We start from the raw sequence: 288,358 nt of genomic DNA on the forward strand, positions 1-288,358 counted from the left end.
ATGTCAAACCACAGAATCTCTCAGAACCAACTGAAGGGGGGACATTTTCAAGCCCAGCACAACCAGTTCAGTGTACAGAATGCCTAGCAGATCCCACTGTCACTGTGGCAATGCAAGCAAAAGACAACTAATGTCAAATCAGAGAATCCCTGTAGTACGGGGGGGGGGGGGCATTTTTTAAGCCCAGAACAACTAGTTCATTGCACAGAATGTCCAGCAGAACCCAGTGCCACTGTGGCACTGCAAGCTTAGAGGTACTGATTTCAAAGCAGAGTCATAAGAAATCCAAGCAAGGGGGAGCGGGATTTTGCAAGCCCAGTACAACCAGCTACAATGTGTAACATGCCCAGCAGAATTCAGAGCCACTGGCATTGCAAGCTTAAAAGGACTGTTTTTAAAGCAGAGTCACAACAAATCCAAGCAAAGATTTTCTGTACAAGAAAATGAGAAGGGAACAGAAAGGAAAGCTGGTAAAGGGAGAAAATCTTCTTTAAATTGTCAATACTATTTGAACCTGTACCCCATTGCTTTGAAGTCTGAAGACTGTCTGTCTGGAAATGTATGTGTTCAAGAACCTCCAGGAACAATTTGAAAATTTGTGGAAAGTTTGTGCTGGATGACCTGCCATGAATTTTACTTTTTGAACCATGAACAGCCAAAAATTCATCATGAATTTTTGTGAGCTGGTTCATGCCCATCCCTACTAAAGAGGGCTGAGAAAGCTCTCACATTTCATAGAATCATAGAGTTGGAAGGGGACCTCCAGGGTCATCTAGTCCAACCCCCTGCACAATGCAGGAAACTCACAAACACCTCCCCCTAAATTCACAGGATCTTAATTGCTGTCAGATGGCCATCTAGCCTCTGTTTAAAAACCTCCAAGGAAGGAGAGCCCACCACCTCCCGAGAAAGCCTGTTCCACTGAGGAATCGCTCTAACTGTCAGGAAGTTCTTCCTAATGTTGAGCCAGAAACTCTTTTGATTTAATTTCAACCCATTAATTCTGGTCCTACCTTCCAGGGCCACAGAAAACAATCCCACACCATCCTCCAGATGACAGCCCTTTAAGTATTTGAAGATGGTGATCATATCACCTCTCAGCTGCCTCCTCATAGGACTTGGTCTCCAGACTCCTCACCATCTTCGTCGCCCTCCTCTGGACCCATTCCATCTTGTCTATATCCTTCTTAAATGTGGTGCCCAAAACTGAACGCAATACTCCAGATGAGGTCTTACCAGAGCAGAGTAAAGTTATACCATCACATCATGTGATCTGGACACTATATTTCTGTTGATACAGCCCAAAATTGCATTTGCCTTTTTAGTCACCACATCACACTGTTGACTCATGTTCAGCATATGAGTCACTAAGACCCCTAGATCCTTTTCGCACATACTACTGCTAAGACAAGTCTCCCCCATTCTATAACCATGCATTGGATTTTTCCTACCTAAATGCAGAACTTTACATTTATCCTTGCTAATTTTTAAAATAATTTTATTGTTATATATTCCAATACCACTCCACCTCTGTGAGAGTCCCAGGCCATAGATACATTATAATATTCCATATATTACATTACAGGAAGTGGCTGGGTGGCTCAGACTGAGCGGGCTGAGGCTAAATCCAGCGAAGACAGAGGTCCTTTGCTTGGGTCGTCAGGGCCCGGGGAGAGAAATCCCCCTACCAGCCTTTGAGGGTGTGCCGCTGATAGCGGCGGACAAGGTCAAAAGCCTGGGGGTACTATTGGAGCCCTCCTTAACGATGGAGGCTCAGATAGCAGCCACTGCCAAGTCCGCATTTTTTCACCTTAGGCGGGCAAGGCAGCTGGCCCCCTTCCTGGAACGTGACGATCTAGCAACAGTGATCCATGCCACGGTCACCTCGAGGTTGGACTACTGCAATGCTCTCTACATGGGACTGCCCTTGTGCCGAACCTGAAAGCTGCAGCTAGTGCAGAATGCCGCGGCCCGGCTGCTGTTAGGGCTCCCAAGAAGGGAGCACATCCGGCCGGGGCTCCAGGACCTGCACTGGCTGCCGATAGTTTACCGAGTCCGGTACAAGGTGCTGGTTATTACCTTTAAAGCCCTATATGGTCTAGGATCTGCCTACCTGAAGGACCGTCTCTCCCCGCATGTTCCCCAGAGAGTACTGAGATCGGGAACACAAAATCTCCTAGTCATCCCCGGGCCAAAGGAAGTCCGCTTAAAATCGACAAGGGACCGGGCCTTTTCTATTATGGCCCCCTCCTGGTGGAACCAGCTGCCGGAAGAGGTGAGGGCCCTGCGGGACTTTGCCCAGTTCCGCAGGGCCTGTAAAACAACCCTCTTCCGGCTGGCCTATGACTAGCTGGTACAAGAAACTGCGCGCAGTTATACTGGATGTTCGCTGCCTCTAAATGTTTTAAATGTTTTAATGTCTTAAATGGTTTAATGTTTGAATTTAAAAGTTTTATACTTAATTCCTATTTATGTTAGATTCCTATGTTGTAACCCGCCCTGAGCCACTTGTTGGGAAGGGCGGGATAGAAGTCACAAAATAAATAAAATAAATAAAAATATTTATAATTATTAACATTTCATCCAAATACAACTCGATCCCTCTATTTAAACTTCTTATCCATTCATTTCCTTATTAACCAACCAATCGTGTTAAATTGTTTAAACTTTTCCAAATACTTCACCATCTTTCTAAACCTGCCCTCCTCTTGCTCCCTAACCTTTAATCCGTTCATTCTTCGTATCTTCATCGTTAAATACGCCAATATTTTTATATTATTCATTTTATCCCTCCAGTGATTGTCAGTTCCTCAGCTTCTTTCCAATTCCTTGCTATCACTTGTCTTGCTGCAACTAACATCAAATTAATCCATTTACTATCCTCTTTTGATCTTAATCCCACACCATCCAAATTAATAATTGCCATTGCTTTAGATATACTTATTTTTCTTCCCATAATCTTTGTCATCTCTATGCCAACCTGAACCCAGAATTTTTTCACTAAGGGACAATCCCACCACATGTGACTGAAAGTTCCAATTTCTCCACATTTCCTCCAACAAATTTTACTCCCTGATTTAGAAATATAATACATCTTAATGGGTGTATAATACCATTTCTGTATCATCTTCAATCCCTGCTCCTGCATTAACCTAGATGTTGTAACAAAGGGAGGTAATCTAAAAATCCTCTCCCAATCTTCATCTAAAATTTTATCTTCAATATCTGTTTCCCAATATTCCTTCAAATATTCTCTCGGGGATTTCCCTGTACCTAATAAAATCTTACACAATTTTGAAACTATTTTTGACTTATCTTCTCCATACTCTTTCACCAATTTTTCAAAGGGATTATTAATTCTTTTACCAAAGGGAGTATTAATTCTTTCTGAAGTTCAACCTATAAGTCTGACTACGTATAGCTTTTCCCTTCCCTAAGACTGTAAATTCCAAAATCACATGGTCACTACTGCCCAGGGTGCCCACTATTTCCACTTCTTCAATCAATTCTTCCTTGTTGGTGAGAATCAAATCCAAGATAGCAGATCCCTTTGTTTCCTTCTTCGCTTTTTGGGAAAGGAAGTTTTCAGCAAGACAAGTCAGGAATCTATTTGACTTTTCATTTTTAGCAGAGCTGGACTTCCAACGGATGTCCGGGTCATTGAAATCTCCCATGATCACTGTATCCCTTCTCTTGGAGAACTTTGCAATCTGCTATAGAAGTATCTCATCTAAGTCATCTGCCTGACATGGTGGTCTATAGCAGACCCCTACAATAATATCACTGTTGTTTCTTACTCCTTTTATTTTTACCCAGACTCTCAACTGAGCTGCCATGCTCCAATTCACATATTTCCTCACAAGTATTTACCTCCTTCACATATACTGCTACGCCTCTGCCCTTTCTCATTTGCCTGTCTCTTTTAAATAAGTTGTATCCCTGAATCCTAATATTCCCGTTGTGTCATCCCACCACTTTTCAGTAAGGCCTATCATGTCATAATCTCCTTCCTTTATTAGGACTTTCAGTTCCTCCTGTTTGTTTCCCATATTCTGTGCATTAGTGTAGAGACATCGGAATCCATATTTTATGCATCCTGAGTGTTTGGTTTCCATACAAGCCTGTAAGTTAACATTATCTAGCGTATGTGCCATTCTCTGCAAATCTTTTAACGTTCTTATCCCCAGTTTCTTGCATCATACGAGGCTTTGAATTATTGTTTCACTCCCCCATACAATTTAGTTTAAAGCCCTCCTTTAGGTTAGCAAGGCTGTTACCAAACACCCTTTTCCCTACCGCCGTAAGGTGCAAACCATCTCCCAATAGAAGACCACCATCTCGAAAGCGTAAGCCATGGTCCAGAAATTCGAATCCTTCCTGAAGACACCATCGACGTAGCCAGCCATTTATTTGAAGTATTCTTCTTTTTCGTCCTAAGCCATGGCCTTCAACAGGAAGCACTGACGAGAACACATCCTGCATGCCCAGCTCCTTCACCTTCTGACCCAGAGCCACATAGTCTTTTCTAATACATTCAGGGCTATGATGGGCAGTATCATTCATTCCCACGTGGATCAGCAAGAAAGGATAGTAATCTGTGGGCTTGATAAGTCTTCCAATCCTTTCTGTCACATGCTGGATGCGTGCTCCCGGCAGATAGCAGACCTCTTGGGATGACAAGTCCGGTCAGCACACTTTGGGCTCCACTCCTCTGAGCAAGGAGTCTCCAATCACCACCATTTCTTTCATTCCATAAAATGCTGTTTTGTAAAGGAAAGTAAAATGTAGTAAAACACAGCTCTTCAGGAGGATGCTTTTGCAAAGGGGTGAGGGCTGCATTTATGGTATCATTTATTGCATACATTATGTTATTTCTGTATTGTTTTCAAAATTTAACTCCAATTTTAGTATGTGTCGTATGCTTTCCTAGAGTAGCCATATTGGAGACTAACAAGATTTTGGGGATGTAAGCTTTTGAGAGTCAAAGCTCTGACATATCTCTGACAAATTAAAATTGTTTGTTGTGGTTTTTACACTGTGAGCTGCCCTGAGCTTGCTTCGGTGGGGAGGGCAGGATATAAATCAAATAAATAAATATCTGAGAAAGGGAGCTTTGACCTTCAAAAGCTTATGCCTACCCCAAATAGAATCAAAAACACTTTTCCTATGAAGAAAGGTTAAAATGTTCGGAGCTCTTTAGCTTGGAGAAACATCTACTGAGGGGTGACATGATAGAGGTTTACAAGATTATGCATGGGACAGAGAAGGTAGAGAAAGAAGTACTTTTCTCCATTTCTCACAATACAAGAACTCGTGGACATTCAATGAAATTGCTGAGCAGTTGGATTAGAACTGATAAAAGTACTTCTTCACCCAAAGGGTGATGAACATATGAAATTCACTGCCACAGGAAGTGGTGGCGACTGCAAGCATAGACAGCTTCAAGAGGGGATTGGATAAACATATGGAACAGAGGTCCATCAGTGGCTATTAGGCACAACGTATTATTGGAACTCTCTGTCTGGGGCAGTGATGCTCTGTATTCTTGGTGCTTGGCCCCACTGATGGACCTCCTGATGGCACCTGGTTCTTTTGGCCACTGTGTGACACAGAGTGTTGGACTGGATGGGCCACTGGCTTGATCCAACATGGGTTGTCTTATGTTCTTAAATGTTTTATCACATTGTTTTCTAATTTTGCAGTCCAGTCTTATTATACTGTTTATTGTACATCTTACAATGGTCCTATTGTATTATTTTGCAATATGCTTTGAGTGAAGGAGGTAAACTATAAATAAATATTAAGTCCTTTAATGTTAGATACATGTGATCTATTTTTTATAATTATGTATACTGTCCTTTTGTTTTAATTGTGTAAGTCAACTAAATATCTTTTTTTCAATTGCTGTTTCTGGTGTTTCTTAATTTGGTGATTTCACAGAATGTTCATGGACATTCCAACTGTTCAACAAAGCTGTCAATATGTACCTTCTGTGTATGAAGAAAAAGTTGTCAAATTTGGCTAGGATTAAAACTTTATACAGGCCTTAGGGACAATAGCTTCCTTTGCTGCTCCAAAAAAGCTACCAAATAAAAAACCCCTAAGCAATAAAAAATGGTAAAAAGTAATCAAAAGTCTGCAAAATCAGAATATAATTTTTCATACAGGAGGTCCTCAGTGACTGCAACATCACTAATACAGCCAGTGCAAGAGGAAGTATTTCAAAGATTCATGGGATAGGCAATGCATGGGATATGACAAAGATCTGGGCTACAGTCATTGTGCTCTCTATACTGATCCTGCTTAATCCTAACAGTAATATAAATAGCAATCAACACTAATGCCATCTAATTTTTGTGTGTAAGGTACACTGACTGAAGCTCTATGGAGGCTGGGGTAAAAGACTCAAACGTGAGTTGGAAATCAAATCATTAGTTGTACATAAGTCTTCCAGATGTAGCCACACCCACTTTAAGACAGAGACTGATGTTTCATCTGTCCTTATCCCAGCAGGCCAACGGTGCAAAAGGTTCCAGCTCACCAGGTAACCTGCAGATCTTCATTGTGCATGGAAAGTGGTATAAGTATTTCATTCAAATAAACACAGCTGCATTGTTGTAAATTGTGAAGACTGAACTGTAACATTAGCAATAGAGCTTAATACAAACCAGGGCACACCACAGATCATTTTAGAACCCATTTTAGTGCCAGACTTCAGTCCTTGGACATGTGAAATAAAGAGCAAGTGCAAAGAGTGTTTCCCTCTCTAGAAAATACCCACAGTCTAATATTTCTGTGATTCTGCCATACGGTGTTTGGATCATCAAAATGTGGGTATAGTGGACTTGGGAGAGGTAGAGACCAGAGTTAAACACATGCTCAATTACTTTTTCACAGATGGCTGTGCTAAAGCAAGGTATGACTAGTAATAAAGAACAGAGCAGAAGTGTGATAAATATACTTGAAAGTGCTCCTTCTCAGGCTTGAGCTTCTGGCATCTCTAATTTGAGAAACTAGTCAGTGGATGTCAATATCAAAGGTAAAAGGACTGAGGTATCATGTTGAGCACTCCCACTGCCATCTTTCCTTCGATCCTTATTCCTTGAAGACTGGAGCACAGATGTGGTTTGTGTTTGCTACAAAGATGGTAAGACAAACTCATCCATCTCCAGGAGGTAAGAGTTTCTACTGAGTAAATGACATTCTCTAGATAGGATGTTTTTTCATGTTTACTAAATAGAAAAATGACAGGTGGTGGGTGGGATTCTTCTGATCATTCCGCAGTCACAAATAAAGCACTGAGGAGGAGCGGCAACTGAAATGAGGGACACAGCAGTCAGTGGTGGCATCTGCCTGAATAGAGTCCCAGCTCTGTGGTGACAGCTCCCTCCCTCTCCTATCAGCATGTGACTGGCTCTTGGTAGGGGGAATGGCACCACTCACTGCTGCTCTGCTGGAAGGGAGACAGCTAGAAAGGGCTGGCTGACAGGTTTAAGCTCCTACTTACATGCAAATCATACACTCAGCCCAGAAGCAGCCACAAAGCAGGAGCGATTCATAGAGTTTCTTCAGACTCTGCCAACCAGTCTTGTTGCTTATCTGTAATCATTAACAGGAACAGCAGCAGTGGAAGGACCAGTAGCGGCTGGGATGAAGGCAGCTTTGAAGGTACTGAACGAAATGGGACATGGGGAGCCTGATCCTGTCTCTCCCTTTCGGGAAATACTAGAAGAGCTAAAGTTGAGGAGAAAACAAGGACTGTATGGCAAGGGGAAGGAAAAGTATTGGGGACACGGAGGAAGATAAATAAGAAATTTTGAATGCCTGGGACTGGGTAAGAACTCGATATGGGTTTAGTTCTTTGGAGCCAAAAGCAAACTTTGGGTGTTATCAGGGGGTCAGGGAAAAAGCTACCAACGAGCCCCATGTGTAGAGGAGCTAGTCAAATGTTTCTGTGCTATACCCATGTGGGGTATAGAAAAATAAAGTCTGTGGAGGCAAGTTTTCTTCAATGTCTGTATGACCAGACTGTGAGGCTGTAACCATGTAAGTCCATTTAACGTGGTGAGACTGACTCCTGAAGGAAAACACCCAGAACTGGTTGCAGATCTTGGTACATTTTGAGCCAGGGAAAGGAGTTTTGGTCAGGAAAAAATGCTACAAGAGTTTGCATGCCAGGGCATCAGAGGGTAACCAAAGAGTCAAGAAAGGCCAGGGTACCAAATCAAAAACATAGCAAGATAGAAGGGGAAAGTTAGTTCAGGGCCATGTGGCAACTGGAAGACTCCGTGGTGGCATGTGCAGTAAGGTTCCTCCTGACCTAGTAAAGCTGCCTGACCACCCTAAGTAGGTGAAGCCGCCAGGATGGTTTCCCGGCGGCAATGAAAAGCATCCACACCAACTTCACCCGCTGCGTTTGCCCCTCGCGCAGCTGCTTAAGGCCGGGGGTGGCAACCGAACATGAGCTAGGGATGCGTGCTCCGGGCCGCGGAAACTCTTGGCTCGAGGCGCCAGCCAGAGAGATGACTCGCTACGCCTGAAGCCCAATCCACGGCGTGTTTACTTAGAAGGCAAGCAGGGCTGCCTGCTCCCAAGTCAGCACGCTGCGGGCTGCAGCCTGCAAGGGAGCGCAGCTAAAGGCAAGCAAGCCTCGAGCTACCTGACTGAGGGAACGCCCGCCTGCCCCGCCACTTGGGCGCCGCCGGCTGAGCTGCTGCTCTCGAGGCGGCCGGGTGGCGGCTCTGGCGGCCGCGGCTTCTTTCCCGCCCTTCCTCTCCCTGCCCCCCTCCGAGCGCGCTTGACCGCCCAGGGGCCGCCGCCACTTGCAGTCGCCCCGCCAACAGCCGAGGCGGCAACACCGCAAGTACCGCCGCCACCCGCCGCTCGCCCGGCCTCTCTCTGAGGCGTCCTCCCTGCCCCGTTTTCAGCCGAGGGGAAGGGGGGACTGGGGACGGGGCAGCGACCAACTCGGCGGGCTGGTCCCGCCGCCGCCGTGGCAAAATCCTGATTCTGCCTGCTTCTCTCTCTCTCTCTCTCTCTCCCTGCCCCTTGTCCTGTGGGAAGTTGTCGATGAGCGCCCCGCCGATCATCCGGCCGCCCAGCCCCTCTCAGCCGGGCAGCGGCGGCGGCATCTCCTTCCACCTCCAGATCGGGCTCAGCCGCGAGCCGGTGCTCTTGCTGCCCGACCCCTTAGGAGAGTTCAGCCTGGCCCATGTCCGGGAAATGGCTTGCTCCATCGTCGACCAAAAGGTAAGCGGGAAGGGGGGAGCCGGCGTCTTTTTCCAGGCCTGCGTCGAGGCGACAGGCCCTCTGAGCATGTGCAGAAGTTTTGACCCGCGCTGAGGAGTCGTTGTAGCTGCCAGGGTAGGAGGAGCTGGGTTCCAAGCTAGAAGCGCGGCAGGTCTCCATTTCCGAAATGAACCCTTCTGGGCTTTCCCCAATTTCCTGGGGGGGGGGGGGGAATCTAAGAATGTGCACTTTTTCCGATCGCCACCCATCGACATGGATCAGCCTCTTTGTCTTTCCCTTTCAACTTGTTCTTTCTCGCTCGTTCCTTCTCTGCCTTCTATCTATTCCTCTGGCTATACTTTCCATCGCTGCCTGGACTGGTTTACTGTGTTTTGCCACGCGCGGAAAAAGTTCTCCCAGCCGAGTAGGCACCCCTCCCCCCCTCGTTTTTGAGAGAGCGAGAGAGAGACTTTGGGAGGCTGGAAGGCATCCTGGTGCTGGGGGTTAACCAGCAGCTGTCAAAATAATAACTCGGCCCCGCAGAACCCGCTGGGAAAGAAAAGTTTCCACTTTGCAAGCCAGAAAGCAAAACAAGTCGGCATGCTTTGTCGACTGAGCTCTGGCCAGGCAATCCAAAGCAGTCGACGCTGGGCCTGCCTGGGAGACATTGGATGCTCGCTCTGTCCTTGCAAACTGAAGCCTCTCACTGGCTTGTAATGGGAGAAAAGCATGCTGGAAGGAAGAAGAGGCTGAAATGGCCACCAGGAACAAACGGTTTAAGCAAAAGGCTAGGCAGTGCTGTGCACTTTTAAAAGGAACTGTGGAGGGAGGAACGGTGGCTCAGTGGTAGAGCATCTGCTTGGGAAGCAGAAGGCCCTAGGTTCAATCCCTGGCATTTCCAAAAAAGGGTCCAGGCAAATAGGTGTGAAAATCCTCAGCTTGAGACCCTGGAGAGCCGCTGCCAGTCTGAGAAGACAATACTGACTTTGATGGACCAGGGGTCTGATTCAGTATAAGGCAGCTTCATATGTTCATAAAAGCTTATTCACACTTCCTGCTGTAGATTCTCTAGGTCCTCAAACCATAAAGTTATGTCTTCTGTGAGTGTGTGATGGGAAAGTGGTATATGAATATTTCTCATCATTTTAAATGCTTTTAAAACTCTTGTGCCCCATTTTACAGCAGTCTCCCCCACTTTCCTATTAATTCATTCCTATCTCCTTGATGCATGATGAATTATTGATAGTCTAATAGTGAATACTGTGTTGTTTGTATGTTGGATACAGATCTGTTAGTGTACAGTGAATGCATACTGGAGAATGGAGGCTAATATGACATTTATGCAGCAGCTTTTGTAATTATTTACACACATCTAACTACCTTATTCATCCTGGGGTGAGACCCTGTTACCCTTTTGAAAGTTACAGTGCTTATTTCACAACTTGGAAGGTCATGCAGGAAGCGCATCTCCCTTCTAAAGTGTGGAGATTAACTGGCTTGCTAATAGCATCAACTTTCAGTTTTTTGTTGAGGTCTCAAACAGTTTGAGGAGTAACTAATAAAGTAGGCTTTTGACTAAGAAAGTTCAAGTCACAACCAGTTTTTGGAAAGCATCCAGGCCAGCAATCCCACACTCACTCAATCCCTGAAAAGGTTGAATTATACAGATGGAAAGACCAATTTCCAAATTTATATAGGAGTGTTATTTTACACTGTTACAATGAAAACCTGTGCAGAGTAATCAGTGAATTTAGACTGAAGTAACTCAGCATAGAATTGCACTGTTAAAGTTATAGAAACACTGTATGAAAAACACAAACATATGCAGAATATGGCCACTTTGAATTCAATTTCTGGGAAGAGTGGGGGGTATAATAGAAGAGTAATAGATACACTTTATTTTTTGCTGCATTGCTTGGCCTAGTGATTCCAGGTGACTTGAACATACTGACACTGTAAAATTAGCTTGCTTGAAATGCATAAGCATTATACTTTTGCCTGCATTTTGATGCATGTGGTATGTAGTTTTGTGGTGGAGACCCGTGATACTTTAAGCAGTAAAAATTAGTTGGTGACAGTTCTTAAAGCCTTTCTTAGACTCTTTCTCCCATTAAAAATGTGGACATTCTAATGAAGGATAGTATAACATGTGCCCCACAGCTGCAATATGGTAATGTTGACAGTGGATTACTTCATACTACAGGGTAGTCCTAAATCAATCCTCCTGCTAAATAGAGATTCCATTAGACTGCCACATGGGTATTTTTTTGCCAGTTCTGGCCCCATACTGCTTCAGTTTATCCACTGATTTCTGCATGTATTTTTCTGACTTTAGTTTTCTTTCCCCCAACCTCTCAATCTTTTGAAGCCACTTTATTCCATTTTTTCCCCCCTGGAAGCTGATTTTGAGTCAGCTTTTTCCTAGTGTGTAACATTTCCATAAGTTTTCCTTGTCCTACCCACCTCCAGCCCACTTTTCAATGACTGGACTGTCACCATAGTTACTCCCTCCCTGAAGATGAGTGATTTCAGTTTTTTTTAAGCCCTAAAATATTGGTATATTATTGTAGTGGTATAGTGGTAGTTTAAGCAGGTTCTCTGAATTTGCAGCTTTCATTAAAAAAATAAATAGTACCTATCTTTGTGGAGGTATAAGGGAAAAGGCATATCTCCACAAGGTAAGAGGCTAGAGACTTTTTGTTTTTAACAAAAACTGGGAGTTCAGAGAACCTGCTTAAACCATCTATAATACTACAGTGATATATTGATATTTTGGGGCCTTTAAAAAAATAAGGGGAGTGCTCTAATGCCATCAATGACATCCTCATTGAAAATCCCTTTGAAAATCCTCATTATTTAAACCATGTGTGAAAGAAAATAAATGAAATATGCAACTATAAAAATGCACAGGGAAGACAGATGTGAAGAACCCTGCCCAAACTGTTTCCAATGCTAGTAGATTGATCCTAAGAAAATCAGGAGTATCTTGAGTGTGTGGAAAAAGTCTTAATTACAGGGTGGTTGTAAACCATTCTTTTTCGTACATAATTTCCTCTCTCTCAATATGGACATTTCTTAGTCTCATCCCCATCTTTAATAAAGGGATAATTATGTTGTTAATTTACTTTCATAATTTAGTCTGCTTTTCTCACAGAGACTCAAGGCAGACTATAAATGAATTACTAAAATTTTACTTATCTTCTTCCAAAACAAAGTTTGAGTCCAATGACATCTTTAAGATCAACAAAGTTTTATTCAAAGTGTAAGCTTTCATGCACATCACACTTTATCAGACACAGAGTTAATGGACACAATGTTAACTCAAATTTTGTTCTGCTTCAGTCCAGCATGGCTACCCACCTGATTTTATCTTCTTCCAGTTTAGAAATCATTTTCAGGTCACTTATTTAATTTTCCATACTGCATCCTTTCCCCTCACATGAGGAAACATGAAAGAGTATGAACTTCTAACTTTGCTTCTACTGATGCTATCAGATCACTGTAACAAGTTCTTGGATTTCTGCAGTGTTTTCTATAAGCAGCCATAACTTTTACCACTCTAACAAGAGATAGTCACAGTGTTGGAAGTAAGTCTGGTCTGCAGACAAAGGAAATGTCAACATTGTATTTTCTCATTTCTGTGGGTTGTACCTCTTGAATGAGGTACACTTTTTGCCTGATAAAACCAGGAAGTTTGACACAACTACTGACAGATGCTTGAATATTCAATAGACTGCTTGTTCATTGTGCCATTTTTTGTAGTGAATCATGTGAAAATTTTTAACCTGAATGCACTTTCAAACAACTAATTCAACTTTGAAAATATAGTACAGAGAACCCCTGACCTAAGGTAGAATGTTTCATTTCTGTTATTTATGTCACAATGGGTGCCACCAACAATTTCAGAGTGGTATTTTAGCTTTTCAGTATCCTATCAGGTAAGTGCTCAGAATGAATTATTTATACTATATTTTAAGCATAATCTAAACATTGCAAAAGAAACAGAATGAAGTCAAATTTCATGACAGAACACATTGTTCTCTATGGAGGTAGACCAGGACTCTGGAAAACAGGTCTACCCACCCCTTTCTACTATATTGATGGACCCGGACTCGGACTGTCATCCTCTGCCGAACCTTAGGAAATGACTGGTGGCTGAGAATTGGAATGTCAAAGCCCAGCTGTATACTATGCCATGTTAGCTTGACATGGAGGTGGGCAGTGTATGTGCATGTGTATGTGTAGTCTGGCTGTGTGATGATTCTATTGCCATTTTGTGGTAAAGCAGTCCAGTTTGCTTGAGTATAACTGAGTTGTTTTTGTATTTTAATTGAATTATTTTATAATATTAAATGTTTGTGATTGCTCAAAAGTTTCAATGTTTTTAAGTTTGTCATCTTGTAGACCCTGTTTGAATAGAAAGGTGGCATGAAAACATTTTAAATAGAAATAATAACATATTGAAAAGTAATTAAACTCCATGTGAAATTGCAGGGTTGTGCATGAGGGTTAGGAGTCTTGCACTGCTGGGTTTTTTTTTTTAAATCACACTTTCTCAGTAATAAAGTAAGTGACACAAGTGCTACTTTAAGGACATTTGTTTTGATTCTTTGTAATTAATGGGAATACATATCTGTTGTGTGTCAAAGATGGTAAGATACAGACACAATAGTTCTGGAATTTTGGTCTAAAAGTAGATGGTGGGTGAAAGAACTACTTTAGGCAAATGTTCTGTCCCCCTTGAAATTGGGTAGGCAATGGAGAACACATGGCAGGAACCACAAGTATTTGATTTGCATGTATTCATTCCTCTTTTTCTTTCCAGTTGCAAAGATTTGTCTTGACAGGATAAGAAGGAGAGGGAAATGTGTAGGCATTTTGTCATTAGGTCATTCCTTGGCATGGTGATGTCAGCTCAGGTAGTCAAAGGCACAGTGTGTGGAGGTAGTCAGACCTACTTCCCTTTTCCCAGGCATACACTTTGGAATGGGGTAATTTTGAGAGAGTCAGGAAACTTTATGTGGCTCCATATAGATCAGTAAAGAATTTGTACTGAGAAAGCTATGTCTAGTACTTTTGCCAGTATGTAGAGGACTTTGTTTTGTTACTATGTCACTAACTGATAAGAAACTAAGAGCAGCCAGGCTGGTTAAGCCCAATGAACTGTCTAGTCCAGCATCCAGTTTCACATAGTGGTCCACTAAATGTCCCCAAAAGCTTACAAACAGAGCATGGGCAAAGCCTTCCCTTGAAGTTTGTCCACCAGTACTGGTAGATGGTTAGTGTCTATGAACATTGACGTTTCATTTAATCAGCACAGTTGGACCTATCCTCCATGAATTTGTCTGCTCTTTAAAACAAAATATTGTCCATCATTGCATCCTCTTTGCAGTATGATGCCTTCTTACCTGAATCCCTTATTCTCTGTGAATGTGGATGAGCATTCATTATGGAATTGGGGTACCTTAACAGGTCCCTGAAAATCTTGTCTATATACATTTCTGTCTGTCTCAGTTTTTCCAGGTAAGCAGCCTTACAGCTAGGACTTTATTTCATGGGGTGCACACACACAGTTTCTGACTGGAAGCAATGCAATCTGTAATGTACATCCACTTTGCTGGCTTTCAAATTCCATGACTGTTTTTGTCTTTTAATAGTTTTCGGGATAAAGCTAAATCATCTGGCATTGTGCAGTTAGTGTTAAGAGAAAAAGAATTTCCTGCCTTGTCTTTCTTGCCCTGTTGTTGAACTCACACAGGCTGCCAGCCCTAAGGACACTTTCTGGAAGTAAGCCCCACTGTTTAACATGAGACTTACCTGTGAGTAAGAGCCCCGTGACATAGAGTGTTAAAGCTGCAGTACTGCAGTCCTAAGCTCTGCTCACGACCTGAGCTTGATCCCCGGTGGAAGCTGGGTTTTCAGGTAGCTGGCTCGAGGTTTACTCAGCCTTCCATCCTTCTGAGGTTGGTAAAATGAGTACCCAGCTTGCTGGGGGGAAAGCATAGCTAACTGGGGAAGGCAATGACAAACCACCCCGTAAAAAGTCTGCCGTGAAAATGTTGTGAAAGCAACGTCACCGCCAGAGTCGGAAATGACTGGTGCTTGCACAGGGGACCTTTCCTTTCCCTACCTGTGAGTAGACTTTAGGATTGCTCCCACAGTCGTTTCACTATTGTCTTATTCAGATATTTTATTACTGTGGCTTTGAACGTGCTCATGCTTGTAGATATATAACCTGAGTTTATCATCTGTAGAAAGTTTCCTAGCAAAGTCCCAAAGTCATAGTCAGAGATGCTGTATTAGTAGCTGAAAACTTTCTCTCTTTTGCTATTGTCATATAACTTACAGCACAAAAGTGAACCCTGAGATCAATTCTCAATCTTCCATTTGCAACTTTGTGTATGGTTCATACTATTGCATTCTTCCAAGGGAAAAATGAATCAAATTATGGCTACAGCAGTAACACTTATATGTCTATCTATGTAATAAAATACATCAAAGGGTTGATAGTTTTTTGAAGGAAATTGTGAGTTCTATCACTAATATCACTATCACTGAATGGGAAGAATGGTATGGCATGTTTTTGCTACATAATTTTTCAGAACCAATGGACATCCCTCCCCCCCAGAACAGGGTTTTTGTAGGTCTGGCAGACTAGCAACTTTAAGAATGCTGCATATCATCCAGGGATGATGCTATACTTTTAAATTCTGGGCTTGGACCTGCTGTCCAGTGAACAGTTTGCTGTACTCCTCGGATTCTTTGCTGTTCATCAGTTTCCTTTCCTTTTTTTTTTTTTTTGGTCAGTGCTTTTAGATCATCTCTTTGGCATGCAGAGCTACTAGTGTCATGGAAAGGAAGAAAGGGCTACAGTTTTCTGCTTCTGTGAGGTAAAATGATATGAGTAGGGAGAAGGCAAGGTAAACAGCACATTCTCTTGTTCTGACACCTGCAACGTGCTCAGCAAGCTTTTTGCTGCTTATGAAGCACTTTGTCTTGGGGGACAAAATGAGCTTGGCGCAAATGGCTGCGATGATAAGTGTGTCAGGTCCCAGGCTGCAGAGGACAAAAAAGATGTGAGGGTAGGCAGGAGTCTTTCCAAAGGGCTGGTGCTGAATTTCAGCCTGGGGAATTGGCAGCTGACCTCTCTGCATAATGAGGGTAATTGAAACCGCTCCATCAACAGCCTGAACTATCTCGTTATAAGGCTACTGAATTCAAATATGCTGTAAACAGTGAGTTGTTAACTTCTACAAATCATTTTTGCAATAATGTAGATGCTATCTTAATATCTTCAGATTATGAAAAAGGCCTATGGTGACTGACTGTATGAGGATAATTTTTTTGAAACCTATTAGATGAAAAAAAAATTGCTGAATATGTTTACAAAGTCTTTATTGTGAAATTCAGGTTGGCACCTATAAAATCAGTACAATAAATTTATGCCTTTGATAACTAATAACAATGTATTCAGAGAACTTCAAAATGCATTCATATCCCTACATAAGAATCATCCTGCATTATCAGACCAGTGGTCTATCAGCATACTGTTTCACACAGTGGTCAGTCAGCCAGTTACTCTGCAAGAGCAACAGTAGAGGTGAGGTCTTCCCTTGATGTTGCCTCCTGGCACTGGGATCCAGAGGTTAACTGTCTCTGATCATGGAGGGGATCTCTTTAGTTACTAAGGCTAGCAGTTGCTGATAAACATATCCCCAGGAATTTATCTAATCGCCTTTTAAAGCTGTATGTCTGTGGCTATCACTAAATCACTAAAAACTCCATGTTTGTAAAAGTAAAGGTAGTCCCCTGTGCAACCACCATGTCATTATTGACCCATAGGGTGATATCACATTATGATGTTTTCATGGCAGACTTTTTACAGGGTGGTTTGCCATTGCCTTCCTCAATCAGCCACACTCAGGGTAGAATTCTAGCAGGAGTTCCTTCGCATATTAGGCTACACATCCCTGATGTATCCAATCCTCCAAGAGCTTACAAAAAAGAGCCTTGTAAGCTCTTAGAGGATTGGCTACATCAGGGGTGTGTGGCCTAATATGCAAAGGAGCTCCTGCTAGAATTCCACCCCTGCTGCTTGAAGGGCACTTGGTGTAATTAGTAGACTGATCAAAACCACCAAGTAATACAGTTTTCAAAAATATATTGCGAGGATTGTGTGCAACACATAATAAACAATATAATATTGATAGAGGTCAGCGGTGCTAAGGCCTTTTTAAGTAACAGAAACCTCAAGGAGGCCAAAAAACCCCGTTCTCAAATGAATAGATATAAGTCTAAACTTGGAAATAGTCCAACTGAAATTCACACGGTGGGTGCTCCCAAGGAACGTAGCTTCAACTCAATTGCTTTCTTAAAAAGACGTCTCTCTAGATTTTGATGACGTTTCAATTCCTTCTTCAGTTTTAATGGCTCAGCTGTTTAGGGACCTTGTTCTACATTCTCTAATCACAGCATTTAGCTTCTCATTTTCAGTGTGAAATTGGGCTCTTTGGGCTACGTTCCTTAGGAGCACCCACCTTGTGAATTTCAGTTGGACTATTTCCAAGTTTGGACTTATATCTATTCATTTGGGGACGGGGTTTTTTGATCCCCGTGGGATTTCTGTTACTTTAAAAGGCCTTAGCACTGCTGGCCTCTATCAATATTGTATTATTATGTGTTGCACACAATCCTTGTAATATATTTTTGCAAACTGTAAGATGGTGTATTACTTGGTGGCTTTGATCAGAATTCTACCCCTGGCTACACTTTACCCCCAGCAAACTGGGTACTCATTTTACTGACCTTGGAAGGCTGAGTCAACCTTGAGCCGGCTACCTGAACCCAGCTTCTGCCAGGATTGAACTGAGGTCATGAGCAGAGCTTGGAGTGTAGTACTGCAGCTTATCACTCTGTGCCATGTTTGTACAAAGACATATTTTCCTCTGTTCATCCTGATCTGCTACCTATCAAACTTTATTGGGTGGCTTTGGGTTCTAGTATTTTGGGAGATGGAGAAAATGTTCTCTCTGTGTACTCTCTTTATTTACAGTTATTTGAATGCAGTAGCATATCTTTTGCAAAACTAATACTGTCCCAGAATTTTACTAATGTTTTAGATGTGTGTTCATATGCTTAATAACTAATAAGCATAGTTACAACTTTATACAAACAAAAAAAGTCTAAAGTTTACCAGTAAGCAGTTCTGTCAGATAGAGGCTTTATGGCGAGGAATGACTGTTTTATATAGGAGACCTCTCTGCAGTTACAGAATACTAAAAGTAAACAAATGTCTGTAAAATACAGTTCCCTGCCATTTAATTCTGCATGTATTATAAGTGGGTCTTTCTGGTGAATCTTGTTTTCTCCCAAAGCCCAACTGCCTTTCCTTGGAAAAATGATACTGACCTATTCATAAAATTGATTTATTGTATATTGAGGCACTTAAATGTGCCACTTTCATGGAGAAAGTAGTACACAACCAACATCTCCCCCTTTCAATGTTTTTAAGAGGCTATTGATGCTGCGGAATTAATCTTTCCCCATGGATTTGCATGAAGAAATATGGGAATTAGCTAGGCAATGCTCATATTTTATAGTAGTGGTTTTTATCTTTTAATAAAGTTGGATTGTGTTTTGTTCTGGTAACTTGGGGAATTACCAGACATCATCCCTTCCTTTTTCCATTTAACCATGGCCACTATCTGAAAAGTTTTTCTGGAAAATGTTTAGATATCTGTCATAGAAAAAGAAGCGTTCATCAAACAGATCTAGAAACAGATGGGTAGCTGTGTTTGTCTGAAGCAGCAGAACAAAATTTGAGTCCAGTGGCAGCTTTAAGACTAACAAAGCTTCATTCAGTCTGTATAGACATTAGACATGATGCAGTTTAAACTGCCTGTTTCTTCAAAAAAACATTTTTGTGTTGTTGACACAGGGAAGTGGTAAGCTTGCTCATATTTACATTTCATACCACATTACAAGCAGTTATTACAGGGTTAACGTGATTAGGAATTGCAAGCATCTTCTGAAAATAATTAAAACTGAAACAGAAGATCATCAAAAGCATCTAGGAAGGAACAGTAACCTTAATTAGCAGACCTGAATTACTTACATTCTCCTATACTGAAATCACATTTTAGGGCCAGATGTAATCTTATAATTTCATCTTAAGTATGTTTATTCTGAGCAAGCCCACCAATTTGAATGACTTACTTTCTCACAAACATACAAGAAATGGTTTGCTTAAATTGGAGTTCTGTAGCTTGGTGCAAAAAACTGAGTTTCAGGTCCCTAATTGTTTCTGAAGCTTACTGAATAGTTCTGGTGGGTAGCCGTGTTGGTCTGAAGCAGCAGAACAAAGTTTGAGTCCAGTGGTGCCTTCAAGACCAACAAAATTTTATTCAAGGTGTGAAGAAATGCATTTCTCCCCCCCCCCCCCTTCCCCTGAAGGTTTGACATATTTAATCACTCTGAATTTTTAAAGTTTTCCCCTCCTCTGGGCAGAGAACAGGCAGGAAGGGGGGGGGGAGTCAGTTCAATTGCTTTCCACAAGTACTTCAGCTTACCTTCATACAAATATTAATAGGTTTAGACAATAGAATTGGAATGGTCAGGCTTCCCACCCCCATCTAAGCAGGAAACAGGGAGGAATTGAGGCTAGAAAATCTTTAGGAAGAAATTTCTGGAGACATCAGGAAAAACTTCCTTGACCTGGCCTGATGGGGTCAGTGGGAGGGGGAAAGAGAGTTGATAAAACTCAGGGGAGCAAGGAGGAAGCTTGAGTGCTGAGTCCATACAGCAGACAAACAGCTCTGAAGCAACCACTGACCATGTGCTGGTCTGGAAGATCTAGAGAAAACTTCAAGGTGATTGGTACTCTGTAGAGATCTGTAACTTCCTAAGCTAAGGCACCTGTCCTATTTTTACATCTGATAGGGCATGTCTTGAGAGAAGGACAGAGGCATTGTGTTTACCCATTTCATTTGTATCCCTTGCTCAGTCTGGTGCTAAAAAGTATGCATGTGAACATTTGCTTTTAAATAAATACTTCAAAACTTTTGATGCTGGTAGTGGTTCTCTGTACCAGATAGACCACCACCATCTTGGACATGCTATTTCAAAAGCGACACCAGCAGGCAGGCAGTTGACACATGGGTATTCTTCCAAGAGTGCACAAGGCAGTAAACTGTCTCCATGGTGACCAGATGTTGGGCAGCCAAAGACACAGAGGTGAAGCTTCAGAATGTGGAAGGGAAATTGGGATTCCTACAAAGCAATTCCTACACAGGTCAGATGGTGGTGGTGGGTTACCAGAGAGAGAGAAAAGCCTCTGCATGTGTTGCAAATACCTTGGAGGGCAGAGTAGAACAGGGCCTGTGGGCCAGAGCAGGCCTGTTCTACCACACAATGTATAATTTTTGTGTGCATGCACACTTATTTGGATACATTGGAATGGACTGGTAACTTTCATTTTAATGTATCTGAAGAAATGTGCATGCACGCAAAAGCTTGAAATTTTGTTGGTCTTAAAGGTGCCCCTGGACTTGAACTTTGTTCTGGGTAATTCTGGGTAAGGCAGTATGATTCAGATCAGTGTATCTCTGAGAATTTTTGTGAAGACAAAATGGACGCTGTATGCTGCTTTGAACTATTTGGAGGAAGAGCAGCAATGTCTGTTTGTGACTAATGGAACAGATGGAGCTGCTATTTTTAATCTCCACCCATTCCTTACAATTGGACTTTTGTAGTATTAAGAATATAAAAAGTATACTTAGTCTTTCTTTCCACCAACAAACATGAACATCAAAACATGCATGACTAGAAGTGTAGCTTTCATGTGTCAGATAAATATATGACTTCCAGACAAAGCTGAGTTTCAGCTCTCACTTAGAAATTAAGATGTGTTGCATGGCATAAATTCTCAAATCTATCAGTTATTTTTTAAAAAGAAGGAACAGCCCTCTGTAGCCAAAAAATAAAATCATGTACTAAGAACCAGGCTATATGCTGTCAATTTGCTATAGGATCCACTTATAGGGGTGTCGAACTCATTTCTTATGAGGGCCAGATCTGACATAAATGAAACCTTGTTGGGCTGGGCCATGTGTGTCATAAAATATAATGCCAGGTAGCAGAGATATAAACTTTATAAAGGGCACAGACAAACATAATTAAAGATTTTTTTTAAAAAAAACCCTTAAAACATGCTTAAAACATTGGCACTTGTTGGTCTTAATGTTACTTTCTTTGTATCTCTTCTGTGTGATCCAGGGAACTGGGCAAAGGAGGCTCTGGCTCTTTCCTTCCTTCCCCAGGGGAAAAGGAGGGGGGAGGAACTTCAGCCAATATTGTGCAATTGAGAGTGCCTGGCAAAGCAAGCTATCTCTCCCCACCTCCTCCCCAAGGGAGGAGCCTCAGCCAACGGAGAAAATAGAGGCTTTGCTCTATAGCTCCTGTGCAATTGGGAAAGCCTGGCAAAGCAAGCTGTGATTAGAAAGAAGCAAGAGAGAGGGAGAAGGAAGCCAGTTGCTCGGGGGCCTGATAGGAGCCCTCCATGGGCCTGATTCGGCCTCTGGGCCGCATGTTTGACATCCCTGACTTACAGCATCAACACTTATTTCTATTGTCATGGCTGAATCATGGAGCTTTTCTGCATGGTTTCCCTCCCATTGGTTTTGGTTTCCATACTGCTTCAGTTCATTCCCTAATTTCTGCATGTATTTTTGTGCATTGTTTTTTGCTTGTTGTTGCTCCCCTTGCGTTTGTTGTTGTTCTTTTGACATCACCTTTATCGCAGTTCTTTTTCTGGAAGCCCATTTTGAGTCGCCTTTTTCCTTGTATATATTGTTTGCACATACATACTATTTCAGTCCATTTTCTTTTTTCTACCCAGTCCCACCCAGCTGCATCCCACTTTTTGGTAATGGGACTATTGTCATTGTCAAACCACTCCCTTTCCCACTCTGGTTGGATGGCACATGTTATTTTTTAAATACTGCACTAAAATATTGTTATACTGTGGTAATGATAGGCTTAGCAATTTCTGTGAATTCCCAGCTCTAGTTATTTTTTAGAAGTAAGTATCTAGCTTTTCCCCTCATTGAGATATAAGAAAAATCTCTGCGGAAAGGATGATAAAGGCTTGCTTTAAAAACACACACACACACAAATCTGGGCATTCAAAGAACCTGCTGACCTATCATTACAATAATATATCAATATTTTAGTGTCTTCTAAAAAAACCAAAAATACAGCCATGACATTGATATAAGCATGCACAAACAATTAAAGGGGGTGGGTGGGTGCTGTTATGCCACTGATAATGACAGCACCCTCTCCTGCAAAAAAACTAATTGTTTAAGACAGGTGTAGAAGAAAATATACTTACACCACAACTGTGGAAATGCAGAAGGGGGGCAGACATGTTGAAGAACTGTGCCCAAACTGATTACAGTGCTTGTGGATCAATTGCCAGGAAAATCAGAAGTAAGTTGAGTGTGCGGAAAATGGTTTCTTCCTGCCACTGTTGCCTTTACTACCTGAATTAACAGCCAAAGTCTAGCAAATCATAGAAAAATATTAGCAAGTTCACCCATATTTGTACAGGCCCAACCCCATCCTTTGGCCCCCCACAGATATTTTAAAAAGCCATTCAGTGCAATACTGAGTTCATGCCAGGGAAAGGTGGTGGATCATTCTGATGGAATAACTGGTGAGGAGAGCAGTAACATTACTGGTGCCAATAAATAGGAATAATGCCATGGAGTAATTAGGGCAGTTGAGGCAATTGAGGCAGCAGAGGCTGATGTTCTTTGACTCTCATCACTTCAACTAAAGGCCTGGTGGGACTTCTCTCAGGGTCCTGATCTCATTTGGGAGCATGTGCCACCAGGCCTGAAAAGGCCCTGGCTCTGGTCAAGGTGAGATGAATGTCTTTTCAGGCCAAGGACTACTAAGCAGTGCTGGTCAGAAAAGCATAAAACTCTTTGGGGCACATACAGGGAGAGACTGCCCTGCAGGGGTATGCTGTTCCCTGACCATAAAAGATCTTAACTATTAATACCATTTACCTTAAATTGGACTCTGTGATCAATTGGCAACCAGTGCAGTTGGCACAACACCAACTGAATGTGCTCCTGCACAGATGTTCCAGTCAGCAAGCATACTGCTGCATTTTGTACCCACTAAAGCTTCTGAAATCAGGTTCAGGGGGTAGGCCTGCATTAGAACAAATTGCAGTAATCAAGCCTGGAAGTGACCATTGCATAGATCTAGGGAGAGCTTCCTCAGTGGCGGCTCTCCCTGCGCCGCCCTCCACTCCCTGTTCAAATCCTTGGGGCGGCGCCAGCAGCATCATCACCATCAACGGCGCTTCACCTTAACGTCCAAGCTTACCCTCCTCGCCTCCACCGGGCGGTGAAGCGCAGTTGATGCTGATGATGCTGCTGGCGCCGCCCCGAGGATTTGAACAGGGAGCGGAGGGCGGCGCAGGGAGAGCCGCCGCTGAGGAAGCCAGGGAGGCAGGTCATAGCCTTGGGGGCTTCGGAACGTCCTGCGGGTGCCGCCGCCGCCACAGACCGAGGCCAGACAGCTGCGAGCCGGCCAGCCCGCCTTCCCTCAGCCTGCTCCTCAACTGCACGGCACATGCTCTCGAACGGAGCCACTGCGCAGGCGGCCCACCCCCCCGCGCCCCCCATTCCACTTCAGAGGCGGAGCGGGCGATGCCGCTGCACCGCCGCCGCCCCCTCCCCGCCCCATCCCAGCTGCTCCTCCGAGATGGGCCCAGCCTGAGCCCATCTTGGAGGAGCAGCCATGGTGAAGCGGAGAAGGGGCGGCTCGCCACACTCCTTCACGCCGTTTCTTCCCCCGCTTCCGTTTCTTTGGGGAGCGGGGGAAGAGGCTCGAAAACCTGGGGTCCCCCGCTAGGGCGGGAGGATTGGGACCCCTACATAGATCACAATCACCAAGTCATGGGTGGAAAGGTAGGGAACCAGTTGCCTGATCTGTCAAAGATGGGAGAAGGATGATCCGGCAACGTTAGTGACCTGGGCCTCCATAGAAAGGGAGGCACTGAGGATCACTCCCAGGCTTCTCACCACTGGTGCTGTCAGATGCCCAAACCTTTTCCCCTGCAGTTTAGGAACAGGACCTCTGTTTTCACTGGATTAAGTTTCAGCCAACTCTGTTGTAACCATTCAGCCACAGCCTCTAAAGCCCTAGCCAAAATATCGAGGGCGGAGTCTGTCTATTAACAGATACATTTGGGTGTCATCAGTGTACTGGTGACAATGCAGCCCAACTCTCCAGATTACCTGGGTGAGGGGGCACGTGTAGATGTTGAATAACATTGGGGAGAGAATTGCTCTGTACAACATGGTATGTACGGAGTAATTCCAATCATCCAGGAGAGTTGCTCTGTACAAAATGGTTTTACAAACTTGCTTGGATGATGATGATGATAATAATAATAATAATAATAATTCAATTTATATCTTGTTCTCCTCACTGAAGTGAGCTCAGAGCAGTTTACAGATAATCTAAAATAATAAGAATAATAAGACCAGTAAAATAATTACTACATTAACATTAAAAGTGCTAAGTCCAAGATGGCAAAGTGCAGCCAGCTTCTTCATAACAATAAACAGTCCTCCAGATAAAATAGAAGGTCTGAACTCCATGGTGACTCCATTCAGAACACTCAGAATGACAGTTGAAGGCTTGGTGGAAGAGCTCCTTCTTAAAATCCCTGTGGAATTGTAAAAAGTCCCACAGGGCTCTCACATCCACAGGGAGCTTGTTCCACCAGCACGGGGCTGTGACCAAAAAGGTCCTTGTACTTGTTGTAACCAGCCTAGCTTCTCTAGGGCTGGGAATTGAGAGGTGTTGAGACCCTGAGAGGATGTGTTGATTAGGGACTGTGGTATAGGTCATTGTAAGTAGGATCCAATTTATGTAATTTCTGAACTGCTTAATGTGTCAAATGAATATTTATGCTATATGGGACTTCTGGTTTTGGCGACCCGACCTAAGGAGCGACTTGGACCGGCTCGTCCAGAGCCGCTCCTTAATTGTGCAGTCGAGAAGTCTCTCACCTTGGGTGACTCAACTCTGGGATCCAGGAAGGGTCCTGGAAGGCAGGCAGCTTGAGCTGTGGATCGGGGCTGATAGCGGCAGCTGTCTCCCGAGCCCGGCTCACTGCGAGCCTCGCTGCTCTGATCGCCATTTTTAAATGGCATCAGGGTTGACTGCCGGACTTCTTTCTTTTCTATCAAGAGTTTCTGCATGAGCTGAACAAACTGCATTACCATTATGAAGACTGTAAGTCTCCCTTCTTTTAATATCAAGTTTTGAAGTACTATTTCTTTAACCAGGGGAATTGGAGAGCTGGAAGTGAAGCGGAACACGGACTGAGGCAAAGGCGGTGAGAAAGGGGGTGGGGAAAACTCTCTCCCTTTCTCCTCTGAGGCTTCCAAAAGTTCCAGCCTAACCTGGTGTCTTTTATAACCTTATCATGGGAAATATGAATCACACCAGTTTCTAAAGACAGAAAAGACTTGATGGCTGAACTCAGTTGACCCACTTTAAACTTTTTTCTGGGAGAAAGACTTGGCTTTCGGAAAGTTGTCTGCAAGCATATATGGATGATAAGCACAGCTGGTATAAGAAGGAGTTTGAAGTTCATCCTGAAGTACTCTGAATGTTTATGTGGGTTTTAAATAGTCATTTAATCTCTGGTGGGATCTGTACAGTGGATTATAAAATACAGCTATATTTTTGATAGATGGAAGAATAGCTGTGAAAGCTTTTAAGTGGATTACAAATTCCTGATGATGGATACTATGGATATGACCCTTTAATTTTGGTCCTATTTTTATATGTTTTGAATATTCTGCCTTTTTATAAACTTTTTATCCATTTTTTTTCTTCACCCTCTGTGGAGTTTTTATTTTTTCACTTTTATATTGGAAATATTTGGATGGCTTTATTTTTGTTTATCCTATTTTTTCTCTGGGCTACTTTTTAATTTCTGATTTTACCTGTGGATTATACAAATGGGGCATCCAGCCCTGGATTACAATTTATAACCTGCAGCAGCTGGATGAGTTTGTTAGGATTTGGACTCCATTGAACCATTTCCTTTAGAAAAGATGTCACAGCGAATTTTTTCTGTTTCAGTGAGTTCAACTGTTTTGACTAGGTAATACTAAAGATTGTTGTGCTAAAAAGTTTTTGTTGAATATAAGTCTTATCACTGTTTTGGGTTTGGTAAATTGTTGATAGAAGCAAGAAGGCTGTTTTTCTTTTTAACAAACTATGATTTCTGTATAGTATTGGTACTGTCTGATAGATACTAGCTTATCTAATATAAACAGGAACGTTGAGTTCCAAAACAGATTACTGAAGAGGTAGCACGCAAAATTTGTGGCTGTGAGTGCAAATATACTAATAAGGATGGCTTTAAAGAGATATCTTTTTTTAAAAAAAAGATAATCGAGAAGATAAACCACCAATCCTTTCACCTAGCTCTTTGTCGGGCCCAGGGAAGTTTACGATCATGTAGGGAGATATGAAAGAGATGCAAAATACTCTACTAACTGCCATAGCACAGTTGACTGGTAAAGTAGATAACATAGGAGAGCAGATGGCAGAGATCAAACAAGAGCTTCAAGAGAACAGAAAACAGACAGCAGAGATCAATAAAGCCTTAAAGGTACTAGATACACAGGTGACAACACACAAAAGGTGGAACAGCTGGGAAAAGAACAGAATGTACATGACAGCAGACTTCTACAGCTGGAAATAGATAGAGCAACTTATCTGTTGAGATTTCAAAATGTACCAGAAGAAAAAACTGAAGATTTACAGAAAATATTAAGTGAGGCCTTGGCAGAAATTTTACAGGTGACACCTGAAAGGATGGAAGAAGAATTTGATCAAGTTAAGCGAGTACCATCAAGTTTTACGAGACGGAATAAATTGCCTAGTGAAATTTATTTGAAGCTTACAAGAAAGAGGACTAGAGACAATATTTTGAAGCAAGGAAGAGACAAACCAGTGACGATAGCAGGAAATATGGTGAAAATTCTGAGAGAGGTGCCATGGCCAGTCAGACAAAAGAGAAGAGAATATCAAACCCTGAGAAACTTCTTGAGAGAAAGAGAAATTCCCTATACACGGCTAATGCCGGAAGGCTTACTTTTTACTTAGGAAGAGAACAGATATAGGATAAACTCTATAGCTCAGAATTTTTTGGAGAGAGCGGAGAAAAAAGAGGGGAAGAAAAAGAAGGAAGAGGAAGAAGAAGGATCTGATGAAGAGGATCCAAACGAACCATGGAAATATCCGACAAGGTTCCAGACCAAAAAAGATAAAAAAGATAGTGATAAAAAAAATCCATAAATCTCTATTAATGTGAATGGACTCAGTTCTTCTATAAAAAGGAGGTAAATATCTGACAAAATTGGAAATAATTTGTTTACAAGAAACTCATTTTTTGGCTAAAGAGCAACACTTTTTGAAAAATAAGAAACTTGGCAATTTGTTTACACAACAGATATGAATAAAAAGAAAAGGGGATTGGCAACTTATGTTAAGGACAAATTTACCCACAATTACAGTATGCTTCTGAAGATGGAAGAATTCTATTAGTGGAAGTCATGGTGGACAATAAAAAAATCTTATTGGCAAATATTTATGCCCCGAATGATCACCAAGAGAAATTTTTCCAAGACTTACATCTCAGGTTGTCAAATTTGGATTATGCAGAATACTGCATAGTAGGAGATTTTAACGCAGTTTCTGACAGACAATTGGACAAAAAACCACACATAAATATACTAAAATTAAAAGTCCCCAACTACCAACAAATTTTTGGAAGCTAGTAGAAGAACTGGACCTGATTGATGGAGAACAAAATACCCAAATTCGAAAGACTTTACATATTACTCTGCCAGCCACCAAATGTGGTCAAGAATTGATATGTGATGGCTTTCTACAAATTTGGTTAAAGACTTAGTTGAGACAGAAATCCAAACAAGAGCCATATCAGATCATAGTCCTGTAATGGTAAATCTCAAAGGCACACGAATGAGAAGAACGTGGAGGTTAAATACTTCTATTTTAAAAGATAAAGACTGAAAGAATCCAAGGCTGAAATGGAATCCTTCTTTAAACAGAACATAACTCAAGATGTAAAGATGCAAGTAGTTTGGGACACTGCTAAAGCATATTTTAGGGGTCTTGCAATGAGACATACTGCAAAGAAAAAAAAAGAATTGAAAATTTTCAAAAATTGATGTTGCAAGCAGGAGAAGCTGAAAAGAATTTAAAAGCACAACCAACAAGACAGGAGTTCCAAAATAAGGTTAAAGAAACACAGCACCAACTTACCGTATTTTTCGGTCCATAAGACGCTCTGGACCATAGGATGCACGTTCCTCCTGGGGGGCAATCCGCTGCCTCCGCCTCCGATCCCGGCGTTTCCCCCGCACCTGCCTGCCTGGCTCCAGCTCTGCTTCCAGCAAGCGCTGGGATCGCTCCACGCTGCCCCACCGCAAACCCAGCGCTTCGCGAGCGCCGGCTGCGGAGGGGGCAGCTTGCTTCCTCCATGCCTGTCTGCCTGGCTCCAGCTGTGACGTTTACAGCAAGCACCAGGATTGCTCCCTCCGCCCTCCGATCCCGGTGCTTGCTTTAAGCATCAGAGCTGGAGCCTGGCAGACAGGCACAGAGGAAGCATGCCTCCCCCTTCGCAGCCGGCGCTCGCGAAGCGCTGGGTTTGCGGTGGGGGCAGCATGGAGTGATCCCAGCGCTTGCTGGAAGCAGAGCTGGAGCTAGGCAGGCAGGCGCGGGGGAAGCGCCGGGATCGGAGGCGGAGGCAGCAGATCGCCCCCCCCCCCCCGGAGAAAGGTACGTCCTATCGTCCCTTCACTCCATAAGACGCACACACTTTCCCCCCACTTTTTTTGGGGGGGGGGAAGTGTGTCTTATGGTCCGAAAAATACGGTAATTTATTACTTATAGAGGAAATGGAGAAACAAATTGAGATTTGCCAGACAAAATTTCTTTGAACATGCTAATAAGCCTGGAAGGTGGTTGGCTTACAGAATGAGAAAAGAGAACGGCAAAAGAATAATACCGGTTTTGAAAGACGAGAATAACAAAGAGAAAGTTCAAAGATAGGCGATACGCCAAATTGTGGAACAATTTTACAAAAAACTATATGAAGACAAACAAGTTCAAAAGGTAGACTTAGAAGAATACATTAGCCAAAATAACCTTAACAAATTTACAGAAGGACAACAAAAAATTCTAAATGAACCAATAACAATAAGGGAAGTGGGAGATGCAATGGCATCTCAAAAGAATGGCAAAGCTCTGGGCCCGGATGGCCTACCTGCTGAGTTCTACAAAGCCTTTGAGGAGCCTTTACTGTTGCCATTTAAACGGCTTCTTGAAAGGATTCAAGAGGAAGCGCAAATACCAGTTTCATGGCAAGACGCTACAATATCCTTAATTCCAAAAGAGGGTGCAGACTTGCAAGATATAAAAAACTATCGCCAATTTGTCTTTTAAATGTGGATGACAAAATTTTTGCAGTAATATTGGCACAATGTCTGAAGCAGGTCCTACAGTCCACAATACACCAAGACTAGGCAGGATTTCTCCCTAGAAGATACTTGAAAGATAATGTTAGAACAGTATGTAATATAATGGCATACTATGGCCGTTTTCCCACTTACCTTACCCCGGAGCGACGTCCCTCCTCACCGCGCTGCGTCTGTGTGGATTTCGCACAAACTGCTGCGCAGCACCAGGAAGAGCCGCGTGGTCCCGGGGCTTTTGCGTTGCAAATGTAAACTGCTTTTTGGCGGTTTACATTTGCGACGCAAAAGCCCCGGGAGTACGCGGCTCTTCCTGGTGCTGTGCAGCAGTTTGTGCGAAATCCGCGCAGACGCACCGCGGTGAAGAGGGACGTCGCTCCGGGGTAAGGTAAGTGTGAAAACGGCCTATGAGTCACCTAGAGAAACAAATAATCTGTCTGGATGCAGAGAAGGCCTTTGATAATGTTCGTTGGCAATTTTGTTGGAGAGCCAGTTTGGTGTAGTGGTTAAGTGTGCGGACTCTTATCTGGGAGAACCAGGTTTGATTCTCCACTCCACTTGCACCTGCTAGCTTGGCCTTGGGTCAGCCATAGCTCTGGCAGAGGTTGTCCTTGAAAGGGCAGCTGCTGTGAGAGTCCTCTCCAGCCCCACCCACCTCACAGGGTGTCTGTTGTGGGGGAGGAAGGTAAAGGAGATTGTGAGCCGCTCTGAGACTCTTAGGAGTGAAGGGCAGAATATAAATCCAATATCTTCTTCTTCAATTTACGTTGCAACAATTGAAGGGAATGGAATGTGGTGAGAATTTCTTGAGAACGATAGAATCAATATATTCTTTGCAAAGGGCAAGGGTGATGGTGAATGGTGAACTAACAGAAGCAATTGATATTCAAAAGGGTACAAGACAAGGCTGTCCACTGTCACCACTCCTTTTTATTTTTTGCTTAGAGATACTAAATAACCAAATAAGAGAAGATACAAGCCTTAAGGGAGCAGTGATTAAAGGTGAACAATACAAATTGAGAGCTTTTGCGGATGATCTGGTTTTTATATTAGAGCAGCCAGCAGACTCAATTAATTGTTTGATAAATAATATTAACTAATTTGGCCACTGGGCAGGACTGAAGATTAACTATCATAAAACAAAATTCCTGATGAAGAATATGATGATAGAACAAATTCAACTTCTCCAACAAAAATCAGGGTTTTTGTATGAGAAAAGAATTCAATACTTAGGTGTGTACATTTCAAATAAATGTAGCAGTTTAAAGATGGACAACTATGACAAATTACTCAAAGAAATTAAAAAAGATCTGGAAAAATTGCATGATTTGAACTTATCCTTAATGGGAAGAATAGCCTCAATAAAGATGAACATTTTACCAAGACTGTTATTTTTATTCCAAACTATTCCAGTACTCTTAAATAGTGGGTTCTTTCAAGAATTGAATAAGATGGTTTCTAAATATATTTGGCAAGGCAAAAAAACAAGAATTAAACTAAAGATACTGCAAGACTCCAAATTGAGAGCAGGCATGGGCCACCCAGAATGGCAACTGTACTATAAAGCTTCTGTGCTCTTGTGGGTAAGAGACTGGGTACTATTGAATGATAAGAGACAGTTGTTGCTAGAGGGACACACTCTTATTTGGGCTGGCATGTGTATTTATGGTATCAAAGATTAGAAGGACATTGTTACTTTAAGAATCACTAGTTCCTGAAATCTCTGTATCATACATGGCCATGACTAAAACCGAGAAAAATTACCAGAAAATTCCAAGATGGGTATCTCCAGTGGAAGCATTCACTCCTCCGAATCTTTTGAAACCTTATCAGAGTTATAGATAGGAAGTTGGTGGTTGAGAACACACATTGAATCTAGGTATGCCAAAGATAAGGCAACAGACTTTAACACAGAGCAATATCCATTTGATAAAATCTTTTTAGGTCCTCAAGAAAAGCTAATCTCTAAACTATATGCATACCTAGTACAGATGAAGATGCAAGATGAGATAGTAAAAGATTGTATGGTCCAATGGGCGAAAAACTTGGGGCATAACATCATGTTAGAAGAATGGGAAAGGCTGTGGAAATTCAATATTAAACTAAGTCAGTAGCCTTTAAAGAAAATTTGTATAAGATGTTTTATAGATGGTACATAACTCCACAGAAATTGTGTAAGATGTATTCTAACATGTCTAATAAATGTTGGAAATGTACTAAACAATCTTTTTACCATATGTGGTGGACTTGTGGGGTGGTGAAAGACTATTGGAAAATGGTTCATGAACTATTACAGAAAATTCTGAAGACACAGTTTAAACCAGAATTATTTTTTATTGAATATATACCCTGATGAGTATTCCAAAGAGACGAGACATTTGTTGGCGCATATTAACACAGCTGCCAGGATTCTTTTGGCACAGAGATGGAAACTTCAGAAGATCCCCACGAGAATGGACTTGGTGGAGAAAATTCTGGAAACGGATGAGCTGGACTACTTATCTCAGTTGTTGGCTGGGAAGTCTAAGGAAGAAGCAAGAAAATATTGGGTAAAACTACATATTTGGCTAGATAAGACTCTTAAGTTTCTTTGGTGTGAACTTATATCTCCTTTCTCCTGTAACTTTTACTATAAGACTGCATTTGTTGGAAATGTCAACTTGAATAGGCACTTCAGCAAGAAGACTTACAACATAAATGTATCAAAATGTCGATGATTTAAAGTTAAGAGATAATATGTGACAATATTTGTATTCTAAGAAAGTATACTACATGCAGACTAAGATATATTTGTAACTATCATTTTCTATTCCCTCTTACCCTTTACCTTCAACTTTTTAGAAAACCAATAAAACTTTCAAAAATCCAGAATATTTATGCTATACTTCAATTCTTTCTCGTGGTCCCTGACTTCTAAAATCCTAATGCATTAGATACTGAATGTCCCAATTTGTTGATTGTTCAGACTCAGTATGCGCAGGGCCAGCCCTAGGGCACGTGGCGCCCCAGGCAGACTCACGGTCTTCCACCCTGTGCCTCTGAGGGCCCTAGACATGCGTGTGCACATGCACACCCCAGGCGAGGTTGCTACTGCTGCTGCCACCTCTGTCCTTCCCTTCTGTGGTACCATGCTCTGCCACTCACCCCGCCCCCTGGCCACTTCTATGCAGCTTCCATGCAGCTCAGCCATCTCAGCATTCTCTCAATAGAGTGCTGCGGGAGGCTTTGCTTCCCCTCCTTTCTGGAACCGGAATTGATGGGGGAGTGAAGCCTTGTTGAGTGCTGTCTTAAGAGAGAATGCTGAGATGCCTGGGCCACGTGGAAGTGGGTAGGACCGATTCTAGTGGCACTCCTCTGAGCGCACTGAGGGAGGGGTGGTGGTGGAGCACGGTGCTGCAGAAGGAAAGGAGGGGAGGTGGTGGGGTGGTGCAGTGATGGCAGCATGGGTGGGAGGGAAATTAGGCATTTGTCTTGGGTACGGAGGGGGAGGGAGAGCCCAATTCAGTGAGCCGGCCCTGAGTATGTGTTATCTGTGTTAAGTCCCTATGAGAAAGGCGGACTATAAATAACGTGATTAAATTATGTGTAGATAGGCTCAGACAAGTCCAAATAGATAAATCAAACTCAGGCAAGAGGGGAGTACATCTAAGTAAGCCTTCTCTCTTTCTGGAATTCAGCCAGACAAATCGATTCCTACACAGGCTTTTTCTGTACTGGGTCCCCCTCCCAACACTCACAGCTGTTCTGCCTTGTGGTATATTTTTCATTCTGCATTGCCTCCTGCTTTCAGCTTGCTGTATATTTTAAATTCTGAATCGCCTCCAAAGTTTGATCTGCATTTTCACCAGGTTATTTTAAAATTCTGCATTGCTCAGTTCTCAGTTCAGTTTCCCTCTGCTGTTTCTCTGAGTTTTCTGATGCTGTTTTGCCACAAACTTTATCCTCCCTCTCACTACTACACTAGAGTAATTCAAATGCAGAAACATTTTCTTGGATATTCTCCCCTCACCCCCTTTCTGCCCCCCTTGGAGGCCATTCCTCTGCGCACCCCCTTCTGTATCACAGGAAGTACTTTGTTGTGCTTGCAACTAAAGGGAAAGTATTGCATGGGTATGGCACATGCTTTGAATGGGGCTTTTTCTCAAGAGCTTTCCCAAAGACTTTCATGTTTGAAAGCACTGGGCACCACCAGATGGGGTTGCAGGAGTAAAGGTGGTCATGGGGTCAAAAGTCAAAAGGCTCTCTCTGCATTCTGTAAAGTGACCAAGGCTCTGAGCTCACCTCTGCTGGTTGCACTTTGTGCAGGGAGGTAATCAGCAGTGTGGTTGAGCTTAAATCTCCCCTCCCCCCAATATTTTTGATTCACTTTTTTTGAGGAAAGCAGGGATGGATTCTGGGGGGGGGGGGGAGGTGCTTTGCAAAGATGGGTTCTCCTTCTAGCGATATTGCCTATGCCTGGAGTAGACCAGCAACAGTGAACTGAGTGGAGTGAGGGAATGAGGAGAGAAAGGGGAGGCTGCATTGTACCTCATTGCTTGCTTGCAGACTTGGCCAGGTCAGTGGCCATTTACCTGTGTTAGTTTCATTCACAAAGAAGATTTAAATGGAAGGCACAAGGAGCCAGGGGTAGAATGGGGTTGGACAAACAAACAAAACAAAGGGAAGTGATCATCAGCATGGAATGAAATTGGTACTGGGATGGGAAAGGTTTGAAAGTGTTTTTCCATGTTATTCTTCAGTGGACAGTTCTTTTTTTGGGGGGGGGGGTGCATTTTGGCAGTCTCTGGAAGCTTAGTGTTAAAATGGTGTCTTCTTGTTTTAAACTTTTAAAAAACCCTTGGGATGCCTCCTCTCCTGACAGACCAGCCATCCAGTCCCTGAGCTTGCATCCCTGTATGGGTTGCCCATGCATGAAGGAGCCCAGTGGTGACCTAAAGAGGGTAGAAGAATGGGAGGAGAGAAAGGGGAGGGTGCAGTCTGCCTCATCTCTTGAGCATGCACCCAGCCAAGTCATTGGCAATTGAACACCCATCTCACAGGTCACAAGTAATATTAAAAGGTAAAGGTAGTCCCCTGCGCAAGCACCGAGTCGTTACTGACCCATGGGGTGATGTCACATCACGACATTTTCTTGGCAGACTTTTTGTTATGGGGTGGTTTGCCATTGCCTTCACCAGTCATCTACACTTTACCTCCAGCAAGCTGGGTATTTATTTTACTGACCTTAGAAGGATGGAAGGCTGAGTCAACCTTGAGCCAGCTACCTGAACCCAGCTTCTTCCAGGATCGAACTCAGGTCATGAGCACAGCTTGGACTGCAGCTTACCACTCTGTGCCATGGGGCTCTTCCACAAGTGACATTAACCACAAGCAAAAACTGCAGGTTTTGGTTGTAGATAAAGAATGCATAATCCAGATATTTTGTGATTCCTGGGGGGAAATGTGGAGGTGCAGAATTGTAAGCGTTGCATCCAAAGTAAAAGGCAAACCAAATCGAGTATGCAAAAACTGTGGGGTAAATTTGCGTGCAGAAAGGGCCATAGTTAGCTCCAATGTGGTGGTGATGGGCTGTTGTCTCTTAGTCCAAGAGGCAGCAACTTTGTTTGTCTTTGCAAGAGGAAGAGGAGGACCTAGCAGTAGCCAAGCATAGCTTCAAAGCTTGGGTTGAGAGACAGCTATCCCATCATCTGTGCATGGATTTGTTCAACTGCATTCTAAAGAGAGATGAGGTAGCCTGACTTACCACGTGTCTTATTCTGAAAGATCCCATCCCCCTTCCTGACTTTGATCTGCAGTGCTGTTAATTTGAGAAACCAGAACAAGGTACACAGGGTGATATAATTTCATAATTGTATTTTTTCTTTCTCTCTCCTGACTTTGATCAGCTTGTAACCCTTAAGAGCAAGACATGTATGTGACAAAATAGCCTGGAAGGGTTTTTTTTAATGTTCTCTATTACAGTCCTACTTAATTCAGACTATGATTTCTGCAAGCCACAGAGAGTCTACATATCCCTGATTGGAGGCCCACCTTTTGGCTGGTTACGTGGACAAAGCAGTGCAAGTAGTGGAATGTAAGGATGTTTCTGGCTTGTCTATGTTCACCACTGTGTCAAATGTTCACATGTTTGGGGACAGGCTGCTGCTGCTTCTATTTTGGTCCCTCAGCACTTGGGAATTTGAATCCTGACAGCAGGGAGCATTTGGCACACATGCTCGAGCCATATGGAACAATTTGCTCTGTGTACCCTGATTTCGATGTCCATGCTTTTTGCTTTTGGCACATAATTAATTTGATTGTCTGGGTGGTGTGTACATGTGTGTGTGGGAGAAATGTGTATATAGTCCTGGGTTGAAGTGAAGAGCTAGAGTCTATGGCTTTAGATCCAGTTTTGTGATTCTGAAATTACTTTTGTGGCTGGATAGTGGATAGCAGCTTCAAAACTTGGCAGTAATTTGAATTGTTCATGGTTGAGATCTATTTGATTTTTACAGCGTGTTGATGTATGTTATACAGGTGAGAAATGACATCAAATGAAATGCAACTTGGTAAAAGGTTTTTACTGTGTGTGAATGTTTGGTTTAATGTTTACAGTTAAGGAAATGTGCAATATATTTACATGTGTCAAAATGAATTGCAGAACTGGACTGAAGTCAAATAGTAGAAAAAATGTCCTTAAATTAGACCCACGGTACAACATACTGGCATACGTAACTGAATGGAACTTCTGTTTGATCTTTTAATGCCTTCTTTCCCAATGGAAAAGAGTAACATAGTATCAGTTGTGCTTTCAAGGGCTAATCCACCTGTGTGTCCTCACTTGCCATAAATAGTATCACCTACTCTGAAGTGACATCACCCCATGGGTCGGTAACGACTCGGTGCTTGCGCAGGGGACTACCTTTACCTTGACAAATTCTTTTTGAGAATGTGTGGAGACAAGTTGGTTATTAAAGTGGAAGTATTTCATGCTTCCTGGAAAGTTGCTCATCTTTAAAAAGTGTTAGACACAAAAAAGCTTTTTAAAAAGTTAGTATAGCACAAAGGGTTGCTTGTTGCCTACAGTAAAAGTGTCCTGTCCCTTTAATAGTGGCTGGTGATGTGACTTACCTCTGTGCCATGAAAAGCTTCAGGTATCCATTTCCACACATGAAGCCTATGTTAAAGGGAGAAGAGATGGTCCTCCAGGTGTGTGGGCAACAGTGGCATAATCAGGTAGTCCTCCTTTCCTGTTCCCATATGAAAGCTGCAGTTTGGGAGACAACATCTTGTCCCCCTACATCTCCAAAGGGGATTTATTGCCTAGCATAGGTCACCACCCAAATGGTTGTATTTAATTAGAAACACTATTCCAAAGCAGTACATATATCTCAAACCTCTTATGAACTGAAAAAAAGAAACTAGATTTTTTTTAGTAACAACATATGTGGTTCAAGTACTGGGAAATGTTACTTCTCTGGAGCCTGAGTTTTTCCTTTACAGTGCCATTTGGATTATATGCAGCCAAAGCATGTTGTGTTGTAAAACTGATAAGACCATAGGTGGTCTCAGGAAATTCACTCTGTCTCAAGCAAACTTCCTGTGCTGAACTGTGAGGATGAATAAGAACTAGTAAGTTCTTTGTGTGCTTTTAAAAGTGCTATGGGAGTTATTAAGAATAATTCTTCCTACAAATTATTCTTAGAAGTTCTAAAACTCTTCAAGTATCTTCATATGGGGCTATTCATTCATCATTTCAAGTGCAGCAAATCATCCAAGTGGCCTTGCAGTTGAAAAGGATTTAAAAAGGCAACCAGTGACTTTATCAGCATTTGGAAAAATATCTCTTCTAGAAGGAGAGTGATTATGTGGCAGAATACAAATGTTATACTTAGCAGACAATTAGTTTCAAATGTTGCTTTTTAGTGTTTAATTGTAAATGACTGAACTACTTCTTCAAGTTTAATGAAAAACACTCCATGAAGCAAGACTCTACTTGTTTGCCAAATTAGAAACAAAAAATGGATTTTCACATTTTTAATCAGAGACTGAGAGTTCCAGCATCATTGTTTTCAGAAAACTGTTAAAGAGGCAGAAAAGTCACATTGTTAAAATGCAATATAAAACACATTTATTTTAGGCGTACTTATTTGTTATCTCCATATGGAATCCTCAGAGTTGGCAATTTACTTGAAAAAAAATGGAGGGGGGGCTATATTGGTAATTACTGGTCTTGATTAGGTTTTTTCTAATATTTACTGGATGCAGAGCAACAAAAATTTTAACAGGCTAACAAAAATTATAGAAACAATACTTCTACTAGGAAATAAGGTCCTTTTAGATTATGGTGCTTCCAGAACTGGCTACATATCCCTTCTGGGAATCTATGAAAATGTTCCTACCATCCATGGTTGTTAATTGAGACCCCCATGTTTAGAGGAAATGTGCTGGGGACAAACAGTAGAAAAATGCCTGGTGCTCAGGTCTTAACATCTACATCTAAGTTTGTCCCAGTCATGTGGTTCACAACAGTTTTTGCTTGCTCAAAGAAGCCCTCAACATTGAAGTCAGCATGCTGAACTAAGTAGAATCAGAGTATAAGGCGGAGATAGGTTCTGAAGCCCAAAGCACTAAACCAATTCTTCAGTCTGACATTTGTAGTTGTGCAAACACTCCCAGTTTACAGAAGGCAAATGAGAATGAGAAGCGAGTATCTTGCCAAGGTTGCAAATGATATACAACAAAGCATTGAAGTGTAAGCCCTCAAAAATAACCTTTCCCCAATTTATTCAGTTTCAGTTTCTGCCATCCATTAAAAACTGGGAGGGGAAAAAGTGGAGGAATACCTTTACAAGCTGCACCAACTTTCTGAGGATTTGTTTGTTCCCTTTTTGTTCCAGGTACTTATAAAGTTTCAGCATCACCAGAAGAATGAGCTGTAGGGGTCCTGGTTGGTACCCTTGGATGAGTCAACCAGTGAGTCTAGGGCTCTAGAACATTCCAGATGGTTTCATTTATTGCTTGTTAATTTCTTTATAAAGTAGGGTTCCTGTTACCCCACTTCTGGGGACTACAACCCGCTGGCATGCAAATGGCTGGTGGGGGAGTCCCGCCCTGAAGAGCTCCATCATTGCCCAATGTGCCCAGTGTGGTGACATCACCAGGAAGTGACATCATTGTGCTGGGCACATTGCATGGGGGACACTTTAGCAGTTGTGTAAAAAATCTATGGTGCCCCACCAGCAGCCAGGTAAGTCTTGGCAAGCCTATTATAAAGGGTCTTTGGGGAAAAAAAATCAGGGTACTAATATGAAATAAAGGCAAACTTAGATTTCCTCCCAAAGCAATTCCTTAGTTTATTCCTTCTTTGCCCCCCAAAGGAAAAACTACTTTTTTGTTTTCTTGTATCTTGTCTCAAACCACCTGATGCCATTACCTTATTGCTGTCTGCAGCTTAAAGAAGTGAGCCTTCAGTAAAGAAGACACAAAGGCAGTGGCAAGCCAGTCATCAGTTCCTGGTGCCACGATACTCATCTCTTCTCTAGCACAATATGTCATCCTTGTTTCTCCAGTGCTTCTATTCTCCATTTGATTTTTTTCTTTAGAGGCAGGTGGGGTTAACATTCCATTCTGCAATAGATCCAGAGTTTTGAAATCTTAGTGACTACCATCTTGAGAGGAAAAACAGTAAAAACATATACTGAAGTTTTCTGTAAATTGCCTTTTAACAGTCAGGTGCACTGGGCATGACACTTCCAATTAAACATATTCAATGTTTGTGCTGCTATTTTTCAAGTTAATAATTGTTATATAGTTTGCTTACTTTTAAATAAAAACAAAGCAAAATAAGATTTCTCCACTCTGCATTCTGTTTCTTTGGCTAACTCAGGGTGGTCTACAAATTATGTATAGTTCTTAATTCTTTTTGTTGTAATTTTTTTGACATTGAATGCACTGCAGCCACTTGGGCTGTGATTCAAGGGAAACACTGTGATTTCTTCCCATCAAGTATAAAAACAGTTTTTGGAGAGTAATTGTTAAGAAAATACCATGATGATTGCAAACTCTAATTTGGGAAATTCTCGGAGATTTAGGGTACGGAACTTGAAGGCAGTTTGGGGAGGGGAGGGTCTTCAGCAGGGTGTAATGCCATAGAGTCACCTATGTAATGAGAAAACATTTAACTATCATCCCTTAAAGTTATCTACCTCTTTAAACTGCCACTAAAACAGCTGTGTTCTGGGGGGGGGGGGGTTTATACCATGGGGGAAAAATTCTGGAACTCCATAGCTGTGTGTAACTCTGCATTCAAACTCTGCAAGTTAACTTCTGAGTTAGCTGATTATTTGTTCAGCAGTGCAAGTTTTATTTTCTTCAAAATGGCGATCACAATTTCTCTATAGTAGAAAATTCCTAGAGTAGACCTTCTTGTTCGTCTCTCTTATCTTATTACTTCCTGCTTTGCTAGGCAGCAAATCCCGTTCTCAGTGGTATCCAAATCTCACAGTCTTTATTAGTCTCATTTCTCTTCTTACTTCCTGCTTTGCTAGGCACCAAGTCTCATCCTCAATGTTATCCAAGTCTCACGATCTTTGACGTATTTCCTGTGTTGATTGTAGAGAATGCAGAGCCGTGACGTTAATGCTTTCATCGATGACCACAGGTATTTCAAACAAAAACTTCTTTCCCAATTTTTAGCATTGTCCTTATTTTAACAAAGCCCAAAATTCAATTTTTCTTTTCTTTGTCTTCCCCTCTTTCTAGATCACTCCTTCCCACCTTCCAAAATTATTTAGTTTGCCTTAAAAAAGTCCAAGAGCAAAAGATTATAATCAGTACCTCTCCACTGATATCCAGCTTAGCTTCAGTCTCTTCAAATATCAAATGTTTATCAGTCCCAAAAGAGCTTAGGATCTTGTCAAGTTTATGCCAATCGAATGGCTCTATAAGCCTCTGTAGATGATGAAAAACGCCACTCTTCTCCGGCGGTCCCTCAAAGCTTCTAAAGAGCCCTCAACGGAGTTCCCTATCAGCCAAGGTTAACCTCCTCTGAGTTTCTGTGCGTATCTTGGACAAATCTCTAACTGAGAAATGTAGGCAGAAGGCCAAAAAAAGCCTTTTCCTACCCTGAACCAGAGGCTTAAGTCTGTCCCCGTTCAGAGGACAGGTCAGCTCAGCACGATTCCCAAACTGGAAGCCCCGTCAAAGTAAATCTCCTCCAAGTTTCCCAAGCGTGTCTTGGACTATTCTCTAGATGAGAAAAGTAGGTAGTAGGTGTTGAAATGCCTTCTCTACCCCCACACAGAGGTTCCAGCTGCCTCCCTTGTGAGAAGCAGTTCAGGTCTCCATTTTCCAGCCCCCGGAAGTCCAATTCCCCATTATTCTCTATGGGAATCATTCTCCATAAGGAATAATAGAGTGCCCAGTAGACATTTCCCTCCCCCCCACGCTTTCTAAAGTGGGGGGAGGTCCTCCAAACCAGGGAATCCCCTGCCCCCTCCCTCTCTCTCATACACAAATACTTACTGGGTCTTGTTCCTGCAGATCTGAAAACAAAAGCAAAACAAAGGGAGGGGCCATTCTCCGAAGCCCTTCCTATTTCCTGCTTCCTGCTCAGCCTTAAAGGCACATATTTTAAAAGCGGACCTTCAGGAGCTCTAAAACTACATGGTGATTGTGGGGGGTGGGGCTTCCTCCACCGGCCAGCTGGCTGGGGGCAGGGAGAAGCCTGTAAAATCTTATGCTTGCAGACTGCAGTGTAGCTGTTAGGCTGCATGAGCAGAGTTTGCTTCCCTGGATGGGAAGAGTCAGGGGGCGCCCGTTTCGGCGCGCAGAGAAAAAGGCGGGATCTGACAGTCTTAACTGTCAGATCTGTGCTCCTCATCAGCTCCTTCGTCTTGGAAGACGATCGGCTGAGGCTGAGGCTTTTCTTTCGTTTTTGGTTGGACGTCGGGCTTTGTTGGGGCAGTCGACTGGGCAGCGGCGGGTGAAGCGCTGGCTGGAGTGTCGCCGTTGGCTGGAGCATCGGCTTCAGTGCTGCGGGCTGGCAGCAGCATCGGAGGCAGTGGAGGATGTGGCATTGTCCTTCTTGTTGGCTGAGTCTGCCTAGGGTTTGGGGTCTGCTGGGGCAGGGGTTGTGGAGCCCAGGGGTTGGTCTTTCCCCTTTTAATTTTTGAGGGTGTGGGCCTGTGGGGCAACCTGGGTTTTTTATTATTGCCCTTGAGGTTGGCAGGTGACCATTTTGGAGAGCCTCCCTCTCTCCCCCATTTTTCTCCTACTGGAGACATTGGTGTGTAGCAGAGGCTTTTGTGGCCATTTTGAGTTCCCTTTCTTCTTCCAGGAGGAAGCCATTTTAGAGTGGAGCTGCAGGAGGCCATTTTGTGGTCTTGTGCTTGCTATTTAGATGGCTGGTGGAAAAGGGTCAGGCAAGCCCAAAGGAAAAAAGCCGGCGCCCAAGGCTCCTGCAGTTATTTGCGGGTAAGACAGTCATCACTGTCCGTCACTCTAAGACGGATCAATTGCAGAAGGGTATGGTGCTCGAGTTGGGTAGTTGTTCAGAGCTTGAGCTGTGTCCAGTTACTGCGTTGGCTGCTTATTTGGCAGTTAGGGGGCCCATGGAGGGGGTTTTGTTTATACATTTGAATGGTAGCCGTTGACGAAGCATCAGTTTTGGGCAGTAACGGCACGGGCTTTGGGTGAGTTGGGGTTGTCTGGGGTGCGGTTTGGGACCCACTCCTTTAGAATTGGGGCAGCCTCAACAGCGGCTGTCATGGGGTATCCTTCCACTTCCATTCAGAGATTGGGCAGGTGGCGTTCCTCGGCCTATAAGGCTTACGTGCAACCTTTTATTAGGCCATGAGTGACTTGGTGTCTGTTGTTGGTTTTGTTCTTGTTGAACTGTTTTTTCTCTTTAGATGCTGTTGTTCCTGGCCAGAGGAGCCGAGTTCTTGTATGCGGCCATAGCCACGCGTTTTGGGCCGCTCATCAGGCTCGGAGAACTGCGGTTGGCTCTCAGCTGGGACTCAGCCAGCATGTGTGTATCGAATGCTGGGGGTGCTGGGGCCTTCAGTGGCCGGGCCTGCTGCCTTTGTTGTTTAAAGATTGTGGGTCCTCCTCCTCAGGTTTTAATTGTTCACCTGGGAGGTAACAATCTGGGACTCTTAAAGGGCAAGGCCTTAGTTTGGCAGGCCCGGAATGATTTCCAGCACATTTGGGAGCGATGGCCTGGGACCACCATAATTTGGTCAGCCATGCTGCCCCCCCTGGTGTGGCGTTCTGCTTGGGACCCTGCAGCTATAGAAAGGGCCTGGTATGAGGCTAATAAGGAGATCAGGAAGGTGCTGGAAAAGGGGTTGGGCCACTATTTGCCCCATCCGGACATTTTGTTGAAATTTCCTGACCTCTACAGAGGGGATGGGGTCGATCTCTCGGAAAAGGGTAATATGCTTTTCCTGAGAGATTTGCAGCAAGGGTTGCGGGTGGCTCTGGGCCTCCCGGTGGGCGCTAAGCCCTAAGTAGAGACTTGGCCTTAGTAGTGGCAGGTTTTTGGGGCTTAGGGCACTATGCGGCTAGGGGAGGACTGTGAAGCATCCCCCTTTTGGGGAATTTGGGGTCTGGCATGATCAGCCTTCGGGTTTGAAGACCCAGGTTTGGAGAATGCAGACTGTCCGGGGGGCTCGGCTAGAGGTTGCCTTTCTGGCGAGACGTACATCTGGGTTTGGGGCACCTGCTGGGCCTGCCTGGAGGGAACTGAGTAACACTGAGCTCCGGCTGGGGAGCTGGGTATCTTGCCCGTTAATGGCAGGGGAGTGGTCACGGTGACCCCTAGCCCTGGCCAGGCCGCTGGTGGCGTACCCTTGCTGTTTATTAGAATATTGAATAAAGTGGCCCAATTTTATACCAATACTCTGTGTCTGACTCTTTATTCCGTCCTTGGGGAGCCATCTGTGCTTCCTATTAAAATTTCTGTTTCCTTGAGCTGGATATATTGGAAAGCAACACTGGTAGTTTTTAAATCTAAGAGATGGGGAATCCTATTGTGCTCTGCAGTAACTTTAATGAAATGCAACAAAAACGACCCCATATCTTATTGCCTACACCAGTCATTTTCCATCTGTCACTCATCCTCTTGCTGGTAGGTCACAAAGCTCAAGCTCTTGAACTAGGAAAGGAGACTATTGGACAAAAAAAGGAGGAGTGTGGAGCTCTTTTCCTTTTCCTTGCAATCCCACAAATTCTCAGACCTCTGCTTGCCCCCCAGCCACTGTTGGCATGGGAAAGAACAGGCATAGGTTATGTTGTTTGTGGGACCACTGTTGATACATCATGGATCCAAGCTGAGCCCCTGCCTTCATCTCAAAGGCACTTCCTAGTGTCTCATGCAGGGCTGTGCCGTAAGCATCTGCTTGAACATTTGGAAAAGGAAAGGATATATTGTTTCTGTATTCAATTTATTGTGTTTCATAGAGAGGCTTGGGTTCCTGTAGTGTTCAGTTGAGCAGAATTGCCTCCCTTGTCCAAGTTAGTAAATTGTTGGAGGGAATAAAAGTTATCAGAACTGCAGCTAACAGATTCTTGGATGAGTTGTTATGAAAGAATCACCAGGAATCTCTAATTTTAACAGCATTTCATCTGTCAAACTTTACCAAATGTAACAGCAGCAGTCAAAAGCATAGTTGTTCCAGTAATAAATAGGTAGACACAAAGCATGTAATGGTTGTAGGGAAAATTACAAAAAAAGTCTGTAAAAACCCAGGATTTCTACAGAAAGGATTTGCATCACAATTGATCCTTTTAATTGTACTTCTTTAAATTTTCTATCCAACTTTTGGGTCATTGTTTATTGGTTGAGAGTTTGATCTAGAAACAGCTTGTGCAATAAGAGAATGAGCATGATCCAGTGGGAAGAATTTTGGATATAGCTATGAGATGGCTGGATGTAAATCTCCTCTCTATATCTGAAGAGATGGAAAAAATATATTCATTGGTTCCTAAGGAAGGACTTTCCTATAATTTTTGGAACAAAATTCTGTTGAATATAATTACTGTAAGTTGTGAAGAAATGTCCTCTACCCAAGAATTCATCCTTACATTTCAACTATTGTTACTGTTCTCTGTTACATTAATGAATCTGGATGAAGGAGGACCGTGGCTTACTGACACCCTGCTGCCACATCTCACCCCAAACAGACCAATACTACAAAGAACTGAAAGGCTAAAAGGTGAACTCTTCTTTTAGGCAGGAAGATCCAAATGACCCCCAGGTGAAACAGACTCCCCAAGTAGATTATAAATTCTTAGGATGCAAATAAATGCTTTTATACTCTTGTTCTTAACCTTTCTCTGACAAGTTGCTGTTGACTTGGGAGCAGAAACCATGTTAATTAAAGCTTTTACTGAGGATTCCATTGTGTCCATGTGGCAGGGACACTGGGAGAGATGATCCATCTATGAGAATTAGGGTAGTGATGAACTTTAGACTACTGCAACGTCCAGTGCAGCTAGCCATTATCATCGTTTTTGTCTTAGCTCAGGGAAAATGCCCCCTGAGCAAACTAATTTATGCAGTAGCTCACAACTTTAATAACAGTAGCTCAGAAAGTAGAATTTTTGCTCAAAATGCTCCACAGCTTAGAGGGAGTATTGTGTAAAAACAATTTTTATTATTCTACAACATATTATATCACTATTTCTCTCAAATAAAAGTCAATATGTTGCTTCACGTTTCCACCACCCCTCCTCCCTTTCAAGACTTCCTCAGTGTTACTTACAATATAAAAGCAATAAAGGTAATTTAACATTTAAAAAAAAACTGTTTAAAAAGAAAAAAGGAACTTTTACTTCTTTATGGTTATTACCTCATTTGATTAATGATCCAATATATTACTAAATTAAGTCATATTATCTTATTATAATCTTTTAAGAAAGAACAACATATTTTCTCATACTCTTATTTTAACTTTCATTCTTGTCTCAGTAAATTAAAAATAGCTGATAAACAAGTTACCCATTATCAAATATCACCAAGTGTCCTTTCACTCTCCAATGTTCTTCCACATAGTTCTGAAACTTTCGCTATTCATTATTAAATTTTTCCATATCAAGTTCCTTCAGTGTTCTTGTTAATTTGTCCATTTCACTCCAGTGCATAGTTTTCATAACCCAGTCCCATTTTTCTGGAATTTTATTTTGCTTCCACAATTGCGCATACAATGTCCGTGCAGCTGAAAGCATGTACCAAAGTAATCTTCTGTCTTGCTTCGGAAAATTTTCTATTTGTAATCCCAACAAAAAGATTTCTGGTGCCTTTTTCACTTTGTATTCCAAAATCTTTGACATTTCTTGCTGGATCATTTGCCAATATTGTACAGCCCTTTCACAAGTCCACCACATATGGTAGAAGGACCTTTCATGTTTTTTACATTTCCAGCATCGATCAGACATCTGATTATTTGTTTTCGACAGTTTTTTTGGTGTCACATACCATCTATACAACATTTTGTAACGATTTTCTTTTATGTTATTACATGTCAATATTTTCATACAGTTCTTCCACAAATATTCCCATTGTTCCATCTGAATTTCCTTGTTTATATTAATTGCCCACTTTATCATTTGAGATTTTACCACTTCTTCCTCTGTAGACCATTTCAGTAACAGTTTATATACTCTTGAGATCAATTTTATGTCCTCACCAAACAGTATTTTCTCCATTTCTGTTTGTTCTTGCCTTTTTCCTTCATTGCTAATATCCTGCTTCAGCAGACTTTTAATTTGTAACCATTGAAACCAATTAAATTTATAATCCAATTCTTCCACTGATTTTAATTCCGCTTTGCCTCCTTGTATTTTTAACAACTGTTTATATGGTAACCATTTCTCTTCCTCAATATCCGAATATAACTTCATTACTTCCGTTGGCACAATCCACAACGGTTTTCTCTCATCTCCATATTTTTGGTATTTCAACCAAGTTTTAAGCAAACTACTTCTTACATAATGATGTGAGAAAAAAACATCCATTTTACTTTTCCCATAGCACAAATATACATGCCAACCAAAAACCTTTCCATGGCCTTCTAATGTTAATAATTTTCTGATTAATAACACTATCCAATCCTTAATCCATACCAAACAAACTGCATCATGATATTGTCTTAAATTCGGTACTTGGAAGCCTCCCCTTTCTTTAGCATCTGTCAGGATCTTCATCTTAATTCTTGGTTTCTTGCCAGCCCATATAAATTCCGAAAGTTTCCTCTGCCATTTATGAAATTGTTTATCTTCTTTCACTATTGTTATAGCTTGAAACAAGTACATTATTCTTGGTAATACATTCATTTTTATTGCCGATATTCTACCCAGGATAGACAAATTCAACTTATTCAATTTTTGTAAGTCCACCTCAATTTTCCGCCAAAGCTTTTCATAGTTGTTTTTAAATAAGTCAATATTCTTTGTTGTAATTTCTGCTGCTAAATACTTTACTTTAGAGGCCACTTCACAGTTTGTTAAATTTTGTAATTCCATTTGCTTAGATTTTGACATATTTTTACACAATTTTTTTGTTTTCTCTTTATTTACATAAAAGCCTGCCAGATCACCATATTCTTTTATTTTTTGGAGCAGCAACGGTGTAACTTGAGTTGGGTTTTCATTTATAAACATTACATCATCGGCAAACGCTCTGTATTTGTAAGAAAAGCCTTTTAATTTCAAACCCTCTATCTCCTTATCTTCTTGAACTTGCATAAGCAGTATTTCCAGCGTCATTATAAATATCAAAGGGGATAGAGGGCACCCTTGTCTTGTTCCTTTACAAATTGCTATTTTCTCTGTCAAATCTGCATTTATACAAAGTCTTGCTTGTTGGACAGTATATATTGCCTTTAGTATTCTAACAAAGTCTTCACCCAATCCCAATTTCTCCATTACTGCAAACATAAAGTCCCAATGAACATTGTCAAAAGCTTTCTCTGCATCAGCGAAAAGCAAAGCTACTTCTTTTTCAGGATGTTTTTCATAATATTCTATTGTATCTATTATAGTTCTGATATTTTCTCTTAATTGCCTTCTGGGGAGAAACCCTGCTTGTTCCTCTTTAACAAAACTATTCAAATGCTGCTTCAGGCATTCCGCTAAAATTCTAGCATATATTTTGTAGTCATTATTTAGCAATGAAATTGGTCTATAGTTTTTTACATTAGTCACATCTCTGTCTTCTTTTGGTATCAACGAGATTACTGCTTCCTTCCAAATATTAGGTATCTTCCCATCTATTCATAATGTTCATCAATTTCTGAAGTTTTGGAAGTAGAGTTTCTTTAAGAACTTTATAATATCTTACTGTAAAACCGTCAGGACCCAGAGCCTTCCCTGGCTTCATTGAGTTAATTGTCATTTCAATTTCTTCCTTACCAATTGGGTCGTTTAAGATCTTTTTCATATTGTCTGTTTTTTCCTCTGTTCTGTGAAGCAGTGGCTCAGTCCTTGTCTGTCCTGGGGCTGGAGAGTCGAGGTTGCTCTGCACTGCGTTTCGGTGTCAGGCAGCTCAACCAATGGGAGATCATGTGAACTTGTGACCAGTCTGTCTGGATAATTATATTATATGATAGATAATTGTGGAGGTTATCCTACTCTGTGGAGGTATTACTTTACTTATTCTGAACTCAAATTCAGTTGATTATGAATTTTGTGTAACAGATAGTGGTTGTATCTTATGGTTAAAAGCAGTTGTTTTTAAGATATATAACTCTTAAACTATCAATAATTGCAGAATCTATTTACTGAAACTTTGGATCCTCTTGAATCAGGTTTTGGAAGAAAAAAGTTTATCATATTAAGAATAAATGGGTCTTGGCACCATATAAGAGTTTCCAGCACCGCTTTGCGATAATTTGGGGGTGGTGGCTGGGGAGGAAGAGTTTAAGGGAGGATCTGACATTATCTAAGTGAGACACTGTGCTTCTTCCCCAGGTCTCAATCATCATCGGACTAGACCCTGGAGGTCCCTTCCAACTCTATGATTCTATCTTTACCATAGATGCTAGGGGAAATTCCTGAAGTGTGGGGGCTATTTTTTTCTTCTCCTCCATTTCATTGGGGTGAGACATTGGGGCTTGGATGGTAGACCTATACCTTACCATTTTTAATTTTTAATTTAATTATTTGTATCCAATTTTTCTCCCTAATGGGTAAATAAAGTAGTTTATAATACAATACAAATACAAGTAAGAAGACACAAGAAATAAAAGGGAGTGGGGCTTCTGAGTACAGAGCAGGTCTTTATCTTCTGACTAGGATTCTGATGTGTCCACCAGCACTTCAGTAGCCAGAGGGGGAATCATTTAGATCATGAAAGGTTGTCTCTGGGTGAGTTGGATCCTAAGCAATATTTTGGTCCTTCAAATGTATTTGCTTCTGTGGGCTTCAGCTAGAGTTTCTCGTTCAGTAGTGTTAATTTTCTGAACATGACAGAACCAGTGTGGACTTAATAGCTGCAAAACAAAAACAAAAAAAGCCCCAAAGGAGTTCTTAAGGGATAGAATCATGCTCACATTGCTCCCAGTGGCAATTGGCCAGTAAAACTGTAGGACGGTGGTTGGAAAAGTGGCTCTTGAGTGCGTATTGTACAGTGCTGCAGTAGGTATTTCGGAAATGAGATTACCTTTACAAACTTCTGTGTTGTCTTTCATCTGAATATTAACTTATAATGATTAACAATTGCAATTAGCTTTGTAGTGCAAAAGCCCTTCTGTTGCATGCTGTGGCCTATGAATAGGATTCATTACATTAGATAATAATTACAGCCGTGTCTGAAAAGATTAAGGACTGCTCTACTTCTAATCTAGCGTAAAGCCTTTTACTGCTTTCCAAGCTTGTGGCCTGATCCCACACAGTTCTCCTTGAAAATCAGTTTAGCTTTTGAAGTGATGCTGGAACAGTCTGCGAGTCTGTAAAAGTTTTTAATTTACTTCAAATAATACCTTTGCATTCCTTTCCTGCAATCATTCAAACTTTCCTTGTTTGTTTTTGTAAACTGATTGTTCTGAGAAAACGGTGTAACTTCAGCATGCTATTTTCTCGCTAGAGTTGAGCAAAATGTCCTTTATATTAGCAAATAATCAAGTGTTATTGATCTGTTTCTATCAGTGGGCTCCAGAACTACTCACCCATAGGTCACAGCTATTATACTATTTTGATATCTACCGTAGGTTGGACAGTGTGCAGCACTATTGCTACATGAGTTTTGTAAATTAATTTTAAAAGATTTGATTCTGTAATATAATATCTTCCAGATATATTTTAAAATATAAATTTAGGAATATACTATAATTAATTATGATGCTTAAATTATAAAGCTTTTAAATGAACTATGCTTCTTTCCAAAGTCACTTACTGAAAGTAAGCATGCAAACATGAGAAACATTTTGTATTCCTAGGATAATTAAAATTGTGAGAACTTTGTTGAGCCCCAGTTTGAAAATATACTTCAAACTATTGTAACTTCTTTAATATGATCTCATGCTGCAAGGCTATTCATGTGTACACAGCAACCATATTTGCAGAATCAGTTAACTGAGTCCTTACCATGCTCTCCAAGGTGGGAGGATATTGATTAGGGGAAACATATGTTATCAGACCCTTATTGTGTGCTTGAATGAGTTACAAGAACACCTAAACAGCACAGGATCACCCTATAAGATCATTACATATACTGCTAGGTGTATGTGGTCATGCTGGTCACATGTGGGAACTCCACATGTTGAAAATTAGAAACCTTAGTGAATCCATGTCAGTAACTGCATTTAGGAGATAATAGAATGATTCAGTTGATTATGAATTTTGTGTAACAAAAAGTGGTTGCATCTTATGGTTAAAATCAGTTGTTTTTAAGATATATAACGTATACTATCAATAATTATATAGATAATTATATATAAAAATATATATAGAGTAACATGGGAGTATCAGAAAAACATCTATTTCTGCTTCATTGATTTTGCTAAAACCTTTGATTGTGTGGATCACAACAAACTGTGGCAAGTCCTTAAAGAGATGGGAATCTATATAAATATAAAGAGATGAGAATCTATATAATCATTGACAGTATACTATCAATAATTATATAGATAATTATATATTAAAAATATACAGAGTAGCACGGGAGTATCAGAAAAACATCTATTTCTGCTTCGTTGACTATGCTAAAGCCTTTGATTGTGTGGATCACAACAAACTGTGGCAAGTCCTTAAAGAGATGGGAGTACCAGACCACCTCACATGTCTCCTGAGAAACCTGTATAAGGGTCAAGAAGCAACTGTCAGAACGGGATATGGAACAACTGATTGGTTTAGAATAGGAAAAGGAGTTCAACAAGGATATATATTGTCACCTTGCTTATTTAATTTATATGCAGAATACATCATGCGGAATGCTGGCCTGGATGAAGCACAAGCCGGAATTAAGATTGCCGGGAAAAACATCAACAACCTCAGATATGCAGATAACACTACTATAATGGCAGAAAGTGAGGAGGACCTAAAGAACTTCTTGTTGAGGGTGAAAGAAGAGAGCACAAAAGTAGGCTTGAAACTCAACATCAAAAAAACTAAGATCATGGCATCCGGCCCCATCACACCATGGCAAATAGAAGGGGAAGACATGGAAGTAGTGACAGACTTCACATTTCTGGGATCCAAGATCACTGCAGATGGTGACTGTAGCCATGAAATTAAAAGACGTTTGCTCCTTGGGAAGACAGCTATGACCAACCTGGGCAGTATAATAAAAAGTAGAGACATTACCCTGCCAGCAAAAGTCCATATAGTAAAAGCGATGGTATTCCCAGTAGTAATATATGGCTGTGAGAGCTGGACCATAAGGAAGGCTGAGCACAGAAGAATAGATGCTTTTGAGATGTGGTGGTGGAGAAGACTCTTGAGAGTCCCTTGGACTGCAAGAAGATCAAATCAGTCAGTCCTAAGGGAAATCAACCCAGACTGTTCACTGGAGGGTCAGATGATGAAGCTGAAGCTCAAATACTTTGGCCACCAAATGAGAAGGGAGCACTCCCTGGAGAAGATCCTGATGTTGGGAAAGACAGAAGGCAAAAGAAGAAGGAGATGGCAAAAGATGAGATGGCTGAACAGTGTTACTGATGTAACAAACACGAATTTGAGCAGACTTTGGAGGATGGTGGAAGACAGGAGGGCCTGGCGTGACTTTGTCCATGGGGTTGCAAAGAGTCGGACTCAACTGTGCAACTGAACAACAACAACAAAGAATACTTAAAAGCTTACTGTGAATGATCTTGTTTTTTGTTTTAATTATTCTGACATCTTTGAAAAGAAGTCTCTGTAATTAATGTACTTGTGTCAAACTTTTCTACATTAGCATAAAACCACTGAAAAATCTTATCTGGAGATTTGTGGCTGAGTTGCCACAAATATACAGATAAAGCTCAACTGTGTCTTATGCTTCCAACAGATCTCAGGGAAACTTTGGAAACTGAACAGGTGGCAGTTTGGGAATGGACGAGGACCAGCAAACTGAAACTTACTCCTGACAAAAGAGAGGGTGTGGGTGTGGTTTGACCCAGGAAATGGAATGTCTCCTGTTCTGGATAAGGTTGCACTCCCCGTAAAGGAGTATGTTTGTAGTTTGTGGGTGCTGATGGACACACATCTCTTGTTCTGTAAATAGGTGACCATGGTGACTAGGGGAGCCTTTTGTCAGTTGAAGCCGTTCCTGAGCAACAAAGATCTAGTCACTGCAGACTTTAAAAATCACTAGATTTCTCCCAGTTTTCCTGCCTTATTTAAATGGATATAAACTTTCTATTGAAAGTACATTATGTTTTGTTTTTAGGAAGCAAACTTGATTTTTTTTATTCCTGTTTCCTTTTTCAGTAGAAAATTCTCTTGACTAGGACTTTGAACCGAAACTCACAACATTGATTTTGGAACTCTAGAAAATCAGTTAACAGGCAAGTCATTAGAACTGGAATCCACTGATCTTGCTGTTTCTTTGGAAAAGTTTTGCAGTACAGTACAAAGCAGAATGTAATGTAGCTCTGCCTCCTGTAAATGACCCCACAAAGACTATTTTGTTCAATAGTACATTTTTATAGGCTCTGTGTCTCAGAACTCTTTATTAACCAGAGAACAAGAGGGGAAAAAATCAAAAGCGGCTTGGTCTGGGTCAGATTCAGTCTGATAATATAGCTGCAAAGAGCCAAAAGACACCCAGTGAAACTTGTTGTGAGGCAGAACCATCTATCTACTACCCCCTTTACAGTGTAGATCACAATGTGTCACATACAGAGAAATGAGGTGCACAGCAGGAAAGGGCTTGCAGAACAAATAATTCCAGAAGAGTCAGGGGAAATTTCTTTTGTACCATGGGATTAACAAAGCCCCAAAGTCATTAGTCTTCCTCATGCAAAATTAGCCACATTTCCACAGGTAAATGTATTTACCCCTTAGTTGATAGTACACTGAATTTTTAGTAGATTTGAATGAATGTTGCTGGATATTTGTGCTACATTAAGTGCTATATGGAATAGCAGTTGCAATTCTGCTTGTAGCTGATCTCAGAAAAAGAATCAGTATAAAGCGATAATTTTTAGTAATTAATGAATCCAAAATAATCTCATAACTGTAAAAGTGCTACGGGAAGAAGCTTGTTTTCTCACGGCTCATAAGGCAGGTGGCCAAGTAGTATAACATTAATTATACAGAGCCCTGATAAATAGCTTACGCTGTTTCTTTTTTTATGTCTTCCAAGTATACTTTTAGATTAATTTTTAAAGATTGCTTTGTGTTAGATGTCATGTCATGTTACCAAAGGGATGTAAGGAAGCTGGCAGAAAGAAGGTATCACTGACATAACAAATAAATACTAGTGTCCTTTAAATACCAGTACTCTCCCTGAGATACCATGAATATTCCTTAAGCCCTGATTTGGGGTGGCAGGACTCTTACTCATCTATTTTATGAGGGAGTCTATGCAGGACAGGACTCTGGGAGGGAGCTTGTGAACAGCATACCTCTTGGTGGCTAGTGAAAGGGACTTCACTCTTACTGCTTGCATGCATGCTGCTCTGTTGTATCACACTTTCTTGTTGAGTACTGTGTATGTTGGCATCTTATCTAAAACATTCACAGCATTTGTACTGCCTCCCTGGTCATTTTAGCCATGCTATATAATCATAGCTTGAATTGATAGAATCAGGCTGTAGTAGTTGATGGTCGAATTATTTTGTTTAGTATAGTAAATCCTGTTTTATTGGGGAAGTTGTGAGCTGTGATGACAGTTTCAGAAATGCCTTGTTTGAGATGGTGGTTTTATAACCAAAATAAACAACTGTTAGTTTGGCATGATTTGAATGTAAATTTGTTTAAGCAGTTATCTCCTTTTTATGAGCTTGGTTGAAGAGATTATCAAATACAGGGGAAAAAAGCAAAGTAAAACAGTATCAGTCCAGATCTAATGTGAAATTGTTGGTGGCAAAGGTGTAGCAGGGTATGCATGTGTGTGCATGTGTTTGTTTCTGTGGAAGGGGAAGGACTACTATATATGTAATAAGTCCTTAAGAAAACAAAGGTGCCAATGACACATTAATCATTAATTACAACAGGTGATAAAGAGAGGGCAGAACTGCTAAATTCCTACTTCCCTCAGTCTTCTCTTATGAGGGAAATGATGTTTGCTCAATAAAAACAGATCACATGATGAGGGAAGGGAGTTGCAGCCTAGGATCAGCATTGGTGTAGTACATAAACACCTGGTTTCTTTAAATGAGATTCCTGTAACTCACTCTATGCAGGCTTGCCTTTGGGGCTGATCTGGCACTCTAGCTTTGTGCAAATTGCAGCAGCGCACTTGCTGGCAGCATCGCCTGTGTGGGCTTGCAATTGGCCAGTGCTATGCCAGTTGCATTGGCTACCAGTTGGGTACCAGATCCATTTCAGGGTGTTGGTACTGACCTTCAAAGCCCTGGGCAGAATGGGGCCAACATATCCAAGGGATCGCCTCTTCACATATGTGTTCCAAAGAGCCTTACCCTTTTTAAAGATGGGGGTGACATTTGCTATCTTCTAGTCTGCAGGAACGGAGGCAGATTTCAATGAAAGATTACATATTTTTGTCAGGAGATCCACAAGTTCATCTTTGAGTTCTTTCAGAACTCTTGGATGTATGCCATCCGGGCCTGGTGACTTATCAGTTTTTAATTTGTCTACCAGTCATAGGACTTCCTCTCTCATCACCTCAATCTGACTCAAGGTCTTTCAACATTCCTCCCAAAATTAGCAGTTCTGGAGTGGGCAAACACTTCTCATCTTCCACAGTGAAGATGGAGGCAAAACATTCATTCAGCTTCTCAGCCAATTCCCTATCCTCCTTCAGTAATCCTTTTACCCCTTAATCATCCAAGGGCCCCACTGCCTCCCTGGCTGGTTTCCTGCTTCTAATGTATTTTTTTATTGTTGGTCTTTATGTTTCTTGCGGTATGCTCCTCATAGTCCCTTTTTGGCTTCCTGATCACAGCCTGTGTTCCCTTTTATTAACCTCACTTGGACTAGCTTTCCACCGCTTAAAGGAATCCTTCTTACCTTTTACAACTTCCATTACTGTGTTTGTTAACCATGTAGGCTTTTTAAAATACCTATTTGTGCCTTTCTTGACTTATGGTATATATTTTATCTGAGCACCTAGGATCGTAGTTTTAAACAGCCTCCAAGCTTCCCCAAGGGGTTTGACCCTATTTACCTTTCCTTTCATTTTCCTCTTCGCATGCCTCCTCATTTCAGAGAATTTACCTCTTTTAAAGCTAACAGTGGTTAAAAAGGTAGAGGTAGTCCCCTGTTCAAGCACCAGTCATTTCCGACTCTGTGGTAATGTTGCATCATGATGTTTTCATGGCAGACTTTTTACGGGTTGGTTATGTTGGTCTTTTTAGGCAACTCCGTATTTATACAAATGGTGGAATCAACAGCATTATGGTCACTGCTCCCAAACAGTGCAATCACTTTTACATCTCTCACTAAGTCTTGGACATTACTTAGAACCAAGTCCAGGATTGCCCCATCCCTGGTTAGTTTTGTGACCATCTGCTCCATAGTACAGTCATTGAGAGTGTCTAGAAACTCAATCTCTTTCTCCTGACTGGAATACATATTGACGCAATCAATCTGCAGGTAGTTAAAATCACCTATTATGACAGTTTTTACATTTAGCCACTATCTTTAATTCTTTCATTATTTTATAATCAAAAAATTATAAAATGTAAACCTCTATCATGTCTTGTAAACATCTATCATGTCACCCCTCAGTCGACGTTTCTCCAAGCTAAAGAGCCCCAAGAGTAAATAATAAAAGTTGTTTTGTGTTACCACAGGTCAGACCAGAACCAGTGGGTTGAAATTACATCAAAAGTGTTTTCAGCTAGACATTAGGAAGAACTTCCTGACGGAGCAGTACCTCAGTGAAACAGGCTTCCTCAGAAGGTGGTGGGCTCTCCTTCTTTGGAGGTTTTCAAACAGAGGCTAGATGGCCATCTAACAGCAATGCCAATTCTGTGAACTTTGGCAGATCATGAGAGGGAGAGCAGGAAGGTACTTAGTTCTTTTGACCTTTTCTTATACACTCATGGAAACGCTGATCACCACTTTGGAGTCAGGAAGCAGTTTTCTCCAGAGCAGTTTGGCCAGGGATCCTGGAGGTTTTTTGCCTTGTTATGTGCATGGAAAAGGGGGTCACTGGAGATTTATGGGGGAGGTATTTGAATTTCCTGTTTAGATGGCCCTGGAGGTCCATTTCAACTCTATGATTCTGTGCTCCTTATAATGTACTCTCTTAAGTATGCAGGGTGCTGTCTTTGGAATAACAACTGGACAATTGGACATTAACGCTGCCAGGATAAGTTCTGGTGGGCTGATGGTCTAGGAGAGGTTACTCCCCATTGCAGCTACTCTAGGCTGAGAGCTATCTTGCCCACTGAGGCCACCTCAGCTCAAAGAGAGGGATGGGCATGAGTACCTATCTCTGAGCTGAAGGTGGTTGGCCCAGAGACAGATACATGTTTAATGCTTCTCTGTGTCCTCTTTGTTAACCGGCCTCAGAAAGGGCTGCCACTCTATGATGGCCTCCTGAAAGGTGCCGCAGTTTCCAGTGGCAACGGATCTCTGCCACCCCATCAATGGCCCCACCCGGACAGTCTCCCAGTACACACAGCCTCCAAAGGCCACTGAAATAGCCAGGAAACCATCATTATCATAATGCAACTAGTAGCAAGGTCTAATCATGTTGGGAGCATTTCCTCAGAGGCCATAGCTACCACCACTTTCCTGCCACTCCTTCCCTCCATCCTTCCCTCTGCCTCACCCCAGGACGGACAAGGATTGGGTTACTGGGGAAGCTGCTAGCCAAAGGCTGTTGCTAGGCAAACGTGGTGGCAGAAATCAGTTTCCCTGGAGAAAACGGCTGCTTTGCAGGATGGATTCTGTCATTATAAGTTTCTGAGGTCCTTTGCCTCCTGCTTTGGTCCCCACTGTGGATAAAAACTCTACTTTTCCTAGGTAGAGGCTGGGGGTGGGGAGGGAATGGAAAGCTGAAGTCAGATCAATTCCCCTACAAAAAATGACCACCTTGAGGTGCATACTAGGGATGTGCATTCGGTTCAGCCGAACCGTATTTACAGCCGAATCAGCACTGATTCGGCTGTATTCGGAATAGGCTGAAGCCGATCCCCATAGGCGCCCATTATACGGCAGCCGAATACGGCTCGCCGCATACTTACGAATAGCTATTCGTAAGTATGCGGCTGTCAATTCAAAAGGCGGCAAAGTAGCTTCTGCAGCTTCAAAGGAGCTGCTTGCCTACTCTGGCGCCTTTAGTGGCCTCTTCCCGCCTCTCCCTGGGATCAGGGAGGGGGGAGAGGGGGAAGAGGAGCCCCAGCAGCCAATCCAAAGCATGCATTTGCAAAATGCATTGCAAATGCATGCTTTGAAGGGCTTTTTAAGGAGTCTTTCTTCCTGGCTGGATTAACTCCTCCATTGCTGCTGTATGTGAGAGATTGTGCAAAGGGCTGGCTGCCCCTTGTCTTAAGCTGCTGCCTGCAGCTCTCTCACTCAGCCTTACCAAGTTACCAGACTTCCCTGGACTAGAGAAGACAAGGTAAGACACTCTTGGGGTTCTTGTTTTTATTTATTGTTGGTAAAAGGACTTTTTTTAAGACTTAGAGTCCCTTTACTTAACCAGATTTGGGTGGTGGTGGTGTAGCTTATTTGGTGATTTCTGCTTGGGGAGGGGGGCTGGGGTGGGGGGGGGTTGCCAATTTGCCCATATCTTAATTTAGTGAGAGGACTTTTAAAAGTGCAGTGTCCTTTTACTTCTCCTGATTTGGGTGGCTTGGATTTCTTGGGGTTAAGGTGAAGTGTTTTTTTTGGGGGGAGGGGGTGGCAAAGTTCCTGTATTGTTAAAAGTTAATTTTTTACTGTTTTAAAAGTATTCAGTGTTTGATTTGTTGCTGCTGTGTTGTGCTGCTGCTGTTACTCTTTTCTTTGGGTTCTTGGGGGGGTGCTGTTTGGCCTAATTTCCATCGTTTAAAAGGCCACTTTTGTCCCCTTTTTCCTGGTTCTGGTTTTAGGGGGGGGGGGTGTTGTTGACTTATTTGGCCTGAGCTTTCTTGTTGGTGAAAAGGCCACTTTTTAAACACTTGGCCTTTTGTGATTCTGCTGGTTTTGTTTTGGTTTTTTTAAATTGCCTCTGGTTGGTGTGGGGGTTGGTGAGGGTGTGTGTGGGCTGGGTCACTTTCTTGTTTTTATAGAGTAGATTGTGTGTTCTGTGGCAGGGAAGCTGGCACCTGGGTGAGAGACCCAGAACCAGCAGGTTTTTTGTGGTTGGCCAGCTCTCCCCATGTTGTTTGGGGCAGGGCTGGAGAGCTGGCATCTGTAGATTGTGTGTTCTGTGGCAGGAAAGCTGGCACCTGGGTGAGAGACCCAGAACCAGCAGGTTTTTTGTGGTTGGCCAGCTCTCCCCATGTTGTTTGGGGCAGGGCTGGAGAGCTGGCATCTGTAGATTGTGTGTTCTGTGGCAGGGAAGCTGGCACCTGGGTGAGAGACCCAGAACCAGCAGGTTTGTTGTGGCTGGCCAGCTCTCCCCGTGTTGTTTGGGGCAGGGCTGGAGAGCTGGCATCTGGGTTTGCTGCAGCCAGGTCTGCAGAGCAGACCTTGAGCAGATTGTGTTTTGTGTGGCAGTGACATTGGCAACTGGGTTTTATATTGCTTCCAGGCCTGCCCTGCAGGGTTAGAGTAGATAGAGGGATGTAGTGCATTTGGGTCCTATAGAGATTCTCTGATGTGGTTAGGTTTGGCTTTGGGTGCCCCAGGAATTGGACCCCCCTGGTCCAATTTTTTTTGGCCTTGTGGGTTTTGAGTGGGACAGTGCCCTGAAGCTGCACAGCAGTTTGGGGGGCTCTCCTCAAAACCCCCTGCTCCCCAGAGCCACTTTTCCCACGACAATTACAGTGAGGAAGTGGCTAATTGGGCTTTCCCCATCATTGTTAGCAATGGGCCTTTTGGGGAGCCCAAAGACAGGGACCCCCTGGCCCAATCTTTTTGGGACTTGGGGGTTTGGAGGGGAGAGTCCCCTGCAAATTTGGGGGCTCTCCCTCAAACCCCCTGCCCCCCAGTAGCCTCTAATTATGCCCTATGTTGCCATTGATTTCAATGGCCCATAGGGTATAATGATGGAATAGGGGCACCCTCTTTGGGTGCCCCTGGAATGGGATCCCCTGGCCCAATTTTTTTGGGACTTGGGGGGGTTGGAGGGGAGAGTCCCCTGCAGGTCCCCTGCAAATTTGGGGGCTCTATCTCAAACCCCCTCCCCTCCATGCGACTTCAAATATACCCTATTTGCCATTGATTTCAATGGCCCATAGGGTATAATAGGGCCGTATATTCGGTAATAGCCGTGCATCTACCGTATATGCGGCTATTCCGAATGCGGTATTCAGGAGTATACGGGGATTCCGAATCCCCCCCCCCGTATACTTCCGAATCTGTGTCAATCCGAATTTTTTTTTTTTGCACATCTCTAGTGCATACTCTATGATATACCATAATACAGCTAAGAGATAACCCGCCCACCCCCAAACACCGATCATGCCACAAGTTCATGCTGATGCTAAATGCTGCAAGGCTGAATATGACAGGAAAAGGTGGCAAAAATGCACTGCTAACAAAAGGAATGCTGAGGTTCAGTGTCTGTATGACTGTTGTCGTGCCTCCGTGCACCCCCTCTGTATGATTTTTCTTCGTTATCTCCATTCTGGGCCTCTTTCGAGCCATCACAGAAATGGGGACACACACACGTGGAGAGGGAGGCCAGCATCTTTTTCAGCTGGGGGGGGGGGGTCAGTGGGAAGAAAGCAAGGGGAGTGAGTGAATGCCAAGGGTGGGAGGAGTTGTGGTGTGCCAAGGGTGCAGGGGTAGTTGAGAGGAAGAAGTGGTTGGAGGGGGAGCACCCCAAGGGTGGGGGGAGAGAATGTCTTGAGTGGGTGGGTGGGAAGATAGCAAGGGTGGGGGGCACTCACCTCGAGCCTCTTTCTAGAGCCCATTGTATTTTTCTTCACAACAGGCCTTATTCCTTGTTATATGTAATTATGTATTTCCATAGTCTTATGAAAAGGAAAACTTTCATTGTGATGATCTTAGGAATGTATTACTGCTTTAGTCTATCATGAGTTGAACTGATTAACTTGTCTATAAAAAGTGTTCAGGAAATGGCCTTGTTTGAGGTTTGTGATACATCCCCCCCCCCCCCCGAGACATCTGCAGTTCATGTGACTAAATATTTGATGTGCTGAAATATACATTTTGGATTTGAGTGTCATGGTGTTTGCTCTGGTATTACTGACATCTTACAAATGCCTCGCAGTCTACCAGTAATTGTCTCCAGCTCCCAGCAGCACATTTTAAGATATTAGTATGCATGGATGCATGTGAAAAAAGAACTGCAGCTGAAGGGGTGTGCTGCTGCTCATCATTCTCTGCAACTGAATCTTGGGGGTTTTTTTATTTGTTTCATGGATTGAATGAAATGTGGAAGGAATTTGAACTAGGGTTATTATCAGTTTTGATTGCACTCATTTTCTCCTCGACTCAGTTTTTTAGAAAAAGGAATTACCATGCAGTTTTGGAGTAATAGTAAGGTGGGATAGGGAAGGAGGAGGATAAGGTAGGTCAGTAGAGTAAATAATAGTGGATGCTGCAAGAATAAGTAACATTATAAAGAAAGGTGCCAATGATTAAAGAAATGCATTTGATCTACCGGCATATATTACAATTGTTTAGCTCATTTCAGCTTAGAAATCGGTTAGAATTTTAAAGAAATGAGGATGAAAGTCATAAAATTCTTGTGGTTACAATGGCCACAATAAGTCCATAGGCCTGTATAACTATATTGAATTGTAAAGCTATCGATTATTTGCAAGGGTATCGAACTCATTTGTTATGAGAGCCAGATCTGACAAATGAGACCTTGTTGGGCTGGGGCATGTCAGGCCAGGCCATGTTGGGCTGGGCCTTATGTGTACCTATCTAAGATTAGGTAGCACAGATAGAAACTTTATAAAGGACACAGACAAACACAACTGAAGATTTTTTAAGAAAAAAACTTAAAATAAAACATGTTTAAAACATCAGCACTTGTTAGTCTTAAAGGTGCTTTCTTTGTATTTCTCCCATGGGATTTAGGGAACTGTGCAAAGGAAGTTCTGGCACTTTCCTTCCTTCCCCAGGGGACCAGGAGGGAGGGAGCCTCAGCCAATAGAAGAAGAGAGTCATGGCTCAGTAGCTGTACTGTGCAAGTGAGAGGCCTGGCAAAGCAAGCTCTGCCTCTCCCCTTCCTCCCCAAGAGAGAAGCCTCAACCAGTGGAGTAAATAGAGGTTTTGCTCTGTAGCTCCTGTGTGATTGAGCAAGCCTTGTAAAGCAAGCTGTTATGCAGAAGGAAGCAAGAGAGAGGGAGAAGGAAGCAGACTACAGCCAGTTGTTTGGGGGCCTGATAGGAGCTCTCTGGGGGACCGCATCTTTGACTCCCCTGGATTATTGCATTTCCAAGCTTTGTAACTGCAGATGGTTGGAATAAGAGTTGGGGTGTTCTGCCCAGACATGAAAACGTCTTTATTGAAGGCAGAGTTCATTGCTCTTGTGCAAAAATTGTGCAGGGGATCATACAGGGCTCCCCGTGTAGCAAACCATAGTTTCCTAAGGTAAGTGCAAATGTGAATCCCTCTAACTGCTGGGTGAATGACCTTGGAAAGAGATGTGAGAATACAGGTGATGCTGTCAGGGCTGGAGATCAGCAGAGTAGCTTCAACCATTTTTCATCCTCAAAACCTCTGTGAGTGCTCTACTTGACAATTCTTAATCCTTGACCTTCCCTTCTGGGGTTATAAGTGTTTTCTGCTGATATGACCTGAATAGTTATCATTTGGGGAGAATGACAGAGGGAAGCTTATATGGACTCATTGTAAATCATGTAGAAAATATGTGAATTAATTTGTTGTGATTTGGCCATTTAATGGTAAATCATTCTGTTTTTTAAAATTATGTCTGTAACATACTGTCTTTTTCCAGATATCTGATTCCATCTTTGTCTACATAGCTTATAAAAGCAATTCCTTGGTTTATTGTGTGTATAAAGAAATATGAACATCTGGCACAAAGCAGTAGCTATATCACATTACTTCTTAAGCATTCCAGCGACATTATTTGAGTTTAATCAAGTCTTCTGATTTACTTTTTTGATCTTTCATTTTTCATCTATTTTTCCTCTTCCCTGTATCAAATCGGATTGATGTAGATGATATGATGTTAGTATTTTTATACAGTTCCTCAACGTTCCAATTTTCAGTTTTGGGGCTTATTGATATGATTGCATTACTAGGAATATTGTTGCCATATCTTATGTTTTTACAATCAGAATGTGGTTTTTATTACAATGTTTTTGTCATGCCTTTACAGAAACTTAATCTGTATGCTTATAAATAAGCTACCTTGCTTGTATTTCCACTGGAATTTTCAGAGTAAAATTGACTAGATACCACATATTGGATGGAATCACCCCTCAGCATAATATTTACATATCACGAGAACAAAGGTATTCTAACATTGCCTCGAAAGCATAAAACCATTGAAACACACTTTTAATTTGCTGCCAGTTTTTTAGAAGCACATCTGGTTTCAGTAAGTGCTAGTATTTTTTAAGCAATATTCTGCATTGATGGAACCCACATATTCAATTCTGGTTCCACTTCTGATGAAATCTGACAGTGCATGTATATACCCATGTGATGTTTGTGCATGTCTTGTGTTTTGTGTGCCACAATAAATAAATATTAAGTGCTGTCAAATCACTTCCAACATGGCAACCCTATGAATTAATATTTTCCAAAATGTCTTATTGTTAGCAGCCATTCTCAGGGCTTGCAAACTGAGACCTGGGGTTTCTTTTATTGAGTTAATCCATCTCATGTTGAGTCTTCCTCTTTTCCTGCTGTTGTCAACTTTTCATAGCATTGTTGTCTTTTCCAGTGACTTTAGGCTTGCTAGTCCCCAGGTCTGGGAGGGAGATCCCCCAGTTTTTCAGGCTCCTCCCTGCCACCAGCCAGCTGGCTAATAGTGGGAAAGTCCTGCCCTGACAGCCACCAGGTGCCTTCAAGCCTTTGCAGGTTTAGAAGAAGCTTGCAACTGTTTGTGTTTCTCCATGTGTGTATGCCTTTAAATCTTGTCAAGAGGAAAGCTGCAGGGAGGTGGGACGAGCTGACAGAATCATGTTGCTCTCGGTCCCTGTGTTTATTTGGAGGAAAACTCCACCCACTAGGCAGTTCTTTCATCTTCCTATTAGTCTGAAGAAGTTGGTTGAAATATAGCAGGTGTTTATATTCAGCAACATGAGTAAATTGCCCCAGTGAGATCACAAAAGTGTGTGCTTGCTGTGATTATTTTGACTGCTTTGTGAGAGTGTGTGTTAACTTTTATTTATTGGAAGTTTAACTGCTGGGGGACGTGAAAATGAAGACTATATTCAGGGAAACTGCACTGTTGTATTTTTATTTATTTATTTATTTTAGGAAATGGGAAAGTCCACTTCCAAAGTCCCTAGATATTTCTGAGTTGGGGCTGGCAACCCTAAGTGACTTTTGACTTCTCATAATATGACCAAAATATGATAGCCTCAGTTTATCCATTTTAGCTTCCAGGGAGAGTTCATACTTTATTTGGCCTAGAACCCACTTCCACGTACACCACAGGATTAGAGAGAGTTCTGTAGTATGTTATACAGTGGTAAAGAAATTAGTGATGTTGAATTTCTTCAGACATATAGCTGTGTTGTGTCACAGTAAAATCTTTTATACTTGAGTAGGCTCTTGATACATTAACCTGGCAATCTTAAACAGAGTTATAACTGTCTAATCCTATGGACATCAGAGGATTTAAAAGGATGTATCTTTGCTCAGGCTTGCACTGGAACTTCTTAATCACCTCTTGTGGTCAGAAGAATAGTAAAATATTCAAATCACGATGTCACCTCTTGATTCCAAATATGTCCTGTGTCTTTTCCAGAACATCAGCATGGATGGAGTTATAACAAAATTAAATGCTAAGATTTGGCAGTGCTTAGTCTAATTTTGAACCAAGTAACAGAATTATTATAGTGTTGATTAACAACAGAGGACGATATCTTCCTATACAACATTAACATTAAAACAGCCTGTTGACTTTAAGGAATCGCTCAACTATATCACGTTGATGTTTTTAAGCCTTTGGGTTCATAACATCAGCTGCAACATTGTTTGTTGTATTTGTAAACACTTCAGTGTTCAGAAGAAGATACTGGATTTATATCCTGCCCTCCACTCTGAAGAGTTTCAGAGCGACTCACAATCTCCTTTACCTTCCTCCCCCACAACAGACACCCTGTGAGGTGGGGAGGGAGCTGAGAGGGCTCTCACAGCAACTGCCCTTTCAAGGACAACCTCTGCCAGAGCTATGGCTGACCCAAGGCCATTCTAGCAGGTGCAAGTGAAGGAGTGGGGAATCAAACCCGTTTCTCCCAGATAAGAGTCCACGCACTTAACCACTACACCAAACTGGTTCAGGGGTGTCAAACTCATTTGTTATGAGGGCCAGATCTGACATAAATGAGACCTTGTCAGGCTGGGCCATGTGTTTCATAAAATGTAATGCCAGGTAGCACAGTTTTTGTCTGTGCCATTTATAAAGATTTTTTTTTTAAAAAAAACTTAACTCACTTAAAACATTAGCACATTTGCAATATTTTAACAGTCACTGATAACTGACACCACTTGCATCAAAATCTGGAGACAATGCCTGCACTATAGCAATTTGGAATATGCTTTTCAGGTGTTGTTTAGTTGTGCATCTGTAAGTTGCAAACCAACTTTTGATTTATTAACATTCATTAATTATTTATGATAATTAGTTAACTAGCAGCAAGTACTAGAAGAACAGATAGGGGAGGATAGAGTGAAAGCCAGGTGAAGATAATTGGGAACAACTGCGAGGAGTATACTGTGAGCTCATTTCAAGTTAACGTAGATGTTGGCCCAGGGGATTCCAGTGCTCCTGGGGAGGGGAAGATATGGCGGTGGGAATAGACAATTATATAAGGGAAGGAGACAGAGACAAATCAGTGCTCGGCCACCTTCCAGTCTATTGCCCATCCCAACGGTGACAGGTAGTGGGCCTAAGAGGAAATGCTCGTCTCCGTCACTGGTGTTATGCAACGCCAGGTTCATCAATAATAAGACCTCGACCCTTAAGGAGTTCTTGCTCCGGCAGGACGTGGACCTGGCTTGCGTGACCGAGACCTGGGTGCGGGACGGAGAGACAGTAGCGCTCTCCCAGATGACCCCCCCCAGCTACTCGGTCTTTCACCAGTCACGGAGTAACGGGCAGGGGGGAGGAGTGGCATTATTCATACGGGAGGCTTACTCCTTTCGGGCTCTCCCGGCCCCAAAGATCGATGGCATCGAATGTGTCGGTCTGTGGTGGGATGCTGGAGAGGGGTTGGCGATCTGGCTGGTGTACCGTCCGCCTAACGCACCAGCCAGCGCCTTACCATCACTATTGGAGGCAGTGGCGGGCTGGGCATTGGAGTACCCAGGGCTTATGGTCCTGGGTGACTTCAATGTCCATACCGATGACACGGCCTCCACTCAGGCGATGGACCTAGTGTCTTCCATGGCGACACTAGGACTCTCTCAACTTGTCACAACACCCACGCATCAGGCCGGACACACACTAGACCTGATCTTTGAGTCTGGGATTTTGGTGAACGATATCGCAGATGAAGCGGTTCCATGGTCGGATCACCTAGCCCTTAAGGCCCGTATGGAGATGTCACCCCAACCCTGTATGGGCGGAGAGCCTATTTTGGCTCGCCCTCGGGGCCTGATGGACCCGGAACGGTTCCAAACAGCCCTGAGGGATCCCTGGCCCACTGGCGATTCCCTCGATGACCTGGTGGAAGTCTGGCAAGACCAACTATCCAGGGCCATTGACGAAATTGCACCCCGGCGCCCTCTGCGCCCTCGCATGAGGCTGGCTCCATGGTACACCTTGGAGTTACGCCAGCTGAAGCAAGGGCTCAGACGACTAGAGAGGCGGAGGCATACTCAGGACGAAGTGACGAGAACATCCTATAGAACGTTTATGAAGTCATATGAGATGGCAGTCAAGGCTGCAAAGAAACAATACTTTGCAGCCAAGATTGCATCTGCAAATTCGCGCCCAGCACAATTGTTTAGGGTAATTGGAGATCTTGTAACACTGCCACAAGGCAAACCAAATGTTAGAGGATTGGAGATAGGCTGTGAGGCATTTGCGAAATATTTTGCAGATAAAATCTCGTCACTCCGCCAAGACCTGCCTATCACATTAGATACAGTGAGTGAAACTGAGGCTCCGCGCCTGTCTTCAGATTTACTGCTGGACCACTTCGACCCACTCAGCCTGGAAGAAGTTGATGGAATTCTTTCTGCTGCTCGCTCAACAACATGTGATCTGGACCCTTGCCCCTCTTGGCTGATTAAATCTTGCCAGAGGGAGCTTAGATGTCCTCTACGGGACATCATAAATAGATCCCTCTTAGAGGGGCGTTTTCCAACGCCTCTGAAAGAGGCCTTGGTCCGTCCCCTCCTGAAAAAATCTACAGCAGACCCGGCCGAATTGGCGAATTACCAACCGGTGTCTAATTTACCATTTTTAGGTAAAATTATCGAGAGGGCAGTGGCGTTGCAGCTACAGAGATTTCTAGATGACGCTTCTGTCCTGGACCCGTGCCAGTCTGGCTTCCGACCGGGTCACGGGACGGAGACGGTCTTGGTCGCCTTGGCAGATGACCTCCAACGGCAACTGGATCGAGGCGGTGTAGCGGTGCTGATGTTATTAGATCTGTCGGCTGCATTTGATACGGTCGACCATCAGCTACTAATCCACCGCCTCGCCGACATTGGGGTTAAGGGGTCTGCTTTACAATGGCTCTCCTCCTTCCTCATGGGTCGGGGACAAAGGGTGGCGATTGGGGGAGAACGATCCCAGAGGCACACACTAGATTGTGGGGTGCCTCAGGGAGCAGTCCTCTCCTCGATGTTATTTAACATCTATATGCGCCCCCTTGCCCAGATTGCCAGGAGGTTTGGGCTGGGCTGCCATCAATATGCTGATGACACCCAGCTCTATCTGCTAATGGACGGCCGGCCCGCCTCCGCCCCGGGAGGCTTGGATCGGGCGTTACGGGCTATCGCAACGTGGCTTAGACTGAGTGGGCTGAAGTTAAATCTGGCAAAGACAGAGGTTCTCTGTGTGGGTTGCGGCGCTCCAGGAAGGGAAATATCCCTCCCGACCTTCGACGGTGTGCAGCTAAAGGCGGCACAGCGGTGAAGAGTCTGGGTGTCCTGCTGGAGCCTTCATTATCAATGGAGGCCCAGATAACAGCCACTGCCAAGTCAGCATTCTTCCATCTGAGGCGGGCGAAGCAGTTGGCCCCTTTCCTGGAGCGTCGGGACCTAGCGACGGTGATCCATGCGACGGTCACCTCACGACTGGACTACTGTAACGCCCTCTACATGGGGCTGCCTCTGTGCCGGACCCGGAAATTGCAACTAGTGCAGAACGCGGCGGCCAGGCTGCTGCTTGGTCTCCCAAGATGGGAACATGTACGGCCGGGGCTACGCGAACTGTACTGGTTGCCGATTGTATACCGGGTCCAGTACAAAGTGCTGGTTATTACCTTTAAAGCCCTATATGGCCGAGGACCGGCCTACCTGAAGGACCGCCTCTCCCCGTACGAGCCCCAGAGAGCACTGAGGTCAGTAGGAAAAAACAGACTGACTACCCCTGGGCCAAGAGAAGTTAAACTACAGAACACCCGCTCACGGGCCTTCTCGGCTGCGGCCCCATATCTCTGGAACCAACTTCCAGAGGAGGTGCGGGCCCTGCGGAACCTTGATCAGTTCTGCAGGGCCTGCAAGACCACTCTTTTTAAATTAGCTTTTATGAACAGCTGAAGTACAATTTTACAACGAAGAAAATCCGCCATTAGCACTAACTAGAATAGCGTCAATGATAATGTTATAGTTTGTTTTAATTAATGTTCTACTGGTTTTTAAGGTTAAGGTAATGCTTAATTTAATGTTCTTAATGTAATGGTTTTAATTAATGCACCATTGGTTACTATGTTGTTTATTAATGTTTTATTTATTAATGTACCATTGGTCACTGTGTTGTTAGCCGCCCTGAGCCTGCTTCGGCGGGGGAGGGCGGGGTACAAATAAAATTTATTATTATTATTATTATTACATAAATCGTATGGTCAATGCTTTGATTCTAAGACACAGAGGAAAACATGAACTGGCTGGGCATTGTGAACTTTTGTACATAAATTGCTTCATATGCTGATCAAGAACATGTGATGGCACCATGACACTCAAGGCTATGTGTTTGTCTACAAAACTGTAGTCTTCCCCAGAAAAAATAACTGCAATTCCTATGTGTCAGTGCAAGAATAGAGAGACAGCCATGTATAGCGGTCAGTATCAGCCTACTATCTGGAAAGTCTAGGTTCAAAATTCCCAATCAAAGGAAATGTGCTGGGTGAACTTGCTCTGGGCACACTCTTAGCCTAATCCTGGTTGATGTTATTCTTTTTCTGGATCATGAAGATGTGGAAAGGGGGAGGCAGATCCAGTTGCACCAGGAGAGCACTGGCATAACTGTCAGACTCTGGAAAATTACTGTTTTAAAATGCTTAGCTGAACTTGTTGGAAATCAGTCCTAAAATGGCTGACTGACTCCATCTTAGTAATAGTAATGTTGTTTCTGCAATGTCATGCTGAGTCATGCTGCATCATGGCCCAGCTGTTACCTGTTACTGAGGTAAGGTGGAATGACCTCACCAGTAATTAGGCTTTGTGCTGACTCACAGAGCTGATGCAACCTCTGGTGAGCTTGCATGATTGATGTGTGTATTTAGGGAAGCTCAGTGAGCTTGTCTGCCTGCCTGTAAGGATTGTGGGTACTGTGAGACTCACCGTCTGGGTGGCAGCGAACACTGCTTGTGTTGATCCTGTGCTACTGTGCTTGGATCATGCTGTGTATACTTACTGGTGTATACTGTTATCTACTGGAGTGTGTACTGATTACTGTGTATGACCTTGGCCTGGCAACGACTCTGAATATTGGATACTGCCCTGGTAAATATATTCCGCTGTTGAATACAGTTATCTCTCTTGTCTATTAATTCCTGTGTTTGCCTGTCCCTCTTCTTCAGTGTTTTTCTGCTGCATGCAAATTCTCTAACAGAACTGACTGTAATGAAATGCTTAACCTAACTGACTCCATCTTTCTAGCCTGTATTACTAACCATGAGAAGCAACCTTGCATATCAAAGTAGAAACATAGTATTTACTAACACTAGTGTGAATTCCTGTCCCAGGAACTAACAAAGGCAATTCTCCTTTGAAGATAAAATGCCTCGGGGGGGATGGCAGCCTAGCCATGCCTGTGGGATCAAGAACCACAAAGAGATAAGCAGGAGGAGCTGTGTGAAAAGTAACACTTCATACTGTAGATGCTTGGGAACATAGTTTTGTTTAGAATACCTTTGATGTACAATCGGTTAAAATGACTCCTCGCCAGGGAAAATGTATCAGTTCCAATATCGCGATGCTCAGGAACTATGAACTATCAAATAAAGCCTTAAACTTTGTATCAAAAGAAGTCTGGTTAATTTGAGGTTCCATCGTCTGACAATAACAAGCCAAAAACACACACATACCCCCCCCCCCCCAAAGTTATACCTTGAATAAAAGTGCTTTCTTTGGATCTCTCCCATGTGATTGATGGAGGGAACTGGGCAAAGGATTTTCTGGCTCTTTCCCTCCCTCCCCAGGGTATGAGGAGGAGCCTTAGCCAACATAAGGAAGAGAGGCTTGGCTTAGTAGCTCTGCTGGGTGATTGATTTGAGCCTGGCAACCCAGGTGCTCTCAGTCACACAGCACAGCTGCAGAGCCAAGCACTTCCATTGGCTGAGGTTCATCCTCCCTTTAATAAGAGGGAGGGGGAAGAGAGAAAGAATGAGAGGCTGCTTCACTCTGCTGCCTCAATAGCAGGGGGCAAATAAAAAATGGTGACCGAAGAAAGCAAGTGGTGGCTTGTTGCTGGCGGGCTTGATTGGAGCCCTGTGGGGGAGGGATTAGGCCCGCAGGATGGACGTTTGACATCCCTGATTTAGCAGATCCATAAAGCTTATTTCAACCAGTAAATGAAGAGGAAAATAAAAATAAAGGCTTTTAATAAGTGGTACAGTGTGGCAATTTAAACTAGTGCTGGAATCCCAAGCTGAATGAATTTAGAAGGGTGTAGCATGATGAATACTTCATGTAGTATGACTTAGTTTTAATACTTCATGTAGTATGATTTAGTTTTAACATAATGCATGTTTGATTCATACTTTTTTAAAATAAAACCACTTGTGATTTTGAATACCTCTGTTAGCACCTTTTCACATGGCTGGAAACCACTGGGACTTAATATGTGGAGGGAGAGCTCACACTCCATTGCCTTCACTTCTACTGCCAGTCATTCCCTGGCTGAAGGAAGAAACAGTGGCTGAAGGAAGAATCAGCAAACCCAGTCCTGCTTTCTACTGTTTCCTTGAGTCAAAATGTGTTCTGGTTATCTGTAAAGGGAATACAACAGGGCTTTTTAAATTTTGGCATAACAAGTTTCTTGACTCTAGAGCAGAGGTGGCCAACGGTAGCACTCCAGATGTTTTTTGCCCACAACTCCCATCAGGCCCAGCCAGCATGGCTGATGGGAGTTGTAGGTAAAAAACATCTGGAGCACTACTGTTGGCCACCCCTGACTCTTTCTCTTTTCTGATCTTAACCATTTCCTTTTGAATCTGAACCCTGTTAACCATTAGTCTCTTCTTATGTTGAAAGTAGTTGTCAGTTGGTGTAGAGTGCTTAAATGTGTGGACTCTTATCTGGGAGAACCAGGTTTGATTCCCCACTCCTTCACATGCACCTGCTCATGTGACCTTGAGTCAGTCACAAGTTCTCACAGAGCTATTCTACTGAAGTGCAGTTCTAGCTCTCTCAGCTCCACCTATCTCACAGGGTGTCTGTTGTGGGGAGGGGAAGGGAAAGGAGATTGTAAGCCATTATGAGACTGCTCTGGGTAGTAAAAGGCAGGGTATAAATCCAATCTCTTGTTCTTCTATCATATAGCTCTAAGAGCCTTACAGTGCAATTCTAAGCAAGTTCCACCTTTCTGACTCCACTGAAGTTAATGGATGTAGATTGTACTGATAGTAGCCTTAGTAGCTAGGTATGTTGTACAAGACATTTAAGCATCCTTTTACACCTCTTTTAAAGTGTTGGGATTGAGCATTTGCCCTTAAAAAGGAATTTGCCCTTCTAACATATTAACCAATGAAAAAAGGATATTTTTGAAAGCAACTAAAACCAACCAAACACAGAGGTATAAGCAGGCTATTGTAGCAGTATAGTTCACAAAAGATGCATGTTTGGAAACCTGGCCAGGGAGACAGGTATACCCCTAGACATGTACCAGTGTGAATGTGGCCAAAATCCATACCAAACTACAATGGCCTAAAGGAAGAAAGCCCTCTTTTTGTGTTTCTCAGTCCTGTAGTGAAGGAGCAACTGTCTTAATTTCTACACCCAATGTGTCTGATATGAGCAGTGACTCACACAAACAGCTGTTTGGGTTCTCTTGAAGAAGTGGCATAAGTGTAGGAAAAATCCAAAGAAACTGGATCAAATGAAATCAAAATTATGCTAACAGTGGTTTGGAGAACTAGAAACTTAATTAATTTATTAATGATTTGGAGTTGGGACTAGGGTTGCCAATCCCCAGGTGGGGGCAGAGGATCCCTCAGTTTGGAGGCCCTCCCCCTGCTTCAGAGTCATCAGAAAGCAGGGGGAGGGGAGGGAAATGCCTGCTGGGAGCTCTATTATTCCCTGTGGAGATTTATTCCCATAGAAAATCATGGAGAATTGATCTGCGGGTATCTGGGGCTCGGGGGGGGGGGCTCTTTTGGGGGTAGATGCACCAAATTTTCAGTATAGCATCTAGTGCCTCTCTCCAAAATACCCCCCAAGTTTCAAAAAAGATTGGATCAGGGGGCCCAATTCTATGAGCCCCAAAAGAAGGTGTCCCTATCCTTCATTATTTCCTATGGAAGGAAGGAATTGAAAAGGTGTGCTGTCCCTTTAAATGTGATGGCCAGAACTCCCTTTGGAGTTCAATTATGCTTGTCCCAGCCTTGATCTTGGCTCCACCCCCAATGTCTCCTGCCTCCACCCCCAATGTCTCCTGGCTCCACCCCCAAAGTCCCCAGATATTTCTTGAACTGGACTTGGCAACCCTAGTTGGGACTGAGCAGTGAAGTGGCTAAGTTTGCAGATGACACTAAATTGTTCAGGGTGGTGAGAACCAGAGAGGATTGTGAGGCACTCCAAAGGGATCTGTTGAGGCTGGGTGAGTGAACATCAACATGGCATATGAGGTTCAGCGTGACCAAGTGCAAAATAATGCACATTGGGGCCAAAAATCCTAACTGTAAATACAAGTTGATGGGGTGTGAACTGGCAGAGACTGACCAAGGGTGAGATCTTGGGGTTGTGGTAGATAACTCATTGAAAATGTCAAGACAGTATGTGACTGCAATAAAAAAAAGACCAACACCATGCTGGGAATTATTTAGGAAGGGAATTGAAAACAAATCGGCCAGTATCATAATGCCCCTGTATAAATTGATGGTGTGGCCTCATTTGGAATACTGTGTACAATTCTGGTCACCGCACCTCAAAAAAGATATTATAGCACTGGAAAATGTGCAGAAAAGGGCAACTAGAATTATTAAAGGGTGGGAACACTTTCCCTATGAGGAAAGGTTAAAATGCTTGAGGCTCTTTAGCATGGAGAAATGTCGACTGCATGGTAACATGATAGAGGCTTACAAGATTATGCATGGGATAGAGAAGGCAGAGAAAGAAGTACTTTTCTCTCAATATGAGAACTCATGGACATTCAATGAAATTGCTAAGCAGGCATGTTAGAATGGATAAAAGGAAGTACACCCAAAGGGTGATTAACACATGGAATTCACTGCGACAGGAGGTGGCTGCTGCTGCAAGCATAAACAACTTCAAGAGGGGATTGGATAAACATATGGAGTAGAGGTCCACCAGTGGTTATTAGCCACAGTGTATTGTTGGAACTCTGTATTCTTGGTGCCTGGGGGGGGGCACAGTGGGAGGGCTTTTAATGTCCTGGCCACACTGGTGGACCTCCTGATGGCACCTGGTTTTTTTGGCCACTGTGACACACAGTGTTGGACTGGATGGACCATTGGTCTGATTCAACATGGCATCTCTTATGTTCTTAAAATCAAGCAGCTAAATTACATATTTAGTGCAGTAGCCAGCACCAGAATTATACCAAAAGGCACTGAATATTCCAAGCACCTACTCTGCAACATAACTCCATTCAGGAGCAAGAGTCAAGGGGTCAAAGGTAGAGTTAATGGATAAAAGAGAAGCTATAGACATCTGTGTATGCAGGACCACACATGAGACAAGAGTTCAAGCATGTAGGCATGTTAAAATCCAAAAGTCGTGAAGAAGAAGAATTGCAGATTTATATCCTGCCCATCTCCCTGAATCAGAGACTCGGAGCAGCTTACAATCTCCTGTATCTTCTCCCCCCACAACAAACACCCTGTGAGGTGGGTGGGGCTGAGAGGTCTCTCACATCAGCTGCCCTTTCAAGGACAACCTCTGCCAAAGCTGTGGCAAATCCAAAGCCATTCCAGCAGATGCAAGTGGAAGAGTGGGAAATCAAACCCGGTTCTCCCAGATAAGAGTCCATGCACTTAACCACTACCAAACTGGCTCTCAGAGGGGAAGCAGCAAAACACATAACGTTGATCCAGAAGATGTGATCAACAAACACAGATGGTTTGCAACTAGTCCACTTTCTTCAGACTTGGAAAAGGGTATGAGGTAAAGAGATCTAGTCACCTGAGTGAAAAATAAAGCAAAGGGGTGATGAAGATTCCTGAGGATATCTATTTAAGGTTCTGCCAGTTATTTGCTCCACAAATCCATGCTCATGTGAAAATGGTTAGGATTTATTAAAGTCCAATACAAGCGTTAACCTTCTCCTAGAAAGCCCTTGCCAGGAATGCCCTGATAGGCAAAGGGGTTACAAATATACATGGCAAAAAGGGTGGGTTAACATTATCCCCACCCCCTGGGTGCATTGGTTCCCAATTGGCAGGGCCTTTTTTTGTAGAAAAAGCCCAGCAGGAACTCACTTGAAAATTAGGCCACACCTCCTGATGCCAAGCCAGCTGGAACAGTGTTCCTTTGTGTTCCTGCTCAAAAAAAGCCCTGGAGGTTGGTAATTCAAGGTACAGGCTTACCACCTCCAAGATCATAGTTGCATAAGCAGGCCATTACTATAGCAACTAGATAAGCAAGCTTATTGCAACAATGATATGTACAACAAGATCTCTGTCCTCCGTCCCCCTCCTGCATCCACTTATCAAGGTATAGTTACATGCAAATACTAGAGAAATGAAACATAGTTCAGAAGAAGAAAGAAAACATGGCAGGCTCGACCTCATAATCTCCATTGAGAGGGCTGGTCTCCACCAGAAAAATTCCAGGTGAGGCTTTACTGAACAATGCAAAAAAAAAAATAAATCTGTTGGGTTAGTCAGACCAATTTTTTAAAAAATATAAGTATTGGCATACTGTTTGCTTCATCAGAATGCTCATGTGGCAGGATTCTTTTGTGGCTAAGTAACATTGATTGATAACTGAGAAACGTTGGATTAATGGTACAAGGCATGATGAGACTTCTCTTCAGTTTGTGTCATGACATAAGTGATCTTTCTCTTTCTGATCTTTTTTGATGGGAGAATGGCCAGACACATTTACTTGGCTTGTTTGTATTATCAAAGAAGAAGCTGATCCCGCATCAAAATGGAGCAAGAGGACAGAGAAAGACAAACCACAATGGAGACTTGACAGCTGTCTTGGGGTCATTCACAAAATACTGTATCGATTTGTGGAATCACACACGGAAGATATAACCCTGCTGTTTTTCCCATATAAATCAAAAGCTTTGATTATAGTAAGGGTTGCTGACTTTCAGAACATTCCATATACTGATCTCTTCAATGTGTAAATAAACCAGAGGTTGCATAACACAATTCTTAAATGAAAGAAAAATGAAGTTATTTCCATTTGATTAAATTGAAAATTCATATACTTTGCAGATAAGAGGGTTGCTTGAAATTAGCCATTTTGTTCACTTTGACAGTGTAGATTTTCTGTTGCTACTTGTGACAACCACTTATATTTGCATCATAGTACAAGTCAAGAGAGACAATGAAACAACTGATCTTAGACCTTTTTTGTTGGAGGAACTATTAATGAAATAACAATGTTTCAAGCAGACAGTTGTTACTCCAGTTCATTTCAAAGTACATTTTATAGCCTCAATCCTGTGCATGTATAAAAGCTCCAGTAATTTCAATATAATTTATATGCATCTAATGGAGGACAGGATTATAGCTTTAATTAGCTAATTCAGGCTATCCAGATTTGCAAGTGTTAGTGGTTTTTTTATCCCATGCCCGTCATTCACTATACAAATCTTAAAATAGCAATTCTTCTGCGTTATGGGGCTAGTTTATGAATGCAGTAGTTAAAGCACATTGTCTGAGCATCTGGAAAACTAAAAATCTCAAAGACCTCATCCTTCCAAACATATCATTAGACAATAAGTATAATCTTAAATGTGTTTAAAGTCATAGTGGTGAGCTGCATACAATCAGTTTAGGATACTTTCATATTCAAAGTAGCAACCTTTTCCTAGCTGTAAATGCCATTATTCTCACTTTGTTGTAGTTTTTTTAAAAGAGGAAATTAAAACAGTAATATGTTGCGCATATTAACAAATGACTGTTTCACAGTTCAAAAAGTCCATGATCAGTTCTTATTCTAGTTTCTGGGCAATAGTAGGTTGAAAGGAAAACACTAGCAGTGCAATTCTAGAAACATTTTTCCTGGGAGTAAGCCCCACTGAATAAACCTGAGTAAATCTGTTTAGGATTGCTCTCTATGAGGTGCTACAATACTTCAATAACATGCACATATACATTTATACAAAGGTCACTGGAAGAGTTTAAGACCGAAAAAGATCTTCCATACTCATTAAGATCTCTAGACAAGACACTGGCTGTTAGCCTAGATCAGGGGAATCAAACATGTGGCCTGGGGGCCAAATCAGGCCCTTGGAGTACTCCTATTAGGCCCCTGAGCAACTGGCTGTCATCTGCTTCTTTCTCCCTCTCTCTTGCTTCCTTCTGCATAACAGCTTGCTTTATTGCACAGGAACTGTAGTGCAAAGTATCTGTTTTGTCCATTGGCTGAGGCTCCTCTCTTGGGGAGGAAGGGGGGGGGAGAGCTTGCTTTGCCAGGCTCTCTCAATTGTACAGCAGAGCTACTGAACCACACGTCTCTTCCTTCTATTGGCTGAGGCTCCTCCCCCTCCTGGCCCCCTGGGAAAGGAAGGAAAGAGCCAGAGCCTTTTTTGCCCAGTTCCCTGGATCCCATGGGAGAGATACAAAAAAATCACCTTTAAGACCAACAAGTGCTAATGTTTTAAGCATGTTTTATCTTAAGGTATTTAAAAAAAAAATCTTTGTATTTGTCTCTGTCCTTTATAAAGTTTATATCTGCGCTACCTAATCTTAAATAGGTACACACAGAGTTTGGCCCGACATGGCTGGCCCAACAAGGTCTCATTTATGTCAGATCCAGCCCTCATAACAAATGAGTTTGACACCCCTGGCCTAGATTGCCTCATAATATTTTTGTGTGGATCAACAAGATTATAAAAGCACATATATTTAAGCAAAATATACAGTAATGAAGTAGTGCTAGACCTAGCTAATTGGATGTGAAGTCTACAAACTATACATAGCTCATTGAGGTAAACTGCTTGAGGCATATGCCACTGTGAAAAATGTTTACCTGTTTTATCCAAAGCAAAAGACAAATGAACAAATCACTGTCCTTGATTCTATAGTGTGCTTCATTAGAGCATTAATCTACTATGAACTGATCATCCAAGCTACATGACTGCTGTGCTTTTGGATTCACATGTAAGCAATAGTCAGTGTTAATCAACAGAAATGTTTTAAATCTAAATTGGCATCCCCCCTGACTTTCTCCTGATGCTGGAAAGGGAGCAAACTTTTAGACACATGGAAAGGCAAATTTTGTGTTCTCTAGCATATAGATTTTGCTTTCCTGTGTCCCATGGTGTTGCACAAGACTATGGTACTGCAGCTGCCTATTTATCAAATCTAGAATCACCTCATGATTGCATGATCCAATCTAGAATAGCCTTTGTGCTTGTTCAATTTAATATCCTTCCCTCAGCTATTCTATTTGGTAGATAGTCAGGAACACCTTCTAGTGAAAGGCTAACAGGATATAAGTAGATCTATACAACAAAATCTAGTCCACATAATCACAAGCTAGAGATTCATTACCAGAGGGGTTGTGAAATAGTATAGCTGGGAGATCCAAGGATCTTTCACAGTCCAGAGGTTCACAAAGTCACAGTCCACAATACACAAGGTAGGTTCAGGAGTTGTGGTCATTGAATCTAGCAAAATGACTTGTAACTCCCCTGCCCCCACTCCCAGAGCTGGTTTTTGTAACCCTGCAGCTACTCCCGAGTTGTCATCAGCCAGCAGCTGGTAACAAGCCATAAGAGTTGCACTATCTCTTTGCTTGTAGTTTCCTTCTGAGCCTTCTGGCACTTGAAGGGTGAAGTGAGCTTGGTAGGCTGGTCTCAGACTGAGGATCATTTGCTGCATCAGGGATAGGTGCTTTTGGCTCTGAGTCAGCTGCTGATTGTGAGCCTTGATGAGCCTGCAACTCCTCTTCTGCCACTCAGGGCGAGTGTAAACACACCTTTTTAATCTGGTGTGTATGTGTGACTGTGTTGAGCCAAATTGCCTGTTTGAATGCAACCTCTCTCTTTGGGACTCAGCCAATCTGGCCATGCTGATCCATGCTTTTATAACCTCATGATTGGATTACTATAACAAATTCACATTTGTAAACTGCCTTAAACAAACAGGAAAGGTGGGACATAACTATTTAAATAAAATGAGAATACTTGAAAGAGTGTTCTAATCCTGAGGAGACTAATACCGGCAGTCTGCCTCTGCCTGCTTATTAACTGCCCTCAGGACCCAGTACTGCCCTTTCCTCATCTTGTTAGCTAAAGTACAGCTTCTCTTGAGGTTGTTCCCAGGTTCCTCAGCTTCACATCCCAACCTTGAGTGCCATAAGATGGAATAAGGGGAGGGAGCTAAAATTGGACTAGAAAAACTCATAGACCCATTTGGGACAAAAGGCCAATGGATATAAAAACCCATATTCCTCTTATCTTCCAAAGACTCAGGTTAAAAGGATGGATTGTACTTAATGCCTAAAAGAGAAGAAGATATTGGATTTATACCCCACCTTTCACTACCCAAAGGAGTCTCAGAGCAGTTTACAATTTCATTTCCCTTTCCCTCCCACCACCAGGCACCCTGTGAGGTAGGTGGAGCTGAGAGAGCTCTGAGAGAAACTGCTCTTGAGAGGAACAACTCTGTGAGGACTTGTGACTAACTCAAGATCACATCAGCAGGTACATGTGGAGGGGTGGGGAATCAAACCCAGTTCTTTCAGATAAGAGTCTGTGCACTTAACCACTACACCAAACTGGCAAGGATGGTGCTAAAGTGAACATCTCTAAGCAAGGTACAACCATGGAAATAACCCTGTCTGTAATAGCTAACTGCTTCACTTCTGACAACAGGATCATGTCAGACAGGGAACAAGTGAATTTAAAGAAATAGCAGCTACCCAGTTATGAGCTCTTAATCACATTGTACCACAAAAAGGTTAATTTCATATTAAAACATGTTTTCTATTCCTTAAATGCATAGCCACTTAAAAAAACAACTTGCCAGGAGCCAGAACACGTCGCTACACAGATTCTTTAATATGAAAACAAGAAATGGGGTTGACAGATACAGTAAACAGTTTAAACTTGACTTAAGGCATTTTTGATGGCTGATGTGGTTGAAATTAAGGGTGACACAGGCCTTGCTTCATAAGGATGACATTTACTCCAAAGAATTATGTTGTAAAATATGTTATTGAGAAGGAAGCAAGAGGAGCCTTGAAACTAATACATTTGATTTCCTATTGAGAAAAGCAATGGAAAACTGCCAGAAACGCAAAGTGCAAAACCAAAACAAAACAAACTATATCAATGAGTTCACTCATATGCATGTTAATGGAAGTGAAGCATTTCTTGTGCAAAATGAAAATTTGTAAAAAAATATATATATATACACACACAGAGTAAAGGGAGGAGTAGGGAAAGGGGCAGACAGATAAGAATGCAGAGCAGCAGGGAGAGGGATGGGCTGGTGGACAGTGACTGGAAAGGATGAGGAAGAGGAGCTGCCACATAGGCAAGGAGAGGAACCATCACACACACTGCTTGAGGCAGGACTGGAGGGAGAATAGTTGTGGCAGGTGGCAGCAGCGGTGCTTCTGCTTGCCAGACTAGATTGATTTCCTCATCCAGGCATTCTTTACTCAGGAAAACTATGGCCTAGTAATGTGGTGCTGGATTCTAGGCCAGGCCCAGTTGCTTGGTGGGGAATCCACAAGTACATGAGGACATTTCATTTTTCTGTATAACTCCTTCCCTATACTGTTTCCACTTTCCCTCCTCCTGGCAACCTGCCATATACTCACCTTTTTTATTTTCTCTTCAGCAATATTTATTTACCTCATTTATACCCTGCCTTTCTTCATAAAAGGAAGCCTAAGCAGCTTACATCATCCCACTATCCTCCATTTTATCCTTACACTATCTTGTCAGTTAAGTTAGGTTGAGACATGTGTAACTGGCCTGAGGTCACCCAATGAGGTTCTGCAGCAGACTGGTGATTCAGTCTGCCCAGATCCTGTTCTGAAATGAACTATTATGCTACACTGGCATTGGTGTGGTGGCTGCTGTGCCAGGGTGAGTCATGCAAGTCATATGGTAGCAAGTCATGCAATGGTTGCTGGCAAGCCTGGTGAGCCCTCCCTTAATGCCAGAACAACTCTGGAAAGGGTCCTGCTCCTTCACTTGCCTTTTACTGACAGAAGCCAAGAAGTCTGGCAAAACTGTTGTGGCTACCCAGCAGTGGCCACTCATGGCATTCATTTCTTAAAGTTGCTGTTTCTATTATTTTTGGGAGTTTGATCCTCCATCATATTTTTTTTTAAATCATATTTTTCTGAAAATCTGTGGTTTTCTTCAGGTGTGTATAAAAGTCTGTCATGCCTGTTCCTGGCTCCAGTTTCCAGGTTTTAAAGTATCCACAGATTTGGTTATGTTGAGACTTAGATCTATTGATATGTCCACAGTATAGATTAATATTGTCCTTATCTAATGCTGTAGATCAGAGGTGTCTAACTGATTTGTTACAAGGGCTAGATCTGGCATAAGTGTCACTTTGCTGCGCTGAGCCATGCGTGCCACAAAATGTAACATGAGGTACCAGAGACATAAACTTTATAAAGGTGATTTCAGATGTCAAATGGCAATAGCAAGTGAATGACAATAGCAGGCTTGATTGGATTAGGTGTGATATGCACAGGGGTAGTATGCATGGAGATACCAGAGCTGATAATAAGACAGGAAACCTAGGTTTCAGTTTCATTTAGGAGAATGAAAAGAATAAATGGATATAAGCCTGACATTAGAAATCTCAACATTCAGTTGCTGACCTAAGAGTAGCAGTGCTCTTACAAAGAGATTTCAAAGGGAGGTTAGAAGGAGAGACTGCTGAATTGCAATTGATAATGAAGCTCAAGACAATGCATCCTCTTGGACTGAATTGAGAGCTAGTTTTCCTGTCTTCTTACTAATGTGTGCTATTATCAATTGACATCTGAAATCACTCTACTCTCCAAGATAAAAAGTGCTCTAATTCCTAATCAGGGTCTTTTTGAAAGAAAATAAATCCAGATAGGAACAGAGAAATCCAATCAATTTTTTTTAAGCCACAACTTTTCAGAATAAGCCAAAATAATCTCATCAGTGTACACTGTACTTGTCAGAAGAATCCACCCTCCCTCTGAAGAAGTGTATGTGCACACAAAAGCTTATACCTTGAATAAAACATTGTTGATCTTGAAGCTGCCATGGGACTCTCTTTCCTCCTCCTTTCTCCCCATAAGAGGAGCAGCAGCCCCTCTGTGTGTGTGTGTGCATGTGTGTGTGTGTGAGAGAGGCTTTATCTCTCCCACATGAAGCAGGAAGCAACCACAGAGCTCTCTGTGCTTGGGGGGAAGGGGGGAAGCAGGAAGCAAAGAGCCACTGAAGGAGCTGGAAAAAAAGCAACCTATGATGTAGCCACAGGAGCAGACTTGGAAAAGGAAGACGCAGGAGAAGGAAGATGCTTGGGGGATGGATTTGAGCCCTGCACAGGCTCAACAGTCAACAGTTTGACACCCTTGCTCTAGTCTAGATTGTGTTACATAACATTTTTCATGCTATGTATTTTGAGTAAGTCAAACTCAGCCTGAGCCGCCCTGAGCCTGCCTTGGCAGGGAGGGCGGGGTATAAATAAAAACTTATTATTATTATTATTATTAAACTATCTTTAAAAGCATGTCATTAATTGCAAAGTAAAATGTTCACAAAATTTTGCAGATAGAAAAAAGGTCCTCCCTCTTAGTTCCCCCCCTGAAATTTCCATGTGTTTTTCCTCCAGACTCTCAAATCTCTGTATAACACTTTTTAAAAAAAATATTGTTCATGCGTAGGCATACACACACACTGAATAAGAGCCAATTTGGCATAGTGGTTAAGAGCACTGACTCTAATCTGGGAGAAGTGGGTTTGACTCTCCATTCCTCATGCAGCTGCAGGCGTGACCTTGGGTCTGTCACAAGTTCTCTCAGAGCTGTTCTCTCGAGCAGTTCTGGGAAAGCTCTCTCAGCCCCACCTACCTCACGGTAAAGGGTGGGATACAAATTCAGTCTCCTCCTCAATGATGAGCATTTTTTTTTAAAAAAAGACAATGAAAGGAACGTTGCATGGGAGAGAATTGTTTAAAGAAAAAAATATTTTAAAAATCTACTGAGATGTCCCTTGCATGAGCCAAAGCAACTCTTTGAATTTCAGCCTGTGTATTTCCAAAGGATATGTGACAAACAGAAACTATTTTTGTTGTTGTTGCAATTGCAGTGTATCTGTACAGTGTATTTGCGTATTGTGTATCCATTGCAGCAAGATAAGAGTAACCACTCATTCACTTTTCTCTCAGTTGTCAATGGGAATGCCAAACAAGAGATTTTTTTTTGCTGTCAAGTCACATTTGATGACTTTATTGGCTTTTCAAGTTTCCTGCCTCCACAAGACACCTGCCTTTACTTCACAACCCTGGTTTTCTTTGATCGTCTTCCATCCAAATACTGGATAGCCAGGGCTATCCATATCAACTGCACATATAAGCCCAATATTTTACTCAGCTGTTTACTTTCCCTAGCAAACCCAAAACATGTAAATGGCACATGTGCATCCTTCCTATGTAAATACACATGAGCCCTAATGAGTCCATGGTATCATGAGTCCATTGTACATGTTCCATGTACAAGTATGCACTATAGATGCTTGTTTGTTGTCCACACTTTACGTGTTTGCTGTTGGATATGTGAGTATAATAGCAGATTCTTAGAGACTGTTCATGACTGTTCTCACACTACCTCCTCCTTTGCTGTATGTGTGAACTAAAACTTGAAGGTCTTAACTTTGAACAAGGTTCTTGAATGAGCCCCAGAGATCACAACAGGATATATGTTTATATTTGAGTAGTCACTTATTTGCTCTGACGTGGATAGCCCAGGCTAGCCCGATTTCATAAAATCTCAGAAGCCAAACAGGGTTACTCCTGGTTTTTAAATGGATGGGGGACCACTAAAGAAGTACAGGGTTGCTATGATGTATCAGTCAATAGGAAACTACCTTAGTCTCTTGCCTTGAAAATTTTGTGGGTTTGCCATAAGTCTGCTGCAACTTGACAAAAAAAAAAAAGTTGGAGCACAAAAACCTCAGAAACACTCTCCAATGTAGTCTGCCGTGCACTTTGCTCTGTCAGAAAACACAATTCATATATTAAAAAGCATGTATTTTATACTGTTAATAGTAGCATATCTTGTTCTCTGTGTGGATGGAGCAACTTTCCAATCCATGAACATCAATCAAAATATGAACTTCCCATACAAACATAAAGTTATGTGCTCCAAGATTTAACGCGTGAAGAGACACTTGACTTAAATCAGACAGAAAAGAGATGCGTGGGATGGAAATTCTAAGCCAATATAGTACTTCTATAACATTTCTAATAAATTTAAAGCACATTTATTATACCCACGTGGAAATATTTGTACAATCTTTACACTCCTGCTTTGAAATCTCAGAACAGTCTGCACTAATTTGCACTTATTTGTAACTAGGGAAGAGTTTCCTCCTGGAATCCATACCTTTGTATCAGAATTTGAGGAACAATCAATTTAGTTGCATGTGCCATGTTGCATGTGCTATGTAAATATACACAGCATGAGCATGTAGATTGGCATCATTTACTGGCAGTAACTTGCGTGAGTTGGGTCAGCCACCCAGTTTGTGTGCATTGCCACAACAAATGGCACCTATCAATATGGTTAAGTCAGCTAATATTCTTACAGCTGTATCTGCTAGAATGCCTTTTATGGAAGGATTTTGAGCATGTGAATTGGTCCTGTTTTAAAGAAAGGACGTAATTAGACGAGAGTTCTTCAGCAAGGGGCTTTTACCTATGTAATTAATTTTTCCTGATGCTTCACTAATTTTCAAGCATGCTCCAATAAACTACAGGAAGGAAAAGAAGGCAAAACAAAATAAGAATTTAAAATACATAATTGTGAAATGTCTGAGCATTGATCAAAAATGCCATTTTACAGATTCTATTCAGAGCTCCCCGTATATAAGCCTGCTGGAAGATTGTAATTAATATTCAGGCAAAGAATAATCGATTATACTTCTACTGAGATATCAAAAATTCCCACCATCAGGGAATTTTGCAAACCTAATATAATTTTAATTAGTACCTTTAATACCCAGATGCAGACTCAAAACATTTAAAAAGTTTTATAAGTAGTTGAACTGTTAAACCAGTTCAGCTATATCAAACACAAAGTCCAAGAGATTCTTCCACTGGCACATGGCTCTTTGCACCAAAGGAACACACTGTGACCGATTTCGCACTCACCTTATGCTGCTCTCATGTTTGTCTTCTCAGCACAGCTTTCTTCTGATTTCCCACTGTCTGTCCTTGGACTGAAGAAGGATTGGTGTTTTTGTGCAGCAAACAGAAACTGCTAAAACCAGTTTCTTTTTGCTATGCAAAAATGCCAATCCTTGCTGCAACCCCAGGGCAGATAGTGGGAAATCGGAAGGAAGCCATGCTGAGAAGACGAACGTGAGAGCAGTGTAAGGTGAGTGTGAAATCGGTCTGCCTGTAGCATAAAAGTCCTGTAGTGCAGTAATGTGAAACCGTCAGGTAACAAACCATTATCTGTTACTTGTTGGCATGCCATTTAAATTCCCCTTAACTTCATATGAAAAAAATATTTTTACATCTCATTATCTCATATGCAAAGCATGTGTTACTTGAGAACTAGGGTCGTTTTAAGAACATAAGAGAAGCCATGTTGGATCAGTCCAATGGCCCATCCAGTCCAACACTCTGTGTCACACAGTGGCCAAAAATTTTATATATATATATATATATATATATATATAAATAAATTTTTTGGCCACTGTGTGAGATAGATATATATATATATATATATATATATATATATATATATATATACACACACACACACACACTGTGGCTAATAGCCACTGATGGACCTCTGCTCCATATTTTTATTTAACCCCCTCTTGAAGCTGGCTATGCTTGTAGCCACCACCACCTCCTGTGGCAGTGAATTCCACATGTTAATCACCCTTTGGGTGAAGAAGTACTTCCTTTTATCCATTTTAACCCGACTGCTCAGCAATTTCATCGAATGCCCACGAGTTCTTGTATTGTGAGAAAGGGAGAAAAGTACTTCTTTCTCTACTTTCTCCATCCCACGCATAATCTTGTAAACCACTATCATGTCACCCCGCAGTCAACGTTTCCCCAAGCTAAAGAGCCCCAAGCGTTTTAACCTTTCTTCATAGGGAAAGTGTTCCAACCCTTTAATCATTCTAGTTGCCCTTTTCTGGACTTTTTCCAATGCTATTTTTTGAGGTGTGGTGACCAGAATTGTACACAGTATTCCAAATGAGACTGTTTTGTAGAAAAATAGGTGGTGGAGCTCATCCGGGGATTATTATGCAGATGCAATACTATTCAATGGACAAGGAGGTGGAACTCTCAGGAAGAAGAGGTGGAACTCTGAGAAAGGTTCAGAAGCTGTGCTCCTGTGAGCTCCCACTGAATCTGAGGCCTGCTTGAGAATGTAGTTTGTTCTGTTGTACTTATGTAAATCAAAGGTCACCTGTATAGCGCTCAAATTTTCTGAAGTCTCACTACTGAGTTCTATAAAATCAAAATATATAATTCTCTCCACCCTGTGTTTATACTCCCTCTCTCTGGACTCCTAGCTTTAAAATTTAATAAATTACACTGCTCAATTCTATATACAAACTTTAAGGTCAGCTTACCATTTAGTAAATCTCTTTGACAGTTTTAGAATGGTAGATTGCAAATGGAGTCATTTGGGAGACAGTGTGTTTATGAAAGTAAATAATGATGCTGAGTTAACAAAGAAAATTGAATGCTGACACTATCTTTTAGCTTCTTGACCACTCACAGGCTTCATATTTTTTAAAAGGCTGTTCCAGCTAATATTAAATCTCCAAAATATTGAGTGATTGGAAGCTCCTTGGAACTACATGGCCTCCAAAACAACTTTTCATACATATGTAGTCACTGAGACTACATAAAAATGAATGTGAGGATAAGAAAACATATAAGAACATAAGAGAAGCCACCATCTCCTGTGGCAGTGAATTCCACATGTTAATCACCCTTTGGGTGAAGAAGTATCTCCTTTTATCCGTTCTAACCCAACTGCTCAGCAATTTCATCGAATGCCCACGAGTTTTTGTATTGTGATAAAGGGAGAAAAGTACTTCTTTCTCTACCTTCTCCATCCCATGCATAATCTTGTAAACTTCTATCATGTCACCCCGCAGTCGATGTTTCTCCAAGCTAAAGAGCCCCAAGCGTTTTAACCTTTCTTCATAGGGAAAGTGTTCTAAACCTTTAATCATTCTAGCTGCCCTTTTCTGTACTTTTTCCAATGCTATAATATAATATAATTTCAAGACAGTGTGCAATTGCAATAAAAAAGGCCAATGCCATGCTGGAAATTATTTAGGAAGGGAATTGAAAACAAATCAGCCAGTATCATAATGCCCCTGTATAAATCGATGGTGCGGTCTCATTTGGAATACTGTGTGCAATTCTGGTCACCGCACCTCAAAAAGGATATTATAGCATTGGAAAAAGTCCAGAAAAGGGCAACTAGAATGATTAAAGGGTTGGAACACTTTCCCTATGAAGAAAGGTTAAAACGCTTGGGGCTCTTTAGCTTGGAGAAACGTCGACTGTGGGGTGACATGATAGAGGTTTACAAGATTATGCATGGGATGGAGAAGGTAGAGAAAGAAGTACTTTTCTCCCTTTCTCACAATACAAGAACTCGTGGGCATTCGATGAAATTGCTGAGCAGTTGGGTTAGAACGGATAAAAGGAGATACTTCTTCACCCAAAGGGTGATTAACATGTGGAATTCACTGCCACAGGAGGTGGTAGCAGCTACAAGCATAGCCAGTTTCAAGAGGGGATTAGATAAAAATATGGAGCAGAGGTCCATCAGTGGCTATTAGCCACAGTGCGTGCGTGCGTGCATGTGTGTGTGTATGTATATATATATATATATATACACACACACACACAATTTTTTTGGTGGCCATTGGCCTGATCCAACATGGCTTCTTTTATGTTCTTATGTTATCCTTTTTGAAGTCCGGTGACCAGAATTGCACACAGTACTCCAAATGAGCCCACACCATCGATTTATACTGGGGCATTATGATACTGGCTGATTTGTTTTCATTTCCCTTCCTAATAATTCCCAGCATGGCGTTTTGCTTTTTTATTGCAATTACACACTGTCTTGACATTTTCAGTAAGTTATCTACCATGACCCCAAGATCTCCTTGTTCTGCTGTACTTCTGTAAATCAAAGTATCTTTTGCATTTGTATTGCAAAAAAGATCATCTGTATATGTTCCTTTTAAACCATTTAAAATAGTAACGGAGGAAGTTGGGGAAAAGGGCACACATTTGTCAATAAAGCAGCAAGTTTCAGAGAAATAGTGAATGGACAGATTTACAGTGCAACTTTACAGTGAAATAGGGTTACATTCTTTTAATTCCACCAAATAGAATGAGTTTGGAAGGCTGAATTCTGCTTAGAAAGAAGTGATATTATCTGGGGGGGGAAATCTTTAAGGTTGCCATGTCTTGCCTGGCTCCCAGTGAGGGATCTTATTTGCTCATGCTTTGTGCACTTGGTGCAATGACATCACCTGGACATGACATTACCATGCCAGGCATGTCATGGGGAGGACAGTCTAGCACTTAAAACCCCCCCTCTGTGATTATAATATTTCCCCCCCCCCTTGAAATGCTAGTTTCCCACTGTGATATGCCCAGCGTGATAATGTCACTTCTGAGTGATGTCATCATGCCAGGCATGTCATGGTGTGCCTGTGCTATTTGGGGGCAAGGCTTTCCCACTAGTCAGTTCCATGGCAGCAGGTTGGAGGCCCCGAAATTGGAGGAAACCCCATCCTGGTGGGAGGCTGGAAACCCTATCTGTGAGCCATTTAGCATTGATGATTATCAGTAGCTACCAACAATTAAAAAGCTCACTTTGCTATATTCTTTCAGATATTTATTTATATATAAATCCACAGAAGGTAGGGCAAAGGTGGTATCCCATCCCATAAATTAAATAAAGCTAACAAACTGAAACTAAACTCAAAGAGACATAATGCCAGCTGGGAAGGCAGAGGCCTTGAAGGACATTGTCAGGGCTCATTTTGTAGCAGGAGCTCTTTTGCATTTTATGTCACACACCCCTGATGTAGCTAATCCTCCAAGAGCTTACAGTAGGCCCTGTAAGAAGAGTCTTGTAAGCTCTTGGAGGATTGGCTACATCAGGGGGCATGGCCTAATATGCAAAGGAGCTCCTGCTACAAAATGAGCCTTGGACATTGTTCTCCTCATTTTTGATGAAGTTCAACTGTCCTTTGCTGACTCAGTTAAAAGTTTTGGGGTCATACTGGATCCAGTTTTATTAATGGGGAGGCAAGCTAATGCAGTGCAAAAAAGATTTTCTGCCAGCTCAACCGAGCGCATAAGATGACATGGCACTTTGATAACCTGACCTGGCCACCTTGATCCACACTGCAGTAACATGGAGACTAAACTACTTTACTGTACATTGTTCTCCCTTCAAAGTCAGTTCATAAACTCCAACTGGTCTGAATGCTATGGTTCAATTATTAGTGGGAGGTAGATGGAGCATGCAAATTGCTCCCATTCTGCAGATGCTGCATTAGCTACCAAGCTTGGTTTAAGGTATTGGCTATCACATACAAAACCCTTCACGGCCCCTCATTTGTGGGACACCTCTTACTTGCAGGAACACCTCTTTCCCTATGCCCCCCAAGACAACTTTGCTCATGGGCTTTTGCAGTTGCTAACCTGCAAATGGGCAAAAGCAACAACTGGCCATACATGTGTTCTCTCCATTGTGGTTAGTGCCTTGTGGAATGGCCTGGCTGAGGTCAGGAAAGCTCCCACTTTGCAAACAATGCAAAAACTATTCTAGAGGGTTTTTCTGCACAGATAATAGGGTTGCACTGTACAAAAGGATTCACAGTCTTGAATAAATGTTTGAGACTGTGGTCTATACTGCTGTGTATGGTTTATTGTACATATGATCTTATTATTTAATTTGTCTATCATATGATGTGTAATTTTAATACTTAGGTGACATTTCCTTTCCTTCCCTTCCCTTTGCTTCCCATCCTTTTCCTAATACAGCTCTTTTGGCCACAGCCTTAAGCCTAATTACACAGAGAGAAAGGGGAAGGAAGCTCACTCCAATCACAAAAGTTTTTTTTATTTATTTTAAGCATCTAACTCTATGATTCTCCTCCTCCTCACATTACAGGCAAACAGCATTAAGCAGACAGTAGTCTGCCTTACTTCTATGCTGGTTTTTTCATATTTGGGAAAGTACACAAATGCTCCTTGATCTTTAGGAGAATTACAGACTAATTTCACATGCATTGGTTAATGCATTTTCAATGTGCTTTTGCACTGGACTTTACTGTGTGAAGCAGGAAAGTCTACTTGCAAACAATTACTAAAGTGCATTGAAAGTGCATTATTGAATGTGTGAAATTAACTATACTCTAGTCTAGACGTTTTCTTGGTTTCTTGAACTTCATACTACTGTTCTTAACTTAAAATCCTCTCAAAATGGCTGTTAACCAAGCGGTGGGTTCACGGTTGAGGCACACTAGGAATGTGAATGGCCAACCACAGACCACTGTTGTGATCCTTCCACTTCAATGGTGGCTGTCTGAGAGAAACATATCAAGCTGAAGTGGCTTTTTTGGAGCTGAGATAATATTGTGCCATTTTCCCAGTGTGATAGCACCTCAAATGAAGGGTCGGTATAAATCCAGTCTCCTCCTCTCCCTCTCCCCAAGGCTCTTAATTGAGTCAGCTGAACCACATCAAAAGAAGGGAGCACATCGTCCTTCAAGACTTCCTTCAAGGCCTTACCAGCCAGCATCATTTCTGTTTTTCCAGGGTTTAGTTACAATTTATTCACTGTTAGCTATTTAAACACAACAGCCAGGCAATGATTTAGGTATATCTGTTGTTAGGGCAATTATGAACTACTGCAAAAATACTTTGGTTCATAGAGATTACCTACTAATAAACAATCTGCAATTGGATTGAATTTCCACCCACTGTTATAATCTATTATGACAGAATGGGGTATAAATCAACCTAAAGGGATGGCTAATTGAAGATTTATTGACTTGACTGAAAAAAACTTTCCAGTTTTGCAGAAGCTTGTTTACTCTGCTCCTAAGAACAGCTCTGTAGCCACATCCCGTTGTGTACACACTGAAGCATTCATGGACCTGTGGACTTGCATACTATTTGGTGGAATTTGGGGATGACAGCTTTTCACTTGTTTGCTCCTCTCTGATTAATTGTTTGCACCAAATTGCTTTGTAATGCTGGACATGAACACAGTTTCCCCTCTGATTTCAAGATTGAGGGTTTTTTTTTTCATCTAGGGGTCTCTTCAATGGCTTTTTATACTGGGATTTCACCTTTTAGAGTTTGAATATTATTCTTGCATGACAGCAGTCCATTTTCATTCCTGGGGCAGTTTAGGTTTGAGGTATGCAGGAGCAAGAGGGCTACCATATTATGCACCACTAGGGCATAGACTTGCCAATCCCCAGGTCCCAGCGGGGGTTCTTCCATTTTCCCAGACTCCTTCCCACCCCCAGTCAGCTGGCTGGTGGGGGGGAAGCTCCGCCTCCAAAGGACAATGTGCCTTTCCACCTCCGGATGCTTCAGTCCCTGATTGGAAAAGCTTCCTCTTGGGATGGTTTGTCTGTGTTACTTTGAAGAAGTTGGCAGCAACTTTTGAGTAGAGAGACCAATCCCTCACTTCAGAGTCGCCAGAAAGGGTGGGGGAGGGAGGGAAACGTCTGCTGAGCACTTCATTATTCCCTGTGTGAAGATCGATTCTCATAGGGTATAATGGGGAATTGATCTGGAGGTTTTGGGGGCTCTGAGGGAGCTGTTTTTTAAGGTAGAGGCACTAAATTTTCAGTATAGTATCTAGTGCCTCTCCCCAAAATACCCTCCCAAGTTTCAAAATGTTTGGACCAGGGTGTCCAATTCTAAGAGCCCCAAAAGAAGGTGCCCCTATCCTTCATTATTTCCTATGGAAGGAAGACATTTTAAAAAGGTGTGCTGTCCCTTTAAATGTGATGGCTAGAACTTCCTTGGAGTTCAATTATGCTTGTCACACCCTTGTTCCTGGCTCCACCCCCAATGTCTCCTGGCTCCACCCCCAAAGTCCCCAGATATTTCTTGAATTGGACTTGGCAACCCTACTAGGGCATTGACTGGAGTCATTTTGTTTTTCTGTTCACAGCAGGAGGAGTTGGTATGAAAAAGGGCCTTTACTGTGCCAAGTGTAATATATGGTGGCATGAAACAATCTAAATAAAGCAAGATATTTTGGTCTTGCTTCTGAAATTACTTGTTTAGGCCTTTTCTTTTCTGCATTCTTAAATAATGTGATAAAAAATGACTTGGCATCATGCCTTCACAAAAGGGAAAACTTCCTATAGAATTGTTGCTGTGTGTTTTTTGTGATTAACAAAAATGCCTTTTCTAACACCTTTTTGGCTTAGACTTTCAAGGTACTAAATCCCAAAATATGGCAAATTTTGATCTGGAGCTAGCTTGGGTCTTAACTGAAGAAGACTTAGGGAAAGTATTCTGAACCGGTGATTTGTTTGTTACATGAGTTTTTATTTGGCTTTATTTCGATATTCCAAAAGTAATTTAATATTTTGAAGTTTTTTTAAAACAACAAACTGACTGCTATATTTGTGGTATAGAATTATATGGCTTTATCAACTGTTATTCTTTTCAGAAGGAACACCTACTAGTTAGATGAAATTACAGGTGCTCCTGTAAGAAGGGAGGGGAAAAAAAAAACTATGCTCTTTTGTTAGGCTTGAATACTTCTTCACGTTTGACAGTAGCCAAAAAGGAGCTTCTCTCATTCCTGGCAGAACATCTTATTTTTAATAAACATGAATTTTTATTACTTTTGAAGAATATTCATGTAATATAGTTTGTACAGGTTTTACAAAGGATTGGATCATTACTAATGGTATTTTATCTTAACTCATTTATAATCAGAAGCTGAAGCTGAAGAAGCTTTATTCTTTTTGCTAAAACAAGGCCAAGAGCTTATTGTGGTACAGACTATGAACTGTTAGTATCAAAAATTAGAATAATTTTTTTTAAAAAAACCCACCAAAACATTCATACTGCCAAAATATTCACAATCTTACCGGAAAGACTGTTACCACGAAAAGAGAAATACCAGATGTTCAAGCTGGATTTAGAAAAGGAAGAGGCACTAGTGACCATATTGCAAATTTATGTTGGTTATTGCAGCATATGAGAATTTCTGAAGAAAATCAGCTTTTGTATAATAGGTTACAGCAAAGCTTTTGACAGTGTGGATCATGAAAAGCTTCAGATGGTTTTAAAGGAAGTGGGTGTGCCAGAGAATCTGTGAACAAGAGGTTAATGTTAGGACAGAATATGGAGAAACAGAATGGTATCCAGTTGGTAAAGGTGTCAGACAAGGATGTATTTTATCCTCCTATCTGTTCAGTGTAGATGCAAAACATAGCTGAAGGCAGAGTAAAAATTGTTGGAAGAAACTTTAAGAATCTGAGACATTCAGATGACACCAAATTACTGGCAGAAAATAGTGAAGTGACTATTGAAATTAACATGACTACTCCTGAAGGTTAAATCAAAAAGAAAAGCAGTTTTACAACTGAAGATCAAGAAGATATAAGTACTGTCTGCTGGGGAATTACATAACTTTAAAATTGATTATGAAGAAATTGAAATTATTTAAAGATTTTTGTTGTTCCTTGACTCCATTGTCAAACAAAAGGGGGGCTGCAACCAAGAAATCAAGAGGAGAGCGAGACTGGGAAAGGTAACCATGAAGGAACTAGAAAAATCGAAGGATGTGTAATTGGTTGCCAAAATCAAGATAATTCATACTCTTTTTTTTTTTTGCTTTCTGTATCGCTATGCATAAGAGAGAGAGAGAGACACTATAGTATTCCCCATTGCTATATCTGGGTGTGAAAGCTGGACAATGAAGAAAGCTGACAGGAAAAAAGTTGTTTCATTTGAAATGTGTTATTGGAAGAGAGTTTTATGGATACTATGTAGGGGTGAGTGTTCAGTTTAGCTGAACCAAAAAAACGGGGGGGGGGAGTATTTTTTTATTTTTAAAACCATAAAGAAACTAGAGTTTCTTTTCAGCTACTGATATAGCTGAGCCTGAATTAAACCCAATATTGTTCAGCTTTTATTCAGGCTCAGCTATGAGAAGGCATTTAAAGAGGCTGTGATTTGTCAGTCAGTTTATTAATGCAGTCATTGATCAGAACATGTAAGTCATTTAGAATAACCTTAAAAGTACCTTATAAAAAGTCCCACAAAGAGTCTACATATTAAGATTTGATGACTTGAGGGTTATAACAGTAAAAAAGAATATAATAGATGATTATTTAACCTTTTAAATCTTTTAAAAAGTCACTTTTCTCCAAGCTGTGTTGCTGCTTCAGCAGTGCTGCAACCCAGCAAGTTAACTGAGAAGGCATTTAAAGAGACCATAGTGTCATTAAATGCCTTTTTTCCTCAATTAAAATAATAGAGGATGGGGGCACCTTCTTTGGGAGCCTAGACACTTGGATCCCTGGTTCAGTCTTTTTAAAACTGGGTGGGTGGGTTGAGTAGCGGAACCAGCAGCATTACTGCAAATTTGGTGCCTCTACCTTAAAAAAATTTTTAAAAAACAACAGCTCCCTCAGAGTCCAAATCTATACTGTATGCCTTGCATTTCATTGGTTTTTTTTAAACTCTACTGCTTAGTTTTATGTTTCCAGTACATATATATCTGCCAGCTGAAGACATGCTTTGTGCATTATAAGTGGGCTATAGTCTGCTAAAGGTTATGCCACCAGACTCCCTATTATTTTTGATACAGTAGACTAGCATTGCTACCATTGTGAAATTTGAATTCCTAGATAGGAGAATTTCCTAATAGCATTCCGGTTGATAAGTGACATGCTTGTGTTATCTGCCTCAAGAAAAAAAAAAGATTTTATAGAATTTCCTTGTATTTTCCTAAATCCCTCTCACTTATTTTTCTATTATAGAGACTGCACCTATAGAGATGTCACCTATGAAGCTTGTTCCAGCATGAAACGTTTACATATATAGAACAGTTGATCTGGCCACACTGGTTGAACAGTTTTAGAATATAAAGCAAGATTAGCTATATTAGTCAATAATTCTTGGTTAGTTCCTTCTCCTGAACTGGTTTATTATCCATCCAAATGAAATTATCAGCATTTCTTATACTTGTTTATTGATGGTTTGTTAACTTCTGCAAACAAGTTAAGAAGGGAAAGGGTAATATGTTTTTTGATTGCAGAGATTCTTGTGAACTTGAGTTTCTGCTTTTTCCAGTTTACCTAATCCATAGGATTTTTATGAGATACAATCTTCTATAAAAGTGTTTTCCAAGTTACTTGATACATTCATTTCCAAATATTTAACAGGTGCTTTTTGATGGAAGAATGCCAAGTCTCACTCTGGAATGTTGACATGGTTTGTGAATAAATTAACTCCAGCCTGAGCCCTGAAGTGTATGTAGAGCTCATTGAGCAGACGTAATGATTAACAAACAATTCATGCTTCTGAAAGTAAACTGGCTTAACAAGAATGTAAGGTAACATAAGGAACTATGTATTTCTTGCCATAAGGATACAAACAGCATCTGACTGTTAAGTGCTTGAGAGACAGACATGAATATGTCCTATGAAAAATACATTTTAAGTCTGATGAAACCTTCACAAGGCACGTAATGGTGCAATCCTAAGAACATTTTTCTGTGAGTTAGCTTTATTGAAGTCTTGAGTGGTATTCTGAGTAGACTTATTTAGGCTAGATAGCTACTCAGCAGGAATGTATTATTACTTCTGGCTAGCTGTAAGGCAGTACTATTTTATTAATTTGTGAAACTTGCAAGTTCTTGAGGGGCATACATGGTTCTCTCGTCCAGCATTTTATCCTAACAACAAACCCACTGATATAGATTAGGTTGGAGAAAATAATTGGTCCAAGATTATCCAGTGAATTTCATAGTCTTATATATATTTATTTAGATCAGAGGTGTCAAACATGCAGCCCGAGGGCTGAATCAGGCTCCCAGAGGAACTGGCTCTTGTCTGCTTCCTTCTTCTTCTCTCTTGCTTCCTCCTGCTTCTCAACTTGTTTTGCAAGGCTTGCTCAATCACACAGGAGCTACTGTGCAACTGAGCAACTGGCTCTTGTCTGCTTCCTTCTTCTTCTCTCTTGCTTCCTTCTGCTTCTCAACTTGTTTTGCAAGGCTTGCTCAATCACACAGGAGCTACAGAGCAAAACCTCAATTTTCTTCATTGGTTGAGGCGTCTCTTCCTCCTGGTCCCCTGGAGAGGGAGGGAAGGAGCCAGAGCTTCCTTTGCTCAGTTCCCTGGTTCCCATGGGAGAAATACAAAGAAAGCACCTTTAAGACCAAAAAGTGCTAATGTTTTAAGCATGTTTTATTTTAAGTTGGTTTTTTTTTAATCTTTAGTCATGTTTGTGTCCTTTAAAAAGTTTATATCTCTGCTACCTAATCTTAAATAGGTACATACATGGCTGGCCCAATATTGCTCAGCCCGCCCCAACAAGGTCTTATTTATGTCAGATCCAGCCCTCATAACAAATGTGTTTGACACCCCTGATTTAGATGTATATCCCCCAATGTGGGCCTTTGGGTGGCTCACAACATTTTAAAAGATATACAATGGAGCCATAATGTTCATCATTAAAACAGATAAAACAGTTAAAATCTTGACATTCTTCTGGTACCTAGAAATATTCCAAAGAGAAAACGTCTGGCAAACCAGTAACTACTGAAAAGAAAAGTATTAACTAAAGGTCTGCTGGAACAATTCTGTCTTCCATGCTCTGTAGAACCTTGACAGGTCCCGCAGGGCACATGTCTCCACTGGTCTATGATGGAAAGAGCCCTTGCCCTTGTGGAAGCGTGACAGACTTCCTGAGGACCAGGACCAGTCAAAAATGTGCAAGATGTTGATAGACAGCCTTCTCAGAGAGCAAAATAATTCTGCTATATGTTTATATTGGGTAGGTTTAAATTATACTGAATTTTTACCTTTTCATAGGGCCTGTAAGATGGAGCTATTCCACCAGGCATTTGGTTGAGGCAGCAGGCGTCCTATTCCATCGGTTGACCCTATGCTGCGATACCACCTCTGCTGAATTACTGATTTTATACTATCTGTTCAGTATATTATGATGTGCCCAACTGAGCCTCCAAACGGTATTGTGGTTTTAATTGCTGTTTTACTGTTTTAAAATGTTGTTATCTGCCCTGAGCCCGTCTGGGAAAGGGTGAAATAGAAATAATATTAAATAAATAAATAAATCTCTGCATTTAGTGAGGGGGTTACCTAGTTCAAGGACCCTACATAAAGACAAAAGATGTGCTGTTCCATGAGTAGACAATTCTTATTCCTGAATTGCTTTACATGTTGGAGTAAGGTGTGCCTTCACTTAGAAATGAAACTGAGTATAGGTTGACTCAGCCATCCATCCTTCCAAGGTCGGTAAAATGAGTACCCAACTTGCTAGAGGTAAAGTGTAGATGACTTGGAAAAGCACTGGCAAACCACCCTGTAAAAAAATAAGTCTGCTGTGAAAACGTAATGTGGCATCACCCCAGAATCGAAAATGACTGGTGCTTGCACAAGGGACTACCTTTTGCCTTTATAGTTCTTCAGTTCAGACCCACTTTCAAACTTATTCAGGTCATGAGATCTTTGAAATATTTTAAATAGCAGCATTAAATCTTTTTTGCCCCTAAGGACTAAGGTAAAAAACACTTTTGTTGATTGGTTCATTGGTTCACACCCATGACTGTTTTATATGTAATATGTCAACAATTTTGATCCATGAAACAACTCGACATATCAGAGTAGGAAATAAGAGATTTAAGCATTTATAAGTGCCAAGGAAATTTTGGAGGGAAGAATGTGACTGGAATGTACATTTCTGAAGGCAATGTTAAACTGAAGGAAGGTCCTTTATACTCTATTCTTACTGTACTCTATTCTTTCAAATTATTTTTTGGGGGGAATAATTGATTCAGTTGAATACAAATGTGTAGGCTTTGGCATTTATTCAAGAATATTTACTATGGCTGTTATCCAAAGGACTTTTGATTACAGAGTTTGATTAAAAACAATAAAATTTGGTTAATGAGTGAAAAGCTGCCAATTATACTTAATATGTGAAATACCAGTAGGCTATTTTGGTTTCAACAGAGTTCAGTTGTCTGTAGTTGAAAAATACATGCATTCTGGACCTTTGAGTGAGAAGTTTGTACATGCTAGATGATTATTAAGACAATTTAAACCAGGAGTGTCAAACTCATTTGTTACGAGGGGTGGATCTGACATAAATGGGACTTTGTAGAGTCAGGCCATGTGTGTCATAAAATGTAATGCCAGGTAGTGGAGATATAAACTTTATAAAGGATACAGACAAACACAATTAAAAATATTACTTTTTTTTACTTAAAATGCTTAAAACTATTGTGATAGGTTCTTTAAAATGGAAAGATAGAGGAATAATGGGATTTGGCAATGCAGTTTTTACAACAAAGAAAAAGTTCAAGAATCACAATGGAAACTAAAATACAAACTAAAAATATAAAATGCTCTCAGCCTAGAAAACATGAAATGGCTGGGAATTGCAAGCTTCTCTCACCCCACACACTGGGTCTGCTCAGATTGGCAATGGTTTTCTAGTATAATATTCCACTTCGGCTGTGGGCTCCCAAGTTATAGTGCTCAGTAGGCACCAGTTCTCAGGTCTGTTCAGCAGAGACAAGCTGGCTCAAAGTATCAACCCTTTATTTGCAAGAAGACAACTCTAAGCAATAGCTTCAATTGCCCATACAAATGCTGAAAAGTAAAACAACTTGAGATCCACTCCATTGAAAAACATTGCAGCAGAGACAACGTTGCAAAGAAAATGTGGAATGGATTTTCCATTAAGGTCTCTTAATGGTGTATCTGGGTGCAGATGTAGTCTATCTGGGTGCAGAGACCTTAATGGAAAATTCATTCCACATTTTCTTTGCAGCTTTGCAAGCCCAGAAGAACTTCCTGTTGAAACAGGCAAAGGCAGAAGGAGCTGGGAACTTCAGCCTTGGAGTTTCAGAGGGTGAGGACAGAAGGGGGAAGAAAAGAGCCACGGGTGGTCTGGTTGCTGCCTGTGGGCTGTAAGTCTGACACGCCTGATTTAAACTGACCAATAGGGTTGCCAAGTCTAACTCAGAAAATACTTGGGGACTTTGGAGATGGGGCCAGTAGACTTTCCCATTCCCTAAAACAAACAAATAAATAAAATTCAGCAGTGCAGTTCCCCTGAATACATTCTTTATTTTGTCATCCCCCAGCAACTGACTGCACTTCCACTTCCACTCTCTCTCTTTCTCACACACACACAGATGCACTCAGCAGTCAAAATAAACAGTTTGGAAGCACACACTTTGTGATCTCATTGGGGCAATTTACTCACCATGGGGGGTTGTTGACTGCTCTATACTCAACCCAGTTCTTCAGACTAACACAAGGAAACCAGAGGTTACTATTTTAGTGTGCAAACGGCTTCTTAAGGGACTGTAAAACAAACATAGGTTCTGAGCTCCTTCCCTTCCCACAGGTATGTTATTCTGCAGGCTCACCTCCCCCCCCCCCCGCTTCAGCCTGACTCAAAGATTTAAAGGCACACATGCCTTTCTAGAAGCAAGCTGTTCCGAGCATCATCTTAAGCCTTCCAAAGTTTGAAGGCACATGGAGGCTGTTGGGGCAGGGCTTCCCACTGCTAGCCAGCTGACTGGGGGCGGGAAAGAGCCTGACAAACCGGGGGATCCCCCACTGGGACCTGGGGATTGGCAAGCCTACTGGTCAGAATTAATGGTGGGTGGGGCAGTCAATGCCCTCAGCTTTCCTCCATGCTTATGTAAATGAGATCTTAGTTATACTTTAATGTAGTTGGCTGAATAGACAGACAGTTGCACTATTTGAAGTAATAAATAAATTTATATTTGTGAGCTGTCAAGGGATACAACAAATAGCCTCCATACAGATGATTCGTGGAGCTTATTGCTGCAGGATATAGTAGTAACCACTAGCTTAGATTGCTTTAGAAGGTAATTTGACAGATTCATAGAGGATAAGGCCATCTGTTGCTATTAACCATCACCCTGCATACTCAGAAGCAATGTAAACTGAGAAAGTCACTTGTTGGGAGGCAACAACAGGGGGAAGCTTGGACTCTGTGTTATACTTACGGGCCTGGTAGGGTGTCTGCTCAGCCATTTTGGGCAACAGTAAGCTGGACTTAGATGGTCTTAGCAGAATGTTCTTATTATTGGTGTAACTGTTTATTCTTATCCCAACTTACATTCCGTTGTTGTGAGGATTATTATAATAATATGTGTAAAGTATTGTATTAGTGCTCATAACTAATATTAACAGGTTTTGAGCCTGCTTTGGCGGGGGAGGGCGGGATACAAATAAAATTTTACTTATTTACTTACTTACTATATAAGTGAATAATTTTCCCCAACATTGCCATTATGGGTAATTGTCATTGTGTAATGTGCAATCCCTATAGTTTATTTAGGTTTCACAACATAACACAATAAAATGCAGCAAATGTAGTTTAAATGCATATACTTGATTGCTATTGTATGGGTATGGGTAAGTTCTGCTAAGAAATGATCCATCAAGTTATTATAATGTATAATAGCACAATGTATGTAATGAAGCTTGCTGTTTCATTAATTATTTCTGCCACTCATTGCTCTGTTAGGTGAACTTGTTCTCAAGCTTAGGCCTTTTTTGTTTGTATTAGATGATTTTCAATAATATTGTATTAAATATATATTTTCTCTGTAACATTCAAGTTTTGGTGCTTATTCATATTGTGCTGTGATCCAAGAAAAAGTTTTCATAGATATTTAAAATTAGTACTTTAAAGTAGATAAAGGAAATAAAGGAAACAACCTTCACTCCCTCCCCCAACATGGAGTTTTCTTCTAAGTAGGTAGTACTGCAGTCTCCTAGCAGCCTTTCTTCCTTTGGCTACTGACCGGAGCTCCTATGTTCTTTCTCTTGCTTCTCAACCATAAAGTTAACCAATCAACACTTTGTGGTGGCAAAGTTTTTTCTTCTTCTGAAAGACAGGAGAAAAGAGGAGTTTACGAATAGCTGCTTGTGATTTGTGATTTTCCTTTATCGATAAATTTGTTGGGAGGGAGTGCAGCAAGCTCTTAGTAGCCTATTGTTCCCTACCTGCTGCTTGGTTAGATTAGCAAGGAGATCTGTAGAACTATTATTTCGAAATCCGTTACTTCATATAGATTTTCTTTGCATGGAGCTAAGATTGTTTTTTTAGAAACATGCAATTACATTATCAGCAAAGTATAGCAGATTTACTGGAAGAGGAGACTTGGAACCCATGTTTGTAAATCCCAGAAACTGTTAACATAATAATACTTGTTTCAAGTATGTGGGATAAATATCAGTATTTGAATCAAAGCAAATGTTATAGATTGGATCATATGAACTATGAGCAAAAGGCTTATCAGCCTTCCTCTTCCCACAGAACCCTTGTTTTAGTCAAGAAAAGTGATGTCAGAAGATCCTTATTGACAAAATGTCCTGTGGTAAGAGGGAAACTTGTCAAATTGCTCTCTTCTGCTAGCAGAGAGCTTTCTAACCCTAACTTACTACTTTTGTAGTCTTGTGTACTTATACAACTTTCTCTTTACATTAAACAATTTATTTACTTATTTATTTACATTATTTGTAGTCTGCTTTTCCCACTGAGAATCAAGAAAGATTACAAATTGTAAGTCAAATATCATCAACAGGATGGGACAGCCAATAAACTAAACATTAGGGTTTGGAATGCAAAAATCTGAAAACTGTAAGAAATCTGAAAATGGAACCGAATCAAAGATTAAACAAAGCATACAAATTGGCATTTATTTTATTTATTTATTTCTTCAACATGACACATTGAACAATTCAGAGATTGTTTTTAGGATTATAGCAACAGATAGTACACTCTTTATTTGGAGAGGATCTAAACCCCAGTGTCATTTTTTAAAAGGTTTTCAGATTTTTCTGCAAACTTGGAGGGGGAGAGATTTGCAGAAGTATCTGTTTTGTGTCATTGTGGGCCTGATCTACAGATTTAAGTATCCACAGATTTAAGTATCCACAGACAAGGCTACACTTGACTAATAATATTAAAATCATGAAAGCAGAAAAATGTGTTGACTGACTAAGTATGGTTCTTTAGCACTTAGAAAAAATCCTGATGAGACCTGAATAGACTCCATGAAGCCTGGAATCTTGATTGCAGCTGAGAGCTAGTAAAAGAAAGGGAAGGGGGATGATAGAAGCCCCGACAGTGAGGTTTATGTACGTTTGTATGTGCAGTTAAAGATGGTTTAAGACAGTTGCAATATGGACAGACTCCATTTCATAGTATACTGGAATAGAGTGGGTAAAATTAATGTTGAGGAGGGGATACAGTTTCCATATAGCACTGAGAGTACAAGAGAAAAATATTGTGTGCTGTTATATTGAGTGCTAGATGGATCGCTCCTGTTTACCCTGTACAAAATCCATGTTGTACTAAAATGAGATGGTTGAGGTTCATGGCTAGATGAATTAATTTGTCTGAATGTCTAGTGTAGGACCAGTGTATCAGGGCTAAAATGAGTCAATGCAAGGGTATCTAATTAATGGTATATAACAGATAAAGGCTCCTTAGAAAGCTTGAGAATCATGGAGTAAAAGGACAGGTCCTCTTGTGGATCAAAAACTGGCTGAGTAATAGGAAGCAGAGAGTGAGTATAAATGGGCAGTCTTCGCAGTGGAGGACGGTAAGCAGTGGGGTGCCGCAGGGCTCGGTACTGGGTCCCATGCTTTTTAACTTGTTCATAAATGATTTAGAGTTCGGAGTGAGCAGTGAAGTGGCCAAGTTTGCGGATGACACTAAATTGTTCAGGGTGGTGAGAACCAGAGAGGATTGTGAGGAACTCCAAAGGGATCTGTTGAGGCTGGGTGAGTGGGCGTCAACGTGGCAGATGCGGTTCAATGTGGCCAAGTGCAAAGTAATGCACATTGGGGCTAAGAATCCCAGCTACAAATACAAGTTGATGGGGTGTGAACTGGCAGAGACTGATCAAGAGAGAGATCTTGGGGTCATGATAGATAACTCACTGAAAGTGTCAAGACAGTGTGCGTTTGCAATAAAAAGGGCCAACGCCATGCTGGGAATTATTAGGAAGGGAATTGAAAACAAATCAGCCAGTATCATAATGCCCCTGTATAAATCGATGGTGCGGTCTCATTTGGAGTACTGTGTGCAGTTCTGGTCGCCGCACCTCAAAAAGGATATTATAGCTTTAGAGAAGGTGCAGAGAAGGGCAACTAGAATGATTAAAGGGCTGGAGCACTTTCCCTATGAAGAAAGGTTGAAACGCTTGGGACTCTTTAGCTTGGAGAAACGTCGACTGCGGGGTGACATGATAGAGGTTTACAAGATAATGCATGGAATGGAGAAAGTAGAGAAAGAAGTACTTTTCTCCCTTTCTCACAATACAAGAACTCGTGGGCATTCGATGAAATTGCTGAGCAGACAGGTTAAGACGGATAAAAGGAAGTACTTCTTCACCCAAAGGGTGATTAACATGTGGAATTCACTGCCACAGGAGGTGGTGGCGGCCACAAGTATAGCCACCTTCAAGAGGGGTTTAGATAAAAATATGGAGCACAGGTCCATCAGTGGCTATTAGCCACAGTGTATGGAGCACAGGTCCATCAGTGGCTATTAGCCACAGTGTATGTGTGTATATAACATTTTTTGCCACTGTGTGACACAGAGTGTTGGACTTGATGGGCCGTTGGCCTGATCCAACATGGCTTCTCTTATGTTCTTATGTTCTTATAACCCAAGTGGCAATTGTACTAATTTCCTCAATTAAAACCTGTAATATTTGCTGCTGTATCCTCAGCCCAGCCTAGGGTTGCCAAGTCCAATTCAAGAAACATCTGGGGACTTTGGGGGTGGAGCCAGGAGACTTTGGGGGTGGATCCAGGAGATATTAGGGGTGGAGCCAAAATCAAGGCTGTGACAAGCATAATTGAACAAAGGGAGTTCTGGCCATCACATTTAAAGGGACGGCATACCTTTTCAATTCCTTCCTTCTATAAGAAATAATGAAGGATAGGGGCACCTTCTTTTGGGGCTCATAGAATTGGACCCCCTGGTCCAATCTTTTTGAAACTTGGGGGGTATTTTGGGGAGAGACACTAGATGCTATACTGAAAATTTGGTGCCTCTACCCCAAAAAACAGCCTCCCCAGAGCCCCAGATACCCGCGGACCAATTCTCTATGATTTGCTATGGGAATAAATCTCTATAGGGAATGATAGAGTTTCCAGCAGACATTTCCCTCCCCACCCCCCACTTTTTCATGACCCTGAAGTGGGGGGAGGGTCTCCAAACTGGGGGATCCCCTGCCCCCACCTGGGGATTGGCAACCCTAGCCCAGCCTAGCCCAGTCAGATCTTAGAAGCTAAGTAAGGTCAGGTCTGGTTGGTACTTGTATGGGAGACCACCAGTGATGTCTAGGGTTGCTAGAAGCAGGCAATGGCAAAGCACCTCTGAACATCTGTTGTCCAGAAAACCCTTTGGGATTGGCGTAAGTGGGCTGCAACTTGACAGCACTTTTGATCACCAAGTTCACCTGGCAGTTGTGTGTAGGCTTTCCAGGCCTATCTGATGGGATTTGAGGGGTGTTCTCAGGTGAGCAGTTACATCATGTGATGTCCCCAATGTAATATCAGCCAGAAGTGCCCAAATACCAGAGCATCCATGACACAATGACAACAGTTTGTAGTGATATTATAGTGTCATCCCTGTTTAGGGGATGGGTTTCCCCCACTGGTCAGCTGGTCTATGGCAGAGAGGAGCTCCCAAAACTGGGGGATCTCTTTCTGGGACCTGGGGACTGGCAGCCCTAGTTGTGTGTATGTTGAAGTTCACAGAATGCTTACCCATAACTATGCCAGTCATGGTCTCTTGGGTTTTGTATTTTTATAGTGTGCAGCCCAATCTTCCCAGGGATCAAGGAAATTCATTCCCCCACCCCAAATATTGTTTTTAGGAGATATATACTTACAATATAACTGTGTATTCTCTCTTTTGAAAGCTTCATTTAAAGACTTTTGTTGAGTCTGATGTATTTGCTTATCTTTTTTTGCTAAGTATTAAACAGATGTGTGTGTGTGCTTGTTCTGTCCAATCAATAAGAGTTAAATCTATTTTAAAAGCTTCTGGTTAGGTTGCAACAACCAAACAAGAATTGAAACTTGGCTATCACAGTAATTTCTCTGGCCTGCCCTTTACCACTCCTGAGCTTTTGTAAAACTAAAGCCTACTAAATGCTGTAAAAATTCTTGTATTTATTTAGACAAGATGTTGTGAAATAATGCTCAGCATGAACCTGAGAATACAAACATGTCTTTGGTTTATGGCCTTTCTTACCATGTAAGAAGATATGAAGCTCTGTTATAGTAGGTTAAGGCTATGCTGGCATAAGACTATAGATCAACAGTTATGGTGCAGTGCACAATTTAGTTTGCCTGGGCTAATCAGCCAGCCAAACTGGCTAGAGGGGACTGGAAAGCCCGCTTTCACACTAACATAAACAATAAGGAACAGCTAAGTTCCCATCGTTGATAAGGATGGACCGTATTTCAACAACTCATCCCATCCAGATGCCTGTGCTACTGGAATGATCTTGCTCTTATCAGTCAAGCCTGACTGTACTATCACCAGTTAGGAATGCTCCTTAGGAAATGCTGCTCAGACTGCCCTAAATTAATTTGTTAGGCTTATGTCTCACAAAGGTTATTACACAAACTGTTTTTATCCCAGTGTTGCTCTTCTTAATCAATAATGCCATCTCAGGTTTGTCTAGAGAGGCAGGCAATCATTTTGATCCACAGGCATTTTTTTGTTGTTATTCTTTACTTCATTAATACCCCACCTTTCCTCAAATGAGGACCTAAAGTGGTGTACATAAGAACATAAGAGAAGCCATGTTAGATCAGGCCAATGGCCCATCCAGTCCAACACTCTGTGTCACACAGTGGCAAAAAAAAATTATATATATATACACACTGTGACTAATAGCCACTGATGGACCTCTGCTCCATATTTTTATCTAAACCCCTCTAGAAGGTGGCTATGCTTGTGGCCGCCACCACCTCCTGTGGCAGCATAGATTATTATCCTCTCATTCTTTGAGTTGCCCAAGGGTCCATGGCAGAGTGCAGATTTGAACCTGGATCTCCCAAGGTCCTAGTCCAATACTCTAACCACTACACAACTCAAAAGAAGTCTGAATGTATGTTGCTCCTAGTCCAACATTGTAACCACTACAAAACTCAAAAGAAGTATGAATGTACATTGTTTCACTTAGGGGGAAAGTATGCATCTTTGTAAATTGTTGTGTATTGATCTGAACAGAAATTCACATGCAGTTGCAGGTTTGGTTCTGTATAGTTCTTTGTCTGAATCTGGTGACTGCATGACACTCGGTATGCATATTTATCATGTTGAAACGTGCTTTTGTATGTAGATTGCATCCTCTTCATTGGAGAAAATGCCCATATATTTTAGCTTCATCCCCTTGTCTGGATTCTTCATTCTGACATCATTAACTAGGTGGGTGATGTAACATATGAACTCTGCCAACCTTGCTTGTCCCCAAATCCAACTGTTGTATTGTTTGCATTGTTACTTAAGAACATAAGAGAAGCCATGTTGGATTAGGGCAATGGCCCATCTAATCCAACACTCTGTGTCACACAGTAGCCAAAACACAGGTGTCCTTAGGAAGTCCACCAGCAGGGCCAGAACTACTATGCAACGCAAAAGATGTCTGACTATACATTGCTCCTAGTCCAACAATGTAACCACTACAGAACTCAAAATAAGTCTGAATGTATGTTGCTCCTAGTCGAGAAGCCCTTCCACTGTTGCCTAACAAGCACCAAGAATACACAGCATCACTGCCCCAGACAATAGTGTTTCATCTATATCTTGTGGCTAATAGCCGATGATGAACTTCTGCTCCATATGTTTATCCAATCCCTCCTGAAGCATAGACAGCTTCAAGAGGGACTTATGGAACAGAGGTCCATCAGTGGCTGCCATGAGGTATAGATGGAACACTGGTTCCTCTTCCCCTATGCTCCACCATCACTTATCTGAGCATTTTGGGTGCTACCCTGAAGATGGGCAAAATGAACAAAGATTGTACAAGTGTTTTCTCAGTTGTGGCTTCCACCTTATGAAATGGCCTTTCTGAGGAGGTCAGGAATTTTCTCACTCTCCTGTCTTTCTGCAAACTATGCAAAACTGAAGTATTCGAGAGGGCCTTTCTGCTCAGGTAATACTGTAAGTATTATGCAATTTTTGCATGGCTTAATGTGTCATGTTAATACTTATGCTTCAGCTCTTTCTGATTAGTTTCAAACTTCTTTAATCCTAATACATTATTTATTAAATGTCCCATTTTGTTGATTGTACTGATTTACTATGTGTAATCTGCCTTGAGTCCCTGGGAGAAAGGTGGATTATAAATATCATAAATAAATAATAAAAAATCTCACAGAGGAACTAATTTAGCTGCCTGATACCTTTGTTGTATATCTAGATAGTAGCTATTCTGTAGATGACTGCATCCAAAGTAGCAGCAGTGCTCAAAGTTCATTGATTGGACAAACTTGTATTTACTGTGATGAACCAAACAGCAGAATATGTCTTCATGACTACTTGGTAAACATTTTCAAAGAAATTGTAAAACACATTTAATGAAGTCTAATGTACCTGTCTATAAGCTACTGATATTTTATAGCCTATGTAATAGCTCTACATTATGAGTGATATTTGGAATGTGTAAGAATTATACCGACATTATTATTGACCCCGTGACACAGAGTAGTAAAGCAGCAGTACTGCAGTCTCTCTCTCTCTCTCTCTCTCTCGGCTTGGCTTCGCGAACGAAGATTTAAGAAGGGTGCAGTAGTCCACGTCTGCTGCAGGCTCGCTGGTGGCTGACAAGACCAATGCGGGACAGGCAGGTCCGGCCACAGCGGCTGCAGGAAAAGGTCTGATTTGGGGTTGGTGCTGTAGCAGTGCGAGTCTTCCTCAATCTCCTTTGAGGCTGCAGTACTGTGGTCTGAACTCTCTGCTCACGACCTGAGTTTGATTCCAGCAGAAGCTGGATTCAGGTAGCCAGCCCAAGGCTGACTCAGCCTTCCATTCTTCCGAGGTCGGTAAAATGAGTACCCAGCTTGCTGGGGGGAAAGTGTAGATGACTGGGGAAGGCAATGGCAAACCACCCCGTAAAAAGTCTGCTGCGAAAACGTTGTGAAAGGAACGTCACCCCAGAGTCAGAAATGACTGGTGCTTGCACAGGGGACCTTTCTTTTTCCTATTATTGACAAAGTTGTATGAAGTCTGAAGTATTAGTATGTTTCCAATGCTTTATAGGATGTGAAATTATTTTCACTGTTCAATGGGAAAGGGGAGAAAAAATGGGTAGTTATTGATCAAACTACAACAGCATTCTCATCAGTTTCACGCCCACAGAGTTCAATTTGCAGTGAAACCTTATCTGTTCTTGAGTTCTTCATCATCTAGTTGTGCAGTCCCACAAATGACCTTGGCAATATGGATGAGGCAAAAGAGAACTGTTTGTAAAAAATGCTCAATACTTTCCAAAAATATAGCACTGAAGTAACATATACTGTGAATTACCTATTACAGGGGTGACCAACGGTAGCTCTCCAGATGTTTTTTGCCTACAATTTCCATCAGCCTCAGCCAGCATGGCCAATGGCTGGGGCTGATGGGAGTTGTAAGCAAAAAAAATCTGGAGAGCTAACGTTGGCCACCCCTGACCTATAAAGTTGGTGATAGCACAAGTAGATCATAGCTGTCCATGCATTGCTTACACCTGGGCAGCTTGCTGTTCACATTGTCATTTAATTTTGAATTACTAATCTTATTGTACTGTTCATTTGATGTCTACACTGTATGTTGTTGCTTGCATTGTGATTCAGTTTTGTACTCCTACTGCATTGTTTATTTTATTTTCTACATTCTATGATCTCGTTTTTGTTCTCTTTCTACACCCTGTAACCCACCTTGAGCCTTAGTGAGAAAGGCAAGTTATAAATGAATTGAATAAATATTTCAGAAACTGCTGAACTGTACATGTAGACTTACAATGTATAACAAAAACCACACCTGTATTTGCAAGTGATCAAGAGTGTCTTATACTGTGTCTTCTACTGTAGTGATCGCAGTATGCAACACTGACTGTAGAATTTGATTTGTGTGTTCAAATTCATTTTTGGACTGGAAATCTGTGATAAAAAATGAGAAAACACAGTTGCTGTTGCTGTTGTTATTTGGTTTCTATACTGCTCATAGCCAAAGCTTTGTGCATGGTTTATAAGTATAAAAACAATAAAACAACAGATGAGAGGGCGGGATATAAATGTAAAGTAATAAATAAATAAATAAATAATAAAACATTAAGAATTAAACATTAATTTAAGATAACATGAAAAACATGAAAAACAATAGACAGACCACCAAAGATCTAACACAAAATAAAAGAAGTGTACCTGGCTAATCGTATTGGGTCCCTGCATGACCAGGGAGACCTTTATAGGCTTCACAAAGAGGGCTGTCTTAACCTGATGCTGAAAAGATGGCAAAGTTAGCACCAGTGGGCCACAACAGGGAAGTTGTTCCAAAGATAGGGGACCACAATCAAAAAGCCTCTTGAAGGAGTGGCACCAGAAGAAAGTCCCCAGAGGTTGAGTGTATTGTCCAGGTAGATTGGGACTGGGAGAGCCACTCCAGTAGAAATTGTGCTCTCAAGCCATGTAGGGCAGGGGTGGCCAAACTTGCTTAACATAAGAGGCACATAGAATAACGCCAGATGTTTGAGAGCTGCAAGACATGAACATGAGGGGGAGAAAGCAAGAGAGAGAGAGAGGGAGAAAGAAAGAAAATAGGGAGGAAGGAGGGATAGAAAGAAAGCAACTTTAAATGCATTCTCCAAGTTCCTCATGTTTGGCTGGCTTGGAGAAAGGATTTAAAGAGACAAATGCCTTTTCCAAGCTGGTCAATGGAGTAGTGGGGTCTTCGAGAGCTGCACGATGTGTGTGAAAGAGTTTGGCCACCCCAGGTGTAGGGCTTTATAGGTTAAAACCAGCACTTTCAATTGGGACTGGAAGCATTCTGTTGGCCTGAATTTTTTTGGAATTTTCCCATTAATAGTGGAATTTTCCTCAGCTGTATCTAGAAATGAATTTTAAAATGAGGTTTATTAGTGCATGAAAAGGGTCCTTGCTATCACAATTTCATTTCTTAACAGTAATCAAATAATGTTTATAGAACAAAGTCTGAGTCCAGTGGCACCATTAAGACCAACAGTGTTTTAGAGTGCATGCACAAGAAAGCTCATACCTTGAATAAAACTTTGTTGATCTTAAAGTTGCCACTGGACTCAAACTTTGTTCTACTGCTTCAGACCAACACAGCTGCCCACTTGGATCTACAAATAATGTTTTCTTACTCACTTTGCGCAGGATTTGAACTTTGAAGATTTATAAATTATATTACAGCTAACCAAATTTTTAACATTATCCATTTTCAGTTTCCTGAATGTGGTTTCTATGGACTGTATGATAAAATCCTACTTTTTCGGCATGATTCTGCTACTGAAAATATTCTCCAGCTTGTAAAGACAGCTACTGATATCCAAGAAGGTGACCTAGTTGAAGTTGTCTTATCAGGTAACATTAATATTTTATGCCTCCTAATTTATATTTCATAATGGCTAACTATAATGTGGGTCTCAATAATAATCCAAGTTAATGGGAAAACAATTCAGGCTATCAATTCTGTTTCATGACTTTAGCAGCAGCCTATCAGATCCATTTAGGAATAGAAAAACAAAAGTTGTGCTGGATTAGACCAGAGATCCACGTACCTCAGCATACTTTTTTCCCCAGTAGTTGCTAGCTAGAAGGTTCTTGAAGACATAAAAGCAACAGCCTAGCGCAGCAGTGAAAAGTCTCTCCCCCCTCTGTCTGTGCTCTTCATGCATCTCAGATACATCAATACATAATTTGTATAAAACATTAATGCGGTTGATATATTAAAGGAACTGATCCTTGTCTCTGTGAAATACATGATCTGTGAAAAATAGAGAGGTGATCACAAGTGTCCTGAGATTAATTTATGCATGATGCTCATAAAGTTTCAAATGAAATGTCCAATGTAAATAATAGAATTTTTTTTATTTCTAGGTAAAGATACTGGGGGGGGGGAGTTATCTTTCGGGGGGGGGGAAACAATTTCAGTTATCAGCATTTTATATTTCCATTTAAGTAAATGAGGTTCAAAACTAAACACACTTTTTGTTGTTCAGTCCTACTCTCTGCGACCTCATGGACAAAGTCACGCTAGGCCCTCCTATCTTCCACCATCCTCCGAAGTCTGCTCAAACACACTATTGATAGTGATTTATGGAATCTAAATCTCTTTGAAATTCCATTGACTTGATCTGCACAAATGAAATCATAGTTGTTAATTGTCTAAACTTAACTGCAGTATTTGAAATCACATTCCCACTGAGTTGCAACATAAAGGTGGCCAACTGCCAGACATTTGCTAATAATCATAAACCTGAATCATATAGTTAACATATGCTCATTCCATGTCTTGCTGTGGTCAAATGTCCATTTTATTTTAAAAAGCAGATAGTTTCTCTGTCAATATACTATTTATCCATTTTTAGTTTGCTGTATTGACAAATATACATTTTTTAAATTTGATGCATGCAATGCATACTGATTTTTTTTTAAAAAAGCTATCTAAATGAAAAAAGCCAAATTATTCTTAATATAATACCCTAAGAGAGTAAAGGAGACTGTGTCTGAGCTGTAGGGAAAGTAAGAGCACTATAGACAGGATGTTATCATTGATGTAATAGTGAAGTGTGAACCCCCCCCCCCCCCCCCCCCGTCAAACTATGTATCTGAGGATGAGGGCCAAAATGACAGTAAACAGATTTTCCTGCAAACTTGAGAGAACCTCCCCCCCATGCTTATAGAGAAAAAAATATATAACACACTTGCCTCATTTCTGCAGATTGTGGGTGGGCAGGCTCTAGGGGCCAGCCACTTTGGGCCTTTGATGGAGGATTCATTGTTATCAGACTTGGAAGCAACCACCAGGCAACTTGATATCACCTGAATTGCTTGACACCCTGGCCTGGCTCCTTGTTATTGTTCAACTGCAGCCACCCCATGAAAGCCAGTGTAATGTTGTGGTTAAAGTTTCAGATTTGCAAATCTCCATTCTGTTGTGGAAACTCACTGAGTGACTTTGGGCAAATTCACATTCTCAGTGTAACCTACCTCACAGGGTTGTTGTGAGGATAAAATGGAGGAAAGGAAAATGTAGTAAGTCCCACTGTAGAGAAAAGCAGGATAAAATTATGTAAATAAATAAGATGGGGTGGCAAATAATAGGTAGATTGGTGCATGGAGACATGGTAGATTGGTGTGAAGGAAAGAAGGAAGTATGAAAAGGTGAGGATATGAGAGTTGCTAGGATGTTGGAAAGAGAAAATAACGTGGGAGACAGGATACACGGGAAAGTGAGGTGCCCTTTGCAGATCCCCCCCCCCCATTGCAAATGGTCCCTATGCAGCTGAAACCAAACAATTGGGCAATAGTTTTCTTGGAGAGAGGCTGCTAGGGTGAGAGAAGTTATTTGTACATACATGAATGCACAAGATAGATCTTTCCAAGTCTGCAGAAAAATCTGGGAAAAAAACCCTAACCCACCAAAATAAGAGAAAGCTCCCATAACTTTAAGAAACAAATGCCCTTAGTGGGCTTCACTAGGCAACTACAACAGCACTGTTAGCCTTCATGTCTTGGTTTCTGTCAGGGGAAGGGGCCTTTTTAGAGCTGTTTTGACCTTTGAAGAAGGACTCATCAGGGCCAAGCACACCAACCACCACTGGGTGACTTGCTGCCACGTGACTTGCATGACTCACCCAGTCTCATAAGAACATAAGAGAAGCCATATTGGATCAGGCCAATGGCCCATCCAGTCCAACACTCTGCGTCACACAGTGGCCAAAAACCCAAGTGCCATCAAGAGGTCCACCAGCGGGGCTAGAAGCCCTTCCACTGTATCCCCCCCAAGCACAAGAATACAGAGCATCACTGCCTCAGACAGAGAGTTCCAATGATAAGCTGTGGCTAATAGCCACTGATGGACCTCTGCTCTATATGCTTATCCATTCCGCTCTTGAAGCTATGCTTGTAGCCACCACCACCTCCTCAGCTGCTTGCTACTGTTCAACAGCAGCCAACCCACAAAAGCCAGAGTGGTATAGTGACTGGAGTTTCAGACCAGGGTCTGGAAGATCTGGGTTCTGATCACCAGTCTCCCTTGGAAACTTAGTGTGTAACCTTGGTCCATTTACATATTCTCAGGGTAATTTAACTCACAGAGTTGTGAGGATAAAATAAAGTGTCAGCTATGTGCATTGAAGCTTGTCTTTATTACCCGAAATGTTTATCTGATGCTAACTAACACCCTAGTACCTTGCTTCACTAACCCTGAAACTGTAACGAAATGTGAAAAATAGCTGGGAGAGACAGTCCAGGTGCCAGAGAGCTTTTGAAGTGTTAAACATCTAGCTGGTTTTCAGACCGAGCCGGCAAGGCCACAGCGGGGAGGAGAGACAGGCCATGTCGGGGATATAACAGATAAGGGAAATGCTCACTGTCAATGAGACAACCCAGCTTTTATTATGGGAAGCAATTTAAAACTCCTTGCTTTGATGTGTATCCATAAATGCTTATGCTTGAACCTCTTTCGTCATTAGTATCAATGACTCTGCGCTGTGCAACATTGTTGTAATCAATAAATGGAAACTTATTTTTAAACTAAAATAAGTCTATTCATTCTTGGAACTTCAATGCCTCTACGCTGACATTTTGATACTAATCCTCGCAAGGGGCTTATCGGACGTGAGTTACTTATTAGCGAATGGCTGAAGAAGTCCTCGATGACTGAGAGCCTTTTACACTCAAACAGACGCCGGAGACCTCGCCGTGCTACATCACAGAGTGGAAAGCGAAGAAAGTGAGCAGCCACGTGCTGTTCATCACCCTGAAGGCCTCCTGGAAACCCCGGACGTCTACTACCCTGATGGACGAGGCGGTGGCGAGGCATGCCAACCTCCTCCGCACCCCCGGGGGGATGGAGGACCGCAGGAGCCCGGATCAGCGGAGTGGCACGACTGGAGAGGGGGGAGCCCTAGAGCATACGCCGTTGGGCGACCGCTGACCCGATTCGGAGGGTGAGGATGGCTGTGATTCGAGGGCATCCTCCCCAAGGTGCGACCCAACCGAGGACCTGTGGAGAGAGATGGAGATCCTAGGGTGCGACCTGAGGCAAGAAATGAAGGCAAACTTTACCCTGATGCTGCGAGAGGTGCAGAAGCAAATTGAGCGGGCCTTGCCCCGAGTCCCAGGAGCAACTGGTGGGCTGCCACCGCCAATCCTCGCGCAACCGGCGCAACCGGGGGGCGCAGGGGGGCCGCAGCCCCGGCTGGGCCGGCCGCCCCCAAAGTGAAGACCCGGGAGCTGGGCATCACTTTCGATGGCACCCCCGACAAAGTGGAGTACTTCGTCCTCCAAGCCACCAGCTACATGCATTACTGGGGGAACACTTTCCCAGACGAGCACAGCCGAGTGGCCTACCTGGGGTCAAGGATGATGGGGGATGCCCAGCTGTGGTACGTGAGCCTCCACGAGATCCGTGGGCCAGCAGTGGCCATGGTTGCGGGTTTCCTGCAGGCCCTCCTATCCCAATTTGAGGACCCGCTGCGGGAGATCCGAGCCATCGCCGTGATAGACGAGATCCGGCAAGGAAGCAGGTCGATCCGGGAGTACGCCCTGGAGTTTCACAACCATTGCCGAAAAATCCGAGGCTGGAGCGAGGCCATGAAGATTAGGGCCTTCAAGAAAGGGCTGAACGCCGGGATCCTGGATCGGGTCCTCCAGCAGGTGAGGCCAGCCGACCTAGTTGGATGGATCCAACTAGCTGGAGAGGTCGAAACGAACATGAAGGAAGTGGCCATCCAACGCCAGGGGCACCAGGGCAAGCCCAGCCGGGAGAGCCGATCAACCCCAAAGATGGAGGCTAAGAAGACACCCCGGGGGGGGGGACCACCAAACCCTTCCCCGGGCCCCACAAGTGCTACCAGTGTGGGGACCGAACCACTTGGCCGCCAACTGCCCGGAGCGTGCCCGACCTACCACCCCAGCTGCGAAGGGGCCCACGGGGGGAGTTAAGAAGCCGACCAAACCAAAGGAGTCCAGCCGCAGCAGCACCGCTTTGTCGATGGTGCTTGACGAGGATTCTATAATGTTGGAGGAGTTGGGGGAAGACCCATGGGAGCCGGAGCCGGCGGGAAACGGGGCTGACCTGCACTAGAGGGTGCCCAGCGGCAGATCCCGGAGAAAGCGGCACCACTATGGGTGAGAATTTCCGGAGAACTAATGTTTGTCCCCTTGACTTTGCTAAATGTAAAACTGAAGAGATTCGTGCACGCTCGAGCCCTCATCGACTCAGGGTGCACCAGAGAGATTATAACCCCCCGATTTGTAGAAATGCTGGAGCTCACCACGGAGCTCCTACCACGGCCCCTAGAGTTTGAACAGATGGACGGGACTAGAATGAGGGGAAAACCCTGTACTGAGCAAACAGAAGAGGTCCCGATGGGCATAATCGACCATTGGGATCTGGAAGCATTCGTGATTGCCCCATCGTGCTCCTTCGATATAGTGTTAGGAGTGGGGTGGCTGGCTCGGCACCAGCCAAAAATAGATTGGGCAGAACACACGATAGACTTTATCGACCAACGGTGCACCTCGCACCTGTGGAGAGAGGCGTGGGGCCCCAAACCGCCCCCCAAGAACGAGAGATTATGTGTAACCATAGAGGAGGTAAAGTCTATCCCACGGGAATACCGGGATCTGAAGGGAGCTTTCAGCGAGATCGAGGCGGACAAGTTACCGCCGCACAGGAGCACGGACTGTGCCATAGAACTGATTCCAGGCCAGGCGCTGCCCAAAGCCAAACTCTACTCCATGGGGTGGGCCGAAAAGGAAGAACTGCGTAAATTTCTAGACAAAAACCTCCTGCGGGGCTTCATCCAGCCGGCCATGGCCCCCCATACGGTGCCGGTACTTTTCCGAAAGAAAAAGGACGGGAGTCTGAGACTTTGTACTGATTTTCGCGGGATTAACAGGATTTCCATGTCCAACGCATACCCCCTCCCACTAATTAAGGACATACTGAGTGAGGTCTCAAAGGGGTCCATTTTCACTAAGCTAGATCTTCGAGAAGCTTACTTCAGAGTAAGGATTAAGGAGGGGGATGAGTGGAAAACTGCGTTCAACACTCCAAAGGGACAGTTTGAATACTTAGTAATGCCGTTCGGACTTCAGGGGGCCCAGGGAGTGTTCATAAACTTTATCAACGATGTGCTGAGAAAGTTTTTGTACCAGGGGGTGGTGGTGTACCTGGATGACATCATTATTTATTCAAAGGACCTCCCCTCGCATGTAAAGTTGGTCCGGGAAGTCTTAGAAACTCTGTATAAAACTGCCAAACTGTCAAAATGCGAGTTTCACTAAAAGGAGTTGGACTACTTGGACCCGACAAAGATACAAGCCGTGCTAGAGTGGGAACCCCCGAGGACACGTAGACAGCTCCAATCGTTCCTCGGCTTCACAAATTTCTACAGGGGGTTCATTCAGGGGTTCGCTAAGGTGGCCCTCCCCTTGACCGACCTCCTGCAAACCAAAGGGAAGGAGAGGGAGTATGAGGGGTACCTCCCCATCATTTTGGCTCTTGAAAAATTACATGGGGGAGACAGAAGTCCCTCATCTTCCTGCATCGTAGTCTCCAGCAGGTATGTGGCCCGAGTGATTTTAAAAGGGGGGGATCTAAAATCTCACCTTCCCCATGGTAGGCTTGGGTATATAGTATAGTCTGGCCCTTTAACCAAATCTCAGTTTTTATTGTTCTTAATGTGGTTATTCTTCCTGTATGTTAACACTAAGTATTCATAATGCATTTACACATATCTTTCTCCTCTAACACTTTTTCTGAGCTTTTAAGGGATCTTTTTGCTTGATTCTATAAAGTATTATTTGTGCTATTGACAAAATGTAAATTAATCAATGGCTAATATTTATCCAGCAACACTGGAAGAAATGCACATACTCAGAATTAAAATGAGAAAATGTTAATTTTCTTGCAGACATTCATTTTTAATATAGGAGTTACCTTAAAAAAAAAGGGAACTGCCTAATATCCATTGTTCCTAAAGATTTCATATGCCAAATCCAAGAAATCTTTTTGGGATAAGGAACTTTTAAAGTATGCCATACAGTCAGAATACATTTTGATTAAAAAAAATGATTGCTTCTTTACTTAAATTTGGACCTTTTTTGTTCAGAAAAAGAACAGTTCTAAAATAACATTCTATAAATTTTAACAGTCATTCATTCTGAGGTGATCTGTCTTCCCTGGCATGTAAAATTACAGGGTTCTTATGTAATACAAAGTAGAAAGCTGGAGGAGTTCTTATAAGTTTGCTGTATCAGACTTGAATATATTAAAAGTTCTATAATTTTGTTCATGTTGAGATTGTGCCTGCCAGCATAATCACATCAAAATAAAGGGAAATTATTATACTATGATTTTACCTAAAATATTAAATTTCATGCAGAAACATGCAACCTAAAAAAACAAGGTTGTCCAAATTTTGTTCTCAAAGGTACATGGAAACCATTGTGTATGGGTTCTGTATAATCAAAGAGAAAATGAAGTGGTTTTTTTTTTTAAAAAAAATTCTTTTTCTTTAGATGGGAAACTAGTCAGAGGTTATTGAGCTTTTGTACAGAATTTCAAGAGGGTTTTTTTTGCCCAGTTATGGCAAATGTAATTGAGTTTTCTTTCAGTTCCTTTCTTATATCTGACTGTTACACTATATCATATGAAGGAACATTGCCTTAATTCCTGTCTTGATGGTAGACAGAAAATACTGAATCATACTAGGTATAGCTGCCTAATGATCAAACTGATTTATAGAATAAGAACATGAAAGTGGAATATAATAGTCAGACTTTCAGTGTTAGTTAGAGCAGTCTTTATTAGCTGCTTACAGGAATTGCCATGGTATGATATGCAATTTATATCTGTTCAGTGCACAACCTACAAAGGCTGCATTCAGATATTGCTTTTAGCCTGCACTAAACCATAATTTGCCCAAAACTAGCTCATTGTGTGTCTTGGTTAACTAAAATTACCCCCCACCCCCAGATTACAAACCAGAGAGGTTTAGAACAGGAGTGTCAAACTCATTTGTTATGAGGGCCAGATCTGACACAAATAGGACTTTGTAGGGCCAGGCCATGTGTGTCATAAAATGTAATGTGAGGGAGGGGAGCTATAAACTTTATAAAGGGACACAGACAAACACAATTAAAGAAATTATGTTTTAACTTAAAATACAAACATGCTTAAAAGTCTTGCAATATTTTGTTTAAAATGGAAAGATGGGGGAATAGAGGAATTTGGCAGTGCAATTTTACAAGAAAACATCAAGAAAAAGCACAAGGATCACAGCAGAAACTAAAACTATAAAATTCTCTGAGCCCAGGAAAACATGAAAGGTAGGGGAATAATGGGATGTGGCAATGCAATTTTTAAAATAAAGCATTAAAAAAGCACAAATTTTACAGCAGAAACTAAAGATATAATTTATTTATTTATTATTTATTTATTACTTTACATTTATATCCCGCCCTCTCCGCAAGCGGACTCAGGGCGGCTTACAGTATCATAAAAACAATCAATTCCATAAAACATATAAAACCATAAAACATTTATCAAGTTAAAAACTAGTACGCTATCTCAATCTAGTCTGGCGGTATTGGGTTCTGACTATGACCGCCAGCTTCTGTAGGATGTAGGATATAAAATGCTCTGAGCCTGAGAAAATAATGAAATGGCATTGCAAGCTTCTTCCCTCCCCCCGTGGGATCTAGTAATATTGGTAATAGCTCTCCAGTGTAATATCCCCCTTTGACTGTGGGTTCCCAAGTTAGAATATTCACTAGGCACCAGTTCTCAAGTCTACTGCGCAGAGACAAGCTGGCTCAAAGCATAAGCCCTTTATTTGCAAGGACACAACTTCTGGAAGCATGAGCTTCAACCAGCTATAGAAACAGCACAGACAAAGTTGCAAGGAAAATGTGGAATGGATTTTCTTTGCAGTTTTGTTTCATGCTGAAGGGAACTTCAGCCTCCTCAGAGCTTCAAAGGGCAAGGACAGGAAGGGGGAAGAAAAGAGCCTGGCAGGCCTGATTAAAGCCCTAGGGGGGCCGATTCTGGCCCACCGGCCAGACATTTGACATCCCTGGTTTAGAATCAACTTGGGTGGTGGGAAGGAAAGCTTTTGGCTGATTGGCACATCTGCTTTCATACATCAACGATAACTGGAGTTAGTTTATAACTAGGATTCCCTATGCAAGGCAGGAAGAGAGGAAAAAGGAAAGACAAAGCTACATATGCAAAGCTACATATGCAAGTCTGTCAACAAGCCAGGTTTGTCTACATTCCAACTTAATGCCCGTTTAAAGAGAAGTCTGAATGCAGCCCACATAGTTCTCTCTACAGTTTACTGAATATACACTTTATAAAAGTCTGAATGTCTGAAAGTAAAGGCAAGCTATTATTTGATTTTTTAACAGTCTCTTCCATGTATTCTGAAGTTTGTAGTAGTTATTACTAGGGATGGGCACAACCCGGTTCATGAAGTAAAGTTCATCACTAATTTTGGCTGGTTCATGGTTTGTGAAGTGATGTCTGTGGAAGAGAAATTGGCATGAAAATTCCATGAACTTTATATATATTTTAGAAAACGGATAATAGTACAGGAGAGGATACAGAAAGGGAAAATGGGAATTATACAACATATGCATGTCAAGGACAATCATATGTAACAATGTACGGAACAGAAAATATTCCTCTCCTACATTTTCTTCATTATAATTATTAAGATATTAATTGTAAAATACAATAATCCTTACTTTTGTTGTAGTACATTTATATTCAACATCTTCATAGTTATATCTGTTTTGCAACTACCTCATTGATTTCTTCATTATTACAATCAGCTGCATACTTGCTATTAATTTTTGTTCTGCTGGGCAGCTGCCTTTAACATTTAATAATAAGGAAATTAGGAAAAGATGCTCTCTTCAAGGTCCATTTCATTACACACATTTATATTCAGGATATTACATTTAAAATAGATTCTAATTCTATTTCTGTCTCAATAACATATATTTGTATATAATGTTTTGAACTGCTTCTCATTCTAAATTTATCTCCTGCTTGCATAGTGCACATTGCACACACTCCATCGCTCCCCAGATCTTGTAATTGACCTGTTTCTCAAATAGGTTGTTAATTTCGCCATAACTGCATATTCAGGAAGTTTGTTTTCACAATCTTCTAAGTGTGGACAGATGGCTAGTTTTCATTTTGCTGCATAGATAGCTCTAGCCACTGCCACCATGTATTTGAATATATTTTTGAAAATTTTGGGTAATTTGTTAAGCAGTACACCTAGTAGCATGTTTTTAACTTCTGTTGGGAATGTAAAGATTAATATGCTTTGCATTTTTGTGTATTTCCATTGAAATACTCTGAAGGAAGTCTATAAGATAGCACACTGACATTGATTGATGTATCGATATATTAGTTGTTTTAATTATGTAAATTATTATTGTATTTTAATTCTGAATTTTATTGTTAGAACTTTTATGCTGTGAGCCGCCCTGAGCCCATTTCGGTGGGGTAGGGCGGGATATAAATAAAATAAATAAATAAATAAATAAATAAATAAATAAAAATAATATCTTTTTGACTTTTCACAAGTCCAATAGATACGAAAAAGGTTCCTACTATATCTTGACATTTCCAGCACTTTCCTTTGTAGTTTTATCTACTTTCTCAATGTCCTTTGGAGTTATATACCATCTGAAACACATTTTATATTAATTTTCTCTTAATGTCTGTCTGTTTGTAAATTTGATATCTTTTCCCCATAATCGTTCCTATTCCATACATATCTGTTCTTCAAAATTTTGCATCCATTTAATCATGCATTTTTTTCACCTGTACCTTTTTCTAGCTGAAGTAAGATCTTATATATCCATCATAGTAAATGCTCATTTTGTTTTATATTCAGCTGTTCAAATTTTGTTGCATCTCTTTGCATTCGGCCTTCAGTGTCCATGATCGTCTTTAATCTTGAGCTTGATTGATAATATAACAGCCATTGTATGTTTATACTTTCATCTCTGATATCTTGTCATCAGTTGATTTTCCCCTGAACATTTATCATGTTATGTTATAATATCATTTTTATTTCTTGTGTTCTTGTCATAGTATACTTCTGTTGAGGAAGAGTTTGACTGGCTCAATAAGTTCTGACATGCAAACCATATGTTAAAGTCCATTCCTAAGTATGTGACTTCTTCGTTGTTTTATAATCTTTTTAGTCAATTTTTAATCCATAGGTAATTCTGTAAGCAGGGCCGGCTCTTCCACTAGGCGCTTGCCTAGGGCGCCGGGAGGGAGGGGGTGCCAAATTTGGCTTCCCCCTGCCCATGACAAATGCCTAGTTTGCCTGCCACTACCTGCCACTACCTCCCCTCCACTGCTGCTGCCATGGCACCTTCTCTTCCCTTTCTGCCTGCCCCCATCCCTTCCCATCCTTTCTGCCCACCCGCCTGATTGCCGCCATGGTTTCACCTTCCATTCCTTCCGTTTCTGCCTGCCTAATCGCCGCCATGGCACTTCCCTTCGTTTCTGCCCCCCCCATCACTGCTGCCACAGCGGTACCTTCCCTTCCTTTCGGCCCGCCCCCCATCACCGCTGCTGCACCTTCCCTTCCCTCTGTTTCTGCCCACACCCCTGCGATCGCTGCGGTGGCACCTTCCCTTCCCTCCCTTTCTCCCACCCCCCATTGCTGCTGCACCTTCCCTTCCCTCCATTTCACTGCTGCTGCACCTTCCCTTCCCTCCATTTCTGCCCAACCCCCCGCAATCCCCATCGTGGCACCTTTCCTTCCCTTCCCTCCCTTTCTCCCCGCCCCCCCCATCGCTGCTGCTGCACCTTCCCTTCCCTCCATTTCTGCTCACCTGCCACCCTCCCATGATCGCGGCTGTGGCACCTTCCCTCCCTTTCTGCCTGCCCCCCCTATTGCCAAGGCTCCCCTGCTCAGCCAGCGTCTTCTCCCTGGGCCTGCTGCCTACTCACGAGTAGCCCCACACCTACTCACGAGTAGGCAGCAAGCGCGAGTCTACCCACAAGTGGGTAGCTGGCACAAGGCTACTTGTGAGTAGGTGGCAGCCCAGAGACAGAACTGGGCTGCCTAGGGCTGTAGAAGGCCTAGGGCCGGCCCTGTGTGTAAGCCTTCATCATGGTCTGCTGATTCTAGTTTTATTACTCTTTGTCCTGGGTTTTTAATCTAGTCTATGTCACCATCTTCCATGGAAAAAACACTCCACAAACTTTGATGCTGTCCCCCCATCCTCTGAATCACCACTGTAAGAGTCCTCCTTCAAAGAGGGTTAGCAACTGCTTGTGTCTCTGGGCAGTGCTAACTACTCTTTTGCCTCTGTGGAGAGCCCAGGTACAGATCAGGGGAAGGAGGCTTCAAAATGCCTGGTAATGCTCTGTAAGGGTTGGACTCCAGTGGGCTGGCAGGCTGGGTTTGGTGCCTGGGGGCGGGGTGCTGTAGTTTGCAGGGTGCAGAGTACTCCTTCCCTCCTTGACAAGCATCCTTTGCAACCACTTTCACCCTCACAGTACAGAAAGATGTTCAGGTATAGGACAGATGCTTGTCTTGCTTTCAGTGTCTGGGAGGGGGGGGGCTCCCCAGCTGAAGTTTCGTTTTAAGTTTGTTGTCACTGGCTTGTTCCTGAGTCATTTCATAGACTCTTGTAACTGCAGCTGCCTTTTCCAGAGAGAGAGCACCAGGGAGACTTTTTTTTTGGGGGGGATCCATAACTAATTCCCCAGGAATGTAATCTGCCCCCCAACTCAGAGACACTGTTGAGGAGCAGGTAGTGGGGTGAGATTCCTTGTGTATTTGGTTTGTTTAGCTTGCAAGATGGCCCTTTCTATACACTTTTGAACCTATGCCTGACATTTTCCTCAAAAGCACTTTCTGCTGAGCTTGCAAAAATACCCCTTACCTTCAGTTTTTACTGAAGAGATTCTTGAGGACTTTGATTCTGTTCTGCTGGGCTTCTATTGCCCTTCTGTTTGCTGTTTTTTTCCTCCATTGGGCACCTTCTTTGGAGGGCTGTAATTGAAACTCCAATTGTCACCAAACTTGGAGGACATGTATTTATTATTTATTATTATTATTTATTTATTTTTAAAATTACCTTCCACCTTCCCTGCAAGCAGGCTCAGGGCAGATTACAGAGCATCAGGGAGAGGTGTCCTGCGGGTTTGCCTCTAGATTGCATCTAGCTTGCACAGGGTCTGTTCTATACTCCTGAACCTGCATCCGTCATTTCCCCAGATAGCACTTTCTGGGGCACTTTCTTTGGGGGGTGGTAACTCAGACTCCCTGTGTCAGGTAGTCAGCCAGAAATCCTCTGCAAATGTCTCTAACATGTCTCTAGCAAGCGGAGGACCACTATCACAGTTAATTTGACCCTGAAAAGTTCATGAAGGTTCTTGGTTTGCAAACCAGGAATGCCATAAACCAAACTGCACTTTCCCAGTTCATCCCCATCCCTAATTATTACACCACAAAGAAAAAATAAGCACAAAAAACCACATTTTGATTCATATGGGGAGGAATTATGTCTTTCTTTGCAAGATGCATTCTGACACTTCATTTAAAAAAGGCTTTTTTCACCTATAATAATTCCTTGTCTCAGGCTTTTATGAGTCACATTTATGTCAAGCTTTCATGAGTCAGTTTCAAGACAAACTGGTAGGTAATTAAGTGATGTCATTTTGTAAAAATGATGGAAATCCTTTGCTAAATTTTGTTTTAAAAGATAGGTTGTTTTATAGAAAATAGAAAACATTGCATCACAGATGAAAAAAGAATTCTACCCTCCCCACATTTTAGTACCATGTAAAAAGCAAGAACGAGTCTTCTAGAGGTTTAATATCAACTTCATTTTCCTAACATGTTTGATACTGGAATAGTTGAGGCACCTTTTTCAGGAAAAGGTTGCTAACATTTCATGAAGCAGAAGAATGAATAAAGTTAGAAATTTAATTTTAAAAAATTGGCTGCACATATGATGGTTATAACATCTAGATGATTTAGTAGAGATTTCATGGAAAAAGCTAAAACCTTTTATTTGCATGTAAAATTGTCAGAATTGATGAAAAACAGAGGTGTTTCTTGGCTAGAAACGGAATGGAAAAATATGATTAAGTGAATGGAATTATTGTCATAATAATAATAATAATATCTTAATAATTAAATAAATAAAATTAACTGACTCACTTACGTTTGCCACCACCACTTTCAGTGCACAAAAAAACTTCTAGATTATTCTGTCCACTCCCAAATTATTGCCTTTACAAAGCAATAGTATTACAATGGCCAGCAAGTGATTTGATTTCTTGCTTGATGCATATAAAATGAGTCTTGATGACTGATAGGTTAGTTACCCAGCAGCACATGTTTACCAGCTGGGGTTGAGTCTGCATTGTCATTGTGGGGGCAGAGAGAAGAGCACTTCCCTGTGAACCTATAGCCCACAAGGGATAAACTAGTCTGAGTTTGCAACTAGGAGTAAGACCATTAGAAAATCCCAGTGAATTCTGGGTAATTTTGGGACAACTCTGTGACTTTGCAGGATAGTGCTTGCCTGTCCACTCTACCAAGGATTTCAAATGAATCTCATTTTTAAAAATGGTATACCTTGTAAAGAGTTTTTTTTAAGTGATAATTTACTTAGGGGAACCTAGGCTTCTAAATTCTAGGGAAACAATGACTCAGTAAGTCATGCCATTTACTTTCTTCATGCCTTTGGAACAGAACAATGGTCTATGAATTGACCAAACCACAGAGAAACAAGAATAAACACAGTGGGTGTATTTTATTTGGCATGTTTGCACAGGATATGATTTAAATCCAAGGCAGAAATACTAAGTAAAGGGAGAAGAGAGAATAAACTTAATAGCTTACAGGCAACTGCTTGAATTTTTTTATGTGGCTATGTGATGCAGCTAAAATGAATAAGATCTGTAATAGGTCAGAAAACTGATCTTGTGGAAGGAGAAACCAGGAGAAAATATGGCTCACATTAATTCAACCAAGCAATAAAACGCTCAAGGTGTTTTAGAGCTATGAATTATACAAGGGTATGTGTTAGGAATTATTTGTGTTAAATGTTCATATATGTATTAGGCTTGTGTGTAGTAACTTGACTGAGATTGCTACAAAGTGATTTAGATTTGCATATAAAGAAATAACAAAAGAGAGTATATAATATGGTTAAAGAAAAACGTGTTTAAGTTCAAGCATCAATTGCAGTGGGCAAGATTTAAGCATGCATGACTGGAATTAGTGAGACATACATGGGCCTTACTTTGGTGGCATGCTGTTCATACAGAAACATGTTCAAATGCGGTGGGAACTCTTTGAATTTTCAGACTGGAATTATTCACTCTAATGCTGAAGTGAGTGCTTATGCTGATGACTAGATAAAACCCAATTTATCTACCAAAAATGAGGAAAAGAATTCCGCATACTTGAGAGAATCACCTGTGTATGGTAATATGACCTCCCTCCAAAAGTCCTGACTCTCCAAGAATAGTTACTGGCAGGAATTGTGCAATGACAACATAAGAGAAGAAAATAGTGTTGTTGTTGTTCAGTCACACAGTTGAGTCCGACTCTTTGCGATCCCATGGACAAAGTCACATCAGGTGTTCCTGTCTTCTACCATCCTCCGAAGTCTGCTCATATTCGTGTTTGTTACATCAGTAACGCTGTCCAGCCATCTCATCTTTTGCTGTCTCCTCCTTCTTTTGCCTTCCGTCTTTCCCAGCATCAGGATCTTCTCCAGGGAGTGCTCCCTTCTCATTTGGTGGCCAAAGTATTTCAGCTTCAGCATATGACCTTCCAGTGAACAGTCTGGGTTGATTTCCCTGAGGACAGACTGATTTGATCTTCTTGCAGTCCAAGGAACTCTCAAGATTCTTCTCCAGCACCAAAGCACAAAAGCATCTTTTCTTCTGCTCTCGGCCTTCCTTATGGTCCAGCTCTCACAGCCATACATTACTACTGGGAATACCATCACTTTGACTATACGGACTTTTGTTGGCAGGATGATGTCTCTACTTTTTATTATACTGTCCAGGTTCGCCATATCTGTCCTCCCAAGGAGCAAATGGCTTTTAATTTCATTGCTACAGTCACCATCGTACGGAAGACCCCTACAGAGGACAAGGTGATCATTCTTGGCGACTTTAATGCCAGAGTAGGTAAAGACTCGGAAGCCTGGAAAGGAGTACTTGGCAAACATGGCATTGGCAACTGCAATGATAACAGGCGCCTCCTGCTAGAATTCTGCATGGAGCATCAGCTCACCATTACCAACACTATCTTCCAGCAGAAGAACAGTCTGAAGACAACCTGGATGCACCCACGGTCCAAGCATTGGCACCTTATTGACTACATTCTGGTGCACCAGAGAGACCTTCGAGATGTCTTACACACCCGAGTAATGCCCAGTGCAGAATGTCATACAGATCATCGTCTAGTACGCTGCAATCTCCGTCTTCACTTTAAATCTACACCCAGGAGAGGCGGTATCCCCCGGAGGAAGTTTCAGGTTGGCAGCCTTCAGTCAGCCGAAGTTAAAGCTGCCTTCCAGGCAAAACTCCAGACAAGAATTGAGGACTCCAGTTGCCTCACAGATCCTTCTCCAGAAGCACTCTGGGAACACCTAAAAACTACCATCCTGTTGACCTCTGAAGAAATCCTCAGGTTCTCCACAAGGAAGAACAAGGACTGGTTTGACGAGAACAATCAAGAGATCCAAGAATTACTGGCGAAAAAGAGATCTGCCTACCAAGCACATCTTGCTCAGCCCTCCTGTCCCGGGAAAAAAGCAACCTTTCGCGCTGTATGTAGCAACCTCCAGCGCAAGCTTCGAGACATTCAGAACGAGTGGTGGACCAAGCTTGCAGAGAGAACCCAGCTGTGTGCAGACACTGGTGATTTAAGAGGGTTCTACAAAGCCCTGAAGGCAGTATATGGTCCATCATATCAGGCTCAGAGTCTCTTGCGGAGTGCAGACGGCCAAGTGCTCCTCACAGACAAGGCATCCATACTGAACCGGTGGTCGGAGTATTTTCAGGTTCTCTTCAATGCCAATCATGTAGTTCAAGATTCAGCAATCCACCTCACCCCACTTCAACCAGTGAAAACAGAGTTGGATGTGATCCCCACCCTAGAAGAGACTGTTAAAGCCATCCAGCAACTGAAAAGTGGCAAGGCAGCGGGAGTTGATGGAATTCCACCAAAGATCTGGAAGCATGGGGGCATAGTACTACATAGTACACTTCACAAAGTACTTGTCACCTGCTGGGAACAAGGCAAACTACCATGGGACTTTCGCGATGCAATCATCATTACTCTACATAAGAACAAAGGGGAAAAGTCAGACTGCTCCAACTACCGGGGGATAGCCCTGCTCTCCATCGCAGGCAAAATCCTTGCTAGAATACTCCTGAACAGACTGGTGCCCACCATTGCAGAAGAACTCCTCCCGGAGAGCCAGTGTGGCTTCAGAGCTAACAGGAGCACCACCGACATGGTATTTGTCCTCAGGCAGCTCCAAGAGAAATGCAGGGAACAGAACAAGGGTCTATATGTGACTTTTGTCGACCTTACCGAAGCTTTTGATACCGTTAGCAGGAACGGCCTGTGGCAAATCTTGGAACGTTTAGGATGTTCCCCAAGGTTCCTCAGTATGGTCATCCAGCTACATGAAGACCAGCGAGGCCAAGTCAGACACTGCAACGATCTCTCAGAGCCCTTCCCAATAGGCACAGGTGTAAAGCAAGGCTGTGTTCTCGCGCCAACTCTCTTTACGATCTTTTTTAGCATGATGCTTCAAAAAGCCGCAGTAGTTTTAGATGATGACAATGGTGTCTACATCTGCTGTCGCACCGATGGCAGCCTGTTCAACCTGAGGCGACTAAAGGCCCACACCAAGACAATGGAAAAACTTATCCGAGAGCTATTGTTTGCTGATGATGCTGCACTTGTCTCCCACTCGGTATCAGCTCTGCAGCATATGACGTCCTGCTTTGCAGAGGCTGCCAAGCTATTCAGCCTAGAAGTTAGTCTGAAGAAGACAGAAGTTCTCCACCAGCCTGCACCCCAGGAAGATAATCACCCTCCTTGAATCACTGTGGGTGAATCAGTTCTGAAGACAGTCCAGCAGTTCAGCTACCTGGGGTGCATCATCTCCTCAGACGCCAAGATCGACAAGGAGATTGACAATAGGCTGGCAAAGGCAAACCATGTATTTGGCCAACTGCATTAAAGAGTGTGGAGCAACAAGCATCTGAAAAAAGGCACAACGATCAATGTTTACAAAGCGGTTGTGATGACAACCCTCATCTACGGCTCCGAATCGTGGGTTTTATAGCGTCATCACCTGCGACTCCTTGAGCGCTTTCATCAGCGCTGCCTTCGCACCATCCTCAACATCCACTGGAGTGACTTTGTGACCAACACTGAAGTCCTTAAGCAGGCGGAGGTTACAAGCATCGAGGCATTGCTGTTGAAGACGCAGCTGCGCTGGGCAGGGCATATCTCCAGGATGGAAAACCACCGCCTTCCCAAGATTGCCCTGTATGGCGAACTTTCCACCGGCCATCGAAATAGGGGGGCACCAAAGAAGAGGTACAAGGACTCCTTGAAGAAATCCCTTGGTACCTGTTGCATTAACCATCACCAGTGGTCTGACCTAGCCTCAGATCGCAAAGCATGGAGGCACACCATCCACCAGGCTGTCTCTTCCTTTGAGGACAAAAGGAGATTGAGGAAGAATCGTACTGCTACAGCACCAACCCCAAATCAGACTTTTCCCTGCAGCCACTGTGGCCGGACCTGCCTGTCCCGCATTGGTCTTGTCAGCCACCAGCGAGCCTGCAACAGACGCGGACTACTGCACCTTTCTTAAATCTTCGTTCGCGAAGTCAAGCCGAGACAGTCACCATCTGCAATGATCTTGGATCCCAGAAATGTGAAATCTGTCACTACTTCCATGTCTTCCCCTTCTATTTGCCACGGCGTGATGGGGCCGGATGCCATGATCTTAGTTTTTTTGATGTTGAGTTTCAAGCCTATTTTTGTGCTCTCCTCTTTCATCCTCAGCAAGAAGTTCTTTAGGTCCTCCTCACTTTCTGCCATTAGAGTGGTATCATCTGCATATCTGAGGCTGTTGATGTTTTTCCTGGCAATCTTAATTCCGGCTTCTGCTTCATCCAGGCCAGCATTCCGCATGAGGTACACTGCATATAAATTAAATAAACAGGGTGACAATATACATCCTTGTTGAACTCCTTTTTCTATTCTAAACCAATCAGTTGATCCATATCCCGTTCTGACACTTGCTTCTTGACCCTTATACAGGTTTCTCAGGAGACATGTGAGGTGGTTTGGTACTCCCATCTCTTTAAGGACTTGCCACAGTTCATTGTGATTCACACAATCAAAGGCTTTAGCATAGTCAATGAAACAGAAATAGATGTTTTTCTGATACTCCTGTGCTTTCTCCATAATCCAGTGAATGTTGGCAATTTGATCTCTAGTTCCTCTACCTCTCTGAAACCCAGCTTGAACTTCTGGTAGTTCCCAATCTACATATTGCTGAAGCCTAGCTTGTAGGATCTTTAATATGACCTTGCTAGCATGTGAAATGAGTGCAATGGTGCGATAATTTGAACATTCCTTGGCATTACCCTTCTTTAGGATTGGAATATAAACTGACCTTTTCCAATCCTGTGGCCACTGTTGCATTTTCTTAAAAGCTTCCTGCTTTGCAAATTTCCTGAAACCAAGCTCATCTCTGGGTCAGAAGATTCTTGTATCTTTCAGCTGCGATTTCTCTGACTATGGTGTAACATTTTGGAGCCATGATAATGGTGTATTGCAGTGATTTGTATGTGCAGATGGCTGGTTCACATAACATATTTCTTAAAGCATTTTCCATATTTTTAATGACTGCTAGATCAGAATCATGAATTTAATAAATGCTGATTTTTTTCTAGAGCATTTCTAAAACAAGACTCAAGTCAGCTTAAATATCATAAAAACAATATACAATTTAAACCCATAAAACTAAGAAGAAAATGTAGCTAAAAAAATAGGTGGCAATGTCAAAAGCCCTCCTGAATCATTCTGCTCTGTATGACATGTGGACTTTCAACAAAGCAGAAGCTGTCCTAACAACAGTAGGAAGTTGATGGAATAAAATAGGAGCAACCTCTGGGGAAAAGCCCTAGGTCAAGCCATGCCCATCTCAACTACCTTACAGGAGGGAATAACAAGATTTAAGTCTAAGGACAGGTTCATACTGGAAGGGGTTGCCCTGCAGGTATGTGGATCACAGCCCAGCAAGGGTTTTAAAGATAATAACCAGCATCTTGAATTGAACTTAGAAACAAACCAGCAATCAGTGCAGATATCTCAAGGTAGATGTAATGCATCACATGGATAACCCCATGTACTAATGTGGTTACTGCATTTTATACCAGTTGAAGCTTTCCTGCTTGCTTTCCCCGATTGTCCACTTACAACATGTTGCAGTAGCATAGCCTTGTGGTTACTTTTGGATGGATTGTTGTGGCTAGATTTTCTAGGCTCAAGAAGGTGACCGCCACTGAACTAGATGTAACTGATCAAAGGCACTTTTCACTAGAGAGCTGGGTCTAAACAACCCTCAAACTTTTAACTGAGTCCAACTAGGGAAAACTTACCCATCAAAGATGGGAAGCAGAACCCTTTCCAAGGCTCCACTTTTCTTGCCTGCATCCTCCTTCTTGTTTGGGGTAAACTTCAGCTTTTGGCTACAGCAGATAATCACTGGCTCAGCACAGAGAAAGCTGTCTCTGGGAGCTTAGATAATGAAATTGATGTCTTATTGATGGCGCCAAAACTATGAACAGCATCACTTGAATTTATTAATCAATAATAGGAGATAATTCAGAAGCTTGAGGCATTCCATAGGACAAGTTCCATAGGACCAGAACCAACAGATTGAAATTACATCAAAAGAGTTTCTGGCTCAACATTAGGAAGAACTTCCTGAGAGTCAGAGCAGTTCCTCAGTAGAACAGGCTTCCTTGGGAGGTTGTGGACTCTTATTCCCTGGAGGTTTTTAAACAGAGGCTAGATGGCCATCTGACAGCTCTGTGGATCCTGTGAATTTAGGGGGAGGTATTTGTGAGTTTCCTGCATCGTTCAGGGGAAGGACTAGATGACCCTGGAGGTCCCTTCCAACTCTATGATTCTATGATTCTGTGTTCTGAATCTTCTATAGCTGAAAAGAGTTAAACTACTCAAGTGATCTTCCTTTTATTCCACTCTAGTTTCCAAGCATTTCAGTAGAATCAGATCATCTGCTGTGTCAAAGTCTAACATTTATCAGCTTGTAAACAGAGATCATCCATGAGAGCAATTTAAGCTGCCTGTGTTTCATAATGAGACCTGAAGCCAGACTGAAATGAGTCAAGGGCAGATGAGACCCACAATGAATTTTATCCACTAAAGACCATGTTAAAGAGTGATCCCTTTAATGCCTTTAGAAAACACTCTTAGTTAACTGGGTATTAATTGAAAGGTTGAAGGAGCTGGGCATGTTTAGCCTGGAGAGGAGGTGGCTGAGAGGTGATATGATCTTTTTTTTAATTCAATAAATTTTTATTTTTAAAAATAAGAAAAAGGGAAAAGGAAATAGAAAAGTAATAATACAACTATTATGAAAGATAGGATACATTCTGCATGTTGCTGTATCATTCATATAAAAGAAAGTTTCATCATATTATTACACTCTTAACCTCTCATCATGAGAGACATCGGGCGTTTTCGCACTCACTTTCAGCCGGCGCGACCCCCCTCTTCACTGCGCAGGATCTGCGCGGATTTCGCACTAAATGCCGCGGAGCAGCCGGAAGAGCCGGAAACTCCCGGCGCAAAAGCCGCTCAAACGTAAACCGCCAAAAAGCAGTTTCTGTTTGTGCGGCTTTTGCGACGGGAGTTTCCGGCTCTTCCGGCTGCTCCGCGGCATTTAGTGCGAAATCCGCGCAGATCCTGTGCGGTGAAGAGGGGGGTCGCGCCGGCTGAAGGTGAGTGTGAAAACGCCCATCTAGAAATATAGTGTAAGTTCCCATTTAAGTTATCAGTTAAGCTTAAATTTCAAGCATATAAATTGAAGAATATTAACCACAATTCACACCAAAGCAGTTTAAGAGTCTAACCATACATATTACTTCTCCCAATATTCTCTTGCTTCTTCCTTGGATTTCCCAGCAAGCAATAACGATAAGTAGTCCATCTCTACTGCTCCCAGTATTTTCCTGATCAGTTCCTGTTTCATAGGTAGCTCTTGAAGCTTCCACTTCTGAGCAAACAAAATCCTTGCTGCAGTATTAATATGTGTCATTAAATGTCTTGTTTCTTTTATATAGTCACTGGGATACACGTTCAACAAGAACAGTTCTGGTTTAAGTGGAATCTGTATCTTCAACATTTTTTGCAATAGATCATGCACAATCTTCCAGTAGTCTTTCGCCTTCTCACAAGTCTACTTGTAGGTAGAATGATTTGAACATTTTATTGGGAGGTAGAATTATAAATGATACATTTGTACTGGTTTCTGCTTCTGTTTTTTCCATTCTGTTAAGTTTCTTTTCCCCTCTTTTTTATGTACTCTCTGCAATGCCTCTTTCTTTTGTAGTTTAAATCAAAAAAACTTTTAAAAAGTCAAGAAGCACTGCCTGGTGGTGCTTCCGCAGGTGGTTCCACATCCCCCATGGAGTCAGGTGGGCAGGGTCCCGCCCATGACTGATCCAGGCCCTGCACAACTGGCGCTGCGCATAGCGTGGATCCTCCATAAGTCAGAAATGCTTCCAGACTTCGGAGGTGTACGGATGCCCAAACTGATTGACAGCTTGGGTGTCCGGAGCCACCTCCTGTGAGGTGCTTGGGGCAGACAAATTGTGTCTCAGGGTGGCAGGAGGGGCTGGCTGCCAGGAGAAAGTGGGCGGAGATGGAGGCACCTGGTGTGTCTCCATTTCTTCCCCCTCCACCCCATGCGGCCTCCCCTCCTGGCCATCCCCTGAAGGGCTGCTGGTGTCCGAAGGAACCAAAGAAGGGGGCTGGTTCTCCTCAACTGGCTTCTCCTCCAGATGAAGGGCACAAGGCGGGACTTCTTCATCACACTCCAGCCAGAGGTTGGAGTGCTGGAAGGTGACTATGGAGTGGCCCTACACACAGGTGGGAGGGAAAACTGGGTCCTCCCCCTCCACCCCTCTAGTCTTCTCCATGGCCTTGCCCCAGGACCCCTCTTCTGCTGCCTATCACTCATGTCACCCTTGGCCAGTCTCACACAACCTGAACTGAGAGTGGTTTTTTTTTTTTTACAAACCTAACTCACTACAGTATACCTTGAACCAAAAGGTGCCCTGACTTCTTTTTAAAAACCCTCCCACCAAAACTTGTTTGTTTGTTTGTTTTTCTGGTCCCTAACCTGTCCTTCTTTGGATTGGGGTAGTAGTAGTCTGGTAAAGTTTAGGAAACTAGGTGATCCTGTCTCTACCTGGCTACAGTTTTTAAAAGGCTTTCTTGAGATGAAGGCAGTCCTTGTTATATCATCCTAGTTAAACTTCTCCTAACTAGATCCTGGGACAAACTGGATTTCCTTGCAAATTAGAAATCAGGTGTTCCCTGTAACTAGAGAGAAGCTGTGGTTTACCCTATGGAAATCTAAGGATTCACAGGCGTTCAGTGGCTGAAAGCAAGATTCACTGCAACCCTAGTCTCTTTAAGAGGGAGCCTGATGTGGCCGAGTAGTCATGCTGCCTTTTATGAGAAACCTAAAATCTTTTTAAATTGCCCCTATCTGGCCTAGTTGAATTTTGAAAGAAGATAAAGTTCTAAACTAGATTAATTTTTTTAAAATTTTCAAAAAACACAATCCCTAAAAACACCCTTATTAGTGGGGCAGCCTATTTAGTGGCCCTAGCCAAACTGAAAGCACCCTCAGACTCCAAAAATAACTCTATAAAAACATGAAAGTGACCCACCCCACACAGCCCACACACCCACCCCCTCACACCAACCAGAGGTAATTAAAAAACCCCAAAACGTGGCAGAAAGAAACTTAACTTTAACAGCCCCCCCCAACCCCCCCCCCCCCCAAAACTAGGAAAAGAGACAAAAGGACAGGATGCAAAACCAACAAATCACCGAGAAAAGGCCAAGAAACTCAACTGTTAAAAAACTGATGTTTTAACAATAAAAAACCTCAAGCCAAATCAGTCAACACATCCCCCCCCCCCAAAAAAAAAACAGAACCAGGAAAAGGGACAACAGGACAGGATGCAAAACCAACAACAACAGATCCAAACAAATCAAGAAACTCAACTGTTAAAAAACCAATATTTTAACAATGAAAATTAGGCCAAACAACACCCCCCCCAAGAACCAGAATAGAAAAGGAACAACAGCAGCACAACACAGCAGCAACAAATCAAACACAGAATCCTTTTAAAACAGAAAAACTTGACTTTTAACAATTCAGGAACTTTACCAACCCCTCCCCCCAAAAAAACCTTCACCCTAACTCCAAGAAATCCAAGCCACCCAAATCAGGAAAAGTAAAAGTACACTGCACTTTTAAAAGTCCTCTCACTAAAGTAAGATATAGGCAAATTGGCAACCCCCTAACCCCAAATAAGCTACCCACCCACTTAAATCTGGATAAGTAAAGGGACTCTGAGTCTTAAAAAGTCCTTCTACTTTTATCCTAACTAAAATAAAAACAAGAACTGCAAGACTGTCTTACTTTAGATGTCTTCTCTTCTCCAGTCAGGTCAGGCAAGGCTGAGATAGAGCAGCAGCAGCTGAGGCCAGCACAGTCTTTCTCTCACACAAACACCAACACAGCAGCAATGGAATGGAGTCCAGCCAGGCAGACTCCTTAAAAAGGTTCTCTGGCCCTACACAGAGCAGTTTCAAAAAATACCACTGCTCTGTGATTGGCCGGAGAACAGTGTTTACTTGGATACCTAAGTAAACAAAAGAACAATAATGTTGCTGATGGCTGGGGGATTAGCCCAGCCATCAGCTACACAACAGCCCTGCAAAGCATGCATTTGCAATGCATTTTGCAAATGCATGCTTTGGATTGGCTGCTGGGGCTTCTCTCCCCCTCCCTCCCTGATCCCAGGGAGGCTATGGGAGAGGCGGGAAAAGGCTTCCAAAGGCGGGAAAAGAGGCAAGCAGCTCCCCTGAGGCTGCAGAAGCTCCTTTCCCGCCTTTTCTATGGACTTCCAAATATTGATTTGGAAGTATACGGGAGCCGTATACAGCTCCCATATAATGCCTGTGAATTGGATTCGGAAGTATATGACGCCATATACTTCCGAATCGGGGGGTATTCGGAGGTTTATTCGGTTTGGCCGAACCGAATGCACACCCCTAATGAGAGATCCTGGATAGTAGCCTACCTAGAAATCGCAACTTGTGGGCAGGAAGCTTTCCCCTTATTTGTTGGAACTGGTTGTTATTGTTATTTCATTTTTACTTTTCACATGGTTTGAAAGCAGATAGTATGATTCAGCCCTTCCTTAGATTAAATATATTGGAATTATTTGTGAAATAGAGATCAAACAAAACAAATCAAACTCTGTAACCTTCAAGCATCATAACGTTGAATTTAATATTTGTTTTTTGTTAAGGGCATAACAAGAGTTCTGCTAGACCAGACCAGTAGTTCTTTTAGTCCATTTAGTGAGACCCTAGAGGGCCAACAAGCAGAGGCCAAGACCTCCTATGATGTTGCCTCCTAGTACTGCTGTGCAGATGTTTGCTGTCTTTAAATATAGGAGGGTATCTTAAAACACCATAGGAGTAGCAATTGATGAACCTCTTCTCCATGAATCTAACTGCCTTTTAAGACCATCCATGTTTGTGGCTATTGCTGTATCCACTGGCAGTGAATTCTGCAACTTAATTACTTGTTGAGTAAAGCTTTCCTTGGGTTTTCAATTATTTTCAATTATCATATTAATGTTCTGTTTTTATGTACAAGGATTATGAGCCATGATGACCCCCTAATTAACCTGCAGAGAGCCTAGCTATATAAATCACAGTCATAATAAGAATAGTGTCAAATATTGCATTGACCTGCTATTTCTTTTTCTTAAGAATCTTAAGCTCTTGTGAAAGTGACCCACCTATTGAAACAAACAAGACTTGTGTGTCAAAAGAATAAGCTTGTTATTGTTATGGTTACTTGATTTTTTTATACCCCACTTTGTGAACTTTAATAAGAAAGGGTTTTAAAAAAATAATTAAAGAAACTAAAATCTGCAGTTTTAAAAAATTGCATAGCCAGCAGCTCCTAAGGAACCATTCATCTGGGGTGACATCCCAAACCAATGAGTAACTGAATTCTCTGAAGGAGGAAAAATAAATACAATAAAATTTAAATTTTAAAAATAGAGAAACATAAAAAAGACCCAAAATGTTAAAAGATATGTGTGGATTGGGGGAGGGGGGCTGGAAGCAATGATTCTCGAGGAGACAGATGGTGAAGAGACAGAATCACAGAGTTGGAAGGGACCTTCAGGGTCATCCAGTCCAACCCCCTGCACAATGCAGGAACTTCCCAAATATCTCCCCCCTCACACATACATCCCCAGTGACCCCTGCTCCATGCCCAGAAGATGGCAAAAGCCTCCATGATCCCTTGCCCAACTGGCTTAGAGAAAAATTGCTGACTGACCCGAAACTGTCAATCAACATTTCTCTGGGCATGTAAGAAACGGTCATAAGAACTAAGCATTGATGCAACCCTTCTTGCCCTCCTTCTCATGATCTGCCTAATTTACAGAATCAGCATTGCTGTCAGATGCCTATCCATGCCCATCTACTCCCTTAGGCTAGCATGCATCATGGCAGAGATGTTCTTTGCCATGTGGTCTGCATCTATCCCCTGTGTATGAAGCAGAACCACTTTGTAGCCTTGTGGCAGGACTGTCCCCTGGTCTTGCCCTGGCACTCTGGAAAGAGAGGTCCTCTGATTGCCACCAGTGGACAGTGAAGGAGAGGTAGCCATACTGCTGGCTGCTCTACAGGTCTGCTATGAAGTGCACAGTCCACCCTTGTACTCTGAAAAGCTTGGCTTTGACCATCTCCACTGCATGGAGGGCAAGACTCATTGGCTCATGGTCTACCATGAGGGGATGGAATACCAGGGACCAATATAGTGCAGTAGCCTGTGAAAAACCACATTCTCCATGATGGACAAAGGTTGGCCATCCACAGCAACCATTTAACTGATGAGGCAAGTGATTGCCTCCTGGGCCTCTCCCTCAGCCCCTTTGCTTGGCTGTGCCAGCATCCCTGTAGGAATAACCTCCTGGAGGGTGGCCTTTCTAGAGGTTTCACTCCCATCCACAGTACTCTCAAGGTGAGTCTTTTTGCTTGAAAGGGACTCCCACTCTCCCTCTCCTTCTCCCTGCTGAGACAAAGAAGACCTCTTCTTCCCCCACTGGGTGCCACTGTTTGCTCTGGAGGCAACAGATTGGGGTGTCCCCTTTGCATGCAGGAGGTGGAAGATGACAAGTGGTTGGGGGTTTGAGCCCCTCCACATCTGGAGGCTGCACACCTGGCATTGTGCCACATGGGGTTGTTGGGGAGGGTGCAGAAATGTTCCCAAAAGTGTGGCCTGGAAATGGGGACCCAAAATTGGTGCAGGTTGGAGGCTTTAGCCACTGTAGTGTGGTGTTGGACTGAGAGGACTGACAGAGGGTGGACTTGAGGTGGGAGCAGCCCAAAGGAGGTGGAGGGGCTGGGGGTTTCCCCACCACTGCCTAATTCACTCTCAGAATTCACCTCCACAAACACTTCTAGCTACTGGTCTGGTTTTAAACAATAACAAAGGGAAAGGATTGTGCATAGGCTGGGAGCAGAGGATAAAGAAAGTACACAATAATAAATCTCTATTCAAAATACTGATGTGAATTCATTCAATCTTGTAAATTCATACCATTTCATTCAATCATGTTGATTCATTCAGTGTAAAAAAATACAATATTCAAAGGCATTTAATACACAGTAATATCCTTTTAAAGAATATATACATATATATATATATATATATATATAACGCTGAAGTTGAATAGAAAAATAAATAAGTCAGCTCATTCCATAAAGAAATTGGCTTATTTGCAAAGTTATTTTGTATATGCTTCTCAAAGCCTCAAATGGGTTCATTAGAACAGCCCCAACCAACAAGTGGTCGACTCGGTTGCTTTTTCCATCCACACTTCATCGTAAGGTGGGTCCTTTCAAAAATATCCAAAATTCAAACAACTCAGTAAAGCAAAAGCATTCACATACTGGCAATCCAATAGTGTGTCCGTTAGCCAATTTCTTTATGAAATGAACTGACTTTATGGAATTTCCACCATATGTAGGGTCTGGGTAGCATTTAAATAATAATAAATTTTATTTATATCCTGCCCTCTCCACCTAGGCAGGCTCAGGGCAGCTAACAACATTCAGATAAAACATTATACAATAAATACAGTAATTTTAAAACAGCATTAAAAGTTATACAGTCGTTTAAATCAATAATATCTTAAAAACCATTCCAATTTATATCATATAACAACACAATGATGTTCCTGGCGCTATTCTGTCCGTTTACATAATGGCAAAAATCATTATATAGAGTCACTTTGATGGATCATCAGTTCGGCCATCCTTTGTCAGCAGTCTGCGAAGGCCTGCCTAAAGAGGATGGTCTTGCAGGCCCTGCGGAATTGGTCCAGGATCCGCAGGGCCCGCACCTCTTCTGGGAGCTGGTTCCACAGGCACGGAGCTGTGGAACTAGCCTCCTGTGCTATTTAAACTCGCCTCCTGTGCTATTTATCATTTCATAATAAGTTGAAACCCACAATTTTTTTCCACTTAATGGTGGCACTTTCTCCTAGTTCAAGGAACCTTCCCCTTATTTGTTTGAATATTGTATCCCACTTTTCCCTCACATTGGAAAATGTAGTGGTTTATAATTTCTGACCACCAAGTCACAGCTGACTTAATGGCAACCTCAAGGAGTTTTCAAGACAAGAGACATTCAGAGGTGGTTTGCCATTGCCTGTCCCCACATCACAATCCTGGTATCCCTTGGTGGTTTCCCTTCCAAATACTGTTTAGCTTCCAAGATCTGAGGAGACTGGGCTAGCCTGGGGTATCTACACAAAAATACAATTTAAGCATTTAAGATAATACAATACAGACTACATCAGTCTTTTGCAGTGACTGGTAGGAGGATAGTGGTTTTCTAATTTGACACATTACTTTTGACACATTGTGGTTTCATTTCTGCAAAATGTCCATCCATCATGCAGTTTTGCTGTACATTTAAACTGTATTATATAGTTCTCTGCTCTGCACGTATCTTTTTGGTTGGAATGGTATAAGTTATATTTCTCATGTGCTGTAGAACTTCACTTTTATGGCTGCCATAAAACTGCAAACCTTTGTTTTATATTAAGTCAAACAAAAGCTTTACAACATATGGTTATGTGCCAGAATGCCTCAGGTGTTCTATTGTTTAGATATGTAGTACACTGTGACAAAACAAGAAATAAGTGTAGCACTGACAACTATATCACAGCGTTCTGTTAACTTTCCTTCAAGAAATATATAGTCTACTTTTAGGAAGAACTTTTTAAATCTATATTTTGTTTAGAAACCTTGTGGGAACATTGTGTTTTTTCCCCACCCTTCAGCTTCTGCAACATTTGAAGACTTTCAGATTCGCCCCCATGCTCTGTTTGTTCATTCATATAGAGCACCAGCCTTCTGTGACCACTGTGGAGAAATGCTGTGGGGTCTTGTGCGTCAAGGGCTTAAATGTGAGGGTAAGTGAAGAATCTGCTACTTTGAAGAGCTTTTCCCCTAGGAAATGCAGGCATTCAAAAAAATCTCACCTGTTGCAAAAAGATGAATTGATAATTCTTCCTGAATAATCCAGAGGTATGTATTACTATCAATTCTGTTATTATTAGTGAAGTGTCTGATGATGCATTGGGTTATATTAGTATCCTGCTATTTAAGTAAAGATGCTATGACTGGGTAATATCCCATTGAGATGGGACAACACCTAGGTTAATAGGTTGAGGTTTCCCTCATCTTAGTTAACCCCACACCTCAGTTAACCCCACACAAACATCTTTGTAAAAGCAACAGTAATAGTTTAAGCTGCCCACAGATCAGTTGTCCTTTGTTCACTTTTTAAATATGACATCATTTCCTGTGTTCATGCACAGGCTGTCTTCTACAAAGATGCCTGGGTGAGACATACTGATAACAAAGGGAAGTTCTTGAGGCTGTCCATCTGCCACCAAAACAGATGACCTAGCTCAGCTAAGGAAGCAAATGTACATATACACATTCCACACAGAGATGTAATTTCTCCCATCTCTTTGTTATCTTCAGATTCCTTTTAGTTTGCACCCTGTGGAGGACAGGAAGTTATACCAGACTGGAAAACAGCATATCACAGGGCCAGACTAGATGACACATGGAAAAGGCATTATGAGCACCAATTGTGTTTCTTTATGGGTTGTTTTTAAAAGTTAAAAGCAGCCTCAGAGCTCAGAATGAAAACAACATACAGGGAGCCTTATGTATGTTTTCACCTTTTAAATTTTTTTTATAAAACCATAGTTTTAAAAGCTTAACAGCTGGAGGGATGGCCATAAGGTGGCACAGGGAAAAGGATTATCCCCCTCTTCCAACATCATGGCCACTCCCATTATCTCACCCTTTTCACTTGCTTAGGATTTTTAAAAATGTCCAATACTCCAATACTTAGGGTGAAATAGTACCGTAATTCTTTCTAGCAACTCCTTTTGTCCACAGGCATGTTCAAGTTGCTGCAGTACCCAATGTCAATCTTCATCAATGATGATCTCTATATGTTGTCGAAGGCTTTCACAGCTGGAGTCCATTGGCGGATGTAGATTTTCTGGGCTGTGTGGCCATGGTCTTGGCATTGTGAGACCTGGTGTTTCGCCAGCCAGTCACAGTTTCTGGTGAAATGTCAGGTCTCACAGTGCAAAGACCTCAGCCACACAGCTCAGAAAATCTACAACAGCCAGATGACCTCTAATTTTGCAGAATCAGAGATAGTTTATTCAGGGTGGCTCACAACAACAGAATAAAACAATCAATTTTAAAATAGCATGACATTAATATGACAATTTAAAAATCAATAATTAAAACAATCATTAAAACAATCTGATGCTGATATCATTTGTAGTTGTTTTGCTTCCAATGGCTTCAGTATTCTTACATTTGCTCCCACAATACAATAACTCTAGATCAGTTAAAGGGCAGCCGGAAGAGTGTGGTTTTACAGGCCTTGCAGAATTGGGCAAGGTCCCAAAGGGCCCTCACATTCTCCGGTAGCTGGTTCCTGTTTCAGTTCCAGTTCGAGCCAGCTGCAGTCAAAAGCAATAGTCTCTGAGAGTAGTTGACCTTGATACCAAAGCATACCACATACCCCAAGGTGAGAAAGGCTACTTGTAAGTTTCAAAGACATAACATGTATGATTAGCTAGCAAGCTATTCTAGCTGTTACAAAGTATTACAATAGTCTGGATCAACATGGATGTGCTCATGGCAAGGAACCCCTTGACACCCAAGAGAAGGGCTATATGGATTCCTTAGGCCGGCTCTGTCTTTGTGCTGCAACAATTAGTAATACATATATATTTTTCTTTTTTAGGATGTGGTCTAAATTATCACAAGAGATGTGCATTTAAAATTCCTAACAACTGTAGCTGTATCCGGAAGAGGCGACTTTCAAATGTTTCTTTAACAGGAATAAGTACTATCAGGACTGTATCTGCAGAACTTTCACCTACTACTCCAGATGAAGCTCTCCTGGTACAATATTTCTAAATGTTAAGATATTTTATTGTATAATAAGAAATGAATTAACTTGGTCAGTTAATATTCTTTTCTCCAGTCAAAGGATGGTTTTGCATTTACCCATTCCACATCAGAAAGTATACTATTTGGGGATACATGGTGATTGCTTACCACTATTGAGAGCCAGCTTGATGTAGTGGTTAAGTGTCTGGTCTCTCATTTGGGAGAACAGGGTTTGATTCCCCAGTCCTCCACATGCACCTGCTGATGTGACCTTGAGTTAGCATAAGTTCTTGCAGAGCTGTTCCTCTTAAGAGCAGTTTCTGTTAGAGCTCTCTCAGCTCCACCTACCTCACAGAATGTCTGTTGTGGTAAGGGGAAGGGGAAGGAGATTGTAAGCCACTCCTTCAGGTCGTGAAGGGCAGGGTATAAATCCAATCTCCTCTTTTCTTCTTTTTCACCTCTCTTGAGAATGCATATGAATTTCCATCACACATACCAATGTGTTGCACTTATTACCAATGGCACATACCGTATATTAAGTTTAACAACTATGGTTTATCATTACATAAACAAGTCTGAAGTCTTGTCCCTGCTTATCATATAGAAGAAAATTAAAAATATCTCTTTTTTGGCAACCCATAGTCTGTCATTCTGTTTGAAACAAAAACTTCATTTTGGAGTTAGCATTGGGCAGCATGAAGTTGAACAAACTGAAACTTAATCCTGACAAGACAAAGGTTTTCTGGGTTAGTAGAAAGGCAGATCAAGAAATTCAGCTTGAAGTGCTGCTTAGCACCTTAGAAAACCAAGTGCTGCTGTGGGTCAGAGTGTATTTGACCAGCTCCATGTGGTATGTCAACTATGTCTGTTTCTGGGTTACTTAGATTTAACTACAGTGACCCATGCTTTAGTTACATGTAGACTATACTATCGCGATGCACCATTGAAGAGTGTTTGGAAGCGGCAACTAGTGCCACAGCTAGATTCTGAGTTGGAACCAGCAATCAGGAGCATATTTTCTCTAGAGTAAGTGATTTCTATAGTCCAGAGATCGCTTATAATTCTGGAAGAACTCTAGGTCCTACCTAGAGGCTGTTAGCCCAGTTATTAGAAATGTTTCAGCTTGAATATTCTGTTAACTTTTCACATATATTAAGTTAGTGAAACTACCTCCTTACATAATATTTATGTGTACAAGAAAAGCATACAGAAAAAATAACAACATTAGGTACAAGCAAATCTTTTCCTTGAAATTGTTTTAAGTACCTGCTTCCCAAGTAATATTGCTTTATGGTTTCCTTTTTGTTTATTTTGTATGTGCTCTTTCATATACACAGATTCCTGGAAGCCCTAGTTTTGAGGTATGTACTAATTTTATGCATCTCTCTCTCTCTAAGATATAACAAACAGCACCATGTTACTGTTGATCAAATGGGATCATGTAATAGGTTTCATTATACCACATCGTTTGTTATTTAAAGTACATCCCTGACACTTGCTTTGCTATTAAATAAATGCTTATTAACAAGGAGATACTTAGAATGAGCCCAGTACTGTCTTCCATTGTGGAGGCAATTTCCAGATGTTTGTTTCTCATGAGTGGAGTTGGCAACCCTATCTGCTTCCCAGCAACAGTAACAATGTTCTGGAGAGCAGTTGTAATTCTGAGTAATCTCCAGCCCTCATTTGGTTCCCCAGGAGGAAATGGCTGATTTGGAGGGCAGAGTCTATGGCATTATATCTGTCTGAGGTCCCACCCCTCCTCAAACGCCTCAAATTTCCAGGAATTTCCCAACCTGAAACTGGTAACCATATCTCCTTACCAGCCAACCATCAACCAGCCAACCTTGGAAGGCATGCACTCCCTGAATTTTAGTTTTCGAGGTCCAGGCATTTGGGTTGGATGTTGATGAGTCAGTTGGGACACCTGTTCAACTGTCTGCAGTCTCCCTTAACTGATTTTCACCTGAGAACACAGAGCTCCACAGATGACCAATCAGACAGAGGTGTGTTCAAGCAGGCAGCAGCCTGCAAGCCACACAGCACAGCTTTACCTCTGCAAAAACACATTTTACCCCTTTACACCCCCTTAGGTGTCGAATTTCTAAAAATCCCTTCAGAGTGGGCACTTATGTCATGGAAGGAATGCACTCCCTGAATTTTGGGTTTCTAAATCCTGGGGTTTGGGCTGGGCATCGATGAGTCAGTCAGGACACTTGTTTTTTTATATATAGATAGATGACACAGATCCCACACTTTCTATTCTCTCCACATTTTTTGATCCTTGAAGAAAATTGTGTAAATATTTTCTGCCATTAGGCATCAAGCGCAAAACTAAACCTTTTATACTTTCTTTTCCTCACATCCTTTTTTTCACCTGCATTTATCACAGCAGAGAAAATATTCTGAGTTATTTCCTGTTCCCCCCCCCCCTTCCATTCCTTTCACTTCCCTCACATAGTCAAAGGAATCCATTTCTAGGACAGCATACAGTAGCGAATGGAAGTGAAAGGGATGGAAGCAAAAAATTCTATCCTAAATAGATGTTTTTAAATAGAATCTTTAATTAAGCTCATCCTTCCTTTATGCATGGTGCACCCCTTAATTGGAATGTATGGTGTTCCTATGTAATGCTAACAGTGCTAAATTTCAAAGATTGCATGTAAAAGTCTCTGGGATCAATTCCATATTTCTTCCATTTTAAGATAGAAGGGCAATGAAAGACTGCTGTTTTAGACTCTGGAAAGTGATTGTCAGCCTTCGTTCATATGTTCTGCCATTATACCATGATAAGTCCTAACCTCATTATTCTTCGTAATTCTGTGGCCTGGGAAGATTTTATTTCCATTATTAGAAGGAAATAATATAGTATGATTGTGTTGGTGGATAATAATGCCTTAATCATGTAATAAAACTGTCTGATTTTCTCCAGGGAAAAAAGTCTTAATTTCTGGACTGGACTGGTCAAACGCAATATGATTTAATATAACATCAGTTACAATGTTATGTATACCACACCCAAAGTTAGGAGAATATTCTTTCTCTCTCAGCAAGGTAGTGTCTGGTAATAATATGCCAGTTAAAAAGGATACAAAAGCCAAAGAAAATTCATACAATTTTTCCAACTAAAAATAGCACAAATGAAGCATTAAAAGATAATAATTAAATTGCCCCCCAAGCTGGAATGAAAAGTTGGACACAAGGTATTGGTATAACTAAGGGCCACTTTATTAAGTATAAAAATAAACGGCAAGGGCAACAGGAACTGCGGCCTGGTCAGGGCCAGGGGTCTCAACAAACTGCTCCCCTGACAGCGGGCAAGAGACCCATCCCCCAGCCGGAGATGTGTGGCACAGCTCCCGCCAGGCTGGCCCAGCAATGAGGCAAACCCCAGAAGGCCCAACCACCAGACACACATCTCAATAGACGGCACCCTCTAGTTGAGCCTCAAGGACGGTCTGCATTCTCCCACCCCAGGTCATCAAACCCAAAGGTTGATCCTACCAGACCCCTAATTCCCCAAGAGAGGGATGCTTTCTGGTCTTCCCCTAGCCGCAAAATACCATAAACCCCATAAAAACCTGCCAAACTAGTGACCAACCTATTTAACAGCACCTCCCGATAGCCAAACCCACAATCCACTGACCTGCTATGTAGGGTTGGCAAAAAAAACAACAACGCACAGTCAGCTGGAAAGCAAAAAATTCCTACCCGGCCCCCCAAACCATGGGGCGACCAGCATTTGCCTATATAACAAACAGGGCAGGCGGGAGGGCCGATCATCTGCTGGGGACTGAGAAGGGGGTCGGAGAGCCTTGCCTATACAATGGCAAAGCCATGCCCCCTCTTAAACGCACCCAAACGGGCTGCAAAAATCCTCCTTTCCTTCCAGGGAGGCAAAAACGCTTCTGCAGCCTAGCAATGTTGCTGCTGGCTGCTAGAACCGGATTGCCCCACAAGTCGGAATGAAGAGTCAGACACAAGGTATTGGTATAACTAAGGGCCACTTTATTAAGTATAAGGGCAACCAGAACTGCGGTCTGGTCAGGGCCAGGGGACTCAACAGACCGCTCCCCTGCCATTAGTGGGTGAGAGACCCATCCCCCAGCCGGAGATGTGTGGCACAGCTCCCGCCAGGCTGGCCCAGCAATGAGGCAAGCCTCAGAGGGCCCAACCACCAGCTGCACATCTCAATGGACAGCACCCTCTAGTCGAGCCTCAAGGACGGTCTGCATTCTCCCACCCCAGGTCACACCCAAAGGTTGATCCTGCCAGACCCCTAATTCCCCAAAAGGGGGATACTTTTTGGTCCTCCCTTAGCCGCATAATACCATAAACCCCGTAAAAACCTGCCACTACTAAGGCCAAATCTATACTTAGGCCTTAGTACCCACCGGGAGGCCCAAGGCCACCCGCAGCCCTTGCCAGAGATCTCTCAATAAAAGCATGTTACCTTTTTTTGAGAGATGCACCCCATCCCCTCTGTAGAGGGCAGGAAATTTCGTAGAAGTATCCGGGTGGGGCAGATAGTGGCCCAACCCCCCTTCCAATGCCTTTCAAAAAAATTTATTAGCTTTGTAACGGGCCCTCTTGACACCTGCAGGATCCCAAGCACTGTGCCAAACAAGGCGGGGAAGCATTGCTGACCAAATTATAGTGGTCCTGGGCCATCTCTCCCTAATGTGCCACAAATCCTCTCAGGCCTGCAAAAATAAAGCCTTGCCCTTCACTTGCCTGAGATCATTCCCTCCCAGGTGAATGATTAGAACCTGAGGAGGAGGGCCCGCATTCCCATGGAATAATAATGGCAGCAGGCTAGGCCACTGAAGACTCCGGCGCCCCCGCCATTCGATAGTAACATATTGGCTGAGTCCCAGCTGAGAGCCGACCGAAGTTCTCTGAGCCTGATGTGCGGCCCAAAAGACATAGCTGTGTCCACAGATGAGAACTCAGCTCCTCTGGCTAGGAACAAGAGCATCTAAAAAGAAAAAACAGTCAAACTAGAAACAAGAACCATAACATTTCAACTACAGCAAACGAAGCTAGGAACTGAGCAGAGGGCGAACATAAGATTTATGGGCCAATGAGCGCCAACGGCCCAACTGCTGAATGGAGAAGGAAGGATACCCCAGGGCAGCCGCCGTAGAGGCTGCCCCAATTCTAAAGGAGTGGGTACCAAACCGCACCCCAGACAACCCCAGCTTAGCTAAAGCCCAGGAAGTCACGGCCCAAAACTAATGCTTTGTCAGTGGGTTGCCGTTAAGCTAACAAAACAAAAACCCATTTTTGGACCCCCGAACTACCAAATAAGCAGCCAAAGTGGAAACTGGGCACAACTCAAGCTCCGAGCACATGCCCAGCTCCAACACGGTCCCTTTGCGATGCTGGTCAGTCTTAAGAGTGCTGAACGGTAAGAACCACATTACCCTCAACCAACCTCAGATCCCATAGCAACAAAGCATTACCAGAAACATCATTTCTGGAGCTTGCCACTAACTCACTAACTCTAAGGCCCCCCCAAAAAAGGCAACCAAGGAAGCAGCATGAAACAATGTGGATTCGAAATAAGATGCGCATACTGTGCTCCAACCCCCCTTCAAGCCCAGAAGAATCAAAGGGGGAAATAGGTTTCCTCGTGTCAGGACTAGGCCCAGCTTCTCTAGCCCACCCCTCCAGCATTGTTGGAAGATGAAAGTCTGCTGTTTCCTCTCTATATCCCAACGCCTTGCTAGCAAAAGCCAAAGCAGACAGGCATCCCCTAATGGATCACACGACCAATCCCTTACCTTGTAGAGAAACAGAGTAGTGGAGCAACTGCTCCACCGGGAAGGGCCAAACAATGTGATACCCTACCTCAATCCTATAGTCTTCAAACTGCCGCACAGCACGTTCGTAAGACTTCCTGGTGCTAGGCACAATGGCAAGGCCTATCGTTCTGCAGCCCTCGGCTCTCCAATCAGCCATAGCTCCTGGGACATTGTCGCTGGCTCGCGATCGGCACCTGGAGCCAACTGACGAAACCTCTCCATCTGTTTACGAGAGAGAGCATCAACCACCTCATTATTTACCCCAGGAACATGCTGAGCTAAAAACAGTATGTTAAGCCACGGACAGCCCAGAGTGAAGACCCTCACCAATCTTATAACCCGCTGAGATTTGGAAAAAAGGCAATTAATGACATGGATCACCGCCATGTTATTGCACCAAAAATGAATTGTATGATTGGCCATAGAATTCCCCCACAGGCAAAGTGCAACAAGAATGGGAAAGAACTCAAGAAACGTAGAATGGGAAAGAGCTCGAGAAATGCCTGAACCCATAAATCTGGCCATGTATCTACGCACCAATGTCTGCGGAAATAAACCCCAAAACCTAAAGATCCAGCAGCATCAGACATGACCTGAAGCTCCGCCTCAAGCCTCCTGTAGTCTCTCCAAAAAGAAATCGCATTAAAGGACTCCAAAAATTCTTGCCATACCCTTAAATCCTCCTTCATGCTGCTGGTAACCCATGTTCTATGTTGGGGAAGGCAGAGGCCTGCCATAGCATCACATAGCCTACGAAGAAAAGCTCGACCAGGAGCAACCACTTTGCAAGCAAAGTTAAGATGTCCAAGAAGAAGAAGATATTGGATTTATATCCCACCCTTCACTCCGAAGAGTCTCAGAGTGGCTCACAATCTCCTTTACCTTCCTCCCCCACAACAGACACCCTGTGAGGTGGGTGGGGCTGGAGAAGGCTCTCACAGCAGCTGTCCTTTCAAGGACAACCTCTGCCAGAGCTATGGCTGACCCAAGGCCATGCCAGCAGGTGCAAGTGGAGGAGTGGGGAATCAAACCCGGTTCTCCCAGATAAGAGTCTGCACACTTAACCACTACACCAAACTGGCTCTCCAACCAGCTGTTGGAGCTCAAGCAATGTGACCTTTTGCTTAAGAAGGAAGGAATTAATCCTACTCCCTAAATCTGCCACTTTTTGAATAGGTATTCTGGACAATTGCGCCCGGGTACCCAACTCAATCCCTAAAAAGGTAAGTCTTTGGGTCGGACCTTCCGTTTTTTCCTGCGCCAACAGAACTCCCAGTTCTGCAGCCAGCTCAATGAAGTCAGACAACAGCTGTGCACAACACCCAGTCCCTGCAGGACCCACAAAGAGGTAGTCATCCAAATAATGGACAACATCCTGCAAGCCAACTTTCTCGCGAACAGCCCATTCCAATAACATGCTGAAACACTCAAAAGCTGCACATGAGACAGAGCAGCCCATTGGCAAAGCGCTGTCCATGTAAAATTGCCCCTCAAAGAAAAATCTTAAAAGCTCAAAATCAGTCGGATGGACAGGTAGGAGGCGAAACGCAGATTTAATATCACATTTAGCCAACTCTGCCCCCTTACCACAGCATCGTACCACGTCCACAGCCTGATCAAAGCTAGTATACCAAATGGAGCATAAGTGCTCGGGAATCCCATCGTTAACTGACTTCCCTTTGGAGAGGAAGAGATGGTGAATCAAATGAAATTCACCAGGTGCCTTTTTTGGCACCACACCTAAGGGCGAAACCCTAAGGTTAGGAACTGGGGGATTAGAAAATGGGCCCAAAATTCTGCCCTCTGCCAACAACTTGGCAATCTTATCCTTAACTACGTGCTCTAAACCTTTAACAGAACCAAGATTCCCAGACCGAAATGTGACCCGGGGACCCTGAAAAGGAATCCTAAAACCGAACTTGAAACCTTTTAACAAGTAAACACTATCAACCCTTCGCGGATACCCGGACAGCCAGTATTCAAGAGGTCCCACCTTTATCGGACTGGGCCCCTTTTCCAGCCTGGTAATTACTTCCACCCCCACAGTGTTTCTTTTGGTTTCTCCATGGCCGGGTTTTGGGGCAGTTACTAAAGGAGTGTGAGCCACCACACATGGGGCATTCATGCCTGAATTCACCAGCTTTTTTACTGCACACTCCCTCGGAGCCAAACTCCCAGCAAAGCAGGCGGGGTTGAACCGCCTGCCCCACAGAACTGTGGGAAGAGGATGGCAAAGCTGAAGAAGTCGCTGCTGACCTGGCCACCAAATGACCGCTATCCGAACGGTCACCCAAATTTGGATGCGCAGGAGACATGACTTGGAGCCACAGCTGCTGGTGAATGCGATCCCACTAAAGGGAAGGGTACAAAGCTGCCCTCATCCTGAATTCCTTATCCTATTGAATCCAGGCATGCCCAGTAAACATTGTGTAACCCTTATATATGATATCCATATACTGGATAAGCGCAGCTGCCCTCCAAGGCTGGGTGTGAGCAATCACACCAGCATATATAAAAAACCCAGACAGCCAATTGGCCCAATTCCGGTCCACTTTGCGCTTCTTCAATTTCTCTTTTTCTTTGTCATCCAAATCTTCTTTATCTTTCTTCTCCAACTCATGGAACAGGAGGGAGAAGATATCGACATACTCCCCCTTTAGGATCTTATCTTTTGTTGCAGGCAACAAATGATCACCTAAAGGTAATGCTACATCCCCAAACGGTAAGGCAGTAAAAGGGACCACCCCATAGGGAGAAGGAAAGCCCCAACCCCCCGAAAAGGAACTTGCAAAACCCTGCTGCCCAACGGCTGGCCAATTTCCATAGAGGCCAAACTGTCCAGGTGACCAAGACCAATTTGGGCGAGAGCCCGTACCTGGGGAGGGAGATAAACCAGAACTCCCCGCTGGAATGCCAGGTGCAGCAGGAATGGCAGCACCCCATGGACCCCAAGGCCAAGCCAGCCCAGAATATGACTGTGGAGTGTCACCAACCTTACCCACAGATCCAATAGGCACCAGCGCCGATCCTGATCCAGCAGTCCCCGTAGATGGACCTGATCCCCCATCTGAACTGCCAAGACCCATGGCTCCTCCTGTGATGTTTCCAGCAGACCTGCCCTCAAGAATAGACAACCTGGTTAACGTATCTGCCTGAAGTGCCATTTTAGAAGCTTTTCCCAATACTACACCCTGTGGTGGAGGAATACCAGCAGCTTGCTCTAACACCAACAGCCTCTGCATAATAGCTGCATTAACTTCATCCTCACCCTCATCATCAGAAGAAGATAAAGTTGGTGGTGGCATTTTAGGTGGGGCCCTAAGGGCCTTTTGCGCAGGCTGCTTGCCCTTGGATTTTCCCAACTCTTTCTTAGCCGACATCTTTCCAATGCTAAGGACCAATAGGACTACAACAATTTACACCCAAATGGCCCCTTGTGAGACTGCCCCAAAGAAACTGCTGCTCACTACTGCAGAACAGCACCAGAAAGCAGACAGTGCCGTCTTATGCAAAGCTGTCTGATACTGCCTCAGACCCACAAAATGGCTACCCCACTACAGCACTTTAAACTGGCTGCCGTCCCACAGAAGAAGAAGGGGAAGCAAATATGGCTACCGTCCAACAGACGAAGAAGGGGAACTGAATATGGCCAACGCAGCCCAGGATGGCCCCCACCCAACCCAACTAGGGTAATCAAAAGACAAACCCCCTTTCCTCTAAAAGAAGGGAAAGGAAAGGGGAAGACTTGTCCAAGAGGAAGAATTGTGTTTGCTGTGCCCAGAAACCACCCTGGAAACTCAATTTAAAGTGAAGTGGGGGGTGAGGAGTGTGGGGGGGGTGGGCGACAGCAGTGAAGAACTAAAATGGATGGGAGGGGAACAGGCCGTAAAATGGAGCTCCTTTTCCCTGTCTGAAGCACTCTGCGATGGCTGAGACTCAAGCCCCGATCTTTAGGCCCACGCTTCTGATCCCCGTGCTTTGTGAAGACGATGACTCCACCTCGTACCGCCGCGCCTTCCCCACTTATCAGCGATCCGATCGCTGATAAGTGAAACTGACTAGGTCCAGGCAAGAGCAAACAACGACGCTCCTACAGCCCTCTGACTATGCTGATCCCCACAGTTCCCAGCCTGAAATAGCCACAGGAATTGCCACAGAGAGACAGGAGGCAGCACGCAGCATTCCTTCTTTTCCTGATCATCTGCTGGGGACTGAGAAGGGGGTTGGATAGCATTGCCTATACAATGGCAAAGTCCTGCCCCCTCTTAAACATGCCCAAATGGGCTGCAAAAATCCTCCCTTCCCTCCAGGGAGGCAAAAACGCTTCTGCAGCCTAGCAGCGTTGCTGCTGACTGCTAGAACTGGAATCTAATGTTTTAAAAAGCCCAACATATAAACATAGATAATAAAATCAGGCCACAGACAGATTAAAACAGCAGTTTCCAGACAAAATTAGTGTTTAAAAAAATCAGTCCCTTAATTAAAGCCTGAGTGAACAGAAACATTTTGGCCTGGCACCTGAATGAAAGCAATGTAGGCACTAGTTGAGCCTCAAAGGAAGGGTCCTACTACTGAAAAACCCTGCCTGTGTTTGCCACCTGCCTCACCTCTGAAATTGAGAACACACAGAGCAGGGCTTGAGAGGCAGCTTTTAACTTTTGGGCTGGACAATATGGGAAGAAGCAATCCTTCAGGTACCATGGCCATTTGTGTTTTTAAAATTAAGAACCAGAACTTTTAATTGTGCCTGGAAATAACTAGCAGCCAGTACCGATCTATCAGCACTTGGATGATATATAGAGATGGGCACAAACCAAATTATGAGCTGAAGTTCATCATGAAATGGGCCTGGTTCATGCCATCCCATCCTCCCAGGTGGATTCTTTTGGTTTGTGTCAGCAGGGCCACTGCAGTGCAACTCACAAGTGAACTGAGAAGACATCTCAGCGCCTTCCCAGTTGGAAACAATTTCAGTGATCTCTTTCACTCCCCCCACTTCTAAGTGAGGAGGAGATATTGGATTTATATCCCGCCCAATACTCTGAATGTCAGTCTCAGAGTGATCTCAGTCTCCTTTACCTTCTCCCCCACAACAGATATCCTGTGAGGAAGGGGGGGCTGAGAGAACTCTTACAGCAGCTGCCCTTTCAAGGGCAACTCCTTTGAGAGCTATGGCTGACCCAAGGCCATTCCAGCAGCTGCAGGTGGAGGGAATCAAACCCGGTACTCTCAGATAAGAGTCCGCACACTTAACCACTACATCAAACCGGAGCAAAAGGAATCACAGAAATGGAACATTGCAAAAGGGAACATTCTCTTTAAACGGCTTTTGCAAATGAAGTCCAAGCAAGGTAGTGAAACTTCATTGGGAGTGGTGAACTTGCCACTTGAACTTCACTTGTGCATGGCTCCTGCTTTCCTTTAAATGGCTTTTGCAAGATCTCCCCACCTTTCATTCTGCTGGCCTTGGGATGCCACCACCAGAAGAAAGGAGGGAGGGAAGATCCATGAACCAAACCCATTAATGAACCAGGGAAGGTTCATCAGGACAAACCTCCATTTTCCTGATTCGTGCCAATCCCTAGTTATACAAACTGAGTATCCCACCCTAGACAGTCATCTGGCTGTTGCATTTTTGACAAACTGAAGTTTCCAAACTGTTTTCAAAGGCAGCCTCACATAAAATGCAGTTCAGTAATCTAAGAGAATAGAACACTGTGGCCAGATCATGCTTTTTGAGAAATTGTTGTAGCTAGCATATCAGCCAAAGACAGAAGCTTTTTTTGAGCAGGAATGCAGTTCCAGCTGGCTTGGTGTCAGGGACTGTGGTCTAATATGCAAATGAGTACCTGCTGAGCTGTTTCTACAAAAAAAAAGCCCTGGCCAAAACTGATAAAAGATACTATGTGCTACAGAGGAGATCTGGCTTTCTTAATGTAGGCCAGAATCCAGCCATACCCGCAAGCTATGAACCTTTTTCTTCAGGGGGAGTACTACCCATTCTGGGACAGGCTGACTTCTCAGTCCTCAAGCAACTTTGTCATTGACCAGCAGTACCTGTCTGTCTGGTTCATTGGGTCTCATCCATTCCATTACCATTTCCAGGCACCTGTTCATAACTTCCACAGACTTACCTCACTGTTAAGAAGAAATAGAGCTGGGTATCATCTTCATACTGGTGGCACCTTACTCCAGATCCTGTGATGATCTCTCCCTTTGCTTTCATGTAGATATTAAACAGCTTCAGGAACACATGGAACCCTGGCATTTATGCCATGGGGCCCAGAAGCAGTTGCTAAGCACCACCTATTAGAATCTGCTTGTCCACTTCATCAGGCTGAACTAATTGAAAGTCATCCATACAACTAGAACCAGACTTCACTCAAATTGCATTCTTAGATCAAACTGCACCAATTGTGGAATCTAAGTCATGGCAAATAGAAGCCATTTTATCTGCAAAAGCTTCACAGTGGGCCTTTATGTTTTCTGGGTCTGCATTTTCATGAGCATAGTATAAAAGCCCTTTCACATTGTTGGATTCCTCTAAGGCCCAGCAGCTCTGCTGCGTTTGTGGACCACATCACTGGGCCAGAAACATCTATTCCAATGTGGTATTTGGAAAGGGATGTATCAATATGGCTGAGGCTGTTGGCAAAATGTCATGAATCCATTCAGCTTGTTCTTAGTTTGAAGGAGAGTGTTTCCAGTCCTATAGCCCTGTTTGCATAAATGACCACAAAATGCCCAGGTTCTGTCTAAATTATGAAGTACATGCACAATAAGATTTCACATTAAACAATGAAACCTGTTGCAGCAAGAAATAATGTTAATAGTAACTTATGCTAATAAATGTTAAGTTTTAGTAACAAGCATAATATGTAGAAATTACAAAATATTAGATATTTTAAGGGCTTATGTTCTACACTTCGATGCTGTTTGTCATTATATTGAGCAAATAACAGATGAATATACTTATCATTCCCCCTCCTTTCTTTTCTATACCCCATCTTAATTTATAATTATAAAAGAAATTTAAAAAGTAATGAGAGATTCAATCAGTGAGATATCTGGTTAAAGGGATCACAATAATAAGGGTTGGAGAAGAGGAAGACCTTTCTCTACAGAAGACAGTACGGGACTTCATCAGTATGAATTTGTGTTCATATGATTTGGATGATTTATAGAAATTGCAAAATAATGTTTCTTGGCTGCCATGCTGTGATAGATAAGCTCTAGAAGAAATTCAAGAAATGAGAAAAGAAAGAGCTAGCCTTGTGGTTTGGAAGCTGATACTTCTTTTCTTACTGTACTTTCCTTATTTACTTCAGTATAGTTGTGGAAGATCCTATGTTTATTTGCAGTGTAGTTTCATTTAGGCCTGGCCAGAACACATTAGTTCATCATTGATCTTCTGTACAGTCCCATATGGCATGCCATTGGAAAGGTCTTTGCAGCTAAAAGCCTCCAGGGGTTGCTGTATACTGGAGTCAGAAATTCTTTTCTGCCCAGGGACTATGCAGCAGCACTCCACCCCCCCCCCCCCCCACTTAGTTCTTCTCTTGCAGAGAAGGAAACTGGTCACATTTTTGTAGTCTCCAGCTACAGTTGAGAGGATTTTGTCTACATTTGTTGAAGCTGTGCTGGTTTCTGAGTCCCTTCCATGGCTCAAGAAGACCTTTTCAATAAATGTTTCCAATGTGGAGTGAAGATGATCCAAACTGACAAACAAAACCTTTGTCTGTTCTGTTTGGGTGAAGGGCATAGTGTCTCCACATTTAAGGCCTACTAATGCTTCACCCCTAAAGCTTAAGGGCATTGAAACTAAGGCAGCATTGTGGGACAAGAAAGCCCTTAAAGCTCAGAGCTCTTGTCCAAATCAACACCAGAGAAAGCTCCCAATTCCACTTCTTTGGAATTGATGCATTTGGGTCCACCTCCTGGATCCATGTCTCAGCAGATCTGATCTTGATTGTGATCCCCTCACGTTCATTGTACCCCTTCTGAGCCTCCAGCTAAGAAGGCTAAAGGAAAAACAGCAGAACACTCATATCTGGTCTCCTGAGCCAATGCCAACCTTTCAGGAGAAGCCAAGGACCCTATCTCTGAGTCTCCAATAGGGATGGGAATTCAGGCATACCACATGGCCAGGTTCCACCTGAGTCTGATCTGGAACAAAGGACCATGGTTCCATGGTCTCAGCCTTAATCACTTATGCAGTGGCCTTCACATCCCTACATGATGTCTCTGGGATATTTGGAGGAATGAGGTGACAACTTTACAAGCTTCAGGGATGTGAGTTTGCATCATTGCCATCATTAGGTACTATATCCGCCTTCAGTGACCATCTTGTGCAGGCTGCATTCTCCTATTCCTGCAGTGAGAAGAGAAGAAGCAGCGATTGAATCTGACGGATCCAACATAACTTCAGATCCAAATCCACATGAGAGGGTAGGTGAGACATCTCTGGTGTCTCCCATGGAGCATCTTCAAATGTTTAGAGAACAGATTATTCATAATGCCCAGTCTCTCAAGATAAGAAGTCATTACCTTGGAGCACAAATCCAGAGTTGCCTCAATTCAGAGCTTCCCAGGATTATTGCTTTCCTGGTGTTGGAGGGCCTTGACGACCCTACACAGGAACTGTGGCAAAAACCTGCATCTCTCCAACCTATCTTCAGAAGGATAGAACATTTTCATGAGATCAAGAAGAAGCCATTTAATTATTTGACAACTCCTTGTCCTTGGTTACAGAAGAGCTGAAAACACAGTTAGCACAGTTAATGTTCAAGCCTTTTGAACCCTTGGCTACCTGTTATTTGGCAGAACTTTCTATGAAGGTGTGTTTCTTAGTAGCTGTTTCCTGAGCCAGGAGGGTGAGGGAATGCAGCTCTTCAGATAGCTTCCCTATTTTTGAAGTTATTTCCTGAAAGGGTAACCCTTTGCCCTAGTCTTAAGTTTCTTCCTCAATAGTTTCTAGTTCCATTTATCTCAAGATATTGTTTTGCCCATATTTTTTTCATTCACCAAGCTCTGAGAATAAGTGCTCGTTGCATTCTTTAGATGTTAAGAGGGCATTATTCTTTTATCACAAGAGAACTCTGGGGTTTCACAGGGATAGAGCCCTGTTTGTTTGTTTTAGTGACCCTAAGGGAGATGGAGAGTGTTATCTCAGACCCTGCTCTTATGGGTTGCCAGGACCATTAGGGAGTGTTATAATGACAGGGTTAGATCACCATGCCTGTTGAGCATTTATGCCCATTCCACTAGGGCAATGGCTTCTCCCACAGTTTTTCTGAATGGTGTGCCTTTATTGGAGATCTGCAGAGCTGCCACCTGGTTGTCAGCAGACACGTTTGTATATCCCTGTACTTTTGATCTGCAGGCAAGAGGCTCAAGTGCGCAAGGTAGTGCTTGATTCACTGTTTGAGTGAGGAGAGAATACCCCACTGCCTGGTGAGTAGCTTGCTAGAATCCCATATGTGACTGCACAGAAGATCAATGATGAAAACAAAGTTGCATGTACCTATAACTACTGTTCATTGAATATCTTTTGTGCAGGCACACATACTCTCCCTTCTGCCCCACTGCATACTCCAGATCTTCTTCATAGTCCCTGTGCACACACTTAGGTTTGATGCCCTGCACAAATCTGACCTCAGTGATTTTCAAAACAGCATCAGCGTCTCTTTTCCTGGTGGTCCTCCCCCCCCTCTCCAGGCCCGGCCGGAAGTGGTCACTGCGCATGACCAGGTCCAGGGGGAAAGGACCGTCTCCCACTCAGTTTCTTTTTCGCCACCGCCCTGTATGGGCCTCATGTACCTCACTCAATGTCTCAACCTTCGTTTTTTCATTTTCCTCTTCGTCTTCGTCATCATCCGTCGTCGTCTTCATTTTCACCCATCTCGTCTCTGCCTAACAAAAAAAAAAATTCTACTTCGTGTGTTGTTCCCCCTCCCCCACCCACCCACCCTGGCGGAAGCGAAAGGGGCTACCACCTTTTTCAAAAGGTGTTCGAAGTGCTGGGAGAAACTCCCATCTGTGGACGGTCACTCCCTATGCTTATTCTGCCTGGGGGAGGGACACAATGTGGAACGTTGCACACATTGTAAAAGCTTCGGGAAGCAAACTCAGAAAAACTGAGTGGCTAGGCTTTGAAGCCATCTCCTCGACACTACCTTTATGCTGCACCCTGAGCCAACCTGGCAATCACCACCTCCCCCCCCCACACAAAGAGTGGGGAGATTTGGCGTCAGCAGAGACCACTCACAAGAAGAGGTGCAAGATCGGGAAAAAGGAAAAATCTCAGCCACTAGCCTCCACCGGCACAGGCAAAAGTGCAGGCCAGCCTCTGCCAGGCCAGCAGCCGACCACAAAGCTGGCAGCGCCACCGATGTCAACCACAACTCAAGCACAATCTTGACATCGATATCAACCTCCTCAGTGTCCAGACCGGTGATGTTGACCCTAACCACCCTGACTTCAATGACTACAGACCCTGACACAGCAGCAGTAATCATCATCCCAGATGCAGACTTCGAGACCGATGCAGTTGTGACAGCTGCGGCCACCCCGGGAAGGGCCCTCGAACCCCACCAGCTTGACTGAACCAACTGGTTCCAAGATGTTCAGAACCAACCTCACCTGCTCTCCCAGATGTCCACCTTACTGCTCCAGGAGCAAGCCATAACCACATCACCAAACTGGCCTATTCCCACACGACAGTCACCGGCCTCTCCCAGACATCAGCCACTTCAACTTCCACTGGAACAACCGAAGGACACCTCACATCGACATCGAACCCCTCGACCTCGAGATAGTCACTCGAAAAACAGGAGCAGATCACGATCTCAGTATAGCCACTCAAGGGCTCAAAGCCGATGGTGCTCACAGCACCAACATGGCCTGCCTTGCAGCCGATCACGTTCTTGCACATACAGGAGCTGATCACGATCTCAGACCAAAAGACGGTGCCACGCTCACCAGTACAGATCATCCAGCCCTCAATCCTTGTCATCCAAATACGCGGGACACAGTCACCGCCTATGGCACTGGTCCCACTCGCTACACCAGGGGGCACGCTATGTGCACTATCTGGATTCCTACCTCCAGGCCAGACTTCAGGCACTCAGAGCCACTGCCCAAAGTGCGCCTCAGGGGAACACCCCCCCCATGGCAACAACCAATCCCTGCCACACTAGGAGCACCACAGGGACCTCAGAAACCACTCCAAGAGGACTGCCCACTCTATATGCCAGACGACCTACTTCCTGGCCAGCCAGAAAAGTCACCTGACCAGTCCCCATCAGTGTCCTCCTCATCCAGTTCTGAGCCAGATGAGACACAAATTGACTGCTCCCCAGACATCACACCATCGGGCACCCTATTGCCCTCCGAGGGTACCAAGGCCTATTTAGAGTTGATAACACAGATGGCAGCGTCCCTAAATATTCCTATGCACACGGATGCCCCCCAGGTCACAGACCTGGTCTACCAACTGGTGCAATCGGATCTGCCCCCTATATTCTCCTAGCCGATGTTACCAGTACATCTAGCCACCCTCAAGGAAGCGTGGGACAAACCAGCCTCAACCCTGTCAATATCCCGTAAACTGGAGGCCCTCTACAAAATCCAACCAGCAGATGCAAAATTCCTCACTACTCACCTGACACCAAACTCTGTCATAGTCCAATCTGCCTCACAAACCAAGACTACACAACAACCAGCACCACCAGACAGGGAGGGCAGAAAATTAGGCTCCCTAGGTTGCAAACTCTATGCCACAATATCCTCTCTGTCATGTCTCCATAACTACCTGGCCTACTCCCAGCCTACACCTTTTCCCTGGGTGTGAAATTCACACCCTTGCTCTCCCAACTTCCGGAGCAGACACAACCTCAAGCCATCAACATCATGAACAAGATTTCTAGGCTGTCAAAACAGCAGATCAATTCCTTAAAGCATGCCATATCCTGCTCATCTAGAACAATGGCAACATCTATTGCCCCATGATGTCACACCTGGCTCCTGGCCACAACACTCCAACCGGACCTGAAACAAAAGGTCGAAGACCTCCCCTTTAACAGAGAAGGCCTGTTCCACTCCACCACGGATCAGGTACTTTCCTCTGTAGATGACGGCAGAAAGAATGCAAGACACCTGGGTGCCAACGCCCCCGGACTGGAGAAGCATTACAAACCATGACAATGGGTGCCAACACAATGCTCCAAACTATACCCTGTGTGCCCGACTGGCACCTGGAGACAGAGGGCATCCACCAGCACAAGTTCCTCCTTCACCACCAAAACTAAGCAGCAGCCTGCCAAACGCTCCCCCCAGAACAAACAATCTCTTTGACCCAATCTCCAACCCCAGAATCTGCACCAACCACCCCAGGAACCAGACTCTCGAGCTCCCTGCCCCAGTGGGAGTCCATAACATCAGACGTCTGGGTCCTCACCATCATCAGACTGGGATACACGATCGAATTTGCACACACCCCTCGCAAGCCCCACCTTGTCCACACCCTCCTCATCAGCACTCAGAGAAGAGGTGTGTACATTGTTATCAAAAGGGACAATCGAATGAGTACCTTCCCCCCAAAAGGGAAAAGAATTCTACTCCAAGTACTTCATCATTCCAAAGCGAGCTGGCGGAAAGTGCCCAATCATGGACTTGTGGGGACTGAACTGTTATATAAAGCCAAGAAAGTTCCGGATAATCACCCTTCAAACAATCCTGCAACTGCTACCCTGAAAATCTTGGCTAGCATCCCTAGACCTACAGGACGCCCACTTCCACATCTCCATCAGAACACACCACAGAAGATTCCTCCACTTCACAGTCAGAAACAACCACTTTCAATATCGTGTCCTACCATTCGGGCAGTCAACTGCGCCACGAGTCTTCACGAAATGCATGGCAGTAGTGGTGTCCACACTGCACCATCATTGCATCCAAAATATTCCCATACATAGACGACTGGCTGCTAGTAGCCACAACACCGTCCCAGTTGACCCAGGGCATCACCGTGACGCAAGAACTCCTCTCCAAACTGGGCCTGTCAGTGAAATTGGAAAAATTCCACCTACAACTAACACAGCCTGCATTTCATCAGGGCAGACTTGGATACAATAAACTATCGTGCATACCTCCCTCGAGACGAGGGGCATACACTGAAGACGTTGGGCCAGGAATTCCTGGACTCACCCAACCATTCAGCCCGCACAGTACAGTGCCTCCTAGGGCATATGATGGCTACGATCTCCGTAATACCCTACACACGCCTTCACATGAGGCCCCTACAACTGTGGTTCATGCGCAACTTCTGACCACAGGCAGCCTCAATCCACACGGCTGCAGATTCCAACCACAATACTCTCCTCACTCCATTGGTGGATGAATATTCACAACCTGAACTCAGGAATGCTTTTCCAGCAGACACCCCTGTTGGCCACTATAACCACCTTCGGGGATGGGGAGCAGACCACGAGAACCTAACAGCCCAGGGCACATGGTCAGCTGCAGAAAGTGGCTTACACATCAACTGCCTAGAAATGCTGGTAGTCCACCGCGCACTCAAATCCTTCTGGATACACCTCTGAAGTCGCCATGTACTCATCCTCTGCAACAACACGGCCACAGTCTACTATATAAACAAACAAGGTGGAGCTGTGTCCAAAAACTCTGCTGCAGGGTGCGGGCATTATGGACATGGTGCATCAGACAGGCCATTCACCTCTCAGCAGTCCATGTCCCAGGGTCTCAAAACACCCACACGGATGCCCTCAGCAGAATCACATTAGACAACCACAAATGGGAGCTCAACGACTCCTACATACAACCCATTTTCTCAAAATGGGGCCAGCCCAGGGTGGACACCTTTGTGAACCTCCAGAATATTATATGCCCCCTCTTCTTCAGTCGGGGGCAGGCGAAGGGCTCCCTTGGGGTCACATTCCTCCACACATGGATGGAAATCCTCTTCTACATCTTCCCACCTACCCCACTAATCACCCGCACCATCCAGAAGATCATGACGGACAACACGGACTGTATTCTGATAATCCCTTGGTGGCCACGCCAACCACGGTTCCTGAGCCTACTCCTCCTCTCCAACAACACTTACCAATGTCTGCCAATGGCCCAAGACATCCTGACACAGCAAATCGGTGTGGTACTACACCACAACCCGACCCTCTTCTGCCTGATGGCCTGGAGGATACAACCTCAGACCTTCTGGAAGCCGTCCGACATATTTATTTATTTTATTTTATTTATTACCTTTAATTTATACCCCGCCCTCTCCACACGTGGACAGAGCGGCTAACAGTCCAAATTTCGGACAATAAAGACAAATTAAACAATCAAACTTCAAATAAACACTATTAAAACATTTTAAAATCATTTTATGGTCCTGTTAAATAACTACCTAGGTGGGATTGTCCTTTACTAACAGTTAAACCTGGTAATAGTTCCAATAGCTCAGTAGTATAGGTGGCAGTCCTTTCCCAGTTTAAGTGCCGAAAGCCTGTCAGAATAACTTGGTTTTGCAGGCTTTGCGGAATTGAGAGAGGTCCTGCAGGGCCCTTATGGCCTCCGGGGGTGCATTCCATATTTCAGGTACTGCCACTGAGAAGGCCTTGGACCGTGTAGAACACAGCCTGACCTCCCTTGGTCAGGGGATGGACAGTAGATGTTGCGTCCTTGAACACAGTGCTCTCTGGGAAACATGTGGAGAAAGGTGGTCCCGAAGATAGATAGGCCCCTGATCATATAGGGCTTTAAAGGTCAATACCAGCACCTTAAAATGGACTCGGAACACAATAGGTAGCCAGTGCAGTTCTTTCAGCACCGGCTAAATGTGCTCCCATCGAGCGAGCCTCATTAACAGCCGTGCTGCTGCGTTCTGTACTAGCTGCAATTTCCAAGTCAGGGTCAAGGGTAGTCCCATGTAGAGAGCATTACAGTGATCTATTCTCGAGGTGACCGTGGCATGGATCACCATTGCTAGGTTATCGTGTTCCAGGAAAGGGGCCAACTGCCGAACCTGCCAGAGATGGAAAAAGGTGGATTTGGCAGTGGCTGCAACTTGGGCCTCCATTGTCAAAGAGGACTCAAGAAGCTCTCCCAAACTCTTGACCTTAGGGGCTGGTATCAACGGCACCCCATCAAGAGTTGGTAAAAGGATCTCCCTTCCTGAACCACCCCGACCTAGATAGAGAACTTCCGTCTTCGTCAGCTTCAGCTTCAACCAACTCTGCCTGAGCCAAGAGGCTATGGCTTGAAGAGCCAAGTCTAGATTATCCGAGGTACAGTCGGACTGACCACCCATCAATAGATAGAGCTGGGTGTCATCTGCATATTGGTGACATCCCAGCCCATACCTCCTGACAATCTGGGCAAGGGGGCGCATATAGATGTTAAATAACATCGGGGACAGAACCGCACCCTGTGGCACACCACATATAAGTGGATGCCTTCAGGATGATTCTTCCGCTATCACCACCCTTTGTCCCTGATCTTGAAGGAAATAGGCCAACCACTGTAAGGCAGACCCCTGAATCCCCACGTCAGCAAGGCGGCTAGTCAGTAGCTGATGGTCATCCGTATCAAATGCGGCCGACAGATCTAATAATAACAGCACCGCTGAGCCGCCCCGATCCAGATGTCGCATGAGGTCATCTATGAGGGTGACCAGAACTGTCTCTGTCCCGTGACCTGGTCAAAAGCCGGACTGGAATGGATCCAGTGTGGAAGTGTCATCTAGGAATCCCTGTAGCTGAGTCGCCACTGCCCACTCTATGACCTTGCCCAAAAAGGGCAGGTTTGACACTGGCCAATAATTTGCCAATACAGCCGGGTCTGCAGATGGTTTTTTTCAAGAGGGGTGGACCACAGCCTCTTTAAGGAACTTGGGAAAGATACCTTCTGTGAGGGATCTGTTGACAATGACCCGTAGTGGTTCCCGTAAGACCGCCTGGCTAGCTTTTATAAGCCATGACGGGCACGGATCTAACCCACAGGTCGTAGGACGTACAGCCAAAAGGATCCTGTCAACCTCCTCGAGGCTGAGTGGGGCGAAAGACTCCAGAAATGGACCATGAGACTTGCTTGGTGCCTCGAGTTCTTTCACTGTATCAATTGTGGCAGGGAGGTCATGTCGGAGCTTATCTGCAAAAAAACTCGCAAAAGCCTTACAGCCAATTTCCAATTCTCTAACATTTGCTTTACCTTGCAGTAAGTTTTGTCAGTGATCGAATTATACTAAATAATTGTGCTGGGCATGAAGTTGCAGATGCAATTTGGATCTCTAAGTAAGTTTTCTCTGTGGCTCGGACTGCCATTTCATAGGTCCGCATAAATGGCCTATAAGATGTTCTCGTAGCTTCATCACGAGTATGTTGCCACTGTTTCTTTAGTTGTCTTAGTCGCTGTTTCATTGATCGCATCTCCGGGGTATACTACGGCGCAGATTGTGACTGGGGAGGAAGAGGACATCGAGGAAACATCTCATCAATGGCTGCCGAGAGCTCATCCAATGAGTCACCAGAGGGCCAGGGATCCTGCAAAGCCATTTGAAAGCGCACAGGGTCCATCTGGCTTCGTGGTCGAGCCAAAACCTGCTCACCGCCTAAATGGGGTAGAGGTGGAGTATTCACACAGTCCTTTAGGGCATAGTGGTCAGACCATGGCACCACATCAGCAGAAATCTGACCCATTACAACTCCCGCCGCAAAGACCAGGTCTAACTTGTGTCCGGCTTGATGCGTGGATGTTGTTACATATTGGGAGAGTCCTAGTGCTGCCATAGTCGGTCGCCTAAGTGGAGGCCGCATCCTCAGCACGGACATTGAAGTCACCCAGGACTGTCACCAGTGCCCAGCCTGCCACAGCCTCCATCAGGGACAATAAGACACTGGCCAGTGCATTAGGCGGACGGTACACCAGCCAGATTGCCAAACTCTCCCCAACATCCCACATCAATCCAGCACACTCTATACCCCTGATATTTGGAGGCGGGGGTGCCAGAAAGCAGCATGCCTCCCATATGAAAAACACCACCCCTCCCCCCCGCCCACTAGTCCGTGGCTGGTGAAGGACGGAGAACCCAGGTGGAGGTACCTGGGAGAGAGCTACCATCTCCCCATCTCTCACCCAGATCTCCGTCACACAAGCCAGGTCCATATCTGCCTGATTAAAAAATCCTGCAGGACTGAAGATTTATTATTTATAGACCTGGCGTTGCACACCAAGGACGGAGGTGAGTGCTTCCACTTGGTCCCCATACCTACTATCCTTGGGATGGGACACAGGCCGGAAGGTGAGCGAGCCCTCCTATGTCTCAGTCTCCTTCCGTTCCAACCCCGCCTGCTCCCACTGCTGTACTTTCCCCTCCCCAGGAGCACTGGAATCCCCTGACCAGACAGCCCTCTCTAATCTTACTGAGCCTCAGATCACTGTTAGTATATACCTCAATATTTATCCTGCTCCAACCCCACCTGCTCAACCTTATGCTCTATCTACTAATATCTCCCAAGGTCTACTAAAACTATTTCCTACTACCAAAACTTCTATCCTACTAATTAATTTAAAAACCCTCTCCCTCCTGTATCTATTCAATTAACTGGTCAAAATTTTATACAATCAATCCTTTGGTAGATAACATATTTCCATTAGATCCAAAAACAGTTAATTTCTAAATTCAAAAGATGAGCAATATCAAACAGGGAGCAGGATCAAATGGTTGGAAGACAAAACAAAGTGCAGGTGCAATTTCCCCCCCCCCCTCCGATTTTTATAATTTTTATTGATTTTAACTACAAAGGGGAAAAGCAATTGCAAAAATACATAAAAGGGGGGAAAGGGCATTTACAGAGTGGGAAGAACAGAAACAGAGAAAAGTACAAATATAACAATTATAATTCTACCTCCAAACAAAATACCCAGATCATTCTACCTGCAAATATGAAGTTCTCCATATATTTTACCATCCTTGTCTTTCATTATAGAAATTTTTTACTAAACTAATACTAGCAATATAAATCTAAACAATTCTTCTTAAACACAAATAAGTATATAAAAAAATTCAAAGCCATCTCAACACAAAGCTGTCTGATTTCGCTTTACCATGTTAAAAGCACAGACTAATTTGTTGGTTTAACAATATCATTAAAATAAGCACATAAAAATCATATCTTTATCCTTAACAAATTAAGATACAATATAATTTGTCTATCTCGGTATGAACAGTTTCTCCAAAGGAGCATATTAAAAACAAATCTACCAGTTACAAAATAATTGTGCTATCTGCCTTTTTAACAATTAATCCAACCCTTATATCAATATGAGCAATTTCACCAAATAAACATACTAAGAATAAATCTGCTATGTAAAAATAAATGTGTTGTCTGCATTCTTTATTGTTGATACGAATTAGCTGTATATTTAACTAAAATTTTAACAACACCCTTCCTTCCTTAGGATCTCCCGTGGTCTTTTAAAATCACATATCAATTCATTATTAATAATTCCATATTTGTTTACCCACAAGGGAAACCAGAACTCAGAAATACTTCTTTCCAAAATTTAAAAACTTTTGGATTCCTTAAGTTTCAATATCTATATTACGCCAGAGGAAACCAACTTAGTATAACCCAGACATTACACTTTGCCTTCTAAAATCACATGTCAGTTCTTATTGAGAGTTCCATATCCAACTATCCACAAAGAGGGGAAAAGTTCAAGAGTGCCTTTTTTCTCTGTCAGCAAACTCAGTCTCTTAATCCAAGATGAAAAGTAGCTTAAAGATCCTGTTAAATTGTCATTCCAAATTAACTGAGATTTCAAATGTTATCATTTCAGTTGCAGTCAGACGATAGGGACAGATCTCTCTAGAATATATCTTATTTATGTTCAGATCATATTGCAGTCAAATAATAGTCTCTTTAACATATGTCCAAGTATAATCCGGGTCGATTTAAGTATTTGTATTCAATCCAATTCAAGTAATTACTGATACTTAAGATTGCTCTTTGACTTTTCGAGGCCTCATTTGCAGGAGAAGTAGGCATATAATCAGCCTCTATCTCTTCCTTTGAGCTAGCTGCTCGTTGTTATGTAAAACGACCCATTAGCCAGTGGTATTGAAAGCTCACTTACTTGCCAAGTAGAATTGCCACGCTAGAAGTAGAAAGGTGATACATCAAAAGCTTACTGAAAGGAGCAAAAGAAAGCAGTCAGGCGTTCATCTTTTCCTGCTGCGCCAGCTATCATGGTGGCAGAGCCTCGGGACATGCAAGAAGCACAGGAACAGCCGCCGCTGTACCCCTAGTTTCCCGCAAAAGTCCCATGCCGAAGAAAAACCCCTCCAGGGTCTTCCTATGGGGGCGTCACATCTGTGTTGCCCCTCCAACCACCTGATTCAAAGGTGCCACAGGAGGACGATCTGCGGACACCTCTGAAGTCAAGATTTATTTATTTATTTATTTATTCCGTAACTTATATCCCGCCCTTCCCACAAGTGGCTCAGGGCGGCTTACAACAAATAATAAAACAATAAAATCGGAACAAATTAATACATTTAAATTCAAACATTTAAAACCTAAAAACCTTAAAATTTTACATTTTACATTAAAACTGTGCAGTATAATCACAAAGATCTAAGATCTAGAAAGCTACATTTGTCTAGTCAGGCGTAGGCTAACCGGAAGAGGGTCGTCTTACAGGCCCTGCGGAACTGAGTAAGATCCCGCAGGGCCCTCACCTCTTCCGGTAGCTGGTTCCACCACATAGGGGCCGTTGTGGAAAAGGCCCTGTCCCTAGTTATTTTGAGGCGCACTTCCTTGGGCCCGGGGATGGTGAGAAGATTTTGAGTCCCAGACCTCAGTACTCTCTGGGGAACGTGTGGGGAGAGACGGTCCCTCAGGTAGGCAGGTCCCAGGCCATATAGGGCTTTAAAGGTAATGACCAGCACCTTGTACCGGACTCGGTATATTATTGGAAGCCAGTGCAGAGCCCGAAGACCCGGCCGAATGTGCCCCCATCTTGGGAGGCCCAATAACAGCCGGGCCGCGGCATTCTGCACCAGCTGCAGTTTCCGGGTCCGGCACAGGGGCAGCCCCATGTAGAGGGCATTGCAGTAATCCAACCTCGAGGTGACCGTAGCATGGATCACTGTTGCTAGGTCGTCGGGATCCAGGAAGGGGGCCAACTGCCTTGCCCGTCTAAGATGAAAAAACGCGGACTTGGCAGTGGTCGCTATCTGGGCCTCCATATTTAGGGACGGCTCCAGCAGCACCCCCAGGCTTTTGACCCTGTCCGCCGGCCTCAGCGGGACACCGCCAAAAGCTGGCAAGGGGATTTCCCCCCCCGGCCCCCGACGGCCCAAACAAAGGACCTCTGTCTTCGCAGGATTCAATGTCAGTCCACTCAGTCTGAGCCACTCAGCCACGGCCTGTAATGCCCGATCTAAGTTATCTGGAGCGCAGACCGGTCGGCCGTCCATAAGCAGATAGAGCTGGGTGTCATCAGCATACTGGTGGCACCCCAGCCCATACCTTCGGGCAATCTGGGCAAGAGGTCGCATATAGATGTTAAATAACATCGGGGAGAGAACCCGATGACGTAACCCGGAAGCCGTGCAGGTGCAATTTCTGTAGATGTTTCAAAATACTGGAGGCTTCAAGTATTGGTGCAAAGTGCAGGCAGTGGTTCTTTGGAATACTGATGTAAAGTGCAAAGGTGCGAGGTGTAGGGTAGCAGATCTTTAAAGTGCTAGTGCAAGGTACAAGGCAGCAGTTCTTAAAGTGCTGGTGCAAGGTGCAAGACAGCAGATCTTAAAGTGCTAGTGCGAGGCGGAGAGATTGCAATTCTCAGAGTTCTCAAAGTGCAGAGTTCAGGCAGCAGTTTTTCAGTAGCCTACGGCTCTCCTTAGCCAATGGGTCCCCTCTTTTCCCTTGGTCAGTCGCTGCAGTTCGTCAGGCATCACAGCAGCCGGGGGGGGGGGTGAGATCTCCCTTTAGGCTCCTGGGCACCCTGACAGGCGCTTCAGTCCGCGCGCCGGTATCTGCCACTGGGTTTGCTGGCCCCAGCCCCCCCCCCCGCCCACTAGGGGATTGAGACATCTCATCCCTCTGGCTCCCGTCACGGACTGCCACACACACCCTCCGCCGTCTCTCCATCCGCTACTCTCTCCCTCCAAGTTCTAGCCAACAGACTAGTCGCCCTCCACCTGGAATTCCTGGAATTCATGTACTCCTGAATTCCAGGAAACCATCTATGCAGAAGTCATATTCTGCAAAGTGGAAATGATTTGCTAACTTCACATGGCAGAGTGATGTGACCGGCATTTTGCACTGCAACCAATGATCCTATCCTACCTCCAGTAGCTTCCTGAAGGGACTGATGCATCTGAAGCCCCCTCTGAAGTCCTTTGTTCCCACCTGGAGCTTATCGCTGGTACTCACCTAGCTCATGGGAAAGCCATTTGAGCCACTAGCCTCCTCACCACTTCACCTACTTTCATGGAAGACCACATTCCTAATTGCAATAACCTCGGCAAGGAGGACTAGTGAAATCTGCCTTTCGCTGTGATCCCCCATATATGCTCTTCCATAAAGATAAAGTGGCCCTAAGACCAGATCCAGCCTTCCTCCCAAAGGTGGTATCACCATTCCACCTCTCCCAACTGACGGTCCTTCCCACTTTCTTCCAAGAACCGTCCTACCAACTACAAAGGGCACTACACACCCTGGACGTATGTCGTGCCCTACCCTTCTACCTTGACAGAACCCGCCCCTTCCGGCGGAACCAAAGACTTTTTATCACCTATGGCAAACCACAAAGGGGCGAACACAGCTCGAGCCAGTGGTTCTTGAAATGGGTGACGATAAATTGTGGACACGAACTAGCACGATAAAATTGTGCTACGAAATAGCAAAGCAGCCCTTACCTGACATGCTTAGGGTGCATTCCATGAGGGCAATTGCCACCTCCTCGGCATTCCTGCGGGGGGGTCCCACTGGAAGATGTCTGTGCTGCCACCACATGGTCATCCCAATCCACGTTTGTATTATTTATTTATTATTATTTATTACTTAAAATTTCTATCCCGCCCTCTCCGCAAGCGGACTCAGGGCGGCTAACAACATACATTTTTACAATTTAACCATTAAAACTACAATTTAAAATTATTTAAAGCACTTAAATATTTAAAACATTTAAAACATTCCATTGCATTTTTGGTGCTGTATCACTATAATATAATTTAATGTAGATATAAATGTAATTGGTGATCATGGTACTCTGTAACGGTGTAAATTGGCAGCTCTCTCCCAATTTAGGTTAGGTCTCTAAGGCCTGTCGAAACAGTTCGGTCTTACAGGCCCTGCGGAAAGTAGAAAGATCCCGCAGGGCCCTTATGGCCTCTGGGAGAGTATTCCACAATTCTGGCGCTGCCACCGAGAAGGCCCTAGCTCGCGTCTGCCGCAACTTAGCCTCCCTTGGTCCAGGGACGGACAACAGATTTTTTTGTCCCTGAATGCAGTGCTCTCCGGGGAACATGTGGGGAAAGGCGGTCCCGCAGATAGACAGGCCTCTGACCATAGAGGGCTTTAAAGGCCAATACCAACACCTTGAAATGGACTCGGAACACAATAGGTAGCCAGTGCTCTCTCAGCACTGGCCGAATGTGCTCCCACCGGGAGAGCCCCATTAGCAGCCGCGCTGCAGCGTTCTGCACTAGCTGTAGTTTCCGGGTCAGCACCAAGGGTAGCCCCATGTAGAGAGCATTACAGTGATCTATTCTTGAGGTGACCGTAGCATGGATCACCAGTGCTAAGTTGTTGCGCTCCAGGAAAGGGGCCAACTGCCGTACCCGCCGGAGATGAAAAAAGGCGGATCTAGTAGTGGCTGCTACCTGGGCCTCCATTGTAAGAGAGGACTCCAGGAGCACACCCAAGCTCTTGACCTTGGGGGCCGGGATTAGTGACACCCCATCAAGAGCTAGCAGAGGGATCTCCCCCCCCCCCGGACCACCCTGGCTCAGATAGAGAGCCTCTGTCTTCGTCGGATTCACCTTCAACCGACTCAGCCTGAGCCAAGATGCTACGGCTTGAAGAGCCAGGTCTAGATTTTCTGAGGTACAGTCGGACTGACCACCCATCAATAGATAGAGCTGGGTGTCATCTGCATATTGGTGACATCCCAGCCCATACCTCCTGACAATCTGGGCAAGGGGGCGCATATAGATGTTAAATAACATCGGGGACAGAACCGCACCCTGTGGCACACCACATATAAGTGGATGCCTTCGGGATGATTCTTCCCCTATCACCACCCTTTGTCCCCGATCTTGAAGGAAATAGGCCAATCACTGTAAGGCAGACCCCTGAATCCCCACGTCGGCAAGGCGGCTAGTCAGTAGCTGATGGTCAACCGTATCAAATGCGGCCAACAGATCTAATAATAACAGCACCGCTGAGCTGCCCCGATCCAGATGTCGCATGAGGTCATCTATGAGGGTGACCAGAACCGTCTCTGTCCCGTGACCTGGTCGAAAGCCGGACTGGAATGGATCCAGTGTGGAAGTGTCATCTAGGAATCCCTGTAGCTGAGTTGCCACCGCCCGCTCTATAACCTTACCCAGGAAGGGAAGGTTTGATACCGGCTGATAGTTTGCCAATACAGCCGGATCTGCAGATGTTTTTTTCAAGAGGGGACGGATCACCGCCTCTTTAAGAGGTGTGGGAAAGATCCCTTCTACCAGGGATCTGTTGACAATACCCTCTAGTGGCTCACGTAACAGTGCTTGGCTAGCTTTTATAAGCCAGGACGGGCACGGATCCAACCTACAGGTCGTAGGGCGCACAGCGAAAAGGATCCTATCGACTTCCTACAGGCTGAGTGAATTGAAGGAGTCCAGAATTGGACCAAAAGACGCACTCAGTGCCTCAAGTTCTTTCACTGTTTCAATTATGGCGGGGAGGTCACGTCGGAGCGACGAGATCTTATCTGCGAAAAAACTCACAAAAGCCTCTCAGCCAATTCCCAATTCTCTAACGTTTGGTTTACCTTGCGGTAAAACTGTTAATGATCAAATTATACTAAACAATTGTGCTGGGCGCGAGGTCGCAGATGCAATCCGGGACGCAAAGTAAACCTTCTTTGTGGCCCGGACTGCCATCTCGTAGGTCCGCATAAATGACCTATAAGATGTTCTCGAAGCTTCGTCATGAGTACGTCGCCATTGTCTCTCTAGTTATAATATTATAATAATAATAATAAAATTTTATTTATACCCCGCCCTCCCCACTGAGGCAGGCTCAGGGCGGCTAGTTGTCTCAATCGCCGTTTCATTGATCACAGCTCCGGGATATACTACGGAGCAGATCGTGAACGGGGATGGAGAGGACGTCGGGGAGCGATCTCGTCAATGGCTATGGAAAGCTGGCTATTCCAGATCTCCACTAGCTCATCTAACGAGTCACTAGAGGGCCAGGGATCACGCAAAGCCATTTGAAGCCGCAAGGGGTCCATCTGCCTTCGCAGGCGAGCTAAAACTTGCTCGCCGCTTAAACAGGGTAAAGGTGGTGTATCCACACGGGCCCTCAGGGCATAATGGTCAGACCATGGCACTGCCTCAGCAGAAATCTGATCCAATACAACTCCCGCTGCAAAGATCAGGTCTAATGTGTGTCCAGCCCGATGTGTCGGCACTGTTATATATTGGGAGAGTCCCAGTGCTGCCATGGAAGACACTAGGTCCGTCGCCCGAGTGGAAGCCACGTCCTCGGCATGGACATTGAAGTCACCCAGGACTATAAGCCGAGGGTACTCCAATGCCCAGCCTGATACAGCCTCCATCAGGGACGGTAAGGCACTGGCCGGTGCATTAGGCGGACGGTACACCAGCAAGATTGCCAACCTCTCCCCAGCATCTCACATCAAGCCAGCACACTCCATGCCCACGATCTTTGGTGGCGGGAGTGCCCTAAAGGAGCAATCCTCCCGTATGAAAAACGCCACCCCTCCCTCCCACTCGCTAGTCCGAGACTAGTGAAGGACGGAGAACCCAGGCGGGGCTACTTGTGAGAGAGCAACCGTCTCCCCATCCCGTACCTAGGTCTCCATCACGCAAACCAGGTCCATCTCCTGCCTGATTAAAAAATCCTGCAGGACTGAGGTCTTATTATTTATGGACCTGGCATTGCACAATAACAGGGACGGAGGCGAGTGCTTCCACTTGGCCCCCATACCGCTATCGTTGGGATGGGACACAGGCTGGAAGGGGAGCGAGCCCTCTTGTGTCTCAATCTCCTTCCGTTCCAATTTTGCCTGCTCCCACCGCTATACTTTCCCCTCCCCAGGAGCACTGGAATCCCCTGGCCAATCATCTCTTACTGATGGTCTTCACAGAGTCTCAGATCACCAGCAGCGCACACAGCAAGTATCCTGCTTTTCTACCCACTACTTAGTGCTCTATCCACTAATAATTCCTATGACCTGATTGAAAAACTTGTTCCTACTGCTAGTAATTATAATTTTTTTTCTTTTTCCCATCCTAGCCAATTTGTTCAAAAAGACCCCCCCACACACTACCTTTCTATCCAACCAATTGGCAAAAATTTATGCTTTAGTTCAATTTAGCAGATAAAAATCAATTTAGGTCCAAATACACTCATTTTTTTAAAACCTCAGGATGAGCAATAACATATGGGTAGGTTCACCAGTATGAAGACACTGGTGAGCCACTACTCCCTAGATGTCTGCACACGGAGAGACGCATCCTTTGGCCACTCTGTCCTGCAGTCTATCCTGCAATGATACCACAACTGGGACACCAGGTAAGCACATAACACACAGGGCTGTGCACTAACCTCTACTCTTTTTCAGCCTCCACTGCTATGGCCAGCACCATCCAGCATCACAGCCATCCAGCATCACAGCTCGCTACTCACCCAAGTGTGGGACTGCACAGGGACCACGAAGATGATAAACAGGTTGCTTACCTGTAACTGATGATCTTCGAGTGGTCACCTGTGCAGTCACACATGACCCACCCAGCCTTCCCCACTGCTGACTCACTCGTCAAACCACTACAGATGCATTGGCCAATGGCAGCTGGAAGAAACTGAGTGGGAGGCAGTCCTTTCCCCCGGACCCGGTCATGCACAGTGACTACTTTTGGCCGGGCCTGTGGGTGGGGGGGGGGGAGGACTGCCAGGAAAAGAGATGCTGATACTGCTTTGAAAATCACCGAGATAGGATTCGTGCAGGGCATCGAACCCAAGTGTGTGACTGCACAGGTGACCACTCAAAGATCATCAGTTACAGGTAAGCGATCTGTTTTTTTTCTGTGACACTACAAGCACTGAGTGTAGGGGGCACTGCTGAGAAGGAGCATGTGGTTCCTGGGCAGAAACAAGCTTCTGACTCTGGCACACAGTGCCCTCTGGAGGCTTTTAGCTGTAAAGACCTTTCCATTGGCAGACCTTCTCATGCACAGTCCCCCATGTGTGTCTGCACAGAATATACTCGATGAACAATAGTTACAGTAAGTGTAACTTTGTTTTATATCCTACAGGTCTATATTATTTGAGCACAATATATGAAACACTGATACTAGAACTTTACTGATTTAATTTTGCTCTGAATTGCATTGGAAACAGTTAACTTGATTCATCCTTAATCCCACAAGTACAATATGTGCTGTTTTAACTGTTTCGATTGAATCATTTTTACTGCAGCAACTTGGAAGCTGTACTGTTAAGTATGTGCACACATGTGCAAACTTTGTAGCTTTTTTGAAATTATATGAATTTCTGCAGTTTGTCTGGTTAAAAGTAATATGCCCTGTTGAGAAACAATTGTACTGATCTGCTGAATGTCTAAAGAATTACTGGCTTCTGTAGTTTCCATAGTGTAATCTTGCTAAGCAATTGTTTCCTGGTTAATATCCAAGCTTCCTGAGTCAGGAATCTGGCTGACCACTAGGAAAAATATTGTTCACATTTCTTTTAAACCAACCAGCAACATGTTGGATAGAGAAATATGAGCTCAGTATAGTACGTTTTAGGTTTAATATACATTTCTGCAAGAAATAATTTAATTTGCTGCACTTGTGTTATGCACATCAGTATCCATGTCAGGTCAGATATGTGAAAACTACCCCTCTACATGTCCAGAATGTAAGTCCTAGCCTGGGGTAATCAATCTCCATGGAAAGGAAAGCAAAACAAAAAGGAAAAGAAAAGAAAGATACTTAATCAGAGAATACTTCTTAATCAGAAGACAGAATAGCCAAGAGGGAGACAAAATAGCAGAGTACAAGATGGTGAGGCTGAACTATTCAAATGGCAACAATACAGAGTGATTTACTTGTGGCAGTCCAATAATACTAATCCCAGTGCCCAGTTATATTTAAGCCAATTCCCAGTTACAGCTAATTTTAACCCAAACTGTGTTTCTCTCATATGGCTTGTCCAGAGATACCAATCTGGAGAGGTGTCTTTTCTGCTAGAGTTTATGTATAAAATCATTTCCAGCATGAATTAAAAGTAATTTTATATATCAGGACATTGAAAGACAGCTTGGCAGTCCACACAACTGACAGGTGGGTCATACAGTGGCTGACAGGTGCATTTCCTCAATCATAGAATGTGCTGAAATAATTATGGTTTATTTAATGCCAGTATAGTATCTAGGACTGAGTTTATAGGGTTTTCTCTCTCATGGACTGTGGATAGCTTTTTTGTCTAAAATACAGAATGACTCCATGAAAGTAGTTTCAACAAATTGCCTAATATAGTTTCCATATCTTGAAGTTCTTTTATGTTGTCAGGAAGCTAGAAGAACCCAGGTGGCAGTGTATTTTCAATGTCTCCTGAATTATTTGTAAGTACAATTAATATTAGCAGTCAGTAAATGTAAGACTAAGTATTGTTATGATCCTGGATGATGGTTTTCTATGCCAGTTTTGCCATGGTCCACCAATTATCATCTCATCCAGTTCTTTTATTCCTTTCTGTAGTCAACTGAGCTACCTTACTGTAATTGATGAGAAATATTACCAGTTTGGGGGATGTAATGTGCAGGACTCAGTGTTGTAAGCAGTGAAATGTATAACATTTAAAACTGCTTTTTAATATAGATAAATGTAGAACAGGAAGTCATTTCACATGTTGAAACTTCAGGATGGTGGCCATTAACACACAGCTCTGTCCTGTCTCCATATTTCTATCCTGTAGCAAAAGTCACCTCCAGAGCTATTTACTGGGAGAGAGAAGAGGTCTAATTCACAGTCATACATTGGACGACCCATTCAGCTTGACAAGATTTTGCTTTCCAAAGTAAAAGTGCCTCATACGTTTGTGATCCATTCATACACACGGCCAACAGTTTGCCAGTATTGCAAGAAGCTACTAAAGGGACTTTTTAGACAAGGTTTACAATGTAAAGGTAAGCGTGTTTAAGTAATGAGTTCCATAATATGCCTGTTTTCAAGCCAAAATCTTTTAAAGCACTGTATGTATCATAATGTGAATATAGAACAGATATCCATATGGTTTTTGTGTTCTTCACAAATTAATTATACCTGTCTCAGAGAACTATAGTTACCAATTGAATAGTCAGATTCCACTTTTTACTGTGAAAGCAGCAGTAACAAATTCAGCTATATCAGAGAAATATTCAGATGAATGGAGAAGATAGCTCTTTATACTGATGTTTAGTAAGACCAACATGTTTCAATGTCAGCTGTTCAGCAGACACAGGTTGGTTTAACTAAACTAGAAGTCTGCATTTATAATGTTCTTTTGCTATAAACAGTTATCTCAAGTAAGTGCAGGATATAGCTCTTGAAATTCTATGAACAGGAAAGGAATGTCGGTACGTGAGCTGGTTATCATCAGTTGTATGGAGCTAGAAAAAAGAGGGTTGTGAAGGACCCCTAAGAGTGAGAGCCAGTTTAGTGTAGTGGTAAGTGTGTGGTCTCTTATCTGGGAGAACTGGGTTTGATTCCCCACTCCTCCACATGCACCTGCTGGAATGGCCTTGGGTTAGCCATAGCTATCGCAGGAGTTGTCCTTGAAAGGGCAACTGCTGTGAGAGCCCTCTCAGCCCCACCCACTTCACAGGGTGTTTGTTGTGGGGGGAGAAGATATAGGAGATTGTAAGCTGCTCTGAGTCTCTGATTCAGAGAGAAGGATGGGGTATAAATCTGCAGTCTTCTTCTTCAAACTTCATAAAGTCAGAATTTACATTGAACCACTATTTCCCTCATTAATGTCTAAATTTAGAATGGTTTTATCACGATTTGATGCATTCACTCAAATAATCTGTTTTCATCTTTGGTTTTCAAGATTGCACTTTATGTTTGTTCATGGGATAGTAAATGTTACTTAATCTGTACATGAGCCAGTTATCATCAGTTGTATTGAGCTAGAAAAAAGTGGGTTGTGAAGGACCTCTGAGAGTGCAATTCAACTCTTAAGCTATATACTTACACTGCAATACAGAATGCTTTTGGTAGGATTTACCTGTCCTTTTGTCTGTATTGTTGCAATCATAACCCACTGAAGTGATCTTGTTTAAAAGGGTATAACTCTGGTTGAGATTGCACAATAGAAGGCCTGAAAATAATCTCCATATTTCCGTCACTGTGCTCTCTTCTCCACCCACCCTGTTCATATTGTTCATGTGGTAAACCCCCTAACATTTAGATAATATGAATGTTCAGAATGGCTCTTTGCTTGGGGAATGAAGCATTTTGTAATCTGGATTATATGAGGGAAAGGAGCATTGCCAGTTTGTCCAACTGAAATCTCACATAGGAAGTCACAAAGAACTGGGGTATTCAGAGAATAGGCTCGCAGAAAGCATTATAGTACTTAATAAGGGAGCTGTGGTAGAATACCTGTTTTGCATACAGAAAGTCTCAGGCTCATTTCAGTCCTTATCATCTGCAGTTAGCAGGTGTTTGGGAAGATGTTTCTTTGCTTGAGACTATGGAGACTAATTTAAGAAGGCACCTGAAGAGACAATGTTGAAGCAGTAGATGGACTGGGACAAAGCTGCATATAGTAATATGTACAAGAATTGCTGTTTACAATTGTTGGAAAAAAAGAAGGGAATCAAGGGAGCATAGAGTTTCTAAATCTTGGCTCTACCAATTATTGTGCTTCTACTTTCATTGTGACCTTAGGCCAATGAGGACCAAGAAGTGCATGATAGAAGACTTAACTTCACTTGTTGATTTGATTAACCAACCACCATCTTGATTGTAACAGCCTTTGAAGTCTTAACTGTGTATATTTTAAGCAAAAGTAAATCTTATGGCCCAAATCTTTTTTTAAAAATTACATGAATTATTACATGAATTTGTGTTCATGTGACTTCATAAGAGTCCTGTTCATACCTATCAAAATATAACTCTCTTACTGAGGAGGGGGAAATCATCTCTTCTCTTAAATCAGATTGCAGGTTCAACTGTCACAAACGCTGTGCACCTAAAGTGCCAAATAACTGCCTTGGGGAAGTGGCAATTAATGGAGGTAAGTTCTCTTGAGCACTGTTGCAATGTGTTCTAACTGCCTTTTGAGGAAAGAACAAATACTAATAGGTTGACAGCAGCTTTTTTAAAAGAAAAAAATGCATGTATTAAAGGTAAAAGTAAACCAACTGATGTTACACACATTACCTTCCCAGATAACCCTTTACTTGAACACTGAAATTAATTAATTAACCATGAACTGTCAGTATCAGATACTTTATAATATGACAAAGGAAGCATATTTCTAAACCCTAGAGTATGAAGAATGAAACCCAGTTGGGAATTTAGACACATAAGATATGGCCATTTACACTAAATAATGCACTTTCAATCCACTTTCCAACTGGATCTTACTGTGTGAACTGGCAAAATCCAGTTGGAAAGTGCATTGAAAGTAGATTGAAAGTGCATTATTTAGTGTGTGCAATCTCAGCTAAGGGAGTTTGTATAAGAATCTCATTCTTCCTTATGAGGGTAAATGCTTCTTAGAAACAGAGGAGGAAATGCCATCAGTTTGTCTATAGGTAGAACTGAAAAAAATCAAAAGCATCTTATTTTAATTTTGAAGGCTTCAGGTAGTAATTTTATTATAAGAATATAAGAACATAAGAGAAGCCATGTTGGATTAGGTCAATGACCTATCCAGCCCAATACATTGTCTCAATGTGGCTAAAAAACCAGGTGCCATCAGGAGGTCCACCAGTGGGGCCAGGACTCTAGAAAAACCATATTTTAATGGTGATTTTATATTTCAGTTAATCCCTGAGTGTAGGAAAGTGATAGTTTTAGGCAGATTATTGTCATTAGGGTAAGTTTGTCACACTTATTATGAACATGCAATTTCTTTTGAGGAGGGGTACCTTTTCAGTTTTCATTATCCTCTAAGTTTAAACTAAACCAAGCAACCACCCTCTGAACAAATGCACAGAATAATTCCATCCATTGCAGAAGTCATTTTTAAAATAGGAAATTTACCTTTCCAATCATATAAGGCCTATTCCAAGTTATGGCTAAATAGCACTTTTATATTCCCAGGAGGGAACCATTTGCTTTGCATACACCTGAGTACCAATAACAAAAAGTACCAATAGTAGAGAAGTATCCTCAGTGAGTGAAAGTATATGAAAGCAATCTCATATATCCAACATTGTCAGTTTTAGTGGAAAAGAGGTTTTTCCCCCTCCAATCAATGGTTTTATGGAGTACCAAATTCCCACTTTGAAAAGTGCCTCTCAGGAAACTATTCAAGTGTGTTTGCAACCTAAATATCCATCTCACGGATTACAGAAATGTTTATTAAAAGTTGTCTTCAAAGTTAAAGATTGCTGGTGGCATAATTATATACCAAGTTATGCTCATTGAGAGAACGCTCAACAATTTATCCTTACACAAAATGTGCATCAGCTTATAGAAATAAACCCTTAAAAGTTGCCCTTTTCTCCATGTTATGTTATTTTTGGAATTATCACAAAACAAAATTGCATTAAACACAACTGTAATCCAGTTTTAGATCTACTAATGATAGTCTGCCATGATGAAGCCCTGTGTTTTCTAAAAGTAAGGTTAGTTAAATCAATCATAGGTAAATGGCCATTCTGCACCTTACCTAGAAGGGGTTGTCTTTGCAGTTAAAATGATTGATCCCAATCCCTTTCTCAGTTTCAACTTTCAGAAAAGGTAGATTCAGGTTTGTGTTGGCTTTGTCCTGTCCTTAGTAGCCCTTTGTCTCCTAGGAGAATCTTTCTGATGGTACATCTGGATCCTCAGCCCCTCTAGGTTTCTTTGCATCTTCTGAAAAGTAACAGCTTTTTTTTTATTTTGCTACTTTTTGGGGGGGCGGGGATCTGGCAATGGTATAGTGTTGCACAGCATCTAATTGTCTCAGATAGTTGAGACAGTTATTGTTTCTTCTTGTTCTCTTCACTCTCTGATAACATGGATGCTAAGGTTAGTGTGTTAGTATCATAACAGCTCTATCCAGAGGAGAATCATTATTTTTAATATATTTTGAAATATTTTATTTAATATGTCTTCCTCTTCCTCCCCCTCCCCTTCTTGTTTTTGCACATCCATCTATTCTGTCTTGCCATGTAGTGATATTTCTGTGCTCTTTTCTGTTTGTAAAATATGGCTGTGCTTCAGGATGCTAAGAAATAAAGAGCATTTCCCCACAAGTATATAGAATCTAAAATGAAGGATCCCTTTTTTACAATTGGGTATGGAAAAACCTTGGTCCTTTTTCCTGCAGTGATAAAGCAGGATGGGAAAAACTGGATCAAGTGTGAATAAGCACTACCATGTCTTGATCCTGACACTTTTATGTGAAACCTTAGAGGAATCAAAGCAGTTTTAAAAATCTATATATATGCACATCATATCTATACTGCAAAAATATTATAAAATAGAATAATTCTTAGCTATATATGGCTTCCAGATGCAAAAGTCAGTTGTAGAATTGAGAGTGCCAGAGTATAATTAAGATCTGTTTCTTAGGGTTTCTTAATACGTTCCAGATTTGCTTAGTCCTGGTGCTGAGTCTGATGTGGTCATGGAAGAAGGAAGTGATGACAATGACAGTGAGAGAAACAGCGGACTCTTAGATGAAATGGAGGAGTCTCTGGCCCATGATGCTGAAATGGCAATCATGAACCAAGGTGATAATGGAGAAATGCAAGATGCTGATCCTGACCATGATGAAAGTAACAGAATGATCAGGTGAATTTTTGCTGTCAGCACTTCTAGGTCTCAGAAAAGCTTGTCTGTCTGTTGAGTGTGTTTTTCTTCTACCCTTCCTCTAGGTGTTCAGAGCAGCTTAAAGGGTTCTCCCTTCTCCATCATATCCTCACTACAAACCTTGTGATTGCCACAGTACCCAGGTTATTCTCAGAAGGTCTATGTATCTTGAGGTCACCTAGTGAGCTTCAAGGCAGCGTGAGGATTTAAACCTGGATCCAAATCACTAAGTCCACTTTATAGTATGAAACCCTAACCAGTATTTTACATTGGCTGTATCTCTGTAATTAGAATTAAAAGTGAAAATTCTAACATGGATCCAACCCAGTATTTATAGTGCCATCCTAAACAGAGTTAACTCTTCTGAGTCCATTGAATTTTTGGGGCTTAGAATTGTGTGAATCTGCCTAGGACTGCACTTTTGACATCTCTTGCTTGTGAATCTCAAAGATAAAAGAATATAACTGTAGCAAGAAATGCAGATTTCTTGACAGAACAGACCTAATATTTGCACATCTGCATAACACATTCCTGAAGGCATAATGCCAGAGTAGTACTCAAATTCAGGTTGCTTAATGGCCACACTATCTAAATGGAACCTCCATGTTTTAATGCATCAGATCTCAACATCTTGTCCCCAGATGCTGATGACAAACAGAGAAGGGCTTTGGGCCTCATTTCCTGCTTACAAACCTCTGAGAAGCATCTGGTTGCCGGTTGGAAACAAGATGTTATACTAGATGGACCTTTGATGTAATTCTGCAAGAGGCTTCTTGTGTGGTGTTTTTTGTGCTTCCAGTCACAGAATCATGAAGTTGAAAGGGACCTCCAGGGTCATCTAGTCCAACCTCCTGCACAATGCAGAAAATTCACAAGTACCTCCTCCCTGCACATACACACTAGTGACCCCTGATCCAAGGCCAGAAGATGGCAAAAATTGGCCTGGAAAAACGTTACTGCCTGACCCCGAAGTGGTAAACAGCATTTCCCTGGGCCATGAGAACTGATGTAACCCTTCCAGCTGACCTTCTCATGAACTGCCTAAGTTCATAGAATCAGCATTGCTGTCTGATGGCCATCTAGCCTCTGCTTAAAAACCTCCAAAGAAGAAGAGCCTGACGGATAGCGAGAGATAGCCGAGAACTGAGCCAAAGAGACTGATAATAGTAGATACGTTGACAAGGAGACTCCACACCAGTTCTTCCAGAACTATAAATGTATTTACAGATATTAACAGAAGTGCAATATATTTACAGTACAGAGCTTCAAAGTGCTTCGCCAGACTATCAATAATACAAAGAGGAAAAAGTCTCTAGCACTCAGCTCCTTATATATTCCAGCCCACCAATCAGGTGAATATGCTGACTCACTGTGACAGGTACTTTCCAGGCATTGCATCAGCCTGCCTTGTGATTCTTGTCACATGACCTTACTACTTTGACAGTAGATGATCTACATGCTTAACTTGTAAGCTACCTATCACTGACAGAGCCCAAGGAAGGAAACCTGTTCCACTGAGGAACCACTCGAACTGTCAGGAAGTTCTTCCAGATATTTAGTTGAAAATTCTTTTGAGTTAATTTCAACCTGTTGGTTCTGGTCTGACCTTCTGAGGCAATAGAAAGCAACTCCGCAGCATCCTTTATATGTCAACTCTTCAAAGCCCTTCTCTTCATATCACTTCTCTGTTATCTCCTCTCCAGGCTAAACATACCCAGCCCCTTCAACCTTTCCTCATAGGACTTGGTCTCCAGACCCCTCATCATCTTTTTGCCCTCCTCTGGACACGTTTCGGTTTGTCTATATCCTTCTTAAATCCTTCTACTGTATTTGCTACCTCTCCCAATTTAGTGTCAGAAGTGAGAAGAAGAGGAGGAGATTTATACCCCACCCTTCACTATTCAAAGGAGTGTCACAGCGGCTTACAATCTTCTTTCCCTCCCCCTCCCCACAACAGACACCATGTGAGGTAGGTGGAGCTGAGAGAACTCTAACAGAAACTGCTCTTGAAAGGAAAGCTCTGTGAGAATTTGCGATTGCGTGAAGGTCCCATCAGCAGGTGTATGTGGAGGAGTGGGGAATCAAACCCAGTTCTTCCAGATAAGAGTCCTCTCACTTAATCACTACACTAAACTGGCTGTCATGATCTGTCAATCAGTTACATATCCACCTAACAGTAATAGGATCCAAACCACATTTTTCCAGTTTGTCAAGAATATGATGTGGAACCTTATCAAAAGACTTTCTGAAATCAAAATAAAGTATGTCTAAAGCATTCCCCTGATCCAGCAAGGTAATAATTTTCTCGAAAAAAGAGATCAAGTTAGTCTGACATCATTTGTTCTTGAGAAACCCATGCTGGCTCTTTTCTTAATTCTCAAGGACTAACTGACTATTTGTTTTAAAACTTTTCCAGGTATAGACAGCAAGCTGACAGATCAGTAGTTACCAAATCCTCCTTTTCTTCCTTCTCAAAGATGGAGACAACATATGCCCACCACCAAACATCTATCGCCTCGCCTGTTCTTAAAAAACTCTCAAAAATAATGGCCAGAGGCTCAGAAATTATATTCTCAAGTTCATTTAGTACTCTTGGATGCAGTTCATCTGGCCCCAATGACTTAATAAAAAGGTAAAGGTAATCCCCAGTGCAAGCACCAGTCGTTTCCAACTCTGGGGTAACATTGCTTTCACGGCAGACTTTTTATGGAGTGGTTTGCCATTGCCTTCCCCAGGCATCTATACTTTCACCCCAGCAAGCTGGGTACTCATTTTACCGACCTTGGAAGGATGGAAGACTGAGTCAACCTTGAGCCAGCTACCTGAATCCAGCTTCTGCCGGGATCAAACTCAGGTCGTGAGCAGAGTTTAGGGCTGCAGTACTGCAGCTTTACCACTCTGTGCCATGGGGCTCTTTCCAATTACTTAGTTTCATTTAAATAAACTAGGTGTTTATGCGCTACCCCTAAGCTGATCCTAGCTGCAGCTCCTTTCTCTCTGTTTTTGACATGTTGAGCATTGTTTCTCTCAGAAGAAAAGATTGAAAAAAGTAGGAATTGAGCAGTTCTGCCCTCTCTTCATCACCCATTATAATTTCACTTTCCTGTCCCCACAATGGGTCTACCATATCCCTGCTCTTTTTCTTACTTTGAACATAAGAAAAGAACCCTTTTTTTGTTGTTCTTAGAATTTCTTGCTAGCCTAAGCTTATACTGAGCTTTAGCCTTCCTAACTTTCTCTCTACAAGCACTGATTATCTGATTATATTCATCCTTCTTCCATTTCCTAAATGAGTCTTTTTTATTTCTCAAGTCTTTAGAGAGCTGTTCATGGAGCCACCTTGGCTTCTTTAGGCTCCTCCCATTTTTCCTTCTTATAGAAATCATTTGTAATTGTGTCTTCAATATTTCACTTTTAAGAAACCCCCACTCCTCTTGAACTCCCTTCACCATAAGTATTCCCGGCCATGGGATTCTACCTAGCATAACTTTAGGTATGTCTAAATTTGTTCAACATATATATCTATGTACAGCTTTTCCCTTCCCCAAGACTTTAAATTCCAAAATTACTACTACCAAGGGTGCTAACTATTTATACCTCATCAACCAGTTCTTCCTTGTTGGTGAGAATCAAGTTCAAGAAAGCAGATCCCCTTGTTTCCCTCCCCATTTTCTGAAAAATAAAATTGTCAGCAAGACAATTCAGGAATTTATTTGACCTTTCGTTTAGCAGATATCTGGGTAATTGAAATTTTCCATGACTACTATGTCCCATCTCTTTGAGAACTTTGTAATCTGTTCTAGGAGTGTCTTGTCCAAGTCCTGTGCCTGGCTTGGTCATCTATAGCAGATCTCCACAATAATATCACTACTATTATTTCTTACTCCTTTCATTTTTACCCAGAGACTCTCAGCTGAACTTCCATGCATTTCCTCACAAATGTATACCTTTTTAACATATAATGTGACTCTTCCTACCTTTTTTATTTGTCTACCCCTTTTAAATAAATTACATCCTTCAATCCTAATATTCCAATTGTGTCATCCCACCAAATTTCAGTAATGCCTATTAGGTCATAGTCCCCTTCCTGTATTAGGACTTCCAGTCCTCCTGCTTGTTTCCCATACTCTGCACATTAGTGTGGAGACATCGGAATCTGTGTTTTATGCTCCCTGAAGTTTTCATTTCTGTACTTATCTGTAAGTTAGTGTTACCTAGCCTATGTGCTAGGTAACACTAACTTACAAAACTTTAGTGTTCTTATCTCCGGTTATTGACATTGTATTAGGCTTTGAATTTTTGTCTCACTCCCCCATATAATTTATTTTAAAACCTATTATTAGGTTTGTAAGGCTCTTTTTCCTAACCTCATGAGGTGCAAACCATCTCCCAATAGAAGAGCTTCATCTCAAAAGCATAATCCATGGTCCAAAAATTCAAACCTTTTCTGATGACACCATCTACATAGCTAGTCATTTATTTGCAGTATTCTTCTTTCCCATCCTTAGCCACAGCTTTCAACAGGAAGAACTGACAGAAACACAATCTGCACTCCTGGTTCCTTCACTTCTTACCCTGAGCCACATAGTTTCTTTTAATATATCTTGGGGCTGTGCCAGGCAGTATTATTTATTCTCACATGGATCAGCAAGAAGGGATAATATGTCTGTGGGCCTGATGAGTCTTCCTATCCTTTCAGTCACATCCTGGATGCATGCAGCGGTAGACAGCATACCTTTCAAAATGACAAGACTTTAGGCTCTACCCCTCTGAGTAGGGAATCCAGCACACACCTTCTCCTATACTGCGGAGTAGAAACTCAAGTCCTCTCATCCACAGGGAACTGAGGAAGTAGCCCTTGTTCCAGTGGTCCAGAACCAATATCTATGGGGAGGTCATGGAATAATAATAATAATAATAATAATAATAATAATAATAATAATAATAATAATAATAATAATAATAATAATAATAATAATAATAATAATAATAATAATAATAATAATAATAACAACTTTATTTTTATATCCCGCCCTCCCCCGCCGAAGCGGGCTCAGGGCGGCTAACAGACATGGGGATCCCATGATTCATAAAACAATGTAAACAATTTAAATTTATCAGTTGCATAATAGATTTTTAAAATAGATAAAATGTATAAAATGGGTGCTAAATACTGTAATCATAATATCCACAAGATGGCTAGATGTCAGATTAATCGGGTTCTATCTCAAAAGCAAGCTGGAAAAGAAGTGTTTTGCAAGCCCTGCGGAATTGGTTCAGGTCCCGGAGGGCTCGCACCATCTTTGGAAGGTGGTTCCACCAACGAGGGGCCATCACTGAGAAGGCCTGCTCCCTAGTAGCCTTCAACCTGGCATCTCTTGGCCCAGGGATTGTTAGTAAGTTCTGAGAGCTAGATCTTAGTGCTCTCTGGGGCAGATATGGGGAGAGGCGGTCCCTTAGGTAGGCAGGTCCTCGGCCATATAGGGCTTTAAAGGTAATAACCAGCACTTTATAGCGAACACGGTACACAACCGGCAGCCAATGCAGATCCCGCAGCCCAGGCCGCGCAGGTTCCCACCGTGGTAGTCCCTCCAGCAGCCTGGCCGCCGCGTTCTGGACTACCTGAAGTCTCCGTGTTCGGTATAAGGGCAGCCCCATGTAGAGGGCATTGCAGTAGTCTAGTCTCGAAGTGACCGTTGCGTGGATCACAGTTGCTAGGTCGTTGCGCTCCAAGAAGGGAGCCAGCTGCCTCGCCCTCTTGAGATGGAAGAAGGCGGATCTAGCAGTGGCGGCTATCTGGGCCTCCATTGATAGAGAGGATTCCAGTAGCACTCCCAGGCTTTTGACTTTGCGCACTGGTACCAGTGGCGCACCGTCAAAAGCCGGTAGGGTAATCTCCCCTCCCGGTCCGCCGCGGCCCACGCAAAGGACCTCAGTCTTCGCCGGATTTAACTTCAGCCCGCTCAGCCTGAGCCAGTCAGCCACGGCTTGTAATGCCCGGTCCAAATTTATAGGGACATCACCAGCCCGGCCGTCCATCAATAGATAGAGCTGGGTGTCATCTGCATATTGATGACAACCCAGCCCATACCTCTGTGCAATCTGGGCAAGGGGGCGCATAAAGATGTTAAACAACATCGGGGAGAGAACTGCTCCCTGGGGCACACCACAATGAAGTGGGTGCCTCTGAGACAGCTCCCCCCCAATTGCCACCCTTTGTCCCCGACCATCAAGAAAGGAGGAGAGCCACTGTAAGGCTAGCCCCCGAATTCCTGCGTCGGCGAGGCGGTGGGTCAGCAGCCGATGGTCGACCATATCGAACGCAGCCGATAGGTCTAGCAGCAGCAATACCGCCGAGCCGCCTCGATCCAGTTGTCGTCGGAGGTCATCCATGAGGGTGACCAGGACTGTTTCCGTCCCATGGCCCGGGCGAAAGCCGGACTGGCATGGGTCTAAGATGGAAGCGTCCTCCAGAAATTCCTGTAACTGCACTGCCACAGCCCTCTCGATAATTTTGCCCAAAAAGGGCAAATTTGAGACCGGCCGGTAGTGCGCCAATTCGGCCGGGTCTGATGACGGTTTTTTCAAGAGAGGGCGGACCAATGCCTCTTTCAGGGGTGTTGGAAAAGCACCCTCTGAAAGGGATCGATTTATAATATCCCGTATAGAATATCTTAATTCCTCCTGGCAGGCCTTAATTAGCCAGGAGGGGCATGGGTCCAGATCACAAGTCGTGGATCGTGCAGTACCAAGAATTCTGTCAACTTCCTCCAAGCTGAGCGGGTCGAAGCAGTCCAGAGTTAACTCAGAAGACACGCATTGGGCTTCGAGTTCACTTACTGCCTCCAAATTGGCAGGGCAGTCATGGCGGAGTGATTGGACCTTATCCGCAAAAAATTTCGCAAAAGCCTCACAGCCAATCTCCAATTCCTTAGCTTTTAAGTTGCCTTGAGGCAATGTAGTCAGGTTCCGAATTATTCTAAATAATTGGGCTGGGCGCGAATTTGCAGATGCAATCTTAGCCGCAAAGTATGTTTTCTTTGCGGCCTTGATTGCCATCTCATAGGACTTCATAAACTTCCTATAAGATGTTCTAGTCGCCTCATCACGAGTACGCCGCCATTGCCTCTCTAGCCGTCTAAGGCCTTGTTTCAGCTGGCGTAATTCCGGGGTATACCACGGAGCCAGCTTAGTCCGGGGCCGCAGAGGGCGCCGAGGTGCGATCTCCTCGATGGCCCTAGAGAGCCGGCTATTCCAGGTCTCAATCAGGCCATCGAGGGAGTCGCCAGAGGGCCAGGGATCCCGCAGAGCCATCTGGAACCGTTCCGGGTCCATTTGGCTCCGCGGGCGAGCCATAATCGGCTCCTCGCCTAAACAGGTTTGGGGGGGCATATCTACACGGGCCTTGAGGGCGAAGTAATCCGACCATGGCACTACCTCTGCAGTTATATCGCTCACTACGATCCCAGCCGCAAAGATCAGGTCTAACATGTGTCCGGCCTGGTGGGTGGGGGTTGCAACAAATTGAGAGAGTCCCAGTGTCGCCATGGAAGACACTAGGTCCGCCGCCTGACTGGAGGACGGGTCATCAGCATGGACGTTGAAGTCACCCAGGATTATCAGCCTTGGGTGCTCCAACGCCCAGCCTGTCGCCGCCTCGAGCAGGGACGGTAAGGCGTTGGCTGGTGCGTTAGGCGTACAGTACACCAGCCAAATCGCCAACCCCTCTCCATCCCCCCACGCCAGACCGGCACATTCAATGCCCTCAATCTTTGGGGCCGGGAGCGCCCTGAAGGAGTAAGCCTCCCGTGCAAATAATGCCACTCCTCCCCCCCGCCCGCTAGTCCGCGATTGGTGGAAGACTGAGTAACCTGGGGGAGCTGTTTGCGAGAGGGCTACTGTATCACCCTCCCGGGTCCAGGTCTCAGTCACGCAAGCCAGGTCCATATTCTGCTCGAGCATAAACTCTCGGAGAGTTGAGGTCTTATTATTAATGGACCTGGCGTTGCATAACACCAATGACGGAGGCGGGTTACACCTGGCCCTACTACCTGTCACCCTTGGGATGGGCCGCAGATTGGAGGGGGGCCGAGCACCAACTTGTCTCTGTCCTCCTCCCTTATAATATCTGCTCCCACCGCCTAATTGGAACCAATTGCTTAGCAATAAGATTTCATTTGATAGGACAACAAGCCTTAGATTTAGTATGTAAGCCTGTATCACTGTTTGCTAAGGGTTATAAGGCCTTAAGTGCATTACTGATTTTACCTCTCACAGTATTTCCCGTGAGAAATTCTGATAACTCTGACAGGATGACATCCTTTGTTCTGCTTGCAATATAGCCATATAGGAGCACCTATAGTAAACGGCACAGGCAGTATATGAACGAGTATGATCAATTGGTTTTTCATGCTTTTGAAGGACTTATTCTCATTTCTATAAAAACCATCTATCACTTCAACGTATTATTTTTTGTAAACAGCCCTTCAACAAGCAACAATATTCCATTAATGAGAGTGGTGCAGTCTGTCAAGCACACAAAAAGGAGAAGCAGCACAGTCATGAAGGAGGGATGGATGGTTCACTACACAAGCAAAGACACTCTGGTAAGAGAGATGTTGAGCAAAGAAATCTTCACTTTGATAGTAATCATCCACTGATTCCTATACATGAGGTCTCTCTGGTGGGGTTATTCTGAAGCTCTTTGCAAGAGGCACTCCCTTGTTCCCTTGATTATCAGAGAATTCTCCATGTGTACAAAGGGCCAAAGGGCTCCACAAAGAGAGAGGCAGTGGCCATCAAAGAATAATACTGAACACACAGTTGTATGAACATCATGAAAGCAGAGAAACCTTTAGTTTAGTTTTTTATTCATGCTTTCTGTTTTAGGCTTTTAAATTAAAATGTTGTTAGTTTGAACTATGTGATTTACTATCTTTGTTGGGACCAGATTGGAGCCCCAAATAAATCCAGAGGGCCAGATTTATCCTTGACACATGACAACATATGAACTAGGACAATAAATTCAATATGTGTTAGTATTATAAAGCCTATTATGAAAAACTGCTTTCTTCTCACTGTCTTTTTTAATAGATAAAAAGGATTTTTAGACATGATAGAAAGCAAGTGTGCAAAATTATACTGTAATACATATAGAAGCAGGAGAGATGAAACTGACCACTTTCTGTGCTGGACCTTCATGAGAGCAATCCAGTTGTGTCAGATGTACTAGAGCAAGTGGAGTCCAAAATCGTTTCCCACCTTGCAAGATCATGGATTATGCTGTTTGTTCAAATCATTCCAGAATCACCTTTACTGTATAAGGGCTGTAGCCTGTTGTTCTGATACAGAAAACTCAATCCACATGAGGAAATAGGTTTCTGTTTGTGAATAAGCTCCAATGGCGCACACAGAAAGTAGCATTTAGCAATCAATGGTGTGAGTATAGTTCTACTACTGTAAGCATAGCTATCTGAACATACTAATGCTCCCCAAATCAGTTTGTAGATTATCTGCATCATAACAGTTCTTTTGAAGCAAAATAGCACAATGTTCTTATGTTCTTATGATGATCTCAGTATGCATCCCTCCTGTATTGCATGGTCTTTGCACACTTTTCTGATAACCTTAAATGATTAGACCATTTGCATAGAGTACATAGAATGACTCCCTTCCATGACAGTATTTCCTCATTTCCCAGGATAGTTAGTGTTGGTATTGGAAAGACCTCATTAAACATATCCTGACTCTTTTGCAATTGCTGAAGCTCTCTGGGGAGCCACAGACTGCAGTACCTCCCACACTTCTAAGGTAGAATCAGAAGAGAATTGTCACAGTGCAAATAAGTCAGGTAACCTGGTCTCAAAGCACACTCTTCTGCTTGTTCATGCCACTTAACTAGAATTGCACACTTTAGAATACCATCAGAGTGATGTCAGTATTAATCATAATTTACATGGGATTTAAGTAAAGAATGAGAATCACCCATATTGGATAAAGGCATTTGTTTCCTACTTTCCTCATCAGCCCTGTGGAAGCTCCTTAAACTCTGTGTGCATACTGATACATTTGGAGAGAGAGGAGATTCTAAAACATCTCCATCTTTACTCTTGAGCTTCTTTTTCCATTTCAGCCATAGCTGGAAAATAATTGCCCATTTTCTAACACCGCCACAGCACACTCTCCATTACTGTCTGGCAAAGACCTGTCTGTATAATCTTAATGATGAATCAGCAGTATGTGTCAGACTGAATCTGAGCTGTGGTCAGTTGATGCAAACTGCTGTTAGTAGTAACCTTTTGTAAACTTTATCAAATGCTAAGACATATCATGCATATATTTTGCATCAAAGCAGAAGACATCTAGTTTAATAAACTTACTATTAGAAAATACAGACTTTTGCAAAATAACTGGATATTTTCAAAATAAGTTTGAAAAATATCACTGTCAGGTGATTGAAAGAATACTATGGAGCAGTTCCCTGTGTTAAATATTGAAATTAATCTCCATTGTAATTCATTTCCATCTTAATCAGGTTATCACATTATGTTTTATTTCATCATTACTACATTACTAACATTTTACTAATTGATTTAATTGTTTTTATTTCAATACAGAGGAAGAGACACTACTGGAGGTTAGACAGCAAATGTATTACACTGTTTCAAAATGACACTGGAAGCAAATACTACAAGGTAAGGGCAGCTTCAGGTTTGTTATGGTGGTTACAGAACATGACTATGATTATATCAGTATATTGTAATCCTTCATACTTAGCTACATATTTATACTAGCAAGCCTGACCTCTCCCTAGAAGCTACAGTGACTAAACTGAGGCCATCCTACTTTGTTTACATTATGAGAAGGCAAGAGTCCCTGGAAAAAACAATAATGCTAGGAAAAATTGAAGGCAGCAGAAAAGAGGAAGACCCAACACTTAGCCTCCAATAAAGAAAGTCATGACCCTTAGTTTGCAAGACTTGACAAAGCTGTTAATGATAGGTCATTTTGGAGGCCCTGCTGTATCCGATGATGGATGGCATCTAGTTAGCCACTGTGTAAAATGGAAATACTGAAATAGATAGGGCATTTATCTGTTCCAGCACAACTGCTGTTTTTATAACATTTTATGTTGTTCCAAAGATTAAACAGATATAACTAAGTGCATTTTGTTGCATGCTTGCACATATCTCTTGTGTCACCTATAGAGCTTGATTTAAAGATTTCTTAATCATCATTTCATCCATATGTCTGAATTAGGATGCCTGAGAAAGTTGGGATTCTATACCAAGATTAAATTGATGGTCAACCCTGTTGAGCTAAACAAAGTCAAACTCTGAGTGAGAAACTAGGGATAATGGGAATATTCGAACATGACAACAAACTGTGATCTTGGTTTAATCCCAGTTTGTCGTGATGTGTGAATGCACTTACTGTCTCAAAAACAGAGGCATCTTATACAAAGAAGAAAGTAGTGTGGTTGAGGTAGCTGGAAAGAATTAGTATTTTTTGGTAAGGTGTGGTATTAAATTTGAGATTCATAACTAGTGCAGCTCTGCATCTATAAGATAAAGCTTAACTGGAATCAGTGCAAATGTTTTGCCTGCACAAACTCATCTTCCATATGCAATTGAGGTTAATATAGACCACTGTGTTTATGCAAAAGTGTTGTAAAATTAGTAATAATAATCATTCTTCTCAGGAAATTCCACTATCTGAAATTTTATCCCTGGAACCTGCAAAAAACTTGAGTTTATTGCCAGAAGGAGCTAATCCACATTGCTTTGAAATAACCACAGCAAACATAGTCTACTATGTTGGAGAAAATATTGAAAACCCACCTAGCCTTCCAGCTAATAACAGTGTTCTTACAAGTGGTTGTGGTCCAGATGTGGCACGGATGTGGGAGATGGCAATCCAGCATGCCCTCATGCCTGTTATCCCTAAAGGGACATCCACTGGTTCTGGACCATGCCTGCACAGTAAGTCAGTGAGTTTCTATTGTAAAATAAGACACTGGATAAAACTGTGTAGGGGAAACCTTCTGTTGTAAGTAGTGAAATAACTCAGTGCTGTGATCCTACAAGAGCACTTTTAGGTATTCTAGCTTTCACTTACAATGTTACTATCAAACAGATCGTTTACAAGCTATTTCAGATATCACTCTAAAATCTGTATATAGGGAATTGTTATAGATCTGCATTCTACCCTGAACCTGAAGAAAAGACTAAACACAAATTATTTCAATTTGCATATATGTAAGCTTACAGCTGGTAAAATGAGGGGGGAAATGGGATAAAGAATCTAGGTGTTTTAGTAACTCTCTGCTGAAGATGTTTCAATGGGTATTATCCATAATCCTTTTCATACATTGTACATGTTTACAGGACTTTTTTGTAGCAGGAACTCCTTTGCATACTAAGCCACACACCCCTGATGTAGTCAATTCTCTGGAGCTTACAGTAGGTCCTGTACTAAGAGCCCTGTAGTCTATTGGAAGTTTGGCTACATCAGGGTGTATGTGGCTTAATATGCAAAGAAGTTCCTGCTACAAAAAAAAGCCCTGGGTGTTTAGGGGGAGGACACTATTTCTGTGATTATATTGAAAGATCAGCCTAGTCAAAAGTTTGAAACAAGACCAGGCCGAATGGGTATCAAAAGAAGCATCTTCAAACATTTTGCATTTAATGGACTGTTTAATTGCTTTGTAACCCTGAAGTAAAAACAGACATTCTTGGCTTATGTACTGAGAGATATGCATTATAAAATGGAAGAGAGGAGAGCTAGCTTTTGATCTCTGTTGTGGGGGTAAATAAATGAAATAAATACATAAATAATAAATTATTGATCTTTCTTTAGTAAAATATTTTTTAAAAATATTTCTCAGCAGCTTTAAAACCATTTTTGCATGAATGACTTCCTTAAAAATGAAAACAGGACAGCAAATTTTGTTTTATCAATTTACCTTCATCTTAGGTAATGACTATTCATTTTTAATAACCCAGGCCTAGCCAGTTCAATCTCATTGTTTTCAAAGGAAGTCTTATAATGACTGTAATATGCACTAATAGTGCTCTGTTAAAGCTGTATCTCTGGAACAATAATGATTCCACTAACACACAGCCAAGAGATCTCTGTTTCCTGTCACTGGAATTTCAAAGAATCCATTAGCTTCTCTGGGGCTCCAGAGAGCCAGTTTGATGTAGTGATTAAGTGTACGGACTCTTATCTGGGAGAACCGGGTTTGATTCCCCACTCCTCCACTTGCACCTGCTGGAATGGCCTTGGGTCAGCCATAGCTCTGGCAGAGGCTGTCCTTGAAAGGGCAGCTGCTGTGAGAGCCCTCTCCAGCCCCACCCACCTCACAGGGTGTCTGTTGTGGGGGAGGGAGATAAAGGAGATTGTGAGCCGCTCTGAGACTCTTCGGAGTGGAGGGCAGGATATAAATCCAATATCTTCTTCTTCTTCTTCTTCTCTTAATGCTAACTACTGCTAGTCAGCCACAAATGTACTGAGGGATGGTGGCTCAGTGGTAGAGCATCTGCTTGGTAAGCAGAAGGTCCCAGGTTCAATCCCCGGCATCTCCAAAAAAGGGTCCACGCAAAGAGGTGTGAAAAACCTCAGCTTGAGACCCTGGAGAGCTGCTGCCGGTCTGAGTAGACAATACTGACTTTGATGGACCAAGGGTCTGATTCAGTATAAGGCAGCTTCATATGTTCACATGTTCACGTCCTTCTAGAACAAGTGTGAGGATGTCTCTCCCTTTTCTACAACTGGTCACCATCCTAATTTACAGGTTATTTATCATTATTTGTTTAAAACTTTTATATCTCACTCTTCCCACAGAGATCACAGCACTTAACGTTCTTTGAAAAATTACAATTAAAATGAAATAACACTAATTATAACTATGGATAGGCTAGGGATGAAGTAGGAAAATGAAGGTTCGGCCCAGGACTGGGATAAACCTTCCCCATTTTGCAAAGCCATCTGGTTCATGAGGTTCATAGATCTCCCCTCTCTCCTTTCTGCTGGCAGCAGCTCCCTGAGGCCAGCAAAATGGAACGTGGAGACAATCTTGCAAAAACTATTTAAAGGGAACATTCTCTTTAAATGACTTTTGGAATCCATTTAAGCGATTCCTTTCACTCCCCTCTGCTTCCAAGTGGGGGCATCGCGTGAACATGATCATTGAAATGTTCCCTTTAAATGGCTGAACATTCCCTTTAACTGGCTTGCTAGGCCTGTTAGACTGAAATAGATGCAAACAATTTCAGTGATCTCTTTCACTCCCCCCCCCTCCCACTTGGAAGCAGAGAGAAGCTAAAGCGTTCACTGAAATGACTTGTAAAAGCCATTTAAAGGGAACATGCTCTTTAAATGGCTTTTTCAAGCCATTTCAGCATTTCAGCGATCCAAGGGAAGTGAAAGGGATTGCTGAAATCACCTCTCAACTGGGAGGGCATTTAAATGCCTTCTCAGTTCACTAGTGAGTTGTACCGTGGTAGCAGCATGGCTTGGAGAAGGCATTTTAAAAGACCATGGACTCTTCAAATGCCTTCTCCAAGCCCTGCCTCTGATGCCAGCATGTCTGCTGCCATGAACCATACAACACCCCCTGGGAGTGAAGGCAGGATGGCACAAACTTTGGTTTGTAATTTGGTTTGTGCCCATCCCTAATTACAACACACTCATGATAAAACACAGTAAAACACCACCTTTGTGCAAGCTTTGCACTCTAAAGATTTTATTACTTAACATCTCATTGATTCTGCAAGTTTTTTGAATTGCCAAGAAGGTTGGGATTTAATTTGTTAATCCAGGTGCAGCTACCGAAAATCTCTCATCACTCTTATCTCTCACCAAGGTTAGCTGTAGCACCTGATGAGAAGGGATTTGTTGGCCTAATCTGAACATGCCATTGCTTTCTACTAGAAAAGATGGTTTCTGAGATATCTGAGGCACAAGATTGAAAGGGTTTTTAAGATAAAGACCAGCACCTTGAATTGAAGCCAGAAACAAGCTAGAAGCTAGTACAATTGTTTCTGCATTGTCAATATATGATCAAATCTATCCACTTTGTAGGCAGCTGTATTTTGCACTAGCTGAGGTTTCCAAGTTGTCTTCGGAAGAATGCCTGCATAAGATGCTTTACAGTATTTTAGCTGTGAGTTTATGGTAGTATGGACCAGTGAGGCTATATCAGCTGCGTGTAGAAGGAGGGTGATAACCACTTTTTTCCAAAGCCTACAGAAGTTTTTCAAGGAGCAACTGAGGAATCAAATAGTACCCAAAGACTTTTTATATGCTCTAAGAGAGACAATTTTAAGCTATCTAACACAAGAAGATTGACACACAAACCTCAGTGAGAGCCAGTTTGGTATAGTGGTTAAGTGCACAGATTAAATAAATAAATAAATAAATAAATAAATAAATAAACGAACTGGGATTGATTTCCCACTCCTCCACTTGCAGCTGTTGGAATGGCCTTGGGTCAGCTATAGCTCTTGTAGGAGTTGTCCTTGAAAGGGCAGCTGCTGTAAGAGCTCTCTCAGCCCCACCTACCTCACAGGGTGTCTGTTGTGGGGGGAGGGCAACCCAGACTGCTTTTGTCAGTAAAGGGAGAGGCCTCAGGTGAATAGAATGCCATAGAGTCCACCCTCCAAAGCAGTTATTTTCTCCAGGAAGGGGAGAGAGATCTGTTGTCTGGAGTTCAGCTGTGATCCCAGGAGATCTTCAGGCTCCACCTCAGGGTTGGCTACCCTACGCCTGGCTGCTTGCTACTGTTCAGCAGCAGCTCCCCTATGATAGCCATTGTGGCATAGGAGTTAGGGCTTCAGAGCAGGGTCTTCCAGACCCAGGTTCTAGCTATGGAAGCTGACTAGGTGATTTTGGACCTGTCACAGACTATCAGCCTAATCTACCTCCCAGGGTTGTTTTGCAGATCAAAAAGAGAAGAGGAGAATGATGTAAGCTGCTTTGGTTCCCCCCCCCCCCCAACTGTGGAGAAAGACTGTCCTTTTCCTATGTAAAGGCTGCAGGGAAGGGAAAGGTGATGAAAAACTGAAGGCAGAGGGGCAGATAAAGGGAAGGAGATAGGGTTGCCAACACCAGGTTAGGAAATTCCTGGTGACTTAAGGGATGGGGTCTGGTGATGCTGGGGTTTGAGGAGGGGTGGGACCTTAATAATAATAATAATAATAATAATATTAGGCAGGTACAATGCCATTTCCTCCTGGGGAACCACTGTTGCCCTCTCCAGGTGAAGGCTGGAGATCACACAGAATTACAACTGTTCTCCAGATGGTAAAGATCAACTTCCCCTGAGGTGGGAGGTGAGTGAATGCCTTCACTTGGGTTGTTGGGAAGACAGCAAGGGTTGGGGGGGGGCACTCATCCAGAGCCTCTTTCTAGAGCCTGTTGCATTTTTCTTCACAACGGGCCTTATTACTAGTGATTTTATAAACCTCTATCATGTCCCCCCACCTTAGTCATTTATTTTCTAAACAAAAGTTATAGACCAAGGGTGTCAAACATGCGGCCCAGGGGCTGAATTAGACCCCCCAGAGGGCTCCTATCAGACCCCCCAAGCAACTGGCAGTCATCTGCTTCCTTCTCCCTCTCTCTTGCTTCCTTCTGCATAACCACAAGCAAGCAACAAGAGGAAACCGTGAGGAATACACATACACATACAGAGCCAAAGGGCTTATGGCTGAAAATTATTGGCAAAAAATCATTAAGCAATATAAAGAGTATAATTATTCAAAGATTCCTACATACATACTAAATATTAAAAAAACTATTTATCATGTGTTTGTTCCTATGTTATTCACTTCAATTAAACTCCTGGTGAATCTGGGAGACCACAAATCAGCAGCTCGAAAACCGATTCAATCCACTGCAACCATTCCAGTCATTCAGAGACAAAGTCCAGTGCCATTCTTCAGAGATTGTCAATGGCATAAAAACTGAACCCCAGTTTCATGAGTTGATCATGGGGCCGCAAGCTGGAGCCGGCCATTTCACATGGAGGCTTCGTCAGATATTCATATAGGGGTAATGCAAAATTTCATATGTCTACACTCTCTTCTAAAAACATTTCAAGTAAAAGGTGCTGGCTCCCTCCAGGACATCCAGCTTCATATAGGGGTCATGCAAAATTTCATATGTCTCCATCTGCATAACAGCTTGCTTTGCCAGGCTTGCTCAATCACACAAGAGCTATAGAGCAGAACCTCTATTTTCTCCATTGGCCGAGACTCCTCCCTTGGGGAGCAAGGGGGGAAGGGAGAACTTGCTTTGCCAGGCTCTCTCAAATTGCACAACAGAGCAGAACCAAGCCTCTCTTCCTTCTATTGGCTGAGGCTCCTCCCGCATGGTCCCCTGGGGAAGGAAGGAAAGAGCTGAGTTCCCTGGATCCCATGGGAGAAATACAAAGAAAGCGCCTTTATGACCAAATGCTAATGTTTTAAGGATGTTTTAAGGTTTTTAAAAAATCTTTGTGTCCTTTATAAAGTTTATATCTCTGCTACTTAATCATAAATAGGTACACACATGGCTCCGCCCAACCCGACATGGCTTGGCCCAACAAGGTCTCATTTATGTCATTTTTGGCCCTCATAACAAATGAGTTTGACACCCCTGTTCTAGACTCTTCAGTTTTCCTCATAAGAAAGACACAAGCCCATAATCTGTACTTCTGTACTCAATTTTGAGATATGGTAACCAGAACTGCACACAGCATTCCAAATTAGGCAGCACCATAAAACTATACAGGGGCATTATAATATTTGCCATTTTAAATTCAATCCCTTTCCTAATAATCCCTAACACAGAGTTTGCTTTTTCACTTCAGCACACTGGATTGACACTTTTGTTGAGCTAACCACTACAGCCCCAAGATCTTTTCCCCTCTCAGTTTCAGCAAGTTCAAACCCCATTACCTATACTTCATCCTCCTTTCCTGAAAGTAGTGACTATGGCAAGGGTACATGCCCCACACTTTCCACAGTGAAAACAGATGCAAAAAATTCATTGAGCTTCTCTGCCATCTCCCCATCTCCCTTTAGCAATCTGTTCATTCCTTTGTCATCCAGGGGCCCCACTGCTTCTCTGGCTGGTTTCCTGCTCCAGATATATTTAAATTTTATTTATTTATTTGTTAATTAGTTAGTTAGTTCATTTATTCATTTATGTTATTCATAGGCCGTTTTTCTCACATGGACACAAAGGAGATTACACATAGTGAGTCAGTACACTCAACAAAATGAGATATTCAATCATTAATGCATGAGGGAATTAAAAGATTGAAAACAACCAAACAACAACAACCAGGAGCATAGCATAAGCATTAATATGACATATTAAGCAGTACAGAACTTACATAATAAGATTATGTTTACAGCAGACAGGACCACAAGTCTTGATAATTTATCCAAGTATGTTTATGAAACCATTTGTGCTGTGCAGCCTGATTACCTGTGCAGAAAAGCCATCTTGAATAGCTCAGTTTTGCATAGTTTATGAAAGGTCAGAAGTGCAGGAGTTTTCCTGACCTCCTCAGGCAGGCCATTCCACAAGATGGGAGTTGTGTTGCTTCTTTTTGCATACCTAATTATTGACTTACATTTCTTTTGCCCCAGAGCCTGTGATCCCTTCTGGTCAATTCTTGCCACATGGTTTCCTTTCCCTTCTTCGCTGATAGAGTAGTGACACTCCAAGGATTCTCCCACCACTTAGCATAGAGCCCTTCTTTTCTGGGACAATAAAATTCTGATGGGGTTAATTATAGGAAATTTTGGAGGCTGAACTCAGTCCAAAGCATGGAACTTATTGGAACATTATCCAAATCTTTGGCCGCTGGTCACTTAAGGTAGTCCCCTGGTAGTCGTTTCTGACTCTGTGGTGATGTTGCTTTCACGTTTTCATGGCAGACTTTTTGTTATGGGGCAGTTTGCCATTGCCTTCCCCCGTCATCTACACTTTGCCCCCAGCAAGCTTGGTACTCATTTTACCGACCTGGAAGGAAGGCTGAGTCAACCTTGAGCCGGCTACCTGAACCCAGTTTCCGCAGAGACTGAACTCGGCTTGTGAGCACAGCTTAGGACTGCAGTACTGCAGCTTTACCACTCTGCGCCATGGGGCTGTTCACTTACCTTTACGTAAAAATGGCCAATTTACCTCACATTATTACATAACCTTTTAGTTAACATATTGGTAAAATAGCATTGGTATGGTGATTAGACTAGAGATTGCAAAACTAAAAGAGTTATTTGCTCTTCATATGTCACCGATTGGGGGTAATGAGTTATTTCTTCTTATCTCAAATCCTGCAACCCTGAATGAAATAAAAGGTCCATGGGGTGGCATCTTATAGTGGCCAGGCCTAAAAGGGGATAACTAAGCAGAATTCTAATCCTTTTTCATCACTGACCCCTGAGGTGCTATTTACAAATAATGTTAAATATCTCGGTTTCATTACTATCACCAACTGCTTTCAGTGTAATATATGTTTATTTTTACCAGTGGTGTGAAATAGATCAAGCAGTTGGTTCTTGTGCTCCAGCACCATTCTGTATCTGATAGACTTTCTGTGTATATGATCAGCAAAGTGAATGGTTCATCTGTTTTCCAGTCCACTCACCCTGATAGAGCTCAGTGTGAAATCACTGCATAAATTAAGTAATGGTCAAAGAAAAGCAATTATGGTTAGAGAAAGCAGTTATTTCACTCTTAATTGTGCCATAGACTGGGCTGTTTGTGATTGTCCAAATGCAACTTATTTTATACCCATGCATGGGCACAAATACACTTATACAATAATTACTGTACTTTTTCTTTCTAGGAAATATATCCGTCAGTATTTCAGTATCAAATTGCCAGGTCCAAGAAAATGTGGTAAGTGTCCTGACTATAGGTGCCAAACATGATAAGTGCACAGCTTGCAGGATCATTGATCTGTTTGAAAATGTTAAGAGGATGTCTCTTTGGCCATTTTCTTTCCAGAAGTTAAAAAAATAGCCATTGAGAATAACCTTCAGAACACTTTTATTGTCCCTTCAATGTACAGTCCTTTTCTCTTTGGCTGACATAAAAAGGTAAAGGTGCAAGCACCAGTCATTTCCAACTTGGGGTGACATTGCTTTCACGTTTTTCACAACAGACTTTTTATGGGGTGGTTTGCCATTGCCTTCCCCAGTCATCTATACTTTCCCCCCAGCAAGCTGGGTACTCATTTTACCAACCACGGAAGGATGAAAAGCTGAGTCAACCTGGAGCTGGCTACTTGAACCAGCTTCCACCGGGATCGAACTCAGGTCATGAGCAGGGAGCTCAGACTGCAGTACTGCAGCTTTACCACTCTGCGCCACGGGTGCCATACACTAGGACTTTACCTGTGTAATTGCTATTTAAACAAACATACATCAAAACTAAACACATATGAAAGTGAAACCACATGATTTTCCTCTAAAAAGATTCAGAAAACAAAAGCTTTTACATGGAATTATGTTAAAGTTCTACCTTCCTTTCTATTTGTCTCTGGGATTTCTCCTGCTGAGTTGTTGCCCTTACTGGGTCTTAGAAGATCTCTCTAAATCTAATGGAGCTTGATAAAATCATTGGATCATGCCTCTAAGACTCTACATAAATCAAAATGTGCACATTGCAGAGCTGGCCTTTTTTCCCTGTAGTGTCACAAACTCATCTGGATAGGAGGAAGAAATGAACAAAGTCATCAATTACCTTTGGACATTCAGACTCCATGTGCAGGCTTCCATGGGAAAGACCTGACCTACAGCACTGTCTGGCTTTGCAGAATCCTGTAGGTTGTATTACATTCCCAGTAATGTAATTGTATGTATAAAAACCTAAGACCTCTTCAAGGACATAGTAAGAACCACAGCTTATCAAAATGATTTCCAAAGCTGGCAGAACTCATGATCATAACTTCTGTTATGTTTGTGCACAAAATTTCATGGCATCTTTACTTGGTGCTTTAGCTTCTGCAGAGTAAGTTAAATTTTGGCTTTGTGTCCATACTCTGATGCTTAACATGCAAAATATTTGTACCAACAGGATATCAGTACAGTATACCAGATCTTTCCAGATGAGGTACTGGGATCGGGACAGTTTGGAATTGTTTATGGAGGTGAGAAGCGCAGTGGCTATGAAAACAGGGAAGAACTGTAATGCCTCAGATATTTAGGTTCATGATAAAGCAAGACTTTTGTAGATCATAGGAAAATGGTAGAGAGGTAAGAAAAGAGACATATAACATGGCAGTTTCATAATCTCAGCCTGCACTTTCTTGGTTTGTGATACCAAGGAAAACACCCTGCAACATGTCCTCTTTTGAATATTAAGGATCTTCTTCGTGGTCTCTGTGAATCACACTGATGGGGATTAGGCACCAGCGCTGATCTCGATCGGTAAACTTAAAAGCTGCGGATTTCCGTGCCGACGTCCCAGTGCGCACGCCCACTGAGATGGGTACGGACATCCCACCAGTTCTCTTCTGACCGCCGCGCTGATCACTCGATCTTTCGTCGCTTCGGTCGGTGAACTTTATTCAAAAATAAATATATATAGTTATAGTTGTAGTTAGTTATAGTTCTTAGTTAGTTAGTTATAGTGGTTAATAAGCATTTGGGGGAGCGTGGGTTCGAAGACCTTTTTTTCCCGCTCTTCCACCCCCCCCACCCATCCTTTCTTCTATTTTTTTCGTATGGAAAGACGTTGGAGATTTTTCAGGAGGTGCTCCAAGTGTGGGAGTAAAATTGCCCCACTGGACGGACATTCGTTGTGCCTATTGTGCCTTGGGGAGCTTCATAGAACGGACTCTTGTGTGCACTGCACGAAATTTTCTAAATAGACCAAGAAAAACAGAGCTGCCCACCTTGCAGCAGCCCTTATGGAGCAGGCGCTATCCCCTCGAAAAATGTCTTCATCGGAACGGGTCGATCAACCGACCGCACCTGCCAAACCATTGACCTCGACATCGCTCGAGACTGATCGTCCCTTTTCCGACACCGATCGCCTTCACAAACGCTCGGGCTCGGCTGCTCTGTCGGATTCCTCTATGCCTGCTAAGCAGCATAAGGAGGATAAGGTTGCTCATGCGGAGAAGAATAAGAAGGCTAAGAGATCGGATTAGCCAAAGCACACCAAATCCGTCTCTCCAGCTTCTCCGACCTCACCATCGGACCCGACGGCACCGATTGTTCCACCATTGAAGCTCTTCACTTCACCGGGTCGTCGGCTAAGCCCTCCGATCCTCACCTCGATGTCGACTGAGTTAGTCATATCCTCCGACTCCGATCAAGAGATAGAACTGGCACAGCGTCCCGGTACCGAGAAGAGCCCACCTAATCGATCTCTTTCGATCCCGAAGCCCGCTTCCTCGAGGTCAACTAAAGAATCGCAAAGGGACCGCTCTTCAAGAAGCCACTCTCCTCGATACCGAGAGATCTATCGTTCTCCTCCTCACCGCCTGCCTTCACAAATCCCGTGGGATCAGCGTCAGCGGCAGTACTTATACAGGGCATATCCCATGCAACCTTCTTTTCCTTGGCTTCCTCCTCACCAGATGGACTGGGATCAGTTCTCTGAAGCTTCCCATCAATCCCGAACCTCTTATCGACCATCCAGACGAGCACCCTCTGCGTCGGTGTCGAAGCCGCCCGATGTCAAGCCGATTCAACATCATTGGAACTCCGCTCAACAGATTTCTTAGGAGCAATCTAAGGGCATAACAACAGACCTGGTGTCATCCCCGACTCCACACTTATCGGAGCGCTCTGACTCTCCTGATGCGTCACCCAGTTCCATTGAAGGGTCGACCCTGGAGAAACAAGAATCATCACCTGGGGAACCCTCTCCACCGCAGAATATAGCAGAGGAGCAACCCATTTCGCCTTCTGAGGACTTGAAGTCTTATGGAGACCTCCTTAAGCATATGGCTCAGTCTTTATCCCTCACTACAGTCCAACCTCAACCAGTGATTACAGACACTGTCTTTGACATTGTTCAAATGGACACTTCTACTGCAGTAGCTCTACCACTTACTACTGTCATGCTGCACACTGCAAAATCGTCTTGGGAGAAACCAGCTTCCACGCCCATCTCATCGTGAAGGTTGGACCACATGTATCGCATACAAGAGTCCAGTGCAGACTTCCTCTGCACCTACCCTAAACCGAATTCCGTAGTAGTGTCCTCATCTTCCAAGGTGAAGAAGACACACTCTGCTCCGCCAGACAAGGAAAGAAAGAAATTGGACAGCCTGGAAAGGAGGCTATATTCTGCTGGCTCCCTGTGTGTAAAAATTGCCAACTACACCGCTTGCATGGGTCGCTATCAATACGCCCTCTGGGAGAAGGTGTCCAACATCTTGCCTAGCCTTCTGGAACAGAGCAGGACTGCTCTTCGGAAGATACAAAAGGAGGGAATGACCCTAGCCAAGCAGCAACTTAACTCGGCCAAGCATTCGGGTGACACCTGCGCCAAGACCCTGACAATGGCCATCACTCTAAGACGCCATTCCTGGTTATGCTCCATGATCTTACAGCTGGACACACAAGCATACATTGAGGATCTACCCTTTGATGGCAATGGCCTCTTCAGTTCAAATACCGATTCGGTGTTGCAGGAGATGGATAAGAGTATCCGAACCTCTAGAAACCTGGGAGACTCCACACCGCATTCCTAAACTAAACGGCCATGGCCAAAACCTTGGAATAAGAAACCTTATTCGAAATCTCCTACAGATCAATCCTTGCGTCCGAAATCGACACCACCATTCACTAAGCCTTCTTATGGAGCCAAACCTAAATACTCTCCTTCATCTTCTCAATCTTCTCGCCAGAAAGGCCCTAAACAGCCCAAACAGGGGCCTTGACTGCCTTTTGGTTTTCCTCCCTTCCCACCCGTCCTCTTTGGGCCATACCCGCCTTTTCCCCTTTCTTCAGGCATGGTCCATAATAACTTCAGACCAGTGGGTCCTATCCATAATCCGGCGGGGTTATGTGATCGAATTCCATCAGAATCCACCCACCCCAACATTCATTTCCACAAGCCCTTCAAACACTTTACGAGAAGAGTTCAGTCACTTCTTCTCAAACACACCATCAAACAAGTTCCCTTAAATCAAAGGGGACTCGGTTTTTACTTACTCTACTTCACGGTCCTGAAACGAGATGGAGGTCTTCGGCCAATCATGGACCTTTGAGCCTTGAATTTGTTCATCACCTACCACAAATTCAGAATGAGCTCACTACCCAGCATCCTCCCTCTTCTCAATCAAGGAGATTGGATGGCCATGTTGGACTTACAAGATGCATACTTCCACATCTCCATTCACCCCTCCCACAGGAAGTACCTAAGATTCACCATTGGAGCAGCCCATTTCCAGTACCGGTCGTTGCCCTTCGGTCTTTCTACAGCCCCCAGGGTTTTCACCAAGACTATGGTGGTTATCGCAGCCCATCTGAGATTGCAGGGGATAACCCTTTTCCCGTACATAGACGATTGGCTCCTCGTGGCAGAATCCAAGACCAGTCTTTTGCAGCACATTACCATCACGCTCTCTCTTCTTCGGGAGCTAGGACTGCAGGTCAACCAAAAGAAGTCGCACCTACAACCCTCTCAGAGGGTGCAGTTTATAGGAGCCATAATAGACATGCTTGCCTGCAAGGCCTTCCTGCCTCCAAATCGAGCAGACAACATAATCAATCTTGTTCAGACCTTTCGGTGCAGTCCCACAGTCACAGCTCGCCAGATACAGCGTCTTTTGGGCCTAATGGCAGCCACCACTTCGGTTATGGTCTTCGCCAGGCTGCATATGAGGATCCTACAACTATGGTTCCTCAAACATTCCTCAATGCAATCTCGACTCTCCATCTCGTCTGATGACCATCCCTCCAGAAGTTCTATCCTCTCTCACCTGGTGGCAACAGCGGCAGCACCTGATGGAGGGGGCTCCCTTCCACAGACCATCCCCGTCAGTCACAATAACATCAGATGTGTCCCTGTGGGGTTGGGGAGCACATATGAACGGCCTCTGTGTGGGGGACAGGTGGCCCAGTCACCACTCACACTACCATATAAATTTCTTGGAACTGTTGGCGATCTTCCATGCTATCCAATCTTTCCAGTCGCTTCTCAAGGGCAAAACGGTAGCCATTCTGACAGACAACACGACGGCCATGTCCTACATAAACCGGCAAGGAGGTACGCAGTCTCTGTATATTTGCTCTGAACATATGGGAGATGTGCATGTCAATGAGTGTGTCCTTGGTGGCGACGCATCTCCTGGGGGACTTTAATGTGTGTGCAGATTTCCTTAGTCGAGGGGGAGCTTCGCTCCACGAATGGGAGCTCAACTGGGAATTCCTTCAACCCGTCTTTCTGTGTTGGGGAACTCTGGAGATAGACGTTTTTGCCATGTGCAACAACAGGAAATGCAAACTCTTCTGCTGCAGGGGGAGGGCGGATCCCCTGTCCTTGGGAGACGGCCTCCTCGTTCCGTGGAATCAACATCATGTGTACCTGTTTCCTCCCATTCCCCTGATCAACAAAGTGGTGCAGAAGATATTGAGGGAAAGACCTGTGGGCATCCTCGTGACACCCTGGTGGCCCAGACAGCATTGGTTCTCCCTGGTCCTTCATCTAGCCAATGGAACGTTTCACCACTTTCCTCAGGCCTCAGATCTGCTCACTCACCAGGGGCATGTGGTACACCACGATGTGCCTCATCTGCAATTAACTGTGTGGCGTCTACAGTGACTTTACTGTCAGACAGAGCTCAATTCGTCATATTCAACAGCAGGAAGCCGTCTACACGCAAGTCCTATGCCTATAAATGAGCAAGATCGTTCAGTTTTCTTCTAATCTTTCCTTATACCCGTCAGCAGCGGGCTTATCTTCAATTTTTGATTTTCTTCTTTCCCTTTTGGATAAGGGATTAGCAGTCTCATCGTTATGCATTTATTTGGCTGCTATCTCTGCTAATCATTCCCAGATTGATGAACATTCTGTTTTCACGCATTCTGATATGAAGAGGTTCCTCAAAGGTCTCTCTAGACTGTATCCTGCTGTGAGACAGCCTCCTCCGACTTGGGACCTATCTTTGGTTCTACATGCGCTAGCAGGGAAACCCTTTGAGCCGATGGCCACTTCAATTATTGGCATGGAAAACGGTCTTTTTGGTGGCAATTACTTCTGCAAGAAGGGTGGGTGAGCTAGCAGCGCTCAGATGCGATGCCCCCTACCTAATGAAGGTGTAGTGCTTCGTCCGGATATCACCTTCCTTCCCAAGGTGATTTCTTCCTTTCACTTGAACACTGAAATCTACCTGCCAGTGTTTTTTCCTAATCTGGCTAATGATGCGGAATGGAGACTTCATGCCTTGGATGTGAAACGAGCACTATCGTTCTATCTCCATCGTGTAAATCCCTCTCGGAGGGACTCCAGGCTTTTTGTTTCCTATGCCACTGCTTCTTTAAGGCAGCAGATCTCGTCCCAAAGACTTTCTAAATGGATAACTGAAACCATAAAACTCTGTTATCTATTAAGCAAGAAGCCCCTGCCAGGGCCCATATGAGCCCATTCCACTCAAGCTATGGCGACTTCGGCGGCTTTCATGAAGGGTGTTCTGATCCAGGACATTTGTAAGGCTGCCACCTGGTCCTCCTCACATACCTTTGTGAATCACTATGCGCTGGACCTACGTTTTCGCCAGGACTTGTAGGTGGGCCGTGCTGTTCTGCAATCTCTTTCCTGCTGATGGACCGTTACACCCTCCTCCAGGTAGGATTTTGGGCTTGCTAATCTCCCATCAGTGTGATGCACAGAGACCACAAAGAAGATAAACAGAGACCACGAAGAAGATAACTGATGATCTTTGAGTGGTTATCTGTGCAGTCATACTACCCGCCCTCCTTCCCCTCTGCTGCCGGCCCATCTTTGGGCTTATGCAGCGGTCAGAAAGAACTGGCAGGATGTCCACGCCCGTCTCAGTGGGCATGCGCAGTGAGGTGTCTGGCCATGCGCACTGGGACATCGGTGCAGAAATCCGCAGCTTTTAAGTTTACCGATCAAGATCGGCGCTGGCGCCTAATCCCCATCAGTGTGACTGCACAGATGACCACTCGAAGATCATCAGTTATGGGTAAGCAACCTGTTTTTATCTCAGAAGCAGAAATTAATTCCCCCTCCCCTTGGTTCTCTTAACCACCCTATTCTTGGTATCACCAGTGATCATATTTTCCTTATACTTGTGATTTTGGCCATCACAGTCTCCCTGCTGCTTGCCATAGACCACCTGAGCACTCATTGGCTAAAGTGGCACAATCCTACAGACTGTGTCTGGGAAATAATTCATGCTGGGTTATGTAATCTATTTTTAATCATTCATGCTGTGATAGTAATCTATACTTAGGTAATTGTATAGTGGTTAGAAAGTATAACCCAGATTTCCATGTTCCATGCATCTGGGCAATATATTAGTGGCACTAAATCCTAATCTGTTTTCTTTTTATTTTGCTTTTTGTTTAATTCTACTTAAATGCATAAGTAATGTGACAAAAATGGTTACAGGTTCAAAGAAATTTCCTAAATGCATATACTGACAATTAAATAATATTTTCAAGAAGTCAAGCAGCTTTTAAAAAAAGATAAATATTTTTTAGCCTTAAAACACCAGTTCCTAGCACTTTTGGGGTGTTTTTTTCCTGTTTTGCAACGTACATAAAATGTGGCTTGCTAGTGGTTTTTTTTTTCTTTAAAAAAAATCTCTGCTCCTTTTGCATACAGTGAGAACTTCAGAATATTGTTGCCAAGTCTAACATAGAAAATATCTGGGGACTTTGGGGGTGGAGCCAGGAGACTTTGATGATGAAGCCAGGAGACTTTTCCATTCCCCAAAATAAGTAAATAAAAATGCAGCAGTTCAGTTCCACTGAATACAGTCTTCATGTCCTCATCCCCCAGCCGCTTCACATTCACTAAATGAAAGTGAACACACACATACACACACTCTCACTCACAAAGCAGCCAAAATAAACAGTTTAACTAGCTCACACTTTTGTAGTCTCACTGGGGCAATTTACTCATGTTGTTGAATGTAACCATCTGCTGTATAGTCAACCAAGTTCTTCAGACTAACACAGAGAAATCAAAGGTTCTAATTTATCCTTCACTTTGCAAATTACTTCTGAAAGGATTGTAAAACAAACGGAGGGTCTGGGCTGCTTTCCCTCCCTTTCTTACAGCTTCACAGCTCACTGGGAGCAGCCATGTTGTTCTACTGGCTCATCCCAGCCTCATTCAGCCTGGCTTCTACAGATTTAAAGGCACACACACCTTCTAAAAAGCAAGCATTTCCAAGCTTCTTCTAGCCTTCCAAAGTGGAAAGGCACTTGGTGGCTGTTGGAGTGGGGTTTCCCCCTGTTGGGGGACTGGGGATAGGGAGGAACCTGCAAATCTGGGGGATCCCCTGCTGGGACCTGGGGACTGGCAAGTCTAGATCTGAATAAGGCTGGGAGTTAAGACTTTGAAGTCAGAGAAGGAGCCTAGAGGTTCAATTTTACCTTCATTTGAAGGTAGTGCCTGCATTCTTGCACACTCTAAGCAATCCAAGGTGTTTCTTGGGGAACAGCCTAATGGACTTGCTGAGCTTTTCCTCCTGTAATGGTGTTGATCAGGCTGCTCAGAACTGTGAACAGCAGCTAAATCCCTATTAATTTTGGCAGTCTTGATTTGCATACCCAATCTGTGGGCCAAACAATATGAGATGCCCTATTATGTGCAGTGTTTCTCAATGTCATTTTGTTGTATGAACTCTGCATGTGGGGGGCCCACATTGAAAGGAAAAGATTAACCCTTTCCTCTGCTTTGTTTTTGTTTTTTTGTTTTTTGGGAAATGAGGAGGAGAGATTATTAAAAAATCCTCCTCTAAAGTTCTTTTTGACACCAAGGAAAAATGATCAGATACTTATATTTTAGCCATTGTGGATTGGAGAGACCTACTTTTGATAGTGAATCATGATTGCTTTTATGCCAATAAAGGTCTGAACTTGAACTTGATTGGATTGAAGACAGCATTAATAGAAAGTGCTAAGGACCCCTTCTACCACTGTCCTCCGTGTCTTTGTCATATTGAAAATTAAAAGTGTCATGGACAAACTACATGCAACTGAGTATCAAATGTAGTCATCCCTCCTCCCCACCCAGCATATCTGTGTCAAATGTGAGTGACAGCCTGTGTCATTTGGCCCAAGCCTATACCTCACCAGGATCATATTTTGACTGTACTCTTTTGTGGCACTAATTGTAGATTTTGGTTATTAGGAAAGGCCTAGAAGACATAGTCCAAGAGACAATTGCCTCCCAGTTGCTTTGATTGTTCAGCCTCTGACCTGGAATGATATTTAGTGCTATTATCTATAATAGCAGGAATCCTGTCTTGTAAACCACAATGTATAATTTGCATGCATAATAATTCAAGGCTGTGAATAAAACCCTACAGTGCTCAACATAGCTCTGCTTACGGTCAGTGAGATGTCAAAGAGGCATTTCTTGTGACATCTTAAAACCCTATGTATTTTGTATTCTTTTTAAATGTGTACAAAGATTTCATGAACCTGAATAAAAATACCTGAATGGCTTAGAATATTTTTCTTTCAGATGAGACCTTGACAGCTAGGTTTTGTATAAAAACAGCAAACTTGAGCTCTAGAAAGGTGAAGCTTCTCAGAGCTGATCATGTTAATTGGCATATTTTTCATCAAACAGGAAAACATCGCAAAACAGGAAGAGATGTAGCAATTAAAATCATTGACAAACTGAGATTTCCAACTAAGCAAGAAAGCCAACTTCGTAATGAGGTTGCAATTTTACAGGTATCTTTTATTTAATTACCAATTATATCCTGTATGTATTTAATTTAGAGCAGGGCAATAAAACTCACTGAGAACAGGTTTCAGCAGCAGAAAACTGTGACTAATTATGCATTAAATCTCTAGATAAAGTTCTCAAGTGATATGTCTTTGAAATAATTTCTAATCTGCTTTAAATACAGGAACTTTTGAACCAAAATGTTAGTGACTTGCTAATCAGCATAATCAGAAGTAGGAAAAATGACATGCACTTTTACGATAATCTTACACCATTATTATTTTGATAGATGGCTAATCAGTGGATATTAAGGGATCCTTTTGTCTGTCCCTACACATCGAGCAGTCATACATTGTGAAGTGCTTCATATTCCCTTATGTTGAACTCTGAACTGAATTATGACTATATTCATAATTTTTATAATAATTATTAAACAATAGTCTCTTTTCACTCATATGAGAGGTATATGATTTTAGATCTGAGAACAGAAAACTAGAAGTATCTGGACAATAATGCCACCAGTAGCCTTTTAAAAATCAAATTTTTCAGATGGTTATAAGCACTATACATAGCGAATTGCTTCTGGCCCTTTACTATTTGGTTGTATTTGAGCTAGAGCCAAAGGGCTTGAGAAATGATAGACTATATAATACCCTTATGTTTCCTGAGCTATGTCTTTGGACCTAGACAAATAGGGCTCATTCAAATAGTATTTATCTTTAATAATAGAATCTGCATCACCCCGGGGTTGTAAATCTGGAATGCATGTTTGAGACACCAGAAAGAGTGTTTGTTGTTATGGAGAAGCTCCATGGAGACATGCTGGAAATGATCTTGTCAAGTGAAAAAGGAAGGCTGCCAGAGCGAATAACCAAGTTCTTAATCACACAGGTAAAAGCCATTAAGGAATGTCAAATGTTATGTTTCTCTTGCAAATTTTAAAAATAGCTTCAGATATACTGTTGATTTGCATGACGGGATCCAGTGCAAGTGAAGGTTTGTTGAGACACACAGCGAAAGAGAAAGTATTACTGAAGGAAGAACTATGAGTAAGTTTGATAGTTGAGATATATTTGAAGGATATTCAGGCTTACATCATTACCAAGTACACTTTACGTATATCAAATTAATCTTGGACTGTAACTTTCTTCGTTAGCTTCTCTGTAGAATTCTTCATCACAGAGGAGGTGAGAGAAAGTTACAGTTGGATCCAAGCTTTCATTAATAGAGTTTGAGAAAGTTATTTTTTTTTTTCATCTTCCCATTCTGCCAGAGCCCCTGGCATCCTCCCCAACGTTGGTGAGGATGATTGGGGGACCATTAAGAATAAGGATCCCAACATGGTGCCTGTAGGCTCCATGGCACCCACTGACGGCTTGGTACCAACCAAGTGTTTTTAAAAAGTGTGTAAGGCCAAGTGGAGCTCTTAATTAACAGGTCTTCTAATTGGCCGCTGAAGATCTGGTTGGCTGTGCAGATTAAAATAATAACATTTTCTAAGTGACAGCTACCATCACTGTGTGTATTTTATTCTCTCTCACTCCTTTTTCCCCAGTGTATTATTAATTACCCCTCTTCTCCCCTACACTTAGGCTTCCTCTTTGTATGTGGCTCTGTCTTCTGCGACAGCCATTTTGTGGTTGCATCCACTACCCTCAGAATTCTAACGATGCTCACAGGCTCAAAAAGGTTGGGGACCCCTGCTCTAAAATACATACCATTTCATACAGAGGATTGCAGCAAGAAGAGGGATCTGTAAGTGGAAGTTATATATGAACAACCATTAAGTAACTAATTCTTCAGGTCACAGAAAAGGGAAAACTGATTTTTTGCTGACTCATTACTCTTGCTGCAGCCCCTCTGTGCTGCCTGGGATCTAGAGGATGTTTTAGCTAAGGGTGCTGGGAGCTCTGGCAGAAGTGAAAGGAAGTAAAACTCAATGCTAGTAGAATAAAACATTGCTCCATTTGTGGAAGCCTCAGATCCAAATCTTACAGTCCAAGACTAGGCTATATTGAGAACAGCTCAGTGTAAAATTTTAAATGTTAATCATAGTCTACAGCATGGGCTTCATGTATTGAAGTAGGAATGTCCCCTACCAAAAACCACAAGGCAAATGCAGATAGCATGTATATTTCTGGCGGACCCATCTCCTACCCACTTTGAAAGTGGGCAATAGGCCTTGCAAAGTTCCACATCTCCAGACCAGTGATTTTCATATACTTGTAGGCAGCATTCATACTGGCATGCTTTATCAAATCTTGAATTCCAGTGTAGCATAAATTAGCTTATTTTGAGGTTTTGATTTTTAATTGTACCATCTGTTCTCATCTGCTTTGAGACTTTATCCAGGCTTGTGTAATTTGGCATGCACTGCTAGGTGACACTGCTTCTAAGCAATCCAAAAACCTTGTAAAATTATTCTGCCTATAGTTCACATTACAGGGTGCATTCTTTTGTTTTTCATTCTCTGAACTAGATGATCAGCAATGGTAAGGAAAGAACTTCCTGCATTTCTCTTCCTCTCAACAACAGGGGGCCATTCATAGGCCTGATGTACTGCTACTAGATTGCTATGTGATAAACATGAGCTATTGCTGTACTAGAAGACCTGTTCAGCAGTACTGTCCCTTTCATTGTTTGTCTTTGTGTGTTTATTCAATTTTGAATGAGAACATAAAATAAAAGGTCACTTTAATAAAACTGCAGTCTTTGTACTTGCTGGTGTTTTGTCTTACGTCCAGCAGACACATTAAAACATCAGTAAATATTATATTAACTCCCAAAGTAATAGCATAGTTGATTTATTGTCTTATAGATCCTGGTTGCCTTGAGGCATCTTCATTTTAAAAACATTGTTCATTGTGATCTGAAACCAGAAAATGTATTATTGGCATCAGCTGATCCTTTCCCACAGGCAAGTAGAAATAATTCATTTTGGACAGATATAATCAGCCATCTATGAAAATGAAGCATAGTTACCAAAAGTGATCTGTGACATTATTTTATTTCTTGTATTCAGTTTGGTGAATATTTTCAAAAGACTGTTTTTTCCAGGAAATAATTACATAAGAAATTGTTTCTCTTTCTTATGCTAGAAGTTTCCAACTGTGATTTAGGCACTTGATTTCTCAAGAATCTCTTCTATAGCCCTTATTGTTAAGAAGACATTTAACTTATTAGATGATCTTGTACCTCTTTGTACCTGTAAAAACTGTAATATGCATGGTTTTCACCTGTAGCCTGATATGCATGCACAGGTCACATATGAAGTCCTCACACTTCTAATTGGGCAGCCTTGTTGGTCCACTTCTCTTGCTTACTCCTCTATGTCTGAATTTAAGGTAGTTTGCCTAATGTGTAGATAAATTGTTGCTGAGGAATTAATTATTAGATCGGTCGGCCTCCTCCTCCTACTACTGTATTGTGGTACTATCTTTTGTGCTATTCTGTAGTACCATTCTGCCATTTTGTAGTACTATTCTGTCATATTATTCTGCTATATCATCTTGTTGCACTTTACTAAATGTTGTAATTGGTTTTTATTATGATATTATTGTGATTTTATTACTATCCTGATGTACTCCGCTCTGAGCCCTCAAATGGGGGGATGGGCAGAAAATAATAATAATAATAATAATAATAATAATAATAATAATAATAATAATAATAATAATAATAATAATAGCAGTCATATGGTCAATGTCAGGACAATTGCCAATTACAGCCTTGCTAATAATTTTGAGAGATTTCTGGACACTATTGGAGGTCACAAAATTCTCCTGAATTATCAAAAATTTCTGAATTATTCACAATCCTCAGGCCAGTTTGGTGTAGTGGTTAAGTGTGCGGACTCTTATCTGGGAGAACCTGGTTTGATTCCCCACTCCTCCACTTGCACCTGCTGGAATGGCCTTGGGTCAGCCATAGCTCTGGCAGAGGTTGTCCTTGAAAGGGCAGCTGCTGTGAGAGCCCTCTCTAGCCCCACCCACCTCACAGGGTGTCTGTTGTGGGGGAGGAAGGTAAAGGAGATTGTGAGCCGCTCTGAGACTCTTCGGAGTGGAGGGCGGAATATAAATCCAATATCTTCTTCTTCTTCTTCTTCTTCTTCTTCTTCTTCTTCTTCTTCTTCTTCTTCTTCTTCTTCTTCTTCTTCTTCTTCTTCTTCTTCTTCTTCTTCTTCTTCTTAACACATACTAAAAAATTAACCCCAGCTGATCCCTTGGTCTCTGGGAGTCTCTGATTTGCATCTATACAATTCATTAGATTTTTCCTCACCTCATCACTGGGCCCTCTATTGCTATTATAACCATTATAATCAGCTTTCAGGACAAGGATACTGTATGTCAACTTATCCCAATTTATTTTATTTTTCCAAGTTAAAGATTGCAGGGGGCATATAAATATTAACCACTTTTTGTGGTCAGGTTCCACAATTTTAGAGTGGCCCCGTGGCGCAGAGTGGTAAAGCAGCAGTACTGCAGTACTGTGGTCTGAACTCTCTGCTCACGACCTGAGTTAGATTCCGGCGGAAGCTGGATTCAGGTAGCTGGCCCAAGGTTGACTCAGCCTTCCATCCTTCCGAGATCGGTAAAATGAGTACCCAGCTTGCTGGGGGGGGGGAGTGTAAAAGACTGGGGAAGGCAATGGCAAACCACCCCATAAAAAGTCTGCCGTGAAAACGTTGTGAAAGCAACGTCACCCCAGAGTTGGAAACGACTGGTACTTGCGCAGGGGACCTTTCCTTTCCTTTCCTGCACAATTTTATATATATATACACAGTGTGTCACAGAAGTGAGTACATCCCCCTCACATTTTGTAAATATTTAAGTATATCTTTTCATGTGACAACTTGGCTACAATGTAAAGTAGTGAGTCTACAGCTTGTATAACAGTGTAAATTTGCTGCCCCCTCAAAATTACGCAACACACAGCCATTAATGTCTAAACTGCTGGCAACAAAAGTGAGAATGCCCCTAACTGATAATGTCCAAATGGGGCCTAAGTAGCCGTTTTCCCTCCCTGGTGTCATGTGACTCGTTAGTGGTACAAGATATCAGGTGTGAAGGGGGAGCAGGTTATCGCTCTCATTCCCTCACACTGGTCACTGGAAGTTCCACATGGCACCTCAGGGCAATGAATTCTCTGAGGATCTGAAAAAACAAATTGTTGCTCTAAATAAAGATGGCCTAGGCTATAAGAAGATTGCCAAGGCCCTGAAACTGAGCTGCAGCACAGTGGCCAAGACCATACAACGGTTTAACAGGACAGGTTCCACTCAGAACAGGCCTCGCCATGGTTGACCAAAGAAGTTGCGTGCCCGTGCTCAGCGTCATATCCAGAGGTTGGCTTTGGGAAATAGACGTATGAATGCTGCCAGCATTGCTACAGAGGTTGAAGGGGAGGGGGGTCAGCCTGTCAGTGCTCAGACACCGTACACTGCATCAAATTGGTCTGCAGGGCTGTCATCCCAGAAGGAAGCCTCTTCTAAAGATGTTGCACAAGAAAGCCTGCAAACGGTTTGCTGAAGACAAGCAGACTAAGGACATGGATTTCTGGAGCCATGTCCTGTGGTCTGATGAGACCAAGATAAACTTATTTGGTTCAGATGGTGTCAAGCGTGTGTGGCAGCAACCAGGTGAGGAGTACAAAGACAAGTGTGTCTTGCCTACAGCCAAGCATGGTGGTGGGAATTTTTTTTTATTTTTATTTTAATTCACATAATTCAGCTTAAAAACATTTACATAACAAAGTTAAAACCATAATTAATAAGACATAAAAATAAAAAGCAGCGGTCCATAAATGCATTTTTAGTTCCATCCAGAAGATATTCTCATTGTCCGTTAGTTGTTATAGGCCTGCCGGAAGAGGACTGTCTTACAGGCCCTGCGGAACTGCCCTAGGTCCCGCAGGGCCCGCACCTCTTCCGGCAGCTGGTTCCACCAGTAAGGCGCCGTTACCGAGAAGGCCCGATCCCTGGTGGATTTCAGGCGGGCCTCCTTTGGCATGTCATGGTCTGGGGCTGCATGAGTACTGCCGGCACTGGGGAGCTGCAGTTCATTGAGGGAACCATGAATGCCAACATGTACTGTGACATACTGAAGCAGAGCATGATCCCCTCCCTTTGGAGACTGGGCCGCAGGGCAGTATTCCAACGTGATAACGACCCCAAACACACCTCCAAAATAACCACTGCCTTGCTAAAGAAGCTGAGGGTAAAGGTGATGGACTGGCCAAGCATGTCTCCAGACCTAAACTCTATTGAGCATCTGTGGGGCATCCTGAAATGGAAGGTGGAGGTGCACAAGGTCTCTAACATCCACCAGCTAGGTGACATCATCATGGAGGAGTGGCAGAGGACTCCAGTGGCAACCTGTGAAGCTCTGGTGAACTCTATGCCCAAGAGGGTTAAGGCAGTGCTGGAAAATAATGGTGGCTACATAAAATATTGATATAATGTGGACATTATCACTTAGGGGTGTACTCACTTTTGTTGCCAGCAGTTTAGACATTTGTCAGACGTGTAACTTACTTGAACCAAACTGTAGCTTAGAAATGCTTGACATGACTAACGCCATGATGTATCCAATGTGACCTCTGCTTTACTAACCATGAGAAATGTAGCAAGCACCTTTCCCCAAAGCATTCTGTAACTGCAAGGAGAAAAATCTCACACCCGGCCTAAAAGCCATCTGTGGTCTTTGAAGTTAACATATCCAAGGTCCCTTTCCCCTGAGAAAGAGATAAGACCATGGGAAGCACCGACTGTCTCTGGGGGTGTGAAAAGGCTGTATTGTTTCCTGCTTTTGAAATGTAGAAAAGGCTGGTTTCAGCCTTGAAGGGCATCAAACTCAATCTGCCTCCTAACTAGCATGTTTGTTCTCAAATAAATGGATTAATTTTGCAACATTATGATCCGTCTGTTTGAAGTTCCACGTCTTGACAGACATTAATGGCTGTGTTGTGTAATTCTGAGGGGACAGCACATTTACACTGTTATACATGCTGTAGACTCACTACTTTACATTGTAGCCAAGTGTCATTTCTTCAGTGTTGTCACATGAAAAGATATACTTAAATATTTACAAAATGTGAGGAGGTATACTCACTTCTGTGACATAGTGTGTGTGTGCATGTATGTGTGTATGTATATATATATATATATATATATATATATATATATATATATATATATCAGGGGTGGCCAACGGTAGCTCTCCAGATGTTTTTTTTTGCCTACAACTCCCATCAGCCCCAGCCAGCATGGCCATATATATATATATATATATATATATATATATATATATATATATATATATATATATATATATGCTAACTTACATTCCCATGGTCACACTGTCACTTGTATACAGGAGTATTGCAGAAGGAAATGGTGCTTAGCTTAAAGCTTGCTTTGCCAGTTTATATGGAAAAGAGCCAGCTGTATATATCATCATGTATATCATCATGCAGGAACATGCATTCTGCTATTAAATTGTAAACTGATAGCGCAAATCAGTCATGCATAGAATATGTACTCTGGATACAGAAATAGCTTGTTTGCACATGTTGTAACACTTTGGGCCCTTAAAGATGATCGAAGCCATCAGAGTAAAAAAAAATATACAGCTGTAATTTATAACATACTTATCTTGTTAACCTTTGTACCAAACAGGTGAAGCTTTGTGATTTTGGTTTTGCCCGCATCATTGGAGAGAAATCATTCAGGCGTTCAGTTGTGGGCACACCAGCCTATCTTGCCCCTGAAGTTCTGAGAAACAAAGGTTATAACAGATCACTAGATATGTGGTCTGTGGGAGTCATTATCTATGTCAGCCTTAGTGGTACATTTCCATTCAACGAAGATGAGGACATTCATGATCAAATCCAAAATGCTGCTTTCATGTACCCACCCAATCCTTGGAAGGAGATTTCTCACGAAGGTATTACTTTTTCATTTTAGTACATACAAATTAACAAAAACAAATTTATGGCCACATATTGATGTAATTTTATATAGTACAATTCAGTATAATTAATGCTTGAAAACTATTTCTTGGCAAGTTCATTTAATGGACGAAACTATATTGTTGAATTAGTATTCAATGCTTGTTTTCAGTTCCTTTGTATAGTAAAAAAAATCAGAAAGATCTTTGAAAGGAAAAAAGTTGGATAATATCAGAAAAGTTTGTGTGTGTGTGTTTCATGCACATATTTAAGATTAAGAATTAAATTTGAATATGTTGAGTGGTTCCCTCCCCCCCCCCCCCAACAGCATTAAGTGTTAACATTAGTATAACATTTTATATAATCTGATGAAATGAACTCTGGTTTCTGAAATCTCATGGCACAATAATTTGTTAGTTTGGAGAGGCCACAACACTGACAGCAACAGACAACATGGATGCCTCTTTGGAATTTGTACAGTTCTGGTGCCATTGTTCCATTCTATCACACACCTGCACAAATCCCCTTCTAGGGTATGAATCTGATTGCTGTTCACAGTACCTGGAGCTTGGAACATAAGCAGTCAACAGTGTAGAGTTAGAAATAATTTCTCATGCGTAGTATTCCACTAAAGGAAATGATAAAGCAATTCCTTATTCAGTAGAAAAATTCTACACCTGCACATATTTGATCTGGCCTCTGCTATGATATTATCAGTAATTCCCCAGAACTGAACAGTGAGCTAGGATATTCATTGAATATTAGGTTGCAAAGAGAAATGCTTGAAACCATATACAGACAAGGAAAATGCCATCTAGAAAAATAAAGCTCTCATTTGTGGTAATGAAGTACTTGAAGAAGGTAGCTGTTAATTTAAAGCTAAGATTTATGTTGTGGCAGTGATCAATAGAAGTGAAAGAACTTCACATCCCCACATCACCAGTTTTTTATCTGCATCACAAACTGCTCGCAAACTCTCTTGTGCTTGCTCTGTAGAGTTCAGTACAAATAGCTGATAGTCAGAAACATGAAAGCACTCAGGCATGTGTGATTGCTGCCAGTGTTTGAAATGATAGATGGCTGAGCTGAATTAACACTGTGGCCTAGTAGTCGATATTTGACTAGAGCAGCCAGATATGTACTGAAATAGATGTACATGTGATCTAACGATTTGATTTAAGAGCGTTTCCTCAGTGGAACAGGCTTCCTCAGGAGATGGTGGGCTCTCCTTCCTTGGAGGTTTTTAAATGGAGGCTAGATGGCCAACTGACAGCAATGAAGATTCTGTGAATTTAGGAGGAGAAATTTGTGAGTTTCCTGCATTGTGCAGGGGTTGGACTAGATGACCCTGGAGGTCCCTTCCAACTCTATGATACTATGATTTTCTACTTAACTTCAGGCCATACTTATGCCAGTGGATATACATACCGACATTAAGTGATTTTCTGATCTACCCTTTGCAATCTTTGCAAAGTGTCTTTAGAACTACTAAGGAAATCTAATTTGACTGAAACAAAAATTCTTGTTCTAATTGGCTGAATTAAATTTGTGGCAACTTGCACTTTTGGAGCATAAGCTGAGGCTTGCATGTGAAATTCTTCTTGTGGGCTGTCTGAGGTATTCTTCTCCCCTCCTACCTTCCTGCATCTCATACCAGAACACATAATTATTCTCTAGCAAATACAGACTTAAATCCAAGACTTACTGTAACTAACTCTGTGTTTGCCTGCATAATTATTTTGTTGACCCTCATAATGTCTGTTTCTTTGCCATTTAGGGTGGGGGGGGACCCCTTAATGATGCAGTTTATCATGACACCAGCACATGATTTAAAAATTGCCTAAGGATTTTCAAAAATTATCAGTGAAATGTACTTATTTTATTAATGGCTAATGTTTTGTAGAGATTCCTTCTATTTCACCACTTTAAAGTATGGCAGTATTCCTCATTACAAAGAGAACAAAATGTATGATTACTAATAGAAAGAGTTTCATATCGGTGTCAGGACTTTAGCTTGCCCTCATTACGCTGAACAGCAATATTCCATTCAAAGCCATTCTAACCCATCAAATGTATCTAGCAAGGAAATTGATTTACACTCAAGGCAAGTTATTTCAGAAGTCTGTTGTTATATTTGTGGAAACCAGTGGTGTTCGCAATTCTTTGTGCCTTTGCCGCATAAATTCTTTGACAGAAAAACTGTTTTCCAAATGAACTAGAATGTAAAACAAAGCTTCAGAAAATGTTTTGTATACACTGCACTGTCAAAGAGAGCACAGGACCAGAAAAATGCTGGTTGTTCCAAACATAAGTTATATTCCTATAAAATTGTTTGAATCTAGCATTTTGTGAAATATACCTCCCCTGACTTACACGGTTGATATTTATCTACTTTAATATTACACTAGATGCTTATTTACTGAGTAAGTGGAAATTATCTTATGTGAAGGCCCATAGCTCAGTGACAGAGTCATTCTTCACTGTCTCCAGTATAAAAGGATCTTGGACAGCAGCACTGGGAAAGACGTCTGCCCTGAAACCTTGAAGAGCATCTGTCAGTCAGACAGACTATTGTCCTGATTCTATGTAAAGCAGCTTTGTACATTCAGATTAACTTTGTTGATGAGCAAATTCTCCATTAACATCATAGTTGCTTAATGACTAGTTTGAGATTCTAGGAGAGATTGTGGTACGCACACAGATCTGGTTACTTAGAAGTCTGATTTAGTACAAACGTTGTAGAAATACAATGCAATATGGCTATGCATATGTGTTTTGTATAAATTAATCTTTCTGCCTCCATTCTAAAATATCAGAAACCTGCCCCCAGAAAGAAAAATCTAGATAAAAAGACAGAGGTCTCAGGAATCATTACCTTGATCCAAAGCTCCTTGTGTGCATATGGATCTCCTGCATCAGCTGACTCAGTTAAGGGGAAAGTTCTGGGCTAAGCTTCGCTCATGCCCTCTTCATTTGTTGTATAGGTGGCCATCCTTCACTGTTGATCCCATTTCTCTGGTGCTAGGTGCTTCTTGAAAGATGCTGTTCTTACACAAGTGTCAGTGTGTAGTTCTCAGAGGACTGCATCCACAGTGGAGAAGTGAACCAGAAGCAAGGCTTAGGTTCCAAGCCATAGTGTCCAGGATCCAAAGAATGGATGAGGTGGATCCAGCCATTCTGCTCAGCAGAAGCTGATGCCTTCTTCCAGCCTAAGGATTCACACCAATATATCCAAATACACACCATAAATGTACCTGGAGCTTAATTTCACTTTCTGTATTCCAAACAAGCTAAAAAAACAGTTTACTTGCTTTGCAGTGGGTATTTTTGGAGATAAAAATCAAAAACATTGTTGAATTCCAATTGACAGCATAGTGCTGCGATGGTTGTATTTTCATCTTGTTATTGTCAAAGTTGTTTGTTTTGCTGAAGTTCCTTACTCTTTCTGATTTCTTTATATGCTTATTCTTTGTATAACTTCATATACACCAAATGTTTTAAAAATCTGGCTATGTCAAGTAGCATAGATTTATAAATAAAGGGTGATTAGTTGTATCTTTTGGGTAAGGCAATGGCAAACCACCCTGTAAAAAGTCTGCCATGAAAGCAACGTCACCTCAGAGTCAAAAACGACTGGTTCTTGTACAGGGGACTTACCTTTTAGTTGTATCTTTAAGCTTTACTCTGTACTGAGGTTCAAGCAGGTATTTGTCAGTTACGTTTTCTTTAATTATATTTTCCCCAGCTATTGATCTCATAAATAATTTGCTGCAAGTGAAAATGAGAAAACGTTACAGTGTGGACAAGACCTTAAGCCACCCATGGTTACAGGTATTGCTGTTAAGTTTCATGTCTTTCACCTTTTCTGCGTTTTTAGTCATCTAGCAAAACTGGTCAGTGGTTTTGTGACTGATGCACCCATACTAAAACACAGTTATTTGGAGCTCAGGAAGAATTACAGGCTCTGTATTGAGGCTGGTGAAAAGCATGTAGCCATAGAAGCCAAGAAAACTTCAAAGTATTTTATCATATGTATGTGCCTGCATTTAGTATCTTCACACCACCCTTCTCCTCCCAAGTAGTAGCTTGTTTGATCGGACATGGAAGTGGGCAGCAAGATGGAACAATGTACGCAGAAAGGGATTTTTTGCCCTATTTCTGGTACACTGTATATCTAATTAAGAATTAAACTGCTTATCAGCAATTTTAAATTATTTTAACCATATTTATGTATTTTAAATATTGTATTTATTTTATTGCTATTTAAGTGTAAGCCACCTTGAGTTTCTGTAGGTAGAAAGGCACTAATAAATAGAGGCTTCAAATGTTTTTAAAAATAAAATACAGAACTTATCAACTTATTTTACTGTTTTCACAACATAGAATGTATAGTTTATAACTTAGCATATAAACTTGTACTCTTGATATACTTATGAAATTTAGTATACCTGTCTCGTTTCTTACAAGCAAAATTATGAATCTACCTTGTGGGTAGTATTCTACCATTTAGTGTGCCGAAGGCATAGTTTCCATACTTTCCTCTCCTTTGCTGCATCTGTTTATGAACCATATTGGGATTAGTCCTGGGGTCTTGAAACCCTTATGGAAGAACAGCCATGTGGCTTACGGGGGCTGGAGAAGGGAGGAACAAGGAGTTGAAATTGCTGCTCTTTCCTCCTCCTCCTCCTGCATGCACAGCCCCTGAGGAAAGGGGGCAGTTTTATTCCATTGTCCCTCCACACTCCAGACCCTCTTTGCTGATCCTCTGTGGAGATCCTTTGATCCCAGCAGTGGTCTTTGCAAGGCTGGAGGGAATTGATGATACAAGCAAAAGTGGGGAAACTGTGTGCTTTCCACACACAAATGCTAAAATACTGGCCAGTATTAGAGTGAGAAGGCTTTAAACTGCTGAACCCTATACTACCTAAACACGTCTTAGTTTTTGCCATCTGAGAGACTGAATTTAGAAAAAAAAATTTCAATAAAAGAAAGTATATTATTTTGAAAGAAACAGTCTCATACATACAGGATAGTTATCCATATGAACTTTATAAAACAATGAACTCTTAGTACAACATGGTATACTAAATACGGACAATTTTTAATAGCATATCCTTGGAAAATGTGTGTATTTATGTTGACAGCATTATGCATCACTTATTCTTCAGTGCTGCATTACATTTTGTGTACAGCCTGGCAGGACTTTTTATGTAGAAAAAGTCCAGCAGAAACTCATTTGCATATTAGGCCACACCCCCTGGTGTCACCATTGTTTCATATAGGTCTTTTTTGTAGAAAAAGCTCAGCAGGAACTCATTTGCATAGAAGGCCACACATACTCAGGCATCACCATTGTTTCACATGGGGCTTTTTTGTGGAAAAAGCCCAGCAGGAACTCATTTGCATAGTAGGCCATATCCTCTGATGCAAAGCCAGCCAGAACTGTGTTCCTGCTCAAAAAAAGCCCTGTAGTCTGGTCTTAAAAGGGATTTCATTTGTTCCAAAAGAACAACTTGCAGGAGCATGCCTGAGTCTTCAAAAAGTAAGATATGATGCATCCTATTAGAATATGAAGAAAGAAACAGGCATTTGTGGTAGTTTGTTTTTAATGTAATTAAACACATTCTGTTTTGTCCCCCAAAGGACTATCAAACCTGGCTAGATTTAAGAGAGCTTGAATGTAAAACAGGAGAACGGTACATCACCCATGAGAGTGACGATTCACGGTGGGAACAGTACGCTGGGGAAAATGGCTTGCAGTATCCAGCACACCTTATCAGTCCAAGTGCTAACCACAGTGAAAATCCTGAGCCAGAGGAAACAGAGATGAAAGCCCTCAGTGAGCGTGTCAGCATCCTTTAAAATTGCATCCCTGCTTATCTGTCAAAACACTGCGGAACTAATAAATACATACGGTCATGTTTAACATTTGCTTTGCAGAACTGCCATTATTTTCTGTCAGATGGGAACAAAGCTGTTACACTGTTACCACCATTGATGTATTGGAGTTGCCAAGAAAAATCAACAGAAGCATTTTTATTTTGTGTGAGCAACTGTGTTATAATAACAAAAAAGTTCCCAGAAACTCTCAACCTGTTGTTGTCGATGATTCCTGTTGTACCCTAAGCATTCAAACCTGTTTCCACTGTGCCTTTTCAAACAAATGTTCCTCTTACTTGAGTCTCATTGCAAAGACGGAACATCTCCAGGCAGATCTCTGGTTTTGTGTGCACCATTAGTGTTGCAACACTGTTTGGAAACTCTTGAAGAGTAGAATACTATTGCTGTTCTGTGAACAACTTTTACCACTTTGGATAAAGTTTGGGGATTTCTGTTTTAGCTTGCTACACAACAATATATTGAAATACTGATGCAAAAAAAAAGCATGGAATTGTAAAAATAACCTATAGCATTGTATAGATTACAACCAGATCCCCTTATGTACAGACATACATACTCATTCCTGTTCCCCAATAAAGGTGCAACATATTTTTATGACTAAATGCCTTAGTAATGTAAATTGCAACCTATGTTGGTAATTATTCCCTTTTCTTATAAAATATCTTCCTGTAAAATCTACATTTAGAAGCTGGAAAACATGTATGTTTTGAATAAAAATATGTTGAATTCTGGAACTGTACTATTTTATCTAACTTTACAAGTGGCCACATTTGATCCAGAACCTTCTGTCAAACAATAATATTTTTTCAAAACAATAATGCTATGTGATTCTAGAGGTAGTTTACTACAGGTCTTTGTTCCCTCATTGGATAGTTTCTCAGGACAGTTTACAGAATGTAAAAAAATAAAATAAAAATCAAGACAACAATTTACAATCTTAAACAAAAAAACCCCCAAAAGCTCTCAACTAAAAAAAAGAAAAATCAAAAAGGCAACAACAAAACTGCAAAATCTAAAACCAAGTTGTTGGCAACAGGCAATAATGGCCTAGAAAGACAGAATGGTCTTCATTGGGAACTGAAAACTCAGAAGAATAGACCTAGGAGATAATGCCACAGATGAGATACCATAGTGGAGAGGTTCATGTCTTTGTTAACTATCCATCATCATCTTACTTCAGATGTTAGTTAGCAGCAGTTGTATACCAACCATCTATATATGAGTAAATGAAAGTAAAAGTATATGCAGAACTGAAGTATTGGGTTGCAGTCCTAAGCACACTTATTTGTAAATCCAATTGGGGTCAGTGAGGTTTATTTTCTAATAAGATATTTACTATCACCCTAACTTGTATGGCCAAGGCTAGCCATCCATTGGTGTCATCAGCATATTAAAGATAGTCTATTTCAAAACCAAAGAGCCCCGTGGCGCAGAGTGGTAAAGCTGCAGTACTGCAGTGGGAGCCCTCTGCTCATGACCTGAGTTCGATCCCAGCAGAAACTGGTTTAGGTAGCCGGCTCCAGGTTGACTCAGCCTTCCATCCTTCCGAGGTTGGTAAAATGAGTACCCAGCTTGCTGGGGGGAAAGTGTAGATGCCTGGGGAAGGCAATGACAAAACCACCCCATAAAAAGTCTGCTGTGAAAATGTGAAAGCAACATCACCCCAGACTCGAAAACGACTGGTGCTTGCACAGGGGACTACCTTTAACTTTTTTTTAATTTCAAAACCACAAATTATTTTTTCCTAGGGGCTTCACATAGGTGTTGAATAACATGGGAGATAACATGGAAGCCCATAAGCTACACTGCAGAAAACTTGTCACCAACCGGAACTTTCTGAGTTCTACCCCTAATGAATGATTTGAATCAATCCAAAATATATCCCTTAATCCCAACTTCTACCTCCAAGTATTTCAACAGGCCAGGCATAGTCCATTGTATCAAAGGCAGCTGATAAATCTAATATAAATAGCAAAGAGACATCACCTTTGTTTGCATTTAAACAGTAAGCATGTAGGATTATCTCTCCTGACCATTGTTGAATCTGTGTGCCCTAACTGTAAACCAAAATGCCCTCAAAACGAGGGTGGGGAGTTTATAGGTGGGCACCTGGCTTAAAAGGGATCTTTGAATCTGTGTATACAGGATTCCACTTCCAGAAATTATTGCTTAAAATTACCAAGGACACTAACTAAGGGAAACCATCAAAACTTTATTACAGAAAAATATAGAACACGCACGCATACAAGGTCATGAATTTATACAACACACATACAGTCTTAATAAAAAAAAATAGAGAGAGATTCAGAGATAACACAAGGATGTACAAACAGGGTGATAATTACCAATCGTAGTCTCCAAGGAAGGCTCCAATGGTTGAAAAAATGAGGACTGGGGGAGGGGTCCCTCAACTTGGCCAGGAATTGGGGATGTACCTAGACAGCGGAATTGGGGTACTGCTAGATGCACATGTGTAAAAAGTTGGATCAGAGGTTATAAGGCTTCCCCTGAGCCCTTAGGGGATGGGAGGTACAGGGGCGGATGGCAGGTGGTCAGCTGGTGCATGACCTCAGCAAAAGGGGCGGCTCTGCAGTGACCATAAGGGCTGGACTTATGCAGTAGTCAATAGCCAGTTAATTGGCAACCCCTGATTGGATGCTCATAGCTAGCCAATGAACAGACTTGGCCTTAGTTATCTGATTGGACTACCAGGTAACAATGGGCCAAGGGGGAGGCTCCAGGATAACCATTAATGGAAAGAATGGGGAGGAAAACTCCTGGGGTGAGGGTGATTGAAAGCTGTTAAACATGTCTAAAGGTGACAATGGATAGCCAAAATTGATACCTAGGTGACACCAGGTCTACACAAAGATACTTGGCTTTCAGGTGAAGATGTTGCTCCTCTGCTGGCACCATCCTTTGTTTTGGGTTCCGTGGGACAAAGGTTTAGGCAGTCTGACAGAGTCCTTTCCTGGGGTGAGCTTGATTGCCCTCTGCACAGGCGTCGTCTGTTGAGTACGTGAGCCTCCCGCTTTGCTGTTATGGAGTCTGAAGCTGAAAAAGATAGTTGCTGGGGCTGTTAGCCTTCTCATAGGGATTCTATGATTTAGGCTGAAAGTTGCCTACTTGGACAGCCCCTGTTGGCGTAGCTGCTACTGTGCAGAAGCTGAGATGGAGGTCGTACTGAGCAACTGGAAACCCATTCTTCCCCCTAGCTAGCACTTCTCCCAAGATACTGAGTGCTGCTTCAAGGTCATGGTTTAGTGCCCACATAAGCTTCCTGCATTTTGGTAGGCAAACCCATACTTTGTGGAAGATGTGTCCGAGTTGAATCGCCAGGGGGTCTGGCAACCAAACAGGGGACCACAATGTCCGTATGCATAAAAGTAAAGGGGGTTTTTGCTCACATTACTAATTACCCTTGCTCTCTTCTTGCTGTCTCACTGACTCAAGGCCTGCTCTTCAGATGACAGCAAAATGGTCAAGGCTAATCTTTCTTGTGGCGGGGAGTAAGAGAAGGCAGCAAGGGAAATTGTTCAATGATATGTCTTTCAAATAACACAGCAAAATTAAGCAATGTTTATTCAAAAGAATATCGAAACTTTCTGCAGAATTACTCTTATTAATAAGTACAAAAATGAATTATTTTCATGAGACATGGAAGTTGGCTTCACATTAGTTAATCCAAAACTGCATTACATAGTCAGACTTATTCTTACTGTACACACCTGGTAATTACCACTAACATGATAGGTCTGGAGGCAAAGCACATTTAATTTCAATGTATAATAAAAATAGCTTTATTTAAAAATAGTTACAATATTACACTAGATCAGGTGATCAAGATTAATTTGGTTGAAATTGCTAGGCACACCCAAAATTTCCAAACGCATTTTGAACATTATAGTACCTTGCCCACATCCTGAGGGGAAGGGACAGATGTGGGGTGATTTTGGCTTTTTTAGAAAGTTGGCAGCCTAAAACATCAGGTTGGGCAAACATCACTAACAGGGGAATCTGTGTAGCAACAGCAATTACTGGATTTACTTGCACATGGGAGATAATGAACTTGGGAGGTTCTGAAGATTTGAAAACTTTCTTGTAAATATTTGACTATATTACTCATTTTGGCACACCATTACATTTTTGAAAATGATTTTCACCTTCAAAATGAGGCCTTAATTGTTGAAGGTAAAGTACCTCATTTTTGGCAACAAGAATCAGCCCATTTAATGGAAAGTATGACCTTAAACACATTTTTGGACAAGCATGATTCTTGGCCACAGTGATAGAATTTTTAAATAGTTTGGCTACAGAAACAGTTGAATGTACATAATGAGTTTCCATGTGCCATTTTTAAAGGGTAATTGAAACTACATTAAGAATGTAGAACAGGTATATGCCATCACACGTTATCTTTTTAGATGTATATCTATAATGTTTTTAGATTAGTCTTTAAAAAATACAAATGTAACATCTTTTTCTAGAATGTGCATCCCATACATTTCTCAGGTACTTTTGACTAGCATCCTTCCCTTTTTGATATGCACTCTGTAGCACTATCTATTCCTAGTGTGAGAAATTACCTTAAACTGCACTGATATAAATGACAACAACAATTGTTGGCAATAATTAAAGTTTAAATATATAGCAATCAATAAATAGAGTATTGCTGATTTCTGCTTCCAGAATGAAGATCAGTAGTAGATCCTTATTGCAAAAGGGAGCACCTACAAAAAAGGTTATATGTGATATGTGTATTCAGATAGGAAGGTGACTTTATAGTAGAGTAGAATGGTAAATCACCATTTTCAAACCGTCAAGCTGTAATTACCAGGTGACTGGCACATAGTCCAGCAACCTAATTTTGCATTGGTAATCCTTAAAGGCAATGAATATGTTTGTCTAACAAAATGTCTTTGCTGGATCTTGAGCTATTTATGATGTAGTGATAATCAGGCCAGATGGAGTGGAGGCTCATCACAAAGAAATACATGAGAGAGCAATAGTTGGCCACTGCAGAAGTTATTTTCACCTAGGCTACCTGCTCAGGGTTGTAGTAAATTCATTTATAATATCTCTGCACATTTTTTTCCAAACACATCATTCTTTGAGAATTCTAAAATATGTGGAACATCAAGAAAGTGGAAAGCCCTATGAGAATGGCTGCTGCAGAACAAATTGACTCATTATCTTCTATTGTACTTGTTTTCATTTAGAAACTCTCAAACTACAAAAAAATACAAAAACAAACTGAATCATTTTGTCCTGATAATATTCTACAGGGTGTAACTTGTTTTTGAAAACTTGTCAAGATTTAAGACTTTTGCACAAAGAAACAATAGAAATGTGGCTTTTCTATGGGTAATGTTATACAATTATTATAATTAAGTTTAAATTGTTCTGAAAATAATGAGATATGTAAATTATGAAAAAGTATGTTAACTTTACTGTTTTCTAAAACCTACACAACCTGTTTATTGGTAAAAGTTACACCTAGAGATTAAAACTGATACAAAAGAGGCTTAAATTAGTATAATCTTTCAAAGGGCTATAATTTGAATGAAATGTTTGCTTTCCAACTCAGAAACTGGATGATATTTCATGCCCAAGGCCTGTTTTGAATTACTCCCATGAAATGAGTTGTCAAGGGGAGAGGAAATGAGATACATGCAATGAAATATGTCTGTTTAATATATTTGCATTTCTAGTCTGTCCCATCTTGTTTAAAATTGGAGACAAGATTTGGTTGATTAGATCATCTCTAGTCTACTCCCCCTGCCATGACCAGTGTGGCACAGTGTTTAGTTAGGACTTGGGAGATCAGGGTTCAAATCCATAAAGCTTGTTGGCTGACCTTGGGCTAATCACTTGCTAAGCTTAACCTCCCTCACACCATTATTGTGAGGATAAAATGGAAGATGGAAGAGCCATGTAAACTGCTGTGTTCCCTTGAGGAAGAGTACAAATGGTAGGGAGACCTGGTTTTGGTAGTGCTGTCCACTTAGTTCCTTGATCCACAGTTTCCCTGGCTTCAAAATTTCCCAGTTGCCTATTTGCAGCCTTTTTGCCTTCAAAGAAGGCATGAGAGAAAGAACTTCTTTTCCCCCATCTTTCCCTCTCCACTCTACTTACTTTGGTAGGCATCACCCCCCAAGCTCTGCCCTTTATTTCCCTACCTTTGTTTTGAGACACAAATAGAAGCTTGGTGAGTGCATATTCATGCCAACTTCTTCACATCCACCTTCCTCACTAGCCAGTTAAATGTCTGTAGTCCAGTCAGAACTTTCTGGTCTTTGCATGGATGAGCATTCAGGTGCCCTGGGTGAGATATTTGACCACAATCTGACATTTTTAAAAGGAAAAGATCTTTAGTCACCTAAATATAATCTCATATCACTAGCTCATAATGATGCTAAAAACTGTATCAAAACATTTCAGGGTGTTACAGAACTAAGAAAAGAAATCAAACTAGAGACTAAATTGTACTGTGGCTGATGTTACTTGACATTCCCTTCCCAGGAATAACACACTTCTGCCAGGGTGTGAAGACCTTTTAATCCCTCCTGTCCCAGCTGGAAGTGTTTCAGTTTGCCTTATCATGAAATTAGGAGTGGATCCCAAATGTATTGCTCAGTATCCTTTCTCCAGTCAAATTAAGGGGCACATCCCAAACCATTATGGCCCATCTCAGGACAAATAACCATCTATCTTTCCCCACCCTGACAGGTTGGCCTACTTATTATTTATTAATTACTTTAGATTTATATCCAGCTCTTCCCAGAACAGGCTCAAGGTGGGTTAGCAATATGTTAGGACAATAAAAAACAACTACAATAGATATTTGTCTCCATAAAAGATACCTCCTCTCAGCCTGACACTGGATGATATTTCATGCCCAAGGCCTGTTTTTGAATTTTAGGGTCATGTGGAGAGTTTATATGTAGTGTGTTTAGGATCTCTGAGTCAAGTGTCAAAAATGCAGATTCCCATTATATCCAAGGTGACATTTGCCAGGCCATTGTGGCAACTGGATAAGTGTCAGAGTGATAAGGGAATGTGCCACATCCTGAATGCTTACATGACTTGCCAGATTTGGGTGAACAGTGAGATTCAGCTAAGATTTCCACACTGGAACTGGCCTTCCCCTTCCCATTCTTGGAGCATTCATGTTGGATACTCCCTGCAGAAATTCATTGCAAGTATTGTACCATACTGAGCAGTTTGATCTGTTCAAAACTTGGGTCTCTAAACTGATCACCTTGCATAAAGCATAGGATCACTTTCTGTTTATCCACTCTTTGCACCTTCAGTTACATACATCCTTTTAAATGACTGGCATTAGATAGAATGCACTGTCTACTTTTTGTATATGCACAAGCAGCATATATTCAATTACAAGTGTAGTTGAGTTCAGGAGCAGAAATCAAACACTAAGTAGCAAGTCTCTGCTCAAAAATCTCAAACTGTGCATGTGGGGATGGTGGTGCTAAAGTCTAATTGTGTAAGAAAACAGTGTGATCATGAAACAGATACATCCCAATAGCTTGCAGAACCATCAGTACCCTCGTTTCAAATCATGATAGGGGCATGAATGGAACTAATAGGCGTTCAAACATGCCTCTGGCTCCTGTTTTCCAGTCTACTGCTTGCTTTATCTTTGTAACAGGACATAAGCTATTGATTCTGGAACCTCTTCACGTTTTACTTCCCATACCTCGGTTTCTCTACCCAGCACCTGCCTAGGGCTTTTCAAAATCAGGGCTGGCTTGGCCATTTTGGACTTTTCCCAGTGAGCTCACAGCCTGGGGGGCTTGCTCTCCTCAGGCTGTCCTGTCTGCTTCAGCCAACTTACTGATAAGGAGGGCATGCCCTGCTGAGACATGTAAAGCATAAGGAAAGCAAAGGTCAACCTAGTGAAGGCTAACTGGACAGGCAAGGAGAACACCACAGCACCCCATTTCTTCCAGTTAGTTATTTGTCCCCCCCTTCTGTCAGGGAGTGGGCCCTTTTCTAAGGCTCCTGTCCTTTGACTTCCCTGTCTGCATCAATTCAAACCCCAATTGCCCTCCCAGAACATATACTGGCTATACTGTATATGGCAAAGAGAAGGGAGAGTGGGAGAGAACCACTATAACATATAAACATGATAAGATCTCAGTCTGCTTCCAGATTAGACTATAGAAGACTAATGTGTTATGTTTTACAACACTTCCCAAAGTTTGTAATGATATCACTGTATCATGTAAGGAGGCTGAACTTCTGCAGAACAATGGCAGGCATTCAACATAGCAGATAGAGCCCCAAGTTCCAAAGGGAGAAGATAAAGTGCATAGCTCCTAATTCAAAATATTTAATTCCTACTTTAAATAATTTCTAATCTCACTAAATTTTTAATATGTGGCAAACCCTAACTAGCACTGGCAATTGTTGAAGTGCCATAGAAGCAATTAAAGCATATTATTTTTCATATATAAAGAAGCTGTGTATAGAATTTTGTCATTCTACATTTAATTGTATTTTTTAATTTTTATTTAGGGGACCAGATATGAGACTTTTTTTCTCCATCAAGTCTCCTTGCTGGAGCTACCAAGCATGCCAAAAGTATTACAGAACTTCTTGTACATTTTTTTCCTTTTCATTCAAGAATGTGTCATTATTAGTCAACAGAATAAATTACATTTCTCTCCTTCTGCTGTCCAAAAAGTTTCTGCTGAGAAATCTGAACTGTTAGCAAATCCATCACACAGACATACTTGTGAATTCTTAAGATAAACCAAAGTTCACTCAAGTCACCATAGAAAAAGAAAATTTAAATGAGTTTATTATAATCAAGAGGCAAAAATAGGTTATTTATCTAAAGTTACTATACCCTTCTGCTGCATATACTGTTTCCCCACAAGGCAATTTCAGACAGTCAGGAATGTCATATCTTTGCAACTTCATAAATGTGAAGATATAAGAAGTTTACAGTGAGACTATGAAAACTGAAATGACACTTACTGTTCACAGTACTAATGTATTTATTTACTTCATTTATACTCTGGTTTTCAAACCAGAGGTCCATTTCATGTGGGTAGTACCTTAAGGAGTCTCAAATTACATTCTCTTCTTATAATCACATTGCCTTCCTCTGCCCACAAGAGGCACTTTGTGAGGTTGGTAGGGCTAGAGATACCAGCCTTCAGGTGGGACCTGGGGATCCCCTTGAATTACAGCTCATCTCCAGACTGCAGGGGTCAGCTCCCCTGGAGAAAATGAATGCTTCAGAAGGTGGACTGCATGGCATTGTACCCCACTGAGGTGCCTGACCTTTCCAGATTTCATCTCCAAATTTTCAAGAGTTTCCCAAACTTGATCTGGCAGCCCTACATGACCCCCATTCCCCACTGATGGCCAGGGGGGAACCTGGAAAGCCTAGGCAGGGCTGAGAGAGAACTTTGACTAACCTATGGTCACGTAGCATGTTTGATTGGTGTAATGAACTTGTGAAAGTCCTGCAGGTTTGAAAATCAGATGGCTACATTTATGAAATAGCTGTTGAAATATCCAGCTGAAGAAGGCCATTGATGCTGAAAATGTTCTTGGCACTGCAATTATCTTCTGGCACTGCAATTGTTTGGCTCTTTAAATGATGTAAGCCTGGATGACCTGACACTAAAACTATTTTGCTACTTCAAAAAGACTGTGGACCATTGCTATTTGCTCTGGACGGATTGCTCTTCACCCACCTTGACTGTGCTGAAATGGACCAAAGGAACACTGGGACCTTACTGTGGAGGACTCTCTAATTTCAATTGTATGACAGAGTTGTTCATCTGTATAAAAAATCTCAAGTAAGAGGACTTTATTAAATAAGAGTGGGTTGCAAGGCATGGTCACCTAGCAGGCTTCATGTGGAGAAGAAATAATCAAACCCAGTTCTCCAGATTAGAATCACTCAATCACTACACCACATTGGCATAGTAGATTATGAAGAGGTTCAGATGCACATATGACCAAACAGAAGAAGAGTTGATTTTATACCCTGCTTTTCTCAACAGTAAGGAGTCTTAAAGTGGCTTATAATCACCTTCATCCCTTTTCTCTCCACAACAGTCACCTTGTGAGGTAAGTGGGGCTGAGAGAGTTCTGAAAGCCCAAGGTCACTCAGCAGGCTTCATGCTGAGGAGTGGGGAATCAAACCAGATTCTCCAGATTAGAGGCCACCTCTCTTAACCACTAAACCATGCTGGCTCTCATTCAGGATTTATGTCTGATAATTTTTGCAATATTAATGCATAGCAAATAGAACCACCTTCAAACTTATTTGCATTTTCTTCGTTGCTTCGTTGAGGTAGTTAAATACTATTGCACAATTATTGCAGTTCTTTTATATGTAACTCTTCAAACAAGAAAGTGTTGGGTTTCCCTAATCTGATGTACAATAGAACCATTTGGATTTAGAACCATTTGGACTTCTCCAAACTCTCCAAGCTATAAACTAGCCATGATTAGTCAAAGTTCAAAATCTAAAATGTCTGTTGGACTTTTGAACTATGAACAATAGTACTCTGACAGTGCAACATCCTTCTGAATTCATTTGGTCTAACTCTACTTTGGATTCACTGACAGAACAAAGGTCTTTGAATACCAGATTTCTTTCTCCTGTCCATCTGGGCAGGAGTACATCTGTCCTTCTTCTACAGGCATGACAAATAATAAGGTCTCATGATTTCCAGGGGATCAAAGTCTACATTTCAGTATCCCCACACTGAAGTTTTAACAAAAGGAAGATGCTCTGGTTTGTTAGTGTGTGTGTGTGTGTGTGTGTGTTTAGTGTCATCAAGTTGCTTCCAATTTATGGTAACTATATGAATTAATTTATTTTTTTATTTATTTATTCGGGATTTGTATCCCGCCCTTCCCACAAGTGGCTCAGGGCGGCTTCCAACAATTAACAATTTAACAATTTAAGTATAAAACAATTAAATACTTGACATTTAAACATTAAAACCAATACATTTCAATTCATAAAAACAATGCAGCTTAAAACCAATAACCAATAACCAATAATGTTCTCCAAAAACAGCCTATCATTATCAGCCTTGCTCAAGTCCTGCAAACTGAGGGTTATGGCTTCCTTGATTCAACCAGTCCCTCTCATGTGGGTCTTCCTCTTTTCCTGATGCTTTCAACTTTTCCTAATGATTCTTTTCTAGTGATTCTTGTCTTCTCATAATGTGAACCAGAGTATGATAACCTCAGTTTAGTCATTTTAGTTTCTGGAGTTGTTTTACAACCCACATATTTGTCTTTTTGGTAGCCAACAATATCTGTAAAACTCTCCTCCAACACCATATTTCAAATGAACCAGCTTCCTTATTGTCAGCTCTAGTTTTTGTCAGTTAAAGCTCATCAGGCTTTATCAGCTTTGCATTACCATCATAAAAAAACTTAGCAGAAAAAATGCAAACAAATCCAATGTGTGTATCAGAAAACTTCCGAACAGGAATCAATTAATTAGTTTAAGGGGGAAAATCTCTTTGATAGGTAATGATGCTGACCATTGCTTCCCAAAATCATCACCTTCATGCCAGATGGAATTTGGCAATCCTAATTATTCTTGCTGAGATACAAGGAACTGCATTACTTTTTCTGTAGAAACAATTGCAAGGGGACTCTGGGCTTTATCAAACAGTAGCCCTCTGTGTCATTTTTGAGCCAAAGGGTCTTTGTGGGATGGCATGAGAGGAGGATTTATTATTGCTAAAAGAAAAATGTCAAAATTTCACTGGACATTTCCAAGCCCCTTGAGCACACATAAACAATTTCTTTGGATTCCTGCCAATGCTAAAATTAAGACAATAAATCAATAATGTATATATTCATTTATTGTCTGCTGATATTTTCTTGGTTTTTAGACAATTGTTTGGTTTGGCTTTGTATTCCAAAGTATCTTTCTCATGTAATAGAAGCTGAGACTGCATGTTGACACTAATGTAGTCATGTGGGATGTGAGAGATGATGTTTCTGTATCTCTGATTAATATGATGTTGTGGCCCTCAATAAATCAAGAAACCACAGGTTTCTATAGATGATCCCATAAAAGAAGAAGATGTTTGGACATTCTGTTTCTGTTCATATTTTACTTGCAAAGTCAAAAAATGTTATTTTTGTATAGCTAAAGTAACCTTTTCAATATTCTGCTAAAACCAACAAACAACACTCAGTGCATTAATAGAGCTATATGATAAATACCCTTGTATATATTTAGTCTTAGCAAGCTCAAGATCTCTTCACCATAAGTATATATTTGTTGAATCTACCTTTGGCTGGAATAAAAAATGGCTTTGGTGTATTTGTGTACCTTGCCACCTTGTGGCTGCTTTAGATATTCACACAAGCTTGCTAAGAGCTATTTACAGTATGCGTAATGGACAACAGAGAATACCTCAGCTGTGCTGCACAGAAGCAAGAAATCTGTCTGCCTTGTTTCATAAGTCCTGCAAATGCTGATTTTGTCTTACAGCTTTTTGTATTATGTTGCAGACATACTTGCACCTTAATGAAGAAGTGCAAATAGTAATTTGGCTTGTCCTTGTTTGATTCCCAGTTAGGTATATTTTAGTTGGAAGGAATTTTATAGAATTATCAATGATTTTCAGTACAAATAGAAGACAGGTCTCTTGTGAGAGATGTCTGCATCAGAATAGATCCAATATTTATTTTATTTTATTCACTTTATATCCCACCCTCCCCACGAAAGATGCGCTGAATCAGTTATTGAATCCCTGCTGCTACATGTTAGCAGCTGTGTGAATTCCTTGACTGATTTCCATTCACCCACATGACAGACTGTAAAATTTTAGGATCAGTATGGTTAGCCAGTTTCACAGGGGTGAGGAGAGATTTTTGTGCAAAACCCTATGAGACAAAGTGCCTCTGTGTGTGTGTGTATTGTGGGTGGGATACTGTATTTAGCAGTGCAAGAAGTTCCTGTGAGGCCAATCAGAGAGAGGGCCAGGAGAGTCACTAGGCCTAGTCCTCTTGCCTGTTAATTATTTAGAATTTGATAAGTTAGCAACTTGTTTCTGTGTGCATCATGTCTTCTCATTTTTTAATGTTTACATTATAGATAGGTATCTTAGAAGCTGGAAATGTCCCAGGCCTCTGTGAACCTTTGCCTATAAGAACATAACCCCTACCCCATGAGGTGCCTTCTCTCCCCACACTCTGAAAAGTTGGGAAGGGCAGCGAGTATGCTCTGGGCGCACCCACTGCCTTCGGGACTTTGCGGAGGCTGTCCAAGCCTCAGGCGACCTCTGCAAAGGGCAACGAGCGTGCTCTGGGCACACCCACTGCCTTTGTGACTTTGCAGAGGCGGTCTCCACAAAGTCAGGAGAGAGCGGCACATGACAGTGATGTCATTGTGATGTGATCAGTGCCCCCCCATGAAATTAATTGGGGGGATGGAGGAACAGCAACTGTCCTGGGGCGCTGGAAACTATAGTGCCAGGCCTGTCCCTACCAAGAGTTGGGTAGCAAATGTCAGAATGGAATGTTCAGAATTCACCCATTTGAAAATACAGCACTGAATAAGTCTACTCATAAGTCTTGTCATTTATGTCTTGAATTATGTTTCTCTTCACTATGTTATCTTCCTTTTAAATTTGGCTTTAACTAGCAAGATTCTCAAATTAATTCTTGACTGGAACATGCAGTTTGCCTCAGCTTTTGGTTCCTTCAGTTCATTTATATTTTTCCTCTCTTTACATTACCAATATTTATGTATGACCACTATTTTTATATTATCAATATTTACCAATTTATATTTCCCCTCCATTTACATTATCAATATACATTAGTAAAACAGTGCAAGAACAGTCTTTATGTCATCTCTTATGCAACCACAGTATTGCATTCACAATACCTTTTCTGTAGTTTTAATCTTTTATGTATATCTGCACTTCAGTAAAAAGTCACAAAAAATAGCCACAAAAAAGACTATTGGCAGAACTGAAGAAGTGTGTTTGCACACAAAAGCTTATACCTTGAATAAACTTTTGTTGGTCTTAAAGGTGCTACTGTACTCAAAATTTGTTCTATTGCTTCAGACTCACACAGCTGCCCATCAGGATCTATTGGCAGAAGTGCAGATGCAGTCATATCACAATTGTGGGTTTTTTTTGCAGTATTTTATCGATGTGCACATATGCATCAGTAATATAGAAAAGGTAAATAGGCATGGATGATGTGAAGGAGCTGGAACTCATAGTAGACTGCAGCTTCAAAAAGATCTACCTACAATTTCCCATCCTTCTCTTTCTCATCCATCAAAGTGTGAGAGAGGAAAGAATGGGAAACAGCATCAGAGAGGGCTGGCAAAAGCTACTGATTCTTCCTCAAGGGGAAATTATGGAAACTTGTTTTCTGTTCCTCTTGGAATACTGCCTAGGAAAAATGGGAAAGTGAATTTTCCAGAGTTCCATTCAGAAATGGGATAATTTATTAATTTATTTACATTAGACTTTTATCCCGCCCTCTCCGCAAGCGGACTCAGGGCGACTTACAACAGTCATTTACACAATTTAAAACAATAAGTCAATAAAATCTATAAAACATTAATACAATTAAAATTTAAAAACTATTCCATGGTGCTGTACCATTACTATGTTGGCGGTTCTGCTTTTCAGACGGTTGGTCACCGGGAACTCTAGCTGATGTCAGGTGGCAGCTCTCTCTCAGTTTAAGCATCAAAGGCCTGTTGAAACAATTCGGTCTTACAGGCCCTGTGGAATGTAGGAAGGTCCCGCAGGGCCCTTATGGCCTCCAGGAGAGCATTCCATAACTCTAGTGCTGCCACCGAGAAGGCCCTGGCTCGTGTCAAACGCAACTTGGCCTCCTTTGGTCCAGGGGTGGACAGCAGATTTTTTTTGTCCCTGAATGCAGTGCTCTCTGGGGGATATATGGGGAAAGGCGGTCCCGCAGATAAACAGGTCACTGACCATAAAGGGCTTTAAAGGTCAATACCAACACCTTGAAATGGATTCAGAACACAATAAGTAGCCAGTGCAGCTCTTTCAGCACTGGCTGAATGTGCTCCCATTGAGGGAGCCTCATTAACAGCCGTGCCGCATCGTTCTGCACTAACTGTAGTTTCTGAGTCAGCATCAAGGGTAGCCCCATGAAGAGAGCATTACAGTGATCTATTCTTGAGGTGACCGTAGCATGGATCACCATTGCTAAGTCATTGTGCTCCAGAAAAGGAGCCAGCTGCCGCACCCACCAAAGATGAAAAAAGGCGGATCTAACAGTGGCTGCTACTTGGGCCCCCATTGTAAGGGAAGACTCAAGGAGCATGCCCAAGCTCTTGACCTTAAGGGCCGATATCAATGGCACCCCATCTAGAGCCGGCAGCTGGACCCCTCCCCTTGGACCACCCCAGCTCAGATAGAGAACCTCTGTCTTCGTTGGATTCAATTTCATCCGACTCAGCCTGAGCCAGGATGCTATAGCTTGAAGAGCCAGGTTCAGATTTTCTGGGGTACAGTCGGACTGGCCACCCATCAATAGATAGAGCTGGGAGTCGTCTGCATATTGGTAACAACCCAGTCCATACCTCCTGACAATCTGGGCAAGGGGGCGCATATAGATGTTAAATAACATTGGGGACAGAACCACACCCTGAGGCACACCACATGTGAGTGAATGCCTCTGGGATGACTCCTCCTCTATCACCACCCTGTGTTCCCAATCTTGGAGAAAGGAGGTCAACCACTGTAAGGCGAACCCCTGAATCCCCACATCAGCAAGGCGGCTAGTCAGTAGCTGATGATCAACCGTATCAAAAGCGGCTGACAGGTCCAATAATAACAGCACTGCTGAGCCGCCCCGGTCCAGATGTCGCAGGAGGTCATCCATGAGGGTGACCAGAACCATCTCCATCCCATGATCTGGTCGAAAGCCAGACTGGAATGGATCCAGTGCAGAAGTGTCCTCCAGGAATCCCTGTAGCTGAATTGCCACCGCCCGCTCTATAACCTTACCCAAAAAGGGAAGGTTTGATACCGGCTGATAGTTCGCCAATACGGCCGGATCTGCAGATGGTTTTTTTCAAGAGGGGATGGACCACAGCCTCTTTAAGGGGCGTGGGAAAGATCCCTTCTATCAGAGATCTATTGATGATACCTTGCAGTGGTTCATGTAGCATCGCCTGGCTAGCTTTTATAAGCCAGGATGGGCACGGATCCAACCTACAAGTCTTTGGGCGTACAGCTAAAAGGATCCTGTTGACTTCCTCCAGGCTGAGTGGACTGAAGGAATCCAGAACTGGACCAGAAGACATGCTTGGTGCCCCAGGTTCTTTCACTGTATCAAGTATGGTGGGAAGGTCGTGTCGGAGTGACGAGACTTTTTCTGCAAAAAAACTCGCAAAAGCCTCACAGCCTATTTCCAATTATCTAATATTTTGTTTAAATTTTAATATTTTGTAAAATTGTTAGTGACTGAATTATACTAAACAATTATGCTGGGTGCGAGGTCACAGATGCAATCCAGGACGCAAAGTAATTCTTCTTTGTGGCCTGGACTGCCATCTCATAGGTGCGCATAAATGACCTATAGGATGTTCTCGTAGCTTCGTCACGAGTATGTCGGCATTGTCTCTCTAGTCATCTTAATCGCCATTTCATTGATTGCAGCTCCAAATGAAAATGCTCCAAAGACATATGCAGAATTATAATAATAATAATAGATTTTATTTGTATCCCGCCCTCCCCGCCTAGGCGGCTCAGGGCGGCTAACAACATTTTATACATTTACAATTAATAGATAAAAACTTTGAATTTAACAATTAAAAATTAAACATATAAAAACCAGTTAATAGATTTAAAATACATCATTTAAGTTAATTTAAATTTAAATTTATCTGGCAGTAGTAATGGTTAGTTCTGTGACGTTGATTCTGCCAGTTTAGATAGTTCGATAGTAATGTAGATGGCGGATCCTTTATTCACAGCAGTTCAGCAGTCGATGTCGATATACGCTTGTTTGAAAAGGACGGTCTTGCAGGCCCTGTGGAACTGGTCAAGGTTCCGCAGGGCCCACACTTCCTCCGGAAGCTGATTCCACAGAGCAGGGGCCTCAGCTGAAAAGGCCCGAGCTCTGGTGTTTTGGAGCTTGACCTCTCTCGGCCCAGGGATCGCCATTTTATTTTTTCCCACTGACCTCAGTGCCCTCTGGGGTTCATATGGGGAAAGACGGTCCCTTAGGTAGGCTGGTCCTCGGCCATATAAGGCTTTAAAGGTAATGACCAACACTTTGTACCGGACTCGGTATGTAATTGGCAGCCAATTATGAACTTTATGTGAGCAGGTCTAACCCAAATTGGTCCCTGTGTCAAGCCATTAACATTTATTTATTTATTTATTTTATTATTCAAATTTATATTCCACCCTCCCTCAAGTGGGCTCAGGGTGTATCACAACATAAAATAAACATATAAAATCAATAAATAGACATAACAATTTACTTTGATAAAACAATATACAATCATTTTAAAACATAGAGTTTTCAGTTAGATTTAATTGGTCTCCAACTTCATAAATTGGGCTTCATACAGTAGTGGGAGATACCTGAATAATATCAATAGTATCAGCAGCATCCCTTGCACAGGAATAAGTAAAACATAGATTCTAGGGTAGGGATAATTTGAGCATAAGTATAAATAATTCCCAGTCTAGGACAAAAAACCTACTAGGAAAGAAAACAGAGAAGAGACTCAAATACTTAACCAGAAAATAACTTTTTTGACCTAGCCAACATACAGAATAGAAACAAAAAGTAAAAGACTTCATGGTGGCAAATAATATAGTAGGGAAGGGGCTTCTAGTGTCCTGGCCCCACTGATAGACCTCCTGATGGCACCTGTTGTTGTTGTTTTTTTGGCCACTGTGTGACCCAGAATGTTGGACTGGATGGGCTATTGGCCTGATCCAACATGGCTTCTCTAATGTTCTTAGTAGCAATTTATGGCAATAAAATAAAAACCATTCAATTCTGCATAATCCTAGTGTTCAATTGTATTACTTTAAATTAATGCCCAAATAAAGTTACAAAGGGAATTGACAGTATAGAGAAGGATTTTTTTTTCTGAAAAGAGAGGAGTCCCTGCCCAAGTGAGGATGCTGTGGGGAAAATCCAGCTGAGAATAAGATAGGAAAAAGGGAAAGGAAAGGCCCCCTGTGCAAGCACCAGTCGTTTCCAGCTCTGGGGTGACATTGCTTTCACAACGTTTTTACAGCAGACTTTTTACGGGGTGGTTTGCCATTGCCTTCCCCAGTCTTTTTACACTCCCCCCCAGCAAGCTAGAAATCAGAATAAGAGACCATTTGTTAAAAAGGAAAAAAGAAACTAAAATGCAGGAGCAGATAGAAATATGTGGAGGGTGAATTTTGGGAAGGGAAGCAAACAACAGAAGGAAAAACCTTACTCTGCCTGCCTTGAAGAGAAGGATCCAATGATTTCATGCTTTCGTTGATGAAATAAGAAACAACTATCAGACGAAGGAGGATAGGAGAAGACAATACTGACTTTGATGGACCAAAGGTCTGATTCAGTATAAGGCAGCTTCATAGCTTCATCCTGTGATTTTAGCAATGGAAGAAGCTGCAGGAGCAGATTCAACTACAAAAAAGGTAGCCTTGGGTTTCTCTTTTTATGCACTTGAATTTATTTGGGCATAAATGGGGGGGGGGGGGATGATGCTATTATTTTGTGCCAAACTAGGATCTGCAATAACATTGAACTAGAAGTGCAGGATCTTTCAACCTATTGGTGAAATAGGTTGCACTGTGATAGGAGCAGTTTTGGGATCCAAGTCTCCATTGGTGCAAGCTCAGAATCTGAAATACCATAGGACAGATCAAACTTTCTGCTGTAAAACAGTACCAAAGAAGAACAATATATCCAATTACAAACAACTGAGTTGCGAAATGTATCCAGTTGTAGACAAGTGAGTCAATGGCCTGGGGATGTGTAAATGACTCTTCCTGGACCCTTGACCAAATTTCTAGAGAGACCTCCATTGTAAGGGACATTGTGAGAGTAAAGCATATCTTGCAAACTTGGGTCAATTCTCCTGCTAGGATATGGGGAATTCTTGGAGGACCACACAAAAGAGCCTTAATTAATGTGTCCCTGGAGCTCTCAGGCTGTCAGACTACTTCTTCAAAATAGCTGGGAAAATATATACCTTAGAATCATAGAGTCATAGAGTTGGAAGGAACCTCCAGGGTCATCTCGTCCAACCCCTGCACAATGCAGGAAACTCACAAATACCTCCCCCTAAATTCACAGGATCTTCATCACTGTCAGATGGCCATCTAGCCTCTGTTTAAAAACCTCCAAGGAAGGAGAGCCCACCACCTCCTGAGGAAGCCTGTTCCACTGAGGAACTGCTCTAATGGTCAGGAAGTTCTTCCTAATGTTGAGCTGGAAACTCTTTTTATTTAATTTCAAACCATTGGTTCTGGTCCTATCTTCTGGGGCCACAGAAAACAATTCCACACCATCCTCTAGATGACAGCCCTTCAAGTACTTGAAAATGGTGATCATATCACCTCTCACTCATCCCCTCTCCAGGCTAAACATGCCCAGCTCCTTCAACCTTTCCTCATAGGACTCGGTCTCCAGACCCCTCACCATCTTTGTTGCCCTCTTCTGGATCTGTTTCAGCTTGTCTATATCCTTCTTAAAATGTGGTGCCCAAAACTGAACATAATACTCCGGGTGAGGTCTTACCAGAGCAGAGTAAAGCGATACCATCACTTCACGTGATCTGGACACTATACTTCTGTTAATACAGTACAATATTGCATTTGTCTTTTTAGCCACCACATCACACTGTTGACTCATGTTCAGCTATGGTCCACTAAGACTCCTAGATCCTTTTCATACATACTACTGCTAAGACAAGTCTCTCCTATCCTATAACCATTCATGGGATTTTTCCTACCTAAATGCAGAACTTAACATTTATTCCTGTCAAAATTCATTTTATTGGTTTCAACTCATATTAATTGATTGATTAGTCCCCATCCAATTGTTACAATGAGTCCCCATTGTAACAAACCCTCCAGGGGAAAAAGAAAAGTTTGCTACTATAATACCACAAGTCTGCTGCAATAATACCACAAATCAAAACAGTTTATATCTCAGATGAAGGTACAGCATAGATGTCCAACATCCAGTCTGGCATCAACATACTCCAAGTGCAGTTCAGGGATGGAAGAAAATTGCTGCACAGGATAGTGTAATTGGACAATGACAACTCTGATACTCTTTCTCCCTCTCTCTGGAATCAGATTGGCTAGGAGTCATGCCTTTCTTTCCCCCTTCCCTCCTTTTTTGAAGAAAACAAGAATAAAATGCAGGCACAGAAACTGCAAAATAAGCCTTTGGGTGCATTTATGGATCTTTCTGATAATAGAAAAAAAATAATTATTATAAAACATTATCGGGATTTTAAAAATTATTGGGAAACCTTTAACTGTGCTGGATATTTGTTGTCTGTTCTTGTCTGTTCAGCAATATCTGATTTCACACCCCTATTTGGGGTGCTAAGAGATGTGTGTGAGGCTTTTGAGGGCATCATAGGGAACAAGACTACCAGCTCTTAGCTACCATTTCCACCCCTCCCCCCCCCGGGTGGTAAATTTGTGAAAATGTGCAGGGGATAATGAAACTAAAGAGGAAAGGGTAGTAGGAGTCCACAAACCAAGCTGGGTATTTCTGAGGTTTGGAGAACTCTAGAGTTCTGTTTTCATGGAAAAAGCTAAACAGCAATGACACAATAGCTGTCTTCTAATGCATTAAGTATTGGATCACGGGAAAAAGCCAGCTATTTTTCCGATTTACAGTAGGCTTGGTTTTCTAAATGTAAAATTAGTAGACCATTTGATAAGGTTGGGAGAGGCTCCATTATCAGTTGTCTTTAAAAACTGGCCAAGCACTTCTTTGCAATTGTTCAGGCAGAAGCAGTCTGTAAAGTAAGAGGACTGATGGGAATACTTTTTAAAGGTACACTAAGGGAAGGGCATCCATCACTGAAGATGGGTATGTTGTCTTTTAGCTAAGAAATCTTTGATAGGCACCAATACTGGAATTTACTTTGATAGACTGCCCAATTAAGCATCATGTCTGAGGAAATGGAAAATGAATATATTTAATATTTCTTTAGTTAGATTCCTTTTCTATTATTTCCCCAAGAGTTTAGAATGATGTGCAATACAGTTTTATATCATTGCAACAACAATTTCTGTCCACTTCTAACATATGTCCAACTTATACATGCTGAAGTATAATGCCAAAGACTAACTAGCAACCTCTGGAGCTCAGAGAAGCTTCTGCTTTATCCAAATATTGTGATACAAGCAGATTAAATGTTAATGAAGTGTGCAAAACATAATGGTTTTAGATAAACCTATCTGTAACATAGGCTACAAGAAGTGTTATAGTAGTAAAATGCAACTATAGCTCTAAAATTTTCCATTTTGAATTTACAGCTGAATTCAACGTTACTGTCTTCTTGTAGACCTGCAAAAATAGGGGCCTACTGATGTTCTCATGGTATCAATCAGCTGACAGGTATGAAGGAATGCAAGAGGGCTTGGACATACAGTCTTTCATTAGATATGAAAAACTGGTTTAGAACATAAGAACATAAGAGAAGCCATGTTAGATCAGGGCAATGTCCCATCCAGTCCAACACTCTGTGTCACACAGTGGTAAAAATTTATATATAAATATAAATATATATAAATATATATATACATACATACATACACACACACACACACGTACTGTGGCTAATAGCCACTAATTGATCAATTATGGTCAATTGTGATGGCTAAATGCAGGCATTCAAACAAACCAGAGTTGTAGTTGGCACTAGGCACATGCATTCAAATATACTCAAGCCAAAAATAAATCAGAAATTAGTTGTTTGGGGTTGGTTTGGGGATATCTGGAATGACCCACAATACTGCCAGATTCCAGGAGTAACAAAAATTTATCTCCCATCATTTTGGGAGTGTATTGGGTTTCAGAAGCCAGGAGCCAAAGGGGAGAGAGAGGTGCATAACAGGGACTTCTATCCCCCCCTCCAAAAAAAAATAATACCCTGATGCTAACAACAGTTTTTATAGGGCAGAGAAGTACACAAGCACATTGAAATATCTAAAATAATGCATAAAAATTCTTGCACATATCAGAAACAGAGTAGTAATAGGTTATACTGTTCCCCTCTTCCATGTAGATATGGCCATACCACCATGTTTGAATGACATTATTTTTCCCACTTAGAAAAGGAAGTGCTCCACAATAGAATCTGATAAGTGCATGAGCTATTAGAACAGGGATATCAAACTCATTTGTTATGAAGGCCGGGTTTGACATAAATAAGACCCTGTCGGGTCAGGCCATGTGTGTTACAACATGCAATGCAGGTAGTGGAAATATAAACTTTATAAAAGGCACATACAAACACAAAGATTTTTTTAAAATTGAAAATAAAACATGCTTAAAACATTAGCACTTGTTGGTCTTAAAGGTGCTTTCTTTCTCTCTCTCCCATGTGATCTAGGGAACTGGGCAAAGGAAGCTCTGGCTCTTTTCCTCCTTCCCCTGGGGACCAGGATGGGGAGGAGCCTCAGCCAATAGAAGGAAGAGAGGCTTGGGTCAGTAGCTCTGCTGTGCGATTGAGGGAGCCTAGCAAAGCAAGCTCTCCCTCCTCCACTTCATCCCCAAGGGAGGAGTCTCAGCAAATGGAGAGAACAGATTTAGCTCTTAAGCTCCCGTGCAATTGAGCAAGCCTGGCAAAGCAAGCTATGATGCAGCAGGAAGCAAGAGAGAGGGAGAATGAAGTAGATGACAACCAGTTGCTTGAGGGCCTGATTTGGCCCCCAGGTTGCATGTTTGACACCCCTGTACTAGAACTATATGGAGTAAAATCCTGATTCAAAGAATTCCTTACTCTAAAAAAATTGTATGAACCTGGTGGTTGCATGTATAGGTGGGTGGAACAGTCACCTTACAGATCAGGTTGAAAAGAGGAGCAGCATTTGGGGTCTGAATTAAGGCGCAGAGTTTCTGTTCTTCAAGAAAACTTTTTAAATTAGATGCCAAAATCTTCATCTATGGAATGATTACAAATGCTTCATCAGTTATGATCAACAGATGATCTCTGCTCTGTGCTTGGCCTTGGGTTGAGTGAGGAAGGGGAAAGTTGTTTCCTTCATTGCTATATGTTTTTAATTAGTATCACCATAGTGTTTTCTTAACTCTGCTGCTATCCAACTGATCTTTCTAAAGGCAACTCCAGTTCCTACAATAACCTTGTTTTCATAAAAACCAATTATAAGATACACCACAAATAATTAAATCACTAATTAGTGTATGATGATTGACATGGTAATGTTTTGCCCCATAGGTCTGGATCATTGAATGGTCAATAATTAACAGATGGGGCTTTTACAAAAAGATACAATTAGAAAGTACTGCTTCCTAAAAGCATCTTCTAGTATTTCTGAAGCCATGTGGGACTTCTGAATGATGAACATTTACAAAGGACTGAGTCCAATTACTTAGGACCTGGGTTCTGTTGTGCCATAAAGCTTGTGGCTGTGAAGCTTCATTTTTTTTTTAAGTTTAATGTGTTATTTGCACAGATCCCCTGACTCATACATTACATGTTATTTGTCTGGTGAGATAAAAGAGCTGCCCCATTGCACCACCAGTATGCAAAGAACCAACATAAAATGGGGCACAGCCTGGGAAGTTGAAAGGTTCATGACACAACCATAAATCTAGCTCAGCCATTCTTTAGACTAGTTTGCCATTTCTTAGGGCATTCTGTAATACTTGCTATGATCAAATTAATGCCACAGGTTCTGTTTTCTAATCTATCAGCAATCATTTATCCAGGGAACATTTTATTGTTTTCTCACACTTTCATTTCCTGTTCTCTTTCAGGTTGATTCAAGTCCAGTAGCACCTTAGAGACCAACAAGAATTTTTGGGCATAAGCTTTTGAGGAACAAAGCTTCCTTCATCAGATATGAGTCCTTATATCAGTCAGAAGCTTGAGAGGAGTATTGCAAGGAAGGAACTCAGGATGCAGAGGTACAATGAGCATAGTAAATAGCTTGAATAGAGCAGACAGAGCTGGCGCGTCCATTAGGCAGCATTCGGCAATTGACTGGGGTGCCGGCCCTTGGGTGGTGCACTGTTAGCATTCTAACCCTTGGCAACTCTACAGGTGTGAAAGACAAAGCTTTATGCAAATCAATGCCTGCCGCACAAGTCTCCCATCCCCCCTTCTTCTTCTATGTGTGGATCTCTCCCCACCATATCCCCCCATGTTTTCCAGTCCGGTTTTAATTATATGGTGCATCAAGTAATTATAGGATTCTTGGCCAAAAAGATTTTTAAAAAGAGGGGAAGCAAAGGGGGTGGGGGGGAGGAAGGCTGCACTGTTCAAAGGAGTTGGGGTGCCCCGAGGATTTGTTGCCAGACATGCTGCCCAGCCCAAGGGAGATGCTCCACTTGTATTGCGTGCAGAGGATGGAGCTGGATTGGCTGGGGTGAGGAGGAGCCCAGCAGGAGAAGGTATGGCCGGCCCACTGGAGGCAGTGGGCAGGACAGGGTCTCTCGGGGGCAGGGATGAGGAAGGGCCGGGGAGTCTTCAAAAGCCCTCGATGTTGGGGGGTGGGACTTGGAAGGAAGTGGGGACCTCTGCTTCCACTTCCACAAGAGAAGGACTGGCGGGGGACAGCCACCTCCCGCCCCCCCTCCAGGCTGGATTGTACTGAGAGGGAGAGGCTGATGAACTGGCACTTAAATCACTTTGAAATTATGGAGTTGGAAAGAAGTGAGGGTTTTTTTGGCGGGGGGGGGGGGAGAAAAGAGAAGAGTTCCTGATTTGGGACAATGTTGGCTGTTGTTGCCCCCTGACACTCTTCAAGCCAGACTGGCCCTCCAATGGTCTTTCTGAGACTCTCTTTACTTAATGTTGTCTTTCGAGGGGGGGGGACTATGCCTACATATAAGTGATGACCTGACGCAAGCCGGGGAGAGGCGGGGGTGGGGAGCAAAATTGATTTCCCTTGCCATTTCCAAATATACACAACAGTAGGATTGTCTTTACATGGGAATAAGACCTCCAGGGAATGAAGCAGGACTTCCGATTCAAAGCAGGCAAAGGCTCGGGCAGAAACACTGGGAATCCATGCACTTTTGCTGTGGGGTTCAAATACTGTCATGCCCGCACTCGGGTCTAATTCGTGTGTATGCACCATGGCGGGTGCGTTTGTGAGACGGAAATTGCAATATTCTGTATCATGCATTGTTATTTTTTTTCTTACATGCTCCTCACCCCCCCCCCCCCAGTCTTTTCCAGCCAAGGACTGAACGAACCACATTGTTTCTGGGCGCTGAGGGTTCGGAGGAACTCTCCTGGTCCCTCAGCGCCCAGAAACAATGGCACTTTTGCAACTGACATGATGACATCACCTCTGTGTGATGTCTGTAACGTACTCGATCGGGAGACACGAGTAGGGCAACATTCTTTATTAGGAGCACGTTGCAAGAGAGAGAACACGCCGGCCGGGTCCCGCTTATGTACAATCCTCGGTACAACCTACTGGGCAGGTCAGGCCAATCCTGACCTGTTAAACTTCCCGCCACAGCTGGTGATTGGCGGGGGACTCCGCACCCCACGCTGGAGGCGCCTGGGACCGCCCAGTCGCCTCTGCGTGTGGACGCGTATGGCTGCCGATACACTACACCCCTCCCCCCCTGGTTAATAAACATAGTCCTTAAGGTACGCGGGAGGTCGGCGCTCCCTGGTGGACCGTCGGGGGAGGTCCGGTGGCGGCGGCGCGGCTTCCGCTGCTGGTGTGTCGGTGGGCCGTGGCGTGGCCAGCGGCTGCGGGTCTGGTTCCGCGGGTCTTTCGGGCTCTGTTGGTCCCGGCCCTTCGTGCGTCGGTGTAACAGGTGTTGGGGCCACGTCCTCTGGTTGGCCCCTAGTTGGCTCCTCCCTGGAATTCGCCTCTTCAGTGTCCGCAGGTTCCTCCGGTAGCATGAGGCGGCGTAACTGGTCTATGTGCCGCCGTAATACCTGGCCCCCCTCTGTTGATATATCGTAGTGGCGGGACCCCGTTACTTGTAGCACCCGGCCCGCCACCTATTCGGGCCCCCTGGCATAGTTCCGGGCGTATACCGGGTCACACGCGAAGAAACCCCTGGCTGCATCCCGGACCTCGGGACTTCCGCAGGTGTCTGGGGCCCTGTCGGGGTGTAGTCTGTCTAGGCGGGTTATGAGCTTGCACCCCATGAGGAGCTCTGTCGGACTGACCCCTGTGACCGGGTTGGGGGTGACCCTATTATCGAAAAGGAATGCGGCTAACCTGTGGTCCCAGTCACCCTGCACGATTCGGCTCAGGGCTTCTTTGGTTGTGCGGACCATCCGCTCTGCCTGGCCGTTGGTGGCCGGGTGGAAGGGGGCAAACCTTATGTGCCTAATCAGATATCTCTGGAGGAACGCCTGGAAGTCCGCCGAGGTGAACGCGGCCCCGTTATCTGAGACTATGGTGTCCGGGATACCATGTGTGCATAAGACCCTGCGCAGCGCTCGGATTGTGGCGGTGGACGAGGTGGACCCTACAGGAATGACCTCCAGCCATTTGGTGTAGGCGTCCACGATTATCATGAAGATCTGCCCCTGGAACGGCCCTGCGAAGTCGAGGTGGAGTCGCGACCATGGCTTCCTGGGGGACTCCCACGGTGTGGCGGGGGTGCTGGGAGGCTCGGGCCACGTCTCCTGACATGTCTGGCGCCTACGGACCCAGCTCTCAATCTCCCCGTCCATCCCCGGCCACCAGACATAGCTCCTGGCTAACGCCTTCATTCAGACTATGCCGGGATGGGTCTCATGTAGGGATTCCAGAACACGCTTTTCCAGCGGGGGCGGTACCAGCACCCTACTTCCCCATAATATGCACCCTTTGTGGGCTGCTAGTTCCTCCCTCCTGGTCTTATAAGACATGAATTCTTCCACCATGTTCCCTTCTGGCCAGCTCCTCACCACCCAGTCGAGCACCCGTGCCAGCGTCTTGTGTTTTTGGGTGGCCTTGGCGACCGCCTCTGCATGGAGGGGCTGCTCCGGGAGGCTCTCCATTAGCATGACCTGGTGTGCGGGGGCGGGGTCTGGGCCCATTTCAGGAAGCGGCAAACGGCTGAGCGCGTCCGCGTGACCCATAGCCTTGCCGGCCCGGTGGACCAGTGTGTAAGTGTAGGAGCTGAGGAATTGGTTCCACCTCAACACGCGCTGTGAAAGTATTTGGAGGGTTTGTCGGTCTGGGGCCAACAGACCTAAGAGGGGCTTGTGGTCTGTGGCAATAGTGAACCTCCGCCCGTACAGATATTCATGGAACTTGTGGACCCCCGCCACGATTGCCAGAGCCTCCTTGTCTATCTGCGCGTAATTGCGCTCGGCTGATGTAAGTGTACGGGAGTAGTACGCTACCGGTACCTCCCTCCCGTCCGGGAGCTGGTGCTCCAGGACTGCTCCCACCCCATAAGGCGACGCATCGCAAGCCAAGATGACGGGGATGCCCTCGTCAAAATGGTGGAGCACCGCATTGGACACCAGGACATCCTTGACCGCCTGAAACGCGGCGGCCTGTCGTTTGCCCCAAACCCACGGGGCTTTTTTGTCCAGCAGCCGGTGAAGGGGTTCTGCTAGGGCTGCCTTGTGGGGGAGGAATGAATGATAAAAGTTCAGCACCCCCAAGAAGCTTTGTAGCTCCGCTTTGCAGGTGGGGGCCGGGGCTTGCACGATGGCTCGGGTCTTTTCCTCCGTTGGGTGGATTCCCGCTGCGAAACCCAGGAACTCTACCCGTGGGACCCCCAGCAAGCATTTCTCCCTCTTGACCTTGAGCCCCGCTGCCTGGAACCGGCGGAGCACCTCTCTTAGGCGGTTGCCGAATTCTTTGGGGTCCGGGGCGGCAATTAAAACGTCATCGAAGAACGGCTGGACTCCAGGGATCCCTTTAAGGAGAGCGTCCATTATACTCTGGAAAATCCCCGGAGCGACGCTAACCCCGAACTGTAGCCTCCTCACCCGGAAGGCCCCCCTGTGTGTCACAATTGTTTGGGCCTCCGCCGTCTTCGTATCTACCGGGAGCTGTTGGTAGGCCTGTGCCAGGTCCAGCTTCCCGAAGATCTTAGACCCCGCAAGGGCAGCCAGGACGTGGCTCACCACCGGCACTGGGTAGGGGTTATCCTGCAGTGCCTTATTTATTGTGCACTTATAGTCGGCACAGATCCGCACCTCCCTGTTTGGCTTGATTGGGGTTACGATGGGGGTCTCCCAGATGGCGTAGTCCACCGGCTCCAGGACACCCTGGGCCATGAGGCGGTCTAGTTCTGCCTCTATTTTTGGCTTCAAGGCGAACGGGACCCTCCTCGCCTTGAGCCGAATCGGCCTGACCGTGGGGTCTAGTGGTAGGGAGATGGCCGGCCCTTTGTAGCTCCCGAGAGAACCATCAAACACGTCAGGGAACTCTTGGCATATCTCCCTGAACCCCCTGGGCGTTAGGGTTTGCCCCACCCCCTCTAAGCGGATCCCCAAGGGTTTGAACCATGCCAGTCCTAGCAGGGTGGTAAGCTGGCGCTTTACCACCAGGATGTCCAGCGGGCCATAGAAGGACCCCCGCTCAACTTGCACCCAGGCCCACCCCACGATTTGCACCGGATTCTTCTGAAAGTCCCGGAGTATGAAGTCCGCCGGCCTTAGTTGAAGCCGCTGGCGGGGGCACAGTTTCCTCAGGGTTTCCTCCGCTATAATGGAAATGGAGGAGCCTGAGTCCACCTCCATTTGGCAGGGGTTCCCTTCTATGAGGACCGCCATTTTAATTTTGTCGGGGGTGGCGAGGGGCAAGCTCAGTACCTGAAGGGTTGTGGAGTCTGCGGAGTTGAATTCTGCCGACTCGTGATGCGTGGTCGGCCTCCGGCGGTTGGGCTTAGCTCGGCAAGCCCGTGCAATGTGGCTGGTCTTCCCGCAGCTCCGGCAGTCCCAGGTCCGGTACTGGCAGTCTCTCCGGTCGTGGGGGTCGCTGCAGCTGGCGCACTTGGTGGCAGGAACCCTCTCCGACGCTGGGGGTCGATCGGGCGCTCGGGGGCGTTGGGCTGCTTTGTTGGGCGGCCCGGCGACGCAGCTGGTAGGCTTCTCCCTCCTCCGGGCGGTCGTGGTCCAGCTCCTCGTGGTGGACGGCGTCTGTCTGGGCCTTGGGAAAGGTCCTGGAGGTCCTCTCGAACGCCACGGCTTCGTTGAAAGCGCTCTGGAGGGTGAGCTCTTCCTTGGCGAAGAGCTTCTGCTGGAGCCTCTCGTCGCGGAGGCCCCACGTGAAGCGATCGGCCAGGGTGTCTTCCAGCTGGGGGAAGTTGCAGTTCCCGGCGATCCTGCGGAGGGCCGCCAAGTAGTTGGCGGCCGATTCGCCTGCAGCCTGGTCCCTTTTGTGGAACAGGAACCGGCGGGCCTACCGCGACGGCTGAGGCAAGAAGTGGCCTGTGAGGAGTCTGCTGATCTCCGCGAAGGACTTCTCCGTGAGGCGGGCGGGGGCCGAGAGACCTTTGGCGATCTCGAATGTGGCCGCCCTGCAGACGCTCAGGAGAACGTCTCTCTTCATGCTGTCCTCCGTGACTTTGTTGGCCCTCAGATAGCATTCGACCTGTTCTAGGTAGGACTCCCAGGCCTCTGGATTCGCGGGGTCGAACGGCTCGATGTGACCGGTGGTTCCGCCCTGGTTGGCCATGGTGGCTGCGGCGGCGGTCGTGGCCTGCTGGTGCCCTTGGTCTCCTACGTAGCCGATGAGGCTAGAATCCCACCTTCTTCGCCAGTGTAACGTACTCGATCGGGAGACGTGAGTAGGGCAACATTCTTTATTAGGAGCACGTTGCAAGAGAGAGAACACGCGGGCCGGGTCCCGCTTATGTACAATCCCCGGTACAGCCTACTGGGCAGGTCAGGCCAATCCTGACCTGTTAAACTTCCCGCCACAGCTGGTGATTGGCGGGGGACTCCGCGCCCCACACTGGAGGCGCCTGGGACCGCCCAGTCACCTCTGCGTGTGGACGTGTATGGCTGTCATCATGCCATGCATGCTTTGTGCAATCGCAAAAAGTTTTCCGGGGTTGGGTATGCGTCGGGGTTCTGTCTTGGGCGGCAGAATCCCATGTGCCAGACCTGAGAACAGAGGGCATAAAATTAGCATAGGTGGCGAGATAAGATTCCTATGTCCCTACACTTGATCTTAACCAAAAGGCCGCAAAGCAGTTGACAAGTCTCTCTGTAGCATTCTCTGCTCTGCTGCTTCAAAGCAGTCTTGTAATATCAGAACTTTTATAGAATCATATCACAGAATCATAGAGTCAGAAGGGTCCATACAGGCTATCTAGTCCAACCCCCAGCTCAGTGCAGGATCAGCCTAGAGCATCCCTGAGAAGTGTTTGTCCAGGAGTGTTTGTCCTGAAGAGCCAGTTTGATGTAGTGGTTAAGTGTGCGGACTCTTATCTGGGAGAACCGGGTTTGATTCCCCACTCCTCCGCTTGCACCTTTTAGCATGGCCTTGGATAAGCCATAGCTCTGGCAGGTTATCCCGCCCTCTCCAGCCCCACCCACCTCACGGTGTCTGTTGTGGGGGAGGAAGGTAAAGGAGATTGTGAGCCTCTCTGAGACTCTTTGGAGTGGAGGGTGGGATATAAATCCAATATCTTCTTCTTCACTGCTTAAAGATTGCCAGGGGGAGCTAACCACCTCCCTAGGTAGCTGATTGCACTGTTGAACAACTCTTACTGTAAAAAAGTTTTTCCTAATATCCAGTTGATACCTTCCCACCATTTTTAAACCCATTATTTGTCCTCTGCTACCAACAGGAACAGCTCCCTGCCCTCCTCTAAGTGATAGCCCATTAAATACTTAGAGACGAGCCTTATAGAAAGCAATCATGTTCCCCCTTCAACCTCCTCTTCTCCAAACTGAACATCCCCATGTCCCCCAGCCTTTCCTCATAGGGCTTGGTTGCCAGGCCCCTAATCATCCTTATCACTCTCCTCTGCAACTGCTCCATTCTGTCCACATCCTTCTTGAAGTGAGGCCTCCAGAACTCCACACAATACTCCAGGTGTGGCCTGACTAATGCAATGTACAGTGGAACTATGACATCTTGTGATCTGGATGTTATGCCTCTGTTGATATATCCCAAGATGGCATTTGCCTTTTTTGTCAGTGGACCACACTGGCTGTTCATATTTAAATTATGGACCACCCATACCCCAAGATCTTGTTCACACACACTGCTACTGTTAGGGAAACTGCTCTCAAAATGAGATTGGGGAATTAGATTGAGAGACAGCTGGCCCAATAGGAATCTTTGTTATCTGTGTATACCAGGCTCAACCATTCAGATAGTCAATGCTCAATAAACATGGACTCTAATTTAATAAAATCAATTGTAATTTATTTAGAATAATAGTTCTTTCACACAAGGTACAAAAACAATCACACATTCACACAGGTCTAAAGAAATATAGAGAGATCGATAGGGGTAACATATAAGGATGGACATAAAGGGTGATACTACCTCTCGCAGACTCCAAGGAAGACTCCGATGGTGACGAATGAGGGAATGGGGGATGGACCCGAAACTGATCAGGAATCGGGGATGGATCTATACAGCGGGATAAGGGGGTTGCTGAATAGAGAGCACACATGAGTGGAGTTGGGTCAGAGGTTAAATAGACTCTCTTAGACCCCTTAGGTGCTGGGAGGTCTCGGGGAGGAGCAGGGGGAGGCTCTATGATGACCAAGGAGGCTGGACATCCCTTGCTGACACCTAATTGGATGCCAGTTTTGACCAATGAACTTCACCTTAGTCTGGTGAAGCTGGAAATTTCCAAGCTGCAATGCTGCCTGGGGCGGCTCCAAGGTATTAGCCTGGGGTGAGAATGGGAATGGCTGGATACTTAAGGTTAAATGGGATTAGCTGGGAAGGTGACAATAGGGAATCAAATACTGGCCTAGGTACCACCCGTGTAAGACAAAAGAGTTGACAATGACAGGAGATGTTCTTCCTCTTATCTCATCTTCTGCTGGGCAAGAGTTATTGTTCTGGTATTGCTGAGCAATTAGGATCAACAGTGGAGCTGTTAATCCATTCATGAGGTAAATGGGTTGCTTGCAGGCTAGGGTGTGTACGTGTGACTTTCCCACTAAGAAGGAATGAGTTCAGCCTGGTGGGGTATGCTTGGGTCAGGAAAGCAAGATGGATTCTGCTGTTGTTAGCTTTAGGTCCATGGAGGCAGGCTGGAAACATGGTGGCCTGGCTTCTCCCACTGCAGTGGCCAAGACTGGGCACACAAGGAGCAGCTGGAGCATGTCTGTAGTTCTGGCTCACACCCTTCAGAGATGTAGAATGCAAAGCTGCCACATAAGCCTTAGAAACTGTAAGCAAAGTCCACTTCTTAGAGCAGATGTGTGAGAGTGAAATCTCCAGGCACCCTGGCAACCACACTGGCGATCACGATGTCCACATGTATGAAAAGTAGGGGGCTTTTCCTCACACTACCCAGAAGTGTGTCCCCCATCCAGTATGTGTGTTTCTCATTTTTGTTGCCAAGAGATGGAACTCAGCACTTATCTTTGCTAAATTGCATCTTGTTCACTTCTGCCCCCTTTTCCAGCATGTTCAGATCTCATTGAATTCTAATTCTATCTTCTGGTGTATTCGCTGCTCTTCCCAATTTGATGATATTTGAAAATTTTGTGGGTAGCCCCTCCACACCCTCATCCAGATCATTGATAAATATATTGAAAATTGCAGGGCCCAAAACTGTGGCACCCCACTGGACACTTCCCTCCATTCAGATGAAATACCATTGATAACTACTTTTTGAGTGCAGTTCTCTAAGCAGTTCCCTATCCACCTAACTATCCTAGAGTCCAGTCTACAGTCCTATAGTTTACCCATCAGAAACCTTGTTTACCCATCAGAACATCATAGGAAACCTTGTCAAAAGTTTCACTGAAATCGAGGTAAACAACATCAACTGCATTTCCTTGATCCAGTAGGCTTGTTACTTGATCAAAGAAAGAGTTTGGTCTGGCAGGATCTGTTGGGGACAAATCCATGCTGACTCCCCTGGATCACTAAGTTGTCCTTTAGGTGCTCACAGATTGATCCCTTAAAATCTGCTCCAATGTCTTCCCTGGGATAGAGGTCAGATTGACTGACCTGTAGTTTCCTGGGTCATCCTTCCTCCCTTTTTGAAGATTGGGATGACGTTCACCTTCCTTCAGTCTTGAGGCATATTTATCATCCTCCAAGAGGTCTGGAAGATGATTGACAAAGGCTCTGCTCAAAGTTCTTTGAGCACTCTTGGGTGTGTGCCATCTGCCCCAGGGGATTTTTACTCATTCAATGCAGCCAGACAACCACTTTGTCCATATCAACCAGCAGCCCAGATGCCGTGCCTTGCCTACTACCATTTCTAGATGAGCCTGGACTCTTCTTCAGGAGAAAAAAACTGAGGCCGAATAGGCATTAAGCCTTTCTGCTTTCTTTCTGTCCGCTGTCAGAGTTTCTCCATTTTCACGCAACAGTGTGCCCAATGCCTCCTCTATCTTGCGTTTGCTTCTTACATATCTGAAAAAGATTTTCTTGTTGTAATGAGCCTCTCTGGCCAGCTTTATCTCACTGTGACCTTTGGCCTCTCTGATGGCTGACCTATAGTGCCTAGCAACCCAAACATAGTATTCTTTAGAGGTATGTCTCTGACTCAATTTCTTATTTTAGGAGAGTCTACCCCTCATTTGTTACTTTCCCTTCCAGCAGTCTTGCCCATGGAATAACAATGCCTCTGAGTTTATTAATGTCTGCCCTAAATACCAAACACTTTGCATTCTCTATTTCTATGCTATTCAGAGTGATTCTATTAAAAATGTTTCACCAGTTGCACTTGACACCACATAAACTGGCAAAAATGTACAAAAGCTATAATAACTCTTGTTGTTATTGTTGGTCCACAAAAGTTGACTACATACATATGTGGTGGCTGTGTACAAAGCCAAAATAAAATTGGTTGTCAGCAGTGAAATGTATGAAAGAAGTTTGTTTTCAGAATTTCCCTATTTTCCAGATATTATTTTGTTAAACTAGGTGTTTATGTTTCTAAAGAAAACAGCATAATATCATTTTGCATGTATAATAGCAGCAAGAATAGTATACGCACAGCACTGGAAAAATAATACTATTCCTAGCATGGCAGAGTGGACTATGAAGTGTAAAGAAATTTATATGGTTATCAGATTAACTTCCCTTAAAAAGTCATCTGGCTCTATTAGATAGGACATAGCAAAATTTCTCCCTCCCCCCAAAATTGATAGTCATGTATGCAATATACGTGGCAGTATTTATGTTTGATAGCTATGCCATTTTTATGGTTTGTAATGTATGAACAAAATTGTTAATGAATGGTTAAAAAAGAATCCTATGTCACTATTCAGTCCTGGGTGGTGGTCCTGATGAATGGACACAGGTTTAGCAATCTCACCATGAAGCTTCTGGTGAGCCAGTTTGGTGTGGTGGTTAGGAGTGGTAGACTCTAATCTGATTTCCTACTCTTCCACATATGCAGCTGTTTGGGTCAGTCACAGTTCATTCAGAGCTGTTCTATAAAGAGCAGTTAGAGCTTTCTCAGCCACACCTATTTTACAGGATGGTCGTTTTCGCACTCACCTCCAGCCGGCGCGACCCCCCTCTTCACCGCGCAGGATCTGCGCGGATTTCGCACTAAATGCCGCGGAGCAGCCTTTTGCGCCGGAAACTCCCGTCGCAAAAGCCGCTCAAACGGGAAATGCTTTTTGGCGGTTTACGTTTGAGTGGCTTTTGCGACGGGAGTTTCCGGCGCAAAAGGCTGCTCCGCGGCATTTAGTGCGAAATCCGCGCAGATCCTGCGCAGTGAAGAGGGGGGTCGCGCTGGCTGGAGGTGAGTGCGAAAACGACCGATGTCTGTTGTAGGGAGAGGAAGAGGAAGAGATTGTAAACCACTCTGAGATTTTGAGTGAAGGGTAGGGTATAAATTCAATCTCTCCACCTCCTTTGTTTGAGTACTGTGATTCTTAGGTCATCAATGGAATGACCTGGAGGATTAAAATGTCCCCCCACTAGTTTTTGTGTGTTGCAGCTTTTTATGTCAGATTTATGTCTGTTTGTTCATTTGCATAGGGACAGACCTGTTTGTCCAATGTAGAGAGTGGAAGTGCACTACTGATACTGAATAGCATATATAAATCCGGAAGGTGAAGTAGCCAATGAACCTGAAATGGTATGGCTGGTGTTAGGTCTGATTATTGTGTTATCAGAGTGAATATGGGGATAGAGTTGGCATCTTGAAGCATTGCAGGCCCTAGTCCTATAGTTTGTGTCCTTATTAAGAAGAGCATTGCTTGGGTGAGAAGTTGTTTAATGTTAGGAAGCTGTCTGTGGACAAGAAAATGTTTGCCATTCAACACCTGTGAAAGAGGAGTACCATTGTCCAGCATAGGTTGTTGTAAGTTGTTAAAGATGTGTTGTACAGGTTTGAGCTGTATGTGACTACCAGTAAGTTCTGTTGTTATTTCGTTTGGGCCTATCTTGTAGCAGGATATCCCTTTATACCATTCTGGCTTTGTTAATTTATTTCCTTACTACATCAGGTGGGTATACTAGTTCCAAAAATACCTGAGAATACAGAATAGATAATTTCATGTGTTTAGAATGGTGCCTCAAGATGTGTAGGTATGTTTGGCAACCAGGACATTTCTAGTATAAGGTGGTTTTTATGCTTCCATTATGCATTTATACAGTGGTGTCTAGACAATGTAATTCTTATGAAGATTGGTTCATGGTCAAGTTGATCATGGGGTGGAAGTTGGTGCAGGCCTGGTGAAATTTCTCCAGTACTTCTTCACCATGTGTCCAAATGCTGAAAATGTCATCAATAAATCTCAGTGCAAGAGAGGTGTTAATAGATACAAGCTGAGGAAGCTGTGCTCCAGGTCAGCCAGGAAATGTTGGCATATTGCAGTGCCATGAGGGTGCCCATGACTGTGCCATTAATTGAAAGGAATTAATCCTTATCAAATATGAAGTAGTTGTGAATGAAAACAAACTGACAGAGCTTGGTAGTGAGGTCAACCACGTGTGAGGATCAGCCAGGTATCAACCAAGCAAACTCTCTCTTATGAAAACATAGGTAGAGTTTATTAATTTCAATACAAGAACTTAACCTTCTAGCCTAAAAGCTGGCTTGTTAGGAGTGAAACTAACGATTATAGACAGTGATAAAATAATCAAATTGCATGGGAAAATGTGACTTCTCTATCCCTCATACTTTTTCACACACCCCATTGCATATCAGCAGAAGCAGAGCTTTTTTTGTAGCAAGAATTTCTTTGCATATTAGACCATATACTCCCCCCCCCCCTTGATGTAGCCAAACCTTCAAGAACTTACAGTTGGCCCTGGAATAAGAGACCTGTAAACTCTTGGCTACATCAGGGTTTGAGGCCTAATATGCAAAGGAGTTTGTGCTACAAAAAAGCCCTGATCAGAAGATACCACGGTTCTTTCCCTTCACACCTTCAAAGCTGTTCACATTCCTTGCTCATGGGAGGGACACTCCATTCCTAGTGCCAGATCCCCATTGCCTTGACAACTAGATAAGCTATAATCTACAAAACACTAGAACTAAACTATGAAGTAAACAAACATCACTCCCCTCCCTTTATAACATATAGTTGCAATAAGCATGTGGCAGGAAGACTAGCCCATGACAGGACACAGTCCTGACATCATAGTATTGTCAGAGATGGTATTCCTAATTGTTTGAAGTCCATATTTGTGTGGAATGTTGGTGTACAGATTCAACATCCATGGTGGCCAGAAACAGTGTGTCCTGGAAGATTAACATTGTATTTTTCTCTCAGCAAGTCTGCAGTGTCTTACACAGTTTTGGGGGCACTGATGGCATAGGGTCTGAAAATGGTCTTTGTAACCAGACACACCTACAGTGATGGTGCATGTGCCTGAGACATTAGGATGTCATGGGCTGCTGGTCTTGTGTCTTTTGGGCAGAAAATGCCTGGTTCATATAGATGTGTTCCTGTATGTATATTGGTAATTCTTTCATAGACCCGTTTAGTTCATTTAAGTATTCCTGAGTGGGGTCTGAAGATAGCTGTTCACGAATGTGGTATTTCAGAGGTTGGGGGTTTTTTTGTCTTTGTTTTTTGCTTTCTGAATGTAGTCTGATTTGCCCATGATGACAACTATACCTTCTTCGTCAGTTTCTTTAATAATGATGTCTAGATTGTTTCTGAGGCTGTTTATTCCTGGCATAGGTGAGGTTGTGTTGTGAGAGTTGAAGTTTCATGATCATGTCAATTTGGCCTCGGCAGCGAAAACATTCTAGAGATCTAATGTGGTATGCAGCCATCGGGAGTCCATGTAGAGTCCTTTTTTTCCCTGTAGAATTGAGTGGTTGGTGATTGTGGGTCAATATGTTGTCCACTGGTGGGCGGAAGTGATGGCAGCTGTTCAGCAGTAGATTTTTGTTGTATATTGAACTCTGTCTTGCCAGAGCTTGAGTTTTCAGCTGGGCTCCTAAGAACTCTAAGCTTTGCCCAATCAGGAAAGAGACTGTTTTGGAGGGAACTGTCCTGATTGGGCCTTAAACAAACATTCAGATTGTCTGACTCTTGGAAAACTTGTAATATTGTATATAGTTATTAAAAGATGATTGACTGGAGGCAATGTCAGGAGTGTATATAAGTGGGGATATTGTTACACTGTTCTGTGTGTGTGTTTAAGAACTGAATAAATCACTTACTATTAAAGATTTCAGGTTTTCACGGCTGGTAACATCATTAGGGTTTGTAGAGTCTTTCGGGATCAAGTGCCGTGTTCTACTGGAGAAAGTTTTCCTTCCAGATGTTTCATTCTCAGCTGCGGAGAACATCCTCAGTGGCGTTGCAGCCGGAGCAGGCGCTCAGACCTTCTTGGCTGCTGTGCATTGAGTGGGGCCAGGGCTGCTGGAGAGCTGCTATTTCTAGGCTGGAGGGGGTGTGATGAAAGGGCAATTGGTTTGTGGATGTGCCCATTGTTTGGTGGGGCTTCCTGGAAGGGTAGTGATAAGGAAACTGGCTGTTGAATGTGACCATTGTTCTGTGTTAATTGCTGGGAGGGTTGGAAGGGGTTTGAAGATAAGGAAGATGGTTGTTGACTGTGCTGATTGTTCTGTGGAATTTGCTGGTTGTTCTGAGACTTTCTGCAATTTTTTTAGTCTGTAGGGTGTTTTGCAGAGCTGGGTACCAAGATTGGTGGATGAAAATGCCTTCTTCCTTTCTGTTAAAATTGTGCTGGTGTTTGTAAATCTCAATAGCTTCTCTGTTCAGGCGGGTATGATAATGTGAGACTGTAGAAAGGACTTCAGTTCTTTCAAAGTGGATGACGTGGTCTCCTTCTTGAAGTGCATGTTCAGCTACGGCTGATTTTTCTGGCTGAAACAAGCGACAGTGTCTCTTGTGTTCGGTGAGACGGGTGTTGATACTGCATTGGGTAGTGCCAATGTAGACTGCACCACAGAGCAGGGTATTTTGTAGACTCCAGGGGTTGAAAGTGGATCTCTCATATCTTTGGCCGAGCGCAGCATGTGGCGGATCTGTTGTGTGGGCTTGAAGACTGTGTCAACATTATGGCAACAAAATACCTTGCTCCTGTGGTGCAGTCTCCCTTATCTTCAAACCCCTTCCAATCCTCCCAGCAATTAACACAGAACAATGGTCACATTCAACAGCCAGTTTCCTTATCACTACCCTTCCAGGAAGCCCCACCAAACAATGGGCACATCCACAAACCAATTGCCCTTTCATCACACCCCCTCCAGCCTAGAAATAGCATCTCTCCAGCAGCCCTGACCCCACTCAATGCATAGCAGCCAAGAAGGTCTGAGCGCCTGCTCCGGCTGCAATGCCACTGAGGATGTTCTCCGCAGCTGAGAACGAAACATCTGGAAGGAAAACTTTCTCCAGTAGAACACGGCACTTGATCCCAAAAGACTCTACAAACCCTAAATCACTTACTGTTTTCACAGAAGAAATGTTCCAGCCTCAGTTTATAATAATTTTGAATTGCTATGTTGTGAAGATGTTGCCTGTATATCCCTGTTCTATTCTGAAGCTTGATGAAAATATTCCTTCAGATGGTGATTAAAATAAAAAAAGGTGGCAGAGCAGTTTTTAAACTAATGCTTGGGGGGAAAGCCGACAGGAGATGAAATGTCTCTGGTTCAGGAGGACTCATGTCAAAGAGATGAAGGGTTAGCTGTTACTTTTCTACCAGGTAATGGATCAGAGTTGTCCACTGAGATGGTGACAAACAGTATGGACTGTCTGCCAAAGTCTCGAGGCAGCAGGAGAAAATTTGCAGGCCTAACTTGCCTGGGAAATTATAGATGTTGTATAAAAATGCTAGAAGTGTCCAAAGTAAAATTGGTGAGTTGGAATGTTTAGTGCTGGGGGAAAACATAGACATTGTGGGAATTTCAGAAACTTGGTGGAATGAGGAGAATCAGTGGGACATAGTGATTCCTGGATATAAGTTATATCGGAAGGATAGGGAGGGAAGGGTTGGAGGTGGGGTGGCTCTGTATGTCAGAGAGGGTGTACAGTCCAGTAAGACTGAGGTCAGAGAATTAGATTCCCTTCTAGAAATGCTTTGGGTCGAAATAGAGGGCCCAAAAGGAAATTTAACTATGGGAGTTTGTTATCGCCCACCAAATCAAAAAATAGAGGATGATTATAATATGATGGAAGGATTAAAGATAGTGGCTAAATGTAAAAACGGTGTCGTAATAGGTGATTTTAACTACCCGCAGATTGATTGGGTCAATATGTGTTCAGGTCGAGAGAAAAAGATTGAGTTTCTAGATGCCCTCAATGACTGTGCTATGGAGCAGATGGTCACAGAACCTACCAGGTGTGGGGCGATCCTGGATTTGGTCCTAAGTAATGCCCAAGACTTGGTGAGAGATGTAAAAGTGATCACACCGCTTGGGAGCAGTGACCATAACGTTATTGATTTCACCATTTGTATAAATAGAGAGTTGCCCCAAAAGACGAACACAACCACGTTTAACTTTAAAAGGGGTAAATTCTCTGAGATGAGGAGGCATGTGAAGAGGAAACTGAAACTGAAAGGTCAATATAGTCAAAACCCTTGGGGAAGCATGGCGGCTATTTAAAACTACAATCCTAGAAGCTCAGATAAAATATATACCACAAGTTAGGAAAGGCACAAACAGGTATAAGAAAAGGCCTGCACAAAAAGGTATAACAGTAATGGAAGCTGTAAAAGTGTAGATGACTGGAGAAGACAATGGTAAACCACCCCATAAAAATCTGCAGTGAAAATGTCATGATGCAATGTAACCCCAGAGTCAGAAATGACTGGTGCTTGCACCTTTACCTTTTAATGGTATGACTGAGTTCAATAAACCAAACAAGTGAGAATGAGAAAGGAATATATTTTCTAAGAAGAAAGGAGTCAGCAATAGGCTACAAAACCCCTGAAGAACTATGTGCAGTGGAGGAGTTGGGGGGGGGGGTGCATCCAATAACTAAACATAGCTGAAAACCTAAGCCAGTATCTTCATCTGATACTGAATGCTCCACAGGTTCAGCACCAGGCAAACTGTTGAAAGGAAGACATTCAGGATGCTACCACTGAGAAGGTTTTGCTCTCTTTTCCACTCTGTTTTTTCTCAGAAAATGGAAACAGTACAGATCTCTCAATGAAGAAAATTAAGACTCCACATCTAACTCCTTGTTAACATCTCCTTGTTAATAAGCAATAAACTATCTACAGGGAAGAGGACTGTGATATATAGCTCTAAAATGACCTTACTACTCCCTTGTATGTATTACATAGTTACCTTGCCCATCTGTCAAGAAGCTCAGAGTGCCAGTTTTGCTCTCCTTCATTTTATCCTTAACCCTGTGAATTTCACTAGTTTCCTTGTATTTTCAACTGGTTAAGAAAACATAGCAGCTTGCTAACTGCCTGATAAAATTACAGACATTATAAAGATGTAACTGGCAATTTGATATTCCAGTGTTCTTAAAGATTCATATCCAGTGTCTGGAGTAACAGGTCTTCAATAAACTCTATCATTGTTGGTGCAGCTACTTTTGTTTTATTGTGGTAACCAGCTGGTTCAGAAGTCCCATTTAAGTACTTTGCTCACTGTTCCCATCTTTGCAATACGACTGCAGCTGACAGAACAAGCATGTTTTGTTAACAGTCATGTATTGACCAATGGGAGATAAGCAAACCAGTGATTGTGTTCCCAGTACTTGGCTAAGTTTTCTTCACCCACTCTCCCTCTTACTTTATAGAGGAGGAGGAGGAGATTAGATTTATATCCCACCTTCACTCAGAGTTTCAGAGCAGTTTACAATCTCCTTTCCCTTCATCTCCCCACAACAGACACCCTATGAGGTAGGTGGGGCTGAGAGAACTCTTTTGAGAACTGATCATGAGTGAAAAATCTCTGCTGAGAATTGTAGCTGATCCAAGGTCTCACCGGCAGCTGCATGTGGAGGAGTGGGAAATCAAATCCGGTTCTCCCAGATTAGAGTCCAAGGTCAAAACCACTACACTAAACCAGCTTTAATCTCACGGATTGATGGGTTGAGTGGTTTTCCTTTTCTTTCTTTTAAAACCAGACTGGTAGGTGTTCTTGCCTTTTCTACACTGGAGGTATTGGAAGGCTGTGTTTTTGAAAGTTAGCATACTAGTTAGATCACAACTGGCAGGGACAATGCAAGGAAGGCTCAAAGATTGGTTACTTTGACAAGCACTCTGAAGCATCACTTACTCAGCATTAATGGGTCTGCTGAAAGCTGGGACAGGTACCATCATGGGAATTGACTGACTCCAACACCCAAAGTCTGAAGGACTGTGACCTGTATTCTGATGAAAGGACAATTTGCATAACACATTCTCTAATTTCACTGGCAAACAGAGGCCACTCTGTCACCAAACACTGCTAAAAAATGACTTCCTGTATTGACTTCAGCATTGATGTACAAACTTATTGATAAACTGAACGAGTGCAACTTGAGATTCCAAATAAATCAATCAATGCCTAGCTACTCCTGCCTTAGCCTGGTTAAGAGGTAAGTGTGTGAGCCAGAGCCCTCTCCCTCATGTTTATACGGACATCGTGATTACTGGTTAGGATGTCAGGTCGCCTGGAGTTTCAACTTGCACACATCTACATGTGGGCATAAGCCATGCTACCAGCTTGTTACTAGGCCTATAAGGGATGCATGTCTCCTAGTCACCAAGGCAGTGCTTCTATGGATGGGCCCAAGCCTGGCAAAAGAACTTCCAGCTTGCTATCTTGTATACATTCCCAGCTCTGCGGAATGAGAGATTGCGTGGCTGCCATGAGTTGTCCTTTGTATGTCTTAGGGCTGCGAAGCCCCCAGTCCAGGTGGAGGTTCCCAACCCACTGGCCCACATCAGAAGTGACATCATTGTGCTGTCGCACAACAACCACTCTAGGTGTTTCCAGAAAACTTTATGTTTTTTCCAGATGCTCTAGCCATTTCGGAGGGAAAACTCTATGGTACAATAGGAGAAAGCAGGGGACTGGGCAACCCTATTATATACAGTAGCTCTTCTTACTAACTCTACTGTCAGTTTGCTATGGGGTGGGGGGGGGGTGGCACCTTTTGGCAGGGAAAGGTGTACATATGTAGAGTTGAGTTTCCTATGCTGACACAAGACCAAGAGTGGCAATTTCACCTACTTTCCCTTCAGTGTACCCCACCCCGGTCAATGGCATTTTGTTAATGAAAGTCTTCGGATTTCAGCTGAAGGTTGTGCAGGCCTCACAAAACTGAGTTTCCAACTTTATCTCCAGAAGTGAATCTCTCAACAAAATTCCTTACTCAGCGCTTTGTTTTTTTATTATTTAGTTTTTGAAAAATAAAAATTATATTTGGGGGAAAAATTAATGACTCTACCATTACACTTGACGTGAATACTTTCTGTTTGCAACAAGAGATTATCCTGCAATGTCTTCTTCTTTAAAAAATTGGTCAGGGGGTATATTTAAATTACCAGAACTACCAAAGTTCCCAACATCCCAAGGTACTCTGGTTGCCGCCCTCCAGGTAAGGCCTGGAAATCTCCCAGAATTAAAATTTCTTTTCAGGCTCTAATGGGAAAAAAAGGCTTCTTTGGAGGATATATTCTGTGGCATTACATCCTGCTAAATTTCCAGAAATTTCCCAACCCAGAGCTAGTAACTGTACTAGACACCGCTGTGAACATGTACTAGTTCGGCATCCAGATCTAGATGCACCATATTCTGTACCCTTTCTTCTCCTCTTCCCAAGCCACTGGCTCAAAAAGGAGAGATGGTGCAAAGGTGGAAGTGGAGGGGCTGTTGTTGGTGTGACTACATCTAGGCACACACAGACTAAGCTGCCTCTGCTACTCCTCCTCTTCCCTCTCAATATAAGTGTAGGAAAGTTCTGTTCACAAGTACAGGCAAGATTCCTCTCTGGTGATTTAAACCTCCTCCATTTTTGTTTGAATATTTTTATGTAAAACTCAAGGTTTCAGAATATTGTGTGTGTGTGTGTGTGTGTATATATATATATATATATATATATATATATATATATATATATATATATATATATTTCAGCTTTTAACAGTTTACTGTATTGCCGAATAGGTTTGGGTGAGTATTTGGTGCCAGGCATTAGCTGGCCTCTTCAGTGACTTGCTGAGAGTGAAAAAGACACCAAAAGTTGCCCTTCACTTGGACTCAGGTATAACTGAATGTAGAGAAGCGGGTCCCTGTGAATAAAATTTGCTTCAATAATGACCACAAAATTTGCTATTTAATTGCCCCAAAGCTGAGTATGTTCTTGGCAGGTCTTTCTTTCACCTTTTCACACAATTTACCTAAAATATTTAAGTAAATAAAAGCATACATTTGAAAGTTAAAAGTAACTGAAGTATAATAAAATAGAAGTGCATTTTCTGAGACATACTTTTCTTGAAACAAACTAATTATAACAAAGATCTTTTGAACTATGATCTTTAAGTAATTATGGAATTAAAATACAAAGTCCTTTGCCACTCTGCAGAAGAAAAAAAGATTGTCGCACCATCCAGTTTAAAGTCATTTTTCTTCCTTCTCATTAGTGCTTATTTTTGTACTTTTCACATAAACTGAATAAACATCTAGCAAGCTTTTGGGGCAAGAACAAGGAGGGGGGGAGGTATTTGTAGCAATTATCTACCAGGAGATGGCACCATTGACAAAATAATTTTGAGAGCCACAAATAAGCTCCTCAAAGCCATCTGTTTATCTGAATATATTGACAGCCCCAGGTGTTTGCTAGGGGCCCAATCCTGTAAATTAGTATTCAGACAGGCAATTGTTCCACTAGGATGGTCTCATTGAAATTGACTGCATACTTGTGTAAGAGAAGGTCTGCTGATTGTAAGAGCACCTAAAAAGCAGTGGATGGTTTGGCTCATTTCAGGATAACATCTTTTGATGTGAGAAAGTTATAGGGGGGAAAGTCAGTGTGCTGTCTAGAGACTGACAGTATAATCCTAAACACAGTAAAACCCTTCTAGATCCAGTGAAGTCAGTGGACTGAGAAGGGTGTTCACTGCTTACAGTTTGCACTGTTAAATCTGCATTGCAATCATGTGCAAGCTCACCTGTGAACAAACCCAACTGAACACAATAGAGCTTCTGGCCTGGTACATATGAATGGGACTGGAGCACACATTATCTTATTATTATATTTATTTTTACCCTACCTTTCTGCCCTCATATGGTACTAAGGTAGCAAACAAATTTAAATCTCATTTTATAACCCTTTATAACCAACACACAAATATGTTGTTAAAACATATTAAAACCCATCTTGAAATAAATGCAAAAGATTAATCATAATGGTAAAAAGAATCAGAAAGGAAGGTGGGATCATGAAAGAATGCCAAGTGAAATTTAAAAAGTTTTCACCTGCTGATGGCAGGCAGCTACAGAGGGGGACAAATTTCCCTGTGGAGAGAGTTCTAGAGTTTTGGTGCCACTACTAAGAAGGCCTTTTCCTAGGGGTTTTTTTTTTAAGTTTAGTTTAGTTTATTCACAGCCTAAGACTGCATTTAAAACAGTAAAATCATACAAAATCAAAACTGAATGACCATAAAATCATACATAAAAAGACATTAAATACTGTTATAAAATTACAAATATAACAGAACATGGTAGTTACAGCAAACAGATTGGTAAAGGTATTTAGCCATTTCCTGACTGAATTATTAGAGTTTTCCTTATTCTTGTGGCAAGCCAGCCAAATTTTGCTAATTTGTATGTAACCTCAGGGTTCTTATAATCAAGACGATGCTCAAGGAGTTGCAGTTTTTGATTACTGGTAAAAGGTATGGACATGGAAAATGGAAGTACTTTGCGAAGATCATTATAACCCTCCCAGTCAAATATGACGTGGACTAAAGATTTGATACCATCGTTGCAGCAGGGACATTGCCCCCCCCCCCATTTGGAATAATGAGACAGACACAAGTATGGATTAAAGGGCCACTTTTATTTAAAACTCAACGGCAAGGAGAAAACAGTGGGGCCAGGCAAGCCAGGGGTCAGAACCAGACCACCTCCTTGACCCAAAACTGGGCGAGCCCCCAGGCCCTGGGTGTGAGCCGACCCAACGGCTCAGACCTGGCCGGCCAGGTACGAGATCCCATTCACGAAGCTCCACCCTCCCCCAAGCCGTACAGCCTGGGATGTGGACAACTCAACAGTGACGGGATCCCAAGGCTCCCTGGAACCAACCTTGGGCCATACAGCTTGACGGTCACCCCAGGGACACCATTCACCCCAATGTTGTGGTGCCATGGGAGCTCAACAATACACCAAACAACATGTTCCCAACAGTAAACATCCAGAGACAGAGCCAAGCCTCAGCTTAGGTCACTGTACCCACCTAAACTAGAACATGTTCCAGCGCCTGCCATAACTCGGCCAAAAAGGCCTAGTTGCCCTTTACCGAATGATGAACCTTATCCGGCCTATACAAATCTTCACAACAGGCTCTAATGGATGGGTGCAGCACATAAACTCCCAGCCCCGACTCCAGGGCTTCCACAAAACTGCAACAGGTGCTCCACTGGAATCGGCCAAGCCTCCTTAAGCCTGGCCCGCACCCAGAAAACTGACTAGCTGCCCGGTCATACAACCTTTTTGTGCTCGGTGCTATGGTGCGTTGAATTGCCCAGCTAACTTCATCCCTCTAATCCGCCACAGTTCTGCTGGTATACAAATGGGGAAAGGGTTGGCCTCTGGAGCTAGCTGATGAAAGCGCACCATCTGTTGGTGAGACAGGGCGTCTGCCACGCCATTACTGATGCCTGGTTCATGCCTTGCCAAAAATAGAACATTTAACTCAAGGCAACGCAACGTGAACACCCTAACGAGCCTCATAACCGGCTGAAACCGGGAGGTAAGGTTATTGACAACGTGGACAACCGCCATGTTGTCACACCAGAAGTGCACCGTGTGATTGGCAAGGGAATGCCCCCAAAGAAAAACAGCAACCACAATGGGAAAAAACTCCAGAAAAGTCAAATTACGACATAATTCCGAGCCCAACCACTGCCTTGGCCAAGGTTCGGCACACCAATGCCCCCGGAAGTACACACCAAAACCAGTGGTGCCGGCAGCATCCGACACAATCTGAAGCTCAGCCTCCTACTGCATTACACCCCACCAAAAGGATGTGCCATTGAAGTCTTTCAAAAAAGACTCCCAAACCTCAAGGTCACTGCACACACCACTAGTGATGCAGGTAAAATGATGTGGTAAACGCAGGGCCACCATGCCGTCACAAAACTGACGCAAAAATGCCCGGCCTGGGGCCACCACTTTGCACTTAAAGTTCAGGTGGCCCACTAACTGCTGGAGCTTCCACTTGCACTTTATGGCTGCCACTCTGGCACGGAGATTCTCCAACTTATCCAACGGCAGCCAAGAGCTGATGCACAGTATCAAGCTCTATCCCCAAAAAAGTCAAAACTGTCATTGGCCCCTCCGTCTTTTCCCTTGCCAAAGGCATGCCCAGCTCAACAGCCAACCGCTCAAATGCCATTAACAAGCGTGCACATTGCCCCGAGTCCGCTGGGCCAACAAAGAGAAAATTATCCAGGTAATGTGCCATGTCGTGCACCCCCGTCCTGAACCGCAACGCCCATTCCAAAAATGTGCTGAACCGCTCGAAAGCAGCGCATGACACGGAACACCCCATTGGAAGAGCTCTGTCTATGTAGAAACAACCTTCAAAAGCAAAACCCAACAATTCAAAATCATCCGGGTGCACGGGGAGGAGGCGAAAAGCCAACTTAATGTCACATTTTGCCAGCTCTGCGCCAACCCCCCAACGACGCACAATCCACACTGCCCGATCAAAAGACATATACTTAACAGTACACAACTCAACAGGAATGGCATCATTAACCGACCGACCCCTCGGGTAGGATAGGTGGTGAATCAAACTAAACTCCCCCGCTGCTTTTTTAGGTACCACCCCCAAGGGGGAGACCCATAAATTGGGCACCGGGGGAACCACGAAAGGCCCCCAAACTAGGCCCTCTGCGCATTCCTTCCTTATTTTTTCCCTCACGACATGCTCCAATCCACACACCGACCGTAAATTTGAGCACGAAAACGGGGTGCAAGGACCCTGATAAGGGATTCTAAACCCCAGGGAAAACCCCTCCCACAAGTAACGCCTCTCATCCAAACGTGGATAAACCTGCAACAACTCTCTAAGAACCCTCAGTTAAATGGGGCTGGGGCCCTTTTCCAGCCTGTTGATTAGGCTTTCCCCCCCGGCCGCTTGTTGCCTCCTTTTGGCTTGGACCTGTTGCATGGTGTGAAGGCATGGGGGCCGCCACACAGCAGACATTCATGTTTGTATCTGCAGGCTTTTCTGGCACACGTGCCTTGGGATGTAAACTCCCAGCAAAGCAGCCTTGGCTGAACCGACTGCCCCGCTGTCACGTGGGTGCTAGGAGATTGAGCTGGCTTCTGGACTAGATGACCGCTGTCCGACCTATCCCTTATGTTCGGTTTTGTAGGTGCCATAAGCTGCAGCCAAAGCTGCTGATTGATTTGGTCCCAAGGAAGCCCAGGGTTAATGGCTGCTCGCATATGAAATTCTTCGTCATATTGAAGCCACGCTCCCCCCCCCCCACAAAGTCATTGTATGCGTGGTAAATAATATCACAGTACTGGAAGAGTGGAACTGCCCTCCAAGGCTGGGCCCTGGCGATAACCCCCGCATATATTAGGAACCCAGGCAACCAATTTGACCACGACCTATCCACCTTTCTTTTCTTCAGTTTCTCCTTATCCTTCTCGTCTAGCTCCTCCTTAGACTTCTTTTCCAGCTCCCTGTATAAAAGGCTGAAAACGTCTACATATTCACCTTTTAAAAGCTTCTCCCTAGTTGTCGCTGTAAGATGATCACCTAGTGGCATGGCTGGATCCCCAGGGTAGTGCATGAAACGCCACTGAACTGTACAGAACTGGAGGATGCGAGGAAAGCCCCCAACTTCCCCACTGCTGTGGGGACGAGGTTGTGGGCAAGGAAGCAGCCTGCTGCCATCCCCAAGGAAGCACTCCCCCAATCGGAGAAGTCACCACCCCTCCCAAATTACCTGTCTGTCCTACTACCGATGAAGATGAAGGCCAAGGCGACCAGACCCCACCTTGACCTGGAAAGGTAGGTGGATTAGGTGGCAAGTCCGATGGCACATGATGACTTGTGGACGGGCCCCCACCCCTGTAGGGGGACCCTGCAGTGTGAGGCAACCCTGCCACGTCTGAACTGGGTGCTACTATCGGGCCCCACGGCCACACCATCCCCTGCTGCTGAGCCGGTGACCTACCTTCCACATCTTGTGGCACCACCGCAACCGCTTCCGGCTCATCCTGCTGCTCCTCCTCCAGCGGCACCATCTCACTCATACTGCTGTCCTTGCCACCCTGTAAGGCAGAAAGACACGCGAGCACCTCTTTTTGGAAGGCAATAGTGGTGGCCCTGCCGGAACCCTTGAGCCCAGTGACTCTCCTTGATGGATCAGCCACCCCCTTTCCCCCTTCCAGGGCAGCCAAGTGGTCGAAAATGGCTTGACGAGTTCTCTCATCCTCACTATCCTCAGCAGGAGGCTCAAGAGGGAGAGGCCTCTTAAGGGGCTTCTTAGCTGGCAGCTTCCCTTTGGAAGGGCCTTGTCCTTTTTTAGGCCCCATAACACAATGAACTATAGCCCCAAATTAACTTGCTTGCAAAGCACTTCAGCACTCAAAAACCCACAGGGGAACATCGCCCCCGTTGCAGAAGGAGGGCGCTGACAAGCCTTCCACCCACCACTCAGGCCCTCAAAGTGCTCTCTCCAGCCTGACTGGGCCCCACTGACGTTCACAATAGCCTCCCACCTGGTGGCCCATACGGGAATGCACGAAGCTCTAACCAACAAAGCTAACTGAATTAGTTGGGGGGGGGGAGCCACCCGAACCAAGCCCTAGCAAACCTGATCGCCATGGAGCCGAAAGGATGTCCTCAGCTCCTGAAGCTGCCACTTGCCCGAATGCACAGCTGATGTGCATCGCTCACAGCCGCCCAAAACGACCACTCCCGAGCCGCCCCAGAAGCCTCACAGCTTCCCGCTGCCAGCAAAACAGCTGATCCGCAGCAGAGCTGCTTCTCCTCCAAGAACGTCTTTCCGAATTGCGACACAGAGGGCGGGGCCGGCCTTATAAGGCCGCCCACGCCTCCTAGCAGTTCAGGATCAGTCCATTGTCTCGCTCCTTCAGGGGAGGCAATGGACGGCCCCAGCCTAAAGCGGCCGATGGGCCGCTCAACTGGGTGGGGGCCGAATAATCGTTCTTGGAATGGCACTTTTTAATATCTCCCCTCCACCACTGCTGAAGGGAGAACATCCTACCTCATAAGAGTAAATGTTCCCTTATATTCATTATTTGTTAAGAGATATAGGTTGGACATTGGAGTCACCCTGTTGATTGGTTCTGTCAGAGCTCACCATTTGGTTGTGCTATATTAAGGTCATTTTGTCTGACCATGTCCAATTTCTCTGTTTCACTATCTCCCTAGCATTATCATAAGTAAGAGAACTGAGATATTGTTTTGAAAGGCCATAATAATGAATTCTGTCCTCTATGGCCTTAATCCATCTTGGGGCCAAGGTATCTTGCAGAATTAAACTGATCAAGCCCTTAGGAAAAAAAATATAAGTTTCAACCAGAACTGGATGACCAAAATCCAAAGCCTCGCTTCTACTGTAATCATGTGTTTCTATCCTAATAGGTTCAGAATGCCCTTGGGTATCTGGAGGACTGTTCTTAAAGATTTTGATTGAACACTTTCCAGTTTTTTGTAATTTGTAGTGATATTGATTGGGGCACCAAACGTTAGCTGGCTTTTCCTAGGTTGCTACTCACCTAATCTCAGAAGATGGGGACATTTGAAGCAGGGCCTCTGAGGATGATCACAGTGGTCATGTAAGTTCATAAAGATGTAACGTTCCTGCAGGTATGTTGGTCCCAAACTATATAGGACTTTAAATGTCAGCACCAGTAACTAGAATTGTGCCCAGAAACAAATTGGAAACAGTGTAGATGGGCCAAGACTGGAATGATATAGTCACTGTGCCCAAAATCTAGTCTACACCTTGTCTACACCATTCTGCACCAATTCTGAGCACTTTTCAAGGGTAGCCCCCACATTGGATCTGATCCACTGAAATTAAGTGAATGCAAAAATAAAACCTTGATGGTAGGATGCAGAACCTAGGTTTTTTTAAAGAAAGAAGGTGGCTGAGTCTGTATCCTTTTTCAGGAACAGATCTACCAATCATAGTTTTAATGTGTGCAATTTTCAGTTTAAAATTTAATGTCAACTTTTGTCTTATAGTGGTTTCAGTTTCAATTCTGTAAAATCCTGAACTTTTATAAGTAAGTAGGCAGGAATCATGCAGTTTGAAGGGAGCTATACATGTAGAAATGGGTGCCCTGCCCATAGCTTGTATCTAACAAAACTATGGCTCTCCTCCAACTGACAAGGTGCTCAAAGGTTTCAGGGAGAAAACAACATTCCACCATACACCAGAAATGTTGGGGACTGAATCTGGCATCTTTCTCATGCCAAGTATATGTTCAGTCACTGAGTCAGAACCAGAAAAGTGACCTTAACAAGGGTAAAAGTTTCACTTACACATTCAACCTTCGGGAGTGGTGGAGAGCGAAGGCACAGAACACATTGTATTTTACAATGCGTTTCAGGGAAGGACATGGGCAGTCATGAGAGTTCTCCACGAGCATTCGCTCCTTAGGTTCTTGTTACGATACTGCAGTCTCAGCCTTAGAAGAGTTTTACACTCATTTGCCCACAACTTGATTCTCCCACAGCCTTGCTTATTTCACAGGGCTGTTGCGATAATCAATGGAGGAAGGAGGAACCAATGTATGTCACCCTAAGCTTGTTGTAGGAAGGGCAGGATTAAAAACTGTATTTGGTAAATGAAAAGCACAAAACTATCCTTGCTGTAAGTAAAGTTAACATATAAAATTCATCAGCTCAAATTCTGAAGAGTGTAAATATGACTGACAAGTGGGTTTTTTTTTTTTCAAATTCTGTGTCAATGTTCCAAGTGGTGGTGAGGGAAAAATTAAAAATACATTAAAATTAATTTTAAAAATCTTACTGCCATTGCCCCTGTGATGATATTTCTGGGGAATACCCAGAAGTGAGAGTGGTAACTCTGTGGTTTTACCATAGAATTTCTGGTGATTCCTAGATCTAGTGCTGTTGCTTCCAGGCAAGGCTTTTTTTTCTGGGGGAAGAATGAAGTTCCCAGAACCTCTTTGAAGAAACAAAATTCTCAAAAAATGTTTAAAACTTCATGAGGGACACCCATGTATTTCTCCTTCATTTCCCTCTTGATAGTTCTGGCACCTTTTTTTCCTGGAAAAAAAACCCTGGGGTGTTCCCCAGATGTGATGTCATCATGTTGGGGGCATCCCCTCTCACACACCCTGTCCCTACCCTACTGCTGGTTGGCAGGTTCAACATGGCAGCTAAATGTAAGAGTAGTACTCAAAGCTTGAGGAAATATAAGAAAAAGAAAACAGCTGAAAGTTGTTTCCATGTAGGTGTAGGCCTGGAGGAAGTTGCGCGTGTTGTCCTGGTCAGGGCCAACCCTAGGGCACATAGTGCCCCAGGCAGCCTTGCCACCCCCCTGCAGTGGTACACCCTGCCCCCCATGGCAGCGACCCCCCATGGCACCTCCTCCTTCCCTTCTTCATAATTTTAATGCCCAGGAATTGGCAGTGAAGTGTGGTGTTCCTGGGCTCCTTAAAGGCTGACCCCCCCCAGCCACTGATCAGCTGATTGGCAGGAAAAACCACGGAGGCTGGTGGCTCCTATGCCCCTCCGGTGCGCTCACGATCAGTGCTGGGGGCTGCTGTTGCCTCCTCCCCACTTCCTTCTTGGGCGTGGGAAGGAAGTGAGAGGAGGGAAGGGCAGCACCCCTCTTTCAGCAGCTGCTGCTGCCCCCAGAGCTGATTGTGAGCATGCTGGAAGGGCATAGGAGCCGCAATACTCAGCGGTTTTTCCTGCTGATCAAATGATTGATGGAGGGGTTGGCCTTTAAGGAACCCAGGAACACAATGCTTCACTGCCAGTTCTGGGCATTAAAATTGTGAAGAAGGGAGGCCAGGGAGGCAAACAGGGATTTGCCTAGGGGATGGGGTGGGGGGAGGCCAAATTCGGCACCCCCACCCTGCTGGTGCCCTAGGCAAATGCCTAGTTTGCCTAGTGGGCAGGCTGGCCCTGGGCCTGGTAGAAGTTGCATCACAGGAAATATCCAGTAGGTGCTTGGCTGCGAGTGCACATCAGAGGACATGTGACAGTTATATGTGTAGAGCACAGCTATCATGATTTAATAGGAACTTCAGCTAAATATATGATTGCTATTAACACAGCAGTTTCCTCATAATGGGATAGCTGATAGCATACAATGTCTGGAAAAGTCCCTAAGGAAATGGATAATGCATAATGTAGCATGTTTAGAAATCCCCAAGTCTGAAAATTTAACATAAAGTCTTCCAAAAGTTCTTGTTATAAAACCTTATAATTTTGTGGAGCTGACTAATCATGACTTCTGAATACAATTTAGCTATATTGGGGCTCTAAAACACTCCCATTGATGCAAGACTCATCTAATGAGGAAAGAGTTCATCAGACTTCTCAGTATGCCAAGAGATGCTTTCTAATGAAATGTTATACAATATAATTCATAGTTCAAAATTCATGTGGCTATTATGGTAAAAAATTAAAATGTTTCCTGAACATATATCAAACCCAAATAGTCTGTTTTCAAGTGCTCTGTGTAGACCACTTGCATGATCATTTTTAGTGTTTTTAATCATAAAAACAGCATGTTAAACATTTGACATGATTTTGTTGTGTTTAATTAATCTTGTGAATCTTTTAACATGAGTCCAAAACATGACTCTTCACTGCATCTGAGAAAAAGTCCCAGAAATTTGCTATGAACTTATGGAATTTTGGTGGCTAGCAATTCTGCAAATGTTCCTCAGTCCAGTCAGACTAAGGCCTATTTATTCTTTGCATCCTCCTGGACAGAATCTTCCTGGATGGAATTGAGACCTAGGTTTCCTGTCTCATTACCAATGCTGGTATCTCCACACCTACTTCCCCTCTGCATATCACACCTAATCCAACCAAGCCCACTGTTGTCACTATCCTATTGCCATTCAATGCCTGAAATCACTTTTATAAAGTTTATATCTCTAGTACATCATGTTGCATATTATGGCATGCACGTCCCAGTCCATCAAAGTGACATTTATGTCAGATAGAGCCCTCATAACAAATGAGTTTGACACCTCTGCCCTACTCAGTCTGGGAAGTTTATTGCATTCCTTTGGGTAAGTCAGTCTCTCTCAGCCCAACTTAACTGACAAGGGTGTTGCACATGGAAGGGAGAAGGACCATGTATGTCATTTGGAATGCCTTGAATTACTTGATTATTGCTCTGCACCTACTTTAGTATTACTTTAAAAACAGCATATGATGTGCATATTATTGATTTGAGACTGTTAAAACAGAATGTCAAGGAACAAAAGCACAACCAATATCATTCACTGTACCTATAAGGTAGGACTTGCAGAAGACCCCCAAGCATGTGTACTCCAAGTAATTTTTGCAGTTCACAAATCTCAACAAACATAAGAACTGTAAATTGGATTTTAGATGCTGCCTCTGGGGAAAGCGCTATCTGTCAGAGCTGAACAGATCCATTATATCCACCACCAGGTTTATCCAACAAACAAGACAACCTGTGGTTGTGATTTCTGTTAACCCACTTGAGAACTGAGTCTCTCATTTGGTGCTATTGTAACTAGATACCAAGCGAAAGAAATCAGCTCTTTCAAGAATAGCAGGGAATGATTTGAAAGATGTTTTAATCAATCATTCAAATAAAATAGAGACCTAGCTTCACTTACTCACGCTTTATTGCAAGCAACAGTTTAGTAAACTGGCAACAACTATAACTCCACCCCTAGTTCTTTGACTAGAGGCTGTCATTTCCTGTTCCTTATTAACTAGATACAGTCTTTGCTGTGACTCCCTCTATAGGTCAGGACAAATAGCTACTCTAACAGAAGATAACCAGACTGAGGAAACAATCTCTCTATGGATTATTTTGGATTTCAGGCTCAAGTTTCACTTGTCTACTGACCTCTTACAGGATGTATAGACCACTGTGCAGAAAAAAAGGAAATGTTTTGTAGTTTGGGTGCCTGACAGGCATGTACTGGTAATAGTACCAAAGCTTAGCTCCCTAGTATCAAAGTGTTGGTTAAAGAATCTATCTTAACCCAGCTTTGACAGCTCTGTAATGACAGCTGGTGATCTAGCCGGCATGCTAGGTCACAGTGACCTTATCAACAGGCTGGTTTGAGCCGGCTGAAGACAAGTGAAGGAACCTGCTGAGTCAGCATGAGAGTGGACTGCCAGGATTGGCTGACTGAACTATAAGTGGACTGTGTCTGTAATGCACAGGTCTCTCTTTGAGAGTGGACTTGCTGGCGAAGCATTTTGTTCCTGTGATCAATGTATTGGACTGCACTAGTGAGCACGAGTTGTATATACTGTAAATACACTACTTTGGCACTAGCTGCAGGTGTCTGGCTGATTTCTTTCCTGGAGCTCAGTGTCGGTCTCATCACACAGCTCTCTCTGCTAGCACCTGCACCAACAGGGTTATGGGCCCAGCACGCTTCCGCTGCACGGAGGAGCACCGTGAGAGTTGAGCTGACCGGGAGTTGTGAAGGAGCCCGAGGCAAGGAACGCCGGTTGAAGGACAAAAGAGCACCAGCTATCTCGTTTTGAGAGCCAGAGGGAGGACGGCAGCCAGCTGTGTGGAGGAGTCGGTATCATGGCTCAGCAACAGCTTGCAGTGGCCGTCGAGAAGCTTAACTCAGCCAACTACGCGGTGTGGAGCCTGAGAATGGAACACTACCTTAAGCGTGAGGGGCAATGGCTGTTTGTAAGTAATCCCCCTGCCGTGTTATCTCCTGCCAAGACTGTGTTAGCCGATAAGGCGCTGGCAAACATCGTGCTAGCAGTAGGAGATGACCAACTAATATATGTGCGAGGGAAGGACACTCCCAAGGCTGCCTGGGACGCGCTCAGTGGGGTTTATGTTAGTGCCACTGCTGGCTCCCTTATGGCCTTGACCAGGAAGATGTTCCGCACTTTAATGCCAGTTGGAGGGTGTGTAAGGCAGCACATCAAGAAGCTAACGGACTGCTTCGTTGAGTTTGAAGCCAGGGGCAAAACTGTAGCTCCTGATGACAGAATTTATGTTTTACTGTCTTCGTTGCTGCCTGAGTTCACTCCCCTGATAACATCCCTGGAGACGGTTGATGTGGCGACTCTGACAATGGAGTACGTGTGTGCCCACCTGATTGATTTCCAAGAGAGGGTTGCAGCAGTGAGCTGTCCGGGGGTGTCGGCTGAGGAGCATGTGGCTATCGGCTCGTCTGGGAAGGCGTCCAAGAGCGAGCCGGCTTCTGCTGCTGGCAGGCAACCAAAAGCTGAAGTGGAGCCGACTGCACTGTCTGTCCGACGTTGCTATGGCTGTGGATCATCTTCGCACCTGTTACGCGTCTGCCCAGAGAAAGGGAAGCGGCGTGGACGGAGGCAGCGAGGGCAGAGGACCACCAGCCGATGTGAGGAAGAAGCCCAGCTGGTCACTTCTGCAGGAGAGAGCACAGGGTCTGCCTGGATATTAGACTCTGGTGCAACGAGCCATCTCTGCTGCGACAAGGAGCTGCTGAGAAATGTTGACATTCCTGAGCACAGTCATGTCAGATTAGCTGACGGTACCTCCGCAGCTGTTACTTGTTCTGGCTGTATTGAATTTCCTGTGTTAGATTGCACTTTGCAGCATGTTTTGTGTGTACCCTCACTAAGGTCGAACTTGCTAAGTGTAAGCATGCTAATTGACCATGGATATCAGGTGAAATTTGAAAAAGCCTGTTGTAAAATCTTAGGAGGTGGGGGGAAGCTGCTTGCAACTGGGAAAAGAGAGGGAAATATATATGTGGTTCAGAGTCATTGTGCCCAGGCTGCACAAGTGTCAAATGTGCCGGTGCAGAATCAACGTATACATCTGCTCCACAGGAGACTCGGGCACTGTGGGTTTAGTGCGTTAAAAAAGACCCTACAGTTGGTGCCAAGTCTAAAGGCAAAGCCCTGCAGGTGTTACTTAGACTGCCAAGTCTGCAAAAAGACTAAGAGCAGGGCTTGTGCAGTTGCTAAGCAGAGCAACAGAGAGAGTAAACGTGCCTTAGAACTCATTCATTTAGATGTTATTGGCCCATTGCCAAAGAGTCTGTCGGGGAGGCAGTATTGCCTAGTGGCTAGCGACGACTATACAAGGTATTCTTGGGTGTTTGCCATGAAGCACAAATCCGAGGTATACAAGGTGTTTACCAAATGGGCTAAAGCGGTGGAAAGGGAGTTGGATACGCATGTCAAAGCTATTCAGACCCACGGCGGGGATGAATTTCTCTCTAATGAGTTTAAACGTTGGCTGGAGACCAAGGGCATTGCCCACAGGTTAGCGAACCCGGCCACGCCCCAAGAAAATGGGCTGGAAAATGGGCATGGAGCTGTACTGCAAAATTTGATGTACTGTATGCTAGAAGATGCCAAGTTGCCAATTTCTTATTGGGCAGAGGCCATGTATTCAGCTGTGTACGTGCATAATCAAATTTGGTGCAAAGCTGTGAATGACTTGCCCTACAGAAGGCTATACAATAGAGTTCCAGACTTAAGGTTTCTGAGAGTCTTTGGGACAAAAGCCTGGGTTGGCAACCCCTCCGAAAATAGGAGGGAAGGAGGGGGCCGGGCAGTGAGCCTAACTTTTCTGGGCTACAAGCCAGAAGCTAGGTGTTATCGCTTTTGCGATAAGAGAGCTAAGCTAACGTTCAGTAGAACTGCCAAGTTTAATGAGAGCGCCAGGTGGCCTTAATTACATTCTACTAAGAAAGAACTTGTACTGCTGCCAAGTACTGATAATGGTGCTGGAGTCCTGCCAAGGGTAATTAAGCAGGAACAACAATCTCCAGCCCAGGAGCTGGCAAGCGGACAAGCAGAGCAAGGTAAGCCGAATGTTGGCACAGAGCCACAGGCACAAAGTCAGGAGGTGCAACCTCTGAGTCAAGTAGCAGAACCAGCCCAGGAGGTGGCAACCAATGAGCTCGAAGGAGTCGAGCCTGGTCCGAGCACAGGGCCACGAGTATCTGCTAGAGCCACAAAGGGCATCCCTCCTGCCAGATACAAGGTGCCTTATGTTACACTGGCAGTTAAACCAGATTCACCAGGGTTCCAAGAAACGCTCAGGAAAAAGGCTGAGGCGTGGAAGGTCTGGGTGGCAGAGTGTGAGGCACGGAACAGGGAGGCTGAAGCCAAACGCCAGAGGGAACTGGCTGACCAGGACAGTGATAATGAGTTCCTGGATTGGAAGTTGTAAACTTGTAAATATGATAAGTATGTAATATTGCTGTCTGTGAACCAATGTGAAGGCATGTGTGCATAAGAATGCAGAACATTGTGAGTGATGTACAGTTCTCAAGTATGAATGTAAACTGTATCCAATGTTAAAATTCACTGTGGTTGGGTGCACTGGGTTCGATAGATTAGGAGGTGTGTTGGTTAAAGAATCTATCTTAACCCAGCTTTGACAGCTCTGTAATGACAGCTGGTGATCTAGCCGGCATGCTAGGTCACAGTGACCTTATCAACAGGCTAGTTTGAGCCGGCTGAAGACAAGTGAAGGAACCTGCTGAGTCAGCATGAGAGTGGACTGCCAGGATTGGCTGACTGAACTATAAGTGGACTGTGTCTGTAATGCACAGGTCTCTCTTTGAGAGTGGACTTGCTGGCGAAGCATTTTGTTCCTGTGATCAATGTATTGGACTGCACTAGTGAGCACGAGTTGTATATACTGTAAATACACTACTTTGGCACTAGCTGCAGGTGTCTGGCTGATTTCTTTCCTGGAGCTCAGTGTCGGTCTCATCACACAGCTCTCTCTGCTAGCACCCGCACTGACACAAAGATGTTAAGAATCTAGTATAGTAAAATGGTAAAGGTAGTCACCTGTGCAAGCAGCAGTCATTTCCGACTCTGGAGTGATGTTGCATCACAACGTTTTCACGACAGACTTTTTTACAGGGTGGTTTGCCATTGCCTTCCCCAGACATCTACACTTTCTCCCCAGAAAGCTGGGTACTCATTTTACCGACCTCAGAAGGATGGAAGGCTGAGTCAACCTTGAGTCAGCAACCTGAACCCATCTTCCACCGGGTATAGTAGTAAATAACTAATTAATCACTGAACAGTAACTTTCCTAGAACTTAACAACTAGTAATAGATGGCTATCATTTCTCTAGCAGAAAGTTCTCTTTGCATCTGATGATCTATCATACTATACAATACTACCAGCCATCATGGTGACCCTGACAGTGTACAAAAACAGAATACATAAATTGTCAATAAATAAATATGAATAAATGTTTCAAAGAAACAGCTATGGGACAATTCAAACATTACAGATCTGCATACACACAAAAGTCTTTGTAGACATTAACCATTACATTTGAATTGTTTAGTTACTTATTTTATACATATCATCATGCTACAGGTGGTGACCAATACATTACATAAAATATACATTAAAATCTAATAAAAACAGATGAAGTAACAAAACAGCATAAACCAGTACCAAAAGAGCCTAGAGTTCAGCATCAAAGCATCAAAACTAAAATATTTTAAGAGCAGTAGCATCAAATTCATTCATTTATTAACGTATTTATATATTCCTTGTATTTCAAAGTAGATTACAGATAAATCCCAAATTACTATATGACCCCCCCCCCAAAAGTCTGCAGTTCATACTTCATTAGCAAATAAGGTTGTTTTCTAGCACCTGATGACACTACCTCCTTCATTTCCTCAGGGAGCCTATTCCACATTGCAGGAGGTACAATGGAAAAGGCAAAAGCCTGGAGACTTTGGAAGTGGATCTGGGATAGGGTAGGGTTTGCGGAGGGGATGGGCCTCAGCATGGTACAATACCATAGAGTCCACCCTTCAAGGCAACCATTTTCTCCGGGGGAGCTGATCTCTGCCAGCTGGAGATCAGCTGTAAAAGCATATCTCCAGGCCCCACCTGGAGGCTAGCGACTCTAGGTGACTCAAGTTAGATGTGCCTCACACAGTGTTTAGTAGTGAAGGTGGTGAAGTAAAAATGAAGAGAATTCTGAAGGGGTCTAAATTATGAATCAAGAAGAAATCGTCCTGGCATGGAATTGCATGCTGAGAGAACTGTCCCAACAATATTGTGTATCAAGTCTGATACACTAGACATTTCAGTATATAAAATACACATAGTGGGAAAGACTAAATGCCTTCACCTAAATGTGCAAGCAACAGCAATACCAAAACAACTGCACCCCAAACAACAATATACACTTTCATTTTCTTTTTGTTTCAAGTTTTTATTGAGTTTAGATAAAAGGAAAAAGGAAAGAGGGAAAAATACAAAGAAAAAAGAAAATATACACACTACAGTTATTTCTACTACAGAAAAAACTATTAAGATTCATTATACTTGCAAGCCTCCATATTTTAATCAAATAGTACCATTAAATTCTACATTTTGTGACTTTTTTGTAATTTCTTACAGTTCTGTTAATCAAATTAAAAATCATATCCAATTATCCTTAATACCTACAAGGAGAAAGAAGGGGAAAAAACAGAACTAACAAACAAAATAATTAAAACAAGAGAAAAGAAAAATAAGAAGGGGGAAATGAACAAAAAATCTTAATCTGTCATACAGGATTGTTTATTACCAAAAGATAGGATAACTTCACAGTACAGCCATATAACTATCTATATTAATAAAAGTAATTTTCAAGCTATGTGTAAAGAGCAGATCTCCAGAATTATAAAGCACATCTATTCTTTAACATGCCATAAACTGAAAGCAGTAAAATATAAACTTAAAGAGTTATTCAAAATTGATTAAACCTTCTTGGAAACAACATATACCCAAATACCATAGTACTTATAGAAATAGAAGGGAGAACAAGAAATCCTAATCTGTCGTACAGGCTTGTTTACTACCAAAAGAAGAGAGAATACAAATTCCACTAAATTACTTTACCCATATTGAATAAAGAAAATCACTAAAAAAATTCTTCACATGATTAGAAGTTCCTCTAAATTATTGTATGCTAATAAAAGTGAGACATATATTTTTTTAAAAACTATTCAAATTGATTTAAATTATTAGGGACAATACATACTCAATTTTTATACCATATGCAGAAGAAGAGGGTAACAAAGAAAACACATTTCAAAAATCTGCAGAAACAAAAATACTTCCAAACTATGAGTTTAGCTTCTAGTTTGTGAGATTGTAAGTAACTTTACACTTCTAGGTTCACTGAGGGTTTAGCCTATAAAAAAAGTAACTTACAAGATGTCCCTTTACCTATTTACTTATTTGAAATATTTAAATCTCTGTAGTTTATTATTAATTATTTTTTGTCCTTTTAATATTTCCCCCCAGTGTACCTTAAGTTTTAAAAGCCCCCATCTTTATAAAAGCACTTATAAAACCTTTCCTGTATATTTAAAATCACCAATTCTTAAACTCCAGCCAGTTTACAACCCAATTCCCTTTACTGCTCATATAAGACTACAAATCTCCTAATTTAAGCTTTTATTTATACCATCCATTTGAAAAAATTAAGAAAAAATTAATGAGAAAACCCTAAAGATCCAAATAAAGAAACCAGACTTCATGTTCCTTTCTTCTTAAAAGCCTTCCAAGTTTTCATTTTCTTCGAGTTTGCCATAGAACTGTAAGTTTTTGTTGAATCTGCAAGTTCTCCCCTTGAGTCACTCATCAATTCAGCAAAAAACATTGAAGCCAAAACAAAGTCACTCCCCTTTGTATTAATCTTGATATGTTGTAGTTTCCGTTTCTCATGTAAAACTGCGTATGTCACCTCCATTTTGGATTCACCCAAGACATTTTCAGACACTTGCTTATTCACTTTTTCTGGCTTATTAGAAAGATCTTGAACACCTTGATCTCTCTGTTCCTGTATAGCTTCAACTTCATTAAATTTCACCAGACACTGTTGCACCTGATCTATTATCAACTCCTTTAAGAAACAGATTCCTTGTTTTATAGAAGATATGGTAGCCATAAAGTCCTTTGGATCATCTGTTTTTGCTTGCTGCGCCATCTTCCCCACACAATAGTTCAGTCCAATAGTAAATGCTGAGTAATAGCTCAGAGTCCCATATTAACAAATCCTTCCAGATCCTCACATAAAAGATATTTTTCTCTTATATTCCATTTTAAACCAGTTCAATTCCAATAAATCATTAAGTGCGCTTCTCTAACTTAAAGTAACAGTCTGTCTTTGTTCAAGTTATAATATAATATGTCCATAATCCAATTAAAACTTGCTTAATTTTAAACCGAGTCCATCCAAATATGTATGTTCTTTTCTTTTAGAAGCCTCTCATATGGGGGGGGGGGCTTTCCCTCCTCCTCCCCCTCTTTCAAAACAGTCAGATTTGGTTTCATAATAGGAATTTCAGTAATTGGTAACATAGTAAATCAGACTTACTTGCCAATGCGCAAGGAGTATACTGAAAAGAGCAAAACAATTTGTGATCATTTCTTTTTTTCTATCTTTCTGGGATTGCAATATTTCTACACTATCCTGTTTTGAAGCCCCTGACCTTGCTGGATAGCTTCCGAATAACCATACTGTTTAAATTGAGGTGCTAGGTAATTGTTTGCACTTGAGTAGTCCCTTTCCAAAGTGCTATTTCTTTTTAGCAGTAAAAATTGGCCATAAGGCAAGTTATTATGTAGATGTGGTGGGTTGTGGAGGGAGGCATAATAATAATAATAATAATAATAATAATAATAATAATAATAATAATAATAATAATAATAATAATAATAATAATAATTTTATTTATATCCCGCTCTCCCCGCCAAGGCAGGCTCAGGGCGGCTTACAAGACATGGAATGAACCATGATTATAACAATACATTATATAATAAAATACAATTAAAACATTAATAAATTAATTAAAAAAAACACTACAGTTAAAGGTGCTACCATACAACGCGGTGTATATGTATATATCAGATGGCTAGGTGTCACTTCAGGATTCCATCTTATAGGCCATTTGAAAAAGGACAGTTTTACAGGCCCTGCGGAACGGATTATAGTCTTGCAGGGCCCGTACCTCTTCTGGTAGTTGATTCCACCAATGGGGGGCCGTTATTGAGAAGGCCTGCTCCCGCGTTGTTTTGTTTGATCTCCCTTGGTCCAGGGATTTTTAAAAGATTTTGGGAGCTAGATCTCAGTGCTCTCTGGGGGATATATGGAGAGAGGTGGTCCCTAAGGTAGGCAGGTCCTCGGCCATATAGGGCTTTAAAGGTAATAACCAGCACCTT

The 288,358-nt window shown here is 42.9% G+C and overlaps 1 protein-coding gene across 2 annotated transcripts; it reads left to right on the forward strand.

Annotated features, from left to right (window-relative positions):
* Nucleotides 1-7,564: 7,564 nt before the first annotated feature.
* On the forward strand, nucleotides 7,565-225,724 carry PRKD1 (protein kinase D1). Of its 2 annotated transcripts, XM_060261979.1 has the most exons (20): nucleotides 7,569-7,668; nucleotides 9,064-9,249; nucleotides 110,460-110,598; nucleotides 140,012-140,143; nucleotides 142,015-142,175; nucleotides 143,501-143,524; nucleotides 176,215-176,425; nucleotides 178,441-178,518; nucleotides 181,031-181,232; nucleotides 189,733-189,856; nucleotides 191,867-191,944; nucleotides 192,952-193,231; nucleotides 201,094-201,146; nucleotides 202,326-202,398; nucleotides 211,041-211,147; nucleotides 211,872-212,033; nucleotides 213,961-214,059; nucleotides 218,818-219,085; nucleotides 222,835-222,920; nucleotides 224,733-225,724. In XM_060261979.1, the coding sequence occupies exons 1-20, from the start codon at nucleotides 7,651-7,653 to the stop codon at nucleotides 224,949-224,951; spliced, it is 2,700 nt and encodes an 899-aa protein (XP_060117962.1). In that variant the 5' UTR covers nucleotides 7,569-7,650; the 3' UTR covers nucleotides 224,952-225,724. The 2 variants fall into 2 exon arrangements, 1 of the variants encoding a protein (XP_060117962.1); XR_009556571.1 differs by lacking the exons at nucleotides 218,818-219,085; nucleotides 222,835-222,920; nucleotides 224,733-225,724 and adding an exon at nucleotides 212,735-212,897 and having other exon boundaries at nucleotides 7,565-7,668.
* The last annotated feature ends 62,634 nt before the right edge of the window (nucleotides 225,725-288,358 follow it).

This window comes from Heteronotia binoei, chromosome 21, assembly GCF_032191835.1.
Source record: "Heteronotia binoei isolate CCM8104 ecotype False Entrance Well chromosome 21, APGP_CSIRO_Hbin_v1, whole genome shotgun sequence".
Classification (NCBI taxonomy): Eukaryota; Metazoa; Chordata; class Lepidosauria; order Squamata; family Gekkonidae; genus Heteronotia; species Heteronotia binoei.

Excerpts from the sequence above, each read along its gene's own strand:
- PRKD1 (XM_060261979.1), top strand. Across the intron at positions 189,857-191,866 it reads ACACAAGCAAAGACACTCTG|AGGAAGAGACACTACTGGAG; the intron begins GTAAGAGAGATG and ends ATTTCAATACAG. Across the intron at positions 212,034-213,960 it reads CCAAGTTCTTAATCACACAG|ATCCTGGTTGCCTTGAGGCA; the intron begins GTAAAAGCCATT and ends ATTGTCTTATAG.